This window comes from Gadus morhua, chromosome 10 (genome assembly GCF_902167405.1).
Source record: "Gadus morhua chromosome 10, gadMor3.0, whole genome shotgun sequence".
Classification (NCBI taxonomy): Eukaryota; Metazoa; Chordata; class Actinopteri; order Gadiformes; family Gadidae; genus Gadus; species Gadus morhua.
In genome coordinates this window covers 15,993,943-16,269,066 of record NC_044057.1, presented here as the reverse complement: position 1 = coordinate 16,269,066, position 275,124 = coordinate 15,993,943, and the positions used below count along the sequence as shown (strand labels likewise).

At 45.2% G+C, this 275,124-nt stretch overlaps 4 protein-coding genes across 12 annotated transcripts; all 4 read left to right on the top strand.

Annotated features, from left to right (window-relative positions):
• The first annotated feature begins 47,538 nt into the window (after positions 1 to 47,538).
• LOC115552777 (cytosolic phospholipase A2 gamma) lies at positions 47,539 to 57,772 on the top strand. The gene is made up of 14 exons (XM_030369090.1): positions 47,539 to 47,703; positions 50,879 to 50,952; positions 51,075 to 51,174; positions 51,253 to 51,395; positions 51,944 to 52,142; positions 52,240 to 52,345; positions 53,769 to 53,909; positions 53,995 to 54,060; positions 55,336 to 55,464; positions 55,673 to 55,819; positions 55,925 to 56,029; positions 56,158 to 56,312; positions 56,803 to 56,968; positions 57,056 to 57,772. Exons 2-14 carry the CDS (start codon positions 50,906 to 50,908, stop codon positions 57,211 to 57,213), a joined length of 1,662 nt encoding a protein of 553 aa, XP_030224950.1. The 5' UTR covers positions 47,539 to 47,703; positions 50,879 to 50,905; the 3' UTR covers positions 57,214 to 57,772.
• Positions 57,773 to 67,957: 10,185 nt separating this feature from the next.
• Positions 67,958 to 199,516, top strand: enox2 (ecto-NOX disulfide-thiol exchanger 2). Of its 3 annotated transcripts, none has more exons than XM_030368136.1 (16): positions 67,958 to 68,079; positions 100,434 to 100,506; positions 130,624 to 130,776; positions 155,864 to 155,995; positions 167,162 to 167,311; positions 171,843 to 172,049; positions 174,424 to 174,657; positions 176,469 to 176,681; positions 179,897 to 180,003; positions 184,109 to 184,229; positions 186,206 to 186,393; positions 188,299 to 188,439; positions 192,253 to 192,327; positions 193,824 to 193,932; positions 195,252 to 195,337; positions 198,579 to 199,516. In XM_030368136.1, exons 2-16 carry the CDS (start codon positions 100,473 to 100,475, stop codon positions 198,711 to 198,713), a joined length of 2,085 nt encoding a protein of 694 aa, XP_030223996.1. In that variant the 5' UTR covers positions 67,958 to 68,079; positions 100,434 to 100,472; the 3' UTR covers positions 198,714 to 199,516. The 3 variants fall into 3 exon arrangements, with proteins under 3 accessions (XP_030223996.1, XP_030223995.1, XP_030223997.1); XM_030368135.1 differs by having other exon boundaries at positions 171,834 to 172,049; XM_030368137.1 differs by lacking the exons at positions 67,958 to 68,079; positions 100,434 to 100,506 and adding an exon at positions 106,446 to 106,794 and having other exon boundaries at positions 171,834 to 172,049.
• A 6,681-nt stretch (positions 199,517 to 206,197) lies between these two features.
• Positions 206,198 to 239,421, top strand: wu:fb13g09 (multidrug resistance-associated protein 5). Of its 4 annotated transcripts, none has more exons than XM_030368354.1 (30): positions 206,198 to 206,669; positions 206,852 to 207,548; positions 208,177 to 208,353; positions 209,176 to 209,331; positions 212,887 to 213,034; positions 213,878 to 214,111; positions 215,224 to 215,397; positions 216,069 to 216,216; positions 217,535 to 217,683; positions 217,970 to 218,077; positions 218,552 to 218,962; positions 219,221 to 219,292; positions 219,461 to 219,585; positions 219,993 to 220,065; positions 220,926 to 221,129; positions 223,026 to 223,151; positions 223,485 to 223,599; positions 223,890 to 224,074; positions 224,627 to 224,773; positions 226,475 to 226,604; positions 227,097 to 227,250; positions 228,387 to 228,515; positions 230,660 to 230,846; positions 232,151 to 232,240; positions 234,406 to 234,604; positions 235,209 to 235,368; positions 235,810 to 235,888; positions 236,074 to 236,187; positions 237,183 to 237,347; positions 238,524 to 239,421. In XM_030368354.1, the coding sequence occupies exons 3-30, from the start codon at positions 208,184 to 208,186 to the stop codon at positions 238,629 to 238,631; spliced, it is 4,260 nt and encodes a 1,419-aa protein (XP_030224214.1). In that variant the 5' UTR covers positions 206,198 to 206,669; positions 206,852 to 207,548; positions 208,177 to 208,183; the 3' UTR covers positions 238,632 to 239,421. The 4 variants fall into 4 exon arrangements, with proteins under 4 accessions (XP_030224214.1, XP_030224212.1, XP_030224210.1 ...); XM_030368352.1 differs by having other exon boundaries at positions 206,774 to 207,548; XM_030368350.1 differs by lacking the exon at positions 206,852 to 207,548 and having other exon boundaries at positions 206,199 to 206,669.
• Positions 239,422 to 240,163: 742 nt separating this feature from the next.
• Positions 240,164 to 274,403, top strand: med12 (mediator complex subunit 12). 4 transcript variants are annotated; one of them, XM_030368468.1, is made up of 44 exons: positions 240,164 to 240,317; positions 241,163 to 241,267; positions 241,393 to 241,584; positions 242,048 to 242,207; positions 242,544 to 242,719; positions 242,918 to 243,028; positions 243,619 to 243,891; positions 244,398 to 244,544; positions 245,063 to 245,162; positions 245,296 to 245,432; positions 246,405 to 246,536; positions 247,970 to 248,096; positions 249,136 to 249,365; positions 249,502 to 249,561; positions 249,771 to 249,944; positions 250,340 to 250,484; positions 251,106 to 251,224; positions 252,205 to 252,348; positions 252,825 to 252,988; positions 253,423 to 253,554; positions 254,108 to 254,335; positions 254,900 to 255,044; positions 255,710 to 255,830; positions 257,013 to 257,123; positions 257,294 to 257,407; positions 257,911 to 258,047; positions 259,668 to 259,847; positions 260,333 to 260,404; positions 260,527 to 260,681; positions 261,087 to 261,248; positions 262,111 to 262,312; positions 263,412 to 263,521; positions 264,009 to 264,144; positions 264,692 to 264,841; positions 265,380 to 265,745; positions 266,754 to 266,901; positions 267,342 to 267,550; positions 268,256 to 268,330; positions 270,884 to 271,146; positions 271,636 to 271,873; positions 272,604 to 272,714; positions 272,832 to 272,957; positions 273,523 to 273,604; positions 273,867 to 274,403. In XM_030368468.1, exons 1-44 carry the CDS (start codon positions 240,216 to 240,218, stop codon positions 273,902 to 273,904), a joined length of 6,609 nt encoding a protein of 2,202 aa, XP_030224328.1. In that variant the 5' UTR covers positions 240,164 to 240,215; the 3' UTR covers positions 273,905 to 274,403. The 4 variants fall into 4 exon arrangements, 2 of the variants coding, with proteins under 2 accessions (XP_030224328.1, XP_030224326.1); XR_003978315.1 differs by having other exon boundaries at positions 267,342 to 267,541; positions 272,832 to 273,604; positions 273,867 to 273,929; XR_003978314.1 differs by having other exon boundaries at positions 272,832 to 273,604; positions 273,867 to 273,929.
• Positions 274,404 to 275,124: the final 721 nt, after the last annotated feature.

Below are 275,124 nucleotides of genomic sequence, written 5' to 3'. Positions count from 1 at the left end.
AAAAAAATATATAAATATATAATAATAAAAAAAATAAAAAAGAATTACGGGCGGCCGGCTCGGCCTGAAATCGTCCGGCCGTTCGGGAAATCTCCCGAACCTCCCGATGGCCAGTCCGCCCCTGGGTTGAATCAGTATAGGCCTACTTACTTTTCTTTTCTTTTCTTTTTTTGAGTAAATAATGTGTGTACTTTTGCAACCACTGCCAAATGATGATCCAAATAACACACTTTAGTTGTCACATAAAATAACTTTAGTTTGTACTTAAGTTAAATTCCTCAGTATGATGAAATGCATATGCAACGGGAGCTCTGTGTGTGTGTGTGTGTGTGTGTGTGTGTGTGTGTGTGTGTGTGTGTGTGTGTGTGTGTGTGTGTGTGTGTGTGTGTGTGTGTGTGTGTGTGTGTGTGTGTGTGCGTGCGTGCGTGTGTGTGTGTGTGTGTGTGTGTGTGTGTGCGTGTGTGTCTGGCGCTTGCTTTATTGCTGTGTCATAGCTGTGATTCACATTTAGAGTTTGGCACCATTTGGTTTGCAGCGATCGGGGCACATTTTACTTGATCTGAAGCAGGTGTGAATGTTTATTTCAAACAGCCGCTCTCCAAACAGATAGGCTGAAGAGGTGTTGTTGGTGGCTTCCAAATCCTATGACCTATCCTGTTAACATGTGGCCTAAAACATTTATATTGTGTTGTTTAGGCTGAACACTGTCTGTCTCCACAGATTGAAGCCAATCATGTTATCGACGGTCAGGAATGACCTATCGTGTAAAAGGCTTTGGACCTGACTTCAATACATCTTTTTCTATAGCGCAAATAAACAACGACGCCTTCAATCAAAACCACTGTCGTTCTTGGGCTGGGCCGTTCCTGGCGGAGTTTCATCCATGAAAGTCCCTTGCAGACTTTTCTCCAGAGGAACACTGACTTTATTCTTCCCACTGAACCGTAATTCACCAGGAAGTGAAGGGCTGGGTCTCGTCTGGGTCTCTCCTAAACCCACGCCTCGTGAGTTATGAGCGCACATGCAAATGCACGTGTGTGTGATTTGTGGATAAATCCGCCGTGGCCGTGTGCTCCGTGCCATTTTATGACGTATAAATTCCGACCGTAGTCCACCCTCTACTCCGCACGCCTTCTTACACGCATGAGATCATGGGTTTTAGAGACGCGTATTACCACTGAGACGCCGGTTCGGTGCGGCCGCTGTGAAGGCTGACAGGGAGGCAGGTAAAACAGGCTGGAATTTATCTGGCAATCTACTCACAGCAGCTGTGTCACACAAACTATTTTTTTCTTCTTCTTTTTTTTCAATTGGCAGACTATGCAAAAACAAACCCCGTTTGCCATCTGATAGGCAACACACTGTGTCTCTCTGCCCTCACCCACCGTGCACACTGGGCCCCGGGACTAGCAGCATTTGGTAGTTATTGAGGGTATTTGTTCATCACATCAGCTGCAGAATAACGGCTGCAAAAGGAATTGCTAATAGTTTAAAGCTCAACAACAATCAACAGTGTGTGTATGTGTGCGTGTGTGCGTGTGTGTGTGTGTGTGGCTAGCAGACAGACCGCTAATTTCATAGTTTCTCCTTGGGTTGCTCTATTTATACTCATTCAAAGCAAGGCCTGTGTGGGCGGCGAGAAAGATTGAAAATGATCGTTGAAAATGTACAAACGTCAAAGAAAGACATTGAGGGTGAATCCCTCCTTGGCGCGCTGACGAATGTCACGTATTCTCCCCATGTTGCCCCCATGGTGAAGTGACAGCCCACATAGTGTTTCACGCAGAACAAACAGGACAATTCTCGTTTTTTTAAAAACCAATTGCGTGTTTGATAAACATCTATTCCGGTATCTCGCGCCCGGAGCACATTAGCCTGTTTTGGGCTTAGTGTTTTCGCCTCTCCACTGTTGTCCTCTGTCCCTGCTGTCAGGCGGGGGGGGGGGGGGGGGGGGGGAGGCTCCCAGTCCCAGGGAGCGGCAGCGTGCTCGCGGTCTTGTCAGGCCACCGTGGCAGATAGCAAATAATTAACAGCGACGAACCGCCACCTAAATGGAGGCGAGGAAGTTTACGCCCAGTCTCTCTGCTCCACAGCGTCCTCTACCTCCACCCCCACCCTACCCTCCACTACCAACTGCTTGACGATCCAGTTAACGTCTTGCAAAATGCCAGGGGCGACTCAGTGCCGTGTCCTTTGACCGCGACGCTGCACAACACATGGAAGCCAATGGAGAACGGGGCCTGTCTCATCCAATTACAGAGCAGGGGGGCAAGGCTGCAAAGCTTGTGTGTGTGTGTGTGTGTGTGTGTGTGTGTGTGTGTGTGTGTGTGTGTGTGTGTGTGTGTGTGTGTGTGTGTGTGTGTGTGTGTGTGTGTGTGTGTGTGTGTGTGTGTGTGGTCAGCTGCCATTCAACAAGTCAAAGGTCTGGAGGTCCACCTGTCCTGACTGGCACAGAATACATATTAGTTCATTAAATGCATTAGATGGTGTGCCAGGAAGACGATACGACCAGGGTTCCAATTCCAACCTGGGTTCCACGGCATTGCCCTCTCTCTGTCCTACGGGCCATAAAAAGATGTATTTAACACAGATACTAAATGAAGCATTCATTTTTAGTTTATTAACTAACTAACGGGCTCCCCATGGAGCCCGTTAGTTAGTTCATCAGGTGACCCCTCTCCTCTTCAGGGGCTGGGGCCCTCCTTCCAACACCGCTCAACAGTGCTTCTGTGGCCCTTTACCGTCCCCCCAGCCAGAGAGAGAGAGAGAGAGATTTTCATTATCGAAACCGGTTGCCGCCAGTGAGTTGCTGTGAATTAATCAGTGAATCGTGGGTAATCAGATTTGATTCCTAATGATAAATAACAACACTAATACAGAGAAGGCCACCACACCTGGGTGACCTATACAGAGTTAAGAGGAGTGTGGTATGATCCCACTCCATTTACCAAAACATCTTGTTTTCGTCCAATCCCAAGTTCATCCGAAAATAAAGAACGGAAGCATGGTTTTGAATCGAAACAATGAAATATGAATAACGACAGCGCCTTGTGAGGTAATGCAATATGCGATGCTGTCAGAAGATAGCGTTGCAGTGACAGGGCTGCACCCTGCGGTCCTGCTGGACGACAACCCTCAACCACAGGCTGCCGTTGCTGTTGTTGCGTCAGGTTGTTGTTGTTGTTATTGGGCCAGGTCTGTCACCCTCTTTCTCCACATTCTATAAATATATGTGTGGGGTGGGGGGGGGGCTTGTGCTCGGCTTGCGCACACACCAACAAATGTCACACACGGCGGACCCAAAGGAACAAGTCTCAACTGGATTAAGCATTGACTCATCTCAGAGTTCTAAACTGCTCATTTTGTATCCAGTTGTACTTTTTTTTTTAACCTCCAAAAATGACTGAGGTCCTGACCTGGTCGCTGACTACGGGCATGATAGGGAGTGATGGCTCCACCCCCATCCCTTATGGGGACTGCCTGGTCCAAGGAGGCCACCCTGTGGATCATTAGGCCCCCACGGGGACGTGTTGGGGATAAGAGAGAGAGAGCAGGCTGCCCAATGTTGGGAAGGGGGAAGTATCCGAGAGACGAAGATTACCTGTTGTGACCCGTTTACCTGATTACCCCCCTACCGTGTATCGAACTGTTTTTGGCCGAGGAACTGCATTGAGACGACCCCTGGATAGCGGACAATGGACTTTGATTGTGGGCTTTGAATGGATGGTTGAATTTAATCTAAATGAGTTGCTCTGGATGAATCACTCTGGTCGTGTGCCATTTTATGTTTATGCCAGTGTGCCATTGTACATTTAACAGAATACAAAATCAAAGCAAAGCCATTTTAAAACATCTTAATGGCCCTTTTTTGTGTGTACGTGATAATTTTTTTCTGGAAATGAATGATAATGCCTTCCGTCTTCATGTTTCTACTTGATGTGCTTAATAAGGACAAAGGTTGTCTCCACATCAAAACAAATCTCGGATAAAAGGGTGATCTCAGGACCTCCAGATGTGCAAACATCCCTCATTACAGTCCCTGGTGGTTTACCCTCGCTCTGAATGTGCTCTCCCTCGGTTCATCATCGTTAGTTAACCACAACTTTTTCTAATCGTTTTTTTTCCGAAAGCAAAACTCGAGACCAATGACATAACCCTGAGGAGCTCTGGTCACCACGGCGACGGTTCACCCCCGGCCCAGAGTCCTAATTAGGCAGGTGCAAGACGGGAAGAGGCAGGGTAAACATGTCGGATCCATTTCATTAACAGTGCCATGGCTCCCCTGCCGCAGCACCATTCATTATGTGAGGATTAGACGGGAGCGGGAACAAGTCGTTGCGCTGTCGCAGATCCCTTCGCCTGACGCGCTGATTGTTAATTACTTGATGATGGATCGAGCCGAATGATCACCTTTTACAGCAGGTTTAAAATAACGTACGGCGTGGAGCCAATATACACCGCACTGCCTCAGGTACCTCGTTTGATCAAAGCAGATGATTAACTGTGTGAGAGTTGAGCTTCATTCAATGGACAGCTCCTTCCTCCCGGCGCCACACGCATGCAGTACACCCACCACTATATCCACTAAGGCCATCCATCACAGCAGCGAGACGCGCAGATGGGACTTGGGGTCTTTGACCACCGAGAGACGCCTAAAAAAAAATAGACCCTCATGCTTCATCCTTCACGGCACCCCTTCCTGATTTTGACAGGATCCAGACAGAAGGGAGGGGTGTGGGTGTGGGTGTGTGTGTGTGTGTGTGTGTGTGTGTGTGTGTGTGTGTTTGACACACGCACTCCGCCAATACATGGTTATTGGCGGAGCAGTTTCTCCCCTATATTATCCACAGTGCATGCACTTTTCCTTATAACATATATTAACACTGTAATCATAAATTCCGAAAATTGCTCTATCAAAGCACATTCAACCATAACAAAGACAAACAGAAGGCATATACTGTACACCACACACCAACGCACACAGTGTACTGTGAAGGTCACGAGATGACAGAGTAGGTGGATGGACTCCATCGGAGCGTGCGACTGAGCATATGAGTCTATATGCGTTAAGGACGCCGCTGTGCATGCGAAAGAGTAACAGGGCTAATTGAATTGAACGCTGCAGTATGAATATTGATGCACCCCGGGGATTTCTGACCGTGAGACTTCAATGGAGAAATATTAATAGGAGAAGGGATGTGTTCCAGCGAGTGACGAGCAATGCACTTTCTCCCGCCGATAAGGATAAACTCTAATAATTAAATCCATCGAGCCAGATTGCAAGATATATAGATGTAACTCGATATATGGAGATAGAGCTAGCTAGCTTTTTTTAATCAGCCCTGAAGGAAAACTGCCTGTTCTTCAACTATTCAATTCCCTATATGGAAACCGTAGGGCTGTCTACATTTACAAAAGCTATCTGCTGTTGGAACACGTATAAGTGAATGACGGGGAGAGACAATATACTGCTTCTGACAATGGAAGCATAAACACCGGGCAGTGAGCCCCCCCTTGTGTATGATGCACCGAGAGATGCAGTGGATATCTATATTGATATTATGTCAGGTTTTTTTATACATGTGAGACCAGAAGACATTGTTATGCAAAAGGCACGGTGCAAAGATCTAAGGGGAGTGCTTTGATCTGTATCCCTGATGCTCGCTTCTTGATCAGGCTGATCTCAAAGAATCAATGAAATATTGCATGGGATAAGGGCTAAATGGTATCAGTGTTATGATGTCGATTTCCATCAAATCCTATTAACATACATGGCATTTATAGCATTATAAATAAGCGGATGAGGCAGGATTGCATATTTCGACTGAACTAGAAAAAATGCTTATCTCAAAATTAGGATACAAATTCATACGCAACATTCTGCAACCGGCAAAAATCGTGCCATTTGTATGGACTAGATGGTCTCACTGTAGAATAAAACAAAACATCAAAATCTAAAAGTCGGGGAAGGGTTTCTACTTTTCTGGCTATTAAAACCATTCCAAAGGAAACCTTTGTCTTGTCAATGGGTCAAGTCAAGCGGTGTGTGCAAAATGGGCACTGATCTGGCAATCCTGCCCTTACCACGGGTTATCATCACTTAAAGGTGAACGGAGAACACCCCATCAGCAACATTCTCACATGCCGACACATCCATCATGTAGTTTCATCAATTTTCCTTTTTAATAAATCAGAGTTAAGCAATGCCCAACATTCTCCAGTGGCCTTCGGAGAAGGGAATGTATCATTCAGCCGTTGACTAAAGTGACAGGGCCCCCGCTGTCTTTGCCCTGGCAGGGGAGTTAAAGCATACACGTGGACTTGATTTATTGGCGTGGCACCCTGGACACAGGGAAATGAAATATATCACCATGTTTCTCAACACCTTGCCCATTCATCTTGGAACTGCCACAAACCCAATCTCTGAGGCAAGTATGGGCACGTATTGAGAGAAGGTAAACTGCGGATTGTTGACTTGATGAACACAGAAGTTTCATTGTGTTGGGGACGTTTCTCCCCCTTGTGCATCGAATATGGGGTTTCCGACAGAGTTAATGTGTTGTGACCAATAAGGGGTGAGAGAGGAGCTAATATCGGCCGATTTTTTCCAAAAACGATCATACTTTAGTTACTTGATGCCTTTTAGGAACACGATAATCAAACATAACCCAGATGCTTTCCTGCCTAAGATAGGAGTAATCTTAGCAAATGCGGCTTTAATTGCAAAGCTCTTACCTGGGGTTTGCCCGGACCCAGCAGTGTGGCGTGTGGAAAAACTCTTTACTTAAACAAATGTGTTTTTTAATTCTCTGAACCTTGAAGAGCATGAGCCAGCACGGTGTGCAAGGTGTTGGAACGCGGCCCAGTTCTGTCTCACCACGGCTGCGGCCCGGAGGGATTGGAGAGTGCTAGCATGCTTAAGCTAATGTGCCAGGAGAGCAGATTTCAGCTAGCATATGGAGGCTCTTTGGGGGCCCCGTGAATGAGCAGGCCTCCAGCGGGGGCCTCGCGCCGGTGTGGAACCTGAGGAGGACAATTAATCCTCATTTATCTCCAGCTAGCTGACTCCTGTTTGGACCACTGTCAACGCTGCAGCGCAGGGGGGACCAGCGGAGGAGGAGGAGGAGGAGGATGTTGTGGATGTGGAGGGAGTTGTGGAGGAGGTTGTGAAAGAGAGGAAGGAGAGGTTGTGGAGGAGGAGGAGGTTGTGGAGGATGAGCAGCAGTTGGAGGGGAAGGAGGAAGTTGTGGATGTGGAGGAGGAGGAGGAGGAGGAGGAGGAGGAGGAGGTTGGTTGAGGATGAGCAGCAGGAGGAGGAAAAAAAAGTTGTCAAGGGGCAGGAGGAAGAAGAGGTTGAGGAGGAGGAGGAGGAGCAGGACGATGTAGAGGAGGAGGAGCAGGTCATCCAGGAGCTGAAGGAGGAGGAGGAGTAGGAGGTTGTGGACAAGGTTATGGCGGAGGAGGAAGAGGTTGGGGAGGAGGAGGAGGAGGGGGAGGAATGGCAATATGAAGCTCTGTGGCGATTCTCCTCAGAAACAGACTGTTCCTCTGGGTTTTCACTTCCTTCTGACCCTGGATTTGAAAAAAAACAGATCGTATTTGTCCTCTGTCCGCTGAAACACACAAACACGCACTGACTCCGAACCCACACGCTACAATATTCACCCCCACTGTCATAATAAGAGAAGAAACGGCGAGATGAAGCGTGGAGGGGTCCTGCTGTGTCAGGCTTTATGCTCTGACCTCTCCAGCGATGGCAGGAGAGCCTGGGGCTGCCTGGGCACGCGGGCGCCTCCCATCTCTGGGGCTCCTTGGGTCCTTGTCTTAAACTTATTTGTGTTAACTTGTGCTTCCGAGTGCATGTCAGGGTCAGAGCTGCTCTTGATTATAATACCGAGAGGAAGCATGAAGTCAATTGAGTCGTATTGTCCTCTGACGATCCCTGTCAGAGAAACAAATTTAGAGATACACAATAAAACTAACAGTTATTCTCCCACAATAAGCAAAATACTTTATTCAAGGAAAAAAGTTGTTGGGTCATTTAAAGATATTCACTATTCATAACGTGTATCATCCTTGGGCCCCAGAGAATCCCTTTTCACAACCGTTCTCTCACTACCTGTGAACAACTTCTGACAAAGTGTGAGTGTGAAATATGACCCATAAAATCCAATGCCTCTATAAAGCTGAAGCTGTCAGCTGATTTGTGAATCCACTTACTTCCCCTTTCTGTAATGGCGATGTTGAGCTTCATGATTTCCGAGTCAGCTGTTGTCAGCATCTGTCCCTAAAGCCTCTGCAGGGAGCATTTAGCTGTCCAGTGTGTGTGTGTGTGTGTGTGTGTGTGTGTGTGTGTGTGTGTGTGTGTGTGTGTGTCTGTGTGTGTGTGTGTGTGTGTGTGTGTGTGTGTGTGTGTGTGTTTATTATGAAAAACAACACACCTTAAGACTTTAAGATTTATTTATTAAATTAATATAAAGGGGAGTATCGACCGTCTTTTTAATATTTGTTGATTTATTTTTGTTATAAATCCCAACAGCAGGTGCAAGGTGAGAAGTCATGTCAAGCCATTTGAGGTGTGATCCTTGGTGACACCCAGCACGGATGTGTTCGCCCAGATTCTCCACAGAGGACAGACCAACCTCCAGCCTAGTAGACACAACGTCCACACACAAGGTCCACACACAGTCACCTCACACACAGTCCACACACAGACACCTCACACAGTCCACACACAGACACCTCACACACAGTCCACACACAGTCAAAACACACACACACCTCACACAGTCTGGACACACACAGTCCCCTCACCGGCCAGTGACAGGCAAACTAGCGTTAATCAACTAGACATGTTTGCATATACAATGTCACAGTCACACTACATTTTGAAACCCCTTGCATTGAAAACGGGAGAACTTCAACACGTATTAGGATGTATGTGGTTTATCCGAATACACCAGAGATTCACATGTGGTGCGACAACAGGAACCATCCCCCGACGGCGGCGTTGCCAGGGACAAAACTGAGCAGTCGGCAGCGGCTGACTTGTTCGTGGAGAATGACAAGCCACTGACTCGGAAATAATCTCCCGCTTAGATTGCAGCTCGGTCGGAGTGGCTAACGTCAGCTAGCGAGGTTGCGGTGGTGGATGTGGAGGTGGGGATGGTTGAGGGAGAGGGGAGACCCTGAGGTTCACACGGTGGGGGGGGGGGGGGTTGGATTGCTTGCTGATGTGGTGGGAATTGAGGTGGAAAAGTTCATTCTTACTTCCCCACTCACTTAGCACCCAGAGACACACAAACAGACAAGCGCAAAATAACCACAGAGATTCCATGGAAACGGATTGGGATGATGGCTTCATGCAAAAACAAGTTTCTCCAACCTGTAGGGGAACAGAAAAATATGCTTTTTACTGGGGAAGACAAACACAGGTGTCACTCAAAGCACTTATTATAGGTCCCCTCCTTGAAGTTTACTACGAGTGCCCTGGTACATTAATTGGTACCTGGTACCTGTGCTTGTCCAACGAGGACCCCTGTGGGAAAAGCACCTACTGAACATTTTTCAGCCATTCATTCACTTAATCCCTTCCAACTTCAACACAACCATTAGCCCGACACTGTTTGGCAAAGGAAAGTACATTGTCTGATGAGATGAAAGTATGCCAGAATTGGCGGAGGTGCCTTTTCATCTCATAGAGAGTGTGGACGAGAGGCCCCACGGCATCCAAGCAGAACCTGACACTGCACACTTTGTTTTCTTCTCCCCCCTCCCCCGTCCATCCTTGTTTCCCTTTTCTACTCAGAAAAATAATCAAAGAGGGCATCTGAACGGGCTGAGCCCCCTCAACCGGAGCCGGACAGAATCCTGAAGAGGGATTCAAATTGGTCGGGTCTAGGCGGAGGCCTCTCTTCGGCTCCGGGGCGAGGCCAAAATCAATGAGAAAATGTTGCCGCAAACCCCGTCGGGGGAGGTGTTGTGATGCAGGGCTGCAGGCAGAGCTGGTCGGTGAATTTAGATGAGGACACACGCAAGGAGCCGGCCTTTGCAAGGTCTGAGGGCCGGCGTGGAGGGTGAACTCAGGAGCCCCGGCTGAACAAGAAGGCTGCGCGTTTGGAACCAGATTAGCCCCGCCACCGCGGTTAGCTCACCTTATCATGGACTACTGGGGAGTTCCCTAAACTAAATAAAACGGGAATCAGGGAAAACCCAGTCGTAGTTAGTTTTACTTGTTGATTCTGTTGCATCTATTGATATCTAATGGGGATAAAGGGGAGAGGATTAAATTGTAAAATCTGACATAAATACTTAATTTATTATGGAAATAAGTGTAAATTGTAGCATTAACAGAAATCTCTATTTCCATAATTGTCTCTTCGTGTTATTTGCCTTACAGCAAGAGTCTTCACTTGTTGCGGTTCTGATGATAACCTCCTCTCCCCTCTTCAGATATGTATGCCAAATGATCACCAACAGCAATAACCATGAATGAAAGATTCAAATGCTTCTTCATCCCATGGAGCACCATACCATCCATCCAACACTTTTTGGGCTCAGGAATGTGCTCAGCGCAGACAAACTGGCTAGTTATTAACCAGCCGAAGGGGGGTCTCCAGTCTCGGTCGCGGGCAGAGCGGTAAACACCAGGGCACAGCGCGCCCTTTGAGCGGGAACAGTGGACCCTTCAGTGCCGGACCAAATAACGTTTGTACATGTTCTCTGCTTATGAAAGAGTCTGCACAGGAGGTGTTTGTGAGGGCAGATATATTTACACCGACTGAGGCGCAGATTCCCGGAAAACAAATCAAAAGCAAAGCATCTCATAAGGGAGGAGATGATGACTGAGGGTAGAGGCCTTCGGAATATTCCAGCGAATGTCTTTGAGAATATCTTTGGCTGTAAATATCCCAAATCCTAGAGTTTGTATGTATTTTATAGTACGGGTCTTTGTTATTGTATTTTTTTTGGTTTTTGGGGCAAGTTGTGCAAAGAATTCTCTTTATTATTTTATATGGCATCAATTTCCTATCAGGCTTTTAGTATATATAACAGTAAGTGAGCTTATATTTAGACAGACAGATGCTCAATGCATGCCACTGGGCCAGACTTCTCAGGTGCATCCCTGTATACATGTCTCCATTTCCTTCCAAGGGTAAGCCATCAACGTCTGCAGAATTGTAACCTGTCAGACATCAAGCAAAGGCAATTCCATTAGTGTGGGACATTCTATACCCCACAACTCAATGTGTTCCACACGTGACACAAGCACAGAAGAACAGTAAAGGGTACAATATATATGTTCAAACAAAAGTGAGAAGGACCAATAAAATGAATCTTAAATAGTGTACACATTTATTGAAAGTAATGTATGCAGCACAAAATGTCAGATTGAATCCTGCTTGTTAATCAGGACAGGGAAAGAGGTTTAAACGTACCTGTGATCATCTGGCTGAATGTTTCAAAGGAGGGGAGACCTTGATAATTAAATGCAGCTTTACCCGAATTAGATTTTATTCTTGGAGCAGATGGCAGATCACAGAAGGGTGCCAAAATTCCCAGCAGTCTCACACAATCAGATACCCAAATGACATTGTTAACATGGTTAATCTGCGCTTTTAATACGATCAAATATTTTAAACAGTATTGGCAATCTCATGATGATGATTTGAAGACTTTTAATTGGAGCATTACGATTAATCTGAAGCACCAGTGTACACAGGCTTATTATGGAATTCATTTTGGCATCCATCACAGGCAGTACAGTCCTTCTTTGCAGTTAAGTTGAAAACATTTTTATCCTGAGTGTTGGGCAAATGCCACAATCACAGCAGACACTCACAATCATGTTGTCTCTCTGAAGAATCCAATATGCAGTTTGGGTAATTGCCTCCAAGTGGCTTTGCGGAAATGGTAGCCTGCAACACCACTGGGTTGTAGTCACTTACAAGGGTGGTAGCAGATTGAGAAAACATTGTCCTTACAGGTACATCTATGTAGCAATTACATATTTTAGTTCCCCAAATGAATTACATTTAGTTGTCTTCTGATATTCACATACCTTCCTGCCATTCGATTAGTTATATTTCTGAGAGCCACAGTCATGCTTAAAGGTGCAGTTTGTAGGATTTAGTGGCATCTAGCGTTTAGGATGCAGACTGCAACCATCTGAATATCCAGCTCGCTCACAAGAAAGCTAGCTATTTTGTTTGTTAAACTAAAATCGTGTACTCTTTAGATCCATTCTGGGCTACTTTATAAACATGACATTCTTTGCACGGCATTATGCATGTACTTCTTCTTATAAATACTTTATTAAATTTCTGCCAAGTCTATTCCGCTAGATGCTACAAAGTTATACACTCCAGCCCCTTCAACAAAGTGTGTTTGGTGATGCTTCAATTTCCACAGAAGAACCGAACACTGTGCTAAAAACCACCGGCTGTCAAGACAACAGGCCCCAGCTCTGACCTATCGTCTTCAAAACAAACAGCTAGAGCACAGGAATAAACCGAAAACAGAAACCAGAAAACCAATAAATCCAGAATAAATTTGCAGTAGTTTGGGTTTTAGGGAGGAAAGACCACGAGCGGTGAAGCAGCACCATATTGTCTTCCCAAACCCCTTGTTTCGTAGGGAGGAGACCTCCTTAATACCAATTTCAAGGTTCCTTCCCTGGCTTTCTGTGTCCAACGTGAATAGGGTAGAAGAGTTCCATCAGTTAAGAGTCCCCCCCCCCTTCCCCTTCTCCCCTTCCCTCCTTGCTCCACAGGAGTCAGTGCTGAGAAGACAGCCCCTAGAATGTCAAGCAAGCCCCCAGCTCCTCTGAACCCACCTGACCGTGACACAGGGTCGGTGGTGGTGCTGCTGCATGTGGGGTTGTGTTTTGCAGACAGCTTTCTCCTTTAGAGGCAACGTGAAGAGCTGTGGCCTGCAAACTCAATCGAGGCACAGCATCAGCGAGGGTTCTACTTCATAGACATGGGAGCAGAGGCAGCTGGTTGATGATAACGCCATTACACCAGCCTAGCGGATTTAGAGATTAAACCAGGCTGGGGAAACAATAAATCCCTTTTGCTATGACTTTAATCAGAAAAGCAATCAGAATGAATTATTCTGTAGGAGCATAAAAAAAACTGAGAAAAACAAGTTGAACAATTACACAAATGTTTTCTGCAGTGGCAGCTCTTTGCATTTCTTCTTTGCAGCATACGTAATGGTGGAATTAAGAGTTCAAAACAGTGGAAATAAAAGACATAATCCATTCAATTAGAATGAGGGACGATGATCTATACAGAGATTTTATATAAGCTTCCATAGTTTCACACTTAATTGCATTAATCGAAAACGCATTGTAATAGCAAGTTTGCTAGCTGCTATAAGGTGATTGGCATTAATGTTTTAATTCCACCACACCATTTGCGTGCTGCCATAGTGGCTATTTATCTTCATATTATTAGCATTTTGCATTCATTTAATCCCCTTTTTTGGTGCATTCTCTACACATCAAGCCGACATATTAATCAATATATTCCCGAAGGGTTTTTGCTCAAACCTTCCTGTAGGATACGCAAAAGCCTTGCTATGCTACTATAGCCATGCGCTGCTACTCAAGCGTTCACAATGCTGTGCATAGGCATATTGCATCCATTCAGGATAGCCTGGTGCCTCTGTCTGTTTTATTGTTGCAGTATTTGCATATAATATCCACTGGGACACGGGGACACTAGGGAACAATAAATATGGCCTATTACACCTTTTTCATTACAGTGATAAAAATGTAACTTCTGATTGAAGGCTTTGTGTGAAAATAATTTTTCCCCCTCCGTTAAAGTATGAGATGAAGTTGGCTGCTACCGCTGCACTTATTGTCCAGGATAGGAATCGTTTTTTGTTTTTCTATTGCCGACAATCTTTAAATGCATGTTGTTTGATGGGGTATTGGAAAGGATCTGTAACATAGTGCTGTGATGGCAGCCCCATCTACTTTCCATTACATCGAGACGGGCTTGTATTGGATCCATGTGTGAAATAAGACTTATTTCTCATGTTCTCGAACTGGTGGCTGGTTACATACCACATACCACACTGACATGGGGGTAGGTCAGTGCTTCCATTTAATAATACTAATCATAATAATAACGTTGTTATAATTTGATAATAATCATAGTTTTTATCATTGTTATTGTTATTTAAAAATAATGAAAATCATGCACACAGGCACCACCACAGTAACTCTTTGGAGCCTGACCCCCAAGAATCCCAGGGAACCCTCCTGGATGGATGTTAAGAGTCGCTAAGAGCACAGCCACAGACCCTCCCCCCCCCCCCCCCCCCCCCCCCCCTCGTGCCTGAGACAACTGATCTTGTGATGGATTCTATTGAGCGCAGGCATCCCCGATTAAGACAATTGATCTGTGATTGATGGTGTCCAACGGAGTGCTTAGGTGTGAGAGAGTGAGAGGTGAAAGCTTATTGATTTGTCCAAGTCCAAAATGATTTATTAACTCTGTTAGGTCGATCTCTCCGGATTCCTGCTCCTCTGTAAGACCTGACTGGAAATACTCTAGAATATTCTTTCAAAGGTTGGTTAAAAATACGTAATCTTTTTATTTGTTAATTGGAGTTTGGATATCACACATGTTTCTTCAAAGCTGATTTTCATGTTTTTATAACTTTAATGACAGATTTGAATATATCCTACTGTAGACAAATGTTGTTTAAGCATTACCAGCAATACCTAATGTACAGTATTACATCAGCTTAATTATCTGTATTAACTTTGAGGCCCCGTTTACACGAGGACGCTTGTGGGTAAAAACGACAAAATATTTGATCGGAAGTGCCTTTCGTTTAGACGGTGACGGCTTTTTTGGGGCATGAAAACGCATAAATCTGAAACCAGCCTCCAGAGTGGAAAAGTTGAATACGCTCTGCCGTAGCGTTTCCGTCTAGACTGCCAAGACGCAAAACACTGCTCAGATCGGCTCACGTCGCGTACGCGTTTACGTCACATACATGTGCCAGTACAAGGAAATAAACAAACATGTCAGATTATGTCCATGCGTCGGACCTTCAAGCTGCTCTGGCAGCTCTAACAAGCGTACAGGAGTCTTTCCATGAAATGTACAGGATATGTACAGATAGTATTACTGAACAGAGAAGGATCTTTTTGTTTTTTGCGGCACGGATAAGAGAAGAAGGAAGATTATACGCATGCGCTCCGACATGGCGGTGTTGTGTGATAGTGTATCACAGCACCACCTAGCCGCCTGGCATGCATACCCAATCGAATTCCACACACTTTTGCGTCACCGTATGCACGCAGATTTCCTCCCGAAAACGCTTGTCTAAACGCGGAATAAAAAGTGAAGACGCGACACCACTTTTGCGTCTTCTGTTCAGACCGTCATCGTGTAAACGTAGCCTGCGTCTCTTCAGATGAAAGTGGTTCGTAAATAGCTCAACAACAGCAACAAACGTATTTGTTTCTGACACTATGTTGAGCTGTACTATTCTTGTTGAATTTCAAAAGCACTTTAAAGTCGAGTTCAAGACCTTCATTGTCAGATGCACGGAAAAACAGTCAGACCGTGCGCTGAAATTATTATTTCAAGTCACCAGCAACTACTATGTCATAATATCTAAGAAAGATAAATCATGCAAAACAATAACTATACAATAATAAAAAATATATATTCAAGTTATTATTGATTTGTGAATATACTAGAAGTATATACGTTAATAATATAACTGACAAATTAAAATAAATCCAAATATATACAAAATCCAAAATACAATTGCGTGTGGCTATGTGTAAAAGTCCAAAATGCCCTATTCTATAACTTACTATAACTCAATTGTTCACAGCCTAACCATAGGCTGTGGATGAAATTTACGAACCCATAGACTAGCTGTATGTGTTTCTGTTTCTGTGTATTTTCTCAGCAAATCCCTTGATCTGTGCAAACTCTTCAAACCTTAAAAAATGCTTGAACGTGAATCCCAGAGGCTGTGGTAGGCTTAAGTTACAGTTTGTTTTCCAACTGTATCCTAGAAGCATTGTAGTATGATCCATAAGAAGTGTATTTTTTCCTGGCAGTGTGAATGTGGAAATGCATCTGAACGTAGATCTCTAGCCCAGTTGTTCTCTATCTCTGTTTGGTTGCTCTACATGATAGCCATTTCATCTGGAGAGAAGTGTGGTGGATCAGTGTCGAAAGGCCCAGCATGACAGAGAAGACCTGCTCTGGAGTGAAACCGTCGCTTCTTGTTTGTTCCTGGTAAAAGCGTCTTAAAACACATGGCGGTGGTTTGAAATATGAATATCAGGCACTGAAACATTGGCCTTGGTTTTTTGCCCTTGTGGCTTGTATGTTTATGTTCCCATGGCGATGGAGGGGGTGTCTTTGATGTGTTTTGAGGAGTTCTGAGCCCAGCAAGAGATTCAAGAATTCTTGAAGATCTATGATCTAAGAACTATGGATGTGGAAATCTCGTTTCGAAAATATTCTGTTATATCTAGTGAACCTAACTCAAGTGAGGGGGATATACCGTATTAAATATTGAAGAAAGGTGTTGCAGGTTAAGAGTGAGGACAAAATAATAACAACATATTCCAAAAATATAGGAAATAAAATAACCAAGTTTGACCTCAATACACCTGGCACTTTGACAGAAGTAGGTAGCACTTAGCGGGAAGGATTAGACTAGTGCCCAAGTTTCAACTTTTGATCAGCACTCAAACAATAGTGGATTAAAAAGCGGCCTGTGATCCCGCTCTTGAGGCAAGCGGTATTGATCATTTGGTCTGATGTTGTTTCACTTAAGCTTGTTGGGATGTTAAAGTGGGGTGTTTGCTAGACGCTGAAGAAAATTATTACTGTTTTGATGAATCCTGGATGTAAGAGCTTGGGCGACGATTGAAAGATGATTGAAGCTATTGTTGATGGAGATAAGACAGACATGGGGAGTGTCAATAAGCAGCTTTCCCCTTCAGATGAGTTGAGAAAAGCTTCCCCATAAGTCTGGTCCTTTGTTGAATTCTGTCTCTCTTAAAGAACTCCTTTCAGTGTCTAGACGCATCAAGACGTGACTGGAGCTGAGGATCCTTTGGTGTTAAAGAGATGACTCAAATCTTCTCAACCAGTATTTTAAAGTGGAGGAAAAATTAAATATATATATTTTTTTATATATATATATAAAAAAAAAAAAAAAAGCCATGCTCCATCTGCCGTTCAGGAACATCAAACATTTCCAAGCAAATTAAGTTATACAATTTTTAAATCATGTTGGAGCCTTGGGGGAAATGTTTGACAGAGTGTCTTCGACTTCTTATGGTACGGTAAAGCACAGCATCTTGAACGCTTTTACATTCAAATTACCAGCTCATTGCCACTAATTAGAGGCAATAAGTATATGTTTTGTATATCGGTGTTGTGATTATATGGACGTTTCTTTCATCAAACACGATTAAAGGGCAGTAATTGCTTCCTCAAAAGCCTTCTCAACCGTGGAGATACTTTCAGAGATAAATTACCAATCCCTCGTTTTGCTCTTTGCTCATGGTGTTCAGTGTCGTTATGTTATAAGCAGGCTCCTTTTTAGTCCAGCACTTCTTCACAAGTGTGTGCGTAGATTTGTGTAGTTTCAGTCAGGTCTTGTCTTGGGGTGCAGTATCTTTAAGTGTTGGTTTGGTTTTCTATTAAGCGGTCACCTGTGTATAGATACTAACTGAAATTGTTAGCAGACACCAAATTGTTAGCATTAGCTTTGTGATTCCCCAGTTGCAGAGCAGATCTTACCAACACTGGCGGATCTCCCCAATATAATACAAGCTCTACGAGAACCAGTACACCTGCCGGGTGCCGCCTCCCTTCTTTAAAATTGTACCCTTATTTTTTTTTTTACTAGTTTGAGAAAGTGTCTAACGGTTTCATACGCACTGTATTCAATATAGTAATAAAAAATAATGAATATTCCAATAAAATAGCGATGTATGTAACCAGCTATTATCTGGGATATTGTCCAGAATGGGCCTGTCGGCCCTAGGACGGGGGGGAGACGTTGGATGGGAGGACCGGGGGGGGGGGGCTGGAGAATGGTGCCTAAACGTTTTATTTCTACATAAATAATTAATCTCTTATGAATGCTGTACTGTAGCCCCTTTGAAGCTAAATGTGTGTTTGTTGTCATATTTTTCAAAAAGATTAAACAGGCAGTTGGCAGGCTGTCCAGTCCTTAGTCTGCATATCTGTGGCTTACGTTTGGCCAGCGGGGCTTAGAGGAACCTGCTCAGACGCAGGATTCGTCAGATAAACCGCTTTTTAGATGTTGATGGCAGAGCTCAGAATGTATTAGAGTCTTAACTTCTTTTAAGCAAAGTAAAAAATAATTAGCTAAACATAAACATACCAAATCAATTATAAACAAATTTATAATCTATGCGTTACAGCCAGCCCTGCATTAAGAAATATTCAACTTTCTTCGTTAAATAGTTTAATGTATTCTCAGCTCAAAAATGCTGGGGCAATATTTGGCTCCGGCCTTGTTCCATAATCCTCTCCTTTTTCTTGTTGGCAACGTCCAGACAAACCACAAAAAACCCAGAAGCCCTACCTTATGTTACCCTTTGATATTCAGAAAAAGCAGGCTTGAACAGGATGTAGCAGGATGTCTGCACAAGGATTTATTTCTCAAAGGCGACATGTAGCATTACCACTTACCATCAACATCTCTGTTAAAAAAAAAGAGACATATTTTGTAATCGTATCGCATCACGCAGCTATGAGACACAGAAAGGCCAACAACAACAACAACTAGAATGCAGCAATAAGGCTAGTGCACAGGCTCCCCTGCACCCAGCCAAATGTTCCCATCATATTGGGGGGAAAATCACTGTTGCAATTAGATCAACAAATAAGCCATTTGCTCGTCCGTAAGCCATAATGTTGATTCCGTAATCTGCGCAGCCATTTCACAGATCTGGGAATGGCTTGTTTACAGCTGGTGACACCATTTCCACAAAGGAGACGCTAATTAAAGTGAAATACTTGTAGTATGAATATGATAGAAGGCTTAGGGCCGTGCCCAAGAGCGAACAGCCACACAACTAGAAGGGTGAGAGGAGTCAATCCTGCACACTCTAGTGCGAGTGCTGCTGATGTGTTGAGCAGGACACTTCTCCCCCTTACTGCTCGTTGCCTGATGTTGTCAAGGTAATTCTATTTGTATAGAACTTAATCACAGTTACAGTTTCAAAGAGTTTTAAAGGCCATATTTATAACTTTCCGTGGGTGTTTGTATGTGTGGGTGAATTTGAAGTAAATGCCGAAGTGCTTTGAAAAAGCTGTATTTAAATGTAGTGCATTTATCATCGTCACCTTATAGGCCTGAGATGGAAGTTGCCTTTGTGAAACACATAATGCCTTAGAAGAATATAGCTCTTTAACTCGCACTTCAAGTAAAATTTTCTCACCAAAGTAAGCCACTTTGCGGAAGAAAATTATTGGTGCAACACAGGGTTGTCTAATATATTGTATGCATTCTTACAATTTCTGGGTAGTAGGCTCATGGTTGAAAGCCCTTATTGTTAGACACTTTTGCTAAAAGCGTCAGCTCAATAGAAATATGGAACTTGGAGGTTACAATTTGCAAAAGAATATATTTTTAATTGAAAGAATACAAATACACCAGAAGGAAAAAATTATCTGTATTTTTGGAGTAAAGCTAGTTGAGTCATATTTAAAACAGTCAACTGTCAGGACTAAGACACAAGGATATTGGCATCGTCTCACAGGATTGGTGTACAAGACCACACCCCCATTCAAGCAATCAGATCTGCCAGTCTACTAATTGGCCTCAACTAGACTAATTAGAACTGTCACCTGTTTCCAATCATTGTTAACATCACTTCCTTACACGCCCTCATTCCTGTACAATATCATTTTCAGAGACTGTACAAGGTCATTAGTGACACATGAAGATAAGTAATTACAGTGCAATTGTGAGTTTAAGAGATTTTATTGGTCTGCAACGTAAGGTATTGGTAAATACATGCATTGGTAATTGTGTAAAAAGTACTACTGTATTGAAAATATCTCCAAACAACCATATCAAGTAAATCAAGATCCATCAAAACGTGTCTGGATGCAGGGCTTTCAACACGTCTTGTTGATGCTACAAGCGTCGCGCCCCACGGAAATGAAATGCCTGACAGGCACTCTACTCAGCTCAGCCTCTCCCATCGGCTCCCAGCTGTTATTAAATTACTATTGACACGCGGTCGAATAAAACCCCAAGGGTTATTGCGCTAATGTAATTCCTTGTGTCATGTCATTTTAGCATTTTTCCCATTTGTACTTTGTGTCTGCAAAATATTTGTCATCGAATTTAAAACATAAGTAGTTTAGGAATATGCAAGTGGTTAAGGCTTTTTCACGAACACAATATTGTTGGCAAAAAAAACCAAATGCCATACTTGGTTTCGAGTTGGGCTCATCAAATAGCCCTGCGTGCTGCAGCCTTGTGCCCTTTCCAATCAGACACAAGGTATCTGCTGGATTTCTTTGGGGAGTGTAAAAGGCGATGATATTTAAAGGGCCTGCCCAGAGAAGAACCTGTCAATTGAAAGTGCTGCAGTGGTATTTGGTAGCCTCACTTTGAGATCAATGAATAGTGTAGTGATAGCGCAGAGGAGCGGAAAAATGCCACAGCTGACGGCTGATGGAGTCTCATTGACTCACCCGAGAGTTGAAGTTCCTTTTATCACCATATGCTGGTCTTAATGAGCCGTTTGTATTGGTGCTCCATCTCAACTCTCTCTGTCTGGACATAGAACAGACCAGCCCACTTTTAATAGAAGAAAAAGGGATGCTTCAATTTGGTTGATGCAAATTCAGCCCGTTTTCAAATACTGTAATTGGGCAGCAGGCCTAAAACTTTACCGTATGGCACTCTGGGCTACAATGTCGAGGGATGGCACTCAACCTTTAAACTACACGTTCAGAATAGTGCATGGAAAAGGAAAAAAATATACAGGAGCTAGAAGGTATTGTTATTATTCCACGGCAATTCGTCAGGTTGACAAATCCCTTGCCAGTCCAGCATACCTCATGGAAGATAATCGCCTGCTTACGAAACACAATTCAACCTTCAAGGTCACCGCCGCCGTCGCTCATCCAGGATGCTGCACTTATGATCAATGTATGTTGAAGCCACAAATCTATTCTATTGACTCTATAATACAAATGACTGAAAACTCTGGGGGGGGGGGTTACGGACGGGCTCACAAGACAAGCAGCATGTGTCATTGTATATAAAAAAAATAAAGGTGTTTCTGATCTTGAACATAAGCCTGCATATCTATGCAGTGCATGCATCCATCCAGCCTTGGTTCATACAGATAACCGGGACTGTGGTCACGCAGGGCAGGTACTGCTCCTGGGAGATTCCGGCTGCCCGCTGTAATACCTACATCCTGGGGTCTCCTCCCAGTGGGGCTCTTTCCTGGTTCACCTCTAAAGGTTTGCGCCCGGGGGGGGGGGGGGGGGGGGGGGGCGTCCTCAACAGGTGCCTCAGACCACTGCCGGATCTCTCTCAGTGTGTGGGGGATGAGCAGCTTTACCACGCGCTACCCCAGGGTCACTGAGATCCCAAACCACCCTATCATTTCAGCCGCTATGATCCACAATCTTGTTCCTTATGGGGCAGAGCCTGTTGACCACAGGTGAGGATGGGAATGTGGATTGAATAGTGATTTCATGAGCTTACACCGTAGCTCCCTGTTTACCTGATTGAACATATTAATGCAGATGCTTTACCTTACCAGTGCTTACGATTCCTACACTCGTGAATTAGATATGTACCTGAGCTCCAATACTTGGGTTCATTCATCCCTATGTCGTCCTTTTCAATGGGAGTGAAGAATGATCTCAGACTGTGGTGCTGATTTGATTTGCATACAACATGATTTATAATTACACACTCAAAGCCATCTTATACTACTTAGTAGCATGCTGGGCTTCGCCATGTGACAACGCAAAAAAAGACACCCGCAGATAAAAGGATATGCCGGCTCAACTCTCATATGATCTGAATGGGTCCAGACCGCTGCCACAGTGTCGCAGGCTGTCGCAGTACCTTCCACAGAGTCTCTAGGGGAACCTGGACATAAGCCCTTCTCCTAGATCTTCAAAGCACTGGCTTAGCAACCAGTCGGTAACCCAGTGATTTCAGACAAGAGGATGGGGAGCTGTAATTCTCCGGAGGGTGTGCCCTCTGTGTTAAAGAGTACCTCAGTCTAGAGTTTCCCTGCACAGTATCCCAATTCGATGTCAGCATTTAGATGTCCTTTCCGAGAGTAAAAAAAGAATAATAAAATTGCCCGCCTTTCCCCCCTGCCAAATGGCTCTTCAGACCCTCCTAGGGGCCAGCCCAAAGTCATCCGCCAATCAGTCGCTTTTCAAATCGGACGGAAGAGGAAAGGTCACTACCCCCCTGTTTAACGGACAGCCCTTTGCCCATTGTGATGGGGCTGTGTGTGTTCCGGAGACAAAGAAAACGAAGGACGATATCGGGAGAGTGGTTTTGTATTCCAAAATCATCCGCAAGAAGTGACTTATTCATTCAGTAAGGGAAGGAGGAAGCCTTTGCAATAGCAGCGATCAGTAAATTGGATTAAACCCAAATGGAGGCCAGCTGGTCTCCAGAGAAAATCCCTCCAGCGTGAATATTGATGCAAGTGGCTTCCAGACACAGCATACAAACTGTTAACCCTCTTCTAAAGCTGGAAACCCCGTCACCGGTAGGGCGCCATCGTTCAAAGCCTGGCGGTCACTTGACTCAACAGCTATTCAGATGCAGCGTCAATACATCCACTAACAAGGAGCAGTGGGAAATGATGTTGGCTCCACAAGGAAGGACGAATCTCCATTAAAACACAACTATTCTGTTCACACAAGTGGTCCGTGATCGTGAGTGGCTACTCTGATGCACTTTGGCAGCTGTGTGATCCAGCGAGCTCAACATGATTTTTGGCACCATGCTTGCTATCGGTATAGATGAGCATCAAGTACCCTGGCCCAACATCAACATTTGCACCAAGTTGGGAGTCACCTGCATTTACAGAACACAAAACCCCCCCAACACAACGTTTAAAACCAGATAGCCATTCTATCCTTGTGTAAGATCACACATGCTCATTCAGTGGTTTTCTATGCGTCATAAACACTCCATAATCACTATCAACCCTCAAGTCCGTGCGGGACATGTGCCGGCCAGTGCAAGTCACACCTCCTAGGTGGCAGGCGTCTGATTGGGTGAAAGCCCTCTGGTGTTGTGTGTTCAAGCTAGGCCCGCCCTTATCAGTTGCCCTCCACCTTTCACACTCGTTCACTAAAGAGGGGAGGTGTAGCTCACAGCCGTGGATGCTACATTGTCATCAATTCTGTTTTTAATTAAGTCAGAGCGGTTGGAGGCCAGTGTAGATGACATGCTCTTTATGCAGGCTCCAATTAGCCCACAGAAGGAGGGATGTGACAGCACAGGCTGGCCAGAGTCCATCCGAGAGAGGTGGCTGAGCGAGGGGTGGACGTGTTGACTGTGGCCTGGAGAGTACTCACATGCATATTAGAGTGAGGCCCGGGGACGAACGAGAGGTCATACGTCGGGATACAGAGCAGATCATTTTCAGTTGGCAACACCCAGTGCCTTTCAACAATGTGTTATTATCACACATTTCAACCTGTCTCCGTTCCCCTGTTCACATGCATCATCCGAATCGCTGCAGCACTCGGTCAAAAACAATCATTCTGACATGCCACAACCCCACCTGATCACGTGTTGAATGTCAACACTCAGAATCTTGCATAATTGCTGGCTCTCGCCTCTGGAAAAGTATTGTAAATTTAAATATTAACAGTTAGAGACAGTTATTTTTTCCATGATAATTAACCGGCAGAACAAAATAACACATAGCAGTTGTTTGCATATACATATATATAGGTATATATATATATATATATATATATATATATATATATATATATATATATACACACACATATTGAATACTGCAAATGTCCCTTGACCAAGCTTTTATCGGCTTATTTGTACGATTCATCATGGGAATAAAGAAAGCATATTTTGATGGGCAGTTAAAAGGTTAACCTCCAATAGATATTGATCTATGAAAGGAGAGGGAGGGTACATATTCAGATGTGGAGCCAGCCCTAAGGTCAACACCAAGCAATAGACATAAAAGAAAACTCTTGCTCACACACACACGCACGCACGCACATGCACGCACGCATGCACGCACACACACACACACACACACACACACACACACACACACACACACACACACACACACCGATCAGAGACAGGGAAAGCTCAGAGGCTCATGGGGTTTCCCACTGTCTGACACAACAGAGCCCTCAGAAGGTACAACTGACAAAGGCTGGGACAACACTAAGGCTATGGTAAACAGAGCCTACCCCCAATCACTGAGAAGAGGAAGCCCTAAGGGCCGTTGTCGTAGCAAACAGAGTAATTGGATTTTTCCATGATAATCAGCATCTGTGATGCCATGCCAACAACTTCCCTAGCTACACGGAAAGGTCACAGATCCCCTTACGTCCCTACTAAACCTCACACCAGCCGTTTGGTTCTCTCCCATCGAAAATGCAGATAACAGTTTTTCCTACGTTCAGCAAAGGAAGCCTTAACAGTTTGGTTTGAGTTGACCCGAACTTGCGTTGTTTTTTGGTTCAGCCTCTTGTAAAGCAGGTCTACCCAACATGAGGAGAAATGTTGACCATCAATCATTTGGCCTTCAACCAACAGGACAACTCAAGCTGATTGATGAATTCAATTTTCGGCTGCTTGTAACCATGGGATTATACCCATGCTTGATACCTCGTATTGGTTCTGTTGTCAAGATTAAAGACAAGGTGGAATGACATTCAGGTCTTAGTTTAATAAAAGTCTTTCTGTGTTTCTCAGGTGAACCCAGTGATGAGCGTGGGAAACCATGCATGCAAGGCCTATGATTTCCATGGATTTGGTTGGTTCTTGCAGAATGTGACAAAGCCTTGACAACCAGATGTCTCTTCTTAGCCCGTCTCATGCTTTTCATGAGCTGGAGCGGACTCATGCCATGATGTCATTGGGTTGAAATGTTACGTCTGCCAGTGTAGACAGGTGACCTTAATCAAATTTTCTTTCTCATCTCTATAAGCCAAGTTATGTTTGTGAGGGTTTGGTACAAGCACTAATGAGCAGATGTTTTCATATTGGGCATAAAATGTTGATTCAGTGAATGATATATATGGGGGTGTACTTGCTTGGATTCCAACCACGGAAACCTTGAGCGAGAGGAGTGATGTGATAGACTTCACTCTGGGATTGCCTCCAAGGTTAACCAAAGCCAGCTCTCGGTCTTGTGGCTAGAGACAGACAGGGACATTTTTGTCAGGGTTTTAATTTCCTAGCCACCGCCACGGCAGAGCGTTTGTGTGATATGACTGGTGCAAGGAGTGGGGCTCCACAGCCATTGCTCTGGGGTGTTTTTATACAGTTGTTATAGATCTCCCCGAAACAAAATGTCACGTCTTCACTCTGGATGGTTTTTATTACTGATGGCAGATCTGAGAATTGTATTTTCACCAGATTGAACGGTTTAAGCCCTGGAAGAAGTAGCCTGGGAGGTTCATGTCTGTCGATGTTTCTCTTATTTATTCATTATTTATACGTTATAGTCCTACATGGTGAAATTTTATTCAGAGCATCGACTAAATAATTCCCTTAAATATTTACAATGAGGAAGAAAAGTTAACACCTATAAACGCTGGAACTGTTTGTGTGAGTCAGTGTGTTAACTAGCTGAAGATATTTGCACCTTCTTGTTTCCTTTGAAGGAAAGTGTGAGAATATGCAATCTTCTCATCTGGATGCTAAGCCTAAAAATTAATATTTCATACACATTATCAATAGACTTGTTAAAAAACACATCAGTGATGATTCAATCTTAGCAGAATGCATCAGCTGTAATGCAATATCCCATCAGAGTGGCTCACTGCTTGGTGTCCATCATGAGCACTAGGCTCCATCAGGAATAGGGGGATCAAATAAATGGATCGGTGGATATCATCGTAATAAATATTGATGTCTCTTGATTTAATAATTCCGCATTACTTCCCCAGTGCTGGCCTGCAGTTGGGTGTTGATGATATCCAGTATTAAGCTCAAACTCTGATTCACCCGGTGAACTCTATAGTAACTCATCTGTTAAGCAAACTAGTCTTCTGTTGCACCAGCAATGTAACGTTCGCCTTTGCGTTGGACAGGAGAGACCCACCCTTTCACTCCTCTCCATGAGCGAGAAGACGACTGCAGAAGACGGCGGTTTGGCTAATCGAGCAGATGGCAAGCGCTGCTGCGAAATGTGAAATTTTATCAGCTTGATCTATCAAACACGAAACATCAAGGTTTCTCATATATGTGTATCGATTTATATCATGTTTGCCTGTAACATTTACGCTACAAATGTAACTGCCTTGGAGACATTGTGATGATTTAATAATAAGAGATAATTAAAATTCGAGTTTATTTTACATGTAATGTGTGTATATATATATACACACACACACACACACACACACACACACACACACACACACACACACACACACACACACACACACACACACAGTATATAAGAATTGTAGTAAATTATTATATTCGGCTGACAGAGAGAATGCCAAGGGAATACATTGTTCATTTTTAAAATGAACCCCATAAAGATATTTTTTGTTCCTCAAAACGCACTTTTGCAAACAAAACGATAAACATGCCAGAAAACGACCGGATGGTAATTTATTTAAAACTTTTCCAAGGGTATATCCTAATGCCATGGGATGCATAATATACACACGGTAGCAAATGTTTGAAGCAACTCTTTCAAGAGATTAATCATCAACAGACATGACATATTCCAGACATTTGGCCCTATGGGGTTTATAATATATAGATCATCTGTTGGGGAATGTAGTTAACTTATCTCGTTTAAAAAATTATTAGTTTACAGTATTTTCTCAATCAAACATTTTCAATAGGGCAATATTTGTGATTTAGATTCTGTGAAAATACTCTTACCACACCCAACACCACAGGATCATCTGGTAATAAAAAGTGTGTTGACCCATCAACAAATAGGGACTTTGATGACCAGAGTCAAGAGGGGGAACTCGGGCTAAACTTCATGTCATGTGTTCCAAGCACAACCCTAGTTGCCGTGGGTAATCAGATTTGATTCCTAATGATAAATAACAACACTCATACAGAGAAGGCCACCACACCTGGGTGATCTATACAGAGTTGAGAGGAGTGTGGAATAATCCCACTCCATTTACCAAAACATCTTGTTTTCGTCCAATCCCAAGTTCATCCGAAAATAAGGAACAGAAGCAGAGAGAGAAAGAAAGAGAGGGCAAATGGGGTTTGCTGCACTGGATTAATCATACAAACTTTAGCAAAGGTGATCTATACATCACACACAGATTTCGTGTCAGCCCTTTAACTTCCTGTAGCAGCATCCCGGTCCCCATGCTTATCTCTATGATGAATCCCCTACACACCAGTCCAGGAACTACTTCCTTGCAAACGTAAAAACAGGCCAGAGAATAGATTAGTTGTGGAATATTGTACGTGTGTGTGTGTGTGTGTGTATGTGTGAGGGGGGGTTGCTAAGTATTTTCATGGTCTTGCCTGCAGTTTCTACTTAATATTTGGTAGAAGTAGAAACCAGTGTTTTAAAGGCTGGAGAAGGAAATCAGACATAAAGGTTTCCTGGGTTAACCTATTAAACGAGGGAAAACAAGTTTTACTAGGCAATCAGATACAGTATCAGGCACTGATCAGATGGTGAATGTAATAGGATTTTCTCCCCAGGTCATTCTCCATGGACTACTATTTCTCTGATATGGATTGTGACCAATTGATCAAAACACACTTGGCCCAAGATGAACACTCTAATCCATCTTAACGGATAACCGAGAGCTGTTATGTAACGGTTATTTACCGTTACATTCCTTTTTTTCTCGCCTTTTCTTTTCAACTATAAGCTGTTTCTGGTAGTGCGCAACAAGGTGTTGGCACAGACTAGTTTGTTTGACGGTTCCCTACTGACAAGTTTAAAGCATGTCTTCGGCGAACTGTTCGTTTAACTCAAGAAACCCAGCTTGGGCACCAAACACAGATGTATGGACATAGCGTAAGGCCTCAGGAAGTCTGACGGTTGACCATGCAAACATAAAAAGGTTCACCCCGATGGGGCTCTTATCGGTGACTCAAGAGAGATGATAATTACTGGTGACATGTGCCCTTTCAGTCACTTATTCCCAAAGCCCAATCAAACCGTGTGTCCTGCTGCTACTGGCCACTGGGCTGATTTGGTTGCCACTCACCACCTACCGTTCTTAAAGGTGACATATTATACCACCAGGTGTGAGTGTGATTAGCCGTTACAAGCCGTTTTGAAAATCTGCCTCTTCTGACATCACAAGTGGGCGTGTCCTCCTAGATGTATGGTGGATAGATTAGCAACGTTTGCTACAGTCCACTGATAGGCTGGTAGACTGATCTATTCAGCACACATCTTGTAATGGCTAATCACACTCACACCTTGTGGTATAATATGTCACCTTTAAAGCATTCCCGGTTTCTGTGGCCTTTCCCTGGGTAAGTTGCGTAGGATCAGCCACAGATCAGCACTAAGGCCAGGCTCCTGGTGGAGGAGCAGTATTATATCATAACACAGTGTGGGAAGACCTGAAATACACAGAGGTTGATTTAAAATCCATGACGAGAAGGAGCCCAGCCAGCCACCACCAAGCGTGTGGGCCTTAACACAACAATGCACAGCCTATCTCCAGAGAGGTTAGCGAGGCGGATCTGCTTCACGTCTTCCTATACGTCTATAGCCGCTCCAAAAGGTCAGTGGTGAGTGGTTATGCGAGTAGAATTTGAATGGGGGGGCGCTTGTTTAAAGATGTATGATGTGTGAGCGCTATGGTCAGTGAGCATTGTGAACACATTGTAAGCCAACAGAGTGTGGGTGAGGTGGACACTAGCCTCTCCTAATCTCTTCACACCTGAAGCAGAACAGTGCTGACACAATGCATGACAAAACTGCTAGCCTAGCCACCCACTGCTCTACCTCAGCCAAGATAAAATATAATTTAAAGCTGCAGAAGGTACGATTCAGAGTTGTGAACAAAGACTTGAATAATAGCTCTTAAATCGATATCAGTATAATAAGGAGGAATGGGATTATTATTCGAGTTTTAACTTTTGATATCAAAGGCTAGATGTCATCCATGATGCATCGTTTTAAGATGCGTTTATTATTTTGACCTTTCTTGTATTAAGTAAACATTCATCGCCACTGTACTGGAAGCTCTAATGTGCGTTTGTTGCCAGGGTAGCTCTATGGTTTCCTGGCTCCGCCCGCCTAAGTACTTCCGCTCAATTTAAATTTCCCTTCAGTACTAGGTCTGGGTCTGCGGTATGTTAGTGGGTTTTCTCCGTCAAAATTTTCTGCGTCCAATCAGCGAGCAGAGGGAGTGGCTGAGATGAATGACGGACATCTTCACGCACCGTGTTTGGTTTGTTTACAGCCTGCGCGAAACGTGATTCCCGGCCAAACGTTAGTAATTGGTTATGGCAGATCCATAGTGGCACTGGGCAGATCCAATAGTTTTAAACTTCAACAGACACCCGCCTTCAAGTGAGTTAAAGCTTGTCAATTGAGTAGGTCCAGACTCTGTACAAATTAAATGAAGTATGAGAGTCTGGTAGGACCAGGCTAACTCTATGGAAGTCAGGATAAGGAAATAGCGTTGCTCCGGTTATTAATGAGAGAGCCAGGAGCCAGGAGCCTTGTTTAACAGCCATTGCTGTGTGTTCCTTGTGCATCCTTTCCCAAATGAGCAAGATAGGAAAATCCTTCCAAGTCGCTCTATTTCTGCATTGACTCATGCACAATAGCCACACATCATACATCTCCACAGACAGAGGTTTGGCCAAGTATAGGGGGGGTTGGCCAGTAGCTGTAAGATGCCCCTAAAATCCACTCACAGAAGGGAGGGGAAATAAATTCTTCAGACTTAAGAAAGAAAAGAAAATGCTCAACAGCACCAAGAGAGGAGAGCAGTTATTTTAAAAGGTTAAAGGCTTATTTGGAGATTAAAGGTGTATGTACAGCTTAGCTTTTACAGTTTAGTCATATATCTCAAATAACAATTTATTTGAGTTGTATAATTATATTATCCCAAATGTTACAAACAATGTTTGAACCAAGAGAAATTTGACGTTTTACTCAAGGTTACGTTATATCCCTATAACCCTTAACTCCAGGGGCCTTACGTGAAATAAATCCAGCCGAGACCTGATTTCATGATATGAGATTTCTATATAATTCTAGATTACTACGATGTGCTACTATAAAAAGTGTCTCATGCCAGCCACCAACTTAATGCGTATGGAATCATTAGAGCAATACAAGGATCAACTGCCTCAGAGTGTTTTGACCACCAATAACAGAGCTCGTCTACCCTGATGTCGCCGGACCAATTTGCAAATGGTTATTATGTAGTGCCGGAGGAAAAGGAGGACGTAGTCAACGTAATAATAACCGTTTTAATCCAAGAAACAGAGCAGAACAATCACTCACAGCGCATGGCTAGAACAACTCGTGCAACCGCATCAACAGTCCCCCTAGACCCCGTGACTCATAGCCGGTTCCCTCCCACTCGATCAGTAAGAGGGGAACACAAACCCATAATGTAGTCACTACATCAGCCCCCCCAGTATTCACCTCAATATTCAAAATCCCCGCATCGAGGAGGGCGTATGGCCCAGACCCTACGACTGTAGGCATAGTCAGGAGGTGCGGGAGGAGGCGCGGCATCATCCATCACATACTCTTGATGGGTGGGGGGGCTTGAAGGGGTTGGAGGGGGGGACGGCCAAGGCGTGGCAGGGGGGGTAGGACGGGGGGGTGGCCCCTGCGCGGTGGCAGAGCCAAGTCTGGGAGCAGTTCAAGGTCCAAGTGAGCCGGTTTGAGGCGAGCAACAGACACACACTCAGGCTTACCCCCCATGTCAACCATGAAGTTCTTGGCTCCTGCCTCGATGACACGGAAGGGTCCGTCATAGGTGGGTCGTAGCGGAGCCCTGTGGCCGTCGTGGCTGATGAAAACGTAACCCGCTGACTGCAGCTCCGGGTTAGACGAACTTCTCTGACACCAGCCGCGAGGACGGTTTCCTACCTGGGTGAGACAAGCTGTTTACCGCCTCGAAGACGGGTGTCTCCAGTTGGCGGGGACTAAAGGCCTTGGCTGACCCCTGTAAACGTTGCACAGGAGCTTGGCCCCTAGATCACTGAAGAGCACCTCCTCCAGGCGCAGCCCCGTGTTCGACGACCTTAGAGCTTGGACGGAGGGTTCGGCGGCCTGATCCACAGCCACACTCACACTTTGCCGGATTGACAATCAGCCTATGTTGGCTGAGCCGCGTGAAGAGGGTCCGGAGGTGGGACAGGTGTTCCTCTTCCGTGGTGCTCGCGACGAGAATGTCATCCAAGTTGACGAAGAGGAAGGGCAGGTCCTGGAGCACCGAGTGCATGAGGCGTTGGAAGGTCTGCGCTGCGTTCCTCAGGCCGAAGGGCATCCGTAGAAACTCGAAGAGAATGAAGGGGTTGACGACGGCTGTCTTAGGGACGTCCTCTGGGTGCACCGGGACCTGATGGTACCCCCGTACCAGGTCCACCTTAGAGAAGATGCGTGCGCTGAAAAGTCCTGGATATGCGGGACCGGGTAGCGGTCAGGCTTGGACGCGTCGTTGAGGCGGCGGTAGTCCCCACATGGGCGCCACCCACCGTCTGGGTTAGGGACGTGTGCAGGGGAGACGCCCAGGGGCTGTTCGAGCGTCGAACGATGCCCACCTGCTCCATGTGCGCGAACTCCGCCCTGGCGACGGACAGCTTCTCTGAGTTGAGGCGCCTGGCCCTGGCGTGGAGGGGAGGCCCATTGGTCTCGATGTGGTGCTCCAGTCCGTGCTTCACCGTGGGCGCGGAAAAGGTGGGCTTAGTAAGGTCAGGGAATTCGGCGAGCAGCCGAAGATACTGGTCGCTTTCGGCGAGCGTGTTGGATAACCCGCTGTACTCCTGCGACGGTCGGTGGCGGGGCAGCCGCGGGATCAAGCAGGTCGGGGGACCGTTGAGGCATGGCCAAGACGAACCGGTCCGGCTCCCTGGCCAGGGCGGGGGGTCCTACGATGGTGGTGTTAGCCAGCGCCATCCTGACCTGAGCTGGTAGTGTGCGCATAAACAGCTCCGTGAATAGGATCATGGGGTCTTCTGTACCGAGGAGGTTTAGCATCCTCTCCATACGTGCAGAGGGCCTCTCGTCTCCCAAGTCCGACATGTCAAATAAGCGGCGCACCCTCTCTGCGGTGGACAGCTCAAATGTCTCCAGGAGCAGGGCCTTGAGGCGCTCGTATTTGTTTGTCGTCGGGGGGGGCGGACAGAAACCCCACCACACTTCGCTCGCGCGGTTTTTGTAAACAAATGGCAAAAACGAACGTTGGGGTCACCAGTGTAGTGCCGGAGGAAAAGGAGGACGTAGGCAACGTAATAATAACCGTTTTAATACAAGAAACAGAGCAGAACAATCACTCACAGCGCATTGCTAGAACAACTCGTGCAACCGCATCAACAGTCCCCCTAGACCCCGTGACTCATAGCCGGTTCCCTCCCATTCGATCAGGAAAAGGGGAACACAAACCCATAATGTAGTCACTACAATTAGTTATTTTCGATTTCCACGGGGCGTTATCAGCAAGCGCAAACCAAAATGTCTCTGGACACAATCGTATGAACCTTTAACCAATCAAAGTAGTAAGACGTGTGAAACATCAGCGGCAGCCATCTTTGTGGTTTAGGGAAATGCCTCAACGACGCTACCATTGGGCTCTGAACAACATAGTGCCAACCTGTCCTATATAAAGACTTAACGGTTGTAATTGGCTCAACCCAGGCAAGATCTGTTTGGAATCTGAATGAGAGGTGGACAACGCAACAGAGAACAGATCCCATGCTACGCAGGACGTCATCAAACTACGTTGTAGCCATGTTCACTGCTACATCTCACCAAGACGGTCGCCACACTACACCTTGGTGGCTTATCCGTGCTCCTCCATAACCAGTTTACAGGATGATGAGGTTGCACACTCGTTTTGTGTAGAGTTTGTGTTAAAATGGCACCTGAAGAAGGGGATCCATGCTGCCATGGACAATTTTTTTGTGAGTGTACCTGGCAATATTGCTTTCTCATTGCACAACAAGCGTGTAGCCTCACCCAGCCCCAGAGTCCTTCAGGCTGATTCATGCCAGGTGAGGCTGCTTCAACCAGCCATCATCCACACACACACTCCAAAACATGATTTTTGTTTTTGTTCTGATTGAGAAACCCCCAGCTGCAGGAATTTTAAATTATACCTTTATTGGAGGAATTGAAGTAAAATTGATAGAATTCATGTGATTGTGTTTATTGAAGTCTTGATTCTTAAATACATTTATAAAACATTGTATTCCTGAATATTTTTTTATTCTTTTCAACTGGGCAAAAAATGTGCCAAATTATTTTGTCACTGTTTTACAGAATGGCAACATCTTCAGATGATAAAGCATTCAGATCAAAGTTGCTGAACTTTAAAGTAACATCCTCATCATTCAGTGCATTGTAACTATGACCAAAAGTTGAATTACCAAATGCTATATTAAGTTAAGATAACAATTATAAACCTCAAAAGGTACCATATTTGGAAATCAAGTCAACAGCAAATCTATTTGCTAGACAGATCAAACCAAGCATTGTTGCTTTTGTTAGTTGTTTTGTCACCGAGACTAAAAATACAAACATCCATTTTCATGCATAAATCGTGCGTATGCTTGTGATTGCCTGCATGACACAACCATAAACGCAGGCCCGAAGGCAGATAAACCTCCCAAGCTTTTAATTATTTTGAGCTGAAAAACAAACGACCAATCAACTTCCCCGCTGTCATTATGTAGTGCGACCTGCTCCGCATCTAATGAAGGAGGTAAACTAATACGATTGTGCGACGATGAGAATCAAAGGCTCCTTCTATGATGATGAACCACCATCAAGGACTTATTGGCTCTCACTTAGTTCCAATTAGAGACTGCCAAATGGACTCTATGATGCGGCAAGGAGCGGGGTTTTTTGAGGACACTATTCGCTTCTCTCACTTTTCTGAACAATGAGTGGAGTGGTAGGCGGTGTGCACACATTCTGCTAGCCTTGAACACTCCTAAACTTTAGAGTGGCCATTGGTCACGGCTGACTAATTGGCCGGCCGGCTCAGGAAATTATTTTGTCTATTGACTTGAATTGTCAACCCCAACCCCATGCCGTAAACAATTTATTGTGACTCACCCTAAAACAATTTATTGTTCCTCCGCTAAAACACACAGAATAGAGTATTATTCTAGAGCTGTAGCAGATTTTTTCGTATTCCCAATAGGGAATATAAAAATACACACGTTGTAAGAGGTTGACTTTATGTGGTTATATAACATTCTTTAAAACAATTATTTTACAGTCAAGTTTGTGGATTATTATGGAAAAGACACCAACTTAGAATTGCACTCTGGCGATAAAAATATATATGTGAGGGCCGCAGTTTTCAAAGAAATGTTGAACACATGTTTTTATGATCTAATATTACAGCCGATGTCAGCACTAGACTTCCCTGACCCCCCCTGGTCTGTTCAGGGTCATCCTCGCGTTAAGATTTACTGGCTGTGCACGTGTCTTGACTGAAGTGAGGTTCTGAAAGCTGTCATGACCTTGGGCTTAGATTGAGTTGGACGTCTTTGTACCGCTCTGCTATTCATAAGACTGGGGAAAACGAGAGAAATACTTAATGAGATTATGTGCCTAATGGTGTGAAGCTGTAGGCCATGAGACGGGCTCTCTGTGGTGGTTTGAGGTCACTAAATATCCGTCAAACTGCAAGGGCTGCCTGACTTCTTCCTGTGACCTGAAATGACAATAGCATGAACATAATTCACACTCATAAACTCTATGGCTTCTCTGGCTCTTCACCCCACCAGACCCAATACAATTGTGGGAGTTTTTTCGACCGAATGCATCGCAGATGGATGACATTTGGTTGAAACAAAATGAGGTAAAAGTATACAATGGGAGCACAGGAATCATTGGGCAAAGAACCAGTAGTATCATCAAGTAAGCGCAAGTTCGTCCTGTTCCCATTTTCATGACTCCTCTCCTCATGCACTGAATTAAATGAACAGAAATGAGACAAAGGATAACAATTCATTAAAGAGCACTTTGCGATAATAGTTTTTAGGAAGGCCCATGCCCCTGGTACATTAAAGTCATTCTTAGAACTTCAAAGTCCATGGTAATTCACTATGGCCATAGTCATAAGACATGCAGAATGCTCTCCCGGTTTGCTGATGTGCCTGGCCAAATGATTAGGATATGCTTGAAAACACTTTAAGGCCTATTTTCACACCTGAAAGCACACTGCACTTTTGAACCAATGAAGACATCACACTCAATTTCGCATTGTTGCTTAATTCCTGAACTCTCCAACCCAGCTGGCCAGATTACTATTCCAACTAAGGACCCTTTGACTATTCTTAAAGATATATGTAATTTCTCAATTTGTCCAACACTGCTTCAGTACCACAAGTTAAAAGTTTTTACTCAGAAGATTGTCCTATTTTTCTGTTACAACATTAGCCCTTTCTCTCTGCGAGGCCATTTCTCTCTTGACCAGATCCATAGTATATTCGCCCGCAGCGTGCATGAATAATTCAGCCTTTGAAACAAACTCTCATTGTGGCCGGCACCATCAACTACAGATGATTGGGCTACCTGAGGCTATCACCATCATCTGTTGCAGTGGGCTCACAATTCTCTCGGTTCATTCCCGGCTGCTGACCCCGGGGTTAAGCAGAAGTCCAACAAACTACAACCCTTTTTCAGCCATCAACAGCCAGACGGGGCTGGGAGCAAGTCGTTAATCTAGCTAGATAAAGAGGTTCATTTTATGGCTTCCTCGATGTGCCAGTCCCAGCAAATGAAAATATATTACGTGTAAAATAATACAAGACAAACAGAGAAACACTATGTAATCTACTATTGTAAATGTAATATGGACAGTGAATAAGACACAGAAGTAACAGCTGTCTTTTTTATGAAACCCATGTAGATTCGACATTGTACATTTTGGTTTTTGGAAAAAGCAGCGGAAAAAGGGTCCACATCAAAAGAATGAAGAAATTGCTCTGTCTAAGAAATTCTGGAAAGGACTGCCACTGAAATTGCTGTTGTAAACTCTGCAACCATTTCCCTTGACCAGGGCCCTGGGAAAAAAGTGCCAATCAGCAGAGTCAGTTTGTGCAGCGATTGGAATGAGAACTACCATGATTTACCGGCTAAGGTAAATGATTTCAGACCGGTGACATGGAGCAATCACCGCCGCCATGCTAGCCTTGTAACAAAAGTTTAAATGGATACAGGGTGGAGGAGGAGGAGGAGGAGGGGGAGGGGGAGAGAGAAGAGGCCTATGTAAACTGCACGTTGATAAGAACACGACACTCGTAGCTACATTTAATGAAAGCGCCACAAAAGAAGAGTTGTACGTTCACACCATTAGTTAAAGCAGTGAGGGAGGTTCATTTTCTCTTTGCTGTCCTTTACTTTTCCACGCTGTACAGGAATCATGCACATCACGAGACACATCTGCGTCCGGCCCGACTGACTAATGGACCTCAAACCACGCGTGATTCAAAGCTATTAAGTGGTTAGCTGAGGCGAGAGGGCTTCATCATGACTATGGCTGGGAAAAAGAAAGCACAACTCAGCAAGCCTTCCCACCCTCTATTGTTTCCGACTTGTGTGTCAGGGGGTCCTCTCCAGACGCGGCCGCTAACAGAGGAAAACAGCAAACCCTGTCGAAAGAAATATTGTATTCCACCCGAAAATAAAGATCATTGCCGTTACGGAGAATTGACGACAGACGCGGCGGAGTGACATGAAATGTGATTTAGTGGCCGAGTAGAGCAAGAGACAGGACTCTCCTTTAAAAACCACTCACCACTCGTCCCATGTTCCCCACGGGGGCCCCCTCTCTTATTCTCGAGAGATAAATCCTGATTTCATATTCATGGTGACAAGCCGGAGCCGGTGAAGGGAAAGGAGGGCCTCTGTGATTTAAGAGCGTCCATCACGCTCCACCAAACTCGGAGCCGTGCTCCCCGGTCCAAAACACACCGACTCACCGGCGCGTCCCTGGAGACCTTGTGGACACACGGCGGGCCCCCAGCCCCCTGGTGATGTACGGCGGGACACAGGAAGTACTAAACACAAGGATGAGTGAAAGGCAAAACAGGGCCTGCGTGGAGTGAAGTGTATTATTGGTGAAATATAGCTCTCTATGTATTTATATATATATATATATATGACTAGTAAACAACCTAGGTCATGCCCGGTTATTTACTTTTAAAGTAGCACTTTAACTGTAAAGGTAAGTGAGGTGTCGGCTGTGTACGTTTTCTGACCCCATCCTGTGTAGCAAGCTGGGTCTGGCTGCAGGCCTGCTGCCTCCTGGCCTTATCGGACTGTGTGGCAGGCATGGAGCTGTGTCTATGTGCTGCTGTCTCTATTGGCATAATGATGGAACGAAGGCCTGCCTGCCCAGATAAACACCTCCCCTGTTCCCCTCAATGCCCAGTGGGGCCTCCTTTTGCTGCAAGCGCTGGAAAGAGGTTCAGACTCAGACATTAGACTCCAACATGGCCGGCGGGGACAAGACAACAGTCGTGACTTTTTGGAACGGAGCTAAGGAATTGAAGGGTGGAGGGAAAGACCCCAGACACAGGTGTTGAGAGGTTAGGAAGATGATAAACAGACGCCAGAGACCGAAATGGAGAACGTAGAACAGAGAAGACTATTGATAATACAAAGAAACGGGTCAAAGGGAGGCAGTAAGTGGTGTTGATTTTAAAGTGAAAGCAGAGAAGAATTGGAAAGAAAGTTAACCGCGTATTCACAAAGATCGATTCGAACCCTTCGTCTCACAAAGCATAAAGTTTATTTATTCCCTTTGCACTCGCAAAACATATCCACCGCTGGTAATTACTTTTCCAAATATTTTTTCTACACACCGCCTCTATCAATTCAGGACACAACTTATTCTTTCTTCAGCTGGATAAAAGGGTCACCTTGTTGTCGAGGTAGTCGGAGAAAAGGCATCGGCACCGACATGCTACTAAAAGGTTCCCGCAAAGAGCAAACATCCCAAAATCCTGCATTCGGGTTAGTCATTCAACCCCCACCTCTTCCACAAACTCATTGAAGTAGTATTTGAAACCTGCACAATGCTTTGTACACAGAGGTCTGTGTTGAAGTCCCTGATATTTTCCGCAGGGCTTCGGGGGCTCTATCAAAGGACAACATTGGGTGACTGTGAAATGATCCACGTCGTCAGGCAACACCGCTACCACTGTGATGAGGGATCGGCCTACTTGGGCCTGCAATCCCAACGCAATGACTATTGTCTATTAATACTCATGGCAGTACATTAGAGCAGAGTTGGACAGGCTTCCCTGGCAGCTTGTGTTCATTGGTCCAGAGGGAGGGAGCACACAACAAAGTTGTCCTCATAAGGGAAAACAAATAGTCAAAGGACCGCTTGTGACCTTTGACCTTCCGTTCCTTGGAAGGCTTCCGCGCAGAAGAGGAAGCGAGGCACTTAAAACCTACTAAATAAATATATAAATATAGCAATTATAAAGCAGTCTCACGCAGAAACCCTTAGGTGCTACACAAAGAAATACAGATAAAAAAAAGTTGAGATTAACACCATGAATAACATGAATATATTATAGATATAAAGATACAAGATATGAATATAAAACATTTCTAACAAGGAGCTCAACATAAACACCTAAACGGGGCAATTAGTCAAGAAGTTAGCCAGAAGGTCAAAGATAAATTAAACAACCCGCTGTCTTTTGTTAAAAGAAACTGATAAAAAAATCTGTTAAATAAAAATAAGAGAACAAAAAAGAAGGGAGGTGACAGTTGGTCGGAGTGACTTATGCCAAGCATTAAGGAAGTTTATGGCTATGGGTACACAGACTTGGGCAGAGAGTAAACTTCATAAACTGCTTTATGAAACTTTGTTTTCACCCGGGGGACAGATAGTAGACTGTTGTGAGTGGTTCAGCCCCCAGAGAGCCCCAAGGGAGCCTGTCGATGACAGTGTCCTCCTCCTTCTGTATGTGGCCGGCTCCCACAAAATACCAGCATGAGAGAGAGATGCCTTCCTGGTGACTGTGTCTGTCTGGATCTGTGTGTGTGTGTGTGTGTGTGTGTGTGGTTGTGTGTCTATCCATCTGTGTGTGTGTTTGTGTGTTTGTGTGTTAGTGTGTTTGTGTTTGTGTCTGTGTCCTTCTGTCAGTCTGTGTGTTTGTGTGTGTGTTTGAGTGTCCGTCTGTCCATCTGGGTGTGGGCCTTTGTGGGTGTCCGTCTGTGTGTGTGTGTGTGTGTGTGTGTGTGTGTGTGTGTGTGTGTGTGTGTGTGTGTGTGTGTGTGTGTGTGTGTGTGTGTGTGTGTGTCCGTCTGTCCGTCTGTGTGTTTGTCTGTCTGTGTGTGAGTCTGTGTTTGTCTGTCCGTATGTCTGTCTGTGTGTGGCTCTGCGTGTGTGTGGGTCTGTGTGTGTGTGGGTCTGGGTGGGTGTAGGTCTGTGTGTGTGTGGGTCTGGGTGTGTGTGCACGCCACGGGTGCGTCCAACATTATATCACTGTCTCTCTCATTTAACATTATTGCGGTTCAAATTTTTTTAATTGTGCCACTTTAATTCACAGAAAACGCCAGACAACTTCTAGTTACTTAATGTGTCAAAGTAAAAGCGCGGGGCTGTTTCAGCCATTAGTCTCTCATTTTCAGTAATAGCCATTCTGTCATTCTGCCTTCCCCAAAAGCAGGAGCCTGGAGCAATGGAAGAGGACTTAATTAGTTATCGAGTGGGCGTGGAGGGGCTCACTGCACACTGGACAACATTAGCCGTTATGACGACCGGGCCGCGTACAAAGAGACTCTCAGGACATCTGAGACCGCGCGAAGCTGTCTGGCTTAAGCAATTTAGCTAATGGCATTGTCAGGTCTGTGAGTCCCACAACAGCCCGAGTGAGATTGACATTAATTATGAGAGCGCGTGTACCTACGTAATTACACAAGGCACTGAAATCATCCTATTAGAGTGTTCAAAGACCTGGAAAAAACTTGACGGTGAGGATGGAGTAGCTCGTTAGCGTGATTAACAGAGTAGCGTGCGCTTCACATAATGAGTGGTTGACTCCTGTGAAGTTGTGTGGAGTGATGTCGCCGCGTGGCTCGGGGAACGCCTTGGCAAGCGGGTGTGGGTTATTCAAAACCAGTGATACTGAGGTGAGGGAACAGGTGTCTGTGTGTGTAGGCGTGAGGGTGTCTATGTGAGTGTGAGTGTGTGTGTGTGTGTGTGTGTGTGTGCGCCTGCGCGCGCGCGTGTGCGTGCGTGTGTGTGTGTGTGTGTGTGTGCGCGCCTGTGTGTGTTTGCGCGCGTGCGTGCGTGCCCATGTGTGTGTGTGTGTGTGTGTAAAAATACCCACAATGGAGTGCGAAGGAGAGAGATATGCAAAGTTGGCCGCAGGGCATGCCACTAATACATGTCAACTTTCCGTCTCCCTGGTGGCTGAAGGTTGCTCTCAGGGAGGAATGTTGCGGGGTCATCTGACTCTCTGCCAGTTCCCGTCGCCCACAGCTAGAGATTAAAAGCAGCGAGATTAATAATATAGTTATCATGTCAAATGTCTTGTTTTGCTTTGTTTCAGCTCTTCTCCAGAGCTGCTTCGGACTTCATTAAAAACGTGTTTGTTTTGTCATTCTTGCAATGCATTTTAATAGACTACATGCCAATTCCTGATTGTAATTTACAACGCTGTCCAGATGTTCTCGCCAGTAGCTGATCTTATACAGTTTTCTGGATATGCCCCAGATAAAGGAATCTTCCCAGGACGATTTGTTTGAGGGGAGTTCTGAAATCATTTTGCACTAGCGGTGATAAAGTAGATAATCTGTTTACTTTGTCATGGGGGCGGAGGGGATTTCAACACACAGATCGTTTGTACGCTTGCTTGAAGATAACAAAGTGGTTTATTTAATTGTATGGCCACATTAATTCTGTGTGTATGTGTGCGTGTGTGTGTGTGTGTGTGTGTGTGTGTGTGTGTGTGTGTGTGTGTGTGTGTGTGTGTGTGTGTGTGTGTGTGTGTGTGTGTGTGTGTGTGTGGAGGGGGGTAGTTTAGGATTAGTTTTGCTTAAGCAATGAATATCATGTGTGTCTCTGTGGCCCCCCTCAACAGTCCCAGACCGACCATGGGCCTCCTGGGGAGGGGGGGTGATGCCACGGCATGGCTGCGTCAGCACAGACTCACAACGCGCCTCTGCAACGCATCAGATCAATCAGAGGGAGGAGAAGGCATGCTGCACCAAAGGGAGCTGACCCTGGGAGTCTTGGTCTTTTATTAACTGATCTCCAGATTGAGTTGTTGTGTGGTGGCCATCGCAGAAGAGGAAGAGAGGAGAATGGGCTGAAGGAGTGGCTGGTGTTGCTGGATAAGCCATTGTTGTCCCCGCCCTTCTGTGCCAGTGGGACTGACTGCTCAACTAAACCCTTATAGGACCTAACCTGGTGTCAACCAGCCAAGTTGGACCATATAGCACGAACCAGGTTTTTTTCTAATCTACTTCCTGCTGGGATAATGCATGTGGATAAAGGCGGAGGAGTCTGAAGTAAATGGCATGACAGGTTTGATACATTTAAACAAATGGACAGCAGTTCACACTGTGTCCTCAAGTATAAATGCCTACTGATGGTAGATAATAGATAATATCATCTCTCGACACAGGCAAGGCTGCTGTGTGTGTTTGTCTCAATCCAATGTCAAATGAGATAAACAAGCCATTGCTCTTTGGGAGCGTGTGTGCGTGTATTGGTGTGTGTGTGTGTGTGTGTGTGTGTGTGTGTGTGTGTGTGTGTGTGTGTGTGTGTGTGTGTGTGTGTGTGTGTGTGTGTGTGTGTGTGTGTGTGTAGTTGGAGATGTTCCAAGAGGATCATAATGACTCATGCTGCAACACAAGTGAGGAATACCGAGAGATAAGACAACAGCGAGAGAGAGAGAGTCAATGTGACAAATCTAGAGGGCAGAATGGTTCTCGCCAGTCTCTCGGAGTTAGAGGACATGAAGGCTGACCTTTGACCTTAAATGGGTTTTTCAGTAACAATGCTGCATAGCAAGAATTCAAATTCAAATTCAAAAAACTTTATTTGTCCCCAGGGGGCAATTGAGGGCACATAGCAGCAGCATTACAAAGGACAGGGCCATGTCCAAACAAAACAAAAAACAACAAACAACAAACAAAAACAAAAACACAGCATTGCTACCTGGCAGACAACACACACAAGCACAGGTGTCCACAAACACACACATCCATATAAACATGCATAAAATATGCAAAGTGCACGCTTACAAATGGAGAACTGACTCCCAAAAGTGCAAAATGTGTCAAATATTACATAAATATAAATATAAAGCGCAATCAGCTAACAAATACCATGCTGGTTACAATACACCTGAAATGAACCGAGGCGAGGTACCTATTTTTTAACAGTCAATGGGAGTGAGAGGGCAAAACAGAGTTCACGGCTTCACCAGTCCATGAAGCCTTGTGCCCCCACCCGGGCACAAGCCCGGGTGGGGGGTTTAGGAGGAGTTGAGGAGGTGAACAGCCTTGGGAACAAAGGTTGCTTTTCTCCTCTGTGTCCTACAGCCGAGGCAGCGTAGTCGGCGCCCTGAGGGGAGCCACTCAAAGGCGGGGTATAGAGCGTGTGAGGGGTCCTGCATAATTCTGTTGGCTAACCGGAGTGTTTGCTGGTCGTGGATGGAGGAGAGAGTTCTTGTTGAAAGTCCAATTATTACAAAAGAAGCATTCATATGTGCGACTTTAATAATAAAAACTGTGATAGGGCGAACAATGTTTTGGCTTAGAATTTGAGGCATTCTTAATGAAGCTAGGCCAAGCGACTTGTAGCTTAGATATGAGTCAGAATCATCGTGCCTTTTCGATTATAAACCACTCACTGACCTGCCTTTGGTTTTCCGCCATCCACATTTTGCATTTAAAACCCTCTTTATAATATGACTTTTCAAAGAAATATTCTCTTTGCTTGGCACTGATCCACATAAAATATCTTTTTTTTTCCAAAATAATTAGTTTATTCAACATTACTTTTCAACGGTAACACCAAGAAATCTTTAATTCATACTCGGAAAAATACAGAAAATGTGCGCCGTACGGCCAACAGCTGTCAAAGAAATGAAGTACCTGACAGTTTTAGAAAAATTGCGATGACTTCACTCTTATTTGGGAACACTTGAGTGAGGGTCACATTTTTCTGGCACTCCCATAGGAAATCGAGCACTTCAGTTATGTAGCACATTGGTAAGCGGTTACAACCGGAACAGGACTGATTGACAAGCCCGGAGTGTGCACTAATTAAAACAACATAACCTAATGGCATTTGTAGAGATAAATAATGTTCCATCAAGCATATCCAAGACTGCTCACTTGTGGTATGCGCAAGAGCCCCGGAACAAATCCATAATCCTGGTTTTCATCACTGTATGAATCTTGATCTGTTTGCAACTGGTTCTAATCTCAAGGGTTTTACCACATAAATCCTATTTCCCAGCTGTGCAGATGCAAAGATATTTTTTTATCTCAGGAGTGGATCCTGGATAAAGATGAATGACATTCACGCAGGCATGCACAAATAAGCAATATGTTTTCTATATAAACTTGTTTTTAATTTGTTTACTCTAAGGTTTAGATGTGTGTGTTGATGTCATTCAGACGTAGGAAAACACATTGATTGCGTCTGATTGGCGAAACCAAAACATAAACATCACAAGGGGAAACGCATCCTTTTGGCCCCGATTGCCATGCAAGGCTAGTGGCTGTCAGGCTGGTCGAAACTAAGTGATTGCTGGCTAGTGCAGCTGAGGTCATGCCACAACACCAGCATGCACAGCCTGGAGCAACGTTTGATGAATAACTTGAATTAGTTCTCCCGTGTCTCCATTAAACAAGTCTCTCGCTTTGTGTTCTGCATCCTCTAGCGATGTGATTCATCTGAGACTGTCTGCTGGCCCACACGCAACGGGAGACTCCCCATAGTCCGCCTGGGGGGTGCTCATTGAGGGTTTTGACTCAAAGATGTGGTGGCGGTGGATTGAAAAATACATTGATTGCATGTCAGAAGAGTGAGATACGTCGCCGCCTATTGCACTCCTCAGAGATTCTGGAAGAAGGGATCCACCCTTTTGAGTTCTTTCTAAAGTTTTCTTCCTGGATAATCATGTTTCTCCTGAGGGTAAAGGGGTGTTGTAAAATGAGACATGGAGACTGTAGCTGTGATTTAGGACTGATACAATTGACTTGGCTTGACCTCACGTGTTTATACTCGTAAAGTATTGAATCATGTGGTTGTTTTGGTCTCATCTTCTTAAAAATAATATAGTCATGTGGTTTCTTTCAGGCCTTCCCACAAATCTCGTAAAACCTATTAAATTACTTCACATTAAAGGCCTCCAAATGTATCATATTTTAATAACATGTTGTATGTCCAAGCCAAGCAGGCTTTATGCATCATGATATTATGAGACATTTAAAGCAAACTGAGATAATCACGACCAACTGCTTGGGGCTGTAGAATATGCTAGGTTGATTAGATTTGATTGTCTAATAACTTCTTATTCTGTTTCTTTTCAGTACTTTGTTGAATAAATGAATAAAAGGTCTGTGAGCATGAGCCAACAAAAAGAAAACTAAAAGTCTATTTTAATTTCATGCACTCTATAAACAAGCGAGTGCCAACAGTTCTGTTGTGCCCTGAATGAATTGCACTGCACCCCGACGCCACAAATTAAAAATGTTTTTGTAATCCCTTGTCACAGTGCAGTAGATGAAAAAAAACCTCAAAAAGAGCCCATAACAAAGGATTGTCATATTTTTCTTTCCTCAGAAGCTAGGAGCTATAGAGGAACCATGTGGCCTCCAAACTAACTGCGTTCTGCACCCTCAAATGTTCACTAATTACAGCCAAAGGGTGAACTCCAATACACAGACCAATAAATTATGCAGAGCTATTTATTACAGTAGGGGAGAGGAGAGCAACAAGAGTGTATTACCACTCACTGAGGGGGAGGGTAAATTCCTTCTGAGAAGGAGTCAGCGACTTGAGTTAGATTATCAGATTTAACAACAGCTCTGAAGGGGGGTTGCTTGAAGATGTTGTTTGGATAATTATACAAATGTGCAATTTTGTCCAGTTTCCAGCCAAGACTTCTGAGAATAATCAATAAGATCTTGAACCTGGACGAGGGTGTGGAAGTGGACAGGAAAAAGAGAGTTCCCCCGCATCCACTGCATTCCCCTGTAATATCACAGCCAACTATTCATGATTGGTATTTTCTGGGGACAGCTCTTTAAAGAATAAAGAAATGCCATCTTTAGAAATGTCACGCGGCAATCGTTAAACACCAGTGAAGATCCAAACACCTAGATCAAAATAAAAATATGACGATGTCACATCGGACTACACGAGTGCTGTGGTCTGATGTACACGAAATGGAAGCAAATTGATTAGCGGGTAAGTCTGTGTTGGACTTGGATTCTCATCTCTGATATTCCGGGTCACTCCTCTTTCTCACGGCTGTCAATTATGTTGCCAGTTACAAAGGTCAGCAGCAGCCGTTCTGGATGAGGGCCGCACACTGAGCAGCCTGCAGTTTGAAGGCAGGCGGTTAACGGTGTTCGATTGGTACGTTGCGCAGGTGTCAATGAACTCCTTCAAACGCTCTCGCCGGCTAAATAAGGGGCCTCTGCGATGTATATGTGGGCGAAGCCTCCGGAAGTTCCTTCAGAACACAACTTAAGTTAACTCCTGTAAAGACAACTAGGGCAAAGACACCCATGGAGCCGTGGTATAGCAGATATCTGAAACTTCTCGATTGAGCCGTTTGAACTGAAGCCGCTTACGTGGCAGTACACAGGGTGTTTGCCCTTGTGGGGTTTATGTCTCCCACCTTGAGGCCCATGTTGCGGACCTGCGTCGATGCGGTTCTCCTCTTTTGATCTGCGGAAGGAGTCGATCCAGTCCTGCTGGGCCATAGGCCGGAGCAACACAAGGCGGTGTCTAATACGCTCACGTGATGCGTGAAACGCCATCGCCGCTGTCACGTTAAAATTGTACCGGGGGCGAAAATTGTACCGGCCTACGTCATCGTTTGTTTACATCCTGACAACCTGACAACCTGCCCGGCAACAGACGACGCGATGCAGAAAACATGTTTCCAAACGACGAAATAACATAATACAGATGGCGGATCGCTATCTGTATTATGATAGATAGCGATAACCCTTGTTTTTACTTTATATTTGTATTGTATTTAATTGTTTAATCGAAACAATAAAAAAATTTGCCCGCAAAACGGGCGATCGCGTCAAATGACGCGTCAAATCACGTAGGAAGGTTCTTGAACATTCTAGACTATGAAACCTGCTTAAAACACTCAGTTTACTAGCTAAATTCGATTAAACAATTCAATACAATACAAATATAAAGTAAAAACAAGTGTTATCTAGCGATCCGTTATCTGCATTATGTTTCAACAACCCTCCTACGTCATTTGACGCGATCGCCCGTTTCGCGGGCAAAACATTTGTCATTTGACGCGATCGCCCGTTTCAAGGGCAAATTTTTTTATTGTTTCGATTAAACAATTAAATACAATACAAATATAAAGTTAAAACAATTGTTATCGCTATCTATCATAATACAGATATACAGGATACATACAGGATGTAAACAAACGATGACGTAGGCCGGTACAATTTTCGCCCCCGGTACAATTTTAACGTGACAGGTAAAAACTATCATGAACGCAGCGCAAACCCGACAACACCCACCCCTTGTCGTGATTGATTGGAATGCTATTTATTTTGGTTTTGAGTAGTTGGTAGTACCATTTGTTTTTGTGTACGATCTCGGAGCATAATCTGCCTACAGAGACGCGTTTTTTTGACGGCCTGCTTATTGAGCGGGCAGCTGGTGGATCGCGAGGAAAGATCAGATGAATGTGATCATTTATGTTTCCGACTAGAATCGCTGATACAACCTTTAAGCTTATCTTTGTTGTCACCTGGGTGTAGGCGTGTCTTCTTTACCATTCCGCCCATGCCAATACAGACTGAGATTTAAATCAGACCCTGTAGGCGTGGCTTCTTCACCATTCCGCCTATACCAATATAAACAGAATTTTTACCTTTATTCGACAGATGCTTTATGAACCACATCCATAGTGAACATCAGTTCACCTTGTATCTCTTGATAAAGCACCTTTATTCACTTTACCACTCTTCAAGTTATACCTAGCCCCGGAACCACAAACAACTCAGCGGGCCGTGTTTTCTCAGTCAAGGTAAACAACAACATTAATTCCTTAAATTTTTTTCTTATTTAAACTTTCAGTGGGCTTTTTATGGGGTCAGAACGGTCTCATTAATAATGAATGCACAGAGAAGGATTCACAAATGTATTTTGTGATTTATATGTAAATTACTCTCTTCTCACAAATAGATTTCAATGCACACGTAAATGGATATCGGTATGTATAAATGTAAAATAAAATCATTAACAAAAATAAGTTTCACAAACACATTTCGGATCCACACACAAATGTACCTTGTTTTAAATAAATGTAATATAAATCCATAAATATATTAATAAAAAATATATTTCACAATATTTTCACAATTTTCATCACAATGTATTTGGATGTTGTTACATTTATATACAAACTGTTAAACTAGTATTTACAAGACGTTTTTCATTTGTGAATTTATTTGCATTTGTGGTTGAAATGGTCTGTATTTATGTGTGGATTTTTGAGACTCTCCTGTGGGCTGTTCCACAAAGCCGGTTTTATCACATAACCGGGTACAACAAAGGGTTTGCTGTAACCCTAGGTTTTCCGTTCCAAAAGGATCACGGTATGTTAGTTGCTATAGAAACATATGCTCTGAATCAAACCTGGTCGGAGCAGGTTTTGCGCAGGTTAAGTTTGAAACATAACCCGGTTTTGGTATTTAAACCTGCGTTCACCGCAGATTTCATGTGTTCACAATGGCATGCCCTTTTGATGAGAGAACTGCTGATATCAGAGTGCAATCCACCGGGAGCGATTGATAAGACCACGGCTCGACATCTTGGCATATCAAATGACTTTTTGCTGGAGTGGACAGATAGGCCTATAGATTCTCGCGCAAATCTTTAATATATTTAAATAGCCTTACATAGCCAACACTACCAATCGAGGACCTGGCCTCAGTTCACTCCAGACTATTTGCGTAGCCCTCCGTTTTTTGCAAATGGTAGTTTTATCTAGGGCTATAATGTTGGAGATGCTGAGCACATCTCAGTCCTTTCATATGACCCATCCAAGATTTGTATCGGCCTCCTATCATACAAAGAGCAATATTGTCTGAGTACTATGCCGAGAGGCACTTACAACACAAAGTATAAAATATTCCTAACGGACTTACATCCACTGTTTGATCGTTACACACACTAATCCATCTTGATCTGTGAAGTTGAGGAATTGTCACTTTTAGGTTTTCTACCCAGTTACCAAAAAAATAAACATTTGGAATAGTATGCGCTGTGGCAAGCACATGGTTTGCATGTGTTACTTCGAAGGCAAAAAAAATCTAAAATACAAGAAAACACAAAAACCTACATTCAACCAGTGGGGTATGGCCCCAGCTCTCTGGAGGTTGATAGGCCTACCTCCAGGTACCCCCTCCATGCCAGGGCGCCCTGAATTTATGTTTATTAACAGCTCGTCCACCGGGGTCAAGACAATTTGAGGGCCAGATCCAGTCAGCCGACTGTCGGCCTTTTCACAATTGGCTTAAAAAAATGGCTTATTTAAATTTATACCAATACGATGGTGGGAAAAGCTTACCAGTTTGTATGTTTTTTAAACTTCATTTTTATACTTGATCCGCTGACCGCTTGGAAGCCATCGGAGTACATCTTTTTTTTAGAAGAAAGGGGTTATGTGGTAGGATCTTTAAAGGGGGCATATCATACCACCAGGTGTGAGTGTGATTAGCAAGCGTCAAAGACGCTTTGGTCGCTCACAAAGTTTCGCTGCGAATTCTTCTGTTCGCTTTGGTCGCTCAAGACGTACAATTCAATTATGCAGACGCATTTAAAGGAGCCGTTTGCGTTTAGGCACTACAGACAGCCATATCAAATAGTGAACTCTCCCATACACCTTTGCCATATTGCCGAGACGGTTTTGCTTGTTCGATAAAGTGCTTCAACAACAAGTAGGACAGTGATTCCCCCCAATATAAAAAAAAAATCCTAAAATGTAGGCTAATTACAACCGAGAACAAAAAACCCTGCGTGCTGTAGTAGTTAAAATATGTTTCACTTGGCGCACATGGCTAATTTGCATACGCGCACAGGACTGGTTGGCTCCGCAAGGCAAATAATGGAACATATCTATCTATCTAGGCCTATCTGTCTATCTATCTATCAACGCGTGTCTAGTTTTAATGTGATGTATTGTGTGTATGTCCAGTCAGACTTGTTCTGTGTGGTCTTGTAGGCTACTGTCCTGTGTGGGCCGAACCACCTAAATGGATTCCCGACGATTTGTGTCGTTTGGTATTCATAAAGACTTCATAGGCGATCTATCTATCTAGACTATTTAATTAACCATTTGCATAAAGTTAAAAAGTTTTCAACTTCTTTTTGACGCTCAGGTCGCTCAACTTTGGCCGCTGGTAGCGTTGGTCGCTTTGGTCGCTTTGGTCGCTCTTGCCCATAGAAAGTGAATGACTTCCGGCGATTTGGTCGCTCAATTCGCTTCTGGTGTGGACGTACAGTTGCAGGTTTGAAAATGTGCAGCATTGTGACATCACAGGTGGGCGTGTCCACCTAGATGTGTGCTGGATAGATCAGTCTACCAGCCTACCCAGTGGACTGAAGTAAACGTTGCTCATCTGAAGGCAGAAAACGAGGGAGGCATCTGATTGGCTTACAGAGAGTTCCTTGTTGAAAAAAATGCATTTGTGAATCTAGCGACGTCAGGAGAGTCTCAAAAATCCACATATAAATACAGTCCAGTTCACAAACAAATGCAAACAAGTTCACAAATGAAAAGCGTCTTGTTAATTCAAGTTTAACAGTTTGTATATAAATGTAACAACATCCAAATATATATATGATGAAAATTGCTAATATTTTTTTAATTAATATATTTATGGATTTATATTACATTTATTTAAAACAAGGCACATTTGTGTCTGGATCAGAAATGTGTTTGTGAAACTTATTTTTGTCAATGGATTCATTTTACATTTATACATACCGATATCCATTTATGCGTGCATTGAAATGTATTTGTGAGAAGAGAGTAATTTATATATAAATCACAAAATACATTTGTGAATCCTTCTCTGTGCATTCATTATTAATGAGACTGTTCTGACCCCATAGCTTTTTGATCAAAGCTTATAATCAAGCAGTGGAAATTAAGAAAAGAGAGCAACTTCTTGAATTCTTCATTTATCTCTTTTTAGTGAACCTTCTGCAAAGCAGGTCTCCAGATGGCACAAGTCAGGTTGATAAACATTTGTAATACCAATGTATTAAAGTATGTAATTGTTAGCCTTGTTTTTCTTTTATTGAGTTACATGGCTTATCATTTTAGATTATTGAATCCATTTCATGTCTGTAGGATTAATAAAGTATTATCTTGCATATGATCTAAAACAGGATCCAGCATTCGCTCAGTGATGGGGAAAAAAACTACCTTTCTGGTAGAAAGCTTTGTGTTCAGAAATGTCTGGTGAAGAACCACATTTCTTGTACTTTGGTGAGTGTCGTGCAGAACTGACATAAGTCTATACTGTCTTGTGTGTAGTAACTCAGTGAGCCTGCTTTGTCCATGTAGAGTAAGGTACCCAACATCGCTATACTTGGCTCTGGAGGGGGAGAGCGAGCCATGGTTGGACTGCTGGGCTCCCTGTCCCAGATGGGAGAGCAGGGGCTTCTGGACGCTGCCCTCTACATGAGTGGTGTCTCTGGATCAACATGGTAGGTCAGGCCACCCGATACTATGGAGAACAAGGAGTTCTTATTTTTTTCTACTAACAGCAACAGCAATAAAAAATGGGGAGAGACATGAGGTTGAGGTTCTGCTGGGGAGATGGACAAGGAAGGCGTGGGGAATGAAGTGATTGCAGATGGGAGCAGGATTTGTATATCAAGGGAAGAGTTATGATGACCTCTGGTGGAGAATGGCAACTCAAGGACAGAGCCAGACTGTGACATTTCTGAGTAATGTACTTAAACATGCTGGTAACATTGTCGGTAAGCTTTTAATTATTATATTATTTTGGTAACTTGTCAGCTATAGTTAAATTCTCTGTGATTATATCTGTTCTGGTTAACTGCGCCTGCCTCTGTATGAGACTATTTCCATTTAGAGACTACTGCCGGCTCACTTGTGACCAATGAGGGCATCTCTTCCCTGGTATCTTGCTCCCTTCATGTTCTTCTCTGCTTTCTCTATTTTAAACTTTTGACTCTGACCTACACCAGTTTTAAATGTGCTTTCATTAAGGTATTCTGCTTAATTACAGGTGCATGGCTTCTCTTTATGAAAAGGCTAATTGGTCATCAGACATGAAGCACATAAAGGTTGTTGCGGAAAGACTTGGGCACGGCAGTGTCAGCCTAATGGACAGAGTTTGGCATCTGATCGGATATTATCGAGCAAATGCAAATTTCTCACTGACAGATGTCTGGGCTGCACTGGTAGTGCCTGCGATTGTCAAGAAAGTAGGAAAACAATAATCAAAATATAATTCTAATGTATATTTCTATAGCATACTTCTATCTTGGGAAATTATTTATTTGGATCCATATTCCTCCTCAGATAGACAAATCGACCCTCTCAAACTACCAAAAGTGCCATGACAAAGATCCATATCCCATCTATACAATCATCAACCAGGACTGCAAATACGAACATTTGCAAAACGGTAACTATCAAATATCAGTGTGGTCAATACATTTCTATTTGGCAGTTGGTTTTGGAAATTTCCAGTAATGGAATTGAGACTATCACAAGGTTTCCAAATATCCAATACCAATACCCAATTATCAGTGTGGTTGCTACTGCAAGCAAATCTACTGTTCTTCTTAAGTTTTCTTTATTCCGTTTGCATGTTTTTTGGGCAGTTAAAGCTCTTGCATACTTTTAGCTACAGAAACCCTTCAACTATCAAAACGTCCAGCTCTTTAACGACATGATGGCCATCTCTATTTTACACGTACACACGCGTGCGCCCAAATGAATGCGGGCGCACGTGTGTTTATGTGTAAAATAATTAATGAATGCAGGCGCGCTTGTGTGCGTCCATCTGTTTAAACACACGCAAACTAAACATGAACCGCATAATACAGTCCATGGCAATGCATATTAACAGGGGGACACATGCATATTAGGAACACAAGTCGATAACCATAATGCATACAATACTGGTAAGAAACGATGTTTGTTAATGTATTGCGTACATATCATTAAATAGAATCACAGTTACCGCAAATCATATGTGTGTTAAGTTTTCTTTGTAGAAATGTATTTGAGGACGTTGTAGAAGAAAACACTATTCCATGTGTGAATTAGGCCATATTGTTTGGCCACAAACAGCCATTTGATGTTTGAAATGATGTGGTCATGCATCTGTCTCATCGGAGACTGCAAACGCACTGTCAAAATATCAATTCCTCAAATTCAAATACGCTCATGGCTCTTAAAGGGATTGGGAGATGGCACTCTCATTGGTTTATTGCACGTTACGCCCAAACCAAACCTACGGGTAATTAGGCTACTTCAGACCAACCCTTTTTCGATTTGCGCCGGGCGCAAGAGTAATTTATCCGCCGGTAAAATAGCAACATCGCCACAGAACCATCCCCAAAGCTACTTGCGTTTGGCGCTTCTCACTTGCGTTTCAGACTGTTAAAACAGGGCCCGAAGTGTCAGAGAAGGAGCCTTCCGCCTTCTCTGACACTTCAACTATTTCAGACATCGTAACTAGCTCAATATTCAACGTTAACCTTCATTCAAACCATTTAACAAATCAACACACTTGTATCTTCAATAATCTGAAAAACGAATTTCAATTACCTTTATACTTTTTTCAGAATCACAGTTTTAGTTCCATATCGGCTTCGTTTTCAGTTGGTCTCATTGGTTTACGGAGGGCGTGCAGGCAGTGTTGCCTGATGCACACACTCTTGCAGTTCGTTAGGACGAAACGCATTCTTGTTTTCATCTGTAATTCTGCATGTATTTGATTAAGCTTTAGAGCAGTGACATCGCTGTTTGATAAAAAAGTGGCGAGCACTTTATTCATTAAACATCATAGTTGACTTGGTTCCTAACGTGTTTGACTGCAGAAACCTTCTTTGAGCTAACCCCCCATGAGGCCGGGTACACTCTTGCTGGAGCCTTTGTGGAAACCTCCAATTTTGGAAGTATCTTCAACAAGGGCGTTCTGACAACGAGCAAACCTGAGATGGACATGACATATCTTCAAGGTTTGTGAAGAGAACAACTACAAACTGCTGTTGCAACTTGCTACCTTCAACTTCATTGTTATTTTAACAATCTGCCTTTTCTTAGGTCTTTGTGGAAGTGCTCTTGCTGACAGGGAGGTCATTCTGAAGATATTGAAGGAATGGCTTGAAGGTATGCCAAAGTATATCACACATTGTATCACAATAGCAAACATGCTGTTTGTACCATGTTATTAGAATGTAATAATAATAATAATAATAATACATTTAATTTAGAGGCGCCTTTCTAGACACCCAAGGTCATCTTACAGAGCATATAGTCATCAATGTACTAACATGTACAACATATGTTGTCTTTAGGTGGGGAAAGCATGAAGGCATTAAAGGACCACAAGGGTGTTCAGCTTCTTTCTGCTGTGGTAGACCTTCAGCTCTGCCAGTACACCGGCTGTGACCCTGCTCCTCTGCTTCAGACCGCAAATGAACTGCTACTAGGTGACACTTAAATACAAATCAATACAATCTTTTTCTCTATCGTTTTGCTGATATTGGTCAAATATTGTTGTTCATTGTAATTGGTGATTTCACTGTTTCCTATTGTGTACAGGAAAGAGGGATTTGGATGGCTGTATGCTGCAATTGAACTTCGATGGGAAGAACAGCACAGACCAAAACGAACAGATTCACAAAGTCACTTCTGCTGTCAGCATGTTCTTTTTTAAATGGAACGAGGATTTGGTAGGGGTTTCAGAGGAATTGGATGTTTTTGTGAAGACCCTTGATAAAGTAAATGAGAAGTCACCCGATAGTGAAGGTAATCTATCCATCCATCCCTCCATCTATTCATCCATCCATCCATCCATCCATCCATCCATCCATCCATCCATCCATCCATCCATCCATCCATCCATCCATCCATCCATCCATCCATCCATCCATCCATCCATCCATCCATCCATCAATTCATTTTCTATATATGTGGTGCAGGTGGCGGCAATGATGATGAACTTTTGAAGAAGTTGATTGACAGTGTCAAAAGTAAGTGTTACTTATTTTCTAAGATTTCCATCTATTAAAACAATAATTTGTTTATTATTTATTTATCAGGGGCCATGCACAACTCCAGAATTAGATTCAAGCTAGTCTTCCTCTGTGGTCCCTGGGTAGAGATACAATAATATAACATTCAAATACAATATGTCACGATGTGCAAGCCCTACAGGCATTTAGAACTGGTTTAAGATGTGGAGTCTGATTTCCGTGTAGTATGAGTTATTTGTATTGATTTGATGGAGTAAAATTAGTCACCTCTCACTGACTCTGGTATTTCTTGGTTCTTTCTCTGTGCGAGACTAGACGCCTTTTTAAGGGAGGAGGGGCAAGATCATTATATATATAATATAATAATGTTATCATAAATCCAATGTTGATGTTTACGTTTCTTTAGAAGAGGCAGCGGCGTTGCAGAGCCATGCTGGGCCGAGGTTAATACTCCAGGTGTTAGAACTGAACTACTGCATCCTCAGAGGAGAGGACTGGACTCATTTGGTGGTTGAGTTGAACACCCTTCTCAAAGGTACCATCTGCCAGGGACTTCAACTTAGAACTTACTCATATTTCTAGTCTTACAATCTTGAACCTAGATCTTGAGATCAATCCATTTTTTTGTTGTGTGAATGCCATTAGAGGCTTATCATTTATATTATGTTTAGCAATCCAAGCAAATGCATGATGAAACTATTGGTTGCATTATTACAATTCTCATTATTTTATAAATGCTGTAGGGAAGAAGACGGTGAGTGGTAGAGATTTGATGATCAACGAAGATGAGTGGCTCGAAGCAGATCTAAAGTCCAGGAAGAAATTGGCACTTGGACTCTCTTTGGAAATTTGCCAATCGTTCTGGAGTTGGTTTCAAGACTTGAAGAATGGTACAAATCTACTGTTGGCAGTATTTTTTTGTTGTATTCCTCATTGAAACAAATCCATTGAATTGCACTGAAACATTTCAATATTCTATTGCTTTGTTTTCAAAGCGATCTGGGATTTCATCGTCAAGAAAATATTGAAATTTGTGGAAGGGTTGCTGAAGTTATTCTGGATTTGGGGAACCAATTATAATTACCTCCACAGCGTGAACGGTAGGCCTTCAGGGTTTATGATATTTTCTCTGAAATCAATGCAGCGAACTGTATTTTCATTCACGGTTGACAAAAGATATTTCATGTATTTTAGACATGGACTAACATATTTCCTGTTTTGACTTAAGCTCCACATATTGACCAAAGGCTTCTGCAGAGTGAAACCACTCACTTTGAGGACGCCGGTTTGCTAGTCAACTCTCCCTACATGAGTGCACTGAGAGCTGAGCGAGAAATAGATCTGATCATCTCCTTTGACTTCAGTGCAGGAAGTCCAATGGAGGTAAGAACACCTGAAGAACATTCAAATCCCTGGCAGAAAATGGTTGGAGGTGATGGAGAAGATAAAACAAACTTGCTTGCTTAAACTCCCCACATGCAAAAAGGTGTTACTATGTGATTGCAACGTTTTGTAATATATAATCTATGAAAATCAGAATATTAAGAACCATCGGTTTTTTACCCACTCAATGCAAGTAAATCAAACAGAGTGATACACCATTTAGGCAATTCCCTTTTCATGTATTTGACGGTGAGGAAGTTAAATATTGGTTGAACATACAACCTCTCCATGTAAAGATTAGATCAGTGGGTAACAAATATTGTGCTTGTAAGGTTGCAACCTACTGCATTTATTATGTTTCTGTTGAAATGTTTGCATATTAGTTTAATGCTGTAATGCATCCATATCGAAATCTTTGTTTCTTACAGATGAAATGGCTTGCTCTTATGTTAAGCTGCATTTATTAATTTTATACCTTTTCATTTCACAGACTTTGACTGAAACAGCTAAAGAGTGTAAGGATTTGGGCATCTCCTTCCCAGCGATCAATTACTCACAAAGTGACATGAGCTCCCCGAAGGGTTTCTATGTGTTCAAGGGGGTGAACAAAGCCCCCACTGTAATCCACATTCCCTTATTCAACGTTGACAACTGTGGTAGGTTATAATAAAGTAAACAGACACTAAACATATTGAACCAAGTGTGTTCAATTCACTCATTCAAATGTTGTCTGATGTGTTCAGGGAGCGAGTTGGAGGATTACAGAAAGAAGTATGACACATTCCAGGGAGCTTACAGCCCAGAGATGATCGAGGATCTGATGAAGAAGGCTGGTGAAAATGTCTTAAACAACAAGGAGTACCTGTTGAGGGAGATCAAGGACATTATCAAGCAGAAGTGACCCACTTCTGCTTGAAAAAAGCTCCAATGCTTTTATTGTTTACTCTTATTACTTAAATGTTTTTTCTGGAAATTGAAATGTGTTGAAATACAATATGCGTTAATCCTTGTAATCAAAATATATATTTGGTAACAAATTGTAAACATAACCTACAGTACATAATATGAACGAAATAAGAGAGATAATGTGACTTCATTTTCTGTAATCGGCTATTTTATCTTCAGTGCTTAAAATTTTTTTTTTTTCGTATCTATCACCAATAAAGACAAGCTCCAACATTGATCACTAGAATTAAGATTTAAGAAAAAAGAGATCTATTTGGTAACAAATTGTAAACATAACCTACAGTACATAATATGAACGAAATAAGAGAGATAATGTGATTTCATTTTCTGTAATCGGTTATTTTATCTTCAGTGCTTAAAATGTATTTTTTTTCGTATCTATCACCAATAAAGACAAGCTCCAACATTGATCACTAGAATTGAATTGCATCATATTATTTGATCTGATTCTTTGATCTGACTATTTGATCGTTGCTCTAATAAACGCAATTCCACCAAAACATCCTGCATCTGTGGAGGAGGTCGATGATATTAAACCATCACTCGACTGTTCGAAAACTGTGGCGTGTAGCATGGACATGGCTACGATTATATTTGCAATAATTATGCATGTCATAGGTCTTTGCTAGTGAGTTCTACAAAAATCAACTCTTTGGTTTGAGTGGAAAGCCATGCCCTTGTTATATCCTTGGAGGAAATTAGACGTTGTATTTCAAAATCTGGAAGATTGGTCAAATATGCCATTTAAACTGCTTTTACATTTAAATTCACTAGTGCTGTGGGTTAGTTAATAACTGTGTAATTAAAATCAACATAAATGGACATTTCGTAAGTGCTGCACATAGTTTTGGTGTTTTTGCACCAGCTAGTGGCAAACAAACCGTAAGACACTTGAAGAGGCTCTATTATTGCCTTACAAAACAAATAACTGTCCTAAATCGAATCAAGTATGCATCGTTAGAATAATATACATATACCGCTTTTATGTATTAAGTCATTAGATAAGCTCATCATAAATTCATAACATAGATTAATGTGAAGAACATTATCTGTTCATATAATATTTTTTAAAGCGCACTTTTAAAATATGCGCGACAGAAACGCAACTCCTCCACCACGTCACGTCAGTCAGCCACGTCGAGTCAAACATGGCATCTGTCACGTTAAAATTGTACCGGGGGCGAAAATTGTACCGGCCTACGTCATCGTTTGTTTACATCCTGACAACCTGACAACCTGCCCTGCAACAGACGACGCGATGCAGAAAACATGTTTCCAAACGACGAAATAACATAATACAGATAGCGGATCGCTATCTGTATTATGATAGATAGCGATAACACTTGTTTTTACTTTATATTTGTATTGTATTTAATTGTTTAATCGAAACAATAAAAAAATTTGCCCGCAAAACGGGCGATCGCGTCAAATGACGCGTCAAATCACGTAGGAAGGTTCTTGAACATTCTAGACTATGAAACCTGCTTAAAACACTGTTTACTAGCTAAATTCGATTAAACAATTCAATACAATACAAATATAAAGTAAAAACAAGTGTTATCTAGCGATCCGTTATCTGTATTATGTTTCAAGAACCCTCCTACGTCATTTGACGCGATCGCCTGTTTCGCGGGCAAAACATTTGTCATTTGACGCGATCGCCCGTTTCGCGGGCATTTTTTTTTATTGTTTCGATTAAACAATTAAATACAATACAAATATAAAGTAAAAACAAGTGTTATCGCTATCTATCATAATACAGATAGCGATCCGCTATCTGTATTATGTTATTTCGTCGTTTGGAAACATGTTTTCTGCATCGTGTCGTCTGTTGCCGGGCAGGTTGTCAGGATGTAAACAAACGATGACGTAGGCCGGTACAATTTTCGCCCCCGGTACAATTTTAACGTGACACCGCCACCGCCGCACTATGGCTGTTTCTTTCCGCGCCGACGGAGGCAGACAGACACTACGCACAGAGAACATGCCTCTCGTCACCACGGCAACAAATGTTGTTTCCGCTCGCGTTAGGCGAGAAACAGATGACACGCTGCGATGCGTCAATCATCGCTTTCAGCCCGGAGGTTCTGTCTGATGAAGGAAAACAGGATCAAGCCTCTTCACGTTAATCCATATGGGCGTCTGTTGAATTTTCAAAAGGCCTCATTGTTATTCCCTGACATTTCCCCCAACCCCCCTCGGAGCCCGTGCTTATTTGAGTCATGCTGCTGAAATGAGGATTACGACCTCATGGAATTCGGGAGCCTTATCGAGTCCAGCCCATCTATTGGTCGAAAGGTCTTTTTGTAACATCAGTTTTTCTGGAAGAATAGGCATCATATCAGCATTATAATAAGGTTGCCGCCCGAAATTGCTATATGTTGAAAAACATTGAGCTTTTTAAATGAAATGAGAAATGGGATTGGGTTATGAAGGATGAATAATGAATGAGTTATCTGAGATCTCGTTTGTTACTTGATAACAGGACTGGAAAGTGTTCACTGTAGACAATTCTCAGCTCCATATCTATGCAGCTAGTTAACCCCCGTCAACCTGGGCATGTCTATCACTGTCAGGTATATCGAAACGGGAAGGAGGATTGGTAGCATAACAATGCCGTATAGAATAAGATCTCTGCAAATCGAATCCATATCTACCGATGCAATGGAATCTCACATCTCTAGAACACCGCCTGTGCGAATGTATGGATCGAAATCCAACGTGTGATGAATAAGGATTTGTCAGATCTTCTCAGAAGAGCTTCAGAAAGATACATAGAGGGGGAGGCATGATGAAACATCAAGAGGAACGGCGGTCCAGAACACTTAGGGACATTAAAAGGGAATGGAGATGGAGCGAGGACCAGGCGTAGACAGAGTCAAACCCACTTAGCCAGCCTTATCACTGGGATGACAGGACAACTTTCAGGGACAGAGAGAAAGAGAGAAAAAGATAGTTCCGGGGCACAAAGAGACCAGAAAATTGGGTGGAGAGTTTTGATCATCTACATTGTGAGTGGATATGACACTCCGGGAGAGAAGCTCACGAGGACCGTGGAAACTATTACCTGTCAAGGCCCACTTCTTCTGGTTCAATCATTTAGGAAGCTCTTCATCATACTGCACTGTCCCTGTGGGCTTTATGGGTCAATGTTTGCCACACAGAGGACATTAGTAGTCATGGAAATGGCAGAGTAGAAGGAAGCCAAAGTCAGCAGACATGACTTCCTGAGGTGGAAGTCGCTGGAAATATTATTTAGCTTGCTCAGCGAGGATCTCAGTGAAGCCATGTACGTTTGGGTGGATTTGCGAATATAGATAAATAAATAGATAGATAGATCGATAAGGCCAATGAAACCCCATTATTCATACAATATTAGTCAATTTTGCAAACATCATCTACTTCAAATACCACCACTTAAAGTCTAGTTTCTAAGAAAAGATAAAAACCCAACATTCAGAAAAGATGTTGCCAAAAACTGTTCCTACTGTGTAGCCAGCAGATCCCAGAGGAGCAATATGTTTTTAAAGCCTACAGCATTTGGTAATTCTAAATATGAATCACACCAAACCCCATGCTAATGTATCCCATACACTATACCAGCCAGAGAAACCGTTCAGCCATTACACAGATTTTAGACTTAGTGAAGTAAGAAAAATAATTTACATTACATTTCTTCTCAGACATTTTAAATTAGGTACTGTTGAACTGAAGGACATGGTGTCTCCCGCAACAAATTCAGTTATGTTGCCCTCAGCTAATGGAGCTGACCTATACAGCCAAAGACATCTATTGTCTGCACATAATTTGCTCTATTGAGATTTGAACACAGAGCAAATGTGGAATCTTTGTCTGAAACAGCGATACTAAGTGCCACTATGCTGTGCGTGTGTTTCATGTGCGTGCAATAAAATATAAATATCTATCGTATTAATATGTAGTATAACCAGTCATAATATCATATAATAAAACTCATGTCTATTTATATAGGCCTATTTTCAAATCCAATTTGGATCAAATATTTGTTTTAAATTACTAGACGGTCATGTAAGATAATACGCTTCCGTTCAGTTTTCCTATTCTTGTACTCAAAGAGATTAAACACTAGAGAAGCTCTTACGCTTCCACCATAAGTACACACGGTATAGCCTGCGTAAGTGAGTAAGCCCACATAATATTTGCTTAAGGTGCAAGAGGTTCACAACAGGTTGTATGAAAAAAACGCTCATTACAGTAAATAGGCTAGACTAATGCCTCCACAGCCAGATTATTAGCTTATATAGGGTTGTAGGGTTGGACGAAACATTTACGTCGCCTTATGTGTCAGAGCCTGGATCATACGCAGCATTAGCATTTATACGAAAGAGAATTTGGCTGAATATTTTTCTTAGCGCTTGTGAATATCTCTGTGCACATACCTAGGAGAACCTTCCTGTTTATTTTGTCCCCATATTTTTGGTCAGTCCTTCAGGTTTTTACCAAGAATTGCTCTATCTTTGATTCCAAACTTTTTCAAAAAATGACATGGCCGGAGACTTTACAATAGTTCTGTTGGCGACCGCGTTTAACAACAACTGGATTGAGTACTATCTTATCCAGTTGACTTCCCTGATATCATCATATGACAGGAGGAGGTGAAGATACACCAGAAAGAGCTTTCGGGTTTTCTACAGCCCGAGTCATAGATATGAGGACCCAGCCATGTTGTGTAGAGGGGTCTTATCCGGCTGGTCATGTGACAGGGACACAAAGTTGAAAGAAGGCTTATCGATCATGTGGGATGTTCCCCTCTTGCATCTACATTTTTCCTCATCTTGTCAATGCCCAAGAACCACACTCCGAAGGGCAAATACAATTCGGGGCCAATATGGGTAATAAATTGGAGATTTATTTTTTAATGAATATTAATAAAATAAAATAAAGAAATAAAATTGTGTGTGTGTGTGTGTGTGTGTGTGTGTGTGTGTGTGTGTGTGTGTGTGCGTGTGCGTGTGCGTGTGTGAGTGAGTGAGTGAGTGTGTATTTGGGGGGGGGTTTGTGGCCATTGGCATCAGAGATGTTAGCCCACAGAGGCTGGTCTCTGACAAATCTCTCGCTCTCGAATAAACCTTGAGAGGTAAACTAGCCGATGTTGAATGCAGGAATAGGCACTAGGAAGATAACCTGGATCAATAACATTGTCCTGACAGGAACATTCATACTGCAATACATTCTCTACAATGCAACACAACATTTTTAGTTGTTTTTTTGATTTTCACTCTATTTCACAAACGCAGCTTCAATCATCAAAGAGTCATCCATCACCAAGCCCAATAAAGAAACAGAGAAACATTACAAAAAACACACGTAAAATAGATCCGCTTGGTTTGCACTCCCGCAACAATGCAGGCGTGTGTAGTGTTCTGCATGCTGAATAGGAGCTTGTTAAATTGGCTGCTTTGATCTCATGAACTCTATAATATGTTTTGAATAATATGACTCAGCATCACTGTCAACTGTCAGACCTACCTCACCTATTGTGACAAAAAGATGGTAATCAGCCTTCTAAGGTCCTTTGCTCATATACCTCTCCCCAACACTATTCCACAAAAGGTGTGTGTGCTAAATTGTAGTTGAGCATATTTAGAAATATGTACTACATGCTATTGACACTATAATAGATTGCATACACAGCCAAACAGGAAAGTCCTCCCTGTGTTGTTTGATAATGATAGATGTTTTTATTTTGATCAGATATTAATTCCGTAATGTACAGTAGCATTAGAATCATCTAAATAAACAAGAAGGATATATCTATAAGCCAAAATCAATTATCACAAGACAAACAACAAAATGCTATTAGTAATTAGTTTCTGAGCACTGCTTCCTAACTGTATTCTGCTTTTCCATTTTTAGCGGTGATCAAATAACCTGCAAAGACAGGCAGCTTTGTATGCTATATGTTTAGTCATGTTTAAACATGCACACATTCTTGTGTTAAACTTCATCCCCGGCATGAACAACATCAATATCTCACTTACATGCATGTCAATTCATTCACATTTCTTCTATTTGGATCATTAATACTTTACCCACATCGATGAAATCCAGATGAAAAAAATTCTTTCTGAGTTGATCTGGCATAACGCGTGACACGGCAAGAACAAACGTATTTAACACGGGGGGGAAACGGATTAGTCTCCCGGGGACAATGCAAATAACGAAACCATGAGGCAAGATTGGAGTCAGACTGGAAATGACACACTCATTACAACCCCCGAAACCTACAGTGATTGGTGGCCCCCCACATTTCACTGACATCAAAATTCCTCCAAGCAATAACTCAATAAGGCTTGAAATCTCTAGCCAGAAAAGAGTCTCTGAAGAGGCTCACCTTTAGATGAAGGCCTCCCTAGCTGAGAGCACGGTCGAAGATAAAATAAGCCTTATGGGCTGGGGGGTTGGGGGGTATTGCCTGGGTGTACCCATGAGATTATTGTCTTCCAGATGTCTGAAGTGGTAGTAGTCTTCTTTAAAGCACTCTTCTTTCTATTCTGTCTCAATCCAGTCTTCCAGGCGGTTCCATACGAAAGCTTGTCGTTAGAAAAGGTTCTTGGTGATTACACTCAGAGATGAGGTTATCAATCTATAGATTGTCCCAGAAAGAACAGCAGAAGTTACCATCAGTTCTCATTACTCGTTCTGTTCCTAAGCTCTACCCTGAACCCTCCTTAGAAATATGTTATTGATGTTGCTGTTCTTCCCATCGACGAATCGCTATGTAAAAACAATTGCCTGAAGTCATTGTGTACTGATTCTATTGCAATCCAATTTCACATTTATTATAAGGTACTGGTTTTCATTTTAGCATAGCACGCAAGAAAGAGGTCAGAAACAATAACCTATTGTTACTTCACAGATACGATTATTGACATTAGGATATGTGGGGGTATTTTTACTTTAACATTACAACTTTGCATGATGTTGAGGGAGGATTTCACATTAAACAGTATACCATGTTGTAGCTTGCAGCCTTTATAGCATAGCATGTTTTCAGCTGTGTCTTTAATCAATGACAGGAGGCTTTACTCTGCAGCAGCATAGTAAGGCTTGGTAAAATGATAGCAGTGGTAGCATACATATTCCAATATTCTTACAATATTTGTTTTGCGTTGTCATGTGTTCTCAGTTTTACTGAATTGAATCGGAGTTTGGGAAATGTACCCAGCGAGGCATTGTCAACACTCATACCTATGTCAGGCCAGATCTGTCTACGGAGCCAACTAAGCAAATAGCAAAATTAAATTGAATTTCCACATCTCGCTGACTAATACAATGGTTCCTTATTTCCCCTTTAAACACAAATATTTTGGCTGTTTTCCGTGGTTGAAGAATGTTCCTGTCTCCAAGCTGTACATTTATAATGCCCTTTATAAATTAAAAAATATCCCAACCTTATATTTGGTTAACACAGAAAAATAAATGTCTCCCTCTGGAACAGTCATTTGAGAAAGTTGGAGGTTTGCCTTGTGGTTCCTTTGAGGTTACAATTTACCATTTAACCACTTAAACATGAAATGGAAAAACACAGACTTAAAAAACAGAGCAGTCATATTAAACTATGAGGTCATCCATTCAGTTGTGTCCATATGCCTGCAATGAAAATAGTATTTCAGTTCTGCACAATTTACAAAACTATACCTTGTTACTATAACATTATTTTGTCATATGTTGCATGTATAACACATAATAATAGTAAAGGACTTTTCTTTTCATAAAAAAAATTGTATGTTGTGAACCCTAGGCTACTGATAGAAGACGTGGAATGAAAGCACAGTAAATCAATACTGACGTAAGATGCTTACTTTGGAATTTCAATTTCCCGTAGCCTAGAACAGTAATTCCACCACAGAGTGTCTCTAGAGTTTAGCCCTAGACTTTAAGGAGGAAAACTGCTTGAGTAGTTTAATAGTTAGAGTGACGCAAGTGTGCTATTTAAATCATTTTTCTCACTCACTGACACATTAGAAGCTATACTGTTATGTTCACTTGAGGCTTTTTGACTCATTTGTTAAATGTGCTGCTGATAGAGAAAATAAATAGGCCCAAATGCTCAAATATGAACCTCAATTCAGTTTTTAACAAGGAATCATTTGAATATTTGAGACATAACTACATCATACCCTGTAATGGTGGAAACTGCGGTAGAAGACACAGCAACAATGTGCAACAATTTGTTAAAGGAACAAGCAATCAAGACATCCTTAAATGCAGACAGATGCATCTGAAATTCTTCCGTTTTATAGTTTGCAGGACAGCGAAATAGTTAATTCAGCAAAGAGCTGCCTAGCTGTTATTCCTGATGCACCACGGTAATCTGAAGTCTTGTCAAGAAAAGAAAACCAAAGTGGTATCCTATTCAGCATAGCTCAGGACAAGAAAAGAAGATCATGTTATACGGACACAATATATGGCTTTGATTTTGTGTAATTGTCAACAGTTGCTCATCATCTCACGGAAAAGGCAATTCCACCCGAGAGATCTCAGTTCCAATTGGCTATGGACAGCCAATGTATTTTCGAGAACCCTGGGTTGCTAGGCTACACGCCGTTTCTTTACGTGAATCAACGTGGGCCGTGCTGAGATTTGTCCAAGCTTGACACGTGTCCTTGACACGTGTTTGGCATCATCACAACCACTATGCACTTCACAAATACTTGGGATGCACAAGAATGGTATATCTAATGAGAAAAGCTGAAGGAGCCGGGTGGAGGAGTCGAACACACAGTAAGCTTGGGGAGATTTTTGACGTCTGCCGAAGAGCACATATTGAATGCTCTTACATACACTTCTGATGAGAAATGTGCCAGGTTTTCTGGGGTTGTCAGAGTCACATGGTGTGGATAATCTCTTGTTGTCAGACTTCTTCTCGGGTGTTTTACTGTGAAGGGCCTGCAGTAGCAAACTGTAAAATCACTTCAGTAAATGCTTGGGAAAAGAAGCAAGCATGACGTTCCCCTACCAGCATTCTGCATTTCCACATTCCTTCTATCCCTTATAGCTACTTATAATTTTCGTGACAAAAAGAAGAATTAATTTTCTGCTCAAGGTCATTTTATATACAAAAACACATGAACCATTTGTATCAATCTTTAGAATGGCCCACCGAGAGTGGAAGCGGTTAATACATTCGAAGGCATTGTGTATCCAGTTACTTATCAGCTGTGTAGGTACTAGTGTGTTGGTGTAGTGAGTGACTATGCGGGTGCATGATTGAACCTCATTATTTTTTGCCCCTATGTAAGCAGCATCTCAGGCATCCCTATGCAACTGTGAAGTCGACACTCTGAGGCCACCGCTTCACTGCGGCAAACCTTCATGACTGACTGATTCGTCAGTCATCATATCAGCCTACTGATATGTCTCTGATATTTGCTTGTTTTTTATTGAATGGACGCATGTCCAATCAAAACAGACATCCCAATACAGTGTAAAACACGGATGAGAGAGAGACAGAGAGACAGACGGACGGACGGACGGACAGACAGACAGACAGACAGTGTGGTAGCTTTGGGCTTTTTTTTTCGCAAATGGTCCAAAACACTTAATGATGTGGGACTGAAATACTTGCTGGCACATATGATAATCCTCGTGTAATGAGAATTCACTAGATGGCCTTGGCTTTGTTTATGCACCATCAGCTCTCCAATAGCTTAGCAGCCAAAACAACATCAAATAACAAAACATAAAGTAGGACGAAGCTACAGTACAGGCCAGGTGGAGGAGAGGAAATCATTGACCCCAATTAAAGTTCTGAACAAATGTGATCTTATAATTAATTATTTCTGGGAGGTTCTTCATAATTAAATGGAATTTAAGTGCTCTTTTTGTTAAATTTGTTTCTTCTGCACATTTATACAAGGGCAGCAAAAGGCTCCTTTTCCAAACTGATAATTATTAACTTTCCTCAGTAGGTCCTCAGGAATCTAAAGGGCCAGATATTTGTTTTATAAAGGAAATTACTCATACTTTACAACATAACTTTAAGCTCACCAATATCACAATATTTGTAATTATATTTTTAGTCAAGGAAAAACGTAAACACTGTATAGCAGGCTACAATCATATTCACAGCTATGGCCGAAACCTATAACATTTGATGTATACTGCACATGGGTTAAACTCAGCCAATTGGTTCTGAAGGTCTATAAATATCAAGAGATTAAGAGGAATTTACCTGCCCAATCTATTGTGATTAGAGTATCAGCTATTCATAATTTGACTGGATGTGAACAGGCACACGCACGCACACACACACACACACACACACACACACACACACACACACACACACACACACACACACACACACACACACACACACACACACACACACACACACGGTATATCTACATATATATATATATACATACACACATATATATATATATATATATATATATATATATATATATATATATATATATATATATATATATATATATATATATATATATATATATGTGTGTGTTTATATATATATACACATATGTATGACTATACGGAATTTAAATAAACATATATATATAATATATCGATATATATATTGAGATTCCAATTCCTATTCTATTTTCAAGGACTGTGTAAAAACCAAAACAAAGAGCACGTGGTAGCTTTCGGCTTGCCGTAGATTCTTCCGCCATAGTGTTGACAGGTCATGTTGCTAACAGCTGGCTACCCTAGTAACCCATTCACCAGAATATATGAGAGAAATACACCTTACACGTCTACGCGGACATCATTGAAAACTATCACATGAAAAGTAAGTGCAAAGATAGACAACGAAGTACATTTTTACCCTTAGTGCGTTTTGTCTAAGAACTTAAATCATGCTAGCACATGATTAATGAGTTAGCCTTGGATGATTAGGATGCACAAGGAAGTTGTTGAAAACTTCATTGTGCAAAGGTAGTTTCACGCAAAAAAACGTTTTAAGATCAGCGTGAGTGCATCATTTAACTCGCTAATTTAACTTGTAAACAGAAGTCAAAGTGCATCTTATAATGAATTGTCTGTTGTCGGTGCAGTTAGCACAACCCTCCTTACAGAGTATGTGGTTAGCGATACTGTCAGCTGGCGATGTGTCCCATCAGGTCTGATCTGCACATTCAACTTTAAATAGAGTGGACACATATTCCCTGCAAAGTTATTCTGGACAGCAATGCGTGTATTTATTTGAACCTAGTCGATAGCTAACATGTGGTGGCTAATCCCCTTCTTTGTCTTTCTCCTCTTTCTGTTTGAAGCGCAGAAAGCTGAGGAGAGACTCTTATCTTTCCTCCCACTTTGTTAATATCGCAAAGGTTTGGTCACATAAAATGGTTACGATAGAGCTAAGTGAGAGAGCTTCTGCATGTTTGATGTTTTAACGGATTACATCTTTGGCTGACTAATATTGCTATTTATGTTGTTATACCTAAGTTGTATTCAAACATTATGTTACGTTACTGACAGTATTTTAAAGTGGATGTTTTTTTAATGTAATTATAGTTTCTAAAAAGCGATAGCTTCTTAGTTACGTCTAACTTTTATCTATGCTAAAAAGTGCATCCTTCATTGGTCAATTCAATATCCACTATATTTACTATGATGCTGCTCCAGATGCAGCCAAATATTACAATAATCAAAACCCTAGGCATAGGGAATATTTTGCCTTTCTTTTCATACTATCAATTTATATCCCGCCTGTGTCATTTTCTGTTTCCAAGTGTGTTGCTGATCAGTTTTATTCTGTTAAAGGCACCCAGTGCAACTTTATGTAAACATTCAATGAAAAATAAACATTCAATTTCAATAACTCCATACCATTACATATCGACATTCAAGGAGCAAAGATGAGACGTCGCTGTGTGGTGAGAACTGATAGAAAATTGTAAACAACAACAATCGCCGGTGGGGAGAAGCCATTTTTCCATTGACTGGAAGCCTGCTTTATTTATTGTAGGTTACAAAAAATAAAGAAAATGGCGGCATTGTTGTTGTTATCGATTTTCTATCAGTTCTCACCACACAACGACGTCTCATCTTTGCTGCTTGAATGTCGGTATGTAATGGTATGGAGTTATTGAAACTTACTACGTGTAAAAAAGACTAGAAATTGAATGTTTATTTTTAAGCCTCGAAAGTTGCACTGGGTGCCTTTAACTATAACATCAACATATAGCCAAGAGCTAGCTCAGTCTTACTTGGTGTCAATTCCATGCTTAAAACAAGAAGAAATAAATAGTTCAGAGTGTTCTTGGCCTACACTAAATTGTTGATGAAAGTCAATGAAAGTCCCTTTATTTATCTCAAGTGAAGGACAGCGATAACCCATGACAGCGGTCTGCAAATAATAGGGCATATCATTGTGGCAGAGCTCTAAATGTCCGAAACATGAGCTTTTGATGAGGATGCCGACGAGTTTACGACGCATTGGAAATGCAGAGGATCATTACCTCCAGCAGACTGCAGGGACAGTCGTTTGCAGTAAGGCTATTATTTTTTCCACTGAGAGATTTTAGGGATTATTGAGTCGTTAATGCTAACCTATTGCTTGGGATATATGGGCTGCCAAAGAGGTCGTGAGAACTAAGTCCAATAATGAGCTAAAACGTGTCTCCACTGGTATTATCCTGAATTTGGACTGCCTGTTTTGCGAACTGCAGCAGCACTGATAGGCAAGGTTAATCCTCCCATTGATTAAAAACCTAACCGTTTTTATTCTGGCTGCACTAATGGTGTCAGAAATGCTAATCATAATCCAGGAATGGGACAATTAGGTAGTTTGAGTTCATGTTCATGTTCTGCAAATTTAATGAAGCGGACCTGATGTTGATACTGGGAGTAGTATTATTGACATCAATGAGAAACTTGTCCGTCACAGCATTACCAGCATCAGAGCTATATATGTCCTGTTATAACCTTGAGTAGGTCAGTCTTGTCAGGATAGTGCAGGACTATACCTTGTCAGCGTCACGTTGGATCCACCCATGAATCCAATGTGGAGGTGTATGTAACTGAGCTGCGTGTTTTGTATAGGGGCAACCGTCTTACAGCACAGAGCCAACTTTGCCCTCTAGGTTTTTTGGAATGCTGTGCTGATGATACTGCCGTGCTGATTAGCATTATTACATTCAAATGACATCTTTATTTTTAAGATATAATACAAAATATACAACATATTATTCTTAGCTATATCCATCTTTATCAATTATTTTTTTAGACAGAATTCAGTTGGATAAGCTCCAATGGGTCCTAATATTTCAGTTACGATTCATGTGAAAGTTTATATTTTAAATTAGTATTTATTTATTCTTGAGGCTTCTTTCTCCAAACACTAGGTGAACACTGCCCCCATCCCTTAACGGTGGATCTAGCTTAGCCAAAGATTAAGGCTGATGCAGCTAATCAGTACTGTTGTCTTCCCCTGCCCAAGACAAAATATTTCCAGAAGGCCTATCCATCCCGACCACAGTTCAGACCGAGTAAGGAACACTTAATGGTAATAATTGACTAACCTTTTTGGATTTGGGCGACAAAGGCAAGAGCCAAAAGGACACGTGTGCGAATCACAGGTGCTCCACAAAAACTGAAATTAAATGTTTATATTTAGGTATAGAACCTCTACTCGGGGCAACATCTAGCAAGGAAAGAATGCAGTGTTTTTTTTGCTTGCAAGAAAAATAACAAGCTCCATAATTGCTCTGCAGCTCTGTACTACTTCCATAACAGAGTATGTGAGGTGGAAAGAGGGTGGCTAGTGTGTAGGCTTATTACTCTGTATGAAAGGTAGCTAAGCTTTAATTATTGCGTTAAAAAAGGCAGGTACCCACCAGACTTTGATTGCTTGTCTAGCTATACGAATCATACTCTCGGTCCTCATGCTTTAGCCCACATATTGAAGAGGGGGATGTGGGTTTGGAGCTGCAACTCCCATCACTCCTTTGTCTTTGGTTTAAAAAACTGACTGTTAAGTGCTGGTCGGACCCAACATATTTTTTGTATCATGTAAGTTATTCAATTTAATAATGTGAAAGCTTTTATATTACTTTAACTATAACATTTCTCTCTCACTTTTTGCTGAAGCTACAGAAGTTTACCAAGGTTCTTCGACAACCTAGTACCCAGTCCACGGCCCCCTGTCGGCTTGCCGCTCAACTTGCAAAACACACCAAATCAGAATATAACATGAGTCTTCCCTGAAAGCTGGCCAATATCTGAAAAGAAGCAATGCCGAGTGACCAGATTTGGCCTTGTTTGACCTGTTGCAGAAAGAAAGGGCTTTCTTTGTCACAGACACTTTATGCTTTTTTTCTCTGAAATATAGCCAAGTCGGAAAGTATTATATAAAGCCATTAAATGGTCTTTGTCTACGCTTATAAAAGCAGATGACAAAGTTAAAGGGTAGCTTTAACCTGGACTGATCTTTCCAGCTGATGATGGAATTCAGGTTAAAATAAGTAATTGTTAAGTGGTTAATAGGCTCCCAATATGCCACCTCGTGCGGGGGCAGCTGAATAAGCATTCAGAATGGATTATTATCCATTATTATACTGGACTAATAGCTGTGAGCTATCTGCAATGGATTGCATATGACATTTGATCCTTATTGCCAATGCTGTCTGGATGGGTTTTGTATAAACAATTTGGTTGTTTATTTTTTAGTTTACTTTTGGTTTTTGCTTCAGAAAAATGTAGCCAAAGCTATTTCAGTTTTCTTCAGATCTGTCTGTCATTCAATACTTATAGCTTGGCAGATAGCGTTTTAAAAAACCTTTTGTGTGCTGGAAAAATAGTTTTGCACACATGGAATGAAGACGATTACATTTCTTATGATAGGATGCTTCATATACCCTCAAAGGAATAGGGAAAACAGACAAAAAGGCTGTTCAGTGAGCTGCATCATCGAGGCAATCGATAAATAGGTTATAGGCCTATCTTTCCAGGGAGTCGCCATTAAATGAGCAGACAAATGTCTTCTTTCTGCAAAGGTTTACAGAAATCGTATCAATATATATGGGAATCACTGATTTTTCTTCTTTAGATAGCCTGGATCGATACTATTTGCCTTCCGGAATAACATTTTAGGGGACTATTTTAAGGCTAGTTATTTAATCTCCATTCAAATGCTGATCTTCATTCTTTTATAAATTAAAGTAATTGTGTCAGTCTGCTGGGTCTAATTATATTTATTGTGATCCCTTATGATCATGCCCTGTGATTTGCTGACTGATTGTTAATAATTTCTTAATCTTACAAAACTGATTTAACCAGAGCCAATAAAGGCTAATCCCCAATTTATTGTTATGAATAAAAAAATAATGTTTCCTTCATCGTATACATTTGTGTCCTTGATTCAACAGATATGCAAAATAAATGACATTGGACATCTGTTATAGGTCAAGATTATATGATGTCGTTTGTAGACCATTTTTTTATTGCAGAGTAAGAAGTGGCAATGGCAAAATTACCAAGCTCGGTAAACTGCTATGAAATCAATCAAAATTGTGTTCAATTGCAAGTGCTTCATGCATGGTTTGACAGCTAGTTGGTTGACGATGCTGTGGCATTTCATTAGTTCATATCTCTTATTAAATGTCATTAGTAATCCTGATCACTTTAAATTCGACCTCAATGTCAACATTTTTGCAAGTAACGATTTAGTTATGGTTTAATCATCGAGTTGTAAATATTCATGGCTACTTTTCACAGTTCAGTGTTTGAGCCAACATCTGCTCCAATTGTTTAGTTGTTTTACTTGTTTACCACAAGTAAATCTAGCCTCTATCTCTGGCGGCACAGAACAGCAATGCATTATAAAAATATAGACAAAATATGGTCTGGTTACCCAAGGATAAATAAACCAGGCTCACCTGCACTTCAAGCAGCATCTGGGACATATACTATTGACTGTTTGGTAGGGTCCTCCTTAGTCATATTGACCTTGCCTTAAACAGCACCAGGTTCGAAATAATACTTGAAACCATGTACATATGACATTGTTTTTCAGGACATTGTTGTCCTTGATAGTATTACGTTTATTTTAGGCTATAGACCCGCCATGATCCATCTACCTCTTTGTGGATTCTCTATTAATGAACAATTTCTGGGAAACGGCAGCAGAGGGCAATGCAAAATGTCCATCTCAAAATCAGTATTTCAAACCAGTATCCTATATCGGCATTCTGGTGTGTGCGGCATGGCTGCTAGGGCTTTCAACCGGAGAGCACTTTAGGTCTGGACTGAATTGTACGACAATCTGGGATGAAGTCAGAAAAAGATGTGGAATCGGGGCCAAATGATTTGCATAACCCAATAAATCAAAAATATTTCTCTTTGGCTAAACAACCTCCCCTACTGAAGTTGATAAGTGAGCTAAGAGCTTCTGCAGCCTGCCCTGTTCCAGTTGAGGCTCAGCGGATACCTCTGTGCAGCACTGCCACACCCAAACATGCTGGAGGCTCTCACTTAACTCACTTCAGCGTGAGACATTTCTCATGCTTATGTGGAGTGGTGTTATGTTTTTCTTTTTTTATCCCTCATTCTGATTTCTATAATTGGTCGAACTGATTGTAAGTTGTTTTTATGGTGTAGATTGAAATCGATTCTCAATATTGATTGTCAACACGGACATGCATTATTTATTGCGCTATATGTTGGATGTGCCTATGTGACTGTGCCTTTTTTTTATTAATTTTTTTAAATAGAAGATGATTAAATTCATGGCAATACACTCGTCCTAATTGCCTACACTATGTCTAGTTCTGCAGTTGCATCAAAGTGCATAGGCCCAACAGTCCATTGGGTCCCAGCACTTTAACCTACACCAAATCAGATATTTCTGGAAAGATGGACCTAGACATGTCAGACGTGATTTATGGAAGGTTGAAGATGGGTTGCTGAGACATTGGCGATCATTCTTCAACATGAGAACCATCGCTATTCGCGGCTCACGCACAAAGCTGCCAAGACATCTGGATTAATGTGCGAAAAAAAAACGCGATTTTAAGTTGTTCTCCTTCCTAAGAGCGCACGTTGAAGCCAGGGTCGGGTGGACTGACACAAACATCATATGTCTCTCATTTACTGCGGGCAGTGGACACATCCCGTCTGTTCTGGCGTGAGGGCCAGGAACTCCCTGCACGGGCCTTCTTCCCAAAAGAGAGGACCAGCTGCTCCTGAAGGAGGAAGGCAGAAGGATGGAAATCCCAAGGCAAGAAGGGATTCAAGGCGTATATAGTCCTTTCTGTAGTCACTGTGAAATGTTTAATTTCTGTGCGCAAAATAAGTCTGAAACGGTTGAACGCTGCTTAACACAAATGGAAATGGTATTCAAACGGTTGATGGCCTTATTAACCGGGTGCTTTTGAGTGCAATAACTGCATTGTTGGAAGGCATGTTTAATTATTTTTGGGTGGGCATAAGGATCACTGAGCATCAGAAAGGGCAATGCTCTTTCGGATCGCTCTCCGAGTCTCCGGTGTTATTAGTGAACCCGTGGCGGCCCTGCAGGATCAGGTGCATTGATTTAGAGGAGAGTGCCTCGTCGGCTGGCCTCAGAGGCGTTGCATTAGTCTGCTGCATCCAAACCGAGGAGAAACACAATAGCCCTACAAGTGTAACGTTTCATTGCTACATGAAAGAGGAAAGTGTATTGATTATAAAACGCTTGCCTTTCCATATTTTCAACAACGGGGACAACCGAGAAGCAGTACTAATTCGAGGTGTATAGCACCGGTCCGTGCTGTCGAATTGTGTTTTTGTAAGAAGGTAGTGAAGAATGTAGAATTGTTAAAGATTACACAGGTGGTTGGAGGGTATTTTCAAGACCATATTTCTGTATTCTTCGTTGGCATGTCAGGGAAGAGAAGTGGGACTGCAGACTCCTGTTACTGCGGTAATGACACACTGCTGGTGTGTCGCTGGTATTCAGTCTGTGGCCTGCTGTGAATGATGCTGGCGTGGTATAGCTGGGCTCTAATTGACAGCTGTTGGGAGGCAAAATGAGGAGTGACACAGACAATTAAAGAGCTGGGTTCCTCCGCCCTGACCTTCTGATAATTGTAGTCCTTTCCAGAGCTGGCATGTTGGGGACCGACACTCTTCCTTAACTAGTAAAGAGACGAGTTGAGGGAGCTTGGCTCGAACTTTTATTCTTTTAGAGATCACTTTGTTCTACTGTCAATGTTTCCTTTGCCACTCTAAACCACACTGACAGAGAGGCGTTTGTATTTAGAATCTAAAAACAGCCAGGCATGCTTGTTTTGACCCCAGCTGGTGGACTGGATGACCTTTTGATTCAACGATTTCAAGAAGAAGAACAAAATATCCCGTTATAGCCTCGCTGTTTTCCAAAAGCAGGGTTCAAAGATAATTTAGAGACAATTTGAGAATATGAAAGCATAATTGTTAAAAACCACCTTGATTCTGAAGTAATTATGTGCTCTCATTGGGGTTAGGGTCACTTTCCAAGCCTGGCATCGCCAATCTTGTCTTCAACATAATGAGTAACGCAATGCATGGTATGCCTTGCCTCGCGTTTCCCCCTGTGGTGAGTAACTATAACAGTCAATAATGGAGATGAAGGATAGGCCTGCAAAATATTAATGTGATCCCTCACTTGCAGATATTGCAAAATAAGCGTGCATATTTGTATTTATGATGATCAAAACCAGATAGCTCTTCTCCTCTCCCACGCCCATTGGGCTGACTGCATCAGGGTGTTCGAGAGGAAAACAAAACTGTTTTAATTCTTCATTCTCCAAATCTTCACTGTCGCGGCCACAGCAATTCATGCACTTCTCACACTCATTTTTGCAATAGGTCTATAGGCTCTGTGTCTTTGTCTGATTGTAAGTGCTCAATTTTGTCCCCTGCCTTATTTTGCAGCCAGACTTTGTTGTTTCTATGGGGATGTCTGATTGGTCTTTTTCTGCTTTTAGGGCAACAAGTTCCCATTTTGATTCTCTATCCTTGGAAGTCATCATAGGCTTTGTATTGATTTTAGAATTGTCTATATATTTTAGTACTTGGAGAAATTGCGGTGGTAGAGAATTTCTTTTTGAATGTACTTTCAATGCAACAAATTACATAAAAGTCCTTTAGTATCTGGATCAGGATTAGGATCTGTAGACTATAAGGCATTTCAAAGACCTTATTTTTTGGATTGGATATGTTTTTAATAAATCTGTCTATCAGTGTCCAGGCCTTGACACCAGCCTTGCAGATCAAATATCAATGATGCGGGGGTCCTATTTAAGGGCTTTCATTTCAGTCATCTGATGCATTGCCAACTTGGATGACAGCGTTGGCAAACGTGATCTCCAACCAAAATAACAGGAAAGGTTTGTCAATTTGAACAATGGAGACCCGCATGACCCCCATCGCCTGGCCGAAGAAACATCAAAACTATTTAATGCCGAAACTATCTTAAAATGTTGCATTTTCCACTGAGAATATAACGAATGTCAACCATTTGTTTTGACTGACAAAGCCTTGATAACATTTCCTATTTCTTTCTATGTGTAGTTTAGGGTCATATTGACAAAGTACCTATTCTGTCGTTTTAGGTTGGAGATCAGTCTTGAAACTAAACATGTGTTGTGTGGCATTGTGAGATTAGTTGACGAAGCTTGGTTTAGCTGGTCAGTTGTGGTAGAACTCCATTCTCATGTGACTTCAATTGAGGTGAACACAACTGATGCATAAATGTGCACTGCTGTACAGCATAAAATAGTTTCATCAAAGTACACAAGATGTAGACCCTCTTGATATGTGGCTTGACATTCACATTTTAGTAAAAAAAGAGGATGGAAGCAATTTCCTCCAGGTTCTTGAAAAAGTGTTTGTTATTGAATTGCTGTCCAGGGCTACCCTTATCGAAAGGGGGGCAAAAATTCTCACAATGAAAATTTCATTATTTACGTCCTGCACACAGGGAATGATGGAATATATCCGAACCATTTTTAAAACGCTTGACTCAATTTGCTTTCCTGGTTGGTTTGCAATGTTTTTATTGAAGTTTTCTGTATAGCATTGTAGTGCAGCTCTTCAGAGCTAAAACCTGCCCTGAACCCCCAGTTGCTGTAGGCAAGCCCTGGGTCCCAGATGAATCACAAAGCCCAGAGGTGAGAAAGAAAGGGCTAGGAGTTGGAACTTTGATTGTTTGGTGATGACACCGGAAGTCTAATTCAGGTAATTCTTCAAATGTGGCATTGGTTATTTGATCGTTTTTTTCTCTGCCGACTTTTGAATTGAAATTGTAAGCATGTATTTTGTCTTGAACCTTTACTGGTGAAAGCTTAGGGTTATTGCGAAAAAATAATTTTATTGAATATCATCTTGCTATTTCCTGCGTTGCATCAATCTTACAGACACATTTCAAATTGCTCTGAAACAAGGAAAAAACTGAGCAAAGCATAAACACAAAAAAAGCTGCCTACTCGAGTTACGCCTTCAGTGTGTCTTGGACAGCCACCTAGTTTGATTTGGAATTGTAAGTCCTATGAAAACCATTTCATAGCAGACGATACTGCTAAAGCGTCTGTAGTACTACATGGTACACTACAAATGGTTGGTGCTGGCTGATGATGGGTAGCAGTTATTAGTCCAATAATTGTGTTAACAGTGGAGGATATTTCAGTTGGACTTTGAGAGCCATCCTTAGAAAAACATGGGTGTTTCACTGTTTGCAGAATTATGCTTCTAAAGTTGCCAGACTTATTCAACAGAACAAACAAGTCAAAATGCCTAAAGTTTAGAAGTCTATTTTGGGCTGTTTAAAAAAAAACTCCTCAGTATCAGGGCTTCCTCAGCTTGTACCTTCTAGACTTTATTTTTCTTCCACCATGTTCTTGAAGGAATTAGTATACAGTTCACCCAAAGCAGAACAAATCAGTGCAAACAAACCTCAGCGGGAGGTCCTGTACTGTGCTTGCCCCTTTCATGGAGAATTACCTCAGAAGCTCAGGGACAGTCCCTGAAGGAAAGCACGGCTGGGCGTGTGTTGCAAGGCCCGCCACCGCGTTCACGTTCAATGCCGTTTGGCCAGACTTTTATTCACCGTGACCCCAGAATCTGGGCATCCGTCGGCTTGGCTGACCTCCCGGTAGCAGCTAATAGTGGCAAAGACATCGGTCAAAGACATGGAGTCCTCACACACAACTGACAGGCTCTCTGCTAAGCCAGCAGGCAGAGTGAAAGCATGAACTGTCAAACGTCCCCCACCTAAAACTTTCATTGTATTTGTTATATCTCCCCCCGCCCTTTTTTCCCTGTCTGTGGCTCATGGATTATCGCAAACCCATCTGAGACTGATCATTTTAATACCCTTTCCAGGGCTTCCAGCCAACCTGCAGTAAAGGGCAATTATCTGAACTCGCTTGGATTCTCAATGCAGTTGTGCAGTGATTTATGTGGCTTTATGTAACAAAACGGGTCTCAGAGTCCCAGATATGTCGTTACCTTTCAGAGAGTGCACTTAGGGGTTTGTACGTAAACTTTGGTCACACTGCTTGTAGATTTGTCTAACAAACGGCAACAGCAACACAGGTGAAATCCGTTTTTCTGGAGCCTCCAGTCTGGGTGTCCCGAGAAGAACCCATTTGTCACTGTCTTAATGGCTCTGAGTATCTGTTCTTCCTGCCGCCGTGGTTACTAAATATAAGTGGTCATGGGCCTGCTGAAGTCGACCGCAGTGTACACACACACACACACACACACACACACACACACACACACACACACACACACACACACACACACACACACACACACACACACACACACACACACACACACACACACACACACACACACCACTATTTAGTAAGCCGGTACCCATGTAGATGCTGTTTAGGATTTGAACATTTAGTTTCAATTTTCCCCATGCCAGTGTTCAATTCTTTGGCTTTCTGACGATACTGCCTTTTCTGTTTGATTATTGTTCGAGAGGCAATGTTTTATTAAAGCGTATGGGAAAGCAGACACCCTTCTGGGAGCCACGTCTTGAGATCGCTCCCATTTAAAGATATCCCTCGCAATAGATGATTTATAATATAATGCCTCCATTCGGGCCGTTTCTCCGTGTCTGTGTTTAAATTGGTGCTCCTGGGTGAGATTCAGCTCCCGTCTTCCATCCGGGCTTTCTTTTGGATCGTACAATCCTACTACACGTTATTAATTTCAGTGTAACCATAGATAAATTGGATTTTTTTTTCTCTCCAGAGAATCTGACATTTTCCTTTTTATAATGAAAGCGTTCCTAATCTTGCAGTGGACTGGAAAATGAGGGCCTTTCTTCATTTACCTTTGATTGTATCTGTATGCAACTTTACCCCAGCGAAGTAGGCCTATTAAAGACAATAGAGGCCTAACACCTTCTCTGCTTTAAAGATCCGGTGTGGCCGCCATTGCTTATATTCTGGTTTCCATTTCTTCTCAACCTGTCAAATTTGTATGTCTCTGTATGTATGTATGTATGTATGTATGTATGTATGTATGTATGTATGTATGTAAATGTGTGGTTTTTTTAAATTTATTTATGATATCAAATAGCAGGATATGGGATTCAGGGCAGGATATTTCTGCACATGTATTTATTTGAATTATTTACACTTTTACAAAAAAGTAAAATGGAACATTATAGATAGAATTGATTAATATTTTTTCTTGTGTGTGTGTGTACCTCATCCACTACAACCATATAGTCACATTAGTCTGGTTTATAGCATGTTTGCACGTACGTTGTGAAAGAGATCACTGTAAGGGAATTCTGTAGTTTTCCTTAGGCATAACCCCCACCAGTGTAGCTTCCCGAAGGCATTACTCAACAGAGCAAGCCGTCCTCCAGAAAAGGAAAACCTGAGCATAGTGATTAGTAGCTTGCTGCAGGACTCTCTCCTTAGCAATTGCTGAGCGCCTTTCCCTCAGTGGGGCCCACACCATTCAGGACCCCACAGACACCTGTTTTGAGGGCTCAATTCTAAGCCCTCCATCACACCACTGCATGACTGGCATTACTGCCAAAATACCCTCACAGCAACACTGCTTTACTGTTTTTTGTTATAAGACTGGTACAACTTAATCGTTTTGACTATGTGAGCACACAATGCTCGTCATTTCCTTGATGAGTCACTATCTTTAAAAATAAGTCAGTCTGATGACTCTTGCTTATCATACGTTGCCATTTCTCTACAGTCTGCTTGTATATCTCCCATAGTCTTTTTAATTTGTTGTTTTACTTGTATTTCATCGGTTTTGACGTACTGACGTATTTGGTTCCCTTTTCATCAAGCTAAAGGTAGGGTAAACAAGCAGAGCGAACCAGACAGTGTGGCTGTCTGGCTGTTATTAAATATGTCCCTGGGATAATTTATTGAGCGGGTCCAGCGTGTCTGGAACAATATGTACCCCCCCCCCCAGCAAAACTAGTTTACATTCCATTCCTTTGTGTTCCTAAGGGTCCACTGTTGACTAAATAGGATGCATATCCATTGTAGGTTTACCACAATGTGTAAAGGAGCCTGCTTTTCCTCCTCCCAATTGTCATTGTTAGACCTGTATTGTGTGGCCTAGATTTGATGAGAAGCCGCTCTGGATGCGTCGTGTGTTTGATGCCTCATCCCAGCTTGACAGTCTGACAAGTCAAGCTCTAATCAAAGGCTTTGTTGCCATCTGTGGTGCATCTATATATGTCACTCCAGCAAATAGTTGAAAAATAATAGGCCTATGTCCAGCTCATCTTGAATGGTTCCTTAAACTAGCTTTTGCAAAGAGTTATGCAGAGTCAAACTAAGAAAGTTGAACAATCACAAACAGTTGGTGTACCATATCAGATTGTATTCTGTGATATGGATGCATACGAACAAATATTTGTACCTACAACGCCCCAGATGTTTATTTACCCAGTGTCAGCCAGTTATTGTAAGGGGAACAATGCAATGCGTGATTGGTTCATGAATGTCAGGGAAATCCATAAGCTAAGCCTATAAAGAGGCTCCAAAAGCTTTCCAATTACAGCTTCCCAAAAGTGTGACCCGAAAGCTAGCCTTTGAAACTCCATATCCCCCTCTGGGGCCCCTGAGCGCGGGGTTCTGTCCGGGTTGGCTGGGCCCGGGCAGTCACCTTTCATTTATTGTCTGGTGTACTTATAGACTGACAATGTGGAAAGACCAGGTGGTGTAATCTGTTGCTGTGGTTTCTTTTTTTTATATTGGCTGGCGGACTGGTGGTAGCACAGAGGTGGAAGGGGCACATGCCTTGCATGTGTGACAGCTACAGATGGCTATTTTCACCCTGGCACTCTTGTACCTAGGTCTGCTGATGAACGGCTGCCTTGCAAAGCCAATTTATTTGCTTTCATGCGCAGCAGTGCCACAGCCTTTAATCAATAGATCTTATATAATACTTCAGAGTAAATTACATGGCCTTCGGAGTGATTAATGATAATAAATATGACTAATTGATTTTATAAAGATAAGTAATAATATACATAATGAGAAGAAATAATTCCCCCCTTTTTCGATTTTGTGTTTTCTGCCTTATGAAGATTGTTCTTAAGCAAAGTCGTAATGCGCTCGGTTCCATTACGCCATTAACCAATCTCATATATTCCAGAGATAATATTAGCTGAACAATGTGTAGCAAGAAAGCACGCTTTTTCCTGAATAACATGAAGGTGCCATAGTGTGCTTTCAATTACTACCATCATGGGGCTTTTCGCAGCATTCATTTCACCCCATTTAAAAATCCCTGTACTCTATACCCCATTCTCTCTAGTATGTCCTCTTCAAACTTCCTCGGGGAATACAATTATAAAACATATTTTTAATTTAAGGCACCGCTGGAGATTTCTTCTTTCTTCCTTTTACACCATTTTTTTATTCGATTTTTGATCATGCTCTCCTTAATGGATATTCTCCTTCCCTTATAGTTCAGAATTGTAAATGGTCGCTTTTATCTTTTAATCTACTTTTGCTTTAAAAACAGCTGATAACTTTGGCTTCCCTTTTTAGCATAGACTTTTTCATATTGATGGGATAATGCTTTAATTCTTGATTTCAGTTCTCAGCAAGTATCCTGGGTGTTAATCACACCTGTCGAGACAGAAAAGCCCTTAATGTGTTCCTACTCTCTCTCCATCAACTCCCATCGCCACCGACCTAACCCATCACTTCCATATATCCTGGACCGTATCCAGTATCCTTTGCAGACTTGTCACCGACGGCCATTTTGTGGTCTAACGTCTGAGGCAGAGTCACTTTCTCCTTCTAACGCTTGCAGCAAGACTGGCCAGGGAGGGGAACAGGGGAGGTGTTTATCTGGGGAGGCAGGCCTTCGGTCCATCATTATGCCAATAGAGACAGCACAGAGCTCTACGAAGCAACACAGTCCGATAAGGCCAGGAGGCAGCAGGGCTGCAGCCAGACCCCACTTGCTACGAAGGATTGGGGTGTGTGTGTGTGGGGGGGGGGGGGGAAGAGGGTATGAGACAGTTTGCTCCAGTTAAATGCCCAACTTTGTGACGCTGAGATAGTGGTTTGCATCCCAATCGGTTCAGCGCTTTCAAGTATATCTTTTTGATAAACTGTTGATTTGCAGGAAAATAAAAATGTACAGATTTTGTTATTTCTAAAACCCTTTTTGCTAAGTATTTGGGATGATTTGATATGATGAGTATTTATTTTTATTTATATATATATATTAGTGCTGTCAGTTAAACGCGTTATTAACGGCGTTAACGCAAACCAATTTTAACGGCGTTAATCTTTTTATCGCGCGATTAACAGATTTTTTTTTTTTCTTTGGCTCAAAACAAAGAAGCAGTAGCCTGACTGCTATGTTCAAGGCAGTATGTTTGTATGTTCATCGTTTAATTGCACTATAGGCTTTTTTTTTGTATCGTCCTGTTTTGATCAGTATACCAATGTTGTTATCAATAAAAAAACATTTGCACAAGGCAAGCCGATGCACTTATCCATGTTGATAAAAATTAATGGGACTAAGAAATCAAGGGATGGTTGGCATAGAATTTTTTTTGCGATTATTCGCGAGTTACTATGACATTAATGTGATTAATCGCGATTAAATATTTTAATCGTTTGACAGCACTAATGTATATATATATATATATTTATACAACGGGGGACCTAAATCCAGCGATCTGATTGGTTCCCAACTGTTGTATAATGAGCGTATACATAACTGCTATGACGCCCGATCATTTTGTGAAATTTTGCATATCACTCCGCGCCTGGAAGTAGAAACAGTTACAAAGTAAAACATATGTTGGATGATGGAGAGCGTGTAAATGTTGTTACTCCGGGAGTGAGCAAGGCGATGGAGAGACTAACGAAAGCTTAGGCACACGGCGAGTGAACTGCTCCATAGGATAAATTGCCGGCGAACCGCTCTATCGGAGCCTTCTCTCGGAGGGACGCTAAAGTGTGTTGCATAGCGACCGTCGATGCATAGCGGCAGCCAGGAGGGACTACTTTTTTGTATTCTTTAATTAAACGGCTATTTTGACTTTCTTGGTTTCTTTTTAAATGTAGTGTGTCTATGACTTTCGTTTCGCCATAATAGTAACCGTTGTATAAAAGCAATAGATCACTTCAGTCAGTGGCATGTGCTCATCTCTCTCGGTCGTCCTCAGACGAGCTTCCATCGGAGTCTCCAATCCTCTCGGTTCTCCATACACCCGGCCAGCTCCGAAGAACTTTCAGCTCCCGCATCTTTCTTAAGCACGTCCACGTACGTTAGCGCGGGACGTCCTCGCGATCGATGCCCGCGCGTTGGTTCCCACAGGACCAGCCTGCTGGCCGGGAGCTCCCGATGTCTGTGGCAGTGGCCGGCCAGCTTCATCCTCCTGGATGCTACCTTCTGGCTGAGCCTCGGCAGCCGCCCGTACAGATCCTTGTTGGTAATGTGGGCATTCTGGTCTACATTCAGCACTGCTCGTAGCATCCTGGTGTAGCACCCATCCAAGGACTTCTGCAGGGTGGGCGTCAGGGTCCAGCTTTCGCAGCCATACAGGAGGACGGACTACACAGTGGCATGAAATAGGCTCAGCTTTATGCGACGGGGGAGATTTGAGCGCCACACGCTTGACATAACGTTCAGGGCTCTCCACGCCATTGCCTTCCTGACCTTAAGGTCTTGTTCTGTGGAGTTTACCCAGGAACCCAGGTATTTGAAGTCATTGACCTCTTGCAAAGAGCTGCCTTCTGATGTTGTAATCGGCAGATGGTCTGTGCAGATGTTATAGGTGATTACCTTAGTCTTCTTTATGTTCAGTCTGAGGCCAACCTTAGCACATTCCACCTCTACTCTGTTCAGGAGTTCCTGTGCCTGCTCCACGCGGTCAGACACCAGGCAGATGTCATCTGCGTAGTCTAGGTCTGCCAGGGCTACAGCAGGGCTTCTTCTAGACTTCCTTGGTGTGATTGTGAAGCCCAGCTCCTGCTCCCGTCCGTTGATGGCTTTCCTGAGCGTGTAGTCAAGGGCTATGATAAAGAGGAAGGGGGCAAGAGTGTCCCCCTGCTGCACCCCTGCCAGAATGTCGAACTCCTCGCTGATGCCATCTGGGGTTACCACCTTGGCTCTTGTGCCCTTGTACATGGCCTCTGTGGCCCGGAGTAGATTCGGGGGGACCCCGTAAGCTTTAAGGATTTTCAGCATCATGCTTCTGTTTATTGAGTCAAATGCTTTTTTGAAGTCAATGAAACATAGCACCGCTGTCAAGTTGTTCCTCTTCACTTCCTCAATGATTCTCCTTAAGGCCAGGATCTGGCCTACGGTGTCTCTTCCCTTTCTGAAGCCATTTTGGTTGTCCCTCAGGTGTGGGTCAATGGCGTCCCTAATCCGGTTTAGTATCATGCGGTTGTACATCTTCGCTATGACACAGGTCAGGCTAATGCCACGATAATTGTCCGGCTTAGCCAGATCTCCAGACTTGGGCACCGGGATGATATTAGAGAGGGACCATATATCGGGTTTGATGTTTTCTATCAGAGCCTGGTTGCAGATCTCCAGTATGATGTTATCTAGATCGCAGTGTTTAGGGACCTCTGGGGGGATACCGTCCGGCCCAGCACTTTTTCCTTGCTTCAGGGTGGACTTCACTGTGGCAAACTCCGTAGCTGTAAAGGGGCCATCGTCAATGTTGAGGTTTGTGAGGACTGCAGGTATCTCTTCCTCAGCTCCGTCCACTGTTGGGTGGGTGCCTAGGAGATCCCGGAAGTGGGTGAACCAGGAGGTCACTCTCTCCTCTGGGCTGCAGCCTGCTAGCTGTCCCTCTCTCGTCTTCTTGCGCCCACTCATCTCGTTTATGACCTTCCATGACTCCTTGTATCTCTGTTTGCCATGTTCTGCCTCCACCTTCTTCACCTTCTCCATCAATTCTTCCCCTTTGATCCCCCTTTGCTCATTATACCACTGTGAAGGGGGTCGCCGGCCCTCCGCTGCGCGTCGGGGCCGGGAAACGCCCCTTAACAGTGGTATAATGAGCACATACCACAGCCTGGCGTGATCTATTGCTTATATATATATATATATATATAGAAATACTACAGCTTGCACCATTATTCCAGGCATACAGCGTAGGGGTGGGTATTGGCATGAACCTCACGATACGATACGTATCCCGATACTTGGGTCACGATACGATACATATCACGATGTTGCGATTTGAAGAGTTTATGTATTTCAGATTATATTGATCAGAGGACAAATTGAGTCAAAACCATTTCATTCATAACAGCTATTTTTTATTTCAATGAATGAAACATTAACAATATTTGTTTTATTTCTTACAGCTGAAACACTGAGCTGAAAACTGAAATAAAGTGCACAGTAGTTTTTCACAGTATGAAATCTGAACTGAAGTTCAAATGAAAATAAAATACCTGTGTGCATGCAGTAAAAAAGTATAAGAAAATAAAGTGCAGAATAGCCCTTTTGTTCCTCAAATCAAAATAAATAATAAAGTAAAAAAACAAACATTCTGAAATGGATCGACCTAAAACTTGTACTTCACTTGGTTTGTTTTCAGGTTCTTCTGTTGTTCTTTCAAAACATGGGTGGCAATTGTACTGCGTCTGAAAAAGTTGGTAATCCGCCTCACTCTAGCCAACAAACGCTGGACTGCTGGCAACTTCAGTGCGCGCTGAGAAGACAAATTTAGTGTATGCGCGAAGCATTTAAAATGCGGCATACCGACTAGCTCTGCTGCGCTGGTCATGTTTCTGGCGTTGTCGGTGACAATGGCTGGCTCCTTATCCTGAATGCTCCATTCGTCAACGGCCTTCTTCAGCAAATCCGCGATGTTACTGCCGGTGTGGCTCTCATGCATTGCCCTCGTTTGCAAAACATGCGTAACCATTTCCCAGTCGTCGGAGATGTAGTGGGACGTTATGGTCACATACGACTGTGTGGCTCTGGAGGTCCATACGTCGCAGGTCAATGCAACTCGTTGCGCAGCGCCAAGGGATGTTTTAACCGCTTTCTTCACCTCTTCATACATCGCGGGTACAGCTGTGTCCACCATGTACCCTCGTTGTGGTATCTTGTAACGTGGCTCTAAAGTTAGACAGACTATAGATTTAAATGTCTGTGTTGATAGAATAATGTTAGAAATAAAACTAACCTTGCATCCAAGGCCGGATTAACCATTAGGGCAACTGGGCACTTGCCCAGGGCCCGTGACATGAAAGGGGCCCTTGATAACGTTTTTTTTTTTTTTTTTCTTTCAAAGTGCAAACATACATCTTCAGACACCACATAACACGACCAAAAATTTTTTTTTTTTACTTTATCTCACCCCCCCCCCCCCCCCCCCGTCAACAATCGCTCCGGAATAGCAGGCTAGCATTGCCCGTTGACGTGCGCTAGCCTAGCATGAGCGACCTCTGCAACGAGAAGGACTGAATGAAATGTGTTGAAAACTGTCTCCAGTGATATAGAATACCAATGCTCACTTCAGAATCAGGCCCTATGTCCAAAATTTCGAACTACCCCTTTAACAACAAAGTATCGATATTTGGAGTTGAACAAATCGATATTTTATCGGCCAGCAAAGTATCGCGATATATTGCCGTATCGATTTTTTTACCCACCCCTAATACAGCGATAGAGAGGTTGGTTGATTTAGTGGATTCGGTCATGGATTCAGAGCAGAGATTAACCCGAAGACCATCAACTTTTTATCTCTAAAATGGCTATTCAAGGTTCAAGGTTGCTTTATTCATACCCGTGGGTAAATTTGGTTTGCAGGTCAAGAAAAGGGCGTTCACGGAAGACAAGACAGACGCACACAAAAATCACAGATGTGCTCAGTGCATCAGAAAGTGCAACAAAGTTATGCACCACTAGTGGCGCTGCAACAATTTATTAGTAAAGATAATGGCTGTAGGAACAAAACTCTTCTTGTAGTGGTTGGTTCTGCTTTGGGGAACTTTGAGCCTCTGTCTAGAGTAGGGATGGGCATTCGAATAAGTTGTCTTAGTCGATCGTCGGGAGAATTAATGATCAATTAGTCGATTAATCGTTAATATTTTACATTCAAATTAAAAAAAAAAAAATATTCAAAATTAAATGAAAATACAAATGCAGCGTGTTTTCCTCATTGGGATCTTTATTATTAGATGAACAACTCAGTTGAAAAACCAGATCCGTTCAATAGTTATGCGCTATCCGTTCAATGGTTCAGCTCTGCTCTAAGCAACGGAGCATGCAGCTCGAAGCCGGTGCTCATAAACGTAACTAAAAATAAACACACCCCTAGTTTCTTCCCAAAATAATAACAATAATAATATCAAAAAAACAATCATGTTATAACTTAACCAACCAGTCTACGGATTGGTGACCGTCAGTCCAGCCGCCGAAAACACCCGCTCTGAGGGGACCGACGTTGCCGTGATGCACAAATACCTCCGTGCTAAACTTGGCAAGGCGGGGGAACAACTTTCCACAATCCAGGGGCTCAGAAAGTTCTTTAGTTTCTGCTTCGATGCTAACCTCGCCTTGAGTGGTAAGCCTATAGTGATCCCCAAGATGTCATTTTTTAAATCATAATGGTCCCACACCATACTTCGCCGTGGCCTCGTCCGCTTAATGATTACATCGCAGTGTTCCAATATCCATACTATCCGTACTTACTAGTCTAAGTTTGAGTACGTAGGGCGTTCCGATTCAGATCGGGCGAAAATAAGCGTACTGAAAACGGTCAAATCGCGAAGTGTGTGGCGATGTACACTTTTCGTACACAACGGCAGCGATCTTAGCTACGTAGCGGAAGAAGGCGGAGCCAGGCTGAGCCAAAGTCGCCGCATTTTTTCCACATAGCCTGCATTAATAGTCATTTTGTAGTTTTTATAGCTTTTTATAGCTGCTAGGAGTAAAGAGTTCACCTTTTAAAGCGGGATGTTTATTGCAGGGGAGGAGCCGCAAATTTAAATATTGCACCCGTGTGGTAAAATGTTTAATTGCACACTGCATTAGTTTAATCGATGAAAAATTCACGTAATCGACGAAATTCTTAACGATCAATTAGTCGATCGTCGATTAATCATGCCCATCCCTAGTCTAGAGGGAAGCAGCTGAAATGCACTGTTCAAAGGATGGGTGTTATCACTTTGAATGGATTGCGATAACCTCTGTAACTGTTTGGTGTACAGGGCTTCCATGTTCGGCTGTGTCTCACCAATCAACTTACTGGACCATTTGACAATCTTGTTGAGGGAATTCTTATTTTTTAAAGATATGTTTCCAAACCATGATGCTAAGGAAAATGTTAAAATTTACACGATAAAAGCACAATAAAACAAAGACATCATGGTTTTGTCTATGTTAAAAGAGGAAAGCTTCCTCAAACAGTGCAGGCGCTGGTGACCCTTCTTGCACACAGCTTCACAATTTAAGTCAAAATTCAGGGTGGAATCGATTACTGTCCCAAGATATTTATATGAGGTTACCTGTTCAATGGTCTGACCTTTTTATTGTGAGGGCCTCCTGACTGTGAGCCTGCCTTCTAAAATCAATGAACATATCCTTTGTTTTGGACACATTTATCTGAAGATAAGAGTTGTCACACCATAGAAGTCATCTATAACCGGTCCATGGCTGCTCTCCCCACCCCTAGGCAAACTGACTACTACCGAGTCATCTGCGTACTTTAAAATCAATCTAGTTTCGTACTGGCTCCGACACATGTTGGTATCGGATAAAAGCAAAGGTGAAAGCACACAGCCCTGTGGGGAGCCAGTGGATGAGCAGACAGGATCTGAAAAAGTTCTGTTTATTCTCACTCTCTGCGTCCTAAATGTTAAAAAGTTAAGAATCCACCCCGCAAGATTCTTACTCGCATCAAATTATTCTAAAAGCCGGTTAGTTAAAATATGGGGCTGGATGGTATTAAAAGCTGAATTTAAGTCAACAAATAAAATCCTGGCATTTGATCCGGGTCCCTCCAAATGACTGAGAATTTAATTAAATAAAGTGACTGTGGCATCCTCTACTCCCCTGTGTGGCCTATATGCAAATTGCAAGGGGTCAAGCATACACTCAGTTTTCCTTAAAAGCTCTGTTCTCACCATCTTTTCAAAGGTTTTCATTAAATTAGAAGTAAGAGCAACTAAGTAAGAGACTATGACAGCATCTTTCCATATTTCTGGCACATGTTGTTCTTTAAGAGACAGGTTAAAAATGGAATTGAAGACATGGCTGAGTTGAACTGCACATGACTTAAGCAGACGCCCACAGATTTTGTCTGGCCCATGACTTTTATTCACTTTGATTTTCAGAAATGCGTTTTCTACTTCTTTTTGTTCAATTTTAAAGTGCTGAGTGTCTACAAGCATATCCTCCAGTTCCTGAGTTGTGTTGCTAATCCACTGTGTCAAAACGATTATAAAAAACATTAAAAGCATTTGACGACTCAATGTCAGAGTTAAAACCATTCAGAATAATACGACTGCTACTTTTTGGATTCTGGTGGCCTACTATGGTCTTCATGCTAGACCATACGGAACCCAGATTGTTTGATGCCATATTGTCTTCCATTTTAAATTTATAAGCATTTTTTTGCTTTTGAGATCTCAGTTTTCAGCTCCCTGCTGGCTACATGCTGATCTGCTAAACTTCCTTGTTGGAAGGCCAGCCTCTTTTTTTCCAGACCACCTTTAACTGCTTTGGTTACCCATGGCTTATTGTTTGGATACATTTTAACAGTTTTGCTAAGAATTATCATGTCTTTACAGAACACAGCATAAGAGCAACACACATCTGTGTTCATCAAGATCGTCACAAGTATTCTTAAAAGTGTCCCAGTCTGTACAGCCAAAGCATTCCTGAAGGCACACCTGTTTTGATCAGTATATGCCAATGTTGTTATCAATAAAAAAACATTTGCACAAGGCAAGCCGATGCACTTATCCATGTTGATAAAAATTAATGGGACAAAGAAATCAAGGGATAGTTAGCATAGAATTCTTTTTGCGATTAATCACGAGTCTTCAGTCTACAGTTTAAAATCCCTAGTTTGCACTTTCTCCTTCTTTAAAACAGTTTTTTAAATTGGCAATAAATGCACACAGTTATGATCCGCTGAGCTCAGCGGGGGGAGTGAGACGGATTTGTATGCATTTATAATTGACCCGTAGCAGAGATCCAGTATCTTGTCCCGTCTGGTTGGGCAGGAAACATACTGGTAGAAATTTTGCAAGGTCTTTTTAAGCGACACTTGGTTAAAATGCGTTTGACGCAGCGTTTGCCTTGGGGTGAATGTATACTGATTATGAAAAGTTGTGGAAACTCACGGGGCAAGTAAAAGAGGCGCAGCGAGACGGATAAAAGTTCAATATCGGGTGTGCAGATGCGGTCCCTGATTGTCATGGAACTACAGTATGTTTTATTGATGTAAACACATACTCCGCCGCCCTGTCTTTTCCCTGTAGTTTCAGTGTCTCGGTCCAGGCGCAGGGGAGCTCCAAAGCCGTCAATAGCGAGTTCTGTGTCATGGTCGCATTCAGTGAACCATGTCTCTGTAAAGGCCAAAACACAGCAATCTTTGTAGTCCTTCTGGAAACGAACCACCCCCTGGAGTTCGCCCAGTTTGTTTCTTAGTGACTGTACGTTTCCCATGATGACGGGAGGCAAAGGAATCTTATCAAGATGCTGTTTCTTGACCGGAGTCTGATGCCTCCCCGTTTCCCACGTTTCCTCCGTTTTGCCTTCGTTTCTCCACTGGATACTGGAGAGGATCTACGAAGAAAGTCCGGAATTCCATGCCTTAAATCTGCGGCGCGAGTTGGTCTTGCAAAGTCCAACAACTCCTGTCGCGAGTATTGCGTCGAGGTCTGCTCGACAGCCAAACTCTCCCAGGCAAGCAGCAGGCAAAACAAAGTTCCCAAAGCGACGATGTGAATAAAATCCATTCTTATGTGTTGGCACCAAGAACACTTTCCATAGGGTAGCAATAAGCACACTTAAAAACACTTAAAACGGGTAAAAAAAAAACGGGTACAAAACTCAAACATACAGACGCCAAACTTTTCATTCCCTGCCGGTCGCAGCGTACGCATGCGCCCGAGGTTGAGGTAGGTATGGTAACCTCGGGCTCTTCAGAACATATAATATGTTCTGAGACTACATAATTAGTTCTGAATTTTCAATACATCCCCGAAGACCTTCCGTGAAATAGTCACAGCCACGGTCTTGGACCATGCATTCTGTCCCTTGTTTGACCAACCATGACAGGCAAACCTAAAAGAAATAGTACCACATGATGTCTGGTTCATCCAGCCGGCTGCCATGAATATAGAGAGAAGACTTATCTCGTCAGACTCTGATATTACCAGGAATAATCCAGTACTAAAATAGGCAGGTGGGGGCAGAAGCAGTGGCCTTTCACTCCTCTCACTTGTGTTTGGTGAAGTTCAAAAAACCCATGTTGGAGCGGTGGGCCAGCAAATAGTTGATTACATTTACATTTTCTGTTGGACTTCATTATTATCAGTTTCTTACAGGCATTTATTTTATTATTTATAGATAATGGGAAAACCGTAGGCAAGAGGCGAATTGCTGTAATTTAATCTGGTAGAGCTCACTTAGCACGGGTCACCTCCTGTATCCTTCCTCTATGCGGAAAAAGCAAACATCTTTTTCAGATGATTCAATTTCTCCTTTATTTTTGATTGTGTGTCTGCATAATTGTTTGCACTTGTCTTGCAAGAAATTAACTTGGTCACGGTGGCACCAGACAATAGCAGGCATGAATTGCCAAGCCAATTTCAGCACTTTGGGAACAGTTAAGACGCAGCGCTCCAGTAGACCCCTTAATAGTGTCGGCTGATTCCGAGTTTGGATATCCATCAGTCAATTCAGCTGGCAGGGATGAGTGCAGTCTGCAAAGCGCTGTGGCCAGTAAGGAAGTGGACAAGTTGTTTTCATGACCTATAATCTGGGAGGGCCACTTAACTCTTAATTAGACACATTTGCATTTTTGCATACATACATATGCCCACACAGGAACCGTCGTCTGCCAAATAAGATTAACGACTTCACTGGTATTTGATTAGTTTTTCGATTCAAAGCAATTCATTCTTCGTTTGAATTCAAAATGCACTTCTAAGCTGTTGCATACATTTTTAGTCTAATAAATTAAAGCATTATAAAGGCTAAGAACTGTTCTTGTGATTATTTTTGTATTGATAATCCACACATTACTATATTACAAACACATCCACGATGACTTCACCTGCCCATTGAAACGGCGCCTTTCCCTGTATCCTTTTTATATCGGAAACTCAGCTTGGATCATTTGAAACCAAACAACGTATTATTATACTTTTTTTTCTTTTCTTTTTTTGCCTTTGGACATCCGTCCAAAGGCAACAGGCTCTTAATTGTCCCCTACCTCATCATCTGTCCTGCCTGACTGGTTGAAATGTCAGGCGCGTTGCTGCCGCCAACAATGGTAATATCCTCAGGTTGTGCAATCAGCTTTGATGACGGGGCCGGACAATATGAGGGAATTGGTATTCATTGTATCCGTTTCAAACAATGAATTATTGATGCTTGCTTGGAGCTAGCGTTGAGTTTGGTAAGGGGGGAGGAATGATTGCAGTGAGCTAAGTGGTGGAGAAATGGAACAAGGTTAAAGGAGAAATAGTGTTTTGCGTATTCTTCAACGCATGGTAGCATCTTTCGTCAAACTGGTAAACAATTCAACAATTGTTAGCGGTTAAGGGTCATCTTCGTTAGTACTCCAGCTTTATATATTTGCTTCATAAGCGGGGTGATTTCACTGTTTGTACACTGCTGTTCAGTGCTCAGACAACATTATGTCGATGTGAAATTATGTTAATATGGGGTGAAATGCTGAGAGTCCAGCAGGACACTTTCAGTTTGGCTTGACTACGAAAATGGAAATCTCAGAAGTCTGAATGAATTTGAATACATCACTATGTGCTCAACCTCCTCTCGTCTTCAAAAATGTTCAGTTAGTTTAAATTCGGTCTGTCCAGGAGTCCCGAAATCCAACATATTCATCTTGGCTATGGTATTTTTCTTACTCCCATATCTCTGCTGTAATAGCCACAGCACTCCTCTTCCTTTTAGGGGGAAGGCTTCAGAAGAGAAGAAGCTAATTAGTCTTTTAAGATTAACGACTACAATGAGGAGCAGAAGAGGCTTGTCAGCTTTTGCATCACAGCCTGCCCATTAGAGCCCTGGGGGGGGGGGGGGGGGGGGGGGTGCAGAGAACACACACACAACAGATACACAACCAAGCTTGCGGTTGCGTTTTTATCCTCCATTTTATAAAGGCAACCGAAATCGTGATGTTATGCATGTTGGTAGGTAATGATTAGGATGTCATAACTGACAGCATTCTAATTAACTTTGATGGCACGTCTGTGAATTTATTTTAGGATCACATGAGAAAAAGATGAGGGGGAGGTGTAGCTCATTGGTCCTGTTCTTTTATTTCCCACCCGTACATGTCCTACATGCCTTGCTTCCTACCTCGGCATCTCCTGTCAGAAGCACTCAAAAGCAGCCAAGTCCCTCCATTGGTTCCTACGCAAGACTGCATCTTTGGACTTTTCAAATCCGCCAAACCTCTGCTCTTTTCAACCCATGCCCTAGACACTGTCACCGAATAGGTCTCGCTCTCTCTCTCTCTCTCTCTCACACTCACTCACTCACTCACTCACTCACTCACTCACTCACTCACTCACTCACTCACTCACTCACTCACTCACTCACTCACTCACTCACTCACTCACTCACTCTCACTCACACACACCTTTTTCTGCCAAAACTCATTTTCTTTGGTTTGTTTGCCAATTTCTCCTGTGCTACAGGTCTTAATAGGCCGACTTTGCTTTCTTCTCGCTTGCCTTTTGCCATTAATAAGACGAACCAGCAGCAGAAACACAGCATTTTAGAGGTAGAGACAGGGAAAGAGAGGGGGGGGAGAATAATTCACCTTGCCTCTTCATTGGCCACGGACATGAAGAGTACACCAGGTTATGGCTGTTGAACAAGATGGACTGGCCCACACCCAACTCGTAAATAACAGGGGGGAGAGAGAGAGAGAGCGAGAGAGAGGTCCTTTCAAGCTAGCCTTCATTGGTGAGGCTCTGTCAAGGAGGTGAGGCTCTTCCCCGTCCTAACACTACAGAGGCAGTAACTGCCATTGTGGCTCAGAAACCCTTGGTAGAGTTAAAAAAATGACAATGAAAAGAGACTGGGTCTGCATCATTAAGTCCTTTATCCCCTCTTATTATGGCACATAATATGGCCCCTTCAGCCCAGCCGCTGTCAGACTCAAGGTCAGGCCGCTGCAGAGATCTGGGAGGGCAGTTCAGCTAAAATGTAGAATGTCAAGTTCATGCTGTTAAAATTCTTATGGTAAATAACTTTAAAGTGCTTAAAGACTTTTGGGAATACACTTTGAGTGAGGCTACATCCTGTTGACGATTACTTGTTCGATGTTTCTGAATACTGCTTTATCAAAACCTGGACCTATAGAGCCCCAATTCCAATGTGCCCTTGTATAACACCATTGTGTGGAAATCCTACATGAAATTATGTTTTTATATCACCCCAGAATTTTTTATTTTTTTTATTATTTTTTTTCTGAAGTTGAACCTTGTGCAAATGCTGAGGGTGTGGCACCTGTTCTACAAACTCGCATATCCAATCTGTCTGCCAACTTTGGCCTTCGTTGTTGATTCAGTTTTGTCCCTTCTTACTTTTTGTTGCGCTATATCCGTTCCAAACAAACTCGAAAGTAGGCAATAATAAGCTACCTGTGATATAGGCCAAAAGTGATGCCTCTGGTCAAGAGATGCAACCCCAACAAACTAATTTTACGATATAATTTCCCAAAGAGCTTGTTGCAACACAATATTTGTATGTTATTGTATATTTGCTGCAATAATGGATGAATATTTATGAGCTTCCACCTCACCTATTTTATATGAATTTATTCCACCTGGGTGATATCCAATCCACCGAAGCTAACAATTTGCCTATCCATAGGATACTGTTGTTAGATCAATTGTTAATTGACATTTAGCACAATGCAATCAAAAAAAAAATCTTCACCAATTCTCAAACATGTCCTTCCAAGCTGTACCCTTGTAGACATTTATTCAACTACGGTACCAGTGGTTACCTCACCATCTCTGTTTTTAGGGACAGGTTGTCCTTGTACTTAAAGAAAGGATTGCACTGGCAGCTCACTGTCGGCATAAACCATGTTAGACCCCTTAATAAGAAAGGATGAATCAAGATAAAAGAGTATTAAATACCACCATAAATTGACTCACACATGGAAACATGGATTCTATGCAGCGTTGGAATACACGTTTTTGCTTCTATCTGTGGACACATCTGTGGAAAAAAATTGACTAAGTTCTTGCAATAACTTTACTCATAGCCAATAGTCAATAGCCAATTATATTATACATTGAGGTATCAGTATGGCAATTAATGCAGACTTGTATGGCCGCCCACATATCGGCCATACAAAATTCATATCAAAAATACATATCAAAATTCCCAGCCACAACAAAGGCTTGGTCAAATTAGACCTCAGACAAAATAATAAAATAAGGCAACATTGCTAGTAAACAACATCATTTATTTCCTTTTTGGGGATGTAAAATCGACCTGCTTTTTTATTATACTAAAACATATCCAACGAGAAAGATATTCATAATACAATGCCGTATTCATAAGCCAGAATTGTGTTTCTCTGTGGCAGCTGTTACCATGGCGTTACCATGGGTATCCTATCCTCACCACCAATGAAGACATACAAACAATCTCAAGCATGTCCCTTTCCGTTAACAAGCACTGATCCACCAATCAGAGGACATTAAAAGGCCCCACTAGACATTCACTCAACATGCATGCTGGTTAACATCTGTTTTATTGATGCGCAGCATTGGAGTTCAGTGATGTTGACATTACATAGCTATTGGTGGAGTTTTTTTTCCTCATTCACTTTTACGGTTTGACATTGTTGCCACAATTTTACAATGGGGCGTAGGGTTAGAGGATGTCAAGCTGTGGGCCATGCTGCTCATTACCAGGGCAAGTGGTGCTGGGTACAATATGCCAGTCGCAGCGATGTCCTTTTTTTATCCATTGTCTCATAAAAGCATTGGTTTTTGCCTTTCAACATAATCCAGTCTGTTTTCAATTTAATAATAAAAAAATAATAAAAATTAAGCCTAATAATTTAGAGAAGAACTGAAACTTCTCGTTTGTTTGGATTGAAAGTAATAATTTGAGTTGAGTACAGCATTTTTTAAATATGTATTGGTAGGTCTTCATTGACCTAACGAAAGCCGTTCTACATGTATACACACTTTATTCTCAAAGCCACATAGCTATACAACATTGAGTTTTACTCATGTCATCTTTCTCAAACACGTACATCTTCCTACGCATTTCCTCGAAATTCCCAGGACCCCAAAGCATTTTTTTTCCCCCTCTGTCGCCTCTGCAGGAGATGAGGTACTGCATCATAGAGATAAGCATTCTGGCAAAGTCACAGCTACAAGAAGAGGAAAAGGGACGCGAGAGATGCTTGTGAAGTATGGATCAGTTCCAGTAAAGTCACTGTGATGAATTCAATGCAAGCGAACAAATGCAGTCTCAGTCGGTCCATGCCTCGTCTAGGCAGCCTCTCTCCAGCTGCTGGGCCAAAAGATGAATGAGGGTCCACATCCGGCTGTTTGGTATCCCTCTTCTCTATCACATTGCAGGCCAGTTAACTCTGATAATCTCCCTCAACGCGCGGGCCTATCTCAAATCGCAGTCGGGCTCCGGGCGTGTGCGGTGTCATTTGGAATGAATCAAGATGAGCAATCCCCCGAGGTGTTTTAGATCATGCATGTGGTCCATCTTTGGGGACTTGGCGCCGACGCAGGAGGAGGGGCACAGAGTACATGTTTATCTTGTAAATCATTTGTTTTTAATCGTATTTAACCCGTAAATCAAAGTATTTACTGGTTCAATCTGGAACATCAACACTAAATGATGATTTATAATGCACATATTAATGATGCACAGCGAACATTTCCATGTGTATATTTTGTATACATTATATGTTGAGGAGAATGTGTTCAACTGTGCACCATTGATATACCTACAAACTCAGTCTCATTGCAAAGCATTCCTTTTACTACCGCCATTGCGGTCTGAATGGCTGAATGTTAGGTAATAATTCTAAAGGGCTTTGGGTACATACAAATGCATCAATCTCTAAATTGACTACCTTTTGCGGGAGCTAATCTTACCTGGTGTCCAAGCCTTTTGCTAATTTCCCTTTTACTGTTTATGCATTATATGTTCAAACAACCCATTTTTTTTTTTCCTCTCTTAAACTCTGTAGCACTTGGAGATTTCTGAATGTAAAGTGCTCTACAAATTAAATATATTATTATTATTATTATTATTATTATTATTATAGTTTCAATCAGGGCAACTTCTGCACAGTACATCTTCCTTGAAGAGGATATTGAATCCATGCTTATTTATATTCTTGGGTTGTAATTCATTACTACCAAGTGTGTGGAAAATGGGATTTCTGTGTTCCTTTTTCACTATGAATATTTTAGCTGTCCTAGTTTGTTGAGCCCCCACTGTTGCATGGTCCTTGTTCAGATTTTGAATCCCAAGTAAAATAACATATTCTTCAATGCAACCCTTTTTGGCAGTAGCACCATTTGGCCAACCTGACCTTATTTTCTGGCACATTCACTGCTGAATCGGAGGCATTTAATCCCAGCTCAATGTTTTAAGACCTTTCTGCAGACCTACATAGAGCCTGACTCCATGGTTATGCTGTGCTAATTCAGTGCACAGTTACAAGGTCAAGACATAATTTATCTGTGAGCGCCACACTTATGAGAGGCATTAGGGAAGAAAAATAGCCCTTATCTGGTGTGCTCTACCCGATTTGAAACCCAGGAATGTATTTGATTTATAAGTCACACTTTGTTGAAGATTAACTCTGTGGCCTCTTTAATTATTCGGTTCATCCCTTTGGATCTCTGCGAAGATGTCCTTACTGTTATGTGGGCAAAGCCGAACCCTGGGCTGTTGTGCTTAGGTGAAAGGTGCTATTCATGGATAGGATGTTTATTGAATCTTTTTTTTTTTGAGTGTCCACTTCGTTTGGCGCACAGTCTATATCAGTTCCCCCAGAACCATCCAAATGGATGTTTTTTTTGTTCCATTCTCCAGACTGAGGATGAAACAGGCAGCAGAATCCACTTGTGAACTTTTAAGGGCTAGGGGTTTATCTAAGGCTATCCCTATCTCCATTAGAATGGCTTTTTGGTGACTACCTTGGTCTGTGATTTTGGCCAGTTTTATCCTTCATACTGATGGGGAAAAGTCAATACAGAGGAAAGTTGTTTAGAGATGGGAGTGAGGACAACACTGCAGTTGTGTCCGGCCTGCAGGTCATTATTCACTTTGACGGGTATGGAAGTAATGAACTTTTTTTTGTGTGTGCCTGTGCTGGAGCTGAACTATAAGTTTGGCTCTGGGAGAGTTATTGGCTGAGGAGGATCATTGAAGGCTTCATCAGACTGCTAAATATTTTTAGGAGCGTGGAAATTTACAAATGACCTCTCACTCAGAAGTAGGTCAAATAATTTTCCTGTACATGTACGGTAAAATTGGTACCATGATTTAAGATTGGTTCAGGAGATAGAGCGGGTTGACTGGTAACCTAACCGGAAGGTTGCCAGTTCGATCCCCGGCTCCTCCCAGGTGAGTGTCGAGATCTCCCTGAGCAAGACTCCTAACCCTAGCGGCTCCCGACGAGCTGATTGTCAACCTTGCATGGTTGACACCGATGTCGGTGTGTGAATGTGTGTGTGTGAATGGGTGAATGTTAGGCAATATTGTAAAGCCCTTTGAATGGCCACTATACGCTATATAAATTCAGTCCATTTACCATTTAAACTAATCACTTAATTAACCAGATGTACCTGCTTAATCAAAATCCAAAGAGTTAGGACTGGTATTTGAGGGATGTTATGGAGTCACTGCAGTCCTGATAGTGTTTTTGCATGGTGTGACATAAGCATATTATTATCATAATAGCTGGGGCAAGCCAATTAGTTTGGTCATCACGACCAAACTAACTCGCCTCAGGCCTCTCTTGCCCAGATATAATGCATTACACATTTCTCTGCAAGTCTCCTAGGCAGCTCCCTGTATTTGCTGTTAGCGTTTGCTCCAGTTTGAGTGTTAATAATGCAAATGAATGGGACCCTCCCATGCCTCAGAACTCTCCTTGGCTTTCGGATTAGCTGCTGCTCCACAAAGCAGGGAAGTTGTGTGCCGTTCAAGAGACGTGGATGAGTCGCATTCTCTCCCGCCGGCCCCCTCTCACTCTCCATTCAAAGCCGAGACCCTTTTCACTCTGGCACCTATTTCCCTTCCCACCAGGAGACCTTGAACAGACTACAGAATAGATCATTTGGGGTTGGTAGTGTTTGCGGTCTGCATGCGTGTGTTGGTGTGTTGGTTTTCTTTCAGAAACTTCACAACAAAGTCTCATTTCTCACCATTATTTCCCATGCTGTTGTTTTTCCAAAACAGAATCGCAGCGAGACCGGAGACTGACCGCACATCTCAGCGATGTACAAAGAATTCAGATCATGCCGAGCGTCAGGTAAGAGGCGCGTGTGTCGATATTTGATTGTGTGGGCCTCATTTCACACAATGGTTCTTCCATGTGTGCGACTGTGGAGAGTTGTGTGTGAGGCGCTTCTGTTTGTTGACAAAATCATCATCTTGGATGCCACTGTCCTTTGTCCTCTTTTCAAATCATAAATGATATACTTTCGATTATATAGTTTTCTTACGTTTCTTTCAGATTTGTATTCATGCAAACTTCAACAACGGCTACAAAGTTGCATTTATTTGTGTATTTATATATTTCTGTATTTCTGTAACAGCCCCTGGTTTGAGCTGGCTTATCCAGCTCAGGTGTGATTCCAACAGCACTCAGAACGGAGCAGAAATACAGCTTGTGTGTCCCAAAAGCATCCCAGGCATAGGAAGTAGTAACCTTTTAATTTAGAGGAACCCTTTCTCTTTGCATTTCCTACAATATGTATTTCGGTATGATTGGCCGCAGTTCTCAAAGAAATGTCTTTAGAGGGTCTGTTATCTTAAAGAAGCATTGTGTAGAATTTAGTGGCATCTAGTGGAACGGACTTGGTGGAAATGTTGACTCGACAAACGGCTCTAGAGGACTCATAATATATTTTTACTACCTACTTATAAACTTTAGTTTTACAGACTAAATAGCTCAAACAAATTAAACATCTATCAAGGTGCTTCATCGCTTGAATCTTTTCTACTGGATGTGGTTGCACCTCCTGGCCCCTTACAGGCCACCGTAGCTTCTCCAGTGTCGTTAGAAGTTGAAGGGTCGTGGGGGGAATTCAGTGGGCTGAAACCCCCCTTAAGCAGAGGAAAAAGACGAGGGAAGAAAAAGAGTCTGCCTTTCTATGTCCTTTATGTGGCCTATATTGCACGCATAATCTTCATCAAGATCTTTTTTCAGAGTATAGTTATTAACCTAGGTTTCTGACTGTATTGTTTGCGTTCAAAAACAACAACAAAGGATAACGTTCTAAATAGTTAATAATTCATGTTCAGTATCCTCATAGGATTTTAAAGTTGGTGGCCGGAGATGCCTGGAACCACCAGAGATGCACCAGGACAGGGGGGAGTAGGCCCCCTATATGAAAGAAGGAGATAAGGGATATCCATCTGAATAGAATTTGAACTGCGGAGGGGTCTGACAGAGTGCAAATGAGAGAGGGTAGACAGGAGGGGTGAAGGAGGCTCATTTCTAGCTGGGCTTGGGCCGATGAGCGTGTCCTTTTCTATTACACTCACGCAGCGCTGTGTGCAGCTTGGTCAGGTGATAATGAATCCTCCATCTGATAGCTCAACCCGCTTCCTTCGCAGCGGTTTTCTTCCTCTCTGTTTCCTCCTTCTATTCTGCTCTTTCCACTCTCCTCACCCAATATGGACCCTGGCTATTCTATTACCCAGAAGTCTTTGCCTTCTCCATCCAGAAAAATAGCAGGGACCTAAGGATATTAGGAGTCAAGTCTGACTGTATTTCAGTCTTTCTCCATGCATTAGGCTCCTTTAATTCCCATAATCTCCTCCACCTACTTATTTCTAGCCAAGTGTTTAAGATCAGGGCTTTTCGCCCCATCCTCTCAATTGGAGAGTTTGTGAATTGAAAGGACAGGGAAAAAGTGCGCCGGGCAGGATTTGGAATGCCTATGTGGTTGCCACTGGAGATGTGACTAGCATAGGAATGGTGGGAGTATAAACGTAATGCTGAATGACGTGGTTTGATGCGTATTGACTGCAAAATGATCATGCAGGGGGAGGATACAGGTTTAATATGGTAAAGCTGGAAATAATTGGCTGTCTGCATGTCTAGGGGGTGTTTTAGAAACTCTAGATTAAGGCATTATGAATACTTTAATGTAGAAAATACAGACAGCAGCAGAGAACAGGGACACAAAATGGATTTTGCATATACACAGATGTGCGAATACGAAGCCCAGGAAGAGATGAATACAAATATGAATGTACAAGTAAATAATTTGCCTTTTGAGTCTATAAGCTGTTAGCGTGATTATGTATCAGTGTGCAGATATTGCAGTGTTTATTTGGTGTATAGGATTAACTGGAAATACTGTATTAACCCTGTTTGATGGAAGGGTATACTAGCGCCCGAATGAATTGAATGACTCGATCCAAAAATACACCTGAAACTGTTTACCACCTCAGTGGTAAGTCTCCCTTCCTAGTGCAGATTAAGACACACAAAGGAACAATCTATTTTCTAAATGTTGCAATGAAAGCGTCTCAACACTGGAAATGAAAAAAATTAAATAAATTCTTTGTTATAGTTGTAATACAATACAGACAAAACCATAAAGAAAGAAAACTGCATCTCTAACTACAAAGCTGAGAAACATGAAGACAAGTACGGCAAGCAAAAGCTTTACCAGGTGTTGAAGAGCGACCAGTCTGTTGGATGTTCATCTAGATTGATTGCACATTTGGTGCCAAGGATTATGACCGCCTAGCTGTGCATATCAGCTGTCAACATACGTTAAGGTTCATGCTTGGCCACATGGAGCGCTTTTCTGTAACAGCATACCTGAGGCTTCTGAGCGAGAATGTGGCCACTTTGAAACAGCTTTTTTCCCCTTGAGTGGACTCATTGATAGTGTTATGTCTGAACATTGCTTCAAAGACATTGGACTTTTCTGTGTAGAGATTAAGAAGATTTGGCCATGATTTTATCCAGGTTCCAACCCCAGCAAGGCAGTTAATATGCGTTTTTCCACCATGCAAACCTCATTTCCATCAACTATAATTCAGCTTGGGGGACATTCTCCAGAGATGAATTTGGCATCATTTGTTTGTACCCTAATAAAACACATTGCCACGTTACCTCTCTTCTTCCGGACCAGGATTTACAATACCTCGCCCACTCGTTATATACTCTCAACCCTCCCTTATGCCTCCATCACTAAATTGTTCCAACAAGCAACAAACCAGGTTGTGTACTGGGACACAGCACAGTTAATGAGCCGTGACTCTGGCTAGGGAACCATCCAACCTTCACCGTCCAGATGATCGCCTGCTAACCGTAAGTCAAGGAGAGGAGACAATCCAGTAAGGTGGAAGGCACAATAAAATGACCATATAACGTGTGGGTAATTGCAACATACAGAATTAAGTGAGATAGAGGTCAGGAGATAACCAGAGAGCAACTGAAAAGCGTTTGCCCCAGTCACACGCAATTTATCATCTGCTGGGATGTGCTTCTCATCATAACAGGGAAGCAGTTATTGGAACACCATAAGTCTTCAGCTGTGACATTTTCAATGCTGACTGATCTCAACATGCACAATACTAAACACCCCTGTAGCCCTTTAAACTGTCAGGTTTTCCCCTGAGAAAGAACCTTTTAAATATCAGCCCTCTTCAAAGCGAGCAATAAACTGCTTGTTTTATTGAAAGGGTGGACTGGTATAATACCCTGTAGTATGTCTTTAAGATGGGAATGCTCTGGTTAAAGTATGTAGGTTTTACATTTCTCGAGGTTTCCACTACTTAAACCTGCACATGCTGTGCAAGTTTTAACTGCGGCCATCACTTTTCCAAATAATGAGAAAAGATAGCAATAAAACCTATCTATTCTTGATGTTATGCCCTGTGCATCCAAGCTTGCATCAAGAGGGGCCCAGGTATCCTCTTTTCCGCAGCCAAATTGGTTTGGGGAGAAAAAAGACGTTTATTAAGCCATGGGTGCAAGGGTTTATTCTTTAAACACTTGTGATTTCAAATATTCCCATAAAAAGGGATGTCTGTAGTGAAAAGCTAGATGGGACCGGTTTTAAACTATACAGTACAACAAAAACCCTGCTCCGGCTTTGATCCTTCCATCTTGAAGCTTCTCACTGTCAGTCACTAGTGTACACATCTGTACTTGGTAAAATATGAATCTCCAACGCATTGTATAAACTTGAGTACAATGGTGTGTGCACGATTAATGGTAGTCAACTTGAGGGTGTGTTGGTAGGAATGAGGAATGCATAATCATTTTAGACTTGGTTAGAGTACTTCCATTACTCTGCTATGATGTAAACATGTCCATGAGGTCCAGTTTTCATTTAATATGCAGTCATTTAATTTCAATAATTAATGCAATGAACTCATTTGTGACTGCAGTGGATCGAGAAAGGGTCTATAGATGGTCAACTGTAGATTTTGGCTGCAATATCTCAAACCTAAACTAGTTAGCTGTCCTCCAGTTAAGCAGCTTTCCATGACTAGATGATTGAACATTTTGGTACAGCATATTTCCTCAGATACTACACGTTTTTTTCAAGCCACAATTGAGAATAAATGTTATAAATAATATTCCAGCTAGAATGACTTTGATTTAATCCGACCTTACTTTCAACTCTGGCAGTTTGTGGCTGTAATGTCCCTAATGGACTGGCCCCCATTCGAGCCATCAAAGCAAAGGTAGGATGCTTTCATCTGTTGAGGCTTAACATCAAATTAGCGTTTGATTTGAGAGTGTGGCTACAAAACAGACAATGGAAGGAAAATCTTATATTAAGAGATATACAAATATCGTTCCTCAGGGACAGCAAATTGAATGAGAGCATGCACTGGCTGTTACTTATTAGCTTCAGCCGAGTAGAGTAATTGAATTGAGCCTGGAAAGCATTTAGTTTATTTATGAAAAAACTCTCTGGTAAAAAAAAACCTGTAAAAAAGCCAACTAATTGTTTCATTACACTCAAAGCCCCCGCCAAACTATTGAGGCTTTTATGAGCTCACCTGCACTTTCATCTTTCCACATGGTCATTTTCAAACGGGGTGTCCTTCTGGGTCATTTTCCTGCATCTGCAATGTCATCTCCTACAACCACTCACAAAGTCCTAGTTTTTTGTTTGTGTGTTCCGTATAGAAATCCTAAGATTATAGATTAGCCTCACCTTTTAGATTTGATGGAGTGGAGAGGATGGCGCCTTTGCCTTGTTCATTATTAATTATTAATAACTATGCTTGATGTTCTAATTGGTTGTTGTTGAAGTGAAACAAGAAACAATTGCACAAACACAAAAAATATTGTCTGAAACCCCTTTAACTCAGCCTGACTGCACCTTTTGGAAATTGTAGCCCTGTAGACCAATTCTCAAATTCTCTTTCTTTTTTTCCGATAGTGCACTGGAAATAGTGCTTTGGCCTTTGGCAAATAGTTGTATTTACCTTCAACACTGTTTTTGGATTGCAGTGGAATCAGAGTTGACATAGGGCAAAAAAAATAGAGAAGAATACTGCAGGACTGCTTTCCCTAAACTTTACAGTCCCAATGTTTTTGGAGATTAATATTGAAACCACATTTTTGCTAGAATGATTTTTTTCATAGAGAGATTGAGGGCATACATTCTCATTAATTTTGTGATTGTATCATGGTGTTACCTTGCGAACATATCTTCTGGTCTGAAACTGCTAGAAATATATCTCATTGTGTGATAAACAAAACACAAATGTTCTATCTCAAGGGCGGTTGCTTATTCATCACATCTAAGCCTATCTTAGACCAGTGCGTCTACATTCTGCTTTCTGGAGCTCTTGTACATCAACCGATCGTATTGGAGCTCGTTTATTTCAAAGCAAGGCTTCCAGAGATCACCGATAACCACCATGCTTCCAGAAAGCAATTACTTGGCCGATATCCAAATACAATCGCAACATCCCTACAGGCAGATGCGCAGATGCGTGGTCCGTTTCCATGCAGTTCAACTGGATTTGTTTTACAGGCTGCTTACGGCCACTCCTCCATTGTTTTCCTTGTTATCTTATTCCAAATTACACTTATCGGTGCACCATCCTCTTATTAAACCAACGTGTCAAATGAGCACGGACAGCTCCCAACAGAGCCGTCACCTGCGCGGACTGTACCGCCACTACATCGACAACCCTATCCCTCTCCAGTACTTAAAACGAACCAACAAGATAAGGACTTTACCAGTACTGACTGTAACTGCAACTGACACCCGTTCAGGCAAATCACCCTCACGTCGAACCGGAGACAGGACTATCCATCCCGTTCAGAGGCAAGCCCGTGTGCACCACCACCACCACCTCCTGAGCACACGACGACGTGAACGCGAGTTCTCCAACAGCAGCTAAAAGGTCCCACCTCCACCACCGGGGCTCATTGCAGCCCTGTCTGCCGAGCGGAGCGGCAGAGAGCACACCGCCCCGAAGACGAGCCTCCCCTCTTCTCCATTCAAGGAAATTACTTAGTCCAATTCGTTCTACGGTAGCGGACGGCCCGTGTTTTTTTCTATCCACCTCCTGAGGACAATGTTTCTCTTGCAATACACAGGTAGAGATTTCAAGTTATCCACCACTTTCACGCGTGTGTGACCGCCCGGTCCTGTCTCTCTCCGTGAAGCGGGAAGGACCGACGGTACAGTGGATGTTTTTGGGTGCTGCTTGCGGGTGTTTGGTTCACACATCCGTTGGTTTTTCGTGTTTTTTTAATTCTGTAACGTGCGTTGTGTATCACAAGTGATGTGTTTGTCCTCGGTCTTTCCCAGTGCTTGGTTGTCGGGCGTATACCGGCTGTTGAGGAGGTCGCAGAGGAGCTCGTGTTCATCCGTTCAGTGGCACTGTGGAAGTCGATTATTTTAGCCCTTGTATCAGCATTTATTTTCTTTCGCGGTGACATGAATCTCGAATGTTATTCTCACATCGCGTTAACAGAAAAGATAAGTCTACTGCCGCAGTTCTTGGATTTAAGTTTTTAGAGAATTGATTTCGACCAGCGGTGTTGTGAATGACACCGTCGTTGAAATATAGTTCTTAGAATATGTTGAAACAACAGATTCAAGCCTGGCGAAAGAAACTGCTTTAGACCAGCCACTGATGCAGATGTTTGAGATCATACACAGGCTGCGTTTTATACCGTGTCAGTTCCAGTGCGTTTAGCTTTTTAGGAGCACATCTCCAGAGATCTCCGTCTGGACACCGTTTCCCTTATCGCCGCGGTCCATATAAAGCTCCATTTAAATTAACCTTATTCACGGGCTCTGATTTAATGGGCACCCGGTGCCAGCCCACGTACTTACCTGGAATGCTTTGCTTTACTGACAGTTTGGACCGATTCTAGCTTCTTATTTTGTGTACATATAACAATTACTCTCTTATCTTCGCGTATATTTTGGGCTGGCTGTTTTCCATTGCTTGGGATGATGGTCACGATCGGTCTTTGCGATAATCTTGCTCTTAGTGGATGAGGAATACGGTTGAAATTACAGCATGTTAACCGAAGTAAAATAGAAATGAACAGAAGTTGAACTAATCATCTAAAGTGTAACTGTCTCTTGATGGATGATGTTAATGCATGTTGAAAGAATAAGTCATTAAGCTGTTAAGATGCATTGTGTGACTCACTTATGTGATTCAAATCAGCAAGGGGTTAAATTTATTTGCTATTCATTCAACTATATATAGATCAGACAGAATAGAAACGCATATTATAATTGTGGCTTATTTTAAACAAAGGTCCTGCTCAGCTTAGAGTGTGAGGGTTTTTGTTTTGTTTTCATTTGTCTTCTACATTATATGAATGATAATATTGAGTTTGAATGGGAGTGAGTTTGGTTGTGCTGGGGTGAGAAACGTCTATCAGACTCCTTTTGACAGGCGCTTTGCCCCACGCTCAGTTGCATGGCCCTGATCAATAGGGGCAGACATCTGTAGATTATCTCTGGTTGGGGAAACAGGAGAGAGGATTGAGAGGAGAGTGATTGTCGGATGTAAATGCCCCCACTTGAGGGGGAGGTGGAACATTTTTGTTCACTTTGGCTATGAAGTGAAAGAACCGCAGAGTAAAATAATGCAAGCCCTTATGCATGGTTCAGCATTGTGGAACATTGGATTTGGCAGCTTTGGGAAATCTCTTTGTAATTGGACGTAGCATCGTTGAGTTCTTATTAACAATTCAACATTTAGTGCTCATGTAGCAATGCCTTTGGGGAAAATAGATGCCGCTTACAGTAGTGTAACAATTAGTTATCAAAATGATAAGTTGAGTACAAACTGCTTTAAGACGGAGGTGTACTGAAGTGTATTGGCTAAGCATCGTTCATCAGAGCAGGGAATGCAGAGGCAAGCAGCAGAGTTTTCCATAAAAAACACTAAGTCTCATTTCTATTGAAGCTGTGCGGTTTGCCTTATTGCGGTTTAAGACCATGGCTATTTTTAACAGCGTGGATGTCAAGGATTAGAGGGAGTATTTGGATTTAGAGAAATTTAGTTTTGACACAGAACCATAGGTGCTCTCAGCATTCTCTAAGGTACAATGTGTTGCTACATTGGCAGCACAAGAGCACCTTTGATTGTTTTTGAGGGACCTTTTCGAGTACTATTTTTAGAAGCAAGATGCAATTTGGTAACATCTGTTGGAAAAAACGTAATCATTTTCTCATTGAATTTCCACTCCTGTCTAGAAAATGTCCTAAAAAAATAGCATTTGACTAATGCAGTATAAATCAAGTACCCTGTGGTTTAAAAAATGTCTGTGCGTCAACTGCCAAGCTTTGCCACTCTATGGCAATGAGTCCCTCATGTTTGTTCTCCCATTTTTCAGACCATGAAAAGTCCCGATTTGAAAGTGCTCCTCTGATTACTGCTCATGATAACACCAGCTTCTGTTGCCCAAAATGATTCTGAAAGATGATGAGCACTGAGCTGTTCAGAATCCACTTAAACATGAGCTAAATACAGAACAAGGACAATCATTTAAAGATTCATAATATTGGACAGTACTGGCAGCGCTGGTTTCCCCTACCAATTCAACAGATACCAACTACCGTCTATAATAGATTCCCAATGGTGAATGTGTTATAAATCACTTGGAAGATAAATATTGCAAAATGCTTGGCTTTGCTTTTTTCCTCTGGTGGTAACTTGCTGCATACTCTTTTTCTGCCTTAACGCTTACAATGTATGTGCTGTTTTCTGAGCCAGCTTTAAACATTAACTTAATCCAGGATTTCTTTTTTTCATGGGGGTAATTTGGATTCAAGAAATTCATGGATCCTGGTTTGATTTATAGCAGAGTAAATAATAACATATTTATAAGAGATATGCTTGTATTTCATTAAAAGGATTCTTAGATTTGGCATGCTCTTAAGTATATTGTTGATACCTCTTTAGTATAACAAGATGATGTAACGGGAGAAATCTGGTTAAAAGCAGCACAGAGAGCCTAACTGCCTTAAAGCATCTCAGGACCAACTCTAGGTCTCACTGGGTTTCCCACCAACTGACACAATTTCACCTCCATGCTTTCCAGCTGTCAGCACTGGAGTTGCATGTGTATAGAAGGGGATGTCATGACTTATTCTTTGCTTGCTCTAGCAATGGAATGTATCGTGATCAAAGCTGTGGATCATTTCATGTTATGTATGTAAACCAGCCTGGCAAGCCTGCCAGGTGGGTTTGAGCTGGTGAAGACAGGAGGAGAAAGTTGGTTTGGATTCATTTTCCTTTTAAGAACCTTTGGCTACATATCCATTTCCACTTCCCAATTAAAGATATTGACCTCCGCACATCCATAGAACATTATGGCTGGTAATTGGACAAGCTTGGCCAAAGACGGTTGAAGGGTAAAATTCTACCTGCGACGATAACATTATAGCACACATTACAATGTTGTCTCTCTCACACACACACACACACACACACACACACACACACACACACACACACACACACACACACACACACACACACACACACACACACACACACACACACACACACACGTTGGTGTGTTGCATTGACTCACTTAATAATGAGTCCAAATGCTAATAAGATAACGGGACTCTGACCCACTCGCCAAGAAGATGTGGATCTAGTGATCAAATGATACCCTGATTTAAAATGAAAACGTCTTGTGGAAATGTGATGTTTTACCTCTTGACTTTTTTACAAAATAGTGTATTTTATAGCCTCATGGCTGAAACAAATAGGTTTTCAATAAAGTTATTATGTTCTTATGGCAATCGAAAATGTACTTTACACTTGTGCTGTTGTCATGAAAACTTAATGGCTTAGTATGGGTCTTAAACCTTTTTTTGGCTCACATTTTAAGCTTTTTACTCATGGAAGACTATGGGAAGCAAAAGTTTTGGTTCAATGGTTTTGTCCAGGGAACAGTCTTGTGCATCGAGATATCTTGTCTAGGAAGCAACCATCACAGGTAATAGAGACTGAGAGGCCAGATTTATACAGGCCTAACGTTAAGGAAAATGGTACAGCTCACAGATCAAGAAAACAGAAACTTGTATGGATGAGTAAAGACAAGAGACCCTTTGAGACGGTATTCAGAGCCTGTGTAGGCCTATAGTTTGTATTATGATCCGTAAACATCCTAAAGGATTTGGAGTTAAACAACCAGTGATTGGACCTCGATTTAGTTTATTTCATTTACAGAATAATTCTGGTAAATCTTACCCTGTTCAGTTACTCTCCATGTGACATAACTAAAATCCCTGTAATAGATTTCCACTCTGCGGAACCTTTCATAGCACAGAATAAGTCCTATCTGTCATATGTCATTTGGCTGTGAAGGGCTCAGTATATTGGCTCAAAAGGGCTCCTGTTTACCCCATCGAGCTTGGCTAGAGTCAGTTGCTATTGGAAAACGGCATGGCCTTGTACTGACCAATATTTGTTCCGGTACTATTTATGAGGTCCACTTGTGCACTGAGAGAGTTGGCATTTGTGGGGAACTGAGACATCATCATTGTAATTTCTTCTTTTTAACGTGTCTATATTTTTTTGCTGGAGTTCAAATTGATACCTCATCATATAGATCATTCACGTTTGAATTGAATTAGGAGATAACAAGGTCCCATGATTATTGTTTTTACTTTTTGTATCGCCCATATCAGGGGTCGGCAACCTGCGGCTCTTTAGCCCCTCAGCCGTGGCTCCCTGCAGTTTTCTTAAAAAAAAATAAAATAAAAATAATAATAATTATATATATATTTTTATATATATCGTCAACTAAACGAGAGGTCGCAATGGATGCGCAATTGCGCTACCGTGAGGGGGGGAGTGAATGACAAAGCTTCGTTGATTTGCAGGTGGCTAATCCCAGTAGGAGTTAAATCTTTAACTGGCATCTGGCATCAGGAAGTAGCCTAGATGCTGCCATTGGCAGGAGGCGGGACATGCCAGTGAGCCGCCAATCAGCAGCATCCACCGTTGACAGCCAATTGCACGAACGAATACTGAGCGAGAAGGGTTTACAGTAGGGATGGGCAAAATGATTCTTTTCCGGGAACTAGTTCTTTCAGTTCAGTTCACTATAACGATTCGTTTATTTGATTCGGTCGTTTTGATTCGTTCGTTACGTCAGATTACGTCTTAAAACAAAACAAAACAGAAACAACGTATTTTTATTATTATTTTAAATTGCTCATGGGTCCGGATTGGACCGTCAAGACCGTGGTCCGCCGTTTGGAGATGCCTCCTATATTGTATAGCCGAACGTCCCACCAATATTTATACCACTTGCTTACTCTCTATATTTCATTCATGGTTTTACATTTATAATTTTATTTTACTTTACATTTCATTCTTCATTGTTCAGGCATTACAGAACTTTCATGGTCATAATACGAACTGCAGTTTAATTTCTTTGTTTGTTCTTAAATTGACGTAGAATGAAGCAAAGACTCCTGGGATTGGGAAATGCGTTTATCCAATAAACAGATGGAGGTCAAGTCTATTTTCGAAAAAATGTAGGGGGATATATGAGTGGCCCCACGTCGAATGGTATGACCCAAGATACGTCAGACAGAAAGCGCGCATATTCAACGGTACCGCCTTGTCATTGGTTTACCCAGGTGCCATTGAAACACCATTGCTACCTCTCATTGGCTGAATCTTTGAGAACGTTGTAGACTCAATCAATATAAGTCGCGGGGAGACGAAGCTCTGTTCGTTTGTATATTTTATTTACGTGACCATATTTTTGGTTGATGTTTAAAAAAAAGAATCAAAGAACCAGTTCTTCTTGTTTTGGGGAACCAGTTCTTGTCGTTCACGTTCGGGATTCGTTCGTTGTAACGAATCGGTCGCGACCGACACATCCCTAGTTTACAACATTAAAGTTCTTGTGTTGAATATTAAAGTTTCAGTACGTTATATTTTGATATTAAAGGTCCTTACAGTTTTTTCATTACTTGACTATTGTATCGCTATGCTATGCTATCTATTCCTTGTTTACATTGCTGGCCATGACCGATCACGTAGAACGTCAACGGTTGACGCTGCTGACTGGCTACTGTAGTCTACTGTACTGTAGGCTACTCCCTGATGCCACATGACAGCTAAAGATTTATGTTATTTTTTTACAGAGTGTCACAAAAAATGTCTGTGCGGTGCGCAGCGTTAGCGTCTCTGGAGGGGGGAGGGGGTGAATTAAAAAGTTTGCGGCTCAAAAAAATTTTTTTTGCGGGAGATGGGCCAAAATGGCTCTTTTGATACAAAAGGTTGCCGACCCCTAGCCCATATGAACCACATATATGTCAACATGCAGTTTTGCTCACTTTTTGATTTACTAGTATTTTCATGTGTGAATAGCAGGGAGACCTAGATACATTTTATAGACCTTATCAGATGTTTTTAAGAACATGGTTAACCAAGTTTGCCATTATTACTTTAATTGTTAAGTATTAACAATTAAAGTAATAGGCAGAGTAGAAGTCTGCTATACAGGATAGGAATTCACAGTCACAGCAAATGCATTTGAGTTTATTTTGTTGGTCACATAAAGTTAATCTGAAAGTAACACAAAACACATATTCCCTTTCATAGTTGAAATATATATTGTATTTCTGATCATCTAATTGGCATAGAGTTTCAACTCAACTGCCTTTAGACATTTCCATGTTGTAATTTTCATCTCAGTCATTTTGCTTTGTCAAGCTATAAATATCCATTTGCAATCACCACATAGTTTGCTCTCTTGTGCTGGACCTACACGATATTTCCTCATCTAACTCTTTGTCAGTATTTTTTAGCTCAATCAAACCATTTCAGGACATCTTCCTCTGAAGAACCTTCAACTTGGGAGTCCACTGATTCCACTCCGACTTGGAGTTTGGTATCTTTGGACAAATGTTTTTGTGATAACAGGTAGGGTTCCCCCAAAGAAAACTTGATGCATAAAACGGAAGGGATTGGTCCTGGGATTTTGAGGACAGATGTTGACAGTGGCTGACTCTCAATGTTGGCGGTATTGAACACAGCCATTACATATGGGTAGGTAATTGGAATCACAAATCAGGGGACTTTATCGTGGTATACAGGTTTATGGATCATAATTCAATGAATGGCTGGCATTATGTTAGCCTGTTCTGCTGCCGTTGACTGGGGAGGAACTGTATCTGTAGATCAGAATAGCCCATCAACATAGAACTTTCACCTCTACAAATCTGAAATGTTTTCAGAAAGCCCCCAGAGTAAGAATTTTGTAGTTTCGGTCCTTGACGCAAAAGTCTTTTGAATATTGTCCTTGACAAAGTTCCTCAAATAAATTGATATTGTAGAGAAAGACTAGAACTAAAGATTTGAACTGCTGGTTTAGGGAGAATCAGTAGAATACAGGGCACAACAAAATATTTTCTTTTGCCTTAATCTACTGTCCGCTCCTGCTCCTTTCTCGTCTTTCCCTCTACCTCACTGTTGCCCCTTTCTGAGGCCTTTCTGGAATTTAAATGTATTGGATGTGTGTATTTTACATCCGATTTACTCTTCACAATGTATACATTTGGTGACATCCTTTCAGAAAGGCATTTGTTATGGACTAAAAACTAGGTTGTTGGCGAGGGAGTGTGGGTGGGTTAAGTAGCTGAAGTGAATCTATAGGCTTATCCTCCATTTTTCATCCCAGAGCATTCATTCTAAACAAGCATTACATTTTCGTTGAAGGAATGCAAATTTTTCTTTTGCTTCCGATACACTCTTCTACATTAACGGGTAGCCTTTTATGTGGGCCTCCAGCGTGTTTAGGGTCTCCTGAATTCTGTGCTTTTTCTACTCTTGCAGAGTGTTCACCTTTTTATGTATCTCCATGGGCTGCAAGTCTATTGAGGCAGAATCTGGATTTGCTCCAGGTATTGCACATTGCAGCGTTGCTCAGGCCGGCACCTTCTTCAAGCGCTGTGTGGGCCTCACACCGTGTGCACACCTGTATTTCTCCTCATATTGGATTTTTATTCTGCTGAGATGGTGACAGCATCAGGTCAATCATGTCTGCTGCAATCAAATGCACATTTTCCTCTCCTGGGTTGAGAGATTAAAGCTAAATAACAGCGGAATGGTTGACACTGAAAGGAATGCATCCCTGCAGCCGTCTTAATAATATAGCAGCAAGTGTGACAGCCTGGTGTCCGGTTGTGGTGGTGCAATAAAAGTGGTCTGTGTTAATCTACACAATATGTGTCTGTGTGATGGTTATCCTTTGGCCCATCATAACATTCGGTATGTAGGCGTTACGGAATACCTAAACTCTAGTCTATAGGAAAAAAAAAGGCAAGTACACGTGATGGCAGGACTCAGTATAACCTATCGAGGAGCCTATAAATCATAAAACTTAGTGTTTATTATGCCCACACGCCTTCACAGACTTCAGTCACTGTCAAACTCCCTCTTCCTCGGCCCCTCTTCCTTCACCCTCCTCCCACACTCCTCTCCAGCACTCTGTCCATTAGTTAACAGCATGAGACAGTCCCATCTTGGCTTGATGGTGCAACAGAGACAGATGGATAGATGGATGAATGGTACGAGGAGTTAGGTAGGGGAAAAAGGAACAAGGAGCCAATAGACGAGCTCAGCGTGGCCAGCACTCTCCTTCAGCATGCTCCATGCATCTGTTTGTGTGCTTATGTTAATTAAACAGGAGATGCCCCACCAGTGAGGTCTGGTTGCTTGCGTGATTCCTTTCATCACATCTTTCTTGAAAATGGGGTAATTAATGGCTGGATAGGTTAGGGAGCCCACAGTCCTTGCATCAATGTCAGGCGGGCAACTTGTTTACTCTCCATTGTCCTTGTCCTGCTGTGTTCTTATTGGGAACTACGCTAGGTCGTTGGCCATGCTGAGAAGGGAGAGAAATATATGGCATCTCCCAAAGTGGTCCTCTGAACAAAGCCAACACTGCGGACCTCGGCATTGTACGCTGACAAATCGGAGACAATGATCTTGCTCAATGTAAACTGATGGGGATGATAGGATTTATTCTCCACAATGTAGCTAGGTGTTCTAATCAGTGTTTGTTGAGGCAATCCCGTTCTCATCCAATAAATGGAAAAGCAGAAATGTGTGTCAACACTCCCCAAGTAATTAGAGAGTGGTTTCAGGAGCTGTTTGTTCTTCCAGATTTAACAATTTAAAATTGTATTTGAAATGTGTTATTTTGATCCGAACGTGCACATTCAAAGTGTGCCTCATTCGAGAGATAAACGTAATCATATAGCATACAGCTTGATTGTCCATCACTGAGCCATGGAGGACAAAGCCTATACTTTGCACATAGGCCTGCAACCCATGCCCATATTTCTGGCATTCATATATTCTAACAATATTAATTGACTTTAAGTGGCAAGGCTCAGTTCTTAAACAGTTGGACTTGTACCCTACAGGTAAACAGACCGGTCTGGAGATGTGAAGTATGCCCATGGCAGATCCATTCCGACAGCTTGCTGTTCGAATTCCCCCAAGAGCAAGATTTTGACAAAGGCTTGTTAAGTGAGAAGCTGTCTGTGTCAGCCTCCTAACCAGGCCCTAATTAACCAACAACAATGCAGGCAAACAGTGAGAGAAGATGGCAACTCCTCCCGAATCACACTCGAGAGAATGTTTTTCTGACAGCCGACGAATGTGGAGGAGGGATCGACTGGCTGAGAGTAATGAGGGGACCCTTTGTCCTAATGGAGTGGTTTGTCTTCTGTGCGAGTGACCCACCCTGACTTGCTGCTATGAGGATGATATGGCAAGCTCTGTTTCTCACATACTATGAGTTTGGCCTCCTGCCGTTTTTTTGAATGGTCTGGTTTGAATGAGTACCATGGATTTTGTCACAGGCTGGTGTGTGTCTAGGTTGACAGTGAGTTGTCATTGTGATTATACATTATGCTACGTATATTAGGTCCTGAATGTGAATTTAGAGGATTGCAGAAGTATATTTATGTTTATTTCAAAGTATTTGAGTTGGGTCACTATCCCACACAATATTTCTGTAGCATATTGCATTCCTTATATCATACAGCCTACGTTGTTATGTCATCCAGAGATCATGGTTTATTACAGTTGTAAAATGACACAAAGGATGTCAATGTTAGACCCCGGCCATAAATCAATGCTGCATTCATTTGCATTGGCAATCATAACTCCTCTGGACCGCGTAGCCCAGAATGAGCTTCTTAAATTACAGTTCAGAGGGCTACTTCATTTATGTTGAAGCCACCATAATATTTTGCTATAGCATATCCATTTTAAATCTGTTTTTCCTTTTGATTGAATCAAAGGTGCAACATATCAAACCACATGATATAAAAAGATGAGTGGGTATGTTATTTATTTTTTTGCCAGTTTGTAATGGCTGAAGCCTGAAATCTATATTAGGCTCTATAAATAAACCTTTATAATACAATAACATAGCCAGATATCTTCCATATCATAAAGGTTTCGTGTTCAGTTATTATTTATGTGTACATGGTAAAGGCCACCTTGGTGGACAGAGCGACAATATCTGAATTTCCCAAGGTAGGTCTCCGACTGTCAGCTGAAGGGTACAAAATATGAACTGGCTATCGGGATATTAAGTGTAAGAGCGAGGCCCGCCCCTAATGCTGCAATATCACCAGCAATATTTCTACACAAATCCCAGGTGCTGTCCGACTGGACACATTGTGGTGAACCTTAACCTTTCTAGTGTATTGATAACACCTTCTGATCCTCCTCAATATTATGCTATGATGGCTGCACAATGATTATTTGGTATTTGATACACTAGCTTTGGAAAAAATGCAATGTTAAAATACCTCAATCCTGGTTTCCAATTAACTTTGTATTGGTTAATTGAAAAATATCTCAATCCCGGTTGCATACTTTCCAATTAACTTTGTATTGGCTAACTGGGTAATTTATGAACAGCTATAATGAAGTACATCACAACACCAATTGCAGCCAGGAGATGGCATTTACCTTTTAAAGACTTGCTATCAGCATTAAGGCATGTGTTCCAACCATGTGTTAATACCATTTGTTTTAATCCATAAACTCCTAATGCCAATTTCCTGGATGAGAACATGGCAAGTGCCAACAGCTGGGAATGTACTACTAATTTCACCGGAGCCAACAGATGGCTATCTGGACGCTCAGGAGGGCTGTGCTGAATCTGTGCCGCAAAGTTTTGTTTATTGATCTTGCGAGATGAATATCTCCATGAAGTCAGCCCCATCTCAGCCCTCGGAGGTGCTTGACACAAATTCAGAGGTAGCTACCATCAAAAATTCCAACCCCCTCATTGGTATGTGTTGATGAGGTGTTGGGTACTGGTAGAAACAGGGGGTCTGTGTTTGGAGCTCTGCCTCAGAGGATTGCAGTGGTTTACCTTTGACTTCTTGGAGAACAATTAATCCCAGAAGGGCTGTATTGCACTAAAATGGCAAATACATTTTAAGTGAACTTTCGACTGTATCAGGACATGACTATAAACCTTTTTTTATTACCTTGGACATTTTTTATAGTTTCCAAACAAATTCCCACCTTTTTATAAAATACTTAATCTGAAAGTGGATTTTCTTTGTCATTCAAATAATCAAATTAATAATTTCACTTAATTTTCTCGGAGACGATAAGAAGGAAATATATTTCAATATGGCCACAGTGAGATCTGCAGCATAAATAAAGTAAATATCAAAAAGGGTCATGCTCGGTCACTGAAACACCCAATGAGAAACAAGGGAATTTATTCCAATTATTTCTAACACCTTGGGTTACTGTAATTAGTCACTTAACAGAGATGATGAGAGGATGGCGTAATTCCTATTTAACCATTTGTGCTAGTTTACAATATTGGTCTTTGAGTTATAGTAACCCATCAAATACAAGTTACTCAATGGTATCATACAGGAGCTTTCTTACTAGATACATTCTGTTCAAGTTACTTTCATTAAGATCTCCGTTAACTTTAAAAACTGACGTCAATGACCAAGTTCTTGTACTGGTAAGGTGTTCTGTTATGTTTTTAAGCCATATAAATCCAAGTGTTAAGCTTTGGCTTTTTTCCTCAACTGAGATTTTGTTTCTTGAGTGCTAACCCCACACTCACTAGTACTACATTGTACCACATTGAGAAACACAAGACCAATGGTGCTGTCAAGGTTTGTTGTCCCTGGGAGCACTATAAACTAACTGGTAGCATGTCAGTCTGCCAGATGCTAATTGTAACCGATTGCTTTCATAGCTGATATCATTAGTTAGTTGTAATACAAGCCATAGCCAATCTGTTTTATTTAATAATGCTGTGGGCACATGCCTCACACAGGGTTCATAAAGCCAGTGGCCCGTGACAAAACTGGATTTGAACAGGTTTAGGTGTTTAACTATTTGGAAACTAAACAATCATCGGAATCTAAAAATGTGAGGGAATGTATTCGATCACTCCTTTACAGTAGAAAACGTTTGCCCATTTTTTTTATAGCACATGTATTTTTTTATTGGTTAACCCTCAACCCTCAGTTTGTTATCGGCGGTCAGAAAAAGTTTCTGAATAAGCATCCCTTATAGGAGCGTTATCTGTATTGTTCAGTCCTCTGCGTAACTGTATAAACTTCAAACTTTAAGCCTTGATGTTTAGGTCCAACGAAGGCTAGAGATGAACCTGAATCTTGAAATCCTAAAGATAATCATAAAGGCTTTCCAGAATTGCCATGAAATAATAGCCAGTTTGGAACATGGAACGTTAAGAGAAAGCTGTAATTGTTTCTCGTCCTACAGCTGCTGCTAAAGTCACTGTCTATCCAAATAATGTTGAATCACCACATAACCGCTTTGCTTTCCTCAAATCTGCCCTCTCTTTCTGCCTCCTCCTCCCTTGCCAACAGTAACCAGAATAGCACACATTTTGAGAGTCCATTATTCTTGGTACTTCCTTGTTTCGTGATGAAGAGGCACTAAATTCAGTTAAAAATATATATATCTAAATCTATATCTTGAAATCTAGGAAAACGTCCCAGGTTATTCACCTGTATCAACGGAATGTTAGATACTTTGATGAAATGGATTGCTATCACTTGTTTGCACTGACCTCCACTGTTAACAACCACAAATGAACCCACTACAACCAATCAGAATAGTTATAAAAAGAAAGCACAAGCTCAGAGTCAAAGAGCTTAGCCTACTCGTGATTCTAAACCAGTTTATGTTTTGATGGATTTCAGATCCTGCTATTGGTTTGTAGAATGACATGCCGATGTTGAAATGATCCTTCTCCAAATAATAACTACATCCTGAAATAGCTTCAAAGCAGAACATCTTCATTTGAAGGTCATATTTTGTATCCAGAGCACTGATATTGATATTGCACAATGGGATGCCTGAAGCATTTTGGAGACATAATTTACCCAACACTCATTTGAGAGAAAGTGAAAGAGATGCTTGGGATAAACAATGCAAACAACAAGGCCCTTCTCTTAGAAGTGTTAATAATCACGCCGGGGAATTTGACTCTCCAAGAAGAAGCGTTTCAACATGGTCTGATTGAAGTGCTGAAGTGTACTGACTTGGTGTAGGTGTGCATATTAAATACATCTTAAGCCCACTGACGACAACTCTTGAGTCAGACAGATTCTTTGTAATGGCTCTTCGCACTTGCATTTCGTCCAACCTTCCCTCAATTCTTGGAATGGTCTTGTCTAGTGTCTTAAATTAGATTGGATAGCGCTGTTCTGATCCCCTCAGGGAGAAGCTGTAAGCCAGTACGACTTCAGACACTTTGCGGACCATGTGCTGGCTGCTCTGGATCCATGATTTTCAGCTTATTTTGCTTTTTCGCTCGATTTCCACTCTGTCCTTATCAATGGCCATTTCACTATCAGTACTTTTGCCAATCATACTTGTTTCCTTCGCAGTATGTGGATCAAGTCACAATGCATAATGTGGCTCATCTTCCATAGGAAAAAAGTATAATATTAGTTTTTCACGAAATTGTCATTTGTCACTTCTACAAACTGCAAAAAGAAAATAGGCTGAAAAGCATTCTGTTCCTTTAATGATATTTAGAGCCAACAAGCCGATGAAATATGTATTTATGTTTATGTAGTGAATTGAGATAGAATGAGACAATTTGTGGTTGGTGTTGTTTTTGCTGCTAGCTAAGCTGTATTTCGTGACAGAAGCTGAGTCTGATAAATATTAACAAACAGACATTTATCTTTCGGTTGACATTTACCAGGTTTGCTGAATTTGGGACTTTTTGCAACCAGTGCAGGAAATTAGCTATCAAAAAGCTGCTTCGTTCTCGTCCTTGGTTTGTTTACTGTTTGGTAGTCCAATGAAGTGTCCTGTTCAGTTGGACACTTTTCTCTTCTTAATTAATCGTCACTTATCAGGACATTATTAATATTCTATGTATTCAAATAACGAATATTCTCACAAAGCGAAACGATGGTGTATCCACAATTAAACAAGAGACACTGCAGTCTGCTAAACTGCAGTGTTTGGTCTGGAATCTTGAAGTGTACTTAAAGCAAAATACTAGTTATGATCCAGGCTGTTATTACTTTGTCGCTTTAGTCCAAGCAAAGTACTAGTTCTGAAACATGCTGTTGGTATTATTAGGCTTCTGTAATTTCGAGCCCGGAAGACTCCCCTTTAAGTCTGTAGGTTTTCAAAACTGTAGTTTGTCAATGTGGTGCATTGTTGCGTTCTATGCATTCATACACATGGGATGATTCTCGCCACGTCTTGGCTGTGTGTTGCCGGTATGTAGTGCAATTTTGCAGTTATGCCTGCTGTTCACTGATCCTGCATGTTGCCACGGCAATGTGACATCCTTCATTATGTGGAATATAAATGCTCACCATAATTGGCAATGCTCCTTTTGTGATGGGACTCGGGAGTGATTGTGTACCTTCAGATTGCAATGTATGGTGATGAGAGAATCCTTTGACGATGGGTTAGTCAGGCACACAATGGGTCTAAAGATGGCTTTGTTGGATGTTTGATGATCTGGGGTAGGCTTGCAGCAAAGAAAGTAACTAAAAAGAATATGATGTCTATTTTTTTACAATTCCAACTCCAGATGTAATATCGTATGTGTTTGTGTGTGTCCTGAAATAGATATGCATGGAAATGTTAGAAAAAATAGTTAACGCTGTCCCATTTCAATCAATCAGGAAATTCTTGTTCCGATCACCCACTTTCCCGACCTATCCTTTTGAAATGCTGTCAATGTCAGAACACTATGTGTCACTGCACCCTCTGTTAGCTCAATGTGAATGCAATCTGTCTACAGATATCCTGCCACATCAATTCACTACTAAGTAGGTTGGAGCTGTTTATTTGGGCCAAAAAGCATTCTTAGAAGTGGATGGATTCAAGCACCGTCCCCTGATCAAACACGAGTACTTGGAAGGGAATACACAGAGAAGGGCTGAATTGACTTTTTGTGTGCCTTTCTCTTAGAGATGGACAGGCACATCGTTATTTGCTTGAAAACAGTGCAGTGATGGCAAAGTGTGTTTCGGTTCAACAGCATAGATTTGACAGGACCTTGGATTCCATGTGAAATCTTGGACTGAAGTGCCTGTAAGGGTTCTCCACCTTGTGACTCCTCTTCACCTGTCATAGAAAGATCAGAGTCTGTCAACCATGGTACCGTGCAGTGGTAGGGCACTGCCCGTTTAGGTGCACTACTGTGCTCCCACGTGCAAGTGCTGCACAAGGCCAACATGACCTTATCAACCGCTCCACACACACACACACACACACACACACACACACACACACACACACACACACACACACACACACACACACACACACACACACACACACACACACACACACACACACACACACACACAGGATATGTGCTTTTGACAGTGGAGAGAAGATTAGACACCAAACCAAGGATTCATTTGTAACGTTTATTGGCATGGAGATGAGTGGAATAGGAGATTTAAATAAATTAACCTTCAGCGAATCCCTCGAGGCATGAAGAATGACAAGGGGGTGGGGAGATTCTCCTCGTGTTGCTGATGTAGTGAATACAGATGTGACATGTTTCTGGGCTGAGGGAGCACTCTGTTACCCGCCGACCTACATGTAAACCAGTGTGTATTGAATCTCCACTAGAGCTGTGGAATCTAGCTTTCAAGTAGGATCCGGGGGACTTTTACAAAGAACATCCAAACCTACTGAAACAATAGTGGACATCAAGCTGTGAAACTCCAACTGTGTTGGACACCCTTTGCGTTTTTCATGTTTGAATTTGCCCTCTATGATTGATAGGCCAAATTGGTGTGATTTGCAAAGCAGGATTATTTGTAGGTATGAGCCATTCTTAAAGGGGACTATTTATTCCAGCATACATTTTTAACAGCAGAGAATTGATTAACCTTTACCCAAGCTCTTGCAGTTTGAGCATTTGGTGTAAAATATTTGACCTTTCCTATTTATGATACAAACTTTGATTGGTGTCTGTGACATTTATTTTATTGCAAAAAAATGGCATATCATGATGGCTGAAATAGTCAAATGTGAAACTTGGGAAAGTTTATTCGCTTTAGTGGGAAATTGTGTTTTTACTCCTATCTGTGGTAAGATTTGTCCTTAGTCAGAGTAACGTTAACAAACTTAATTCATACTTCATATGAGATATTCGATCATATATCATGTTGCCATTTTTTAAATAACTTTCAGTCATCAATCCATCTGCCACACACTAAACTGTGTACCCTAACCGTCTCCAGTGGGTCTGAGCAGAAGCAGCATCTTCAAGTAGATTTATTTGTAAAGGGCAGGATCACACAAGTGTGTGAGCAGTATAACTAAACGTGTAGAGCATTTTCATAAAATGAAGGGTCATTACATGAGACGTGGCCGACCCCATGTGGGGAATGAAAGCTGTGAAAGAGAAAGTGCCATGCATAACAAAATCCACTCTGAGAAAAAAATTCCACATTTCTGTCAACGATACAATCCATGGAGTCCAAGCCAGTCTTTGTGAAATAAAGTCGAGGCCCTGTGCCAGACTAATTAGGCAATACAATTTTCCCAAAAGTTACAGCCACTGCAAGTCATTTTAACTACTTACTGTCGAACCCTTAATTTGGTTGTGAAATGCTGCCACAATCAACAACGGTAGACGCTGCAGAGCCAAGGCACGTAGTTCGCCTAGTCATCGCCTAGCCCCGTCCAAACTGAGAACATCGCCAGACTTCAATTCTCGATGGCGAACGTTAGACTCGACCCCTTCACTCATGAAGGATGTCATCACCATTTGAACATGAACGGTTTTGAATGTAGAAATAAAGTTTGTGACGTGACGCGTGGAGCATATGACAGCGATGGTGACGCAGCATTTTCAGTGGAGCCCTGGGGGGGGTCACTCCCCTCCACTCATACTTATAAATACACAGGAAGAGCCACGCAGGGATAATAAGCATCAAGGAAATTCCTCAGCTGCCTGGCACATTCCTCCTTCCACCGCTAAGCCATATAAGTACGATGACTACTGGTGTGTTCATCTTCTATTTCCTTACCTTTTATAGCGTGCATGATGCAGATGAGGCCTGACGTTATTTGTTTTGCTCCCGGCTATGAAAAGAGATGTTGTCTTATCTGGCCGAACCATCCAGCCACCACTTCCATGGTGGATCTGTGACTCAGTGGTCCCTTGTCAGGTGTCACGAGAGGTCATTTTTAATTAATTCCACTTGACGTGTCAACTGTCACCAGCCGAGACAGATTTCAATGTATTTTAAGCATTCACCCCGCCTTTGACCTGATGTTCGGCCAAGCCGAAAACTATTTATTGATCTTAAGTGGTTGGTGGTCTGAATATGGTATGCCTCCAAGCAACAACTGGAATGTGACTCTTGACATCATTGATGGATCTGTAGCTAAACATGCTCTCCTTGTCTCCTTTTTTGCACTTCTCTGCCTTGTTTTTCGCTCAACATTAGATGACAAACAACGGTTCAATGGACAGGAAGTTGCTGACTCCTGAGTAAACAGAGCAACCCCATGTGCCCTAGAGGCCTAAGAGTTTATTTTAGTCGAAGGAATTTTATAACTTCTTGAACAAATCTTCCACTAGCGAATGCTTTCTTATCATGTCTTATATTCACCAACATCTCTGCTGTCAGTTGGTTCATGCTTCCCGGGGTATAGACTGGGTTGGAATGAAACAAACTGTGGCTGTGCACTAAAATCTTGGTATTTTTTCAGCACAAAATGGATAACTGGTGAACCCCATGGTTTTATCATTTCTAATTGGACAACAGTATTGGGACTTCCTGATTCCTCTGCCACATTTAAATAGATTATTGTGAATAAATGTTTTCATTAAACAGCGTTGGTTCCACGGAGACCAACTGCCAGATCATGACCTCTAAAAATGTAATTGCTCCTGTTATTTTAATATGAATGCGTCTCATTGTGGATGCAATCGCATTATTGTGTGGGTTCTGACTGTTGGCCAGATGGGCTGGTAATATGAATCTGCATATAGCAATTTCACATTAACTGGTCTTATTTCTATCCATTTGGTTTCCCTTAGCAAATTACTGCAGCGTAGGATTTGAATATAGTTTTTCTGCTGGCAGAAATCTCGGTTGGCGTTTCAGAACTAGTGGACATTAATTGTTTGCGTCGTCGAGCATGGTTTATGCAGTTGGCCTTTTTCACTTTCCCTAGTTTCTTCTTATACTTATTTTATTTTTGGTTCATTTTATGATACAAATTCCAAGTGTGTACAGTGAATATTTATGAAAATCAATATATTAAAATAATAATGAACAACCAATGCTATGTTCAATCTAATGACTTTACTGATGGACACTTTATTGATGACTGGTGCACCTTGTAAATGTGCAGTGTCTAGAATTGAAGGGCATCAAGCGCAACGGACTTGACAGAAATGGATTATAATATTCATAAGTATCATAAGCCTCAGAATGAGCCCTTTGATATCTACACAGGGAGGGGTACTTCCCCCGGAGCTCGGCCTGCCGTCACAGTAGAGCAGAATGGACAACTGGCTCTAAAGAGAACACTTATTACAATTATTTTGTATCATGATCGCTATCTTACTTGTAAGAGATGACCTATAGTTTTACTGTCTAAATAACTAAATGCAATTGATTAATCCGTCAATGGAACACCCTCGTTTGACAGCTACTCGATGCTGTCAACATTTTGGACGTATCCATCTGGGTGATAGTTGATGATGGTTGTTGCAATATACAACTTCAACGCTCTTGTAAGCTTGTGTCTTGTAGTTGAATTGCTTAAAACAGAATCATACTGGCAAATAGTTGTAACACCTCCTCCGGATTTATTGTAACCATTAGAACTATTCTGGCTAGCTTTTAGATTATTAACCTAATGAGCGCTAGCAGTATAATTCAATCTAATTACGTTATGTTACAGAAAAGGACCATCTATAAATATCACAAGCAAAAACAGGTCCTCGTTCAATGTTGAAACAAAGCCATGCTCTAATAGCGTTAACAAGGGCACTTACCACAATCTGTAACGTCAGTGTTTAATTACAGTGGTGGATTCAAAGAAGCCTTGGCGAGAAACCTATCTCGGTATCTACTTCCTACTTATTCCTTTTAATCACTCCTGCCATGCTTGGCATATAAATTCATCAAATGTGACTACAGACGTTAATGGAAACGCAATTAAAAGGAGGACGACAGACCCACCTGCTTGTCATTATACCTGTCTGCTCGCTCAATGAATAAAGCGCTGCCTGGTCCATTCTATGGTGTCTCAAGGTAGACCATAACCTTCCCTTTTGACTTTGAATAAGTCCCAGCCCTCCCCTCCCCCCTCCACTCCCTTCATTGCCTCCGGTACTTGATTAATGACAAACCTCCCCAGCCATCATCACCCCGACGCCGGGCGGCTGGTTTCAACAACTCAGGGCCTTGCTATACACCGTGGAGCAGAAACCTCTGGCACTGCCTCAGCAATGGGTGTAGTCCCTGTCAATATGTTGGATTGAGGTCAGGCCACATTTAGTTTGTTTAACTTTTCCTCGGCTATCTGATTTATTTCTACTCTCCCCGGAAGGGACCCTGGTTTTCTCTCGTGGTGTTTTCGTTCTCGCTCCAATCTGTCGTTGGATTGTATTGTGTTGTGTGTGTTTACCTACATACATGCAGTTTATGCATAATTTATAGACATATAAACGGTTGATGGATACTGTATGTTGTTGTTGCAATGGGCTGAATTAATGCAGCATCTATACAGTGTTTCCCCCAGAAAATGTCTTAGTCAAGGTGGTCAAGGAGCGGCGGCGGGGGGGGGGGGGGGGTGTCTCCATTTCAATTCCATTCAAAAAGCCTTATGGCACGACCATTTTTATAACAGTATTACTGATGCATCTTTATTTTTTACACCTGATGGAAGTATGTTTTCTTTCCCCAGGAGAGTTTTCTACTTTGTTAATGCATAATAATTAAAAAATATATATATATATATTTTTTTTATATACATTGGTAGTCAAGGCGGGGCCCTATTGCTGTTAAGGCGGCCGCCAAAACAACACGGTACTGGGGGAAACACTGATCTATAGGTTACTTACAAATGAGTAAGGATTATTATTCTAATGGCAGCAAACCCCTACTAAAGTTTTTTGATCACAAATCTCGTCACAGGAAACGTTCATGAGAGCATAGTATTAGCATGCGGGGAACATGTGTGTGCATATCTTGGACATGTGTTTATTTCCAGCCGTAGCCTCTCTATTTATTGTCAGAGCTCGTACATGAGTATTGAAATCACCATAAATCCAATCATGCACTTTAGAGTGCTACTTTGTCCTTCTGCCACAAGCCTCACAGCATGATAGTTGGGCATCTGTCTGTGTTGACATTAGTTACCGGTAGTGTTTGATATCATATTCACCGCACATTAGCCCAGCAATCTTCAATGCACTGTGTACTATTGATTCATTGATTCAGGGGTTTTTGTGTCCAATGCGGCTGGATGGCAATGTAATGACCCAGCAAATCTGATGAGACTTTTGCTGATATTCTCATTGCTTCTCGCCTCGCTATGCCATCAATGGGGCGTTCTTGTTAATGTATCCTTCACAGGATGGCATATACGTAAGTGTATGCCTGTTTCCTTCAGAGCACGCCACTTACTCTGAGCCGCAGCTCCTTAGCCTAATGTGTCTTAGTTCAGCGTTTTTCCTGCTCTGTTTACCCTCCCCTCCCTGTCTTCCTCCTGATTCTAACCAGACCTCCTGGTTCCTTCACTCCCATCCCATATCGACACCCGCTGACAATCTCCCTCCCTGCCGCCAGCTGCTGAACTCGCAGCCCAAACACATCGTCAGTCAGGCTGCCGACGCACCAGGAGCAGATAGGAGGGCAATGACCCAGCATTGACTCTGAACACACTCCATTACACGGTGTACATAAACTGAAACACTAACGCAACGGAGGGGGGGGATAGGAAAACGGGCGAATATGGGAAGTGTACTAAACAGGAGGTTTACTGCACCAGGAGGAGGGCGCTGATGACTGTGTGAAATAGCCGGGCATGTGTTACCTATGGCCCAAGAGTGGCTCCTTGTGATGCCCTGTATTCGTACCGCCTGTTCAGTATTTTACTTGTCGACAGTTGAAGGCGAGCACCGCGGGAATAGATGGGATTTTGGTTGGGACGAGAATTGTTGTCGTATGGAAAGAAAGTGGTCCGACGATATCCCCGGGCAAGTGTGTGCTCGCGTGTGTGTATGAACCCTAACCCAACATCGAGCGAGACTGACCGTGCAGAAAAACCTGCTGTCTGAACCTATCCCGAATGGATCAGCCACATCCAGGCGAAATGCTCAGCCTTTATTTCCCCAGATAAGGCCCGGCCTCGGGGTTTAGGCACGGCCTATGCCAGGGCTCTGCTGTGATTGTCCCCCTGTTTAGAGACATTTGTTTTGTATAGTCTATTCCTGTACATGGATAAATCCCCCTTGATGATTGATGCTGAATGGGTAAAAATCACATTTTCATGGAAATGGGAATGTGCTTTTCATAGGAATACAATTGTTTATGCAATTTTTCTGTTTACCTGGGCACACAAGAGATTGTGTAATAGGGAGCCTTGTGTTGTTGGTGTTTTTTTATATCTGAGCCAATTATCATGAATAAAATATGGGACCGGGTAGACTTTGGTACGGAAAGAACCAGAGTCGACGCCCAGCATCTGCAATGGAAAATAACCGTCCTTATTTCCCTTGCATCTATAAGAAAAAAAAAATCTCTTAAATCGTAGTGACTATGTCGAATTTAGACGGAAATACGTAGAAATGAATAAATGCACTTATATCCGTGCAGCTCACAAAAATATTCTACTACCCAGTGTATTTAATTACAATCTGGCAGTTTACCGGGGTATTGGCTAAGAATTGGATTGTGCGTAAATAAAGGGATGTCCCTCGAATAAACACATAGTAAATGATTATCTGTGAACCATGGTTATCATCAAAAGTAAGACTTCTTTGGAAAGGATGACTTTTCTGAATGTTTTACTTTATTGATGGAAAGTCTTGGGACTGGGAAGGCCTCAGATCTGGTTTCTCATGGAGACAACACACCCAGGCCCAAAACAAGTAGCATGCATTTTTCATGAATTTTGTCTCATTTTGGGCCACCCTGTTACGAATACTGTCAATAAGAAACTTTTGGTGAGAGTAGCGTTTAGGAGCATATTTGATAGTTTGACAGGAATCACGTCAAAACATTATTTCCTGAGAAATTCAAGATCCCAATTATGGTGGTTTTAATTATTAATGTGTGATGTTGTCACGTATTGCAATGTTTTGAGTCTGTCCGCCTATCAGGGCTCAGAGGAACATACTCTCTCAATGGATGCATTGGTAAATACCACTGGTGTGGTATTGTGTAAAGAAGAATTCTCTCACTTTAACTGAATGCGTCTTACATTCATGTGTGCTCCTTAACCCTGTTGTTTTTCCAGTTACTGCTGCGTTATTGTGCGCATCGTATCATCTGTCTTTCTGCTTCCATGTAATCCCGTCTCTAGTGTATCTGTCTGTCTACTCCAGCCTCTTTGCCCATCTCAGCACAGAACTGCATTCAGATGAAACCACTGGATCATGACTATCCATACCTGAATACATTATTAAATTAAATGATTTTGAATCGTCTTTTTTTGACCGCATCTTCAATTATTTGGAGTAGCTCTGGTCAAAAGCATCAGCTAAATACATTTTACGTAATATCCCCCACTCTACCTCTCTTGAACCATCCTGCCTTCACCTTTTGTTGGTGACTAGTCATTTCGAGGATAGGATTTTCGGGGTTGCTGTTGAATACAAACATCCACCGTTTTTTTCTTTCCAACCTTGAAATGTTTCTCTGGAACGGAGAGTACTTTGCTCTGGCCTTGCATGGAAAGAGGAGGCATAACAAGTTTTTACACAATTGCAGTATACACAGGCTATGCGAACGACCATGGAGATGCAGGGAGAGACGAGAAAATGACGGGCTGTGAGGCTCTGTTTAAAGTTACAAACTAGGGACAGACTAGGGGTGAGTTGGCTCTCCAGTCTCCACATTCACTCGTCTGCTTTCTGTTTTCCGACCTTCGCATTTCCCTTCTGTGTGTCCTCTAACGCAGGGGTCCCAAAGGATTGTAGACGTTTGCTGTTGCACAAGCAAAACTATTTCAGTTTTTTGCCAATCAATCCATTGTTCCCCTTTTCAGTCTCTGAACACACCAATGATCCAATGAAACGGATAACTTAGGAATGCATGCATCCTGCAACCCGACTCTGTCTCCTACTGTGCACCACTCACCGGGTCGTGACCCACCAAAACCCAGTCTCTAATGTCTCATCCCCCTTTTCTCTCTCCGTCAGGCCTCAACGCGCTGACCTTTGACCCATCCAGCAACAACGAGCCCCTCCAGTTCGGCGGTGGCGCCGGGGCACCGCTGGTGACGGACTGCGTCCCTCCCCTGGAGAACGGAGCCGAGAACAGCAAGAAGAGGAAGCGGGTCAGCCTGCCCCAAGGTACGGTACCTACGCCCCCCTCCAGCGGGCTTTACACAGCCCGCTGTCCCGTGGTCGCTGCGTTACGCAACAGTGCTGAGGCTTAACCGTGCGAGCCTTGCCTGGTTGCCATATCGGCAACGGCAAAACGTGTGGCAGAGATGAGGCATACAGTAGTTAAAGTAGTCATAATAGTAGGAGTCATAGAATGGCCCTATTCTTTGCTCTTCTTGGATTGATGCTCTCCGCCCTGATGTCATAAAGTAGTGGTGTAATAAATTAAGCTTGGTTAAAGCACTTTTGTTGTTCGTTAGTTTTTTTTAGGTCAGGCAGCTGCTCTCAGCTGTGTGTGTGTGTGTGGGTGGGTGTGGGTGTGTGGGGGGTTGGGGTTGGGGTTGGGGTGGGGGTGTTGGTCTGTGTGTAAACATCACAATCACCAGCCAGGCACTCTGACGTGTTTAGAAAGGTGTGCGTGTCTGTGTGTGAGGGTGTGTGATGTGAGGACTAAGTTTTAATCAGTGTGGTTGTGGCTTTTAATTACATGTCATACTGAAGAAGGACTGTCCAATTAATTTCATTATGAGGAGGAGAAGTAACACGGCCATTTAGATAGGGGTGTTGTTGCTGACTCTGTTTGCAGTGTGGTGGTAGAATTTGTGTTAATTAAGCAGTAGTCCACTCTGCAATTTCCCTCACTCGATACCTAATTTATATACGTGGATCTTGCATGGAATCCTACTTGGAACTTATCTTGAATGTTATTACATAATTCATGTTGTTGAGATGCATGGATTGATGCAATGTCACATACATATACATCGCTTGAGCTGAAAGCTGGAAAATTGGACCGTTATTTACCAAATTTGCATGAGTTCGAAATTATGAATGTACAGAATTAATGGAAAGTCCAGTGATTCGACAAACTTATTGAACAAATGAGCGCATGGTGATTGAATCGGTGATTGAGGATTTTGTAATGGGCAGGGTTCTTCACTTATTTAAAGTAACAGTTTTATTCCAAGAATCATTTGAATATATGAATATATATGATATACTATATCAACTTTGTCCCATTAGGACTATTGGTCAGGTCCAGCCTGCTCATTTTTAATTAAATATGTAGAAATCTAGATAACATCAGCATTATGCATGATGTTGTCAAAGGCTTTATGAAGCAAGCCCATTGATATTTCCGTGAGATTCAAATTTGATGTGACTTGATGATGAATATGTATTTTATTTCCGCACTCTGTATAAATATCTTGCATGTTTTGAAATTTAAATACGTAATTTGCCTAACTTCAACTATTGGTGTCGTTTCTGGGTTAGTCCTGCTGTGAGTGTGATGTGTGAGTGTTGACTTTATACTAGCATCAACCAGTCTCTTAAAAGTGGTTGCACCCAATGTGATATCTGCCTTCCAGTCACTTGGTGCGTGTGCTTCGGCGAATCATAATGAAGCCCTATAAACACAGAGGGCCTATGAACTGCACAGCAGCACGGCAGAGGCAAGCAAGCAAGGCAAGCCAATCCTAGTCTTGCACATGCGATATACAATACCCTCATGAAGTATTTTCCAGTATTGGAAAATCTGAGTGGAGGATTAAGGACCACTGACCTGCTGTGACTCTCCCTCTGCTCAGCGGCGGGAGTCTGCCAGTTGAAGCCATGCCCTCCAGCGCCAGCATCCCAATCCAAAGCCCAACCCAGAACATCTGGGGACCTGTAGCTCCGCCGGTTTTCCAGGCTGGGATGGCTGGTGCTGGCTGCAGGTTGCCAGTGTGCCTCACCAGGCTCTGGCCCACTCCTGCCAGTGCCTCGGAGGAGGACACTTGATGGAGCACCAAATCATGAACAGCCGTGCGGATTTAGCCTCGTTAGTGTAACCCTAATGAGATAGATTCATCTCATAATGCGCCGCAATGCTCCCCGCTAATCCATTACACATGTAGCCGTGCATGCAAAAACACAAACACACACACACACACACACACACACACACACAAACACGCACACATGCACCGCACAAAACCAAAGCACACCTGGAGTCCGACAATTATTTCTTCAGTTGTCCAAGCGTGAATCTTAAATCTAAAATCGAAATCGCTATGATTAAAAGTTTATCGCGAAAGGCCAAACTTAGTGTTCCAAGTTAGTTTAAAATGGATTTGTGTGCGGTCTGGGGGAAGTATGTCATCACCTCTTCCAGCCAACTCAACGTTCCTGCCCAGAAGGAAAGGTTGTTGTTTCTAGTTCCCCAGCACTTTCCAGAACACCTGGAAGGAGGTGGACCCCGCCGTGTCCCTTGAGCAATGAATGAGCCTTTCCCCTGTTTCAGCAGCGTATTCATGGCCATGAATGTAGCTGTCTGCTGTGGGTGTGGCCCCTCTGTTGTTGTTTTGGGGGTATGGAGGCAATGAATATTTCATTGCCTTGTAATTTTGGATCATATAGAGTTAGTTAATAATGGGCTTATCTTATTTACTTGGTGTCTTATCACTTTCCAGCCCCTTTAGTGTGTGTGTGTGTGTGTGTGTGTGTGTGTGTGTGTGTGTGTGTGTGTGTGTGTGTGTGTGTGTGTGTGTGTGTGTGTGTGTGTGTGTGTGTGTGTGTGTGTGTGTGTGTGTGTGTGTCTGCCTTATAAACAAGGCCTCCGGGCCTCAGGGAATTCCGTATTAGTTTTCCGTTCTTTATTCAGGGTTTTAGTTGAGTAATTCTTTTTGTTATCAGTTTCTACTGCAGAGTTGGATCCTGCTCCTCTATCTCTGCCACTTTGAGCTGCAGGGGGTGAGCAGAATGAGGAGGTAAAACGCCAGGGGGGTCTATCTGGAGGGCTTTTTCCCCCTTTTATGAATACAGATTTCAATGGCTCTGCCACGGTTTTCATTTTGTCTCTCTTCTTGCCCGACTCTGCCTGCCTCCTTTTTCACAACAACAATTTATTGTTATACGCACCGTGTGTTTGCCCTCCTAGGTGCACTCGTTCATTGTGCACTAGAACATTGCTGGAAATCCTTCAAAGCTTTTTGAAGTCGTAGCCTGTTCTGCTATGTATTGATGTGGTTTTGAATTATATCTGATCGTATATCTGATATGGTAAGGCAGGTTCTGTTGTTCAGACGAAAACCTGTAATACGTGCTCCCCCTAATGTTTATATTAAAAGAAATGATTGCGTACAATGTGTTGTAGACCTCATAACCCAGTTCATGCATTATGTTTATGTAAACATAAGGAAAAACGACACCCTTTTGTAATAGACTGGCCTTGGGTGAATGGGTTTCAAAGGTGTCAGGCTGACAAAAAAAATAATGTTCATGAAATTGTGTGCAAAGTCAATTTTGAAATTGCGGTTTACCATCTTTTGTTGACTACTTCTGTTGTGTTCACTATGAACCGCTTTTTTCTTTCTTCTCCATTGAATCTCATGCACGGCAATGGCACCAAGTGGTATTGAGTCCCCTCGCTGTTCAGGCGGGTTCATGCTAAACAGGGCAAAGCACTACTATTAGCTTGTAGCTGCTACAGTTTATATCCGGATTAAAGGCCTACATACTTGTGCTTGTTATAGCAATCGCTGACTATAATGTTTTTTTCAGACCATATGTCTCTGGAACACACGGGTGTTGAAATCCATGGATATTGTCTCATGACACACACACACAGGCATTCTCTCACTGCAAAATAATGAGCTGGCCTACTAGCATAAGCATGGGGAGGGGGCTGACATATGGGACCTCTCGCCGCAGCTGCAGGATGTTTGAAGGTAAAGTTAGTGAAGCAATGTGATCCTCGGTGTATATCTGTTGATGTTCAAAAGACAGGTTGTCAGACAGCCTGGTATCCTCTGGGGGTTGGCGGTGTGTCTGTGTGTGGGTGTGTGGCGTATGTTCCTCACGGTTTGTTTAGGCTTCTGGCGATGAACCGACGCGTTTCCCGATGGGTCCGTCTGACAGAACTCTCCTTATCTCGTATTGACATCATGATGTATCAGTAAAGTGAGGACACTCACTGGCTGTATAAATCACGGCTGACTGGGTCCTCAGACTGGGATGTGTGCTGTCTCCGGTCCACGCACCGTGTTTATTTATGAATCCACTTTGACGCTTCAATCAATGCGATATTGCCCGTCGCCTGTCACTGCCCAAGTGCAACTTTTGCAAACATAAGATGCACTTGCCTGGTTGAAGCAAGTGGGAGCGTCGCGTTCTGCGATGGTGTGCTTTTTCCGTTCAACATGCACACCCACATGGGCCCGCAGAGGAGAGAGCGATGGCCTTCTGCAAATTGTGTGTATGATGCGTTCGCCCACCCCTTGGGATTCCTCGCCTATTGTTGTTGGTCGGCTCTGCTCCCGCATGATGACTCATGCAGGATCTCCAGCATCTGTTTAGTTAATCAACGTTTGTGACTTCGTCGAAGGGTGCGCAGGCAGTCGGGCTGGAAAGCGTATCCGTTCCGCCATCCATCCTGTAATTCACGGGGAAGACGTGTCTGTGTGTCAGCCGCCTCCCATCGCAGTCGGCCCCGTGGTGGTGTTGAGGTATTCAAACAGGGCGGGGCATTGCACTCCACTGACTGCGGGGGATGTAAAGCTTGATGTCGACATGTGTATGTATACTGTATCTGACAAGGGAGGCTTTGGAGTGACAGCCTGGCTTTGATGTGAGACTGGGGAGATGGGGAGCAAAGTAGGTAAATAAATGCTACGCAAGAGCTAGGCATTTGCTAATGAATTTTGCCGCGGTGCAATTGACGAGGTACACTTTGGTGCATTTTTAATGACGTCTAGCGATGTCTGGGTTTGATGGATGTTTTTTGGGCATATTTGGATTTTTGATTTAATAAAGCGAAATGAAAAGTACTATCCGTGGGAGTGCTTGGGCATTAGTGTGTGGGTGTTGAATGTAAAAAATTAAACCGTTATGAAGAGGTTTGCTTTCAATTCTCCTTTGGGATGCTTGGCTTCAGAACCATACACCACCTACAGTGTGTGTGTGTGTGTGTGTGTGTGTGTGTGTGTGTGTGTGTGTGTGTGTGTGTGTGTGTGTGTGTGTGTGTGTGTGTGTGTGTGTGTGTGTGTGTGTGTGTGTGTGTGTGTGTTAGAGAGTCAGATGAAAGGGACAGGAAGATAGCGTAGTTCCGTGCTTATTTATGTATGAAGCCGTGCATAAAAAATAGCGTTTATCAACGTGCTTTGCAGCATTTAATGCAATTCACTGGTCGCATGCCTTCACCAGACTCCTTGGATGCTTGATTTCCCATGTGTGTTAATGCATGTGGGTGTTTAGGTGTGCTGTAAGTCAGTTACTCTGTGCCGGAGAGAGTTATTCCAGCAATGCCAGATTAGTGGGCCAAATTGCTGAGAGCTTGTTTACGGCTTCATGTGATGTAGCGGACAGAATACATATGCATACATACATTAATATGGATCCATAAATAATACATATGACTGCTCTATCTGCCACTTGTGTAACCCTTACCCACATGTTGGAGGTTAGCGGCGAGCATCTGGATCTCATAGTAATCTCATAGTTTTGAGTCCCCTAGGCTCTGCCTGAAAAAGTAGGAGGGACTTACATCCGTGGGGGACAAGAAACTCCAGTCAAAGCAACCTTTCCCATCTGTCCGGTCAGACAAAAGTACCCTCAGGAACGGTGGCCTGAAGAAACATTTCAACTGCGCCCAGATCCCTCAGACGTTTCCTTCCGATCTATTATTTGCAGAGTGAAACCTTCACTCCCCAAGCCTCGCCTTCCTTTCTGCAGGACAGCTGAAGGGTCCATCACACGGTCACAGCAGAGTGGACCGTCTCGGTCTCAGGCCCGCGGCCACTTGTATATTCTTTACCTTCTCCCTCCACGCCCCTCCACGGTCGGGCATCGGCACTTCAGGGCCACCCCCTGGGCAACATTGCCCCATCCTGTGTTGCCTCCGAGCAAGTGGGGTCTGCATAATTGAGATGGCAAGGGCGACTCGCTCCCCTGACTCTGGCTAACGCTAATGGCGCGGACCGGGGGCCGGGGGATGAGCTGAGAGACCCCGGTCCACTCTGGCTCCTTCATCCCCCGTTTGTTTTCTGCTTGATCAAAGCTGAAGGAGGGTCTGTGTTGTTTTGTTGCTCGCGGCCTCCATCAACCGTCTCTGCAGCTGCCCGCCAGTTACCCAGCCACCAAACACCGGAGGGAAGACAAACAATTAGCTCTCAGATGATTTTCTGCCCTCATCCATCAGCCTGGAGGAACACGGCTGTCCACCGAGAACTCAATCCAAATGATTCGTTTCTTCCCCGCAGCGTCGACCGAAACCTTTCCTCGTTTTCTTCTTTAAATGCCGTCGGAGTACATATCAATCTCATTGATTGATTTTTAATCAGGTTATTGCATATGGGCACAGGCTAGAACCTTATGGGGGACATTCATTAGCTGCATTTAAAACCATGGGTTGGTTTATGTTTAGAAATAAACGTAACGTGCGGTATGAGGTTCACACACTGTTCAGCCCTAGCCCCATGGTACGTTTAACATTTAACACAAAGCAGAAGATGATTAGATGTTAGCACACTCAATGCAACCCGTGCTGGCCACCAGGCATGGGTGCTTATTCAGCAAGCAAACCACATTCAGTGTTTCAAATAAGATTCACATAACTTTACAGCTTTTAACCAAAAATACTGTGCTCCAACAGGCAATGGCAACAGTAAAGAAATAGCCCCTATTCTTCGACAGCTTTCTCAATCCGATCCCAACAGAGGATGCACCAAGATACTTTAATGGTGACATTCACACAGTCCCGGTGGCATCGCATGGGATAAAATGACAGTCTAAATGCTTTTTCTAACACAGACCAACTTTAGCTAAGGTTTCCTTGAAAAATAGCCTCCTTCAGTCAAGTGTCCACGGGCAGAAAATGAAAAATATGAATATACTTTTTTCTCCCCTCCTGATTTTTCTTGTTGCATTGTCTCTTCCTGGTTAATCCTGGCTCTCTGGCCGTCATCCCTTACCCCGACGAGAGGCTGTTGTCGTCCGGATGATTGAGCCCAGCGCTACACACTCCCCCACGTACATCAAAGACTGCCTCTCGGCCTCATCCTTCATACATTGCCACCTTCCCTCCGATTCCTCCCTGCCACTAGCCATCTCTCCCGGCTCCCTCCCTCCCTCCCTCCCTCCCTCCCTCCCTCCCTCCCTCCAGCAGCAGCCAGCTCTGGGTCCACCAGTAGCTGCCTCTCTTGTGGCTGTCACCGCGGTGCTTTAACAAGGCGCCGCCCGCCCCCACAGCCCCTCTCCCCTGCTCATCATCCGCCTGCCATCTCCCCGACGCCCACCCGCCGTGCCCCCGCTCTCTATCTGTGAGAGGAGAGAGCGCGCGCACACACACACACACACACACACACACACACACACACACACACACACACACACACACACACACACACACACACACAGGTGATGGCTGGGAGATGGGGAGCAGCCGCGAGGAATTCATTACGACGCCTTTCTTTCCATCGATCGCGCCGCGCTCTTCAGCGTTTAGATTTGGCGTTGGAGATGCTGTCCACGCAGAAGGATCCTTCACGGCTTCACAGGCGTGTGCTGCAGCGGCGCGATGTACGGTTTCCAGATGGCAGAACGTTGAACATTGGAATAAACGGTTGAGATGGTCGCTGACTTGGTGCTGTTAGGTGTCATGCATGTTATTTGCAGCCTTCTAAAAAGGAGCGATCAAATTACGCAGGCGACTCAGGGGGGAACATTTGTAATCATGTTCTCATCTGATTTATCTATGCTGGTTTTGGGGTGGCTTTATTTAGCTATAACCAAATTGTTCTGCAAACGCAGATCGAAAGCTTTACCGAATTGTGATGCAAGTTGACTGTGAAACCTTTTTGCTTATTCCACAGTGACTGCCCCTCGCAAAGTAATCTATGGTGTTTTATATCTGACCTCAAGACCCCTGTAATCTCTCCGTTGCCTGCAGTGTTCCACTGCCTTTGCATTGCATTAGAGAACACTGTTTCTGGACGGCTTAACTCACAGAGTGCCTGCCCAAGTTTAATTGGGGTTTGCGCCCAACTTGGACCGCTTGCCTCCCATATATCTCTGCGGTCGGAGGAGCCTCAGTGAACTGTCTTCAAATAGGCCGGAGCGCCCCTTATTCAACCTACAGACCTACGTAGATGGGTGGGTAGTTGGATCGAGCTTGAAGAAACTTTCCCCAAAGCATCATTCTTACTAGTCTTGGAGAGCGTTCATCGATCGCGTGCCAACATTCAGAATCGCCCCAAAGAGGAAAGTGTTTTAAGCGGTTTGGAGATCATGACTGAGAGACAAAATCGATTCTAGTTGTCTTCCTGTGCCTCTCCAGTTCCCTCCTGAGCTGCTGCCTCTGCTTGACGGTAACCAGGAAGAACCAAATTAAAAAGGTTGCACAGGGAAAATGGAATTATACATTAAGCATTCATCTTTTTTGACAAACAAATGGCCAATGCCTCTGGATCTTATTTCCTGCAAGCCCAACATTTCACCAATCGTAATTTGTCATTGTGCCAGCCAGGGCCTAGTATTGCAAGCTATGGCTCGGTGTGATCTGATAATATACACCTATGGAGGCAAAGTTAAGTGTCAACAGAAAGACAGTCTTTGTATTTATCCGACACTCGGATGCAACGGTTAAGCTGTGTGACCAGGTACCGATCTTTTTGAGGTTGTCAGTTCACGTTGAAACAACAGTATACATCAAGGGGCCTCGGGGCATTACATTATTCACATGATCTTGGTTATACCAGTTCAGCAGTGTCCTTGGTAAAGGCCCTTTTAACGTGCTTTTCAAACCCCTGGACGACTTCCCCTGCAGGTGTTTTTGCAAAGAGGGCTATACGGGTTTCATCTTGAATCACCATACCAAATCATTAGGGTGATAACGTGGCAAAGTGTATTGTCGCAATGGCACAGAGCTGGAAGAAGGTGTTTGAAGCAGTTGTCAGGGAAAGCCGCGGAGGGGGGGAAGCCCGGGTTAAAAAGACTTTACTTTCAGCGGCTTTCGCGGCCTAGCTCTTTTGAACTCTGGTTTTACTTTAAAACCCTATGTCTCCATCCAAGTTTCTGCCAGACCTCTGCCTACTCAAGCCGTCTGCCGGAGTCTGTCTGGTACTCAGCTATTGCAGCTATGTTTCAGGTCTCCGGTCTACCATTCCGTCATTAAAAGGAAAGATGAGCTATTAGAAAAATGGCGGTGATGGTCACGGTGAAAGCTTCACTGATGTGAAATGATCCGTTGAGGGGCCTCATTCCTCGTTGGTTGAATATCATGCTCGGTGAGTCTCTGTTGACTGCCATCTATTGACGGTTGTAGGCCAGGTCTCTGAAGGACTGTTGATGGGTGACTTAGTCTGCCAGAAGCATTTTAAAATGTTCTTGGCAGTCTCTCCGAGGTACAGTGTTAATAAGTTTGTCATCGTCATCTACTGTCATCATCTACATGTATACACACTTCACGACACTTCTGTCGAAGAACGTGTGGTACTAGGGAGCCTTTTGATTTAAGGAAGTTTAGGAGGACAGGTGTTTGCAGGACCAGAAACAAACCAGAATCAAGACATGCAATTTGCGACGACTAGGCCTGTCATCATTACTACTTTTGTTGGAAAATCATTTTATGCCACTCATTTAATGTAATATTCATGCAAGCTTACCCTTTCAATGAGAAATTCACTATTAATTCTTAGGAATATTTAGCGATTGGAGATGCCAGAAATGTTAACGTTTTGGCTGGAATTGTGCATTTGTCAGTTAAAACACCTCTTAGGCTTTAGTAACACATTCTCTCCCACTGTGTGTGTGTGTGTGTGTGTGTGTGTGTGTGTGTGTGTGTGTGTGTGTGTGTGTGTGTGGGAGCTGTCTGAGCCCCGCCTCACAGGGAGAAGAAGAGAGGACACACGCAGCGAGACTGGCTAAAATAGTGGTGAAATTCATTGTTGAGTTCCCGTTATATCAGGCACATAATGATAAACAACACGTAAATCGGGAGAAAACCGGAAAGATCAGACAAACTAAATTGGATCAAGTATTTACATCCATTATTTACATTATATTAGTATGTGGAAATTTCCAATAAGAATTGCGCCAGTTCAATAGACATCCAACCCTCGACCTCGTGTAACCAGTGCAGACCAGCTTATGCTCTGGCCTTTCCCCGAAATAGATCCTAATAGTGTTAGGATGATGATCCCAGAGTTTCACTGTTGAGCCGTCCAAAAGTTACCAAATTACATTGGTAACTTAATAATGTATGTTGCTATGAGAAAATATAGAAGTAGCTTAAAGGCTAACCTATTATGCTTTTTCGACTTTTATGACCTATAAACGTTGTTATAATGATTGATAGTCATGTTTAACCATACTAAAGTGTCAAATAATGACGTACATGCATTTCGACATATTCCCTGCTGACAGTCTGGGGTGGCTGTGCAGAGCGCTAAACACTCGGGACAACGTTTGCGATTCACTTGTTCACATTTCCGGGAAATCTACGTAGAGGCACTCCTGCCGCGCCCCCATATGCCTGGTCAAATCTGCCCGCTCGCGCGCTTCAAGGAAGGTAACCAATCACAACGGAGTTGGGTTGGCAGGAGGGGGGCGAGAAGGACGAAACCGAGCGTTGACAGAGAATGCAGAAAGCGCCCAGATGAGAGGAAGAGTTTCCCGAAAATCAACATCTTTTTTTTTGTATGGTTAAACATGACTATCAATCATTATAACAACGTTTATAGGTCATAAAAGTCGAAAAGCATAATAGGTCCCCTTTAATATTTGTACACTGCCATTGAGCTTGATGATTTTATTATTTTATTCATGTTTTTATTGCGTCCTTCCGATCAACTGTACACTCGCCAGACGTATTGCTGACGAGCAAAGGAGGTTCAGTGTTGAGGATGAAATTGTTTGGATGAGCGGTTCTCTTGAAAGATCCCGAAAAAGGGGCCAAACAATTGGCCTGTTCCTCACAGACACATTTTAAATGGGCACGTTCTGTTCGGGCACTGTGCTAGTCTATCCAAATCTCGGAGAATATATATATACAATTGTATTCATTTCTTTTGCCATGCCATGTGTCCCAAAATAACAGTGCCGGTTTATCCTCTTCCACAGTGCTTAAACGGCTGCCTCAAACAAGTGATCGCCTGTCAACATTGCAAAGAACTGCTTTGCAATGTCTACCACAATAAAATGTGTTTCTCTTTAGTGATGGTTTTCACAGGCTTTCCATATGCAGCAAACAACAGATGTCTTGTGCATAATTGTCAAACCTCCCATAGTAAAATGAATCAAAACATTTTTCTAAAGTCTTGGCAAGTCTATGCACAATGAAGCATACATAAAGTGTCAAACCACTCATTTGATATAGACAATCAACAAATTATATTTTTTCAATTGTATTGAACAAATGTTAGGACGGATGGCTTCAATGTAATCATGTATAGCCTTCTATGCAGGATTCAATGTCTTTGTATAAATGAGCGTCTCTGATCATGCCGAAGGCCTGTTAAGGAGATTTTGCTCTTTGGAGAATCTCCTGCAAACCTCTCGGCACAATAGCCCATCAGTGTGACAAAACATTCTGCGGTGTGGATGCAGCATGCCAGAGCAAGACCCACGGGGAGTTCACTGAGCTGTTGACATTTCCCCCAACTAGGTCACTGGGCTCTAATTGGCTACCACTGATAAGATACCTAGCCTGTAATTAGTGGCTGGTGATAAGATTTTGTCAGACACTGGGTGAGATGACAACAGCTTGGTCGGATGGTTGGAGGGACAGCGCTGAAATGCAATAGGATGTGAGATCCACCATGTGGCATTGTCAGACTAGGCCAATGCAGTATAGGACCATCTCCTTAATATAGACTTCATTGCTGTATCCGAGTCATCTGAGCTCACAGTGTGACAGTAATAAGTTTCTCTTGTGAAACTAAATTTTGTTCTAAGCAGTTTTCAGTTGAAAAAAGGACATAGGATTTCCAGAATGACCCATGTTACAGCACACGTAACATGGGCCTCAAGGTCGAACAGGGTTTCAAGTCTTTACCTTTTGCTTACCATATTAAATCCCCACTAAGCATAACTACAAATAAGCCCAAAAAAACAGTTCAATGACACCTTATTGTGGCATCATCGAAAGGCTTACTGAGTCGCTTAGCATCAGGAAGTAATTATGCGTCTATGACTGACTAATGGAATACAAAAGGAATTAGCTGGCAGACAAAGCACTATATCCTGCCGTTTCCTTTCAACCGCAGACATCTGCCAGCCTCTGTGGACCAGAGTGTGCTGTGAGTCCATATGTGGACGGGTGTGGACCTCTGATATGATTAGGAACCTTTAGTTCAGACTCTCCAGATGTAAGTAAAAGGCTAACGAAGCGGAGGAAACGCCCTAGCATCCCCAGGAGAAATATAAGGATTGCCGTACTGTGTACCACTGGAGAGAGGATAGCCGCCTTTCTCCATTGACATCCAAAACAACTCTTATCCCACTCTAATCTAAGTGCTGAGGAACGTCAGTTTGAGACAATGGATTCCGCATCAATCATTTGGTGTGAAAATAAATTGCTCCTTTGCTGTTGAGACTCTTTTAATGTTGTTGAAAAATATGAGGATGAACCTTCTAAGGTGAAAACTTGAAGAATTCTTCGCTAGCATCTCTCGTGTTTGTCTACAATGTGTGTTACTGTTCTGTGCTCGTTGATTGTTTTATCGAATGATGAAAACCATCAAATGTATTTTCTACCTCTACTTTCCGTTCTATAATGAGCTCTTGGAGTCATTACTGGAGTTATTTTCGCTAACCGGCGTGGAGAATTGACGGTGCCTCAACACCACTCTCTTGTTTGTGTGACATTGACAATTTGAAAGCAGAAGAAAACCAATTAAAGATACTGGCTTGAGTTGACTTTCTTTGTCTTTCGAGTGCATAAAGCTCCTTCAGGCGCCACTAGACATGTAGAGCCTGTGTCTCCCTCGTATCAAACAGGGCTGGGGCTGTGTAGTGTAGACTGAGTGCTCAACTGACCCACTGTTACCGGGCGGGACAAGCAGACAGACTGACTGACGGTCGACTAGATGGTGTAGCCATGTTACCCAAAATCCCGCTCCTCAGGGGCTTGCATCCATCAAAAACACTTCAAAGTAAGACAGTTCCTCACTTACTGTATCCTTTCTAGCAAAACCAAGTGATGGGAGGATTATCTCTTCATAACGGTGAAGGATGAGGTTTAATTTTGTAGGGTGTGTGTGTGTGTGTGTGTGTGTGTGTGTGTGTGTGTGTGTGTGTGTGTGTGTGTGTGTGCGTGTGCGTGCGGTCGCAGCCCTTGTCTGTTCCATCGCTTTTTGTCAATTCTGGTCGTCACGGCCTGTGGCCCTTGGTTCCCTTCAGAGGTTCTATATAATGGCCCCCCCCTGGTCTTCTGTCCCCTATAGGAACGATGGGGGAAATATCAGGGCTGGGGAGCTTAATCAGGATCTGTTGGCAGAGCTCCCCTGCGTTCTGGAGGGTACCCAGTCCCTGTGGGGACTGGGTACCCCCCCCCCCACAAATACCTGGTTCTCTTACCACGGCCATGCGGGTGTTTCCCTCTTTATATATTCTGTTACAATTGTTTGATTGGGAAAGAGAAACGTTGTTCCCTGTCGGATCGCCATGGCTTAATGGCTCTGATAGAAACCGTATATTTTTGCCTACGTGGATTATCTCCAGCATCCATCTTTCCAAACACCTGTTTCAGGGTTGTGAGCTTGCCAAATTCTAGAGGGATTTGTTCTAATTATATGCTTTGCGAGTTTTTCTGAGGTGGTGGCTTTACGTACAGAAGAGAAGAATGAGGAAAGATGAAACGCGAACATTTTCACTGTGAATCCATTATGAAAGGTATGCATTATTCAAGCAAATTGGAGGTGGATATTGTTTTAACTTATTCATTTGATCATAATTGCCTCCTTCAGGTGTGTCTTCTGAGTGCACTAACAATAAAGGGGTTTAAAAGCAGTGGCTTCATGAAGGGTTAATAAGGCAGAGCGTGGGTGTTTAAGGGGTTTGGACCACTGGGAATTCCATCAGGCGCAAGCATCAAACCAATTGTCTTTATCATTTTATTCCATACAGAACGGACTTGAATTGTTGTTGTTCCGTTGTTTGGTTGTGTTCCTCTGCTTTTATCTGTGGCCAGTTTCACAAATTGCCTGACAGACATCGGGCAGAAGGATAGCATATTGTAATGAGGAAGGTTCACTTCAGGCTAGCAGGCCGAGAATCCACTATAAGAAAATAGTTAGACTGCTTTATCTAACATAAAATAAAGGAAACATACATACGTCTTGGCTGAATTAACTTTCAAACTGGATCCTGTTTGAGACTTCATCAAGAAGTTGTCGTGTTGAATCTAATTAAGTTACCTTTTATATAGACTTCCTGCTTTTGATGTATTTCACAGAGGTGACTGTGGCTGGACTCATGACGGTCACCCTCAGCTATCTGTTGAGAGGTGGTTATCTGTGCTCTGGTTGTATAATATATGTGCCCACATTTCCTCTTGTTACCCGTAATGAAAAAGTCAAACTGGTGATCGGCTCATTAACAAGCCAATCAGCCCCTCTCTGTCACTCTCTGAAAACCCTTTAATCTGTTTGAGCATGATAAGACCACAGGAGTCTCTGTGGTCCCATTACATTTTTCATATTCGAGGACGGCTGAAAAATGAACCATTTAACAAACCTGATTCAACTGAAGAAGTCGGTAGTCTTTCATGCAAATACGCAGTCTCTTTTTTCTATATTTTGACCGGGCATGCTGTGTTTTGACGAGCTTGCCTGCAAGTCGTATGGAGCGGCTCAGATGAATCCAGTAATTAACATTCTGACACACTTTATAATAGACCGGAGAGATCTATTAATGCAGCAATTAATGTCAACTGGTATTTCTGAACGTTCTGCTTCCATTAACTTATATGTTGCTACAAATTCTGCTCAGTCTTTTGCACCTTCTTATGTCTTGCCACTGCAAGTTGAGAATATAAACTTGAGAAAACTTAGAAAAGGATAGTGTAGAGATCTTTTCGTTCTCGCCCCCACCCACTCTGTCAGAGCCACTTACACTACAGGGAGGACTGTATACAAACACATGGATGTTTGTACACAGCTTTCTTACCAGCAGGAACTGCATACACAGACGTGCATACAATCAGACACACATGCACAGACCGAACACACACAGAAAGGCATGGGATAAAGCTAGGCACACAAAGCCTGCAAATTGCATGATCCAGTGTGTGTGTGTGTGTGTGTGTGTGTGTGTGTGTGTGTGTGTGTGTGTGTGTGTGTGTGTGTGTGTGTGTGTGTGTGTGTGTGTGTGTGTGTGTGTGTGTGTGTGCGCGTGTGTGTGCGTGCACGCACGCAGGAGAGTGTTGGAGTAAAAAGACAGAGCAGACACCGGTTTCAAAGGATGAAAAGGTGAGGCTGCACTCGGCTCTTCCTCGCTCGTGGTTTCTCCAGAGATAACATTTTTATCTGGAAAACCCATTCAATGATAATAACGATGATGATGAGTTGTGATACTCCTGGGGTCCTTGTCGGAGGCGCCGTCCCTTGGTGAGGTTTTTTCAGGGAGCTGCTCACAGTTTCCTTGCGGAGACGGCAGTGGTTTAGCCACGGATTTGCTCATGGACGTTTCAGCTGGCTAGATGCTTATCAGCACCGGCGCCCATAGCGTTTCCCTGCGACTCAAAGGGGCTGCGCTAAGCCCATTTGATTGTATTTGAATTAGGGCCCGACCGATATTGATTTTTGAGTGCCGATGCCGATTATTTTCAGAGAAAAATTACGATTACGATTTAATCAGCCGATTAATAAAAATAAATAAAAAAAAGCATATAAAACGTAGTTTTTGATAGCTTAAATATACTTTAAACACTTTTGACGAATATGTGAATTGAATGCAGAACCTTTGAGTGTTTTAGAATACAGTAAAAAATTAGTGTAATGTAAAATGTAAAATAAATAACTAACTCCCAATGTGCTGCGCTCGTGAGCAGTGACTAACACGTGCGTGCTGAGCAGTATGGTCTCACCGTTAGAATCTACAGTATAACAAATTAACATGGCCTGGGACCTAAAGAAAAACAGGCACAACATGCTCAAACAACGCGTCTTGTGTACATTGGTGAGGTGAGCGCGCAGCTGCCTGAGCGAGCGTGCTTTCATGTTGTACGGTAAAATTCAATCTCCTCTTTTTTACTCCAGCTAAAGTTGTTAGTTAGCAAGGCGAGTAGGAGCGCAATCTGCAGGATACTAAGCGCAATAACATTTAAAAAAAATAAATAAAAATAAATAAATCGGTTGTAATCGGCGTCTTTTTGGCCGATGCCGATTATTTTCAAAAAGGCTATAATCGGCCGATTAAATCGGCAGGCCGATAAATCGGTCGGGCCCTAATTTGAATGACCTCCCCCGGTACGATAAGGCCATCAACGCTGAATGGAGTGGGTGTATGGGTGAGAGTAAGATAATGGCATAGTGATGGGAACATAGGGATGGTAGCACATAAAAAGATGGGTTTCATCTGTGTTGCAAATGTTTACATTTAAACGTTTAACAAATATTTTTCTATTTGACATACATTGACATTCTTTTTCTTACTTTTTGTTATTTTGGAAGTGGTACTGAATTTGTGAAATACATTCTCCCTAACCCTTACCCTCAATTTTAAGATTGCAGCATCTGCATTTCAGTGATTATATTCATGTGAATATAACTATGTATGGTAATTTATGGAATCATGGTATTTAACCAAAAAGGCCTCATTAAACAGTGTATGATAACTACTAAGAAACTCACAAATGAACCAAAAAACAATTAAAATCATCTTATGTTGTTGGCCATGACACCTTTATAATCGTATACAGGTATTATCTTCCTCATGCCACATAATTCACTATTCCCTATTATGTTATTATCAGTCATATTCATATGCTTAGAAATGGATTGAGTTCGCCACCACAGCAAAACTACACTACCGTGGATCAATAAGCCTGGTCATAGTACAAAAAAAGAGGGGGAGAGAGAGGATTTTGCCGGTAACGGCAGGCAGCATCACACACTTTTATCCCCTGCTGTATGTGGGAGGCAGAGTGCAGAACGTCAATCGCAGATCAAAAGGATAGACCACTGTGGCGGAATAATGAGCGCTTAAGGAGTTGTGGTCTTTCAACTTGCATATCACAAAGGTCATTTCAATTAAGGGTAACTACCTTGCAGCATGGGGCCCACCTAATTATAGCACATCACAGAGCCTGGCTTCATTTGAAAATACTTCTTTAACTTCCAACATCAGTGTTGGACTGCATTTTCCTATAAACACCTTTCTGCTTTGTTATCTATTTCACCTGATCTAACAAGGAAAAAATACAGTAATGAGCACATCTATAATGGAGAAGTTCGGCAGTGTACTTTCAGATAATAAAGAATGGTCTTCAACCATTACATTGCATTTATTCATTTAGGCGACGTATAATAAAGTCCATCGTCCTTCATGAGGCGTCATCGTGGTGCATCATCGTGGTGCGTCGTCTTGGTGCGTCATTTGAATCGATGAGGACAATCGACCCGTCCAAGGACCTTACAGGGCCCTTGGTTGAGTTTGGGCCTATCGATGGTGATTGTGTCAATTGAAATTATAATTGAACTGAAGTGCTCTCTGAAGTGCCTTGAAAGGGAACCTGCTTCGATGACACACCCTCATTGGCGTCTATGCACACATGCTGAGGAGAATGGAACACACTAAAGACCTGAATGGACGGAAGTCCTCTGCGGTCTTGGCAGAAGCTTCTCAAGAGACGAAGGCTGAAATCATCCTGGCCTGTAGCCATCTGTGAGTTTGTTTCTCCCTGCCTGCATGGGCCCATCACTTGCGGAACGATTTGCCATCATATCATAGGGGTTGAAACGGCTTGCAGCCACTTCATAGCAAGGGCGGCATCGATGTTTGCTTCATAATGCTATGGGAGAGAGCACAGCTGTTGAAATAAAATCATTTATAATTACCAAAAATATTCATTCAGCTATATCAGGTAATGCATTGAGTAATATTTGAGGGATGCTAATTAGGTATTTAGCCCCAGTCAGTGAGTAAAGATTGCCAGAGTTCATGACAGAGTGGTTTTAATTAGTTGGTTTATGTCGGTGCTATTATTCAATCAGACCTAACTTAGAGGGTTTATTGGAGTGAATAAATATAGGGAGGATTCCGCCATGTCTATGTACACATCGCAGTACCAACCGGCTTCATAAATCAGCACGCTTGTGTGCGTTTGAGTTGAGCTTTGGATGTTAGGAAAATATCATTTAGGAGTAAACATCATTTGGCTCTCATTTTTTTCCATGGCTTTGTGTGCAGCGGTGTTGCAATAACTTATCGGTCTACGACAACGCCAGCATTTCCACCCGGCGCTTCGCACCAAATTAAAATTGCTACTCTTAACGTTCGCCCGGCTGGCAAACCAGCCAGCTACTACCCAGTAGGGCTGAACGATCTAGGGAAATAATCGAATGCGACTATTTCAACCAATATTGCGATTAAAATGCGATTTTTCTTTTTCTTTTTTAAAGTTCCTTATGTTCCTTACTGTTATTATTCAGTAAACAAGCAGTAAATAATTATATAGTAAGACCAACATAACATTGGAAATAGTCAACACATAAACTGTTCTATAACATCTGTATTAACTATTGAATTGTAAAAATAAATATATGAATCATTCGATCTCCAGTCGGTAACAAATAACCCAAAAAAACAACCCTTTTTTTTTTCACGCAGCCATTGCGATATGCAAATCGCTTTCTATTACATTGCGAGGTCGGTTTGAATTCAATTAATCGTTCAGGCCTACTACCAAGTTCCATTTCGGTTTCCCAGCACAATCATTCTGCTACAACAAGGATGCACCAATACTGCAGTTTGAGGCTAACCATGACAGTGTGTCAAAGTGGAAAAGGAGACTTAAAAAGACATGTTCCCCCCCGACGGAGCATGCTGCTCTACGCAGCCTGTAGGAGCCCTGCTGCGTCCACACGTGGCCTGCGGCGTCTGGCTCTGCACAGCGGGCCTTGGTCCCCCCCCCCCCCCCCCCCCCCTGGCTGAGCACCAGCGTTGTGAAACATGTATGGAGATCTTGGCCACACCACCACTGATCATCAGACCCCTGCCACTGTGATCCTAATTAACGGATCAAAGCAGCGGAGAAGAGAGCACACATACACCATTAAATCCTCCTTGTGTTTTATCCCATGTCTGCGCGTGTCTGTTTGTATCTGGTTTTGTTTATATTGTGTGTCTCTTTGTGTGCGTGCGTGTCTGGTTTTGATATATCAGTGTCTGGCTATGATGAGATGTGGTGGATCTGTTTCGATGGGACGCCTTTTTGAATTTGATTTGGGAAAAATGTATTCCATGGGACGTTGACAACCACCGCTGTGCACTTGTAGGGCAAGCTGTGATCGTTTACAGGGAATGTCATATGGACCCCGGAAAAAGTATGCAGGCACTGATGTAGTGGTGAAGTTCTTCAATCAAGTTCTGCATGGGGAGGCACCCATACGATACCAGTACCCAATACTGAACTCATGTACTCGTAAAACTTTTTTGATGCAACCACCTGATAATACGTTACGCAACGTAACGTATCGTTGAACAGCCAAAGGTGAACCCAAAATGTTTTTTTTTTTAAGTGGTATTTTTTTCTTATCTGATCGTCAATGTAGTGATCGATGCCATTCTATTACTTTTATTGAAATAAGCCCCAAATTTATAGAAAAACTGTGAACCGGCGGAGAGGTTTGTGTGGACGTGAGGAGCTCTGTATGGGCAGCGGTTGACTTCGGTGTCCAAGAGAAAGTATAGCTTTTCGGAAACTTATTTAAAATTGCCACGGTGTGTCCGGAATGGTGAACCTCTCTCTGAGCAGTGATTTATTTAATACCTGCGTCTCATTAAAACGCTCATACACATCGACGGTACTCAAATAGTATCAGAACGTTGCCGTGGGCCGTAACCATGTCGATAACACGCCCCCCTCTAGAACTCTCAGCCCAATACATTTTTTTTAAAATCTCATAGTGTTCGAATTCCCGCTGAAACAGTGAGCTCACTGGCTCTTTGAACTGTAATGGTGTTATTAAGTAATTATATCGGTACTCTGTATAAGCGAGTACCCAGATGTAAGTACTGGTACTTACATTTCGGTCTGACAAAAAGTTTAATTCTAGTTCTGCACTTCTCACCCCTCACATTGGAGAGGAGAAGTCCTCACTGTTAATTCACTCCTTATGTTAAATGGCACGATTAACTAGCTGGTCAAGTGGAACTTCTCTGTACACACCTTAGTGAAAAGGACAGCAGCTTGACAGTTAGAGGTCTGACTTTCCTCAGAAACCTTAATAGACCTCTGAAGAATAAGTCCCGCCTCCAAGGTTCCTGGTTCCATCGGTTAAATGTCCATGGGAAACAGCATGGGTTTTTTGAATGATCGTACATAACAAACTCTGTAGGTGGCGAAGAAGTAAAAGCTGCTCACGTTTTTAACTAAACACTCTTTCCATCTAGATTCCACTTGGGTTTTGGATTGTCGGTTCCGTTAAAGTAGCATTAATAATCGTTTACTACTTACGGTGGAGCCTCGGAGGCGGGACTTATTCTTCAGAGGTCTATAAAAGAAATCGAGTCACTTAAGATGGTCTTAGGTTTGACTTTGTGTGTTTGCATTTTCGCAATCAGTTTAGATAACTTTGTCAAATGTTGATGAATACCATACTGTATACTAAATATACTAACCAAAAACTACCATCTATTTTACTAATATTGAGTTGCCGATTATACTTAACTAATGTTTTCTTCACTTGGGGGACCATATCTGACCTCTCACTCGCTTATCCCTTATATTTTTGCACATGCCTTCCTTGGTGTGTCTGTGCACACGCACACAAAGACCATGCATCCATTCTGTGAGCAAGAAGATTTGGGTCAAAGAGAAATTTTCTCCTGAACAGCAATTTAGCTTTGCTTGCATTTTTGCTCTTGCGCTGTAGTTTTCAGGAATCGCTATGGACTTAACAAAATCTTCCTTTAAATTCTCTCCCAATAGAAATTGTAGGCCCTTACTTATTCTGTTGCAAAATGTAGAACTTTAGGTAAAAAAAGGTACTCACCATTATTTGTTAACCACATCTGTCGCAGATCGCAAATTACAAACTGTTTTTGTTCAATGTCTAGTCAGCTGGGGCTTGGTGGGTATACATAACAAGTGATGACACCAGGTCGCTACTTTTCTCTGTGTCAAGTGTTTTTTAGTTTTGCAAAATGAAAAAATAAAAAAAATTGGAAAGACACAGCTTTTGTCGGTGCAAAAATTGACCCCTTTTTCTCTTTCTCCCCCCCAATCTGTCTTTGTCTCTCTTTCTCCTTATCTATCTCTCTCTTTGTCTCTATTCCTTCCTAAAGGCAGTATTGTAGTTCACTATTAAGTCTGTGTTCCTTCTCTGCACCATACTATCCTACTATCCTCTCGGCCTGCATTGGGGTTGCTCTGCTATAGTTCAGTGGGCCTTTAAATGGCTTCATTTCCCACTACCCCACTTGGGAGAGTGTTTTTAAAGGGCTAAAAAACAATCAAAATCCACAGTGAGGGAAGCTGCATTGAAACCCTGTCTTTGAACTGTGATTGACCGGCCGGAAAGCCAGAACACTTGCAAATAGAAGGACCAGGCAATGTTTTAGTGATGGGCTGTGTGCCTGTGGTCCTGTTGCAGACAGACACAATTACAAACACAGACAACCCCCACTGGGGCTGGAACTCACGATAATTCGGGCCAGCAGGTGAAATCCAATCAATTCTCAATTCGCCTCAGAAAATTGTCAGCGTTTTGTGTGCTTTTTGCTTGTTTGACCTTGGCAACAGCTTTAGTCATAACATGCCTTTTAATTCTTGAAGGATTTCTGACAACATACTGTTATTTGTTTAGCTCTCAATGTAAAAATATAGCCCTGTGATTTATTTATAGCGTAAAGCTTGTAAAAGGGTTTGTGTTTGTGTACTTGACAATGATAGATTGTCATCAGATATCGTTTATTCAGTCCCTCCTTGTATCTTACACACACACACACACACACACACACACACACACACACACACACACACACACACACACACACACACACACACACACACACACACACACACACACTGTCATGTGGTTGTCATGCAGTGGAACAGCTTCGCTCCAGAGGGAGGGACATGACTAAGACCAAACCCCTCAGAGACTCACAAAGAGACGGATGTTTGAAAAAGATGCTTTGAAGGAGATGGAAGAGAAAGGGGCGTGGGAGAAAGTACTCTTATGTTTAAGAGAGTACTGTATGGAGAGTGGGGGAGTTCCGGGCATGCATGTTAGAGCTCCATGAAATATACATAGGCATTAAATGGAGGAAGTGATGTTTGAGCGTCATCGGGAGAGAGGGATAAGCACCAGGGCTATGGCTTAAGGATGGCTTGCTCTGCACCTCTTTACCGGCCTTTATCTCCCATACGCACACACCCATGCACATGGGGGAGGGGTTGGGACACACGCACATGCAAACAGGGGGGGAAAGTGGGACTAACACACACACACGCTCGCGTTGGATTAGATGTCTTTAGCCACAAGTCAAGCATGAATTCAATAGGATGGGGACTCCATGTGAATGGCCGTCACCTGGAGAGCTAGTGAACTGTGTTAAGATTTATTTCATTAACCAGTTATGCGCTCAATACTTGAACAGGGTGAGAGGCTCTCATTGACTGAATGATGAGGATCAAGGGATTCGGTTTTTACTATTCTTGTCTTTAACAAAGAATGGAAATTGGAAGGAAAGGAACACGTATCCAATTGATCTTGCTTTATTGGAATTTGGCAGAAAGCGTGTTGGCTTGTATTAAATTGTTCAATTAAAATTGTACATTTCCATGCCATTTTGAGGTTTTCCATGTCCGGCGTGAAAGACATTTAAGAAAGGCTGTTTACAGACACACTGCCTGGCTGTAAACTGTATCTATAACCTTCCAGGCTTCACAGGCCTGTGCCCGAATCTGGTCAACACATTTTCAGGTCCTTAGTCAGCACAGTCATTAGTGCCACATAAACGGCTGTTACACAATCATAAACACTAGGGTCAGCGCAGTGTACACTCTGGCACACACCACAACACACACACACACTCACGCACTTTTACACACACATACACTTTTACACATACACTCACCATTTTACACACACTCACACTTGGACACACCTACACACATGCACACACACTTACGCACACACACACTTACACACACACACGTGCACGCACGCACACACACGCACGCGCGCACACAAACAGACATGCACATTTACACACACACACACACAGACACACACACACACACACACACACACACACACACACACACACACACACACACACACACACACACACACACACACACACACACTTCCTCGCCGTGGCGTCTCCCCCCTCGCCGTCACTTCAACTGGCCGTGAGCTCGCTGCTTAATGGGCTTGTCCTGGTTAACAACCCCCAGGGGCTGTTGTTAGCACCATCATCAAAACGCCCCAGCCCCTGCAAATGGCGTGTTTCTTTTTCCAAAGTTTTCCAATGGCGGCACACAGGACCAAACCTCCCCCCCGGGCAGGTGTTTGCAGGTGTGAAGTTTGCACGGAGCGGGCCCTGCCTTGCTTGTTATTCAGGGTGGTGTGGGGGGAGGGAGCAAGAGTTTTGATTTTGGGGGAGGCAAGGAGATAGGATAGGGGTACGGGGCCGGATGCGCTGGCAGGCACTCACAGTCGCCGCAATTTACAGGTCTGTCGGAGAGAGGGGGTCACCCAGAGGGGAGAATTAAAGAGCGTTCAGAGCTGTGAAATAGGCTGTCGGCGGCCAGAATGAGCAGCAGGAAGTGGGTACGGCGAGCCGACTTCCTGTGTGCTTCACCAGTGTTTATTTATTTTTTTCTGTTTTACATCTGAAGGCATTTGCGTTAACCGCGGCGAGACTTGGCACAGATCCACCCCTACTGGGAGCACCTGGGTCTGGGTTTTTCCATTTTGAGCCGAAGCGTTTTCTAGTGCCCTTGCATCTGCAGCAGGTCTGATAGTGACAGTATGGCAGCCGGAAGCAATTATAATGTTGTTGTTTTTTTACATGGCTGTTGTTATTCTGACCCATCAGAACCATAAGTAATGCAGTGTTAGCTGTGTTTTGTCGTTTGTTGTTTGTTGTTGTTATTGATGTTGTTGTGCTCAATGTTTTCTCATAATGACAGTGTAAACACAGGCAATTACAGGCTTTCTTTGTTGATTGTGGGCCTGTTTATTTCGGAACGTAGAGCTTGCGTGTTATCAGTGCAACAACAATAACAACACAACACAAAACGACGCAATTTACGTTTCCACCGCCGTTCTTTTGAACTCTGAGGAATCTTTGCATATATGAATAACAATATCAGCATCAATATGTATCGAGGTAATTTCATCGCAACCAGCCGTCCAATAAAACTCTGGCCAGGGGTCACAGAGACAGGAAGAGTCAGGGGGAAGCCAGGCTGATTAACCTCATAGCGGAAGCCTGGGACAGCATCCTTGTCTAAAGTGACTGCAGGGTCACGGCGGCCTGTCTCCTCGTCTCCTCACCTCTCCCTGCCTCAACACGGGGGTCAGGAGGGGAAGCAGATAAAAGCAAGGAGGCTGAGAGAGGGGGAGGGGGAGGGGGGAAAGGAGGAGGCCTATGAAAGGAATATGGTGATCAGTCTATCTCAGTACGACAGTACATCAAGCCGGTGGCTCAAGCACATGCCTTCCTCCGGGCTGTTCCCTTCATGACTGTTGTTTGTGTTTGTTTAATTCTTTTGACAACACCATTGGAGGATTTCACCCAATTTTGATATACCTGAGTCACAAAATAAACAAATCAAATTGTCGTAAAACTAATTCCGCTCTCTTGCTCTTTTTTTTGTCCTTTCTTTCTTCCCTCCCAGACGTGATACGGAACATGACCATGGAGTCGAGCGCCATGCCGATGCCCATGTCAGACCCCAACGCCTGGGCCACGGCCATGAACAACCTGGGCATGGCCCCCATGAGCATGGCCACGCAACAGCTCATGCCAGGTACGTCAGCTAACTCTTTTAATCTAACGCTAACACTCACCCGGGATACGGATCAGCTCCACCGGAGCCATGGAGCGCCGCGTTTAACGAGCGCCCCCGACAGCCCTCTCACGCGGCAGGGGGAAATGCTGCCATCGTAATAAATGTGAGGGTGTTGGAGGCTGCCTTGTGCCGTGTTGTGGCGTGTCCAATGTAAAAAAAAAAAAAAAAAACAACCTTCCCCTGGAATTATCTGCCTTGCTGGAGCCAGCTGTGCAGAGGCCGATTTATTCCGGGGAAGAGACAGGAGACACGGCAGTCAGGGAGGATCCATTGCTCTGGGAGTAGTTTTGTTTTTCCTGTCCTTAGCTCTCAACTTCCCCGCCCTGTTAGACGGCGAGTGCGACTACGAGTTCGGCAGTAAATCCAGTATGCATCGTTGGATTTATGAGCAATTTGAGGACGTGTGCCTCGCAGACGGAAGACATCCAAGTGTGGATTTTAATAATTCAAATCAAACACTGTATAAGAATCATTGATTTTTGCTTTAAGACGTTGTGCTTGGTTAATGCATGAGTAAATTAACACGTCCCAAGGCACACTGGGTAACGTCGATTAGGGCTTGATCCGTTTCGCTCCCTCCATCTACCGCATCTCCAGTTTCCCTATTTGGGTGATTATTCCCAAGCGGAGACTAAAGGAAGTGAGGAGGTCGAAGAGGAGGGCGTCTGAACGCACCCGACCGAATCATCATGTTAAACCACTCCACCCGAAACATTATTAAAAATACAAGTCGTTATCTCCTCTACCTGCTCCTCCAGTGTCCTGTGCAGCCGAGGCGGTCACACAGGCACACTCTGGTCCTGCAGAGCTCTCTCATCGTGCGTCGCGGGCAGATTGCCTGGGATGCCCCTTTTCAGCCAGAGCCGATGTAATTTGGTGGCGGGCTGTATTGAATCTGGTTTAATGGTCTGAAAGACTCGACGTGACAGGGTGGTAGCGTGGCCATCATTGCCTTAGGTTCTTATTTCATTCGGTGTCTTTACGTCCTCAAACAGCCATTATTTCATCCGTGGATTGGCTACAAATCGGCCACATACGGGTTCTTCTCCTTCCTCTCCACGACCACGGTCATCATACCGTTGGCCTCAGCCGATTCTCCTGCACAGCCGTTGAATACACTGTCTCCAATTCACCTTTCCATCTCCCTGCTAAGCGGAGTAAATCTGCCAGCACCCCTCTTCCCTCGTCTCTCCGGTTGTGCGGCTTTCCGAAAGTGTTTGATAAATCACTTGTTACTTGTCGGTTAAGATTCCCCTTTCCGTTCCTTGTCTTTTTTAGGGGAGAGTGGGTGTGTGCGTGTGCGTTAGCCATTAAATAATCCAAATAGGTTTCTTGACAGATGATATACGTAAAGGCAAGCCAGACACTGACACACACACGCACCAACACACACACACACACTTGTGCCCCTGCTCGACGTTCCTTCGGTCGTTGTGTGCTGCCGCTGTTTGTTTTTAAGAACTTTGTATCTTTGTAATAAATGTGAGCGGGAAGGGGAAAGGGAAGACCATTATTCTTAGCAAGGAGGAAAAGCTGAATAACAGAATAACTCACCAGCAGATGGGGAGCAAAGCAGTTCAAAATGATCTAATGTCCTAGATGGAGATTGGACCCACACAAGCACCCAAGTGTTCATATTTCATATGAAGTGTTTGTGGAGGACGAGCCTCCTCTCCTACTCAGGGTTTCAATGGAATTTGATTTTCAGTACTTATTGGGCTAGACCGCGGCATTAAGAGAGCCCCTTTGTCCCTAGTTCTCCAGACAGGTGGGTGTTGTGTGTGTTGTGTGTGTGTGTGTGGGAGTCGGGCTGTGTGTGTTAGGGGTTGCACGACTGCAGTTTATTTTTAAGTCGACCTTTCTATCAATGAGGTCATCACATACTCCCACAAAACAAAAAGAAACAAAAATATAAGAAGACGGAAGGGCTGTCCGAAAATGTATTTAGCCAAGATCTCTTTGCCGGAAGACAACCAGGTCATAAGGGTTTATCCATTCCAGCAGTACAAAGTCAGGCCTGTATACAACAACAAAAAATACAGTAACAGACATATCAGATCAAGCTTAAAAAAGTCTGATTGTGTTGCAGCAATCAGACAAAAAAATGCTAAAATAGATTTGAAGTCAATTCCTACGCATGTGGACGCGTTCCCTCTATAGAATAATTAATAAATAGACACGCATTTGTGTGTTTTGAAAGTGTAAGAGGTTGGTAACATCAATAGAACAGTTTGCGATGTTTTAATTTATGCCATCAATCACCCACATAGCACTCGTGGGATTTCTCTCCGGGTGAACTGCTCAGAAGTCTTTGTGTTGTGACTGCGGCGGTGACAGTTACTTGATTTTGTTTGGTCAGACGCCTTGGTGCTAAGCGTAGCTTCCTGTTTGGTGCGACAAGAGCTCACCAACTGCTGTCTCCTCTGCCAACGGCACAGTGGCAGTGTGTGAAATTATGCGCCAAGAACTAGTCGACGTCTCCTGGCAGGGTCGACTTGGTAGTAACTTCACCCGTCGGTTCCTTATGCAACCCCTTGTGTCTGTGCATTGGTGTGTGTGTGTGTGTGTGTGTGTGTGTGTGTGTCTGCACATGTGTGTGTGCGTACGTGTGTGTGTGTGTGCGCACGTGTGTGTGTGTGTGTGTGTGTGTGTGTGTGTGTGTGTGTGTGTGTGTGTGTGTGCGCACGTGTGTGTGTGTGTGTGTGCGTGTGTGTGTGCACGTGCACGTATTTGTGCGTGTGTGCGCACGTGTGTGTGCGCACGTTTGTGTGCGCACGTGCGAGCATGTGTGTCGGTTTGTGGTGGCCTGATGTGGAGGAATACAGATGTCAGGGGTAGTGGAGGGATCCTTGAATCATGTGACAAAGAACGAATTAGGCCCGGGTCTGGGGGGTAATTTATCTCTATTAAAGCTGCTGGGACCAGGGAAGTGTTCTAGCAGGTCGGTGTGGGGGGGGGGGGGGTGCAGAGGACAGCTGTGGTCCCTGTCACTGTTCACCTGGAGAAACAGCTGGTGATTCCCTGTCGTTTAGTCTCCCTCGCTCTCTCCCCCCGCCCTCTCTCTCTCTCGTACTATCCTTGTCTCTCTCTCCCTCTCTCTTTCTCTCGTTTCCATTTCTCTTGTCTCCTATATTGCCTGTTGTTATTTATGGACGCTCAGCTGTCGCAGAGGAACATCAGATAATTACAACAGGAAGATTCACTATATCAAATGATCTTTCATCCGATGCCAAACAGATACAGCTGAAATGTCGTTGGGGGGGGGGGGGGGGGAACGACCTTTTATAGCCCTGCTGTCTCAGCTGCGGGTTCTGTTGGTCTTTAAAAAAGAGTTGAAAATGTTAACTCCACCATCTGAATCGGGTCAGGCTCGGAGACGAACGAGGTGTCAATCAGTTTAAGGTGACTGCTCCTTGTGAATCGCATTCCACATTTGGATATTTTTCACGCGATTATATTCTTTGAGGGCTTTCAAGTCTAAAGTTTCGAGTCCTTCAAAGACGCAGTGTTATTTTTAACTCAAGGGCGACATAATACGCCACTAGTCACAATATGCACAGGAATAAGAGAAAGGCTTGTCACCTCGGAATATTGGCTGATCTTATTCTTGCACAGCGGCGTATGTCAGGAGCATGCAGAGGAGGGGGACCTGACGTTCTCTCTCCCTACAGAGAGGATTCAGACCCAGAAGGATACTCTCTCTGTCACGAATTCTACTTCTGCACTCATGTGCATCCAGAGAAGCGCATGCAGGGTTTTATGTGGGTAACACTTGAGCCGCAGACCTGACTCACACGATAGTCAAGTCTAACATGTGACTAGTCTTACAAGTCGACCGTGCAAACTATCAATGAGACGTGTAGATTCCGATACATATTCTGTGCAAATAGGAACGTGCTTTATTTACAGTTTAAACCCACATGCTTTGATCATGCCAACACTGAAATTTGATCTAGTCTGTTCCTTTGTCGCTGTTTTACTACTGAGAAGAAAAAACCTCTTGCCTATTGGTATTCTACTGAGCCCTCCAGGGGTAACATGATCAAAATGATCAAATAAACGGTAAATCTGTGCACACAGATTTGTAAAGCATGCGAACGGATTGGTTAAGAGCACAAACCAATAAGTTAGGCCCGCGAAAAGATTGGTAAATCAGCTCTAGGATTTGTAAGCCAAATTCAGCAAATGGAACGGCCTTGATCCTCAATGACAACTTCCTCCCAGTTAGTCCAATAAATCTAGATTTAAGGGCAGATTAAAACCATCATTAAATCTGCCCTTTAATTGTGATTTTTTGGATCAAACAATTGGATTGCCTTCTGTTTTTATCATTTTACCTCAGGGGTCTCCGTAGAATTTCCCATGCCCCTTGTGCGTACGTGTCCTGTTGTCTCACGTGAACCTATTGATTCATTATAAAAAAAAAAGAAATCCCAAACTGTATCCCTTGTTCGCAACCACCCCAACCCGCCCACCCACCCTCCAAGCCTCCCCAACGTCAACTGCATGGCTGCCTCTTGAGCTGACTCCTCGGGCAGCCTATAGGTGCCTCTCTCTAATCCTGCGGGAGCCAGGGATGTCACCAGCCAGTCTCTCTCTCGTCCCCCATCGCTTCCTGCTGCTTCTCCTCACACAGGAGTGTGTGTGTCTGCTTGTTTTTCTGCACATGTGCGTGTCTTGCGGCACATGTGCGTGCGTGTGTGCATTTCTGCCTGTGTCTGTCTGTCCATGTGTGTGTGCAGCTGAATAAACAGGCCACTGTTTAAACCTATTGAAACACTAACTCTGGGCCGCGACGTGGCAGAGCCATGCCTCGTATGCCACCACCACCACTGGCGGTGCGACGCACAACACATCGCCGGAGCTGAACACCAGCGGCTTCTGTTCCGCTATTATTAGCCCGTGTCTCTTCAGCATTTGGAAACAAGGGTTAGAGTTGTCGTAGCTGGGGTCCTCCCTCCTCCTCCTCCACCTCCTCTTCCTCCTCCTCCTCTTTGTGCTCCTCCTCCTCCTCCTCTTCTTTGTGCTCCTCCTCCTCCTCCTCCTCTTTGTGCTCCTCCTCCTCCACCTCCTCCTCCTCCTCCTCTTTGTGCTCCTCCTCCTCTTTGTGCTCCTCCTCCTCCACCTCCTCCTCCTCCTCTTCTTTGTGCTCCTCCTTCGTCTGGGGGGGGGTAATTGCACGGTATTGTTGTGAACTCATGGGGCGTTGGGTTGTACCAAGAGGGGAAGGCAACAATGGTGCATTGTACCGATTGTTGTCGCACGGTGGCTGCCAGAGTTGTTTAATCAAGATTGCACACCACTGTGTGTGTGTGTGTGTGCCACGCTATCATCCTCATCGGCTGTTGTTGTCATCAGCACGGACAGGGGATGTGAATAGGGGGGGGCTTATTTAGAGCTTGTGTAAAGGGGCTGTACACAGCAGTGCACTCACAGGGAGCATAGGAAAAAGAGTATTAGCTTTAATGTCTCCCGCTGATACAGAAACGTTGGGGCTCCGAGCGGAGCCAACTCGAGTGTTAGTGCGCGTGAACTCGCGCAGACACCTGGCGCTGGGCTAAATGGATTATTCAGTGTGTCAATTGGCATTTGTTCCACTGTTCAGTGTTAACCCGGAGGTCAGATTCGTAGGCAGGCGGCTCAAATCTCCGCCCGGACATGTATACCAAATATATACGTTACAGCTTAAGACCTGAATCGTAAATATTATCGGTTCATTCGTGGTGACTGTTGAGCACGGCTGATTTTGAGAATACATATTAGGTCACCGGTTTTGTACAATAATTGTGAGCTGATGTGCGTGTCCCCACAGTGTAGAGGGGTGTGGTGGTTTGGAGCGGTGCTCTGCTGCAGAGCTGATGAACTGCAGGCAGGTCAAGCACGCCAGGGTGTCCCTCTGCCTTCGTGAACAAATTACAATCAGAGTTAACAGTACTTGGTCTCACATTAAGTTCGACGGCCACTCTTTCTAATTGCCCCTCTCCAAAGGGAAGACGGCGAATGCACGCGCCACTTACTAGATTACTTCATTTCATGAGCCCAAACCCAAAATAATTAAATGCTTACCATGTCAAGGCCCGAGAGCCTTTCAAATGATCCCAACGAATTGTCCCAAATATTGTGACGCCTTCGGCTATTAGCGCGCCGTCCAAATACCAGTCCTCAGAGAAACAGGGCATCCCCAGCGCACAAATATGTGCAAAACGTGTTTAAAAAAAAAGAAAAATTAGATTCCCACCGGATATTCCAGCTTTGGGAACAGAGCAAGGAAACGCCTGCAGCAAACTGGAATGTTTAAAACATCTGCTCTCAGGGCTTTCTCACCGAATCTCCACCACAAGGCACATTACTGGGGTATTCCCATCCACTTCCCACCCGTCTCCAGTGTTCCTTATAGCACTTCCTGCGTCTAACTGCTGCCAGATGCAATGCTATATAGCGTTCCTACTGTGGACCTCACAAGAGCTGCGTCAGTCTCTGAGAGGGCGACCATATTCCTCATGTAATCACGTCCTGACGGGGCAATAATAATCAGCTTAATTAGTGTTCGACTATAACAGCTGTATCGTTGTCCTTGACTTGCAACCAAGTCGGCCAGACTATAATCCATTGAAATGGACTCCCAGTTATGTGCCAGTCCTTTTGGTATTCTCAGTTTGTTTCCGTCGGTCTGACCTTGAAAGTCAAATGAAAGGGGCTCGGACAAAGCACTGATTTGCATAGCATTGACTGTTGAAGAGCATGGACACGTCACAGTGTCGTCGTTGATTGATGTCTTCTCTGGACAATGATTGGATTGTTTGCCTTTGTGAGCTGATTACCTTATCAGATTTTCATGGGGTTTCAGATGAAGCTACTTATTAGACTATAGAAGACAATAGTACAAGCACAGTCACGCACACACGCAGTCACACAGACACACACACACACACACACACACACACACACACACACACACACACACACACACACACACAGTAGAATAAACAGACACACACAGTAGAATAGACAGTAACACACACACAGTAGAATAGACAGACAGAACCAGTGGACTGGGAGGAGTACCTTGATAAACAAGGTATGTTGCAAACTCACAAGCCAAACCACAGCGCCACACACACACACACGCACACACACACACACACACACACACGCACACACACACACACACACACACACACACACACACACACACACACACACACACACACACACACACACACGCGCACAGTAGAATAAAAACACGCACACACACACAGTAGAATAAATAGACAGACACAAACACACAGTAGAATAGACAGACACAAACACACAGTAGAATAGACAGGCTGTGGACTGGGAGGAGTACCTTGATAAACAAGGTCTGTTGCACACTCGCAAGCCAAACCACAGCCACACAAACGCCCTATATTCACTATAAACAAACCAAGGGTATAGGGTCAGGGGAAAGGAAGTCACCTACTGGTACACATTACACAAACTTTTTACATACATCTTTGCTTTTATCACATTAAGTACATCAAACACACAAATGGACTGTTTGAAAGAACCGTAAGCAGTTTAATCATATCTGCTAGCTTTCAATCTACAGTTCATTCCTCTGCTGCAGCGGTGGTGGGGGGGGTTGGCTGGCTCTTGCTTTGGGCCGTGTGATGACTGGTTGAGTAGGAAGGGGGGGGGGGGGGGGGGGGGGTGTTGGGTGCCACAGGCTTTTGGCAGGTGGCAGAGAGAGACAGCAGGAGGTTTTAGAGGAGCGACTGACTCAGCGCTTTACACATAGGCAGTAATGGGGTCCGCTCAGACGTGACTGAGATTATATCTGTCACAGACACGGTGGAAAGGGGGTTGGCTAGACCGCAGATGAATGAGCAGAAATTCATGTGGATAGAGGTTTTTGGACGGCATATTTTGTGTTGTTTTTTTTGGATTCAGCTATAGCGATGGAGTTATAGTTATAATATCGTTTTTTTTGTTCTGAGACGGCACACTTAAAGGAGACAGCAGTAGGCTTGGAGAACAGAGAGAGCAGAGCTGCCTGGATGAAAAGGAGCCGGTTCCAACATCTGGCATGGCTAGGGATCCAGGTTTGCAGGGCTACCTTGCATCATTAGATGACATTTCCCAGCATTCTTCACAGCGCCGTCGCCACATGTCGGCCCTGCGTCTCCCACCAATCTCTGAGCCAAGTTATGGGTGGGGGGGGGGGTGGCATTTGCCCAAGACATCAGAGAGGAGGAGCAGGGGATGCAGGGCCAGAGGTAAGTTGAGAGAGGGGGAGGAGAGGGACTTCAGAGATGGAATGATAGTGGAGAGGGAGGTAGAGTGCGGCAATTACAGCCCTGGAGGTTTTTCTGCATCAAATGTCAGTTGCTGGTTATTCTTTTTAATCTTCCCCACTGATTGATGTGCAGCTCCAGATGTAATTACCTTCCACAGACCCCCCAGGATACAGGACTGTTTAACATCGAAGAGTAACACGAGGTGTGTGTGTGTGTGTGTGTGTGTGTGTGTGTGTGTGTGTGTGTGTGTGTGTGTGTGTGTGTGTGTGTGTGTGTGTGTGTGTGTGTGTGTGTGTGTGTGTGTGTGTGTGTGTGTGGGGTCTGCCATTGTCGCATGGACTTGTGCATGTCATTATGGCGCATGCATTGCAGCGAGGTCTATTCTGGTTTGCGAGGAGTTCCCGTTAATGTTGAGCCACGAAAACAACTCAGGACGTCCAACAGAACAGGATGGCCTAGTGTGGGAGGACACATGCCCACAAGTTCTCCATAGATGTTCACTTCTCAAGAGCCCTTCTGTCTCGTACTCGGGGAGAATGTGTGGAATGACAACGGCAGAGCTGTCAGGCACTTTTCATGCCCAGATTGCAGCAATCTGCATCTGATCTGACCCATCCCGTAGGACGGCCTCATTAATGTGATGTATAAATAACTCAATACCACTGGCTACGTATGTTGAAAATCCCATGGCCGTGCCGCACTGGAAAGGCAGCCACTGCTCCTGCAGTAAGGAGACGCTCTGTGTAGGTGGCTCAGTCGCTCGTACACAGAAACGGCGGAAAATTCTGCCGTTGAAATCCGATTTTTCCGATAGCATGAGCCAACACACACACACGTGCGCATACTCACGCACGCAACGCAACGCATCTGTTTTTATATTCACCGAGAGCAACCAAATACTGATGACTCCCTGAGAGTATTCCAATACAATCCGTCTGCTGAAGCACTTTGGCTAAATGCTCCAGGACTGGAGTGTGCCGGGTAGAGAGACGAGGGTGCTTCACCCGCCCAGATATGGCTTCAGGACAGTTTCTATTGTTTTTTTTGCCCTGTAGAGAACTCTGGTATAGCAGTAAATCCACCAGAGGGAGTCAACAGGCACTGTTGTTACACATATTGGACCGGCTCCCCGAGCCCTTAGCTTAAAGCTATGGAAGGCAATTTATTTTCTAAGCATTTTTTGTCATTTTTAATTTTCGTTACATCACAATGGTAACCAATAAATCTATTTCTGATTAAAAACAAGAAAACGATGTGCTGTCTGTGGCTGTCGCCTGTGAGGCCTGTAATGAGCCTGTCCCATTATTTATTCGACCAAAATGAAATGTAGTGATGGCTTACCCGTCTGTCTGTTTACCTACCTACCTACCTACCCGTCTACCTGCGCCCACTCTGCCCTTGCAGTCTTTGACCATGACCAGAGTTTTATTCCAGGCGGACCTATTTCTGAAGCTAGGGAGCCTGTCCTGTGTTGTGGAAAGTGGCTTTGGAGGGAGGCCTGAGGTGTGTTGGGGCTGTTTTCGGTTGTATACTTTCAAAATCAAGCTTACTCAGCCTGGCTTCTCCAAATTGCCTACTCTTACTTTAAAAGTGAAGGATAAGTGAGTACTATAGGAAAATACACATGCGCACACACACACACACACACACACACACACACACACACACACACACACACACACACACACACACACACACACACACACACACACACACACACACACACACACACACACACAGAGACAGAGAGCATACCAGAGGCCACATGAAGTACACCAGTGCAGTGTGAAATTGCACAAGCCTTGGCCTGATGTAACTCAATCTTTTGCTTGTGCGTTTCATGTGAGCTGAGACCTAGTTTGCTTCCAATCAAAAATCAAAAATGTCCTTTTGCTCCAGTGCGAGGACATAAGAGCTTGGGATTGAGAACATCATTTCCAGAAGGAGCATTCAAACAAAACCAGTAGATCCTTTTGGGTGTTAGATTTGGGATGCGTGTGTTAAGGTTTTCTCCTCAGTTCCCCTGATCAGTGTGTGTGTGAGGTGGTGGAAGAGGAATAGATCGCCTTAACTCCCCCGTCTATCTCCTCCGTGACCTGGGCTCATCTCCTCTCCCGCCGTCTGTCTTCCTCTCACTCACCTCACCGGGCATGAGAAGTCATCAATCGCCCTGGCAACCGCGGCCTTCCTTATTATCTGCTCTCTCTTGCTCCGGTACCTCGCAGCAGACTGATGGTGCGGTCATCGGTGCGAGACAGAGCGGGCTGCGGTGGTTCCTCTCGTGTAATTTCCTATTGCCTTAATTAAAACCAGTGCCAGGCGTCGGCCGCTGTGGAGCGTGTGCTGTTATTGTGGTGTTCTCTTTGCTCCTGGGTCACCTGTGACGCCGTCATGGTTTGGCTCCGTCACGTCGGTTCTCATTTACCCCGATGCCAAGAGTGCTGGCGTTCGCTTCGAGGCAATTTACTTTCTCACATTAGCTCTGGGGAAGCCGGTCCTTGAACTATTGAGAAGTCTTTATTTATTTATTTTACTTTTCAATTATGCATATTGTTTTTTGGATGTTATATTCATGCAGGGACTGTGTATTTATTTATAGGATTAGATTGTGTCACTGCAGATGACAGACGAATCAGACAGGGAAGGAAAGAAAAATGCTGAATGAAAATCCAATGTGACAGGTTGAGCTTAGGCTCTACTCATGCCTTGGTAAAAGTTAACAATTAGAAACTTCTGGCCAATTAGCCTTTTCTTGTAATAGTTCAATTTTTGTTGCGTTGCTTTGCTCCTAAAAGAGAGCTGCTTTGTTTTTAACATCCAATCCGTTGCTGATCTGCCCCTCCAGACTTTGACCCAAACCTTGGGATGATGACGGGCATCACCCCCATGAACCCCATGATGCAAGGCCTGGGCATGATGCCACCCCCCATGGAGATGCCCATCATCAAGGAGATCATCCACTGCAAGACCTGCACCTTGTTTCCCCCCAACCCCAGTAAGTACCATCAAATTGTATAAACTCACGCCTTTCTCCCTTCATGCTCCGACCAAATCACCAATTTTGGTTAAGCCCTGCCTCATACTTTATTTCCACTGTGTGGGAGGAGGAAGAGTTGAAGCCACACTCTCCCCGTTAAAGTTCACTGCCAGAGAGAAAGTTTCTGTCAGCTTTGAGTCAAAGCCTACTTGCACATCAAACTTCAAGGCAGAGGAAAACAGAGGTCCCTGACTGGAGCGGGGTTTGGGAGTTTGCAAACCCTAACAAAACAAATCAAATTCCCTCTCCTTCCTAAGCAAATACACTTTCCCTATGTCTGAAGCCTTTAAGGCTGTTTTGTTTTTCTGTGATGCGTGCGTTGCAAGAATAGTCACTGTCGCTGTGTGATGCAAATGGAGGAGCTGATGAGAGGTTGGATCTCACTTCAAATACACATTCAGTTTTTTTTCTGAAGGATCAACATAGGGTGAATCAACGACCGTACTTCGTCACAAAGCGCATAGGTTCCCCCTAGGGGCTGAATGAGGCTGGCTTGTCACATTCTCATCCCTTCGACTTTGAAATTCTGTTGTAAACACTTCAGCTGCTGGGACTGTTTGTGTCATTTACAAAGGCCCCGTCACCCACTGATAAATCTGCACCAGGTTTCAGAGGAGTTTTTGCATTGTGGCATAGGGGGAGTCTTGAGAAGAAGAAATGTCCAATCCCAAACAGGGCAATAACTGTCTTGGCCCCGGAGTCTGAACCGTGTCTTGACGCCGCCACGGTCATGCATGGGCAAAGTCTTTTCTGGGGCATCTCTGATCCATTACGGGTATCAAATATGTCCCGTCCTCCTCCGCTCTACCTACACTGCTCCACATACCCTAATGGGTTCCCTCACCACCCGTCTCCCTATGATATTGTGGGCTAGTCACATGTGTCTTTGCCATGAAAGGCCCTCAGTGTCTCAGAGACGATTGCGCTGGGAAGCCTAACTTCGGAGATGACGATGACGACGAAGGGGGGGGGGACTGCCAAGGATTGGATCTTGTCATGAAAGTCAAGCATGCCTCAGTACGAGGTGCTGCTCTGCTTCACCCAATGAGGCCAATGCAGGAGCTGCCTGCTTGTTGCCTTTGTATCTGTATCACACAGGCCAAGCTAACCCACCCAGAGGCTCCCGCCTTCCACTGTAGTTTTGTGGGTCAGGGGAAACGTCTCCAAACACAGTTGCATTTGGTTAAAGATTTACCTGGTTTTGGCTGACAAATGGGCCACTTAAAAAGGTCAAACATGTACAACGCCAACAGGACTTGTCAGACTTAACACTATTAAATGTGTCTTTAGAACTTCCCTTGCAACCCGCTTCAACCCTTCTTATCAAACGCAAACACAGTTAATGAGTCAGAACAATAGGGAATTGGCAATATCAACACAGAACTATTTGAGGTAAGGAGGAGGAAGTGTTTTCTGGCTGTTGACTGTGTTTTTAATGCTTCACTGTAAATGCCAGTTAAACATTACTGTTTGAACATGGTTTCATGAGGGTATTAGTGGCTTTACAGCTAAGGAACCTGGATTTGAATCAGCAAGGAAAAAAAGTTGTATTCACCGCAACTCTTTCATGTCAAAGTAAAGTCCAATCTGGTGTCACAGACAGTTTTATTTAGGCCTACTCTCGGCCCCACAGAAAGCACCTTCCGAGTGGAGAAGTGGGCTGACAAAGGAGTGGGAGAAACACCATGCTGCCACCTGCGTATTACTATTTCATGGTGCTTGTTGTCAGAAGTGCTTTACTTTACCACACAAGGGAATCTGGTGGAGTACCACGCGACTCTGCAAAAAGCGATGCTATGAAACCTGTGTGTTTGGTTTATATTGTGTGTGTTTTGTGCGGTTGTATGTATTTGTCGCCAACTGTCTGGCCTATTCCCCAATCCCGCAAGAATGGATTGCATTCATATAGCTCTTTAAACCACTGCTGCCCCTCAAAGCTTTGCTTTATATGCCTTACATTCAGCTATCCCTATCTACACACACACAGACACACACACAGGTTAACACACAAAAAGCAACACCAGCCGGGCCAGACGTCAAACCAGCCCGTAGGGAGCAGCGAGCGGTGGGTTGGTGTTCTTCAAGGATACCTCGGCACTTAGCCGGGAGTAGCAAAGGGGTTTGAACCAGCAACCATGTTTATTTTGTCTGCGTCGTAATAAATCATTCAACACAGGGCTAGGCCTAAGATGTAGAGGGCCTTGAGCTGGACAACTCTGCTTGAAATCAAATGTTCGTTTTAACTTTTAGCTACAGTTGGGGGTAGTGAGGGTGCATGGGTGATGCATGGTTTGTTATGAGTGTAGTAAGGTAAAGAAGTGTACATGAATCCCATCCCGCTGTAGGCCCAATATCATGGGGAAGGTGCTGGCAGCTAATCAGTAGGATGCATATGGTTTCCATCAGAGGCATTCCCCCCTCCAGCTCCACACCATCAACCTGACACCAAACAAAGCAACCCTCTCACTGACCTTAAGCTGTTCCCCCTCCTCTCTCTCTCTCTCTCTCTCTCTCTCTCTCGCTCTCTCCCTCTCTCCCTCAAACCATTCCGCCTCCTATCCCATTCAGTGTGCATAGCTAGGATTGTCGGTTTGCATTCGCATCAAAGCCACGGTTTTATTTCTTGCCATTTTCTTTCTTTTGTGCCTTTTTAGTGCCTCTACTTAAATTAAACCTATTTGAAAATGGTAGCTAGCTTTGAGCATGGTGGATTGTGCATATCTCGGTTTAAAAAACGCTGGTCGGTGATGACCGGGGTGGTGTAGCACAGTGAATGGGGATGACCTGGTTTAGATTTGGGATTGTGGATGCTAATAGCCTGGGCAAGTGTCACATGGAGGTTGAAGACATTGGTTTGTGCCTCCATGGATGGTGATGACCTAGGTTAACATAGCATGGGGATGGTGATGACTTGGGTAGGCATATCATGTGGATGCTAATATCCTGGTAACTATCGCTAGTCTCACTAATCAGATTTAGGATTACTAATCTATCGTTTGTGGGCAGACTTGATTCCTGTTTTACTTCTATTCTTATCTCTACTTTCTTGTTTACTGTTATTGTTTACTTTTTATAGTTAGCTAAGACTTTATTGTTTAATCTTATATTGTATATATATTGTGTTGTGTTGTGTTTCTGGAAGCTACTGGAAATTCAATTTGCTTGAGGGAGTCATCCCAAAAGGATCAATAAAGCCAAGCCTAAGTCTAAGACAAGCTCAAAACTCTGTGATCAGGGTATTTCTCTTGTTTTATCTTCATATTGGTTTGGCCCAATCATGTGGCTGGAAGCCACATGATTGTTAGCGCATAATTGGCCATTAACATGAAACACAGCAGGAGAGAGTAATAAAAAAAAGGGTCTGTGAAGCTTTCAATTAACAGTGTAGAATCCCTTGTGCATATAACTTTCTTTTTTGTAGAATGTCTCTGGTGACAAAACCAGGGTCTGTGCCGTGCCCCCAAGAGGTTCTACTAGGCATAGAAGGAATGCTGGACCCGTGATGACCTGGTTAAGCGTAGCACGCGAGTTGATTTAGGTTAATGTAGCTGGGTATCGGGCAGTCACAGGCCACCGAAAGCCTCATGGAATCATTTCATCTCTCTCTGTGTGACGATCTAGAGCCAGAGGCTCAGTGATCCAATGGATTGAGGAAATACCAGTCAGAATTGTATTCTCTGGACTAAAGAAATCTTGATTCTGCATTGTTCCGCTGTAATTGGCTGATTGGCATCTTCTGACGTAATTGGCCTCTTGAACTTTTCCACAAAGGCTACTTACTTGCACAGTGCTCGGACGTAGCGGGCTCCATTTGGTTAATTGTGGATACTGGTCACTTTATAGGCACCACCAACTGTTCTGAATCTTAATGTGACATGCATCTTCATGCATGGAATGATGCAAAATAATGAAACGCAGCAAGGACATTTACCCAATGTGCTGTGTCAATCACTCTTCACACCTCCGTCGTATTTGATGTAATACATGGGTTGTGTTGTCAATGCTGTGAAAGATGATTGCGGCTTTCATTTTTGTGTGTGCTTTGGTTTTCCAATAATTAATCAGATGTCTCATCGGTGCGCTTGTACGTGCACGTTATTATCCAGACGCAAATGCATTGCATTATCCAATTTTTACAAGATTAAGATCTAGTTTGGTCGGCTACATAATGTGATTAATTAAATTCTTTCAAGTTGTAATTTAAATCCAGATAAAAGCATGGTTGGCTGTATGTAAGCACTTGGGTATTAAAGCAAGTATTAAATGTGTGTACACATGCACTTAGTAAGTACACTCTTCGTCTTACAATCGTACAGGCTGTACAGATGCTGTGGTTTAATCCCAAGCGGCCCATATGTTCTGATCCGTCGTTGGTCCCTTAATGCGTGCTGCTCACAGCGACTGCTAACGAGAAGGCCTGCAGGTAATGTGACTGTAGCTCAGACAATGACTGTGTGCGCCTTCTCTTTCTCTTCTCCATGTTTGGCAGACCTTCCTCCTCCTGCCATCAGAGAGCGCCCTCCTGGCTGCAAGACGGTGTTTGTGGGCGGTCTCCCGGAGAACGCCACGGAGCAGCTCATCGTGGAGATCTTCGGCCAGTGCGGGGAGATCATCGCCATCCGCAAGAGCAAGAAGAACTTCTGCCACATCCGATTCGCCGAGGAGTTCACCGTGGACAAGGCCCTCTTCCTCTCCGGTGAGCAGGCCTCGTCAGTTTTTTTTGTAAAGCAATCTGGCGTTTGAAATTGGTGATCAGTAGGTAGGTCGATTTCAGACCTAGATTGGTTTGTATAAATTACACAATGTGAATATATTAATCAGTGTATGCTAATCTTGCCACGCCCGGAGCTGAGTCTTTCAAACTCGCGGAGGCCCCTTTGGAAACTTCGCCGTCAACTGTCTTCCGAAACGGCGAGGCCTCAAACATCCGACGCAGCCTTTCAGAACGCCCACCTTCCGGAAACCAATCCTCTGGCTAGCTTCCCACACGGCTCTCCCCAGTGTCATTTCATTGATTATACGTAGGATGCGTCCCACTGTGTCTCAGTCCTCCTCAATGCTGGCTTCCGCGCTCGGATTTCCCCAGACTTCTGTGAGCTTCTGGTGCTGTAGTCCTGGGAAATCACTGCCACCGGGTCCCCATGCTCAGCCTGGCAATGAACACTGACGGGAAGTAGAGAAAGGCTCTCTCTCTCGCTCTCTCGCTCCCCCTTCGCTCTCTCTCTCTCGCTCCTCTCCTATCACGCTCGCTCACTATCATTCTCTCTCTCTTTCTCTTCTCTTCTCTTTCGCTCGCTCGCTTGCTCTCTCCCCCTCTCTTCCCTGACGCTCGCTTACTCTCTTTCTCTCGCTCCCCCTCACTCTCTCACTCACTCCCCTCTCTCTCTCTCTCTCACTCACTCCCCTCTCGCTCTCGATATCTCTCACTCTCACTCGCTCCCCTCTCTCTCTCGCTCTCTCTCTATCTCTCTCTCGCTTCTCTCTCTCTCTCGCTTTCCCTCTCCCCTCACTCTCTCTTGTGCTTTCTCTCTGTTGCGTTCTCTCTCTCTCTCTCTCTCTCTCTCTCTCTCTCTCTCTCTCTCTCTCTCTCTCTCTCTCTCTCTCTCTCTCTCTCCCCCCCCCCCCCCCCCTTGCTCTCTCTCTCGTTCACCCCCTCACTCTGTCGTGTTATGTTACATGGGCCTCTTATCTTATCACCATTTCCCAGCTGCATCCAGGGCTCAGGTGTCTTAACTCGTGCCTTGATGCACCAGTCGGCGCGTATGTCCCATCATCACGAAGCTCATTCATCATCACAGCCGCTCCAAGGCCGCCCGTAGTAGTACCTTTATTTAATATGGGTGTAGTGTATGGTTATGACAGAGACCGGCTGAGGTGAAGGATTTTTGATTTGTATTTATGTGTATGTGTGTGAACATGAGCGTGGGTTTGATGCCCACGCTCATGCTCACACACATACACATCTCTTTTCCACATTAACATGAAGCAGTGGTTCCCCAACGATCCAAAAGAACAGGGCTGCCATTCTGTACCATAAATACCCCGATCTCGAGCCGGCATCCTGGCCTCTGTCGGAGCATACACAACTGCACATGTAATCACGGAACATACACTAATCTAAACAAAACACGGATACTAACACCAAACACCCTCACACGTCTACATTCTCAGCCTTCAGAAGCCCCCAAACAAGAGACTCCTGCGTCACAATCCCTCTCCTTTTCTTTCCCTATGGCACCTGAGACCTTGTGTTGGTGCGCACACACACACACACACACACACAAACACACTTTAGCTTGTCAATTAGCGCATTCTCCCCCTTAAAAGCCAGAGAGAGAGAACCAGGGTGTTACTGCAGTGTTTCCCCAGCAACTAGAAAGCCAATCGCTACCCCTCAGTCCATCGTATTGACGTACAGGATACAGGCCTGTTCCTCTACACTCTGCTTAGGAACGGAGGCATCAGTCAAGACGGCAGATAACGCAAGGTGACAAGAGACAGGTGGTTAACTACTCAACTGATTGATTTCCCGCCTCATAAAGTGCGCCCTCCTTTAGTCTTGCCTCGGCGTCAAATATACAGGTTTGTAGGTAATAGTGTTGGGTATTGACGCAGAAAATAGAATCCATTGAAGTATCGCCCTACAACAGGCGGGGTAGACGGTTCCCCAGGCGGTCTCATTGCCATTTATGATGCTGTTTCTCTTTTAGCGTACTCTTCTTTGGGGATGCATTCAGGTGTTACCGGGGTTGACATCCCTGTTAGCATGTGATCCCTAGCACGGCGCTCAGAACTGTCTGAGGCTGCGTGTGGCGTGTAGCCGCGGGTGCCAGGCAGACAATAAGGGGAAACATAACGAATGTATAACCCAAAGAAGAAGAAGCCGCGTTTGAAGACGGCACCGCTGTGCTGCATTCAAATGCGTCACTCAGCACCCTCTCTGAAGGCGACCTGTGTCTCTCTCTTGCCCTCTGCATTGAAGTTATTAATGTTTTTCGCCTCCTTCTCCCTTTCTTCCCCTCTCCACCTCCGCCGCCCCCCCCCCCCCCCCCCCCCCCGCTGACCTCCAGGCTACCGGATCCGCCTGGGCTCCAGCACGGACAAGAAGGACACGGGCCGCCTCCACGTGGACTTCGCCCAGGCCAGGGACGACCTCTACGAGTGGGAGTGCAGGCAGCGCATGCTGGCCAGGGAGGAGCGGCACCGGCGCAAGATTGAGGAGGACCTCCTCCGACCCCCCTCCCCGCCGCCCATCGTGCACTACTCCGACCACGAGTGCAGCCAGCTGGGGGACAAGATCAAAGGTAGGGCGTGGGTGTTGTGAACGCCCCCGGAAAACGTGCAGGAGATAGATGGGATAGGACATGCATAGCACACTATGTAGCAAAGGATAAAAAGAGTGTGTGTGTGTGTGTGTGTGTGTGTGTGTGTGTGTGTGTGTGTGTGTGTGTGTGTGTGTGTGTGTGTGTGTGTGTGTGTGTGTGTGTGTGTGTGTGTGTGAGACAAATAAGTGGCACGGAAAATTGATAATATGTTTTTGCTCAGGACAGAGGACACATATCTTGTTACGCTGTCTGTGCGATTGGCCAAGAAAAGGGCCTACGATGAGGTTGTTGCCAAGGAAACAGGCAAAACATGAGCAAAAAATAAAAACAAAAACAGCATGTAGTCTCAGAGTTATGGATTAATAATTAGGCTTCTATAATAATGTCTGCCATAATACAAAAGCTACACGTAATCTGCTCCTCACTGCCAGTGTGTCCACTCCACATCTGCCTTCAGTTATGCTCTGGAAAACACCTGGATGGGGGAAGTGTGCAAAAAGAAACGGCCTGGAAATTGGTGGCTAATGCTTGATACAAAGGAGCCCAATACCTCTCCTGTGGCCTCTGCCTTCATCCGTTTTGTCAGCCGCCTCCAGTATCATATCCCCAGATATCCCTTCCCTTTCCCCCTCTCTCCCGCTCGCCTCTGGTCACAGCTTTCTGGCTGGGAAACCCAAGTTTTCCATTAATTAGCAATGACACTTCCAGGGCCCTCGGACAGGATCGCCACCCCCACGTAAACGGGAGCAGGACTCCATCGCTCTTGGCCATCTGCCGCGGGCTTTCGCTTACTCTCTCCAGCCCCAGCTGGGAGGCCATGGTGTAAAATAACTCTTAACAGAGTGCTGTTACCCACGAAGAATGCTCTTGGCTAATGACTGTGAGCTTCGAGAGAGAGAGAGCGCTATAGTGCTATGGACCGTCGACATTTTCCCTTTTTTGCTGCACAGTTAACTGTTTCAGAGTCCTTTATTTCGGCAGAAACGTCGGTTTCAGTTTTCTAAATGCACATCCCAGACCAGCGGATGTTTGAAAAATACCCCGACTTGCGTTGTGATGGCAACAAGCCCTGCAGTCACTCTTCAGCCAATTCACCTGTTTGCTGCTTTCATGTGCTTTCATCTTTCTCGCCATCTCCCCCCCACCCCCGGTGTGTCTCTCTCCATCCCTCTCACTCAGCGCAGTCTGTTTATATCGAGAAGCCGTTCATCTATATGGCTTTCTCTTTAAACTGCCAGTGTTCACGTTTCACCCAGAGTGGCATTTATTTCTCGGTCTCACTTTCTGTACTTTTTTTGTGAGATAGCTGTACAGCGATAACAGGTGTACAGTTACCGATATTTTATTTTTACACTCTTTTATACACATTTTTATTTTTAAAATCCCACCGTTGGTGTAATTGGCAGTGTCCCCGTGCGTAGAAGCAGAACAAACTAGAACTTTCCGCCGAAAGCGTTCCATGTTTTTTTCTCTCCAGGAACAATTCACTCCAGATATCCTCTCAAGAAAAGTGCACACACGCACACACTATTTTACAGTTGGACCATTTAAGCTTATTTTCATGCAGGCTGTCAGACTGTTGTCCTGCAACCTGATTAATACACAGAGAGTGATTGAAGTTTAAATTATTTTATACTTTTAAATAATATTTAAAAAAAAGTTAGTAGTTAAGGCGGCAGACATTTGTTGCTTAGGCGGCCCGCCTAAGGCGTAAAGACGCTGTGAAAACCCTGATGTGCTGACCGTTCCTCGCTCTCCCCTCTTCCTCTTCCTCCTCCCGCCCCGGCCAGACGACGGGTCGTTCCCGGACGCGGTGCGAGTGCTGCTGACCTGGGTGGAGCGCGGCGAGGTCAACCGCCGCAACGCCAACAACTTCTACTCCATGATCCAGTCGTCCAACAGCCACATCCGCCGGCTGCTTGGGGAGAAGAGCACCCACGAGAAGGAGATGGAGGAGGCCAAGGAGAAGTTCAAGACGGCCCTGTCTGGGATACTGGGTCAATGTGAGTTCTCCCTCTATCGCTCTCTCTCTGACTCTCTCTCTTTCTGTGCTTCACTGGTCAGGCCATTCACACGCAGGAGGCTAAGGCTATGCACTTAACTAACAATGGAGAGGAAAAAATACAGTCTTGAACTCGCTTGTCAAGAGAAGGAGACTGAATATTTAGACCCTCTACGTTCAGTGTTTAGAAAATATGCCAACAATTACTTTGAAAGCCGCCTTCAGGGTTTGCTGGCTCAGGATTTTGCAGGCTATTAGAACTACATGGCACATCGGATCATTATAGAGGTTGCTTGATTAGCAAAGTGTATAGTAGACAGTCTTGCAACGTGTCTTATCTAACTGTACACCCTGTGAACAAAACAACTGAGAAATCAAATTGCCGTTTAAAAAGGCATTAGGTTCTAACTTTACCGCACACATAATGCAAATATAAATATCTCAGGCATTCATACTCTGTGATTATGATAATTAAAAGAACTTCTTCTTGGGAAGTTGATTGGTTAGTCGTAAGCTGTGTTTATGTGATTGCCCGAGTCTCTGTTGAAGCATGTGGAGGAGGCCAGTTCTTAAGGTAAGTGTGTTGCCTCTCCAGTCGTCCTCTCTGCTCCCATTAAGTCAAAGCAGGATCATCACCACATATTCACATTGGCCTCCTTTTTTTTTATTTAGCTTACACTCTTTAATTGCTTCCCGGTCTGTCCCGGAATAGTTTGTGATGACAGATCTTTTTTAAGGGCTGTTGATCACAACTCTAAAAAAGCAACTTAAAAAGCCCATTTCACAATTCTTTTTTATTTTCTGGTTGTTTGGAATCGTCACATTAATTAGAGTTGTGATTCAAATCGGTAGGTTAGATTGAATGTAACGTATCACTCAGATATTCATTCCTAGTTGGAGGACATCCGTGTTCAGTATTCTTATTGTTTGGATAAAGTAAACTCTTCCTCACTACTCATTAGCCCTTACGTACGTGGAAGCTGTCACCATAGTCACAAATCACCATTACCAGCCTGGGGTCTGTTTAGTTCTGTCACTGTACTCGTGTTTGGGACAATGCCAGCGCCCATCTGCTCTGGCTTTGTAATCTTAAGAGCAACCATAATAAGGGCAGAAGCATCTGAAAATGTTGCTGACGCCGTTGCCTTCTCAGAATGGATTTTGAAAGAAATAGTGCGTAGGTGTTTTTTGTGCCGTTCGTTTAATCTGCGCGCCAACAGTCCACAGCCGTGAATTTAAGAAAATGTACAACTTTACCGTAGGCCAGCGTCCTGCACAGTAAACCACTGAGCACCGAATACACACCACATTCACCTCAGTGAAAGCTTGTCCTTAGCCCCGTAGCTTTTTGCCTTGGCTCTGCCTTAAGCATCGATTGGCAACATCAAATTAAAGGGTTCTGGGAAGACACTATTGATCTCTGTACTGCTCCCTCACATCACTCTAACCCCCCACACTCACACACACAAGCATAAGCACATACACACACACACACACACACACACACACACACACACACACACACACACGCACACAGGCAAACACACACATACACACGCACACAGGCAAACACACACACACACACACACACACACACACACACACTCAAGGCACACACACACACACACACAGGCAAACACACACACACACACACACACACACACACACACACACACACACAGGCAAACACAAGCACACACTCAAGGCACATACACACAAAGCACATACAAACACACAGACGCACGCACGCACACAAACACACATGCTTAAACGCACACAACCGGACACACAGGCATAACACACAGACGGACACACACACGGAGGCCGAATACACGCATACACAGACAGAGTTTAGTCCGAGACCACCTCTATGGCTCTCCTATTGACCGTCGTGTGCATTAGTGGCCGGGAGGCTAGCAGGGAATCCATACAGTCCTCATTGTACAATGAGACGGCTGAGGAAACAGTGTGGAGGGTAATGGCTGGTGCCCCGCCGAGTCCACCCGGAGCAGACATTCCTATTCTTCACCACACACAGCCCCGGAAGGAGACACAGGAACCAGAGTTTCTCATTATCGTTGCTGTTTTTTTTAATGCAGCAACGTGTACGGTTCTGGAAATACACAAGCCATTCACAACCTGTGGCTACGGCTGGTGCAAAACCCAGTTTACAGGAAGGAGCTTTTTATTACTGTAATACGGGATTTGTTTCAGGGTTGTTATTCGTTTCCGTGTCACACGATACGTTGAGGTTTTTCCGGCAAGAAACGTAGGGAACCGGATTCGGATGACGTTATTACTATTTCCATAATTGTTGAGATATTAGCTTCCCCCCGAAGTTTGAAAAGATAAGTTTCACCGAAACAAGTGTCGAGACGTTCCGGCACGTTCCCGGTGTGGCCGTGAGCGTTGCGGAGAGATGTTTGTCGGGTATTCCATCTGTTGTCAATCCAGTTGACGGCCTTCTGTTCGGCTCAGTACTAAGAGGTGCACTTTCACTGCTGTTCGCTCGAGTAGATGTGTTGTGTACCGCGCGTGTTGCGCTGCTAGATACGTTCTCTGCATGGAAACCTTTCCCCTGCAAACCAAACGGAGGTGATGCACTGGCATCAGCTGGTAAGTAGAGGACACTCGAGCACACACACACACACACACACACACACGCACACACCAACACGCACACACGGACAACCATGCAATACCCACAACTACCCGCACACACACAGACACAAACACACAAAAACAGATGCAGTTCTTTGCGTCCCTAGCTGACTCTGCTCCTTCCCACCTGTCCTCTCTCCCCCTCCCTCTCTCTCTCTCTGTCTATCTCACTCTCAATCTCACTCTCTCTCAATCTCACTCTCTCTCTCTGTCTCTGTCTCTCTCACTCTCTCTCTCTCTCTCTCTCTCTCTCTCTCTCTCTCTCTCTCTCTCTCTCTCTCTCTCTCTCAATCTCACTCTCGTTCTCTCTACGTCTCATATTATCTCACTCTCCCTATATCTCATTGTCTCTTTCCCTCTTTCTACTCTTTTTTTCTACCTCTGTTCACTCTGTCTCGCTCTTCCTTCTCTCTCTCTCTCTCTCTCTCTCTCTCTCTCTCTCTCTCTCTCTCTCTCTCTCTCTCTCTCTCTCTCTCTCTCTCTCTCTCTCTCTCTCTCTCTCTCTCTCTCTCTCTCTCTGAATGCTCTCTGGTCCTCCCTTGCCTCCTGCCACAGTTGAACAGATTGTGTCTGTATTCCAAGCCGCTTCCAAACAAAAGGCATGGGACCATTTCTCCAAAGCGCAGCGCAAGAACCTGGACGTGTGGCGCAAGCAAGCCGAGGTTGGTATTCTATACTTTTCTTTATTTACCTATTTATGATTACTTATTTACCGACCTTTATTCACGGTCCACTAGACCGTACACACTGTGTGTGGTGTTTACCCCTGAACACATTATCTACTACCCTCTCTTGTGATGTCCCCCTGTGACAAAGTTTCCTGCGCTCCACGACACTCTTGATACGTTGACTAAGACCTTAAGCACCACGAAACTCAGAGTGCACAGGGTGACGGAGCGATGGCTAGGACTGAGCTTTGCAGGCGTGAACTTGGTTAGAAACAGTAAGTGCTACGATGAACCTCGGATGAAGAACCCCCCTTCCCCCCCCCCCCTCCTCCACGCCAAGGGTGGGGCCGCCGAGACCCCCAGCCAATAAGTGTAAGATCCAGTGTGCCCCCGATACAGGCCTTCCCCCTTCTCTCTTTACTCTGTTCCCCTCACCCTCACACCCCAGCACCCTGTGAAGAGGGACACGCCTCTAGGTGAGTGTCCGACCGCTAACAGTCTCCAGCAACAGGTAATCCTGCAACCTGCTTCTCCTCCTTCCTGCTCTCCTAGTCCTACGTTTCCTTCTCTCTTCTCCCCTCTGCAGCTATTTCTCGAACAAATCAATCCATCCATCCGTCTCTCCATCTAGCTCTCGTGCTCTCTCTTATCCTCTATCGCTCTTTCTCTTCTAGGGAAGCTATTACTTTTAACCCGATATATTTAACTGCGAAAGCTACGATTTTTTACCCCATACATTGAAAGGCGTCATCTGAATTTGATTAAGGTTCATAAATGGATGTAATTTAATGAATTGATATTCACAAGATGAGAACTGTCATTCATTTGTTTTGTTTCATTTTTGTTGAAGAGATTGAGATATTGTGTGTTGATTAGCATGATGATGTGTAATTTGGGGTATGTTGGTGATGGGCATTGTCCTCAATCAAAAGGTCTGTTCAGATCTAATCGGTAAGTTCCTGCTTTCTTTGGCATCTGCGGTGGGGAGAATATTAAATTTTAGTTTAATCAACAGTCTGGGCTCTTGCACATGAAATACAGCACAACTATGATTGCCAATGTAGCACCAACACCAAAACACACACAACCTCGCACACACACAAATACTAATGAATGAAGCAGCAACACCGAAACAAACACTCGCACACACGCACACACAAAGACACGCCCACTCAGAAGAAGCAAAACATAACCCTAATGAAAGGTACGTGGCCCAGGGGCATATGGTATGGCTTCTGCCTTACCTCTGTCATTTTTGAGTAGCTGAAACATGAGGACGTGAGTAATGAACATAATGTACTGGAAAAAATAAAATTGCTGTTGCCCTCTCATGATGAACATAGATGTTATTCGGTTCCAAGTAACAGCCATAATAAGCCAGCGGTTGCCCGCGCAGGTAACTCTGTCCGTCATGAACAATAATTATATGTGTGATAGGAAGGTGAAAGTCTACCTTGTCATCACGCATTTAATTTGCCAATGTGCATTTTAGTGAATGCACATCACGAGGGAACATTATGTTGAAACGCATTTGCATGTTTTCCAATCTTTGCGTGTTGGTACGAATAAGATACAATCTGATACAATTCTGGGTTACGGCCACAACGTATTCAGCTTACTGCAAACCGGCATTGCAAACCCCTACCTGCTAGTTTGTGACGACTAAACAACTACATTGTAGATAGCAGCACAATCGGTCAACACTATTGAACATAGAGAATGAGCACCAAAACCAAATCGCCATTGCTCATGGGCACAGGGAAGAATCAGGGTTGCCCGGGAGCTCTCCCGTTATGTCCAAATGGGCAATGACGGCAGCCTTGTCGACACAAAACGGCATGACGACACACATACGTATGCAGCGTAAATACGCCTTCACCTTCTAGAAAAACAACCCAAACCGCAGAAGAATCCCGCGCCCCCACTGCGAGCCAAGGACATTCCTTCTCCCCCGCCTTGTAAAAGTTATACTGCTAATTTAATTTCCGTCAGAGTTAAAAGTCGCAGCTCCCTTTTCCCCGACACAGTGTTGTGGCTTCAAAAGAGCCCAGGTGATAAAGTGTGACTGTCAAGCTGCAGTTTATCATGGCGCTGAAAGAGGCCCGTTCTGCTCACTCATATTTTATATGCAGCGTGATTATGTGGCCCGGAGCTGGAGACCAGAGGAGGAGGGAGGCTAGCCCAGCAGCCAGCTCAACAGCAGAGTCACACAACTGCTGCCTCCTCCTAGTGTGTGTGTGTGTGTGTGTGTGTGTGTGTGTGTGTGTGTGTGTCTGTGCGTGCGTGTGTGTGTTGCGTGAGTGCACTCAAACCAAGGGTGTGTGCTCAAAAGCTAGTGTGTTTCTGTATGTGCGTGTGTATAAAAGCCTGTGTGTGTATGTCCTAGAAGGCAGTGTGTGTATACCTTTCTGACCTCTGCCAGTTGCTCTGGGTGATACTGTCAGTGGACAGATGGTTGGGTGGTTGTTTACTCTTGGCCAGGTTTTAGGCTTTTTTTTCTTCTTGTGCTCCATTAGCTATTCAGTTTCCATCAGCGCTGATATTTCTCTTCTTTTATTGGGACACCCCCCCAAAACCACCCCCCATATCCCGCTCCTGATTAGTTTCAACACGTGTACACTAATGCTTTTCTCTATGGGTAGATTTAGCTGTCTTGCAGATGTGTGCGTGGGAGTCTCTCTCTCTCTCTCTTGCTCTCTCGCTCTCTCGCTCTCTGTGTGCGTGTGTGTGTGTGTGAGCCATCTATTAGAGTGGTGTAGCACTGCAGTCTTGCTATCTGGCCCTGCAGCAGCACACAGGGTCTCCCCTATATGTATAGGGCTTGTACGTCACAGTGGATCTCAGGATCCTTTTGTGGTTGGCGATACTTTGCCATTTTGTGATGCCTAGAGCGAGTGAGGTAGTAATGTAAAATCCTATACAAACGTTGAGATACCTCCTTAACGTAGGCTGAATCTCTCGCATTAGAAACATTGTGGCTGTTTCAAACACAATAATATCTCCCTATCATAAAAAACGAATTCACGATGAATTACTACATAATGACAACACTAGCCGTAGCGTCCCTATGCTCCTCTGCTTCCAAAATGGAGGAGTCCATTGCTCTTTGAGGACACGATGTGCAAGCCCCATAGAGGAAGCGAGGCAAAGTATTGAGTTTAGAATGCATCGCATGATTACCCTCTGCCCACGGGCAATCGAATTCATGGAGGGACACGCACACATTGGCTGGGGTATGTGTACCCCTGGGCACTTTATCTCCTGATTCACCCAGACACAGCGGCAAGGTTTATTTTAGGTGATATGTCTGGAGATCCGTTGCCAAATCCGAGGTTTTAGGTGTGTGCGGTCGGGGAGGGGGGGAGGGGGGGCTGTAACACACAGATGGTTTCGGGGACCACGGTCATGGAGGGAATATCGCCTTGCGACTGATCTTTCGGGGCTGGTTTCTGGGCTGTAATCAGGCCGGCTGCCCCCATGGGTCGGTCCAGCCCGTCTGGCTGCAGCGGCTGTTAGTGTAGCGCTGTGCACCGGAGAAACCACAGGGAGCCCTGACCGCGCACACCTCACGGAAGATCAAGAAAGACGTAGATAACGCTGCGCTGGGGAGACGTGTGCCTTACACACGCACACCTCTCGCAGCCCCCCTGTGGGCTCGGTGCGCCCGGTTCCTTTTGCAGATGCACGATTCTGCGCTGCTTTGGAGTACAAAGCGTTGAGCTGAGGCTAAGCGCGTGGTTCTCGGTGGCCTTTGGCCATGCCTCAGGGAGGAGAATCTGTGGAGGAGTCCACAGCCCTGGGTTTCACCGTTCCTCTGTTGCCGCTCTGCCCTCTTCTGTTTTTAGAAGTAAAAGCGTTGCATTAAAAAGCTGCGTTACCTGCGGATACAAATACGTGAAACAGGTTTCGTAATGATGATGAGTTCCAAACGTTAGCTACCGAGATGCCAAGGGAAAGAAACTATTGCAACGTGATTTTAATTGTTTATTTCTCCTTTTACAAGTGCATGTGTTTCCCCCCACGACGACGAAATCGCCCCGGGGGCACTTCACTACGATCGTCATGGCAACGCCTGTGTCGTTGTGCTCGTGTCTTCCAGGAGATCAGGAACATGCACAACGAGCAGCTGATGGGCATCCGGCGGGAGGAGGAGATGGAGATGTCGGACGACGACATGGAGAGCTCCCACCTCGCCGACGGCAAGGACCTGGAGGACCCAGGTACGACCCCTTCATCACAGCCCCCCTTCTCAGCCCATTAACGCGCAGAGAGCACGTACCGTTCAGCCAGCCTGTCTGTCTGGCCGCGTGAAGACTCGTTGAGGATGCATCAAGACGCTCTGCACCGCCTCGCGGCCCGTGGAGCTAATGGCCGGACATTACCGCGGAAAGCACACAACACGCGCACACAAGTCGCCGCTCCTATGGTTCGCCACCGGCTGCCGCGCTTCCACACACACGCGTGCTCGGCGAGCGCAGTCGTGCGAGCAGACACACGACTCCTGTCGCAAACACTTGGGGGTCGGATTGCTGACGAGCCGTGCAAGCTGTGGTCGTGTCCGGCGAAGCAGCAGAACTTAACGGCGGAGTCAACATCGACAGTGGCCACCCTCCTCTGGGGTTCAGAGTGGGGGCCACAGAGCCCCCCCAACACCCATGCAGGTGGCCATCCCTCGGTTATTACCTATACCTGCTTTGTAATCTCACACTTTACTTTCTGCCTTTTAATCAGCCCGATCCCAGCCGTTCGCTAATTGCCAGTTCCTCTAATCAGCATGCAAATGTATTTAAATGCAGTCTTCGACATCTTGATTCCCCCTTCTCGAGTGCCTTGACTGTTGGATAACGGTAATTACCATCGCTGTCAGAAACCTGTCATGTTGTCACACTGTCCCACAATTGGCTGAGGGGACGGGTGTAATTATGATACTTGTTGGTATTTTGCTTCAACCAGCAGCTTCTCACACCCGCTCTTTAACCTCTATGCATGACCAGCCACAGTCAGCCCTGCTGCAAAACATTAGAAAACAGCATCTGTGCTTTAAGTCAAGCGATTTATGGATGAAGAACTGTCAATCCGAGGGGTGTGTGGGGCTGGGTCGGTGAGGGGTGGAGGCACACACAGCTTAAGGTCAATGACTGTGTGCGTGTTTCACAACACGGGTGGATAATGGAAGCCAAGGCGGAGGGAATCCTGCAAAGCGGGTGACTTGCCCGTGTGACTCTGATGAGGCGTTCAGATCAATGCCTCTGACCCGAAACATGCACGCACACACACACACTGTGTGTAAAACACACACTGTGTTGGTTAGTCAACAGTGGGGTTTTACTTTCTTTACACAATGTGCATCTCTTTGACAGCTCAGAAAAAAAATATATATATAAAAAGATATATGCTATATATATATAAAACAAAGCCCTCAGGAAGACACAGACACAGCCAGGCCTCATCTCCAAGCCCGTCAGCCCATCGCTCCTGCCCAAAGTGCCTCCTCTCAGGCCCACAGAAGGAGGCCGGCCTGATGATACAGGACATCTGTGGAGCTCAGTGGGGACCCGGTGTTAATAATACCCACTGTCTGCTCGCCCCCCTTTAAGGGGTCAGAGCAGTGCTACGGAACAGCCCCCACAGGCTGTTTATTCAGCCCAGAACCATCTCTGCCCGACTCCACTGCCGTACTTTAGGGGTGAGGCTGTCTGGTCGGCTGTGGGGGTACAGGGAGGGATGACGACAAGTTTTGAGACCCTCAAAACACAAACATCGTCTTTTAGGGACAAACCAACAATCGTTGAGACGCAGACTTCACAGTGCACTTGTAAAAAGCCCACAACAGCAACTCCAATAAAATCCCATATTGAAAACAGAAATATTATTATTACGGTTCTAGAAAAAAGAACACAGCATGATTAAACCACTATTTGCTCTGATATAATTCAAATTCCTACGGCCCAGCCGGAGAAGCCAAAACCCAGCGTGGTGTTTACCTTTTGATCATGATCGACAGAAGGGCGCTCAGTTAATAAAACCCAGACGACACCACAGGAGTCGGGGCCCTCGCTGGGGGGGGCCAGCCCTTAAAGGTCCACCACCAATAACCAAACGCGGCGCGGCCAAGATGCCGGTTGCGGCCGGTTGCGTCCGCGTACGAGCGCGCTGAACCAGGGGGCGTCTGACAGGGTACGCGTGTGCCCCCCAGGTGTGTCCCAGGTGGAGACGCTGAAGGAGGAGAACGACTCCCTGCGCTGCCAGCTGGACGCCTACAGGAACGAGGTGGAGCTGCTCAAACAGGAGCAGGGCAAGAACCAGCCAATCAGGAGCGAGGAGGACACCACGCACTCCCAGCAGCTCAGCTTCCTGCAGCAGGCGCTACAGGGCATGCAGAAGGTGGGGCATGAGCACACATGCACGCACGCACAGGCACGCACGCACGCACAGACACACAAACAGACCCACACACGCGCAAACGCACCAGCAGTATTAATGAATCAAAACACGCTCCTCGCTTTTACTGTTTATCATTTATTCATGTCCTTTTCGCATGCAGGCACACACACACGCACAAACATAGACACAAACAGTATTAATGAATCAAAACATACTCCTCACTTTTAGTATTAATCTTTTATTTCTGTGCCTCTCAACTGCAGGCACGTATACACAGAAACACACACACACACACACACACACACACACACACACACACACACACACACACACCTCTACACATACCTACACACACCTACAAACACACAAACACACACACGCGCAGACGCAGGCAGTTCCAGACACGGTGTACTTTAATTTAGAAATTCATGTCACTGAGGTCAACCAGCAGTCTTCCATTCGGGATGAAAAGCTGCTGTGTCATTGTATTGAGCAGCCCTTTACAGAGAACCTCACAGTGCTACGCGAGCAAAAGAGGGGGAATGGCACAGCTGCTGTGAGCAGCGACTAGTGCCTTCTAATGGCCAGTTAAAACCCACACACATGAAGACCTTGAGAGAGACAGAGATGCATGTTCCTGCTCCTACATAGCAGGCAGTAAATGGCCGATTCGATCAGCCATGCAATCCGTCGGGCAAAGGCCAAAAAACAAATAACACGGAAAGGTATAGCATGCAAAAGAAAGACACCGTTGGCTGAATCGTTACCGAATCACCGGGCGTCCAGGGCACTGTTCCTGCTGGACCTCGGCGGTGTGTGAGACGCAAACTGTTGTCACACAACAGAGCGGCCACACAGCAGATAATGGATCTCAGGGGAAATCTTTATGTCTGAGCTCTCTTCACCAAGACTCCCTCGGAGTAACCCCCAGATAAAATCTAGTTTACGGTTACACATAAAAAAACATGAATCATTTTACAGTTGTGTTTCGACTAAAGATCACGATTCAGACCAAACCAAACCCCCATCCCGACACGTTGTTTGTTGGATACCGTTCCATACGGTACCGATTAGCTTTTTTTTTCCCTCTGTATATTTTTCGTCTCCCTCCACCGAGTTCGGTGTCAGGGACGGCTAATAGGAATTATGATCGATTCATGTTTAGAAGAAGAGAATCCATTACCCCCCCGCTGTGCATTTCTGCTCAGCGAAAGTAATTACCTCTCCCCAGCTCTCAACCTGGGGTATTGTTTATGGATGGTTAAACCAAATGGAAAATGCCAAGATTGAATAACTCTAAATGCTGGGACCTCATGTTGTGTCATGTCGCTACGGTGGAATATTATCCAAACAGCGTTGGCCTCCTTTTCCCTTTTTTTTTTTTCTAATTATAGTATAGTTGACTATGCTAAGAGGCATAAAGGAGTTCTGTAATTGGTTGCTTTTGGCACATGAAGTACACGTCGTAATCCCTGGCGCCCGGCATGTCTTGCTGCGTTTCTAGCTTTAAGGCAAGACTTTTCCGTCTCACCGTGGATGTGTCTCACCAGGAGGGCTTACTAGCTCAACGGCATTCTCCTCACGTTTATTGTTGACTCTGTCAAAGCTGAGCTCAAGCTCTATTTCTTTAACATTTCTCCTCCTATACATGATTTTTAAAAGCGCTACCCTTGACGCCAACTTTACATCGCCGCGGCATGGGTGAAAACAGACACTATTATCACAGTGTCGGCTTCTGGTGGGCGGTGGAGCGGCTGCCAAACCAAAGGCTAGCAGAAGAGTAACATGCGGCGTGTGTGTGTGTGTGAGCAGGCTGTGTCGTGAAACTCACCACCTTACTGGAACTCAGCGGTGCACGGCGCAAACTCACCCCCCCGTTGGATGTTTTCCTTCTTTTCTTCTCAGCAATTGTTGAAGATGAGGGATGAGTTGAAGCAGCGGGAGGCGGAGCTGGAGAAGAGCACCGACGACAATCAGCAGATGAAGAACCAGGTTCTCACCCTGCAGGAGGGCATCCAGAACCTCCACGCCCCCCCCAGCCCTGTGGTGAGCACACACACACACAGACAGTCACACACACACACACACACTCAGACACAGAGGCAAGCATGCACGCATGCACACACTAACGCACACACATTCACACACACAAAAATACACACACAGAGACGCACCCACGCATGTACACACACACAGACACGCACACACACAAAAGTACACAGACACAAATGAACACACACAAACGTTTACACACACACATGCACACACTGGGATAATTAGTGCAGCTCTTCAAGTGGAGTTAACAGGGAGACACTTTTTTGGGAAAGCATAGTGAATGTCATTGGCCAGCCCACGTAGGGATTCAGGGAATGAGGGACCGCGTTTTTCATAGTCAAAGGCGTATGGGATGAGTCATCGTTACAAAGTCACCACAGACACATGACACAATGCCTTTCGGACGACGGCAAACCACCACTTGCAAATGATCAAGGTGGCCGTCAAAATACCTGTCCCCATTTTTGAAAGGCAGTTTATTTACTCTTGTCCCGAATCTCTTTTGGTATTTTGGAGGTTGGTGTTTTATGGCACTCGTATCCAAATATCTGATTTGAACAGGGATGGAAGCTTCTGCAGTGCTAACAATCACAGGTTCCCACCTTTTCTCAGCGCGACAGCAGCCTTGCCATTAAAAACAATGATGGCAGGAGGTATCGTCACAAACGCCTCGTTTGTGGAGTCAACCACGACGGCAATATTAGCTGCCAAGTGCTTTAATCTACTCAGTCTAAATACACGGTAGGCACCCTTTCAAAGTGTCCCCGGTCCTTCTCCATTAAAAGTATGATATCAAAGCTTTTTGGGATTTAAGTGGCTCTACAAAATTATATTTGCGCATAATTCCGCCTGTATCACTGCATGGCAAAGGGGGAGCAAAAGACGCATTTAAAACCATTAGTCATTAATGTGATTCAGTGTCATTCTGCTTTAGTCAGCGCGGCTTGCACTCTAGCCTAGGGTGTACACATATATTAGAATTACTCAATGTGACAGAAATTGTGTTGGCTGCACAAGGGGTAGGATATGGGTATAAACGCCGCCACAGCCTGTGAAGAAAGGAAATTGAAATTCGGATGTTCCTCATGTTTCTGCGCTGATGGCTTGTCTCGCCGTTTTTTTTCGTTTGTGAGCAAGCAGTGTACTTCCCCAAACGAATTACGTTTTTATCGAACGAGTTTTAATAACCTCTGTTCCCCCACAAACACCGCTCGTCCCTCCATATTCAACGCAGGAAATTGTGGGCCTCCTTAGACGTTCTGCCGGCTGAAGTTGTAATGAACTGACTACAGGGCATCCGAATGGCTCCTGCCATTTAAGGATCTAAAACTCTCTGGGTGAAATCATTATATTATGTGATTCGTTTTAAAATAAAGACTGGTCAGGATTTTTTTTTCCTTTTATCTAACATTCGGTTCCAAAGCCCCTTTCAAACATAGCTCCTGGTAAATTCCTATAATGACCTTTCTGCCATCGCTAGGGATTTTCACTATCCACCCATGCAGCCATGTTCCGGAGTCCGTCTCGCACCCGTTCACACATGGCAGAGCAATGGGGACGGTCTAGCAGATGGCGGAAATATGGTCCAAACACATATGGACCCCAGCCGCCATCAAACCCGTGGACTGGAGGAGCTCCTTCAGTTCATATCCTGTCTGGTTTCAAGCTGTTCTTCAAAAGAAGGAGCATGTTTGCAAACAAAATGAGGTTGTGTTGATATTGTTATCGGATCACCCGAAAAGTAGATTCAATTACATCTTGACAGGGTTTTACGATTGACGGTCCAGAATTCCCGGTGTATCCATCCCTGTTCCTTTTCCCACATGACCCACAGCTTGGAGTTACGGATGGGTGCAGGGTAAGAGTGCATGTGTGTGAGGGGCCTCAGCTCGGACATTCTAGGGTTTCTTTCAAAAAAATCTGACTGGAGCTTCTAAACAGCTCCATGTTAAAGCTACTTATTCTCAACAGAAGTCAGGTTGGTTGCTCAGTCTGAGCTCCCTGCTGTTCTCAGGACCGCAGAGTCACTCACTATCTTCCGAAAAAGACTCAAGACTCACCTGTTCAGGGTCCACCTCGACTCTGCATAGCCACCCTCCCCCTTCTGGCCACCATTGTACATTGTACATTGTATTGTATTGTGTTGTATTGTATTATAGTACTTAACTGTGTTGCAACTGCAGTAGCCGCTATCATTGCTGTAACACGGGGAATCGGTTAGCCTAGCGATTGTTGTACTTGCACTTGGTTCTATGAACATCCTTAATGTACCGATATATTGTTGCACTTCTTATGACAAATGTACTTATTGTAAGTCGCTTTGGATAAAAGCGTCTGCTAAATGCCCTAAATGTAAATGTCAACTCGACCCCCCCCCCCCCCCACACACGACCCCCTGTATGACCCAGTCTCCTCTGCTGAAGGAGCAAATGTTTTGTCTATTGCATTGACTTTAGTGTCACGACCCTTCCTTAATGTTGTGTTGCCGCGAGCTTGAACCCAGCCCTGCTCCACTATAACATCATACGCTACGTAACGGGAGCTTGGAACCCGCTGCATATCCGTTACCAAGGCTACCTCATCACCGCATCCCATCGAACGACTCCCATCAGTTTCCCCCGACATAATTCGACCCTGCGGTCTGCGTCACCGTGGTGACATCCGTCTTCGGGGCCCGCCGGAACGCCACGGAATATCACTCGTGAATACCGAGGCGTTGTGATCTATGAATTAGGCAAAGCGTTCCCGGTTTTCACGGGGTCATGTTTCTCGATTACACATGTCACCGGTTTTCCACACACTGCGTCTGTCCCTCTCGTTTTTCCCGGGAATCCCCTGTTCATGTCGGCTAATGTCCCCCTTTTCAGGTCTGTGTGAAGGGGGATGGGGGGGGGGGGGGGCCGGGGGCAGCTGAATTGATTGCCTCAGTTTCAATCAGCTCTTTAATTACCTAATGATAATACTTGAGTCTCTCTGTAGCTGTGGCGGAGTCACACGAGGCGAGGCCGTGTCTGGGCAGAACCCCAGCAGATGAGTCGGCTCGCTGGGCGAGGACGCCACATGTCTATAAAGAACACCCTTCAGTTCTGTTGTCAAACGGAAAGACAGCGCTGTCAATACCGCCTCTAAACGAGACGACGTTGATTCGATTGTTGTGAGCTGCTGGATTGTGTCGTCGTCCCCCCCTCCCCCCTTGCTCGTACACCTCCGGCCCCACCTTTCCTGTCAGAGGGATATATGGGACATATGCTAATTCAATCTGCCGGTTTGAAGACGCACATGAATCAAGGGAGGCAGTCTAATTAAAGGGAGGCAGAGGAATCGATATGTTTGGGAAGGGGAGGGGGGTGTGGTTGGTGGTTTCTGTTTTGTATGGATCGGGCGGGCGCAGCGGTGGCGTTATTCCGTGTAAGACAGATCTGTACAAGCTGTAAGTTCAGCCCTACCGGAGCCATCACTGTCACATTACTGACCGTTATCATATCAGCGCTTTACTGCACTGAACAGACTCCCAGCCCAACCTCTGCAGGATGAAACGACCTCCATTGCTTTGTAGCAGCAGAAGAAAGGAGCGTAATGATGACTGCATCCATATGGAGGCCGGGCGCCGGTGTTGACTGTGTTTAGGAAACGCACTGTTGATTAGTCCTGAGGGAGAGCAGTGCCTCGCGCATGAACGCACACACGCAGGACACGTGTGTGCGTGCGTGCGTGTGGGCGTTCATGCGTGCATGCACTTTGTGTGAGACGTGCTCCTCATTGACGTGTTCCCTCGCCCGCCCGGCTCTCTCTAATGCTCTGCAGCTGGAGACGTCGAAGGGGGATGAGGCCGCCGCCGCCGCCGCCACCGCCGGCGAGGAGAGCGCTCTTCTGGCCAGCGTAAGTAGGAGAGGAGGGCGGGACCCCTCGGAGCGCCTCCCCGACGCCCATCTGGGGCTCTCTCTCTCTCTCTCTGTTACTCGATCGTTCACTCACTCACTAATTCACTCACTCAATCTCACACTCACACACAGCATCCCCTCGCCATTCTGTTCCTCAAGACTCAACTTATCATCACGTCGTTTTTTTCAAGTGACTCTCTCTCTCTCTCTCTCTCTCTCTCTCTCTCTCTCTCTCTCTCTCTCTCTCTCTCTCTCTCTCTCTCTCTCTCTCTCTCTCTCTCTCTCTCTCTCTCTCTCTCTCTCTCACATACTCACATACTCACATACTCAATCGCTCTCGCTCTCTCATTCACTCACATACTCTCTCTCTCTCTCACAATCACACAGCTTCCCCTCGCTGCTCTTTTCCTCATGACACAACTGATCAACACATCGTTTTTCAAGGGACTGAGTCAGAATAACATTCAAATTCTTTGTGACATCCCCATCGTAATGAGCCGATCCCAGCCCAAAGGTTCTTGGTTCCGACGCACAGTTACCTAAAGCCGCCCATGAGCAAAGTTCTACTAAGTGACTGTAATATGAATGTACAGGTGTGGACTCAATCTTCATTGAATAATATATAAAGATACGGACAGAAGTGGGTCAGGGTATTCAGAGATGGATTCGACACTCCACAAACTATACAACACACACACACTTGACCGATGCATAGCTTAGGGGTATTCCACACGTCTTTCTGGGAACACGTTTCCTTGGTCTTCAGAAGACGAGTCCACTTGGCAGGCGGCCAGGAGCCGAGATAACAAATTCACTCAAATGTAGGACAACAAACACAAACTAGCCTTGTTCTCTGCTGTCAGAGACCATCACAGTAAATAGTCTAGACATTACCCCCCCCCAAACACACAACCCCCAACAAGTCTCTCTCCCTCTATCCCACTCTCTCTATCCCCATCTTTCTCCTGCTCGCTCTCTCTCTCTCTCTCACTCTCTCTCTCGCTCACTCCCTCCCCCTCTTCTCTCTCTCCCTCTCCCCATCTCTATGCACCCCCTCCCTGTGACTTCATTCTGTCATGTGGCTGCGTCGCTTGTGTCTCTCATTGTGAGCGTTGTCTCTTCTCTAACATTATGGTCCACGTGTTTATTCCTTCTCTCCGTTGGCCTTGGATCATTTGTATGCGAGTGTCCTCTGTGTCCGACCCATTAACGCCGTGCCACACTGAGGCAGCCGTGCCGACAGCTCGGGAAAATGACTTGGAAATGTGTTGATTTGTAGTACACACCTGTGCGCAGGACGTGCGGGTGGTTGGAAGTGCACGCGGCTAAAAGGAGGATATGAATGCAGCTTTTTTAGTTTGGTGTTGGCAGGCACTCCAGCCAATACACCTGCTCATTAAGGGCTAGCTGCTAATGCTAACCTAGGGCTGCTTGAGGTTTTCTGACCATTGTGTGTGTGTGCGTGTTTGCGTGCGTGCATGTTGGTGTGTGTAGGAGGCGACGGCGTCATCGGTGGTGTCATGCAGTCAGGAGAAGGAAGGGGTGCCGGAGAAGAACCTGCCACACAGCCCCGTCCAATCAGAGAGAGAGGCGCTGCTAGTCGGTACGTTGACAAAAACATTGCCATGGCGACCGCGCCACCATCACAGCACATGTAACACACCGTGGGATTGAAATAAAATAAAATAAATAATTATAATATAATAAAATGCAAAATAAAGTGTGAGCCCTGTCACAGAATCTTTTTGAAGACCGAAGTAGACTCAATTTACATGACCTCATGTTCCATTGAAGGCATATCATAAAGTATATAAATGTACTGGAGCTGTTACAGTACAACTGCTACAGCCCATTCATAAAGCAGAGTCCATTTTGAAGACCGGTAGTTCCGCGTCCGTCATCGTCAGAGGAATCGATCGATCCAAACGGCCCCTATTCTCTGCGGCTCTGAAGTGAGCGCCTGGGACTGATGGTTCTGTTTGTCACCGCGGAGCCCCAACCCCCCCCCCCCAACCCCCCCCCCCCCCCCCCCCGACGCACCGCCCAGCGCGCAGGTGTCGTCGCGGGCCTGCCGCCTGCCATAATCGGCCCGATAATCGACTATCCAAATCCTGATTAGCCAGAGCCCTGCCATGGCGCCCCCCCTCCCCCCCAACCTGAGTGAGGCAGCGAAGGCAGGTACTCACCGGAGGAGGAAGAGGAGGAGGAGGAGGAGGAGGGAGACTCTCTGCTGGAGGAGGATGCCTCGCCGAGGGAGCAGATGTTTTTAGACAGGCTGGGGGGAGCTCAGGGGAGTAGGGGGGGCTTCTGATTAGACCAAACAGCCTCCTAGCTTTTATTAAACACTATAATTCACAGCCCGGTTGCGCAGGAGCCACTTAAAAGGAACTCAAACACCCGTTTCCCTGTCGGTGAGCGAAGGCATCCCGGTACCCCCACTTTATACCCTATGATTTACACCGAATTGACTCTGCTTTATGAATGGGCTGTAGCGCAACAGTTACAGTCGATTTAATCTACTTTATGATATACTGTCAATGGAACATGAGGGAATGCAAATGGAGTCTACTTTGTTGTAATATATATGGATCATGACCTGCACTTTATGCTATAGTATCTATTGGTCCTGAATAACATCACGTTGAGTCTAGTTATCGGTATGTCCCACTCTGTGCATGTATTCAAGTTATCGTCTCACTCTATATGTATAGTTGTATCAAACGTAACGTCTCATTCTGGTAATTGTTATTCAAGTGAATTTCTCACTCTGGTTTCATTTAAGATAACGACTCACTCTGTTGATTAGTATTCAAGATAACCTCTCACTCTGTTAATTAGTATTCCAATGAACCTCTCACTCTGTTGATTAGCATTCAAGTGAACGTCTCACTCCCCCCCCCCCCGCCCTGTGCTCTCCTCCAGGTATCATCTCCACGTTCCTCCACGTCCATCCGTTCGGGGCCAGCATCGAGTACATCTGCTCCTACCTCCAGCGGCTGGACACCAAGGTAAGCCCCCCCCCCCCCCCCCAGGCCGGAGGCAGACAGAGGGGCGCCCGGCAGCAGACTCCCCCCCCCTGGTCAATAGCAGTTCTCTCGTCCTAGCCTTTCTGAGCGCCTGTGCCTCTCCTGGTTCGGCGAGGGAAGAGCACGCGCAAACACCTTCCAGTAAAAGTTAAAAAAAAAGTAAAAGTGCCCAGAGTGTTTGGGAGACTTAGTGGGACCGAACCGGGAGCTTTAGGTCACGGTGTACTTTTCAGAAAACCGCTGCCGTCACAAGTCTCGTTCACCCAGTCAACCAATCACAGAACATGTCAGCTGTCAAACGAGCATTTTGCTTTTCGGACAAAAAAAGCAGGCTGTCGCAACGAACGTTTCAACAGTCAGTCCGCTTTCACAAATCCCAAACCGTAACCGTTATCCGTTATCGCTACCGTGTTGAGCTGCCAACGAAGGAGCCAGCATGGCCAGTTGTCATGGGAACAGTAAACAAAGCACAGATGTGCAGCTGCTGTTTCATTTTTTTTAATCAATGCCCCAGCCATCCATCCAAGTGCCTCCCAGTGCCTCCCAGTGCCTCCCAGTGCCGTGCCAGCACAGAGAACGCCAGAAATACACAAAGCTCTTTGGACACAGGCCCAAACTCATGTGTTGCGTGGAGAGTCGTCACTTCAGTAACCTGGATCCGGGTAATGCCAATGTGTCCAAGGTGCCCTCTTTATTTCCCCCCCGTTTGTTCAAACATTGATTCATCTGCCTAGGCATATCCATCGCCATGGAACGAGCAGGTACCCATCAAACGGGTTTTTTGGTCCATCAAATCCAGCTTGTCTCATTTCTTCCCAAATAGATTGGGTAATTGGAAATGGCCAAAGTTAAATTGCATCAAATTGGACTGCTGTCTGTGTGTACAAACCAGGGGATTACTTTAGAAGGAGCGCGGGTGTGTGGGTGGGTGCGCGCGTGCGAGCGAGCCCACGTGACACACTCCTGTCGCACCGCTGGCTGTCACTCGGAGGGGCCGCAGAGCTTCATAAGACTCGTCTGGGAGGGGGCGTTTAGCCCCCAGGAATAGAGCCGCGGCCTCACCCAGTGTCTGTCCATTGCTGCAGCTAGACCCCTGCCGCCACCGCCGCCACCCCCCCCCCGCCGTCTCTCTCTCTCCTGCTCTGCATAAACCAAGCACAGCGTCTGGATGACGTTGGAAAACCGAGCACTCTCTCTCACACGCACACATAGACACGTACGACGCACCCTCACAAGCTGTCTGGCCGAAACCCTGCCAAACCAAATTAACGACCAAGGCTTCATGTGCTCACGGACAGACATCCTGTCGTGGGCCTCCTGTAGGGCTGACGCAGGGGCCTTTTGTAAGCCAAGGTGGCCCCGCTGTGCGGTGGGAGACCTCGGGCTCAGGCGAAAGCCCCTTGAAGCCCTTCGTACATTTAATCTCCGTTTCCAGAGAAACTAAAGCGCTTCACACAGGTAACAGTGCAGAGTGGAGCAACTAATGATAACCTGATTTATCTTCGACTTAACACGGAGGGATATTACATTGTCGGAAATGGAAGTGTAACACGATGTTCGCACACGATGCATGTCAATAAATGGGATTTTATTGTTATCCGGCGAATGTACTAAACTAAAGCCAAACAACAACACCACATAGAGTAGTTCAGAACTTAATGTAGCCCGAAGCATAGTTTCAAGGACTTATGGCCGGGCCTGTCTGTAACCGAGACTAACCTGAGTTGGATCGTTTAATGTGGCACTTAAATAATCATTCTGCCGACCCACTCAGACGCCAGGAGCAGCCCGCTCTTGAGGAGCCATTTTAAATCCATCATCGCCCTTCAACGCCAAACCGATGGTGATCGATATCTCCATCGGGGAAACCGTATTACCGAGTCTGCTGCATGTGATAAGATGCAGAGGAAACTCTCCCCCCCCCCCCCTGCCTCCCCCACCCCCACCCCCACGCACAAGCCGACACACCACAGGCTTTGAGTCTCAACCCCCGACCGCCCCCGCATCACGCAGGCAACAATACACGTCTTGTAGTCGATCTAGGTTAGATCCAGATCCCGTGATCCTAAGCTCCCTTCCCCCTAGCCCTCTCTTGTCCTTCTACCCTGCTTCCTCCGCTCTCCCTTCCCCTGCTCACCGCACTCACCAGCCGTGTGCCAAGAACAGCAGCTAGGGCGGCCACCCTGCCCCCGTGCTCTACCATTGATCGGAGGCTCACGCGGCGGGCTCCGTCACGCTCGGCGAGCGAGGGGGGGGGGGGGGGGGGGAGGGCGCAGTCGGCCTTGGGTTTGTTTAGCAGAGCTCCCGTCCAGCAGAGTTCAGGGACTCGCTCCCTCCTGCTGCTCCTTAACACACTGCCCACCGCGGAGCTCTTAGGGGGCATGCCTGCAGCCACTTCATCTGAGAAACGAGAAACAAGCAGCGGTCAGGAAAATCGCTCATCTCTCTTCCCGTGTGTCTCTCTCTCTCTCTCTCTCTCTCTGTCTCCGTCTGTTGCAGCTCACCCAAAAGGCTGCTTGACTCATTTTCACAGCTTCACATCTCGCGCATAGGAAAGAACAGAACATCTCACACCAGCCTTTTGGGTTTCGTTGTGTATGCGAGTGTGTGTCAGCACTTGAATGCGTTTTTTCGCATGCGTCAATCTTCCCCACCTACTCCACAAAACACACATCAAACCGCCCAGAGAGGGCTGGCGACATCACTCGATGGCCGGCCCGACAAACGCTGCAACAACAACACGACTCCAATCCTCTCTGCTTATCTGAGCGCCCCACACACACAGCCCCATTGTCTGCCCTGACAACAGCCCTCAAATCTCCACCACAGACCTTAATGCTCCCAGACAGCATCAGAAGAGTCCTACTCTAGAACGCTTGCCATTGGCTGAAACTGCCGTGACTCCTGCCTCCTTCTCCTCGCCACCTCAGCATCACACTGATGGCTTGAGGTCGTCTTGGAAGTGTGAGCCATCTCAGGAAACCTTTGTGCTGGTGCTTTACTTCAAGCCCCCGGGTTTGCAGTGCCAGTGCTGAACATGCAGTTCGAACGTGCCAATGAACTGGGAAATTGCGATGTCTGTGTTATCGTTCTGTTAATCATAAAGTGTGTGTGTGTGTGTGTGTGTGTGTGTGTGTGTGTGTGTGTGTGTGTGTGTGTGTGTGTGTGTGTGTGTGTGTGTGTGTGTGTGTGTGTGTGTGTGTGTGTGTGTGTCCTCACACAGATCAACACCGGTGAGGTGGAGTCCCTGTTGTCGCGGCTCCCCTGCACCTTCAGACAGGAGCTGTCGGGCGTCGGAGCCAGCCTGGAGAAGCGCTGGAGCTTCTGCGGCTTCGAGGGCATCAGAAGCACGTCGTAGGCCCCTGGGGCCCTCAGGACATTGGCTCAGCGAACACAGGGAGGGGCCCACGGAGAGAGAGCCCCGTCGACGTTAGCAGACACACAGTTTTTGGAGCTTTTTTCTGCAGGGGCGGACATTGCTACGGACGCATCGAACAGCCAGTGCTTCATACCAAACCTCCACCAGATACGAGGGACTTTGCGTCGAGCACAGAAAACCGTAGAAGGGTGTACGACGATCGCTCTGTGTGTATGTGTGTGGCCCCGAGGGATGAACGCAAAGTGTTTGCGTTCGGGAAAGACATTGTTTTATTTGAGGATTGGTCGTTCCTGAATCCGAAGTTTGAGGAGCAGATTAGTAGTCATCGCCGCGGAGCAATAAGGGCGACCAAAACATGTATCACATCACTTTAGTCAGAGAGAGTCCATGAAAATACAAAATATCTTTAGATATATCGGCTATGTACATGTCACAGAGGAGCGCGAAATGCGTTTATTATTTAAGTACAGCCCTCATGGGTGGGGTTGCGATTTCCGAGCGTCACTGATTGGCTCGGTTGTGCTGTCAGTCCGGGTCAGGACTACAGGGCCACCCAGGGAGTAAATCAGGGTCTGCACTGACCCGCCCACCCCACACCCCTGACCCCACCGACAGTTCCAGTGTCACACTCTTCTCTTTTGCGGTTCCTGGTTTGTAAAAATAAATCAAAATGAATATATTTCTTCATTTTCTGTAAAGGCTGTTAACAGTTGCATAGAACCATTTGTTGTTATACACTGTAAATGCTTGGATATTTTTGATTATAAAAAAAGTTTTAAAAAGAATAACCTCTTGTGTGTAGATATAAGCGAGGACAAGAACGAAACCAAGTGCAGACTTCAAAAACAGCCCTTCACCAAGAGATCAAACCCTGCGGAGGAAATACAGCCCACTGTCTCCCGCTGAGTAAACCCTCTTCAGCGTGCCAGCCCCCATCAATCCTGACTGTCACAAGCACACAAGGGCCCCTCTCCACTCCTCTCTCTGCAGTCCGCCTGTGCCGGAAGGCCACCTCCTCCGGGGCAGGCTGTTGTTGCTCTAGTGGCGCACCCCCCCCCCCAAGGCGTTAGAACCTTACACAAGTCTGAATCTGTCCCTCTAAAGCAATTACCTGCCCCAGCTCACACATGTACAGCCCAGCCACGCTTCACCTGGAAGCACACCTACGGGAACGCCTTAATGAGTTAATTAAAGAGAGTGAGGGGGGGGGAGAAAAGAGGAGAGACACAGACGGACGGACGGACGGACGAGTGGTCTCCGCTTTTAAAAGAAGAAGATATCTCTGAGGAGCAGCACTAAAGGAGTCTTCACAAGCATGCCCCGGTATATCTTATGTTCCTTGGCGGGGCTGTTTATCAGCCTACTCGCTCCACCCGAGTTGCTCAGGGAGCCAAAGGTCTATTACACGTGCTTTCCTCTCATCTGCATCCCCTTGTCTCCGCAGACGATGCTTTTAAACATTAACGTTCGACCCCGTCAGCACACTTGTGCTTAAATTAGTTAATAGCTAATGAGCATGTTGTGGCCCTGCCGAACGCTCGACTTCTGTGTTTTATGCATTTGTCCGGCGTTTCATCCATCTATTATTAACGGAAGTGGTCTGAAAGGACACCGGACTCACGTGGGTGTAAAACAAACGCCTGTAGTAGTGTAGTGTATCCTTTAACTTTTAAAACGTCCTCCTCTGCACATAGAGACAATCCTCAAAGCAACACGGTGAATTAGTCGGTTCACTCGCTGCCCACACCCAGGTTATCTGTGGACAAAGGAGCTCTGATGATACCTTTGCAAATGAATAAGCCTGCACACACCTCTCCACACACCCCCGGCCACATTTCATCTCTTTCCCACCGACAAAAACTAATTAGGCTATGGTAAAGGAAACATTTTCTTTTTTTTTAAATATTGTCATTCCCTTGAGGTTTTTAGAGGGAGACATTTATAATTCAACTGTTGTGCAGCTGTTCGTTTAGGCTGGCACGCATGTGTCGCTCGTCTTGTTTTATGAGCACAGATCTCTCGTCTCACCGAGCGGGGAGAAGCACTAATTAAGTCCACCAGCATGCCTCGTGTAAGGCCCCCTCGGTCTCCTCTCGCCGCCCTTGTCTTTGTGTTCCTCTCATCGTTAATGTGATGCAAGGTACATTACGGTAAAACGCGTTCAAGGGCGCGACACATCCTGCTACCGGCAGCACACGAAAACACGCAATGAAAATCAGTTCCACTTTATGAAATAAAGGAGGAGAGGAGAGGCGTCTAAAGATATCCTTAAGCACCTGGCCTTGTTTATCAGACACACCCGACCTGAATAATGTAGTGTCCCGGTGTTCCGCAAGAAAATGACAGGAAATAAGTTTTCCGAGAAGCACGATTATGCAGGTCACGTTGTAGGAAGCCGTAATTGGACATGCGGAGATAAGCAGGTACTTACGGCTGCGTCATTATGCCTGATATTCCTAATTACCGCCGGTCCCTCTCATGTTGCAGACGGAGAGCGATTTGATTCGCGTTATAATGATTGCGGATGCCCTTGAGTGAGCAGGTGAAGGCATTTACCTTGTTTGTGCATAGGAAGGGGCCTACAGTCTAACGATGGAGCATCCGCATTAAGCATGTTTGGCCTATTTGGAAATGGGAACGAAGGAAGATAATAACTTTCAGATGAAGGCAAACTGGGTCTAATAAGCAGGCCCGTTATGTGTTCAGTTTTCATCGTTTAAAGAAGTCAAAAGGTTTAATTTTAAGCAGTCTTCATTTTTCCCACGTTTCAGTTGCAAATCCAAGGGCATGGGGTTGCGAGTCAACAGCTCCCTCTATTGGCCAGTCTCAGAATAATGACAATCCCCGCGATTCCTTAGTAATTCTGCCAGGGCCATTATCCTGTGACAGCTGGATTGGGATAATGACATTGATTGATCGGCTCACTCAGAATCGCTCTCAATAAACGCGGCGCTGGGTTCATTAATTTATATATGCATGGAACTAAAGGGCCTTAAAATCACTTCATTTCCCAAGGTGCCTTCCCTGCAGCGACTTAAGCACAGCAGCACCAGTAGCGATCAAGCCTGGAGGCTCTTGGAATGCTCTCTTAGAGAGTGAGGTCTATGTCAGAGGTAGAACTAAAGAGATTTCTACTCCCCTGAGGATTATTCATCCAGAGGGTGGCGAATCTCGCTTTCTAACATGTTTTGCTTTGCTTCCAGCCCCAAATATGCTCTTACAATCCCAGCCTCTCGCTTTAACCCAGAATGAGTGACAGGTCTAAACATTGCTGTGGCGGACTGTTATTTCATTTAGATTAAATTCTTTATTTTCAATTGCGCAGGAGGAACTCGCATGCAGATTGCCGGTTCTGTATCTGCAGCTCTGCTTGGAAAGAGTGTGTTGAGCTGTCCTTGAGCAGGACACTTAGCCAGCACCGGGAATGGTGCAGGGGTACAGATTGAAGTCGACACTCCAATCCTTGTGTTTACTGTGTGTGTTGAGGCATTGGCCATAAAGCGCATTTAGTCGCCTTTAGTGGGAGAGAAGGAGAGAATGCAGTTGATTCTCTCCTTCTCTCTCCCTACTTCTCTCTATCTGTGTCTAAGCCCCCCCCCACACGCGCGCGCGCGCGCACACACACACACACACACACACACACACACACACACACACACACACACACACACACACACACACACACACACACACACACACACACACACACACACACACACACACACACACACACACACACACACACACACAACACCACCACCAAGCCAACCCAAAGACAAGGGGATTAGTTGGTGCAGGAGGGGAATGATGATGTTCTCTATACATTACCTGCTGATATTCGATCCAAAAGCCATATACTTGTTCTGCAGCTTGTCTGGGAGGAATCTGCTTGGCAATGGATTCCAATGCAATTAAGGTCTGTGCTGCTGGCATATGTGCACCATTAGTTTGGGAAATCAATGGCCTGATCAGATGCTAGGGTTATGTGTTTATAAAGGAGCCAGGACGGCACAGCCTACAGCCAGGGACAGAACTGCCTCTCTCTCATGAAGTATGCCTGCTTCCGATACTGATGTATGCATGGACTGGACTGACCTTTAGCTAAAGAATAAAAGCCTTTTGCACACACAGCAATTATCTCTTAAGATGCTGAAGCTCTGGGTGGGAAAGTTAAGTTTTGTCCATTAAAAATGCATTAGGTTGCTGTACTGTTACCGGGGAAACGCGTCTGCTGTAGTTGGCATGTCATTGTTGAGGATGGCAGCAGCTTAATGTGATGCATGCATGCGTTTTGTGAATTAATTCATAATAGTTTAAAACCTAATCCCGTATAATTAGCTTCCAATTTGTTCTTCTGCTTCTGCTTACAAGAACCATTTCATGCAAAACTATGAAGACAGATTTGTTTAAATAACGTAGGGCTATATAAAATATTGTGCATTATAAATTGGAATTATTTGCTACGTTTTGTTGGATTCTGACAGTAATATATGTTGTGTTGTCGTTTGTAGCAGAAGACCACAGGGGTGCACGCTTGAAGAATACTTGAGTAAACTTGCGAATAACTGGTGTTCTGAAATGATACTTTTAAACCTCCTAATCAAACCCCAGGTGACTATTTCCCTGGCGCCTCACAAACTGATGCTGCTGTTTTCTCAATACTAAACGCTGCTCTGTTCTAGACAATAATCCCAGCCTCCATCTATCTTCTCCCCGCTATCCTATTGGGAGAAACCCGGGCCGCACCGTTATACAAGGAAGGACTCCGATTCACTGGGTGAACTCGGAAGCCACGCTAGAGTTGAATCTGTCATTAAATCTGCAACGCCACCAGGCTCATCCTAATGCCTTCTGACTCCTTGCTGCACACTTTCATCAGTCTCCCAGGGACGGGCTCCAGCAAAATCAACAGTGACAACCACTGAGCTCTTCTTAACGCATGGGCGATCTCTTATTAAAGCCGATTGGTAGTCAACCTCTAAGCCCCGGTCCCCACAGAAGAAGGGGAAGGGGGGGCTTCCACAGTCCATGGTCGACGGCGAGGCGGGATGGTGGAGTCACTGAGGCGAGGTGTGCTAGTCGTTTGGGCCGTGTTGAGACACAGTCAGGGGCCGCACTGCCGTATCGGCCTCTCTCTCCGAACTTCATCAGGGAACTAAACCGGTGAAGTGTGGTGGGGCTTGAGCACACCCCACCGGCGCTCTCAGGGACCCATGTGACTACAACATAAAATGTTTGCCTCTTCCCTGTTGAGTCCTCTTCCTTGGAGTCGGAAATCAGGCTATTGCTTTAAAACGCAACAAGAACTTTGCAGCACCCCTGCAGGTCTTCTGTTCATGGTCGTGTCACGTGCCACAATGTCCACATTTTCCCTGTAGGTAAACGAGTTGACAATGTTTCTATAAAGTTTTTCTTCTGTTAGTAGGAGGGGACCTCGATCCCTTTGAAAGGGCCGTGACCTTAGACTGAAGGGGTTGCATATATTCATTGGAAAAGCTATGGAACAAGAAAGATTTATATTGCAGCAAATGCTCCCAACAACCTTTGCTTACAATGTTTTAATCTGAATAAGTAATCAAACTTAAAAAAGAAGGGACACTTGGGATTGCTTGAATCGCAATCAATCCAGTGCGCCCCGAACTGCAGAAGTAGTTAAAGAACGAGTATCGATGGAAAATACCTCATTCCTTCATCACTCCAAGTGATAATAAAGAAATCATTTCTTCCCTGCAAACAACCAAGCCGACATTTAAATCAATGACCTCCCTAATAGTGCTGCTAGGATGAACTCCAGTTTAATAATGTCTGGGGTAAATACCTGAAAATACAACATGACAAAAATAATCCATTGTTCTGACATCAAACAACTATAGCCTCAACCTCCCATAAGTATCCCGAGATACGGATAGGAATAGGGATAAGAATAGGGAGAGGATTAAGGAGAGGGATAGGGATACGGCTATGGCTAGCGATAGGAATAGGGATACGGATAGGAATAGGGAGGGGGACAGGGACAGGGATCTCCGGTTCTACCTCCTCATTTGCCAGCATACAGCAGGTTTCCCTGCAGTAAGGTGAGCCCGGCCTGTCGTCCGGTGGTGGTTTATTAATCGCCTTTCCACCGTGTGTCAGAGATTTGCCATTAAGTCAGCGGATGGATACGGTGTTTCTGAAGAAAGGCACACTGCAAACAGCCATGTTCCAGAGAGCCAGCCCATGGTCCTGTCGCTATTCCATAGCCGGGTTTGATATATATACTGCAGAGTGAGACAGGCCTATATCTGACCTTTTTGTCCACGTGGAACAATCCCGTTTATTTCCGGTGTGGCCTTGAAAACCCGCCTTTGTTAGGATTTTAATTGCCTGTCTTCTACATTAGCGTGGCGGGGCTTGAGACCCAAGTGGGTTCGAGATGATGCATGCTTGTGGTGAAATGCATTTACCCAAACAATGCGTTTACATCAAAAGCCCTGTCATCAGACATCTTTCCCGGGCTAAAATGGGAGACATCACATCAGTCACTCCTCCGATGTATCTAATTACGAACAGAGAAACCCAAGCCGCAAGAAGCGGATCAGCCCACATAGGTTGACAAACTGCAGACACGGTTCAGTCTGTAGCTGACGGGGAGTGAAGCTTTAGAAAAGACGTCCCACAGAACTGTTTACATCCACGTACCAAAAATGATTTTTGATTTTGAATGACCAGTGTTTTTTGTAGATTTCTATCAGGACTAATCTATGTGTAAAGTGTAATGTAGCAAGCCATGCACCATATGTTGTCAGCGTCTTAATGAAGTAAATTATAGGCTATAGGCTACCAATTAATTATAAAAGGGTGGTATAGGCGGTAGACCTATGTCTGAAAAATGTCTGTTTCTAATTTAAGAAAATTATCGAGCACGGTGGCGGTTCATCAACAGGGGTCAGTCGCCCTCCTTGCTTGACAGCCACAGCACCCAAGTCGGCCCGCGGGGGGCGTTCCTATTTGAGGTGGTTTCACGTCCCAACCTACTGCTACGGTTTCCATATACCATTCTGGTAACATGGTAGCCTACATTAGGTGCATTAGGTAGACTTACACAATAGGCATTCACACGCTGGTCAAATGCTTTCTCTTGGTTTTCGAAGTAGTGGTTCCTTAGGTGAAATTCGCGGAATATTTACAACGAAACACCATAAGCCTATTTTACCAACGACGTTAAATAAACACACCTTATCAGAGATCCTTCACAGTAGAAACTCAAACAGGTCTATAGCCAACAAAAAAACAACAACGACTAGCCTACAGGGGGAATTCATATTTGACTAAGTAAACCTCCAATGAAGAGTCGTCATCTACTGATAAGACTGTAGAAGAGTCCTCGATTTGAATTGAAGAAATCATTCAATATAGCCTAATCGAATGTGGATGCAAGGTGAGGACCGGCTAAGTGCCTGGTGAGGACCCCCCCGCCGCAAAACACAGAGGCCTCCCCGGCTCCCCCCGAAGAGCAGCCTGCCTGCTGCTCTTCGGGGACAACGCTCCTTCAAAACCCGGCGTGTGCCTCATCTCCGCGTTCCTAGGGCGACAACACAAGCACGCCCATTGGTCAATCCGTTCTGACGTCAGCGAAATATCGGGAATTCCTCTCCCCGCGGTTATTAGTGAACTGGAGGTGAGCAGCAGCAACTTATTCCAGGCACACAACAAGTACACATCTGAACGGACCCAGACGTGCAGCCTTCAGAAAGGGCCACCGCTGTCTGTCAGCCCCTCTCGCTCCGGGCGATCATGTGTTCGCGGCCCATTGGAGCGTCCACGGAGGTACAGCAACAGGTTTAATGGACAACTCAAAAAGAGTTGCTCCACCTCTTCACCACCCGTTCCTAGTCATAGCTGTTCAGGATCTAAGAAGGGCTCTGCTCAAGTGACTCCAAGAGTCACGACTTGCATGTAAGTGTATTTTTCGAAATGAAAACCTGTCTCTTCTGTGTAGTGCTGACCCATCAACTAGTTGCCTTGTTGTTGTTTTTTAACCCATGGTGATGACATCCCAGTCTACCGGTTGGTTTGACTGGCGAAGTGGCTTTCTGGAGGAGCGTGTGAGTGCTCCTGTTTTTAACTCACGCGTGTAGATCATGTGCGTGTGAGCTGAGATCATGTTACACCGACCCGGACGTAGCCTGCTTGGCAGCAACAGCAACAAAGTATAACGATGATGGGGTCCCAACCAACAGTATCCTTTTATCAGCTCAAAACAATCAATACAACTCCTGGAGCTGCTAACCCACAAGAAAAAAAAAAGCAATTTAAACAGAAGGAAGTTATTTTCTTTTCAGTATTTTCTTTTTGTATCTGAAAACTCCAATGTCAAGGAAACTTGAGAAAAATAGCAGGCAAACATCTCCTGAAAGATAGCGCAGAATAGTTTGCAGCCTTGTGTCAAACTTCACAGTGTGTGTGTGTGTGTGTGTGTGTGTGTGTGTGTGTGTGTGTGTGTGTGTGTGTGTGTGTGTGTGTGTGTGTGTGTGTGTGTGTGTGTGTCCTTCTGCGGGACCTCTCATTCAACTGTGCTCCTTCCCACTCTCTACTTCCAAAGCCCTGCCACTTTGCATGCCCGTTGCAGTGTGTTTAAATATCTGTAGCGCAGTACAGTGTATGCAGCAACCGCTCACACACTCGGGGCTGTTGCGTCAATGCCGGCTCTCAGGTTAAACTTGTTCAGCGAGAGTCTGGAAAATGTCCACACAGCCAGGGACACCAGCCACCGTGAGCACGTGTGGCCTACCCCTCTTCCGTTCCCGGAGGGCTCAGTTTCCCCTGGCGTACTGGGTGTGTGTGTGTGTGTGTGTGTGTGTGTGTGTGTGTGGGGGGGGGGTCAGTGACAGTGTGTGAGAGTGAGAGAACGTGACGGTGGCTCAAACCAGCGTCTCCCTCTAGACGCCCTCTGAGTTCCGCGGCAGGTAGAGTGGCGTCTTTAAATAGATAAGTGCTTTAGCGGTGCGTCTCGGCGTGGGGCCCAGAGCTCTGACCAAGGTGACTGCTAGGCTCAGTCCCCGGCCCCCACAGCGTGATTCAGCAGAACTGTGTGTGTGTGTGTGTGTGTGTGTGTGTGTGTGTGTGTGTGTGTGTGTGTGTGTGTGTGTGTGTGTGTGTGTGTGTGTGTGTGTGTGTGTGTGTGTGTGCTCTCACTGGGGGGCTGGGTCAGGGGTCTCCTATTGATTCGCCTCCCCGGTGTGCCTTCAAAGAGCCCACTCCTCAGAGAGTTCCCCCCCCCAGAGCCGCTGAGACTCGGAGAGCCAAACTACTGATGAATTATTGATGTTTGTGTGTTTTCATCGCTCGTTTTTATTTATCCTAAGTGACAGCATGGCTGTGATGCTGACAGTAGGTGTTATTTATACATGTGTGTGTGTTCTCTCTCTCTCTCTCTCTCTCTCTCTCTTCTCCCCCCCAACAGGGCAGCCATGTTCCCTGATGCCCTGGAGTCGGCGGGGCGTGTGGAGGGCCTTCCCCTGTCCTACCCCGACTCCCTAGCGGAGGTAGAGGATGCAGAGGCCCTGGAGAAGGAGCCCAAGAACCGGGGCCGGTACCGACACAGCCTGCAGCTGCTCAAGCCCTTTAGGATCACGCACAAGTAAACAAGCCTCACATCCGTCGATGTCGACTGTCGCGTATCAGACCACCGAGTCATGAGCCTGTCTGCCTGACGAACCTAGGAAAGGCTTGGCCCTTAGGGAAGGAAAACCTGATAAACCTGATTCTATACACACACACACACACACACACACACACACACACACACACACACACACACACACACACACACACACACACACACACACACACACACACACACACACACACACACACACACACACACACATTGTGCTGTCACGTTCTGTAAATACCCACACATATGTATGTACACACTTGCTGTACATGCACGTTCGTCATTAGCTGTGGCTTGAGGGCTGTGAGCGAGATAAGGGCTCTTATCCCCCATCAGCAGACCTCTTTGTCGGAACACGTGAGGTCTGATAGCCTGCACCGCCATTTTGGACATCACTTCCTCAGATTTTGTGAAGAGCATGTGAATGACTGTGCAAACATATTCGGCCATGTTTGATCTATCATGAGGGGAAAGACTTTTTCAACCCAGCCTCGTCTCACTCTCGTTCACTCACTCACTCACTCACACTCTCTCTCGTTCTCACTCTCCCTCACTCCCTCACTCCCTCACTCACTCACTCCCTCACTCACTCACTCCCTCACTCACTCCCTCACTCACTCCCTCCCTCACTCACTCACTCACTCACTCCTTCTCTCTCTCGTTCTCACTTTCCCTCACTTCCTCACTCACTCACTCACTCAAGTGCCCCCCCCCCCCCCCAAGTTCCCATGTTGTTGTGATCCATAGCACCTAACCCCCCCGCCCCTATTTGTTGTTGACCTGCAGACACCAGCACCCAGTTGACAACGCAGGGCTCTTCTCCTTCATGACCCTCCACTGGCTCACCCCGCTGGCGCTCAAGGCCTACCGGGCGTCCAGCCTGGGCATCCACGACGTCTGCGGCCTGTCGTGCCACGAAGCCGCCGAGACCAACTGCCAAAGGTGAGCTCAGGTTCCCCCCAAGAGCGGGGGAGTGGATGGTGACAAAGTACTCTGGATTCGGATCCATGGTTTTGGTTGTTGTGTGAGAAAGTGTTACGTCAAAGTTTCAAGCAAACACTTTTTTTGTATGTTTTGTTTTTTTGGGCGGATTTCCCCCACAGTTACTTATCTACAGAATAAGAAATTATTCTGAATATGTGAGTCCTCTAATGGAATCTGCTCTACTAGCTAACTAAAATATCTATTTAACCATGGTAGTGTTTATATCATGAGGATTTAGAACTCTACCCAGTGAACTTATTTTTTTAAGGGCCTTCCACTTTTTATTGAGGCATGGTTGTATTTGAAGCATCCATTACGTTCGGTGCTGTTACTCCCACCCTGAATGTTTTCTAAATCAAAGGTCAACCGACGGGATTACTCAGTTTGGTAAATTTTGAAACCCTAATGTATGAGATTGACTGATGTGGCAGCTCAGGGCAAACACAAGCACCCCCTGAAGTATGCTTGGGGGGGGCTTAAGAATCCTTAGACCCCTCCAGGTGGGACCATTGTTGCACAATAGATGAGGTGTGTGTGTGTGTGTGTGTGTGTGTGTGTGTGTGTGTGTGTGTGTGTGTGTGTGTGTGTGTGTGTGTGTGTGTGTGTGTGTGTGTGTGTGTGTGTGTGTGTGTGTGTGTGTGTTTGTGTGTCCTCTGTCCTGAAGTACATACAATTTCCAGAAGCCTTGAATCATAATAGTAGTACAATAGTTCACATTCTGGGTAAAACAGATCCTCATAAAAACTCCTAAAAGACTCCTTCTCTAAACACTACGTGAATGTACTGTTGTACGCGTGTGCCTGCTAATAACAAAGAGGCTTACATTCATGTCGCAAATAATGGACCATTGTGCAAGCTTGTGTGTGTACACCTTATCTCTATGTAGGTGTGTACTCTGATGTTTGTCCATGCGTGTCTGAACATGTGTAGGAAGTCTTTGTAGCTGGGGCATCAACAGAGGAACATCAAGCCTCCAGCCTCCAGCCCAATAGAGTGGAGATGGGCCCACACACGCATGGTGTCCAATAATAGAGAGGATTAGAGATTAGGGTGAGCGTGAGTCCGGCGACTGTGTGTTGTTGCGTCACTAACACGACTACCCGTTGTGCACCTGTGCCTCGCTCCCTCTCGCACACTCGTCAGAGGACTCTATGAACATCCTCTGAGGCCCCAAGTTCAAATCATTGACTTAAAGGGGAAATCCTTGCACATCTGCCAGCTGTCCTCTGGCCAAGACACGGTACAGAGCGCGCTGATTGTAACAAACATGACGTCAGCAAGACACCGTTGGTGCTGTAGGATAGGTGGATTTATGTTCATTACGCAATAGAGGAAGTATCCTCGTGCACTGTGCTCCCGTGTCTGTGCTTGTACCGTAACAGTTGCTCTCATCGGATCTATTGATTTTTAAATCTTTATTTTAACTAAGAAACTGGAAATGTGAATCCCCTGTGCACTTGTTGTCTCTTTTTCCCGGACTCCAAACTAACATCCGATGACGCATATGTTGTGATGTTCTGGGTTCAATCATCCCCGCAGGGAGAGTGAGAACAGTGTCTCCCGTAAACTCCATTTTAATACGATGTCTGCGAGGTCTCTGAACCACAAACGTGTACCCTTAGTGTGCGGTGAGTCAGTAGGAGAGCGAAGGCCTGATGTGGATGTGTCTGGACTTGTACTACAGGTGTTTGCATGGGCCATCCACTGCAGTCCATTTGCATGACGTGTTCCACCCCAACGTTTGCGAGATAAGGGGAATGGTGTAGGATCTTCTTGGCAAGGGTGGCTGGAACACTGCCCAGGGCTTGGCTTTGTGTTTACATAGCCAGGACAGTTATGCAACCCAACCGCCTAGGAGAGGATCAGAGAGGGGGGAGAGGAGGGAGGGAGAGTCCTGGGAGAGTTGACACTTGAGAGTGTGCAGTGAGGTGCAAACCATCAATGCGATGTCTTGGTTTACACACTCTGGGAAAGCCGTCCTCGTGTCTATTTGTTTGCTCTTTCAGACTCTGAGAGTTCTGCTCCAATCAAAACACTTCAGTCCAGCTGGAGGTAGATGGGCTCTCGGCTCAGATTGGACTGGTGTTGTTCAGAGATTAAGGAAAGTTGCCAGACAGGAAAACTGTTAAAAAAACAAGTTTTATAAGAAAGTTCTTGACTTTCTTTGTATTTCAACCAGACTTTACTTGGGTTTTTGAGCTACACCGGGTAGATGTTTGTAAGGCTTTCCAATTTCATTATAGTAGTTTTATTATTGTTGTTTGTTGTAGTATTTTTTTGTATTGTATTTAATGAATGTTTTATGGATTGCTCACAGTTAAAAAATATCCATCCATCCATCCATACGTGTATATATGTACGATTAAAAGAGACTGACTGCAGATCCCACTTCCTAGCACTATTTCACTCAGGAATAACGAGCAGCGCTGTGCACTGGGAGTGGGTCGGCCGGTCGCTCAGTCCCTGATACCATTTTAATAAAACCATTAGGGCCTAAACGAGTCTCAGCAGCTGTGCTCCACACTGCCTTTATAGAGTCATTAGCAGCCATGCATTCGGCCGACAAGATACGTCGGCCCCTTTATGGGACATTATGCGGCGCCACCGCGGCATTAGCAGCATTAGCCAGATCTTTTAGCATTTATGGCGGTAATTCCAACAGCCTCGTTACGGATGGTGTCATTCCAACCCGACGAAAAGCCGGCACCTGACCACGGGCCAGCGTGACCTTGTCTCGCGATGGGGCCGGTGAAGGATGTGGCGTCGGCGGGCGGGGTCCGCGGGTATCGTGTATCTGCCTCGCTCAGCCCCGCGGCTAGCCTTTATTATTTAGCGGTGGTGCGGTGGCGTGCTGCTGAGATTGTTTCCTTCCCCACTGTTTGGTGTTTGTTTTCCCTTCCCCTTTGGACTGCTGTTGTTTGCAATGCAGGCCCGAGTTTTCAGAGCTTCCTCCTATTCTTTTGTGTGTGTGTGTGTGTGTGTGTGTGTGTGTGTGTGTGTGTGTGTGTGTGTGTGTGTGTGTGTGTGTGTGTGTGTGTGTGTGTGTGTGTGTGTGTGTGTGTGTGTGTGTGTGTGTGTGTGTCAGCTTTTATTCACCTCAAGAACAGCTTCGGTAAAAAATATATGGATATTCGTATTTTCACAAAACACTCATCTCCTCATCATGTCGAAAGTTTGAATCATCCATAATTAGTGTAAATGGACTGCATTTAGCGCTTTTATCCAAAGCGCTTTACAATATTGCCTGACATTCACCCATTCTTGGACACATTCACACGCCAACGGCGGAGTCAACCATGCAAGGCGACGGCCATCTCGCCGGGATCAGTAAGGGTGAGGTGCCTTGCTCAGGGACACCTCGACACTCTAGTTCGAGCCGGCGATCTGACTATCCACCTTGTGGTTAGCAGCCAACCCGCTCTACCTCCTGAGCTACTGCCGCCCAAAACGCTGTAGTAGCTTGAAAACCCTTGTCTTCGTGTACATTACAATGCTTCTCGTCTCCGTCCCCAGACTGGAGTCCATGTGGAACGAGGAGCTGAAGAGAGGCGGTAAAGACGGGCCCTCCCTGACCCGGGTTCTCTGGAGGTTCTGCCAGACCCGCATGCTGGTGGCCATCTTCGCCCTGCTGCTCACCATGGTGGCTGGCTTCGTGGGGCCTGTGAGTACCCCTCTCTCTCTTCTCCTCTTGTGCGGTCTGCCGATCGGGGGCCGTTCAGTCGCCGGTTCGAATCCTGAGTCCGACGGTATTTTTAACAGAATCTCTTCAGCCTGTTTCACGCCGGTCTGGAAATTGAAACGAAAATGTAGCGAAGATTTAATAACAAAGCCTAGACAGGGAAGCCCACAGCAGGAACACAGATTAGCTGGTTTGTGCCCAGTCACGCTTTGGTCACAAATAGGCCGGAAGGGTTTTTTTTCTGCCAGGATTCTGGCTTTGTGTTCTAATCTTCCTAATAGAACGAAAGAAAGAAGTAATTAATATTGCAACAAAATGCTCACCCTTTTCTTTTTTTTGCTCTTTTGTTTAGAGTTTCCTTGTGCTCAGATGTTTGAATGGAGAGCATTGTTCATAGGCATGCCTGTTTGTTCTGGGGATGGCTCATTGTACACTACATGCATCCAACGACCGCTAATACCATTAAGTGGATTTGGATGTTGCACCTTGATGTATTGGACTCGCATTCCAAGATTTGTTGGCATTGCTACGGTGCTGTCTGCATATAAGTCCGTTCATATAGACCTAGTGTATCTCTATGGACATCAAAGCTTTTTTTTCTTTTCAGTGAGTCAACATTTTAACAGACCTTTTATTTGTTCATATATTTAATGTTTTTTACTTTGTTTCGAGATCCATTTTCTCATTTTCTTTAATTAGTCAGTTCCCTATGTTCCACTCTTCTTTGTTTTCATTTCTCCTCCTTCCCTCCTCCTCCTCCCCCCCACTAACCTCCCCTCTGCCCCCCCCCCTGGCTCTCCAACCCGTGGCCCTGGCTCCTCCCAGGCCCTCCTGGTGCGGGCCCTGCTGGAGTACTCCCAGAGCGTGGAGGGCTGGCTGCCCTACGGCCTGTCCCTGGTGGCGGGCGTGGTCCTCACGGAGCTGCTGCGCTCCTGGTCGCTGGCCCTCATGTGGGCCGTCAACTACCGCACGGCCGCCCGTCTCCGGGGGGCGGCGCTCACCTTCGCCTTCCACAAGATCCTCCGCCTGCGCAACACCAAGGACATCAGCCCCGGGGAGGTAGGGAGGTCACAACAGATTAGATCCATCCTCCTTTGTCATTGTAACAGATACAACGAAATGAAGTGCTACCTCAAAAAGATCATTGAGGTAGTATGCATAAATAAATAAATATAACTATAAATAAAGTACTGCTATAGGCATTAAAAAAGCACTTCAGACACACCCACACAAACAAACCACATTCATGGTTTGTTTTTCCGCATAGCAGCGATATGCCGTTTAGCGAGTACCCCGCTTGCTTAAGGATCTGACCTGCTGCAGTCGTATGCTGCTTGATGTTTCCCTCTCTTTCTTTTCAATCCATCTTCCCCAATGGTTTAGCAGGGCCGGTGCTGGCCGTTTCGGTGCCCTACACGAGCGGCGCGAGCGGGGGGGCCTCTTTTTATATAATAGGTAAAAACATCTAAATTGGCGAAATAGAGGGATAGGTTATACAATTAAGATAAAACAACGGTGGGCCTCTTCATAACTAATTTATATATTTTTGTAATTCAATAATGTAATTTATTTTTATTTTTTGTTTTTTTTGTAAACCTTAATTTTTGGTGCCCCCCAGGTGGGCCTGGGTTTAGCGCCCGGATACTTGGTCAGTGATGGCTCTGATGCTCCATCTAGATCACTCAGGTCCTCTGGCCTTATACTTGTTCCCCGGGTGAGGACAGAGACCTATGGGGAGGCGGCATTTAGTGTCCATGGTCCTCGCCTCTGGAACAGCCTGCCGGAGGAGCTGAGGTCGTCCCAATCTGGGAGAACCTTTAAAATAACCTTTAAAACACACCTATTAGCTCAGCATTTTCTTCATCCATTTAATTTATAATTGTTGGTATTATTTTCATGGTATTCTAAAGTACCTTTTATTGCATTTTTGCACGAAAGGCGCTATATAAATAAAGTTTGATTTGATTCCCTGTCCGTTCTCCCCATCCTGTCCGTAGAGTCAACATTAAGCTTCCATTCTCGGCCGAGTCAGCCTCGTGTTCTCGTATAACCTTTAGAACCGCTCGACGTTAGCTTCGGCTTCGCCATCTCCTTCACCCAACGTGTGAATATTGGGAGAGGTTCTGGGAGACGTCTGAGATGTTCTGAGTGTTCCTGTGTTCCCCGTCCAGCTGATCAACATCTGCTCCAGCGACGGGCAGCGGCTGTACGAGGCGGTGTTGATGGGCTGCCTGCTGGCCGGGGGGCCGCTGGTGGGGGTCCTGGGCCTGGCCTACACCACCTACTTCCTGGGACCCACCGCTCTGGTGGGCTCGGCCATCTTCATCTTCTTCTACCCGACCATGGTGAGGCTAAGGACGCCATGTAGGGCTCTGATCAAAAGCACTGCGCTATCGCTCTCACTTCCAGGCGGCTCTGAAGCCGGCTGTCATTCCCCGAAACCAGAAACGCTCCAAAAGTCCCGGGCGAGGTTTTTCCTGATGCAATATTTTGCCTGCTTTGTCGTCACCCCGCTGAAGTTGTCCTGCCCATTGCAAAAGTTATAAGTGAAAACCTTTTTTTTTATTATTATTATTATGTTTTTTTTACTTTTTGCCCTCTACAAAATGTAATTCCCCTTCATGTCTGCCAATAGATAGAGGATGGGATGTGGCACATTTGTAATTGTTTTTGCCGACTTTCCCGACGACAGAAGTCATAGGTCAATGTCAATCTGTTTCGGGCCTCAGTGTTGGTTCCAGGCCAAACGTATTCCCGTGCAAGAGCTATTTATTCCCAGGGACTCCCATTCCTGTGCAGGACAGTGCAGGTCACCCCTGCCAACAATAACACTCGGACCGCCTGCAGGGTTATCAGCAACACCATCTGTACCGCTGTCGAACCTCGAGTCGCTCTCTAAGATCCACTGATGTATGCTTCTGGTTTCAGTTCCCCTCCTCGAGGTGCTTAATTCTCTCTATCATCATTTCCACTCTCCCATGGCGGCAACCCCTTCCCCTCTTCCCCCGACGAGCAGATGCTGGCATCGCGTCTGACGGCGTACTTTCGCAGGAAGTGCGTGACCGTGACGGACCGGCGCGTGAGGCTCATGAACGAGATCCTCGGCTGCATCAAGTTCATCAAGATGTACTGCTGGGAGGATGTCTTCGCCCAGAACATACGCAGTAAGCGCCGCAGTCACCGTGACTCAGCAGGGTTTCCAAACCAACCACACTTCCTGTTTTGTGTTTTTTCTTTTTTTTTGTGGTCAGCCAACTTCACCCGAGCCCAGCATTAGTCACCCGCACGCACGCATGCCATCTCCCACCGGCTTTATTTCTGCACCACTTCTAATGGCCGTCTCCTTAGTGAAGAGCCACTTAATTTAAACACGGCAAATTATAAACTAAATTGCCAATTTATTCCCCCCCCCCCCCCCCCCCCCAGAGTAGCAAGCAATCTGCCCCTGACCGGTCGGTCCCCGCAATCATAGACGACTCCTTCTTCATCTTGGAGGTTAATTCGGGTGGCTGTGAGTTTAGAGCAGGTCTGCACAGCCCCCGTCCAGCTTAGCGCTGAATCTGCCGCTCACTTCTTTCCTTCGACGTGTGCCACATTATCCAGGTGGGAGCGTGGCTCACACCTCGGTGTCCTGTGATTTCTGTGATCACCAGTTAAATCTTCGTTTTAGTCCCAACTGTGAGTTTTTATTGTATTTCTCGCCTCGCTCTGTAATTATTTCTCTCCTCTTGTCGCCCAATTACCGCGTTGCTCGAGAGGACCGACTCGCAATAACGGCTCTTGTGTTCGTGTTGTATCGCGGTCGTTACGCCGACGACGACAATGCCCGATGTTCGCTCGGTGGCGTCGGGTCCACCTGGGAGTTATAAACCTTTTTTTTTTTTTTAGCTTCACTCGTTTCACATTTCACACACATTTTCCACCTCTGCTGAATATAACAAAAAAGCCCCTCTGGTACGATGGTGCTGGGAACGGTTGCCCCTGAAGGAGAACGAGGTTGTAGGTGCCTTGTGGAATACTTACACAGAGAGACCAGCCTAGAGAGAGAGAGAGAGACAGAGAGGCAAGAAGTCGGTCTCTTTCATACCATGTATGGGTACGGCCCCTTCTGTTCCCCCCCCCCCCCCCCACCGACTTCTATTTCTGTGTGTGTGTGTGTGTGTGTGTGTGTGTGTGTGTGTGTGTGTGTGTGTGTGTGTGTGTGTGTGTGTGTGTGTGTGTGTGTGTGTGTGTGTGTGTGTGTGTGTGTGTGTGTGTGTGTGTGTGTGTGGCCAGTCCCGATGCGAGCCTGGGCACTCTCTTCAACAGGCTTGTGCAGACCTGTATCGATTAATCCTCCTAATTCCTAAACCGCCCATACCCTTGAAGCCCACCACTAATTCTCTGTTGTTCATGGTTTGGCCTACGGTACGGTAAATATTTATATAGGATTTAACATTACTACATCTGTCTGTCTCTTTCCCTCTCTCCCTCTCTCTAAAGAGGTGCGTACGGAGGAGAAGAAGATTCTAGAAAGGGCCGGTGTTGTCCAGAGCCTCACGGTCGGTGTGGCTCCGGTCGTCGTGGTGATCGCCAGTGTGTGCACGTTCACCTTGCACATGGCCTTGGGCTATGACCTCACTGCCTCTCAGGTAGGATTCTACCACATTGTTAAAGGCCACAGGCTGTGTTTGTTCTCCACTGATACAGTAATGCTGAGAAATATCAACTTGTAGCACACAGATGGCTACTGAAACGTGATCCTTTGTAAATAAACGACACCCGGCAGTTAAAAGCGCACACAAACGTAGAGGCGATGCCTCTTTATGGCTGAAACACAAGTTCTTATCTATGTGTTTGCATTTGTCAAAGGTTTGGTTTGCTTTTCTTATCCAACCGAAGCTAATCTCTCGCTCTCTCCCGCTCTCTCTCTCACAGGCCTTCACCGTGGTGGCTGTCTTCAACTCCATGACCTTTGCCCTCAAGGTTACCCCTCTGGCCGTGAGGTCTCTGTCAGAGGGATCCGTAGCGGTCAAAAGATTCCAGGTATGGGGGGGGGGGTGAAGATAGGGACATGCTTTTAACCCCTCGCTCTGCAGTGGACTGATGTTACAGAGACGGAGGTGAAAAAGCCCTGAAGCATCCCAGCTCAGGAGACTCGGGGTGACTTTGAGGCTACGCTAAATGGATTCCCTAAATAGATTCCTCTTCCCTCCCCTCGTCTCCCAGGCACCACACTGGTGTATCATTCAGGCCGTATGGAGGCACATGTTCATTATGCGAAACAATCATATGAACAAATGATCATAAACGACAGTCTCAATGAACAACAACAAAAAACAACTATCAGCTATCTCAATGTGAAGCACTTTGAGCCTGCCTCGTGTACGGAAAGTGCCATATAAATGAAGTGGCCTTGCCTATATGAAACGGGGGGAAAAGACCACGCCCCTTTCCATCATGCGTTCCCCCCCATCCCCATGGTAACCATTGCCTTCCCCCCCCCTCCCCCCCCCACAGAGGCTCTTCCTGATGGACGACCGAGAGGTCATCGTGTCCAAGATGGAGGAGCCGGCAAACGCCGTGGAGTTCCGCAACGTCACCCTGGCCTGGGAGAAGGCCCGCCCCCCGGCCGCCGGCCCCGCCCCCCACCACCAGGCGCCGGCCCCGCCTCCTCCCCCGCCGACGCCCAGGAGGAAGGCCTTCCCCAGGGGGGGCATGAGGCGGGCGCTGCGGCGGGAGAAGCTCAGCCTGTACCTCACCAAGGAGGAGGAGGTGGGGGGGGGCAAGGGGCGGGCGGAGCCGGCGGTGGACCAGAGCCTGCTCACCAACATGGAGCAGGAGAGCCCCCAGAGCACCGTCTCCTCCGCGGGGAGCATGCGCCCGCCGCTGCACAAGACGCTGCACTGCATCGACCTGCGCGTCAAGCGCGTACGTGGAGAGAGGCTGGCGGCGGCTAGCTGTTAGCCGCTAGCTGCTGCACATACACATGCTAACGGTCGCTAGCGGTTGATAACAGTTGCTACTAGCGGCTGTTAATGGTCGCTAGCGGTTGCTAACGGTTGATAACAGTTGCTAGCGGCTGTTAATGGTCGCTCATACAGACACTCACTCAGTCACTCAGGTGTTTTTTGCTGATATCAGTGTTGGTCGTAACCCCCCCCCCCCTCCTCTTGGCTCCGCCCCCAGGGCTCCCTGGTGGGGATCTGTGGAGGTGTTGGGAGTGGGAAGAGCTCCCTGCTCTCGGCTCTGCTGGGCCAGGTGAGTGTCCGCCAACGTCCTAACCGTTCTCCGTAGAGCTTCTTTCATGTAGTTTAATGTCAGACCTGCAGCCTTAACAAAATCCAAGTTCGGCTTCCAACTTCGTCCTGGTCCTTCTCGGGTAACGAGTTGTGTGTTTCCTCCCCGCCCCGGGTGGCTGTGCTCCAGATGACCTTGCTGGAGGGCAGCGTTGCAGCCAGCGGCGCTTTTGCCTACGTGTCTCAGCAGGCCTGGATCCTGAACAACTCGCTCAAGGAGAACATCCTGTTCGGGCAGGAGTACGACCAAGACAAGTGAGAGACGCTTCCCTTGAAATGATAATAAAAATCCATTGTATTTGCGAGGCACCTGTTGCCTCTCGTGTGTGTGTGTGTGTGTGTGTGTGTGTGTGTGTGTGTGTGTGTGTGTGTGTGTGTGTGTGTGTGTGTGTGTGTGTGTGTGTGTGTGTGTGTGTGTGTGTGTGTGTGTGTGTGTGCGCGCCTCTACTGTTTGACCTACCCTCCTTAACCCTCCCTGCCCCCACCCCACCCTATCCCCCCATTCTCAATGTTTATCGACCTTGGGTACTCTGACAGACGATATATAAATTACAGTTATTATCATTATGTGTGTGTGTGTGGGGATAGGACCCCCCTCAGTGTTTGTCAGTAACAAAGTGTTTTCATGGCCTCACTGACACGGTGGTGTCCTCCTCCTTCAGGTACAGCGCCGTCCTGGAGGCCTGCTGCCTCCTCCCTGACCTGGCCGACCTGCCTTATGGAGACATGACGGAGGTAGGGCCGACACCACACCACCAGCAGTCAAAAGTGCTCTGCATGCTGCTCCTTTTGTGTACTCCCACACTTCCCCATCACTGCAGGGATGGTGAAGTGGTTGAGCGGTCAGTGGATATGGTTCTGGGCTTTATTACCAATGTCGAAATTCTCCTTTGAGCAACATGCCTCAGCCCTGCCTACTCCTTTGTGGTATCTCTTGGAATGAATACTTTAAGTGAAATTCCCTGTAAATGTTTTTGATGAAAAACGTCTGCTAAATGGGTAGAATAGAGCAGCCGGAGATCATTGGCGATGCTTGTGATTGTGACAGGCAAGAGTTTTCTCTTGGGCTTTATTAAAGTGCGCCTTGGTCGGACTAGAAGCATCCATTCACGCATTGCCTCGGTGCGTCAAGCTTTGTAGAAATAACTTCCGATTGAACACAGTCACAAAGCCGGATCCTTCATAAGGATTCATGGTTTTTCTATCTTATCTTCTTCTCTCAAGACTGGTTAAAGTCCAAGAATGTAATATTAGATCAGATACAACTTTATCAATCCCCTGTAGGATAAATTTGTTTTATTGCAACAGCCCAGCAGCAGCGGAAAAACACGGGGCAAAAAATACAATACAATAAAAATACAAAGTACTAATACAAACAAAAATAAAACAAGGTAAATGCTAAAGTAAGGACAGGACAGAACAAGACAAACAGAACAAACAAAAACAAACAGGGCAAAAAAACTGACAGTATAAACAATATAAAATATAAATTATAAAGTTTAAAATATCAATTGTAAATTATATAGAGGCTAAGTAACAGAAATGCAATGTACACAAAGAGAAAGTATTAAGCCCCCCCCCCCCCCCCCCTCCAGATTGGTGAGCGGGGGGCTAACCTGAGCGGGGGCCAGAGACAGAGGGTCAGCCTGGCGCGGGCCCTGTACAGCGAGAGGCCCATCCTGCTGCTGGACGACCCCCTGAGCGCCGTGGACCCCCGCGTGGGGGCCCACCTCTTCAGGCACGCCATCAAGGGCCGGGCGGGGCCCCGGACAGTGCTGTTTGTCACGCACCAGTTGCAGGTACGCAGACCCTGAAATGATCTTGGGTTTGTTTACATTTAGATTGAGGGTGTTTAGCAGACGCTTTTATCCAAAGAGACTCACAATAAGTACAACTGTCATAAGAAGGTAAAACCATACATATATGTTGATCTATTTTTATTTTATTTATTTAACCACGAAAAGTCTCATTGAGATTAAAAATCTCTTTTAACAAGAGAGTCCTGGCCAAGACAGGCATCCAGCACAGTTCCACAGTTACAGTCAATCATTTGAAAACAACAGAGAGCATATAAATATTATAACAATATAATATACAAAGCACTAACAATCGCTAGGTTAACCAATTCTCCGTATACAACAAAGATAGCTAGGATGAGAAGCTACACAACTAAGTACTATAACTAAGTGCGACATAGAATAAGTGCGTACATTAAGTGCCAGGACGTACAACTAGTAGGAGTGCTGGGACGGGGTGACTATGCCGAGTCTAGGTGAACTCTGAGCAGGTGAGTCTTTAGTCTTTTTTGCAGAAGCTGATTTGTATGTAACTTGTGTTTGTATTTTCTGACCTATCCTTTACAGCAGGGGTCGCCCAGTAAGTTTGGCTTCGGGCAATGTTTTTCTTATTGAATGCCTTGAGGTGGCGAGCCAGGACATCAATGGAGGCAGAAACCCTTTTATTAACCCTAACTAGGGATGTCCGATATTGGCTTTTTTGCCGATATCCGATATGCGATATTGTCCAACTCTAAATTTTCGATTCCGATATCAGCCGATACCGATGTCGATATTTGGGTTATTTTTCCTCAAACCTAATTTAGGTAACATTACATATCTCCTGTTGTGGAATTAACACAACATGCTTAATGTTATTGTGATGCCCCACTGGATGCATTCTTGAATGCAACAAGGCTTTCCAAATGTTAACATTGTCTGTGCAAAGTAAGAAAAATACTTCAACTTAATTTAAGGGAAAAGTGCCATGTTTATTTTTATTTTTTTAATGGTCTCAGACAACAGTTTGGATTACACTCTCCCTGAGATAATCTTGACAATGCCCACAACAAATAGGGCAAACTTGACTTCACAAATGATAAAACATTGTACCTGAACAACTATGTGCAACATAGCAGTATGTTTCTTTAACTAAAACTCAATAACCTTAATTGAATAAATGCACAAATATGAGTCAATTACAATGTGCACTGTACTGCACAATTTTGAAAACATTTATTTGAGCTATAAAAAAAAAAAAAAAAAAAAATCGGTTTTAAGGCAAAATAAATCCGATACCGATATTGACAGATATCACATTTTTATGCTAATATCGGGCCGATAATATCGGTGGGCCGATAATATCGGACATCTCTAACCCTAACCCTTTTTAATTACATTCTTAGTTGAGTTTGTATTTTTAATGCATGTAGCATATAGGGGATGTCCTTATAGCAGAGGCAATCAGGGAGGGGCGCATTATTAAGACCTCCAATACATTACAAAACGCTGTATATATATTTTGTGGGTGCAGTCTCACTTTCATTGCATGTAATATCGAATTCACTTAGTCTCACACGTTCTTACACGGTCTTCATCCTAAATGCGTTGCATGCGGACCCCCATCTGACCAGCTGGCTACAACGCCTTCAGCTAATGGGGGATCCTTTTAACAAACAAACAATTACATCAATGAGCACACTGACCTTTTCTCTTCCCTCAAAGAGATTACACACCCGACGGTCATTTTGCTCGTGTTTCACCCAACAAAACAAAGACGTGTGTTTTTGTGTTTATTCTCCTAACTGCTGTGCCCGCAGTGTCGCGGGGGGCTTACAGAACGTAATCTGTAGTTAACACTCTTCCTCTGTAAACAGCATTAATCCAGCTGGGCCCCCCGTCCCGACCCTGTCTCCGCAGTACCTACCCGAGTGTGACGACGTGGTTCTGATGAAGGACGGGCAGGTCTCGGAGCACGGCGCGCACCCCCAGCTCATGGCCCGGGAGAGGGACTACGCCTCGCTCTTCACCAGCATGCAACAGGAGGTGAGTCTGCAGGGGGGGGGGGGGGGGGCACCACCTCTGGCCCTGGGCCAACCATTCGCTCTTTTACCCACCTTCACAAAAACATATTAGGGAGAGCTGAATAATGCAGCAGCCAAGAGCCCGGTGGTGGGGGTGGTTAGTGTGTACAGGGTGCCTTCCTTATTTATGCGTTCATTGATCTGCCGGCGTGTCGCACCTAAGGGCCCTGTCGCAGATAGCTCTGTTTAACGGACTCCCGTCGGGTGCCGTTGACACCCTTGCGTTGATTTGTCAGGTTCAGGGTGCTGAACCCCCCCCCCCCCCCCACCCCCACCCATGTTGTTCACCCTTCAGATTGTGGTGAAAAAGAACCTGAAAAACAAACAGCAGGAGGCCACAGAGGAAAAGGCTGAGACGGATGTGCCTCCTGTCAAGGCCGCCGTACCGCAGCCCCAGAGGAAGGAGGGAGGTGAGGGTAGCAGCGCACCGCAACGCACACGCGCACAAACACGCGTGGCACACACACACACACACAACAGGGAACCCACTTTCTTGTTTCCCGTTTGTTTCTTGTTGGACTCTGCGTTCGCTCTTTGTCCTTTGTCTCTCTCTCTCTCTCTCCTGACGGCACTCCTTTCTTCCGTTCGTTCTGACGTACTCTCCCTCTCTCCCTCTCGCTCTCTCTCTCTCCCTCTCGCCTCCTCCCTCCCTCTCTCGCTCTCTTTCCCCTTCCACTCTTTTGATCCTCGCTCCGTCCAGAGCAACTGATGAAGGCGGAGGAGAAGGGTTCCGGAGCAGTGGCCTGGTCGGTGTACGGGGCCTACATCAAAGCGGCCGGCGGCCCCGTTGTGTTCCTGCTCAACGCGTTCCTCTTCCTGTCCACCACGGGCAGCATCGCCTTCAACAACTGGTGGCTGAGCTACTGGATCCGACAGGGCGCCGGGGTGAGCCTTACAGGGGAGATTCTCCTTTGGGCTCGCCGTGCAGAATCCTCATCTGGCTGCTCTGTAATTGGGCTCCATAAGGCAGGGGGGGGCGGGGGGCGGGGGGGGGGGGGGGGATAAGAAGCTGGCATGCCTGAGCGACTCTGAGCAGACAAGCGAGCGTTAATCTGAGTGTGCATAATTTAAAAGTGAAATAGTTTTACAGTGCCGCTGCAAACTTAATTATACAACAAACAGCGGCGAGGGAGGGAGGAGGGAGGGGGGGGAAAAAAACAGCTGTGCGGCAATCCAAGGCCTATACTGCTGTCTGAGTAATCAGAGAGCCTAGCTTACCACCCCCCCCCCCCCCCCCCCCCCCGACTCAAGCGACTTCAAAAGAAAACTCCCAGAGTTGGATTTATTAGAAAACACGGATTCTATTTGTGAAGCGATGTGTTGTTTTTTCTCCAGCCACAGCCACCCCCCCCCATCCCCCCCCGCCAACCCCACACCTCTCCTGTCCCTGCGGTCATGGTAATGTGTTGCTCCATCTGCCCCCCACCCTCCATCCAGAACACGTCGTTAATCTCTGTGAACGGAACGTCGGAGAACGACAGCATGAGGCTGAACCCTGACATCAGCTACTACTCCACGGTGTACGTCCTGTCCATGGCCGCCGCACTGCTCCTCAAGACCGTCAGGGGACTGGTGTTCGTCAAGGTAAGGGCGCCCCCCCCCCCTCACACACACTCGCTCACTAACTTGAGGCAGGGGCCCTGATGTGCCACGCCCCTCTCCCCTGTAAAGGCTCAGTTATGGTTCCACGTCAACGCCAACGCATTACCACGCAGACGCTTCGACGCAGTCAGGAACCTGTTATGGTTCTGAGTCGGGCTTTAGTGAGGTATTAGTGTCTTAAAGGGGACCTATTATGCTTTTTCGACTTTTATGACCTATAAACGTTGTTATAATGATTGATAGTCATGTTTAACCATGCACAAAAAACGATGTAGATTTTCGGGAAACTCTTCCTCTCATCTGGGCGCTTTCAGCATTCTCTGTCAACGCTCGGTTTCGTCCTTCTCCGCCCCCTCGCCCCCCTTCCTGCAAACCCAACTCCGTTGTGATTGGTTACCTTCCTTGAAGCGCGCGCGCGGGCAGATTTGACCAGGCATATGGGGGCGCGGCAGGAGTGCCTCTACGTAGATGATTTCCCGGAAATGTGAACAAGTGAATCGCAAACGTTGTCCCGAGTGTTTAGCGCTCTGCACAGCCACCCTAGACTGTCAGCAGGGAATACGTCGAAATGCATGTACGTCATTATTTGACACTTTAGTATGGTTAAACATGACTATCAATCATTATAACAACGTTTATAGGTCATAAAAGTCGAAAAAGCATAATAGGTCCTCTTTAATTCTCCCAATGGCCGTCGGTTGACCGTAAAGGAATCTAGCAGGTTGTTTTTTGTTTGTCTATAAGCTGAGGTACTTTTAGGTCTACCTCTCACGCAGTCCGTGCTCTCATGGCTCCAGCACTATGATTCAATTTGCCTCGGAGCATAATCTATTTCTGGGGCTAATGCTAAAATTTAACACGTTGCAGGGGTGTGTGTGAGGGCCTGTTTGTTATTTTTTGTCATTTTGTACGCATCCATGTGTGTTTGATTTCATTAGCATGCGGTGTGTGTGTGTGTGTGTGTGTGTGTGTGTGTGTGTGTCTTGGGGCTCAGCAGTGTGTGTCGCCAACCCTTTGGGTTGGTGCTCTTTGTTTTGAGTTAACCCGTGCTGACAGCGCATTACAGGGGTTAGCCCCCGACGTTATTGTATGCCAGTTGAAATTGCTAATTCCTTCGTCGAGACGGCTAATCTTTCTCTGCCCCTCAACCGCGATGAGATCTCTGCCGGTGTTGAATATTCCATTAATAGAATTAATGTGTCCCTCCCTGCCAAGAGTAATTTCTATCCAATCGCCGGAGACGTCCCCAAAGAATTAGGGTCGTGACCTTCCCGTGTCTAGCCCGCGGCCGCTCATTATGCAGCAACATTTGACGGCTTTCTCGGAACATCTTCCGACGCGAAACGAGGCCCCCCCCGATAGCGAAGCGCAGCACATCGCTGTTTTGACATGCGTTGTGTACGCGGCTGCTGTGAGTGGCAAACACGCAACCATGTGTGCTGCAGCTGGAGCCCACCATGGCTGTGTCCCCCCCAACCACCCCCCCAAAAAACACGACACATTCGCCAAACAAGCTCCCCCTCCTACGTCGCCTCTCACGCTGAACCCTTCCCCATATGGTTCCCATTGGGCAGATTTGTGTTTGTGTTATTGCGTCTGTTTAGGTTGACTCTCTGACTTCCGATCGTGTGTTGTGTGTTGTTAATCCGCTACCGTTTGCTCCCCCCCCCCTGCGTTTGACAGTGCACTATGAAGGCGGCCTCTGCGCTCCACGACAGACTGTTCCGGAAGCTCCTGCTCAGCCCCATGCACTTCTTTGACACCACCCCGCTGGGCCGGATCCTCACTCGCTTCTCCCGGGACATGGATGAGGGTGAGGGGGTGAGGGGGGGGGAGGCCCTTTAAATGCTCCGAGAGAGAGAGAGAGAGAGAGAGAGAGAGAGAGAGAGAGAGAGAGAGAGAGAGAGAGAGAGAGAGAGAGAGAGAGAGAGAGAGAGAGAGAGAGAGAGAGAGAGAGAGAGAGAGAGAGAGAGAGAGAGAGAGAGAGAGAGAGAGAGAGAGAGAGAGAGAGAGAGAGAGAGCGAGCGCTGTCTATTACACAGACCGCTTGTGATCCGACTCTTGACTAAGAGCCGATTCCCGATTCTATTAAGGGTAAGCTTTCAAGATGTAGATGTCTTTGGTAGACTAGTTGTTCGATTGACTTGGGATTTCTTACTTTTTATCAAATCATCATTCATTCCCCACTTGATGCGGTGTGTAAAAAGAACAATCAAACGACTGAATAATCAAACGACTGACAATACAGAACACTGAACTCTAATCCACTTAAAGCCAATATTCTCCTCCCCCATCCGCTCTGCAGTGGACGTACGTCTGGCTCTGCAGGCGGAGATGCTGCTGCAGAACATGACCCTGGTGTTCTTCTGCCTGGTCATGGTGGGCGTGGTCTTCCCCTGGTTCCTGCTCTCCATCCTGCCCCTGGGAGCCTTCCTCTTCGTCGTCAACCGCGTCTCCAGGTATGACACACACACACACACACACACACACACACACACCCCCCATTGTGGGTTATAATGGACATAATGGGGGCCTGCGATCATCGCGGCATCAAAAATGACGAGGGCTGTCAGAAACGTGATTGCATTGTTGTTTCAAACTTAAAACGGCGGGCATGAATATGTTTTTGTAGCGAGACTTGGGTTTCTCTTGTATGTCGCATGGAAGTCTCCCAATCATCCAATTTTTAAGGCGGTTGTTATTCAATTATGAAATAACATAATGCCAACAGCGTAAACATGTTTGTCTGAAACGCTGCCATGTTGTTTTCCTGCTGGGGTCGCTTGCTATGTCTCTGGCACTCTCCTTCTGCCTCTCGCTATCTCCGCCTTTTATGAGAAAATGGTGAAAATGATTCATGGGAGACGGTTTATTCACAGGCAGCAACCACCTCTGTGTCTAAAAGTAGAACTCTCCCCCCCTGCTCTCACACACACACACCTACACCTTTGTCAATAAACCCCTCCTTTCTCTTGGTCTCACACATCCCTGTCAGTGTGTGTGTGTGTGTGTGTGTGTGTGTGTGTGATCGCATGTGAATCACAGGGTGGAAAATGACCAGGGCTCTGCTGGGAAACTGGTCTGTCCAACCACTGGACAAAACCACTCTATTCCCATCTCTACTTGTGTCCTTCGGCGCTTTACACAATTGCGATACCATTGAGGTTGATCACATTGGTGCTCCATCACGACACGGTATTGCCCAGTGTCTCTTTTCTCGTATACCGGTCGATTCCTCCGCCTGACTCTCACAGGCCAATGTGCCCGAGGCAGCGTTGAACACAAAGCACACCGAGGAGCATAGTGCAAAGTGTGCGCTTCAATATGAAGGGAGATATATCCGAGAACGTCGCATCAGTTATGGTGGCGAAGAAATCACCTTGCAAAAGTTATCACGTGAACCCCCTCCGTGCTCTCTTACCTCCTCAACATGACAAAAAAAAAACACCTACAAAGTACAAGCAAGACATAAAATGGCAGAAAAACAAAGGAAGCCAGACCAGTTAGCAGTATAATCCTCTGTATTGTCTAACGAGACGGTATGAATGAATGTCTACGTGTCATGATCAAACGTCGCCGATCACTCCCTTCCCAGGGTTCTGATTCGGGAGCTGAAGCGCCTGGAGAACATCAGCCAGTCACCGTTCACCTCTCACCTCACCAGCAGTCTTCAGGGCCTCTCCACCATCCACGCCTATGGGAGAGGGCCCGACTTCCTGCACAGGTAGGCGCTGAGCCGTGTGATCTCGTGGTGCGCTTCCTCCAAGAGACCCTGTCCATCACTCATCCTCAACAGATTGTCAAATTTACATTTGATTGATATTTTTTCTTTTTTTTTCCATCGACTCAATTAAATTGAATTTAGTTTTGGATTGTCAACGCAGCCTGGCGGGTTTAATCGTTAACCAATGACACATGGTTTCCCGTCATATGAACCCCAGGGCACTGCTGGCTAGGCTCTCCATTCGACAAGCCAATTCTCAAGGGAGAAATTACCTTCATCCCCATGTTTAGTTCATTGCTAATGAATAATACTTGGAAACACATCAGATCACTGAAAATGCCCTGTGACAGATATTTTGTGTTATTTTTTAAAAGGGCCAATGTGTTGCTTTCTCATCCGTTCTTGTTTTATTTGTTTTCATAATGGAACTCTCGACATTAAGCACCTGAAGCAGTCTGGGAATTATTTTTATACTTTGTTTCCCGACACTTGCCTCCAGGCGTAGCGGTCATTCTCGTGACAACCGACGTCTGAAATCATTTCTGCAGCGGTCGCTTACCCATTTAAATGACGCAGATGCTGTCACTGGTTATCGCTTGTTTGGACGCTTTGGATATGAGCAAAGCCACTGCTGCAGAACGCTAGCTGTGTGGTGTGTGTATTCTTAGTTGAGAGACCTTTCATGCGAGAAAACGAGCCGTCAAATGTGTCCCCAACCCAAGAAACCTAAGCAAGCCTAATTTAGGCTTCTAAGACATCCCTGCACCAGCATTCACGTCTGGCAGATCTCTCTGGTCGTTTCTCTGCGGCTGCCAATTCTGCTCAGTTGTTCAAACGATTATTTGAACTGAAATGTCTTGAAGGGGAATATTTGCACGTTACCCCCTGCTGTGTCTCCCTTCTAAAACCTTGGGTTCTGCGTGTAACCCAATAGTCTAGATTAAGACATTGAGGGGGTTCCACTCCAGGAAGAAGGTACCTTGTTTTGATCCCCCAGTGACTGCTGACTATCTGTATGCATCCTTGAGCAAGATCAGTGGCGGTTCTAGACAAATTTTACTAGGGGGGCCAAGAAGGGCCCAGTGTTTAACCAAAGGGGAACAACTAAAATGGCAAAAAAATGATATTTAAAGATTATAAACTTTGTTTTACTTTAAAATCATCAAACATTTAATTTGTACAAGAGTTTATTACTTCACCAGTCTGTAATTTTCTGTCAAACTACCTTAAATGGATGGAGAATATGCCCTAAATCATCAAAATCATATAGACATTTGTTTTGTACAAGCGTGCCGTGCAAGAGAGGTAGGGCCATAAAAAATAAAAAGTACATGGTACAAATACAGTGGGTCAATGTGAAAAACAACTCGAGGGTACCACGAAGTGCAAAACAATGTGCCATTTATTTTATCATTTTCAGTGTGGAGAAACTGTGTTCTTCCCTTTTAAAAACGTGTTCTGTTCTTTCCTCATTTCATTATAGCTGCTTTAAAAAGAAAGAATAAAAGAAAAAAAACGTAGGGGCGTGCATTACATTTCGTTGCATAACCATCCCTCCCTACTTAACACGGGCAGATAGCCTACTACTCTTTACTCCAATGTATTTGTCATCGCAATGCAGCACTTTAAAAGGATGAAAATACGTGGTTAACATCTCACCATTGTGTAGCCTTGACCTAGCAAGGATACTGATATTTGGATCCTCGCTTCTGCTTGGATCAGTTTGATTAGATATGATTAAGTTTCTAAATATATCGAGACCCAAACACTGAGGAGCAGTACCTCTGTGCTTGGGTGCGACCCTCTAATTTACCCGTGTACAACGTTGCGTCGCATTTCTTCCGTAAAATCAGTAAAATCCTAATTGTTTCATTTGGTCAGCACGGGGGGGGGGGGGGGGCACAGGGGGGGCCAGGGACATGTCTACAGGGGCACGGGCCCCCGTAGGCCCCATTAGGCCCCGGTGTAGAACCGCCATTGAGCAAGATGCCCTCACCTTCACCAGGTTGATTAAAATCACTCTAACCCCGGTCGTGTTTCGCCTGTGAGGCCTTAAAGTGGGCGTCCGGGCTGCGGCCTGACTGACGTCCGCCCCCCTCTCTCTCCCTCTCTCTCCCCTTCTGTCTCTCCGTCTGCTCCTCCAGGTACCAGGAGTTGCTGGACACCAACCAGGCGTCCCACTACCTGTTCAGCTGCGCCATGCGCTGGCTGGCGGTGCGCCTGGACCTCATCAGCATCACGCTCATCGGCGCCGTGGCGTTGCTCATCGTCCTCATGCACCGGCAGATCCCCCCGGCCTACGCGGGCCTGGCCCTGTCTTACGCCGTGCAGGTACGACGGTGGACCCTGTCCTACGTGATGTGAAGGTGGTGTTAGGGGTGATGATGCAGGTGGTGGTGGTGGTGTTGGGGGTGATGATGCAGGTGGTGGTGGTGGTGTTAGGGGTAGGGCGATCTATTCACTAACTAGAAGACTATCCTCCACCTACTACCCGATTGGGGTACCACCGCCACCAGTAGGGATTCGAACCCTGAGCCCTCATTAATATTAGGAGGAGGGGTGGCTGGGATTCGATGAACAGCCCGAAGGTTCTGAACCCCAGTCGTCAATACCTGCGGTCCCACATGGAGGCATCCTCTAGTAGCAAGACGCAAGCTCGATCTGCTCATTAATCAGCTGCATCTGCAACCGTTAACCACTTTGGATCAAAGTGTCTTAAAAGACAGCATGGTCTCTTACCTGACCTGATAGCCAAAGGTGTACACACATACTTGCCAAATTTCAACCTCCAGAACCAAGAATTTGCACTCATTCCTCCGTGGAGACCGCTGCCACGGCCATGAGTTACGTTTTTGGCCTCAAGTGTTATATTAAAGGTATTTTTTCTAGTGGAATGATATTACATCCAACGGTGATATGGACGGCAAAAAGATTGGCTTTATCTTATTGTTAATAACGTGCAGAGGGATCCGGTCATGTATCAGATGGGTGTCTACAGTAGGACCAAAGCAACATATTGTCCCTTTAAAATTGTACCACTTAAAGTGTGTGTGTGTGTGTGTGTGTGTGTGTGTGTGTGTGTGTGTGTGTGTGTGTGTGTGTGATCGAAGATGATAAAGAAGGGGATTGGATTAAAAACAAACCACACAACATGAGTCCACCGTCATGTGGTGAGCATCATATTTCAGTACAGGAACCGGGTGCCTTGTTCAGATCTAGTGCTGTGGGAAAGGGGTTGTCCTCCGCTATTTGTTCAGCTCCTTCAGGTCTGACTTTTATCATCACTTTGACCATTTACTTTGCCCATGCTGTTGCCTATAAACTGCTCCGGGAGGAACCTTGACCTTAAAATATCAGATGAAATTGATGGGCAGTCACTAGATCGCAAGGGACGGTGAAACAATCTATTAACAAGGTTGTAAATGTTACTGCTGGCCTGTCATATAATGCTGCTGGTAATTGGTTGTGAATGAGAGTCTGGTTGTCAATCATTAACCTGCTACTTTTTTATTACCCTTTATTATTTTTTCTCTCTCCCCTGCTCTCTCTCTACCTCTCTGCCTCTCTCTTTCTGATCCCCTCGCTCTCTCTATCCCACCCTCTCCCTATATCTCTCTCTCTCCCTCTCCCTGCAGCTCACTGGCTTATTTCAATTCACCGTGAGGCTGCTGTCAGAGACAGAAGCCCGCTTTACATCCGTTGAGAGAATCAATCATTATATAAAGGTAAGAGCAGCTCGGCTGAAGGCATCGCTGTCTGCCAAACTCACTGTGGGGCGGGCGGATGGGGAGAGCCAATTCAAGGCCTGGAGTACACTCAGACGTCATGTAGGAACACAAGCGTCACTTATAGACCTGCCCCGCATGCCAACAACAGCTGAATTGAGTGTGAGTTGGTGGGTGGGCGTGCGTGCGTCTGGGCATGCAAGTGTATTTTTTATGAGCCCAGCCAGGAAGCCAGTCGAAACAGGTGACTAGTGATAGTCGCCAGTAGGACTTGATGTCAAACGACAGAATCAACTGTGAAAGCCTTGTGTTACAGCAGGCCATCGGGTTACCCTATAGCCTGACAATACTTCAGTAACTTCAGTTACACATTGAGTGGCTTCAATGTACATGCGAAAGATGCATGTAAACATTAAAGACCGTTCAGGTAGACATTGGTAGTAGTATGTGCTAGTTAGTACATTACTGAAACTAGAAACACCCATCACTGACCATTATGCTGAAGTGTCCAAGGCAATTTGAACAAATAACAATCTAAAGAAGATTCCAAGTATTGAAATGGGCGAATCGTTGCCGTAGTATAGGAGGGTAGGACGGGTGCTATGGCTAACCGCGCCCGATTTAAGTTGAACAGTGCATTACAGGGCTAGCAGCGTACACACAGGTAAAACCATGAAAACACTAATTACCAGCTCAATTATCGGCTCAACTGTATATATTTTCCCAGACAAATGGAATGTACTTTAGATTAAAGGATTAAGTAATTGGCTGACATGACCCATCATCAACAGTGGATGTAGCTGATCTGTAGATTATCGTACATTCAGTGAAAACTGAACTACTACTGAGAATTGTTTGCTTTACTTCGATAGTCCAGATTATAGTTTGTTGATGTGCAATTGATAGGCTGGGGATATGTCAGGTCACCATGCTTTTGGATGATCGATGGACAATTACTGAACACTCTACTATCGAGGATCTCATAATTTTGGACTTCCAAGTCAATCGGAGCTTGTTGATTTGCAACTGATACTCTCTAGACTTTTACTCATTAGACATGCTGTTGAGTTGCAGGTTTAATGTTGGGGATAATCAGTAGAGATTTTAAGTATTTTTGATTTGCCATTGATAATCAAGACGGAGTCAGATGAAACTACTGTGAATGTGTATAAATGAGAAAAGATAAGTCTATAGCACAAAGTTGAAACCTTCCTGACACAAATGAGACATATTACATGATATTCAAATGAAGCTGCTATTCATCCTTTGGATGCTATTCACTTGCTATTCACTTGAAATGTTGTGGTTCATATGCTTATTCCATGTCCACTTCCACAATGTTGATTTATCAAGCCAGGGTCAACCGACACTCAAAGAAGACGCGGTCAATGTGATACTTAACTGACACTAAATCAATGCGCATTTGATGATTAACTGTGGACTATCCAGGAAAGATGTTACCCCCTTTTTTATTTTGCGTTGTAATATGTCAGCTGGTCTGTTTGCTGTTCAATAACATATTGTATAAATACAGAAATAGTATGCCATAGTCAAATATTGACTAAGCTGCATAATTATAAAATGTATATTATGCTATGGTCAAATATTGACTGAGTTATGTTGCATTCGTTGATAACCAATATTAGACTCAAATGCAGGCAAAATTGTTTGGCAAGTTAGGCAAATTCTCTGATTAAATAACAGCCTTATGTTTGGGATTTTTCTGCAGCACAAAAGTAGACAAAGCCACGGTCTCAACTTTCTATGCCATCTCAACATAAAAGAACTGCCTAAAATTAGCCGAATAGGCATACATTTTAAATATTTCATGACTTTCGTTTCATCTTTTGAAGAAAAGCCTTAGTTTCCACTATGGTGAATAGCTATGTTTGTTTTAGCTTTAGAGAAATCGTACAATAGCCGGGAGGGACCACCCAAGTGTAACAGCGGGTTGTCATTTTCTTTGGCTGGAGAGGCGGTTGGGTGTTGTTACGGCAACATACGGCTGCGACCCTGCATCACTAGAATCCACCGCATCGTTTACACCAGAGCGGGGCAAGCCAGCGGGGCCGGGGGAGGGGTGAGGCTGGGTGGGGGGGGGGGGGGGGAACCTACCATCACCTCCCAGAGACCCACCGTCGCTATCTCTCGCTTCCCCCCCAAAGAACCTGGAGAGCGAGGCGCCCAGACAGATCACCGGCGGGACGTCGTCCCCCGCCGCCCCGGGCTGGCCGCAGCGGGGGGGCCTCTCCTTCCGGGACGTGGACATGCGTTACCGCGACGACCTGCCCCTGGTGCTGAAGAAGCTGTGCTTCGAGATCGCGCCCGAGGAAACGGTGGGGGTCGTCGGCCGCACGGGATCGGGTACGTACCCGTGGGCGCCTTCACCGCGACCCGACCCGCGAAGCGACTTCTGCTCCCCTATCTCCCGTGCCTCCCCTGTTGTTTTGTGCTAGGGTCAGGGGGGGGGCATAATTATATGGCCTGTTGAGCCCTTTGATACTGTACCTTTGATTAAGGGCTATACAAATACAATTCAATGTACTTGAATTGATAAGTCAAATGTACCAACATGACAAGGGTTTGAACCCCATTAAGCATAATTTCATGTCGCCAGAAAGATTTTCCCATATCTACCAAGAGGAAAGTCTTTGCAATTAATTTATTTTGTTCACAGTGAATAAATGTATATACATGTATACAGTATCCTCAGCCTTGTAGCATAATTGCCTCAAGTCATTTTTTGGCCAAATTGTGATATCTAACCTAACTCTACTCTCCTAACGCTGCTGATTCACTGTGCCTCATTGGCTATATCCTTAGCCAATCAGAGTGCTTTTTACATACCATAAGTCATCTATTTCACCTAAGCATTTTTTCTGCTAAATACAAGATGAATCTTAAAATATTACTTAATATCAACTCTGCTTTGCGGCTAACGATACGCCGTGTGGCCGTGCGTCGACAGGCAAGTCCTCCCTGGGCGTGGCTCTGTTCAGACTGGTGGAGCTGGCGGGGGGCTCCATCACCGTGGACGGGGTCAACATCGCCGACCTGGGGCTGGAGGAGCTGCGGGGCCAGCTGGCCATCATCCCCCAGGAGCCCGTCCTCTTCATCGGCACCGTCAGGTAGACATCCCCCCCCCCCAGGGCCCTGGTCTCACGCCATCGCCGTAGCGACGCACTCTCTACAGACCACCCTCATGGCTAATGCGGCATTGTCAGCACACAATAACAATAAAAAGAAGAACTCCTGATGTAAGTTTGGATTGAGAACGGCGTGCCAAAACCTCGGACCATCTGGTGAGCGGGAAATCAATGAGAGAATCGTCCTCTAACCCCCAAACAATTAGCACCTAAGTGCCCCGGAGAGATTGCTCCGACGGAGGTGCTAAGGATTTAAACGAGCGATGAGCTAGCCTGCTGGCCCCGGCCTCTGCGATCTCATTGGTCCATCCCCCACGGCCTCCCTATGAAGCGTACATTGCGCGTCTATCATGGTCAGATACACGGGCGCCCTCTGTGTCACCTCGCCCTGTTATAAACACGCGTCTCCTTCTCTCTCGACAGGACCAATCTGGACCCCTGGGGGAAGTACACCGATGCCCAAATATGGGACGCGCTGGAAAAGACGCACATCAAAGACATGGTAGGTGAATGCGGAGGCGTAATGGCCCCCGATAACTCTGGAAGGCTACGATGGACAATATAAATAGGAGAAGAAAGCATCGACAATTGAGTAGCTGTGCCGAACAGGAGCCACCCCTTCCCAATCCCCCCCCCGGCAGTTCTTTTGAAATGAGTATGTACACCGCCCCCTCCGAATCTCCGCAGGTCAGCCAAATGCCTCACGCCCTCCACTCAGAGGTGACGGAGAACGGAGAGAACTTCTCAGTGGGAGAGAGACAACTGCTGTGTGTTGCCAGAGCGCTGCTGAGACATAGCAAGGTACTGATTGCCTGCGTGACACTGCTGTTTCATGTCCCTGGTCTGTTGGAAGGAATCGAAAAAAAAAACGTTTTTGTGTTTTTCTGTTTTTGTTTTTTCGGATGACTGACAATGACTCTTTCTGAAAAACTGTTTATATTTCGAATGATCCACTGGGAAAACCTACCCAACACCACCTCCAAATAGTATTATTAGCATCAGTGGGGAACTGTGCAGCATCACATTGCCCCCTGTTGGTGGATGTTGTCATTGCATCATGCGCTCCATAAAGCACGTCTTATAGGGTCCGTTCACCCAAAAGCAATGAACACCGTTCCACTAATTGGAACGTGAAACATTGACACGATGACTCAGGTTAATATTGATGTTCACAAACCGTTTTTTTTATATTCGACTACAGGGAACCCTCCTACCCCATGCCCCCACACAGAAGGAGTCACGTTGGCAGACTGTGTGGTGTGTTCTCTATCAAAGTAGACAGACAGATACAGTTCAGACCACATGCAGCTACTCATACAGAATAGATGGCGCTCTAGAATCCAACTTTATATATTTATAATTCTGCTTAAACATCAAACATAACTGAATCCCACTAAACCAAAGGGTATCAGAGCAGGTTCATGCAGTGGCTAGGGGGTTTGACAATCCAGCTGAAAGGTCTAGATTCAGGGCATTCATGATCAAGATGCGTTACCCCTACGTACGTATTAATGACGTGCATCGGAATTAACTATTAAAAGGCCCACTATTTTAGCACCATTAGCCATTGTGCGAAAAGCCATTGCTCGTGTGATTAGCCATTACAAGCCACTTCCAAATCTGCCCTTCACTGGGATTGAAAGCGTCCCCTAAATGACAGCTCTATGAACCAGCTGTGCATATCAAAGCCCGTTTAATATTTCCTCAACATGCGGGGGTGAACACGTACATCATACCATGCATCACAGGATCTATTACGTAGGCCTGCACATCAAGAGCTGCTGCTGCTCCCACAGATCCTGCTGCTGGACGAGGCCACCGCTGCCATCGACGGCGAGACGGACCGGCTGATCCAGAAGACGATCCGCAGCTCGTTCGACGGCTGCACCACGCTGGTCATCGCCCACCGCCTCAACACCGTGATGAGCTGTCAGCGCGTCATGGTGATGGACAACGGCCAGGTGAGGAGGGAAACTCAAGCCAGACGTCACCCTGTTTAACCCGAGGCGCTGTTCACACTGACGACTAAAGCAGGCTGTGTATAAAACAGGCTGCTTTTGTTCTTGACTTTTTAAGTTGAGGTCTCGAAGAACAGCCACGCTGCGCGACACTGCGCCTCCTTACTGCTGCAGTGCAAGCCTTCGATTATCTACACCCAACCGACCCGCCTACGCTAAAGACCGACCCAGAATGACGAGCGAGAGGCACTTGAGTTTTCTTGAGTTCATTTTCGACGGTCAGCCAAAGAGTCGAGGCGTCACGGCGGGGGGAAAAGCGCATTGTTCAGCAACGCCACGGCAGCAAGCAGAACGCTGGGTGCCCATTGATAACAATTACACAGTAGCTAGCCGCCCCCAGCTGTTACAATGCGTCTGGTGTGATGGGTGTGCTCCCTGCATAACTCGGTGTTGGACAATCTGGTTGGGGTGAAGGCCCACCCACCCTCCAAAAACTCAGTCTAGAAGCACTCGATCCGACCCAAAGCAACAGCCGTCTGGTTGCCATGACACCTTGCTGATATGACTTGAAACGTGTTCGCTGCTTACTACGACGGGACATTTGATATAATAGGACATTTCTGCTCAGTGGGCAGTGGCTCGTGGAAGATACCCAAAAGTTTTTACTAACAGTAACCGTAGTCAGGAATATGCATGTTAAATACCACATAATTTCAGGGAACAATAAGGTCTGCCACAAGGCCCACTGGTGCGCCATCACTGACTGAATGCGTCTTGTTAAAGAACAACTATCTGTCTGGAGGTTTCCTCATTAAGGTCTAAATGATGACTTGGTCATTGGCAGCTGTGCCTCACTGGTCTGATCTAAACTGTGGGAGTAATTGCGTTTCGGGGGATCGTTGTGTGTACTAATTCCCTTCCTTAACACTCAGGGTTGCAAATTGACAACTGATATGGGAATTCATAATAAATTAGCCTCACATCACGGTCCTCAAAGCGTTCCTTGAAATAAATGTGATTGGGCCATCATGACCAATCACCATTGATTAAGTCCACCCAGTTGTATTTCTCGCTGTCCTGTTCATATGCAGTTGGTTTGACCTGCTTTGGCCCTTTCTTTGTTCTCATCATGCAATTGAACTTGAGTTTGTATGTGCTTTGTCTTTTTCTTAATAACAGATCTTGGAGTTTGACAGCCCAACCGCCTTGCTTGCCAATGAAAGTTCCAGGTTCAGAGCCATGATAGAAGCATCAGAAGCCAAAATGGAAGTGACGCACCAGAGCTGAAATCCTGATTACAAGCTTAAGAAAAACAGCTCTCGCAGTGTCAGTTGCACATCAGTTCAGAGAGAGAGAGTGTGTGTGTGTGTGTGTGTGTGTGCGTGTGTGCGTGCTTGCGCGCGTGCGGGGGCAGTTGTTACATACACGAAGATGCAACGCTTTTACTTGAAACCATATCTGTGAATTTCAGAGAAACCAAAGATGGTGACCACATTCACGGTGACCACCTTTTCAAGGGACACAAATAATAGCAGTAGTAGTTTTAAAAGAAACAAGACAGAGCAAAGGCTCTGACAATGGCACTTTATATTCCATGCATTTACCTGTAAGGGTGCGTGCACGCACATGGCTTCATCGTCATTGCGGTAGTTGCTTAGATTATAAGAATGGTAAATCCAGCTTTCTCAATGAAGAAATGCATTGTCATGGAATAATGACCGGTACTGTCTTAGTTTTTATGAATTAATCAGTGCAGGTGCAATAGAAGTGGTTTGACGCTGCTTACTATAGATCTTTTAAGTATTTATGGATCAATCAAAGACTTGCAATGGAAAATGCATACTTGATTAATTTTAACTGGTACACTTTTGTTCTGATGATTGCGATGGTAAACATCTGCCTTATAATTAATGTCTACTGATAACCGAGTTGTGGGCCAGGCCTCTAATGGATTATCAAGTTTTACTTTGTATGCACCTTGAGATTGTAATTTTTCCATGTCTTACATTTGTACATTTAATATTAAATATGTTAAAAATAAATCTTTTTCAATAAAGATATTTTTATACAAGCTTAATTGTCTGACCTGCTTTTTTGTTTGTGTATACAGTGCCCTGCTGTGCAGACTTGTGTTCATGCAAGCAAAATAATGCAGATCACTTTATTTACTAGGTCTGTGTAAGCACTAGCAGCAGAGGGATCGTGCATCATAAGGTTGCTTCATAGATTCAATGGGTCATCCATTGACAAATATAGCCAAATAGTGCACTAGCTTTACAATGAAAACACACTTCATATTCAGCATAATATATTTATGAGAGTAAATGTATGTGCATTTACTATGACTAGCAATGTACGGTGACTATCAATTAAACTTGCTTTATTCAAAGGGATTAAGACAAATTGAGAAGTGAGACTAATTTCCAAGTTTGCCCTGATTACAGTGCAAGTTAAAATAAGTTAACATATAGATCCTTAGATACCGGTTCTTAATAAATGTACATGTATACATCAATTATACAGCACAGTTGGCGAAGGTCAGCCTGAATAATGCAGATGAAAGTTTCTCGCAGGATTTTGAGGTACTATCTCGTTAAATAACCTTTAATTTTCATTTAATATGTTGTCCGAATTCTGAGACAATGATAATGAAAAAAATAACCGATTTTATTTTATCTTATATAGACCTTCTCGGAATTCAGAGAAAATTATCTCGCATATTTTGTTTTCTCAAGTCAACGTATACGTTAATGTGTCGTTGATTTTATTTTGAAGTGAGACGACTGAATGAGACCGGAAGTTTGCATTGCTGCTGTAGCTAGGCTCGAGCGGCTGCTGGAAAAGGAAAGCCTTGCGCTGTGATGCCGCTGGATGATGGCTGCCTTCGGTATCTTAAGTTACGAGCACCGGCCTCTTAAACGGCCCAGGCTCGGCCCTCCGGACGTGTATCCTCAAGACCCGAAGCAAAAAGAGGTCAGAACATGTTGATGTTTCTATACAATGCACATCAGTGATTTTAAACGGTGTTAAAGTGCCCAGTTATGAAGCTATGCGATAGCTAGCCTGCTTAGCCCCTACTCCAGACGGGCCTTCAATAACAATGAACAGCACCAAGGTAGTTGTCACTTTGTTAGATAGCCGGGCTACTCCGAGAGCCAACACACATCTACCGGTGTCTTCCACCTCTACGATTGCCGTGTGCAATACGCCACATCCCCACATTGTTATTTTCCAGTCAAAGTAAATGCTCTTTGTTTTATGTGGTTGTATTCTGGGGGATTTTGTTATTGTGATGAGATGGTGCGGGACTAGGAGTAAATATCTCCTTTCTGCGCGGAGATCTCCCTCTAGCTCGGCGTTATCCACATAGCTATGCAAGCTGCTTGGTTTGGGAGGTACAATGGAGGGTTACCTGTATCGACATTTGTGCATTCATTTTTCAGACGCGGATCTTGAGCATGATTGAGGTTTTCCTTAGCGTTGTCATCCATCCCCGGGTTCAGGTCATGTTAGGTTGCTTGGATTAGATTACAAGACCCACAGCACATTAAAGGCCCGTTCTGTAAAACTGAGTTGAGGGTCATCTTTTCCATTTTGTGTGAGCTTTCACTTGTATTCAACTGTATGCTGCCTTACTGTAAACTGCAGTGTACAGTATACCTTAAACTGATGGATATCACAGCAGTTTGCTTTACTACTCTATGTACATCTATCATATATGTGTACATCTAAACCATTTAACTCCAAACGTTATGAACTTCCCTGTTGATGATTTTGCAATGTGTAACACCAATATCATAAATACATTTTTGCATCAGGATGAATTGACTGCATTAAACGTAAAACAAGGATTTAATAATCAACCAGCGGTGTCCGGAGATGAACATGGCAGCGCAAAAAATGTCAACTTTAATCCAGCCAAGGTATTCAATTAAATCTACTATATTTCCTTCAACGTACCATTTGTCTTTGTTCTGTACATGCTTTTAATACGTACATTGCAGACCTGAGCTGTTCACTGAGGTGTCTACTTTCCATCGCTTCATAGATCAGCTCAAACTTCAGCAGCATTATGGCTGAGAAGCTTCGCTACAACACATTCCCAGACACAGGGAAGCGCAAGCCGCAGGTCAACCAGAAGGATAACTTCTGGCTGGTCACTGCCAGGTCCCAGAGCTCCATTAACAACTGGTTCACAGACCTGGCTGGGACCAAGCCCCTCACGCTGCTGGCCAAAAAGGTGAGGCCGCCACACTGCGGGTTAATGAAGCTGTGGAGAGGAGACCTCGTTACGACAAGGACAACAGACATCTTAAGAGCTTTGTGTTGTTTTCCCCTTGGATGCATGAGACCTAGTTGGTTTGGTTGACTATATATGCAATTTTTTTAACTCGATTAGTGTTTCATGCCTCAGGTAAGACGTGTTTGAATAATGTTTTGATGGTGTATGCACAACATTCACATAGCACAGTTCTTGTCACTTATTATGCATTGAAAATCACACAAAGATTGGCTTCCATCTTTGGATGTCTTCTAAGGCAGTTGGGGCTTTAATGTGTATTGCATCGCTGCAGTATTTTCCAGAGGATTGACTAAGGAAATCTCTTTTATTAGCCGACCAAGGCTACCACCTTATCTACCGTCACCCATTCATGCAGCATTTCGCAGCATCACAAATTTTCCTTTCAATTTCTCTTCCGCAGGTTCCAATTTTTAGCAAAAAGGAAGAGGTATTTGGATACCTTGCCAAATATTCGGTTCCTGTGATGCGCTCAGCATGGATGATCAAAATGACCTGCGCATACCATGCTGCCATTACAGAGACTAAGGTCAAGAAAAGACATGTGACTGATCCCTGTATAGGTGAGGTCACACACAACCGACGCTTGACAGAGCCTTTCATGAAAGATTTAATATGTTCAGTATCTTCCTCTTTTTTCTTTCTCTATGACTCACTGCGAAATATTGCACCTGGTTTTGCCCACAATGTTTGGATTAAGATTATTATAGAAATATAAATACTTAACATTGTGATATTAAGTTAATGTGTCAAACTGTATTTTGTGTATCCTACATGTCAAAGGATTGCAGTCATGAAGTATGATGGATAATGACCCACACGCTTTTCTTGAATTGCATGTATCCGCGCAAACATGCACAGAGAAGAGAATGTGTCTGGATGAAAATCTGTCTTTGTAGAATGGACCCAGATCATCACCAAATACCTGTGGGAGCAGCTTCAGAAGGTGGCTGAGTTCTACAGACAGTTCCCCAGCCAGGGCTGTGCCTCCCCACAGCCTGCCACACCCGCGGAGGTGGAGACAGCCATGAAGCAATGGGAGTACAACGAGAAGCTAGCCATGTTCATGTTTCAGGTGAGTTCTTCCCAGTATGGAGTAAAAGCTTGGAGCTGATCATTGATTATATATATTTGAAATGTAAATCAACATGCATGTCTGCTGCCCTGGTGGCTTTTTGTAGATTTGGTTGTGACGGCGAGGAAGCCCTTGCATAAGATAGGATGTTACGATGTGGCAAGATGAATGAAGTCGAATGGTCTGCTTGTGTCTCAGGACGGCATGCTGGACCGACACGAGTTCCTCACCTGGGTGCTGGAGTGTTTTGAGAAGGTTCGACCTGGAGAAGATGAACTCCTTAGACTATTGCTGCCTCTCCTATTGCAGGTAAACTCACCATGGCAACCACTCTCTTTCTGCCTCCGTCTGTCGCCGTCACATCCCAGTCCAACACTTTGCTCAACATCTTGCTTAATCTGTATACAGAGTATATTCACTTGGGGTGTTTTTACACTAAATCCCCTGTTAATTAGTCTTGCTGTAAGGTTTTACCCAACAGGAACTTGGATTCATTGCTATTAGGCTCTCTGGGCTGCAGGGTGTAGGGTTCACTCACGGCCGGGTGTCCGGTGAACAATAGGTCAGCCATGAGTGCTAGAACAACATAACATTCCTGATGTGCCTCGTGGAGCAGGTCACAGAGGGCAACAATATGAGAGGGCGTTATTCATGGCTGTCAATCAGTGCTGTTGTACTCTCTGTAATATGTGGTCTATAGTCTACCACTGTGCTACTGGTAATGCCACCCTCCTCCCCTGTGGATATGGATCACAAGAGGGGACGGGATAGTTTAGGTGTCTGACCCCAAACCTCCCTGAAGAAGCAGCGGGATCCCAGCGTCCTTTTGGACACACGCTTTGCGGCTGACTTGGTGGTTTTGAGCTAACCCGGGGGTGTCGCCCCCCCTCTCTCCCCAGTACTCGGGGGAGTTCGTGCAGTCGGCCTACCTGTCCCGGAGGCTGGCGTACTTCTGCACCCGCCGGCTGAACCTCCTGCTGAGCGACGGCAGCCTGGGGCCGGGCACGGGCGGCCACCAGTCCCACGGCATCCTGGCCCAGCCGGGAAACGCCCTGCCGCCCACGCCCACCTCCCAGCCCGCGGGGGGCAACCAGACCCAGACCCCCTTCACAGACTTCTACATCTGCCCACAGCACCGACCCCTGGTGTTTGGGCTCAGCTGCATGCTGCAGGTGAACCTGGCTGCAGCCCCATTTGTTATTTGGTTTAAACGGCGCTCAGGTGGAGCCGGGTAGGCTAGCAGTTATGGGGTTTGACCCTCAGCCGAATGGTTCTTGGTTCGAACTCCAATGTCCGCAGCCTAGCTAAGCTCCACCCCTCCCTATTAACGCTCCTTGATGCCATGGATCTAAAAATGTACTCCCAAGTCGCTTGGGCTGAAATGGTCTGCTAAATGACTTGGATTGTAAATCACACAGGCATAATAACGGGGAACGACATTCATTGGTCTCCAGAATCGGTCTGCTGTTGCTATTAGCTCTGTACTCGGTCTGCTATCTCTTTCTCCTTGGTCAAAAAGGAAAAAAGCAAACATGACCTGGTTCAGTGTGTGTGTTAACACGACTTTGTTTTCCATGAGTACTCACTCCCTCCTCTGTGTGCGGTCTTTCTCTCTCTCTCTGTGTGCGGTCTTTCTGTCTCTGTCTCTGTCTGTCTCTCTCTCTCTCTGTGTGTGCAGAGCATCGTGCTGTGTTGTCCCAGTGCGCTGGTGTGGCACTACTCCCTAACGGACAGCAGGAACAAAACGGGCTCGCCTCTCGACCTGCTCCCCATCTCCCCCTCTAACCTGCCCATGCCGGGCTCCAACACTGCCTTCACCCAGCAGGTACCCCCCCAGGCCCGCTGGTGTTGTTTGTCCCTTTTAGTTCAATGCGTTTCTGTCCAGTCTTTTACTGGGAAAATCGATCAACCCATCTGTTACGGCTGGGGTTTTAAGGAAAAAATGTATCAAAACGATAATTAAGGGGCGTTTATTACAATGTCGATAAATATGCCGATATGCTGGGGACTTCTAAAGGCCATTCTAAACAGGAATTAACTGATGGTCATTACTTTATAGTGTTTGGAAATGTAAGGTATGGTATCGGACTAGAACTAATTATCCTTTCCCACTGATGTTTCATATCTTCTCGTTGTGATTTATGTGGATTATGAAACTTCATCCCGATAGGTGGTATCTTCAATATTATCTCTTTTAAATGGCATTGTATCGTCATGACATGAGTAATTACCCAGACGTACCAGCTGTGTATTCTCCCAATAGTCCCAACCACATTGAGGCTTATGTATTACGGTGGTTGAGTTGCCGTAGCTGGGAGATAAGCCAAACCTCCGTCTCCTCAGGTCCGTGCAAAGGTACGAGAAATCGAGGAGCAAATCAAGGAGCGAGGCCAGGCGGTAGAGTTCAGGTGGTCCTTCGACAAATGCCAGGAGACGACCGCAGGTAAGACCATCAAACGCAGCCGGCCCAGCCGGCGTCCCCCCACACCTGGCTGGGAGCTGGTGTTTATTTGGACCGTGACTCGCCCGGGCCATGGTTTTGTTTGACTTTCCCCTTGTCTGTGATTTCCCTGCAGGCTTCACCATCGGTAGGGTTCTCCACACTCTGGAAGTTCTGGATAACCACAGCTTTGAGAAGTCGGACTTCAGCAACTCGCTAGACTCCCTTTACAACAGGATCTTCGGCTCGGGTCAGAGCAAAGAAGGCCACGAGGTGATTCCCAAAAAACTAAACAGAGGTTTCTTCTAGGGCACCGTATAGGTGCAGGATGATGTGATTGCGGCTTATCTGTATTCGCTGTAAACCCCTTCGGTTGAAGGCATCTCCGTAATCACTCGATGGTAAATGTCTAAAAAGTACAAAAGTACAAAATGCAAAAGGCAACAAATGCACACTTTCTTCATCATTATTCGACTTGCGTTCAGTCAGTAAGCCTTGAACAGCATTGTTGCAGAATTAAAGTGGTTACATCCTAACTGATGCGGTGCCCGCGTTCCATCTTTGTTATCTTCCATATTGGGGAGGAGGCTCTGCCTGAAGGGGTTTCTATTAGTTATGACAAGGCCGAATGTAAAATGTAAGCTGGGGTTTATTAAAGGTCAGAAGCAGTGGTTGATGAGGAATGGCGTTTTTCAACTAGCTTGGAGCTCTTTCAACAATATTTCTAGAAGATGGGTTCGGAGTACAGCTTGCTTCTGGGTGTTGTCGTCGACATATACAACTCTTATTGTCCATTCTACGCTATTATCTCACAATACCTCATGCTTTGAATTTCAATTAGATTGCTATGATAATCAGGGGGAGTTTTCACGCAATGTCTGTATCGCAGTTGCTAATAAAGACCAAGACTGAGAAATCGTAAAGCCCCTTGTTCTGGTCAAATCATCATAATCTATCCGCTTTTCTTTCCAGTAGCGTGAGTGCGTAGATCGTTCACATGGGTGATCTTCGTGGGAAATTAAACCCCTAACTCACCCGAGCACGACGCGACCACACGTTACCTTCCTGAAACTGCACTCCTGAAACCCATCCGTCTCTCTGTCCCTTTCATACCGATGCCTAACTCCCCCAGGGCTAGTACGGGACTAACCCTGCTGTCATAACACTGTTCTCACTCTGTGTGTTTGTGTGTGTGTGTGTGTGTGTGTGTGTGTGTGTGTGTGTGTGTGTGTGTGTGTGTTCCAGATGTCGCCCGATGACGACGCGGTGGTCACGCTGCTGTGTGAGTGGGCCGTGTGCTGCAAGCGGTCGGGCCGGCACAGAGCCATGGTGGTGGCCAAGCTGCTGGAGAAGAGGCAGGCCGAGATCGAGGCGGAGGTGAGAGGACAGCCGGGCTGGCTATGCAGAGAGGTCTTAAGTCCCTCCCCTCCTATTTGTTGTATGTTGTACGTCCTCGCACTTAATGTACGCCCTTATTGTCTGTCGTATTTCGATATATTACTTAGTTATGTAGCATCTTATCATGGCTATCTAGGTTGAATACGGGGAACGGGTTAACCTAGCGATTGTTAGTGCTTGGCCCTTGATTCTATGAACATCCTTATTGTACCGATGGCGATATATATTGTTTGAATTTATATGACCAATGTACTTATTGTAAGTCGCTTTGGATAAATGCCCTCAATGTAAATTTAAGGAGACGAGGGGCACAACCTCAAACCCCCGCCCCCCACGGTGATGACTCACCGCTCCCGTTCCCACGCCGACTCAGCCGCCGTTCCCGCACGTGTCCCAACCCCCCGCCCACAAACCACTCTCTTCCACTTCTTCTTCCGTTATCTCTCCCTGATTGCGCGCCAGCTCCAATTCTTATCGCTTTACGAGTTCACGCTACGAGAGGGAGCTCATTGTCTTTATCGTGACTCGCCGGGCTGCGGGGATCCGTGAGTCACTCCCGCCACATTGCTTATCGTGGGAGTCATGTACAGCGTTCGTTACGCCGGGATTCTCTAGCGATGACATGAATATCCTGCGAAAGGCAGATGGAGTGACTGCTCGTTCCGCTGTTTGACTAGGGATAAAAACTCCAAGGCCGCTGACTGAGATATCCAGCCTCACTCAGTGGAATATGTGACATTACAACGCGGCTACAGATTATTATAATTGGCTTTCCTTGGCTTTGTGAAGTCTGCAATGCAATGGTTGCTAAAAACTAGAACCCCGGATATGGAGGCTGCATCTGTTACGTGTGTCTTCTCTTTTAGACCCAATAAACACTATATAACATCATTGAATAACATATATAACGACTTTATTCCATTGGCGTAATGAACAACTCACTTGCTCGCAATTCCACTTTCAGTCAAGAAGGAAGCAACGTTAAACACCGCGCATGTGTACACGCGTTCCCATGGTCAAAGGGTAAACACAAGGCGGGAGGATATGAGTTAATATTAGGGTTGCTTGATTATGGAAAAAATCATAATCACGATTATTTTGGTCAATATTGAAATCACGATTATTCAAAGGATTATTTTTTGTGTTTGAAAACATGATGTAATTAATCAGCATGTCTCTCTCAAAAACACTTAGTAACTGAGAACTTTGAAATTTCGCCTTAAAAAAATACACAAAATAGTCCAAAAGAAAATGTTCAAATCTAAAATAATGAACAGATATGTTTCCAGCTGTCCTGGATACAAATCTGTACAAATCGATTATATAATTTTGTGATCGTTTGACGCTAAAATCGAGATTGAAGTGCGATGAATCGCCCAGCCCTGGTTCACATTCTCCTGATGTTCTCCCAGCGGTGCGGGGAGTCGGAGGTGGTGGACGAGAAGGGCTCGGTGTCGTCGGGCTCCCTGTCGGCCGCCACGCTGCCCGTCTTCCAGGACGTCCTGCTGCAGTTCCTGGACACCCAGGCCCCCACCCTGAGTGAGTCCCCCGGTCCCTCATGTCTGACACGGGGCGCGCTCACCCATGGGTTTCATCGTGCTTTTCCCCCAGTCATCTCTCTCAACTCTCTCAGTTGGTTATTTATTCTCCCCCATAGCAGGCTGAGTGTTAAGCGTGTCTTTGTGTTTTATTCTTTATTTGGAACATTTCTATTGAATCATTCTGCCGATTTTAAGATTTTTGTTTCCTGCTTAGTCAAAATCCCTGCAGTATTGGATTTGTCAATCGTTCTTCTATTTAGATTAAGGGAAATACAAAGCCCTTCTATAACGCATGCGTTTCCTGTTATTTCTCCGAACCAACGTGATGAGTAATGAACATAAGCACTGCTGCTATTTTTCCTTGGTTCCTCATCAGTACAGTTGCCGCTCACAGTTCCTTCAGCGTTGTCATGTCGGGGCTTATAAACGATTAACAGATGGGCCCTTAAACCGTATCCTGCCCAACATTCTTTAGCCTAGCATGTATCCTTCAAAAAGGGCAACAGACATCCTCAAGGTACCACAAACAAAATAGCCAAGGTTTCACACTCTGAGAACCCCCAACTACAGAGTGAGCTATCATAAGTACAAGAGCATACAGCTTACTTCTGAACGATTTGGGGAAATAATCGCCATGCAATTATTTCAACCAATATTGCAATTTAGTATGCCATTATTTATTCTTTTTTTATGTTCTGTATTACTCACTAAACAAGCAATATTCATAATGTAATATGATCAACACAACATTGGAAGCAGTCAACATATAAACAGCTCTTTCCTTTAGGCCAGGCCTATGTGTTGAGATAAATTGATGTAAAATCTTTATTTAACTAACTATTGAATTGTAGAAGAAAAAGAAATGCGAATCTTACTGATCTCCAGTCAGTAAAAGTAACAGTAAAAAAAAGAAATGCATATCGTGTTCTATCACATCGAGATGTCAGCTTGATTTGACTAATGGCTCAGCCCCAATCCACCTATGAACGTCAGCTCAGAGCGTGAACCAACCTTCTCCTGCGCCCCTCCCCTTCCAGCCGAACCGGCCAATGAGAGCGAGCGGGTGGAGTTCTCCAACCTGGTGCTGCTCTTCTGCGAGCAGATCCGCCACGACGTCTTCTCCCACAACATCTACATGTGCACGCTCATCTCCCGCGGCGACCTGGCCTCCGACGCCCATCTGCCCCGCCCGCGGTCCCCCGGCGACGACCCCGGCGACGAGTCGGAGCGCAAGGAGCAGGACGCCGCCGCCGGCATCAAGATGGAGGCACGTCTTTCAGGGTGTTGTGTTTGGGTGGAGGGAGGGGGAGGGCGATGGGATCGATGGGGATGAGTCATTCTGGTGTGGGTTTCAAAGAACCGCGCTTGCTTCTGTCTTGGTCACGTTCTCGTTCTCTCCACAGGATACCGGACTGTCGGAGTCGATGGAGGTCGATCAAAACTCCAGCGCTAATTTTGACGAGGTATGTGGAATAGTGATGGACCGTCGTGTGTGTGTGTGTGTGTGTGTGTGTGCGTGTGTGTGCGTGTCGTTCTTTTACGCAGCCGCTTACTGCGTTTCTTTTGAGCCGGAGAAGCCTCTAAAAGACTTCTTCTCCCGGGTCCTTCTCACGGCCCGCCTGTTTCCACGTCCATCTCGTAATCGGGTCTATTTACACCGGCACTCTTTCAGATGTTCTCTCCCAGGATGCACTGCGAGTCCAAGGGGAGCCCGTCCCCCGAGAAGCCCGTCCCGGATCAGGACAGCAAGGCCGGGGTGAAGGACAAGGGCATGGACCCGGCCTTCCCCCAGGTGTACGAACAGCCCCGGCACATCCAGTACGCCACCCACTTCCCCATTCCCCAGGTGGGTTCAACGTTTCCTACTCCAGGCATCCGCTGCCGTATCGAGGGTGAGGTTGAGGAACTCTGTACATTTTAAATGAAACATTTCGAGGAGCGATCCGCTCCTCGAAATGCTTCATTTCAAATGTACAGAGTTCCTTTCTGAACATTCTCACTGTGTGCCTCTCGGCGTGTGAACACATGGCCCTAAGGGTATTTTTTTCCCCCCACCACCTTCTAACCACGCGTACTCTTCAAAGCTCGTTCAAGCTACTGTGACTTTGACTTTTCCCCGGGGATCAATAAAGTATACATCTTATCTACATTCATCTATCCGTCTCCTAACGCGAGCGGCGTCGGCGGCCAGAATAAACCCGTCGTCTAACTCGGCTGATCTTGCGGCCCCTCCGCCCACAGGAGGAGAGCGCCAGCCACGAGTGCAACCAGCGGCTGGTGGTGCTGTACGGCGTGGGCAAGCAGCGCGACGAGGCGCGCCACGCCATCAAGAAGATCACCAAGGACATCCTGAAGGTGCTCAACCGCAAGAGCACGGCAGAGACGGGTAAGCTTTGGCCTGTTGGGGTTTTACATTGCCTGGCTCTGTTCCAGGTTTTTGTTTTTGTTGTTTTCACCTTAATCTGTAGCTTCGGGAGAATTGGGTGCCAAATAAGCGTTTTTGTTGTTGTTGTTGTTTTGGGCAGGGCAAGCTTATGGTGTTGGTGATGATGTCGATGTCATCTCCATCAATGATTGTCTATGTTCCCCATGTGTTCATTATTATGGCGCTTGGTAGGTTTGCATACTTCCAAGTGGTTGGATTGAGCTGCTATTGTGTGTCCCTTGAGCAGCAAGTGACACAGCAGCGATCCAATGCTCTTCAGCCTTTTTTGGGGGGGCTTTGGGTGCGGCAGGGGGTGGGGGTCATATTCCCTATTGTTAAGACCCTCCTCAGCAGTCCCCCTCACAGTTTAGCCCCCCGACTCAATAGAAATACTACCAAAGGACCATTGACTTGCATGATTTCACGGCCAGTCGATTAGTTTGTGGGGAGGGGGCGGGAGGGGAGTTCTGGTTATTAATCACCCCTCTATATCTTTATTGCTCTAACCTCTCTCTCTCTCTCTCTCTCTCCCTCTACCTCTCTCTCTCTACCTCTCTCTCTCTGCCTTCGTTGTCCGCTCAGGAGGGGAGGAGGGACAGAAGAGGAAGAGGAGCAAGCCAGAGGCCTTCCCCACTGCCGAAGACATTTTCTCCAAATTCCAGCACCTTTCCCACTTTGACCAGCACCAGGTCACCTCTCAGGTCGGTCCTCAACCCCCAAACCCCACCATTAACCTCTTGATTACCTCGGAACCGGCTGATGGGTAGTTAACAGTGTTAGTAGTTTACTAGCTGCCAGCGCGGTAATTCCTGGCTCGCAGGGACTCATTTGAAATTCAACAGCGTTTCAATGCAAATTAGTTTTGTGTGCGGAGCGGTTCGAATGCTGTGGTTATTTAGAGAGGTAATGTGCTGAATTGGCTGTACCTCGCTTTCTCCGCAAACGATCCCTCCAGCGTCCCTATTTCTCTCACGACGCCGTCCCCCCGCGAGCACTCAGGGAAGGGGGTCCGGGGGGGGGGGGAGTGTATGACTGCCTCTAATGACGTGTAAAGACTTTCCTTGTGGAAAATTACTTTGTAGTAAAGTTGAAGTGCTCTTGGCGTCGGAATGTGCGGAACGAAGCGAGCCATTAGCATAACAAGAGGCTGCCGGGACACTTGGAGGGCCTGTTTACTGGATGTGACGCCACTCTGAGCCTCTGCTCCTCTGGGTAATTAGCGCTGCTTACAGGCAGTTCAGGACCTCAGTTATGGATAGTTTGCGGCTCTCCAGAGGGAGTAGACTCGTCAAACAAAGTCGGAGGGGTTTCCCAAACCGATGCGGTGGATACGTTTGTGGCCGCGTAGTAATGTCTTTAATGTTTGTCTTGATTGAGTGGCAAAGCAGTCCTCAAGCGCACGTTTCCCGGAGAGGACCTTCTCTGCTCTGATATGTTGAATCCGTACGGACTCAAGCGATTACCAACTCAACTCCAGTCACGCTTGTTGAGCAAGTTCAGAGATAAGCGGGTATTTTGTCCAGAGGGAAATCATTTCAATAATTATTCATTGCTTTGTGTATCTGTTCGTTCCTCCCCAAACAGGTAAAGTTGTTGTTGTTGATGATGTTTCTTCCTGCAGATGTATCCTTGGTCCCTAATCCTTTGTTGACATCCGTAATGAATTCTGTGTTGTACACAGGTGTCCAGGAATGTGATGGAACAGATTACCAGCTTTGCCTTAGGGATGTCTTATCATCTGCCCCTGGTGCAACACATACAGTTCATCTTCGACCTCATGGAATACTCGCTCAACATCAGCGGCCTCATAGACTTTGCCATTCAGGTGGGAGCGCTCTACTATTGGATTCTCTTTATTGGAAACCGCTATTTCATGCATGGCCAATGATTTTGTGTTTATCCTGCGAGTGCCACAGACACTAATCTTTCTATCTCTTATTTTTTATTGTGCAATATTAAATGTTTTTAAATTTGAATGGAAACGATTTCCCACTCTTGGTGAAATACCGTCAAAACAACTGCCTTCTGCCTGGAACACAGTTATTTAACTTTCCATCCACTACCTTTCAAAATAATGACGCACACTCAACATCGTTTTGTTAACTAAACCCTTCACTTACGTTGACATGAATATTGGTATGTTTATCAATCCCAATCAAGCATTGCTCAGACGTTATTATTACACTTCCCTTTCTTTTGTGGTTTGATTTCATCGTCCCACCGACACAGCCTTCCAGAAGTCAAACCACCGATATGTTTACGTGCGTCTTTCCCTGAACCTGATGTCCCCCACTCCTCTAGCTCCTGAACGAGCTCAGCCTGGTGGAGGCCGAGCTGCTGCTGAAGTCCTCCACCCTGGTGGGGAGCTACACCACCGGGCTGTGTCTGTGCATCGTGGCCGTGCTGCGGAGGTACCACTCCTGCCTCATCCTCAACCCGGAGCAGACGGCACAGGTCTTTGACGGGTACGTCTGGAGACGGAGGTTGAAGACGATCGACCATGAATTAAAGCCGCGCAAAGGGGAACGTTTATTTTTTATGTACGACTTGTGCAAGAGTGTTGCATTAAAGCTGGATGGGAGTTGGTGTTCTCCTAATGCACAAGCTGGAGATAAAGCGCTGACTATTAATTAAAGCTGCATTATGGGAAATGTTTTTTTACAGCTTCAGTGTTTGAGTTGTAAGTAAACATTCTCCTAATGCAGCCCTTACTCGTAGCCCTTGTTCATTGAAGTTGTATTGCATTCTGGGTATGGGGAGGAAAAATCGAACACGCTGCTTTAAATGAAAATCTTTCTGAATGGAGATTTCGTTTTTTAAGATGAACGTGATTGGTTGTGAGCTGCTTAACGCATTGTGTCTGTGTTGAACCCTGACTGTGTGTCCCATGTGTCGTCAGGCTGCGCATCGTGGTGAAGTCCGGCGTGAACCCCGCCGACTGCTCTTCGGCCGAGCGCTGCATCCTGGCCTACCTGTACGACCTGTACACCTCCTGCAGCCACCTCAAGAGCAAGTTCGGAGAGATCTTCAGGTGAAGAGGCTTCCTCTGGTGGACCTGTAGCTAGAGGCCGTGTCTAGCAGCTGTTCATCTGAGCTTTGACGTCCTTGTAATAGGATTGCTTTAGAGAGCAATATATTTTTCGGAGCGATATTCAACATTAGATTGCCTTTGAGCGAAACTATGTAATCTCTTTATACTTGCCAATTTAAGGTGGTGCTTTAAGTTCCGTGTTTTCATTAGTTGCAGATGTGTAATTTCGTTTAGGTGTCAGATTTCCTGCAGATACTTTGCAAGGCTGAATATATTGGGCTATAAACCTCATCCTTCCGTTCCTCTCCATTTCCCCGTTATTAGTTATTCTAAATCTATTTTATCGCAGCCCTGTTCGTATAGTGGACTTAGGAGTTTATTTTCCTTTTTTCTTCTATTTAGCATCGGACTTACGGGAGGACCTTTTTTATTTTATTCTTGAAGAGGGGTCAAACAACGCTAGACCGTTTTTTATATCAATATTGTTTGGCTCCCAATTTTTTCTAACATTCCTAATCCTTAACCTTTCATCTCTTCTCCACTGGACGCCCAGCGAGTTCTGTTCCAAGGTGAAGAACTCCATCTACTGCAACATCGACCCGTCGGACTCCAACATGCTGTGGGACCCGGTGTTCATGATGGAGGCCATCTCCAACCCCTCGGCCCACAACTTCAACCACTCCATGGTGGGCAAGCTGCTCAACGACAGCCCGCCAAACCGCTACAGCTTCGTGTGCAACGTGCTCATGGACGTCTGCGTGGACCACCGGGACCCCGAGAGGTGTGTTGGCGTTCACGCCGGGACCCCGATGGCCCGTTGTATCTGTGGTGGTGGAGGTTGTCTGTGTCTTTGTCGTCTCTGCATGGGGTGTTTTGAACAGCGTGATGTTGCCGTGCATCGCGGTGGAAACAACTGTGTTGAAGCAGCCTGCTTTCTACTCTGCCCGGCTGTTGGAGTCTGTACGACGTGACTGTTCCAACAGAGGCGCTCTTTTTGTGAACGAGCTCTTCTTGTAATACAAGCTTCGATCTGAGTTGCGTTGTGTCGGACTAAAATAGACGGCATAGCTAAAGGATTCGGTGCATTGATGTCATTGTCGACAGTGCATCTCCAGAAAGGGGAGCAAACAAACAACACCATGCTGCTGGAAGAGCTCGCTGGAGAGTATTGCGTGCGGTACCTCACTAATGTCCCCTTTGGTAGTCTGGTTCGCATCTCACTCAAACGGTTGTTGTGGTGAAAAACCAAAGCTGTGTTTTCCACCTCACTGGTCGGCCCGCGGGTGCTCTTGTTTTTCTCCCCTCGGTTACCACTCTAACCTCCGGCTCACTCGTGTTCCTCCAGGGTGAACGACATCGGGATCCTGTGTGCGGAGCTGACGGCGTACTGTCGTTCTCTCAGTGCCGAGTGGCTGGGCATTCTCAAGGCCCTGTGCTGCTCCTCCAACAACGGCAACTGTGGCTTCAACGACCTGCTGTGTAACGTAGATGTGAGTGTGTGTGTGTGTGTGTGTGTGTGTGTGTATACACCATACGTGCCTACTGCTATTGCTACTACTACTACTACTACTTTCTGCTCCTTCACAACACAACTCTTTGGGGCATTCCATGGTTAATATTTTAGATTTGTTGCTTTATAAACTATATTTATTATCCTTGGTAAGATTTTGTTAAACTATCATTTGATTTGTAATAGCCTGGTGCGAATTCATAATACAAAGCAGGATTTATTTTTATTTTTATTCTGTACGACTTTTCAAGTATATTAATAATTTACTAGAAAAAGTGAATTGATATTCGGGCTTAGCACTCATAGTAATAGTATTCTCCATGAATTTAATACCAGTACCATAGACTCTTACGATTTAGTCTTTTGGCAGAATGCATTAAGATGATTGTCATTAATGAGCAGATTTAAGGCATCTTGGCAAAAGTCTGTGGGCACTGGGATTCGATCCCTGAACCTTTTGAGACTCAAACACCCTCTACTATCCTGCCTCTTACTGCCCTTGCACTCTTAAAGCTGGAGTACGCAATTGGAAGAAACCTGCCAGAGTAAGCTAGACCTTGAAAGTATCTGACCAAAAACAGGGAGCCCCTCCATGGATCCAATAATTAGTACCCCAGCTTTAATAATTACGTTCTTGTTCCCTAGGTCAGCGACCTTTCGTTCCACGACTCCCTGGCCACCTTCGTGGCCATCCTGATCGCCAGACAGTGTCTGCTGCTGGAGGACTTGGTGCGCTGTGTGGCCATCCCCTCCCTCCTCAACGCAGGTACGCCCCCCCCCCCCCCCGCCGCCGCCCGAGGAACCACCCGTAGACGGAGAACCAAAGAGAACCCAGAAATTCAAAATTTGATTTTACGCGAGACACAACCAAGTCATAACAGGCCCCTCTTACTCCCTCCCAGTGTGCCGCCGTGACTCATTTTATCCGCTCTTCAATTCTCCGACACTCAAGTCTTAATTTGGAATTATTTCGTGTGCGTGTATATTTTTTGTGCCTCTTGAAAAACCCGCATGATAAGCCCGTGCCAGCAGCACTTTTCTGTGCCAGGTCATTTGAAAGCGTCTATATCTAAGAGCTCAAAGCCATGGGCCCCAGTTCTAAATGGATTTATAGCATATAGCAGCCGGTCTCTGGGGCCTTCTGAAAGGCTGGACATTCGAGCTGTATAAATGCATTAGTTCTCTCTCCCCCTCTCTCTCTGTCCCTCTCTCGCGCTCTCTCCCTGAGAGCAGTAAACATGGTTCGTTTGATCTGGGTCCATCAAGTCCGTGTTTGCTTTGTGCCCCAGCCACCTTTTCCCTCTTTCTCGCTCTCCCTCTCTCGCTCCCCACTGCCGTGTTCTCTCCCAGCTTGGAGACAAACAGCGATTCACTGTCGAGACTCTAATGCCATGCCAACCCCGGCCTTACACCGCTCGCAAACACTTTGTTCCGTGGCCCCTCTCTCTCCTCACACTCTCTTTCACATGTTCTCTAGGAAAATGGCACTTTCCCTTTTTCAAACTTCTGGAGACGATCTAGGGCACTGTTTAAATTTAGACGTCTCCACTGGGGAGACATCATGTCATGTGTTGGGTCTTGGGACCATTACCTCACCTGTGTACTCTCTGTCCCCCACCCCCTTTCAGATTTAGACGTCTCTACTTGAGATGCCTCCTGTGTTGGGTCTAGGGACCATGACACATGATGACGTCTAGACTTGGAAGACATCATGTCATGTGTTGGGTCTTGGGACCATTACCTCACCTCTGTACTCTCTGTCCCCCTCCCCTTCAGATTTACTCGTCTCGACTTGAGATGCCTCATGTGTTTCGTCTTGGGACTATAACCTCACCTTTGTGCTCTATCCCCCCCTCCCTTCAAATTTAGGTATCTCGACTTGAGGTGCATCGTGTGTTGTGTCTTGGGACCATAACCTCACCTGTGCACTCTCTCCTCGTCTCCCCAGCTTGCAGTGAGCAGGACTCTGAGCCGGGAGCCAGGCTCACCTGCCGCATCCTGCTACACCTCTTCAAGACCCCCCAGCGTAACCCTGTTCCTCAAGACGGGGCCAAGTCAGGTACAACCGTCCCCATCACCTACCCCGCTGTCTAAACTCTCATTACTTCCACTTGCCTCTGGCTGTCTGTTCTGGAAGTGCCCTCGTTTTCTCACATTCAATGATTTTAAGACATTTCTGACCCGTACAATGATCTGTTGTTTCTGGGTTTGTCTTTAATCCCCCTACAGAAAAATCCCCCGTTGGTATACGGTCGTCCTGCGATCGCCATCTGCTCGCCGCGTCCCAGAACAGCATAGTGGTGGGCGCAGTGTTCGCCGTCCTCAAGGCTGTCTTCATGTTGGGTAAGAGATGTTCCTTTATTCCTGCACAGACACTTATAAGCACTCGGGGAGAACTCCTATTACTGAAAGGGTGACGCGCAGCCGAAAAAGGTCATGTCGGAAATGAAACAGTCTTGCAACACCAAATTTCAAATGGAGAATGTCATTACAAAATATTTAATGTCAGCTTGCTCTTTAACATGGATTTGGTAACTCTCTAACTCTTATTCGCACAACCAGATATGCAGAACAGAACAGTTCCTTCTAGTGAAGGATTATTTTTGGGAAGTCACTCCTTGCTGCAACCCGGTGTGTGTGTGTGTGTGTGTGTGTGTGTGTGTGTGTGTGTGTGTGTGTGTGTGTGTGTGTGTGTGTGTGTGTGTGTGTGTGTGTGTGTGTGTGTGTGTGTGTGTGTGTGTGTGTGTGTGTGTGTGTGTGTGTGTGAGAAGGCCTCCGGGTTTTTACCCCATGAATACATTCATCACCCGGGACAGAAAAGTGACTTCTCTCCATGTTTAATTCAGGCGACGCAGAGCTCCGAGGCTCAGGCCTCTCGCATCCCGCAGGCCACGACGACCTATCGGGAGGCCGCAGCGTCTCCATAGAAACGGCCAGTCTGGATGTGTACGCAAAGTATGTGCTGAAGAGCATCTGCCAGCAGGTACGTGTCAATTTGATTTAATGTTTCTTTATTTTTTAATTAAAAATAAAAAAATAAATGACTGTTGTGTGAATTAGGCTGTGTGTGAAAAGGTGTTTGAGTAGGTTTTCAGCAGGCCCGCTGACGCACGCCCCGTCGTGCTTTTGGGCAGTACCAAAGGACGTCTGGAAATAGATGTTTCGTCTCGTTTACCCTTTTGAAGATGATCCGCTTTAGCTATCACGCTGTTGGAGTCATATTATATCTTGCCAAGCTCTAAATATGTAAGTTATGCACTTTGTGCTGTATTTTATGAACAGGCACATCTTGCACTAGTGGAACATGTTGCTCAATGAAAAAAGAGGACACCGTAAACCACGAACGGGCCATAAAACTAGACTATTTTTACATTGACTAACTTATATCATCGGTTGCCCAAACTGCATCCATAGTGTCTTTTTTTTTTTAGTTCTTTCTCGCCGGCAGATGTCAGTTATCGGTCGTAGAGACAGCGTGCCAGAGTGGTGCCGGAATAGCAGATGGCTGAATGTGGCCTTTTTTTTGTTCTCAGGGGACATGAGAACGCTTTGCTGTTAGCAAGTGTTGTTTAAGCGTGTGCTCCGCTGCTCCAGTGAGGGGGGGGGTGGGGGGGGGGGGGGGGGGGGGCGGGGGGTGGTAGCGACCCCTACTGCCGGCTGGTTTGTCTCATCGGCATCCAGCAGCAGCCATGGCTGCTCTGCATAACGAACAAGACTGAATAATGAACATGGCTTCACATTGGGCTCATGCTAAGGCTTCGCTGTCGCCCACAACAGAGTGGGGGCTTTCTATTCCGGTAACGGGCGTTGTGTTGACCTTCGACGCCTTTTTTTTATTTATTTTTTTATTTTTTTGATAATCCCCGGCCACGGCTCGACGGCCGGTCGCCCACGACGGGTCTCCGACTCTTCCCGTCCGTCCGCCTCGGTGTCTCCAGATCAGGGATGGGCAACTTTCATGATAAAGAGGGCCACATTTTTCATCATAACCATCGGAGGGCCACATGACTGCACACTTCAACTAAACGTGAGCTGAGAGAAGCTACACAATTTTGAATTTGGTAGATATGATTTCCTGTATTCTGGTGAATTTTGGGGATGGCCACTACCTAAAAAATCATCCAGAATCATAACCTATGTACGGTATGTTAATTGAACCAACATACATTCATTTCATGTTTTCCATGCTCAAACAGCCACATGAATGGTCAGTATTTTTATCAGTGCAAAGGGCTCACATACATCATCATTCAATGAAGTCAAAAAACATTAAGTGCAACAACTCAATGAACTCAAACCCAACAAGCAGTTGTAGTAGTTGTAGTGGCGACTTAAGTGGATATCTTTACTGACTGATATCGCTTCTAAGCAAACTAGGCGCATGGGTTTGCCTTCGAATTCTATGAATTCTTCCCATCTTTCTTGACCGAGTTTTCTGTAACTCGATCAATTATTATTATTCTTTTTTTTATTTTATTTTATTTTTTTATTATGTGCGGGCCTGACTGATCGTCAGGCCCGCACCAGATCGTGCGGATCTGGTTCGCAACGTGCCGCCGTGCTGTTGACTTTAGTAACCCCCTGTGCGCCGCTCCCTCCCCAGGAGTGGGTGGGGGAGCGCTGCCTGAAGTCCCTGTCGGAGGACAGCAGCGCCCTGCAGGACCCGGTGCTGGTCAACATCCAGGCCCAGCGGCTGCTGCAGCTCATCTGCTACCCCCACCGCCAGCTGGACAGCGACGACGGGGACAACCCCCAGCGGCAGCGCATCACGCGCATCCTGCAGGTGGACACCCCCCACCACCCTATGGTCCCCCCCCTCCTCCTCCCCTACTTATCCTCATCCTGCAGGTGGACACACCCCACCCCCCCCCATCCCCCTATAGTCCCCCCCTCCTCCTCCCCTACTTATCCTCATCCTGCAGGTGGACACCCCCCACCCCCCCACCCCCCTATGGTCCCCCCCTCCTCCTCCCCTACTTATCCTCATCTTGCAGGGGGACACACCCACACCATTCCTTCCCCTCATCCTGCAGGTAGACACACCCAACCTCTAGCCCCCCCCCCCCCCCTATATCCTCTTACACAGGTGCCCACACCCACCCTCTAGCCCCCCCCCCTCCCCTCCTTATCCTCATCATTCTCTTGCCCAACAGCACCCTCTAGTCCCCACCTCCTCATCCTGTGGGGGCCCATTGTGTAAGTCAACACTGCCACCTGTTGGCACCAAGGTGAACTGCTGAACGATTCTCTCCCCTCCGTCCTCTCCAGAACATGGACCAGTGGACCATGAGGCAGTCGTCCCTGGAGCTGCAGCTGATGATCAAACAGAGCACCAACAGCGTGAGTGTCCTAACCTTTACCTCCTGTCTACCAGTGGAATCACTAGGGGGGGGGGGGGCTTCTGTGCTCTGATTTGCTTCTCAACCACTAAGATGATCACCGCCTTCCCCCTCTAAAACCAGGAGCTCCACTCTCTGCTGGAGAACATCGCCAAGGCCACCATCGAGGTGTTCCAGAAGTCTGCGGAGATGAACTCCATGTACCCCTCGGGGAGCGGCGACGGCAACCCCTCCTCCGACAACAACAGCAGCAACAGCAAGATGAAGCCCATCCTCAGGTGGGTCTGTCCTCTGGGGTCTCTGCTGAACTCTGACCTGTCGGAGTCTCTGCTGAACTCTGACCTGTTGGAGTCTCTGCTGAACTCTGACCTGTTGCTGCGGCTCGGTTCTAAATATTTAGAGAAATGGGATTTTATAACTCCATGCTAATGTGAGACATTAGTATACTATTCAGCCATAAGCAGCACCTAATCACCCTAGTAGCACACCACACTATCCTGTTGTACGCATTTAGTGTAAGCCATAGTGATGGTATAAACAGCAGTGGGAAAGAAACTCCTGTATACAAACAGAAATCACTAGCCTTGGGTCATCCTGCATACACACCAGTGGGAAGAAGGGAAAGAAAACCTAATAGTAAAAAGTCTCTGACATCTCCCTCTTCTGCCTCGCGTCCCCCCCAGCTCCTCGGAGCGGTCGGGGGTGTGGTTGGTGGCCCCCCTCATAGCCAAGCTGCACACCTCGGTGCAGGGCCACGTGCTGAAGGCGGCCGGGGACGAGCTGGAGAAGGGCCAGCATCTGGGCTCCTCCTCGCGCAAGGAGAGGGACCGGCAGAAACAGAAGAGGTCTGTTCACACGGTCCAATCGCACGCCTCGGTTCAGCCTGTTTATAAACAAACCAATCACACGCCTTGGTTCATCCTGTATACAAACGCATCAAATGCTAGTGTATTGTATACATCGCTGTAGATATATACGCGCACGCGCGTGTGTATATCGCTGTAGATATACGCGCACGCGCATATCGCTGTAGATATATACGCGCACGCGCGTGTGTATATCGCTGTAGATATATACGCGCAAGCGCGTGTGTATATCGCTGTAGATATACGCGCAAGCGCGTGTGTATATCGCTGTAGATATACGCGCACGCGCGTGTGTATATCGCTGTAGATATACGCGCACGCGCATATCGCTGTAGATATACGCACACGCGCGTGTGTAGACGAATTTTTTTCATCGACGCGTCGCTACAGCTCTACTGATTTTAAAGGTGCCTTATTATACCACCAGGTGTGAGTGTGATAAGCCATTACAAGCCGTTTTGAAAATGTGTAGCTTCTGACAAGTGGGCGTGTCCACCTCGATGTATGACGGATAGATGAGCAACGTTTGCCACAGTACACCCGGTAGGCAGATAGACTGATCTATCCAGCACACTTGGGATGTCGGGAGAGGCCGATTTTCAAAGCTGCTTGTAAGAGCTCACACCTGGTGGTATAATACGTCACCTTTTAATATTAAAGAAAGGAGGGTCTGCACACTGTTTTAACGCTCCAGAAGTGGCTTTATTAAAAGGCCATCGCCTTTTAATCGCTAGGGATCTTCCATATTTTTAAGACCATTTAATAGCACACATGGGGAAAAAAGTGATTTTGCGCCGTCACTCCATTGAAGTGACCTGAACCCCGCCCTGTGTGTCCCCAGCATGTCCCTGCTGAGTCAGCAGCCCTTCCTCTCCCTGGTGCTCACCTGTCTGAAGGGCCAGGACGAGCAGAGGGAGGGCCTGCTCACCTCGCTCTACAGCCAGGTGCAGCAGATCGTCACCAACTGGCGGGAGGACCAGTACCAGGACGACTGCAAGGCCAAGCAGATGATGCACGAGGCCCTGAAGCTGAGGCTCAACCTGGTACGCTGGTGGCCGTGGTGGTGGTGGTGGTGGTGGTGGTGGTGGTGGTGGTGAGCCTGGACCAATCTCGCAGTGCCCGTGGTTCTTTCTGTAAGGTCGGGCTCCCCTCCCGTGCAGAAAGGTTTCTGCTCAGTACGAGATACCCCCGACCCAACCATATCAAATATGAGGCTAAATACGATCGGCAGAGGAGCTCCCTTAGAGAGATTCTCAACAACAACATAGAGATGGCTGCCGCTGATGTCGAACGAGCCTGGCATCGCCAGAGGAATTGCAGAGAGCATCATCTGCAGCCATCTTTGTTGTGGCTGAGAAAGCCCCTATGGCAATACTCTACGGTGACATCGTATTTACCCCGGCTCATATTTGATAAATGGTTGTGATTTGGTTGGTGTTTCTCCTACCGGGCAGAAATCGTTTTGGATAAGAGGAGAGCCAGACCTTACCTGCAGAGCAAATGGAACATGAGCCCGCCAGATGAGTTTGGTTCCCTAGGCTAGTGGTAGTTCTACACAGCGATAAGGGATCGCAGACGTTTACGGTATACGAGGCAATGGCGAATTGTCAAATGGTGAGAATTTGACAATTACCAGCTGGTGAAAACGTAGACTGAAAATAACCATTTCCCTTCACTACATATGTTAAGTCGTGTACAATGCCTGCCCACCAACAGCTATGATGTTGAAAACGAATATGCTGTTGACAGTAAAGTATACAGCCTACCCGGCACTTTACTTTCACTTTACGAATGAATGAATGAATATAAATGAATAATGTATGATTTTTATTGTCATCGTACAAGACAACTACATTTTGTAGGTGCAGTCCTCCAGCCCCACAGTTCTATAAATATAAAATATAAATATATAATATAAAAACAACAAAATAAATTGATATTATTGTTTTTATATTATATATTATATATAATATAGGGAGTTGAACAACCCTAACTATAAAAGACCTCCGGGTCTAAACTTTGAGTATAGATTCCTAGCAGTCAATCCCCACTGCTTACTACGAGGGCCTTGGGGGAGCTGGATGTCGAGTGTGAGTCACTGGTGTGAACGAGTTGACCAATGGCGTGTCTCCGCGGGGGCAGGTGGGCGGGATGTTCGACACGGTGCAGCGCAGCACGCAGCAGACCACCGAGTGGGCGGTGCTCCTCCTGGACATCATCAGCAGCGGCACGGTGGACATGCAGTCCAACAAGTGAGGCCCGTCTATGCGGGGGATCCCATTGGATAATGAAGTTCTGATGACAATAGGGGCCATGGGGGGGGAGTTTCACAGCTGTAACTGGAGGGGAAAATGATTTATGTCGGGTAGGGGTCTTTTAGGAAATGGGTTGATCACTAGACCAAGGTATTTGTATATATTCTCACACTATGTGGCTATAATTGAATTACTTTAATTGATATGTTTCTGATCCAACACTGTATCCGAGTCAAGTGAGTTCCTGAATATGTGATACTACTATCACTATTTAGTTTAGGCCATTGTCCCTTTTCATCCAAAGTGTCTTCAGCCTCATTTTAAACGCATGTCGTTGATGAGCAGGTAGGGGTCTGGCTCGAGGCCCCAGGAAGCCCCTTGTCATCTACGGATCGGCCCAGACACCCTGATCACCGCTAGACCCTCGTGCCTGCTATCAACACTAAACCCAGTAACTGACTCACGCCGTGTCTCTCTACCGCAGCGAGCTGTTCACCACGGTGCTGGACATGCTCAGTGTGCTCATCAATGGCACGCTGGCGGCGGACATGTCCAGCATCTCCCAGGGCAGCATGGAGGAGAACAAGAGGGCCTACATGAACCTGGTGAAGAAGCTCCGGGTGAGGGAGAGAGAGAGGGCCTCGTGTCCCCGCACGGCTCCACACACTGGGCCCGTTCTGCTCGCATGTGTGACACTGAAGATATGGAGCTCTGCTGACGACAAAATATAGACACAACCCTCCAAATATATCTTTAGTTATTTTTTTATATAAATCGAGAAAAAAAAAAGAAGCTGATCCATTCACTAGTGCATGACCATCCTTGTGTTCACTTTGACTTTACGGCGCAGACTTGATTGTTTAGTCGTCTCTAAATATAGAGATCCTTTAATCATTCCAAATGTTCTAAATGCTGGCCACTGAGTCACAGTTTCCACCAGTTGACCACCAATTGTTAACTTGCACAACAGAAATGCCCTATCCACTTAAGAAACCCAACCAGAATAGCACATTGAGAGAGTTAAAATTCCATGCAAATACTAAAATATATCTTCCCGGAAAAAAACACAGCCCAAACTGAACCTTAAATAGGTCAATTGGACCTGGTATTTGATATTTCTAACACCGCCTTCTTCCCCCGCCCTTGCCTCTCCTTGCCACGCCACAGAAAGAGCTGGGCGACAGGCAGTCGGAGAGTCTGGAGAAGGTGCGCCAGCTGCTGCCTCTCCCCAAGCAGACCAGGGACGTCATCACCTGCGAGCCCCAGGGCTCGCTCATAGACACCAAGGGCAACAAGATCGCCGGCTTCGAGAAGGAGGTAGGACTCCGCCTCCTCAGAGTGGTCCACCACAGACGGGTCGTTTCTGAGCACGCCACACGCCCCAGTGCGTTCCCATGACCCAAGCTTCTGTCCATGGATGAATGTTTTCAAATTCAATCGTACACACGCAAGATTTTATGTCATTATATTTACGCGACTGTAGGAATGATTGAAGAGCTAATATTTGGGATGCTGTGTGAGATTCTGTTTAGAGTTTAGGGACAATCTGACAATGTTCTGAGTAAATTCATTTTTTTACTACATTTTAGATCTTGCCCCTGACCCCATGTTACAAAAAAGTGTTGAACTACAACTGAAGCCAATAGAAAACGTAACCAAATCATCAGCACGGCAGAACATGTTAAACTAAACTAATCAGGCAAAACCGCTTTGGAAAATAATTAAAACGGAAATGAAAACTCTAAATGAAATAAAATAAAGTGAGCTAATAAAAATCCCAAAAGCACTTAAACCTTGGTACCTCCACCACCCCTCTAACCCCATAACCCACCCCCGCGTCCCCTGCTCTCTCCAGGGCCTCCAAGTGTCCACCAAGCAGAAGATCTCCCCGTGGGACGTGTTCGAGGGCCTGAAGCACTCGGCGCCCCTCTCCTGGGGCTGGTTCGGCACGGTGCGCGTGGACCGCAAGGTCTCCCGGCTAGAGGAGCAGCAGCGCTTCCTGCTCTACCACACCCACCTGAAGCCCAAGCCCCGCAGCTACTACCTGGAGCCGCTGCCGCTGCCCCCGGAGGAGGAGGAGCCCCCCACGCCCCTCTCCCAGGAGCCCGAGAAGAAGATGGCGGAGGCGGCCAAGCCGGAGAAGAACGTGGCCAGCACGCCGTCGGACTCCAGCAAGAAGAAGACCACCAAGAAGAAGAAGACGCAGGCCACCAAGACCGAGGTGGGGGGGGGGGGAGAGGCAGCCGACCAGTACAGAGCCAGTACAGAGCCAGTACAGAGCCAGTACAGAGCCAGAACAGTACATGAAAAGAATATTGACATGTTTGTTAGTATTACTTGATTGTATGCTTGGAAGGTTTTATTTATTAACTTTTTTTACTTTTATCATTTGTATTTTTATTAAGTCATTACACATTTATAGTTCAAGTTCATTTTATTATAGCCATTTCAACAGTATATAAAATACAGTTGATAGGAATTTCTTTTGGTGTGCTCACATGTATTACACAGCAACATAACATAACAACACAACATTACAAGACAGAAAGCCAAAACGGCACATAAGTAACAAGGAGTACAACACTTAACACACATGAAAAACACACAATGCATGGTTCACGGGGAATGACAGCAGTGAAGTACAGTACAGTGGTGCAAAAACTGCAAGTGAGGTAGACCATGAAGATCTTAAAGAAATTAAAGTGCTTAGTGCTTATAGGTTCTAATGAGCCAGTACAATACCAGTAACCTCTTGTTATTCGACATGTGTCCCGTGTTTCCGTTTGAATCCTGGGAAGTGTATTTTAGGAGGACTAATCCTAGGATGGGGAATGTTTGAGTGTGTTTGATCATTTAATGGATCCTTCTATAAGTTAAGATAACACTTTGTTAATCCCCGAAGGGAAATGCTGACGTTAGTGCAGCAAATACCACTGCAAAACGACGAAAATAGAGTAGAGTAGTATACAAACAAGAGTTGGAACACAAAGTAAAATGTGTATATATATATATATACCGTATACACAGTACTATTCAAAGCAAGTTGCAGGCAATGTATTTTTAGGTTAATCTTGCTCAAGGATCCCTGCAGGCATTGGGTTTTGAACCCCGGCACTTTGCCGATGGGCTCAAACACTGTCCTGCTGATGTCCTACCTAATTCAGTGCGTTCATCAGCCTTTGTCAAAGCTTTTCATGTGTGGGTGTGTGTTGTTCCGTCCCCGACCCAGGACTTTGTGAGCCGCACGCCCAGCGGCGGGCCCTACGTGCCGGGCATGCAGCCTGACCTGATGATGAGCCAGCAGAACCCCTACGCCAGGATTGGCTACGGGCAGCAGCCTATTGGCATCTACGCCCAGAACCAGCCTCTCCCACCAGGTCAGCTCCTCACAGCACACCTGTTGTAGTGAGCAGCCCGTCGCAGCTCGCTTGGGACCTGGGACTCGTTTGACTATCATTAATCAAACTGTTCCGAAGTTATTGGGAATCTTCTGGGACAGCCTCTGTGTTTATGATTAATATTGTTATTTTCTATTAGAATTGGATTTTACTCGCATTGATTCATTTACCTGTTATTCTTATGAAAGTAAGGCTTAAGGTCACAGAACAAGTTTTTGGTTGGTTTATTACAAGCTGTTGGTCCTAAACGTAGGAGTATATGACCATAGAAACGAGGTTCATCAGTTGTTTCGTCTTTTTCTTTGTAGCCCAAGCACACCATGGCCGAATATAGTGAAATCTTCATGGCAATAAAACCCCTGATTCTGCCTCCCTCAATAAAAGGGACTTTATTCTAAATATCTGATGTCTCTTCTCAGGGGGTCCCGGGTTGGAGTCGCCATACCGCCCGAACCGCAACACCCAGATGAACAAGATGATGCAGGCGCGGCCCACCTACCCAGGCATGATGCCCAGCATCCCGGGCGGCATGATGATGGGCATGGACAAGCAGTACCCCATGGGCTACAAGCCCCAGCCCGCCATGCCCCAGGGCCAGATCCTGAGACAGCAGCTACAGGTCAGACTGGTGAGTCAGTCTGCACTGTGTAGACTTGACCAAAAGGGGGAGCTGTCGAGCTGGATACAATCATGTTCTTGTTGTTGTTGTTGTTGAGAAGCTTAGATTCAGGTGGTCTACAAGAGAATACCATAACCCAAGTAACAGTTAGAATGACCATTTGAATAACCACACAATAAATCAAATAGAATAAAGAAGCAGTAGCTTGACTGCTATGTTCAAGGCAGTATCTTTGTATGTGCATAGTTTAATTGCACTAAAGGCTTTTTTTTTTGTATCGTCCTGTTTTGATCAGTATATGCCAATGTTGTTATCAATAAAAAAACATTTGCACAAGGCAAGCCGATAGACTTCTCCATGTTGATAAGAGCATTAAAATGGGAACAATTAATGGGACAAAGAAATCTAGGGATATTTAGCATAGAAAAAAGAATGCGATTAATCGCGATTAAATATTTTAACCGCTTGACAGCCCTGATATATTTACATGATAATAAGATGTGCATAAAAATGACAATGAGCTTTTTACACTTTGTAGCCACTATGAGATGTGAAGAGTGGCTGTGGCGTCAGTGAAGCCTGTTTTTAGTGAGATATGTGATGTAGAAGGCCCTTGCTTTCCCCGGGGGGGATAGGAGATGAGCAGGTGAGTGCTTACCAGCGTGTCCGCTGTGTGTGTGCGTGTGCTGCTCCGCCTAACTCTGTTTTCTTCAGAACCAGAGCATAATGGGCCAGCAGATGAGACAGATGACACCCAACCAGCCTTACACGCCCATGCAGCCCGCCCAGGTGACACATTTATTCAACACAGTTAAGAAACAACACTTCACAAAGTGCTTTTTCAGTATAAGACAATTCTGGAGTACAAAAATTCAAAGACTCACAGTTAAGGTAATTCAAGCAAATACAAAAGGGGTTAGAAATGCAAACAAATGCAACTAAAATGAATATAATAATAAAACACACCGTCAAAATGAAAATGAGCTAGCGAGAATGGATGACGAACAGAAATAGTGGGAAGCAGAGGGCTTGGGTGGGCAAGCGTCGTTGAGAGCGCAGTCTTAAGATAAGATACAACTTTATTAATCCCCCGTAAGAGAAATTGTTTGTTGCAAAAACAGCTCAGCAGCAGTGGAAGGACACAGAATAAAATGACAATGCAATAAAACAATAAATACAAAGTGCTAATGCATAAGTAGACGCTTATAGTTAAAATAGGGACAAAAACAAGACAAACAGAACCAACATCATGATGGGTGATGCATATACACATATATGCGCATACCTAAACACACGCACATGCACATGCAATCACATAGACGTACACAAACACAATCATCAGGCACTGTTGAACAGACTAATGGCTGCCGGCACAAAGGAGCACCTGAAGCGCTCCGTCTTGCACCTGGGGAACATGAACCTGTGGCTGAAGGTGCTCCTCATCTGCCACAGCTCAGCATGGAGGGGATGGGAGGGGTTGCCCAGGATGGACTTGGATGTAATCTGTAATGCAATGTAGGGCCCGACCGATTCATCGGCCTGCCGATTTAATCTGCCGATTATAGCCTTTTTGAAAATAATCGGCATCGGCCAAAAAGACGCCGATTACAACCGATTTTTTTTTTTTTTTTTTTTAAATGTTATTGCGCTTAGTATCCTGCAGATTGCGCTCCTACTCGCCTTGCTAACTAACAACTTTAGCTGGAGTAAAAAAGAGGAGATTGAATTTTACCGTACAACATGAAAGCACGCTCGCTCAGGAAGCTGCGCGCTCACCTCACCAATGTACACAAGACGCGTTGTTTGAGCATGTTGTGCCTGTTTTTCTTTAGGTCCCAGGCCATGTTAATTTGTTATACTGTAGACTCTAACGGTGAGACCATACTGCTCAGCACGCACGTGTTAGTCGCTGCTCACGAGCACAGCACATTGGGAGTTAGTTATTTATTTTACGTTTTACATTACACTCATTTTTGACTGTAAATGTATTCTAAAACACTCCAAGGTTCTGCATTCAATTCACATATTCGTCAAAAGTGTTTAAAGTATATTTAAGGTATCAAAAACTATGTTTTATATGCTTATTTTTTTTAATCGGCCGATTAAATCGTAATCTTAATTTTTCTCTGAAAATAATCGGCATCGGCATCGGCACTCAAAAATCAATATCGGTCGGGCCCTAATGCAATGGGAGAGTCCCTCAATGTCCTCTGCGTGGTCTTCCTGGAACAGATCCCAGTCTGTTCTCTGGAAGCAGTCCTGCAGGGCCTCCTCAGCCTCTAGACCACACCTTCACAGTCCTGGTGGTAGCCGGCTGCTTGTTTGCTACAGGCTTGTACACAGGTGTAAGGTGTATCGGGTTGTGGTCAGACTGGCCATGGGGTGGGAGGGGAGAGGAGCTGTATGCCTCCCTCGCATTGGCACAAAGCAAGTCCAGGATTTTATTTCCTCTGGTTCTTCATTTCACACACTGTGTGAAGCGGGTCAGAGTTTTGGAGAGAGAGACATGATCGAAGTCTCGATTATCATGAGAGCTGTGGGGTGCCGAGTCTGTAGTCTCGCGACGGTAGAGTGGATGACGGCACAAGCGCTCGCCGCCACTGCAGACGGTGGTACATACACAACAACAACAATGGCGTGAGAGAACTCCCGAGGCAGATGGTATGGCCTCACTCCCACAGCTAACAGTTCTATATCTGGAGTACAGATGCTCCCGTTGGCGGTAACACGTCCAGGGTTTACACCATTTTGTGTTCACAAAGACGGATAGACCCCCTCCTTTCCTCTTACTGCTCTGTTGTCCCCTGTACGCTCTCGCTAGCGTGAAGCCAGCTAACTCGATAGCACAGTCCGGTCTCGCCGGACTGTGTCTCGCCAAGGCTGTTAGTTTGTCTGTTTTGTTGGCCAACGATCTCACGGTCCCCATCACGATAGATGGAAGGCAAGGTTTAAATCTCCTGTGCGTCTCCCGTCTCAACCTTGCCTTCGTTCCGGCTCTCGTTCCCCTCCGGTGTCTCCTTAGCTCCACAGGTATGCCCGCGGGTGGGGCTCCACCGGCCCGGTACATCATCAGCCCTTCCCTCGTGTAGGCAATCATTGTTTGGTCCACACAAACTACGCTTAAAACTGCACTAACGCTAACTTAAACTAATGATGAAATGTGTTTAAAAGATAAAAGGCACCTTCTAGCGAGTACCAGAAAGATGGAAAGTTGAGATAATAGTAGCAAGTAGAAGAAAAAGTAGGAACTGCAAGAGCTACTGCAACAGGAAGCCTCCCTCGACGGCGCCACTCCCCAACCTTAACCTTAACCCCCACCCTCCCTGTGTCCCCTCCCTCCAGAACATCAACCAGGGCTACACCTCGTACGCCTCCCACATGGGCCTTCAGCAGCACCCCTCCCAGGCCGGCGGCGGCGGCGGCGGCGGTGGCGGTGGCGGCGGCGGCGGCGGCATCGTGCCCACCGCCTACGGGAACCAGAACTTCCAGGGCTCGCACCCCGGCGCCAACCCGGCGGCCGTGGACCCCCTGCGGCAGATGCAGCAGCGGCCCAGTGGCTATGTGCACCAGCAGGCGCCGGGCTACAACATGCAGAACACGCAGAGGTCAGGCCCTCAACCAGCACGCCCCCTTTAGGGTCATTACATTTTTACACATAGGGTATTTAGCCCTTGACGATTTGATCCAAAGTGACTTACCTTAAGTACGCTCGTGTGTATTTACAATACTTTTGAATGCGAGGATCAGTTGTGTATTTCGTGAGCCTTTTGTGCCCTTTGCTTCCAGTTGTATTTTCATTCGGATTGGCGGAAAAGTAAAGACTTGTAGCGTAGCATTAACACATTCTTTGCTCTCCATCTCGCTTCCTTTTCCTCTCTCACCCTCCCTCTGTATCTCACCCTGTCTTTTTCCTTCCCTCACTCTTTCTCCCTACCCTCTCTCTCTTTCTCCCTACCCTCTCTATCTCTTTCTCCCTATCCTCTATCTCTCTTTCTCCCTACCCTCTCTATCTCTTTCTCCCTATCCTCTATCTCTCTCTCCCCCTACCCTCTCTCTCTCTCTCTCTCTCTCTCTCTCTCCCGGCCGACCTCCAGGTTCCCCCACCAGGCGTTGCAACAGCAGGCTCCCATCATGCACGGCCTGGGTCACATGCCGGCCCAGGGTGTCCACCCCGGCATGAGGCCCAATCAGATACTGGCAGAGCAGCAGCAGCAGCAACAGCAGCAGCAACAGCAACAACAACAACAGCAACAGCAGCAGCAGCAACAACAGCAGCAGCAGCAACAACAACAACAACAGCAACAGTTCCTCAGACAGCAGGCCGCACTCAGAGTATGTGTTTATGTTGAGCCCCCTTTAGCGTAGTCTCAGAAATCGACCTTTAGATAAAGATCTACAGTTTACTAGTGTAGCCAGCAGTAGTAAACTGTAAAAAAAATAAGGTGTCTCTGAATGTTTCAACTCCTCACAGTAAAGACGGACCACTGTAGAAATACAAAATAATTCTACAGTCCCCTTAAATCCCCTTCCGAAATCCATTCATGTAAATTAGTATTCTGCTCTAGAATATCTCCGTAACGAAACAGGAAACAAGGCCTAAATCCATCCCTTGCAGTTCTGTTTTCTTTGGCCAGGCTCGGTTGGGTCTCCCCCTAGAAGTTCTGCTGGAAAACAGTAGAGCTGCTGGATCCGAGACTTCCTCTAGACGGAGGGACTTGTATTTGCTGGTGTAACCCACGACTTTTTGGTTTAATAATTGTTTGCCTAAAAGTAGAAAACTGCCTTCATTGTTTGGCACAGTTGTTTCTCCTTTTGAAACAAGATGGTTTAGTTTCACAAGGTGGAGTGAAGTATTATAATTGTCAACAAATTTCTAGAATTGGATCTTAATTAAAAAGCACACAATCATTCCAGATCATGAAGGGCTTTCTCAGGAGTTTCTCACAATTGGGTGAATTGGGGATTTAGGAATCGGAAGGACAAAAAGGCATTTTTTAACATTATACTATTGATCTTTCATCCCCTCTCTCTCTTTATTTCTGTCCTCCCTATCCAACAACAGCAGCAACAACAACAGCAGCAGCAACAACAACAGCAGCAACAACAACAGCAACAGCAGCAGCAGCAGCAACAACAGGTCCAGCAACAACAACAACAACAGCAGCAGCAGCAGGTCCAGCAGCAGCAGCAGCAACAGGTCCCGCCGCAGCAGCAGCAACAGGTCCCGCCGCAACAGCAGGTCCAGCAGGTCCAGCAGGTCCAGCAGGTCCAGCAGGTCCAGCAGGTCCAGCAGCAGCAGCAGCAGCAGCAGCAGCAGCAGCAGCAGCAACAGCAACAGGTAGCAACATCCCAGACCCCTACCCAAGCACAGAGCCAGGCGCTGGGCATGCAACCCCTGCCCCCACAGCAAACCATGGTAGGTTCCATTCGCTCAACGCCTGACTGTCTTTTAGCACCCCCACTCCCACCCCAGGCAAACACTGCACTCAAGGAGCGGCCGGCTGTATGTGTATGTGGGGGGACGGTAGCATGGTGTGGTCACTCGACAGAGAGAGAGCGAGAGACGGCACACCGGGTCTTAATTCGCCGTGTGTGGCCGACGCAGACCAGGTGTCGGTTCTTAGGGCAGACGGTTGTCCCCTCGTTGAACACGGACCCGAGTTAGTGTGCGGAATGAACACGCGTGTGGGGGCGTTGTGGCGGTAACGTTGGCGATGTTGACAACACGGAAAGTGCATGGAAAGCCCCCCCCCCCCCCCCCCCCCCCAAGCCAAAGCTCTCTTTGCGTCAGGAAAGGATCGGAGGTTAGGCTGAGGTATGAAGCTGTGTAGAGCCAGGACATATTGTATCCCCTTCCTCCCCCACCCCCCCACCTCTCCCCAGCATTGTTTTATTGCACAGTCATGGAATGGAAAACCTCGTGTGAACCGTGTGACTGACGTGAGGCGTTTGTCTTGTCTCTGTGCTGTCTCTGCTTCCAGTTCCCGAGGCAGGGCATGCAGCAGACCCAGCAGCAGCAGCAGACTGCAGCTCTGGTCCGGCAGCTGCAGCAGCAACTCTCCAGTAAGTGCAGACGCTCTCTGTCTGTCCGTCTGTCTCTGTGTGCAGACATCGGCGGTTCACATCACCGTCCGGCCTAGCTCTGCTCTATTGTAACATATTTCGCTGTAATCCATTTTGGAATTTTGTATCTATTGTGAACAGAACTTGTTCTTTGTGCCAGTGCTTGAAAAGTGTGTTAAGTTTGGTTAACATTGAAGAATGTCCTGTCCTATGAATGAAGAACATATGTATTCTTTGTTTCCTTGCGTGTTGTTTTTTTTAGATACACAACCAGGCCAGAATACCAACTCATATTACTGATCGTCGTTCGTCGAAGTGTGCTGCGAGCCCCCTCACCACCCCACCATATATACATATATAAATATATGCAGGAGCGTCCCCAAGCCTACCCACCCTTCATCTGTGGTGGACCGGGCCACAGAATGAGTCCAGTGCGGTGCAGGCCCGTTCCCAGAGCCCTGCTTTGGGCTCATGATCGGGGAGGTGAATGCCTCAGGCGATGGAAGGAAGGACTACCAAATGGACAAACCAAACCAACCCCCCCCAAGTTTACCACTGAGTACAACTGGCAAGGAAATGGCTATCATGTTCAGTCGTGTATTTGCAGAACATAGTTGCAGAAATCGGCAGAGATCTCGCTGGGAAATAGTGTGGCGAGATATGGGGGAAGAGTTTATGTAAAAAAAAAAGAAAAAAAAAAGTACCAGAAATTATAAGAATAATGCAAGTTTTTTATTTTATTTCAATTTGTACAATTTTTTCAGTTTGGTGTATTTCTCATTAAAAAAAATCATGTCAATTGTATGTGGTAGCCTATATTGTATCGCCTTCCGATGTAATTCACAGTGAAATATTGTAACACTTTAGTTGCAGCATAATCCTCAATTGCATCTCAGACTGAATTAATGAAGCTTTTATTCAAAGTGTTTAACGAGGAGACATTTACATAGACGCACACTTGAGTGAAAACGAATTGCCAGTTATCGGGGGGGCTCTGTACAATCATGCATGTTTCAAAGTCTTCTCAGGCATTCGGTCGTCCGTGTCCAAAGGCTCCAGGCGGCTGAAAAGCACCCAAGAATCAGACCCCAATGCCCTACCCTCCAAGGGGCAGCCGGCAGGCCGTCCCTCGGGACCTGGGCAGGAAGGAGAGGGCCCTCCGGACCAACCGCCTATCCGTGGTCCCCGGAACGGCGGGCTGCAGTTGCCTTTCCAGCCAGACGCGGTCGCACCTGGTTACCTCTGTCCCACATCGAGGGCGTGTGCCGTTGGTCAGCCTCACGCAGCCGCCGATGGCCTCCAGCACCTTGTACGCGCACAGGCTCTCGGAGTGGTGCTCCACCGCGGAGGGGAGTACCCGCATCGCTCTCAGCAAGCGGTGGTTAGCAGCTGTCAGCCGGGCCGAAGCGAGGGTGACGCTGGGCCAGGAGAAGAGCGGGGGCCGTGCGTCGGTTCAACTGGCCTCCCAGCGAGTTGACCAGCTCGGTGTCGAGGACCTTGAGCGCATTGCAGTCATTGTC

Excerpts from the sequence above, each read along its gene's own strand:
- LOC115552777 (XM_030369090.1), top strand. The coding sequence starts at position 50,906 with ATGGCACAAGTCAGGTTGATAAACATTTGTAATACCAATGTATTAAA. Across the intron at positions 53,910-53,994 it reads GGACATGACATATCTTCAAG|GTCTTTGTGGAAGTGCTCTT; the intron begins GTTTGTGAAGAG and ends GCCTTTTCTTAG. Across the intron at positions 54,061-55,335 it reads ATTGAAGGAATGGCTTGAAG|AAGAGGCAGCGGCGTTGCAG; the intron begins GTATGCCAAAGT and ends ACGTTTCTTTAG.
- wu:fb13g09 (XM_030368350.1), top strand. Across the intron at positions 228,516-230,659 it reads GGGCCCGACTTCCTGCACAG|GTACCAGGAGTTGCTGGACA; the intron begins GTAGGCGCTGAG and ends CTGCTCCTCCAG. Across the intron at positions 235,369-235,809 it reads CTCTTCATCGGCACCGTCAG|GACCAATCTGGACCCCTGGG; the intron begins GTAGACATCCCC and ends CTCTCTCGACAG.
- enox2 (XM_030368135.1), top strand. The coding sequence starts at position 100,473 with ATGTACAAAGAATTCAGATCATGCCGAGCGTCAG. Across the intron at positions 100,507-130,623 it reads CAGATCATGCCGAGCGTCAG|GCCTCAACGCGCTGACCTTT; the intron begins GTAAGAGGCGCG and ends TCTCTCCGTCAG. Across the intron at positions 180,004-184,108 it reads TGTGGCGCAAGCAAGCCGAG|GAGATCAGGAACATGCACAA; the intron begins GTTGGTATTCTA and ends CGTGTCTTCCAG.
- med12 (XM_030368466.1), top strand. The coding sequence starts at position 240,216 with ATGATGGCTGCCTTCGGTATCTTAAGTTACGAGCACCGGCCTCTTAAA. Across the intron at positions 250,485-251,105 it reads CAAGAGCACGGCAGAGACGG|GAGGGGAGGAGGGACAGAAG; the intron begins GTAAGCTTTGGC and ends TTGTCCGCTCAG. Across the intron at positions 262,313-263,411 it reads TGAAGCTGAGGCTCAACCTG|GTGGGCGGGATGTTCGACAC; the intron begins GTACGCTGGTGG and ends CCGCGGGGGCAG.